Consider the following 221,194-nt stretch of genomic DNA (forward strand, 5'->3'; position numbering starts at 1 on the left):
TGGGCTGTCTCTGTGTGTACCCTCACAGTTTTCCTGTTCCGTACTGGGTTTAGTCAAGGGCAAATCAGAGGGTAAGTAAGGATAAAGAACCACACTGTTACACAACTGCCAGCTACCATGGGTAGCAGAAGGATGTTGCTTAAGTCAAGTGCAAGCAAAAAAAAGAATGCTTGGTATGGCTATGGTACTCTACAATTTGGTTTGACTTCTCTTCCATTTGGACAACAGAGGTAGAAAGTTATTAAATGATTACAAAAGTGTATCTTGTGCTAGCAATACAAATATGTATGTGTGTGTATGTAAAATTAAAAATGCCAAGCTGAATCATGTCTGCATGTTGCCTGCTAAACTAAATCCAGATTAAGGTTTGTCTAGGAGTCATCCAAGATGATTTAACCTGCTGTGATTAACATTTCCTGGTGTGGGCAGGAGTTAGATAACAGAATTTGGTGTGGAACAGCAGCAGGAGGTTATTGTTACTGTCATTGAATAATGTGTTTTAAGAGTCTGTGCTCTTGCAGTATTTTCTGCTGTTCTGGAGATGTACAGAATGTATCTTGGCAGTACGGTGATATTATAATTTGATTCCCTTCTAGCAAAATTCAGCTGTTAACCTGGGCTTATGTAAAAAAGTTTTCTGTCATCAAGATCTATGAGGGGATAGGTGCAAATGGCTAATTGCTCTCAGCTTGCCTTTTTTAGTAGCAACAGTCATGAGCAATAACAAAGCTACACCTTTGCAGTAGATATTCCTACTCTCGAAGACTCCCAAGTTCAATGCTCAGATCTTTTTCTGTATCTCAGGACAGGAAGATGACCTTTCTTGCTTTTTACAGTGTTGACTGGTGGAAGTGGGCATCACATGCCATTATCTTTGTGGAATTTTGGATGTACTTTTTATTTATCAGGATACTGTTGAATCATTCATTTTTGCAAATATATTTAATTTTCAGGTTATTGTCAAATATTTTGCCACTATTTCTGATTTATACTCTATGCTCACCAAAATGTGATTTCTGTCAAACCATGCAAATGTTTATCATACAAGGAACAGTGCCTAGCCAGGAGTAACTGGATACGCAAATAGAGCGGGCAGAACAAGTGTGAACTGAGTTTGAGTGGTGTGGAAAGAAAAATATAGACATGTCATGATTGATCATATACTCTGGTAGAAAAAAGGAATGTAATATTAGGGTGTATAAACAGAGAAATAGATTCGAATGAATGTAGAGTTATCCAGCTCTTCCTAAGACTGTTGGGGAGTGAGCTGGAGTGCAGTATCTAGTTTAGGGTGCTGCACCTCAGGGAAGATGCAAACCAAAGTGAGTGTAGAGAACAACGGTAAGAATGATCAGAAGACTTGATACTGTGACTAGTAGGAGGCAGAACAACTATGGTGTTTAGTCAGAGAAAAGAGGAGACGTGCTCTTTTAATTTGTAAATGGATGCTTTAAAGAAGGGAATTTTGTTCCCACTGCTCATGATAAATTGATCAAAAAGTCATGGGCTTCAACTGCAGCAAGATTTAGTGAGATTAGGAAAAGCTTTCTAGTGAAAAACATAGTGAAGATCTGGAATAGATATTGAGGATGTGTAGATGCCTCTATTGTTAGAAATCTTTAAGAACAGGTTACAGAAGAACATGTCAGAAATGGCCTTGGTAGAGTTGATGGAGCAGACAATCTCTTGAAGTCCCTTTTGGCTTTATGGGTCTGCGATGCACAATCTCTACCTCATGCTGTGTTACTTGCATCAAGGCGAGTAAACAGCCTTGTACTTGATGCTGAACCCTGGTGGCTCTGAAACAAAGCCAAATCTCTTGGGAAGCTGTATTATGCACAATATTTTGATTATGACTAATGCATGTGGTGTTTGGGGTTTTTTTTCTTCCAAAAGGTCAGTATTTTAGTCTTTGAAAATTTTTCTGCTTATGACATTACACCAGTTCTATTTCCTTTATGCTATCTATGAGAGGGGGATAGCAGCCAAAAAGAGTTAACTTTTTCTCTGGAGTTTAACTGACATTTTTGTTGCCCATGGCAGCACTAATGAGGATTGAGTTTGACAAATTAAAAACTGTTTCCAAGCCAGTTTTTGTTAATTTGAGTATTTAAAAGTATTGTCCAGCATGTGCTTATCTCTGCAGCTCTTGCCCAGATATTTCCCTGTACAGCTTATACAATAGTACAGTTTTTTTTCCCTTTCCTTCAAATAAGCACAAAAAATTCTACATGGCTAAAACACATTATAGGAAATGAAGCCAATCTGGCACAAACAGTTTTGCCTTTATGCCCAGCGATTTTAGAAGTTCTTTGTAAGAAGGAACGGGGAAGAGGAGGGGAAATACAAATGTCAAAGCGAGAACTGTATTTCTTCTACTCTGAGGAGTCTAAGGGCAGTTGAACAAACTCTTTTAAGGTTCACGCTAATAACACTCTAATTCAAGGCTGGCACAGCATTAGGTAGGATATTTTCTGTTTTGCTAATGAGTGATAACAGCCTATGAAAACCAGTCCTGTGCCTGTGGTAAGAATCAAAAGCTGTGCACCCTTGCTAAGTAGCTGTCTTTGTTACCCATAAATCAGACCATTCTATCTTAAGAGCAAGTTGGCTTGTTTTTAAACAATAGTTTGAAACATGAATAAAATGAATAAAATGTGTATGTATAAAATGATTTCCTGTTACAGCTCTTCTTGCTGTGATGTTTACTGGGCCACTCTGCCTTTTTATTGTGAAGGAAAAATCACTAATGTGATCAGCAGACCTTAACTTGGGGATTAAGAATCACAATAGTTGAGCAGATGATTGAGAGGCTGTACGCTCCCTATGGAGGCTGAGGAATTTGTGTCCTATGTAGCATGAGGTGTGGCTGGACCCAGAAGAACCTCAGTCTCCTCTCAGGCGCCTGGAAGTTAGAGCACAGCCTGGAGATGCCAATGCATTACAGATTTGTCCCAGCACCTCTCTGGCAGGGTAGTATGGGAGCACCGAACAAGGAACAGACTACTTAACTCCTGTCAGTTCACAGGCAGTGGTTCAGAGATGAGAAAATTAAACTGTTTCCAATTGATGGAATGGAAATAATGGTGGGAATAAGCCTAGCGTGCTACAGGTTTAGTCTCTCAGCAAAGAAAGCTCAATGCCTTATGAACTGCAAACTCAGATTACAAAAAAAAAAAAAATCACATCTAACTGATAAAAAGATGTTTAGGTTAGAATTTAAAAACCAAAGCAAATTAATCCCCTCCATGCTTCAGTGTTGTTTCTTTCTTTAGTTTATATCCTTTGCAAATCCTTAAAGAGACTTTTGGATTGTTGAGGAACCAGCAAAATACTAGTTTCCTTTTCCAGCTTGCCAACAAAACCATGTAGTTTTCATGTGGTAATTCAAAGACAGTTCCTCTGATAGATGGAAAATATTGACAGATAATGTTATGAGTAACCTATTTCAGATTTAATCAAAAGTAAGAAAATAACTACTGCTAACTAAGAAAAGGAAGAGGCAGGAGGAGAGGTTATGTGTAGTGGCAGCTTGTTGGTGTTCAAATCAGATTTCTCCACCCAAAGGCTCTCTCAAAATAGTTGTAGTGGAAACAGCAAAACCTCTCCAAAACCCGTCTAACTCCCAGATGTATATTCCAGCGGTCAGCTTAGAAAATAGCAGGGAAGGACAATCAATTTCTTTTATCCCAAAGCCAATCTTAATAGGTTCTAAATGTCATCTCATTCCGAACTAAGCAAGAGATGGGAACAAATAAATATTTTTTGGATTTTTGTTTTGTGTTATTTGGAAGATTGTTCCTATCCTCTTATTGGCAGTGAATCAGAGACATGCTTGCAGAATTATTATTAATCTCTTCTTAGTACAGCTGGTACTATTGTTATTTAGGTAATTTGATTGATGCTTCCCATTCTTGTGCTGGCATTGGTAACTGGAATCTACAGCTGCTTTATCAGTGGAAAACTGTGGAAGTGTTTGAAGTTATGTTTTGTGTAAAGTCCATTTTCTTCCTCCTGTTTTTCACACTTTCCCTGAATCATTAGGTTTTTGCCCACCAATCCACAGAAGATTTCATGAAATTTTGGAACTGACTCTATACAGGGCCCGCAAGTTTTTCACATATGGGGTAAATAAATGTCATAAAGCAGAGGGGTCTGCCTGAAATCTCAAGTCTTGTTGTTTGTATTATGCCCCAAAGGCTCCAGACTGTTTGGCAAGAAATTAAAAAAAACCAAACATGCTGCTGCAGAAGACATTAATGAAAAAAAAAAAAAAGTAAAAGGCCAGGATAAGTCATGAAAGGTGGTTTTGTGTTCTTAATATGCTGGTTTTTACATTACAGCTTTATATGCCATACACAATAACTAAACACTGACATCGAGTGCCACTGATGTGAACAGATGAAAGCAATTTAACTGCAAGTATTGACCAAGATGAATGGTGTGCAACAGTGTTTCAGAATTTGTTAAAAGAACCTAATCTAAGCAGAGACTAAGATGGAGAAAAACCTTGGACAAAGGTCATGATGCCCCTAAAACTTTGAAAACCCCATATAATTACGTAGAGAGCAGAGGGACATAAAGCCTCAAGTAAAGAGAATCTATTTCTTGTCAGAGTAGAAAAGGTGAGTTTGGAAAATCCATTCCAGTCTCCCAGCAGTGGTGAACTGGAAATCTGTATGAAAGGGAAGGCACAACTTCTTCATACTATCTGTCCTCCTACCTTCGAAGAAAGAAAAAGCCTGCTATCCAATGCATGGAGTCTAATCCGCAGTTGGATACTTATGCATGAAAACGTTGTACTCCAACCTTCGTAAAGGTTTAGTGAGTGAGGCGCAATGGTGTCTGTCCTTGCAAACCCTTCAGAATAGGACAAAACAGGGGAAAGGCTGTGAATTATTACAATGTGCAAGGACACTTAACTTGTAGGGTTTTTTCCCATCTGCAGCTAAACAGAGATTAATGTGACCAAACTGTTTATTTTGGAAAGAAGAGTACAGGAGGGGAGTTCAGCACAGCAGACAGATGAGTGATATTGCTATTTTCACTAAAAGAACAATGAATGTCTAATACAACTGAAGGCAACAAGCTTAATTTGACAAAATGTTTTTAATATACTGCCCACAAGAATTAATGAAAAAGCAAAAATTATTTTAACCCACGTCTCCTTAATGTTTGCAATTGCAATACCTGAGCTATCCTTGAGATGGTGCAAACGACACGCTGCTGCCTGACCGCTCCTATCACTGAGGGACCAGAAGACAGAAAAAGGAAAGTGCTAATTATATCCCTATGCTTTTCAGTGTTCAGAGTTTGTTTTCTTTTCAATTGTTTGGAACAAGCCTCTGAAAACTGGCAACCGCTTACAGCAAAACTGCTGTTGCTCTAACAATTAGCTATTCTTAATTGTCCCCATTCTGGTTTTCCACTTTTTTTTTTTTTTTAATTCCAAATCCACTACATAAACTATGGCACTATGTTGTTGAGCTGTAATTTATGACTTTTTATAAACAAATTGTAAAGTATAGGAGTGAAGAAATCTTGGGTTAAAGAAGCTGGAGAAAAAAGCATGTGTCAGAGGTTGAGTAACCTATTTTGAGGAGTAATAGGAAGAAAGGAAATTACTTGGTGAGTTTACTGAAGCAGCAAAATGCTTTTTAAAGAATTTGTGCTTAGTGCTTTAAAACTAAATCTTATTTCTTTATTAAAATAATGTAAATGCTCTGCAATAGAAATAATTGTTTACCAGCCCTTTTATTGTGATAATGTCCTAGTCTGTCCTGACTTTCTGCAATCTACAGACCCACCTGCGAACTTGCAATTTACTGACTCCCTCAAAACTTCTTTTTTGTTTGTTGTCTCCATCCTCATCATCATCCTGTTATTTATAGCTGCAATAACGGCCAGCAAAACTGTCCCTTACCAGAAAAGCTTCCCTCCTTCTCACTCTGCCTTCATTGGATCCTGCTCTTTTGAACTGATCAGAACAGACAAATGTAGCCACCCACCTCTAGGAGGAAAACTGAGCTGCAGCCCTGGTGAACCATAAAGTTTATTTGACTAAAGTGACGCAAAAATTCTTAAAGAGCTCTTTGGCAGCAGATTATCTGGAAATCAGACCATGTGAGGGGGACTGGCGTACAAAAACCTCACCAAGATGCTGAGTTGCCCACAGGCTGAGTTCCCGAGACTCTGAAGTAAATGTGGCTGAAGGTTACTCCAGCTTGGATAACTCCAAGGAAAGCGCTTCAAACCCATCCGAAAGACAGGTACTTTTTAAATTTTGTTTTTAACACACTGCTACCTAAAGTACTTTATGAACTCGAGAAAGACTCCTAGACAGCTGTCTTCAGAGCCTACCTCCTGAAGCAAGCAGATACTGAAGATTCATTAACTTTTTCTCCTTACTGCCTTTTTCAGCTTTGGTTATAAAATTTGAAATACTAATGATAGTCTAGAATATGTATGCTATATTTTGTTTCATTTTAAATTAACTTTTAAGGTCTTAGAGTAATTTCTAAGACATTAGGAAAATGTACACCTAACAAAGCTTTGGGGGGAAAAAACATACATTAATTTTTTGTGAAAGTTTGCTTTGATTTTTCAAACTTTCAATGCTTTTTCTTGCTTTTCTGCTGTTACATGCTCTACTCTGTCTTGTTCAGGTGCTTGTCCAGCAATTTTGAATGCTGGGAGTCAAATGCCTGCAGCAGAATATGTTATGGCAATCTGAAATCAGAGTTTTGGCAGTCCACATAATCGCATTACAAATGTAAAGTTTCCTTAAAATTTACAAAAAAGCATTAAAATATAAGGAAAAGTAAAGGAAAGAAGCAGAATCTAAAAAAAAAAATATGCAAACTGTTATTTTAAAAGTGTAAAGTAAGCTTTATTAACCATATTAAGTTATATTTTACAAGGTAAACTGTTCCAGCACAGTAAATTATCTAACTCAATGGGACAGTTTTATTATAAATAATAAATCTGAAGAGTATGTTGTATATAAATTTATAGTCAATCATGTTTACTGCTGAAACCCACTGACTTGCTGGGTAAGCTTGCTAAGTAATCTGGAAGTTTAATTGAGGAATGCGATGTAACTGCATACATAAATAGTCTTGGAAAACGTGTTGGATGTGTTAAGAAAGCCTGGAGAGAAAAGGATTGTGCATTTAATGGATCTGGATTCTTGGAAACTTTGTAGAGGTTTTGTTTTTTTTTTTACGTAGATTGTTAGCTGTCAGGCATTTTCCCAGGGCAGGTCTCATACTTAGGCTTCATCTTCTGGTGCTTTTGATGAGTGAAATAACTATAATTTTCTTGGAGAGTACTTTGTAAACTTGGCACATAGCAAATGACTGTTGTGGATCCGTTTTCCAATCGGACAGGGTGTGATGAATTTCAGATGGTTATACAAATTAAGAAAAGCTGCCTCCAAACTGGAATTTAATAAAACTCCTAAATTATTCCCATGCATGGAAATGTGCAGTGTATTCAAGCTCCTTCCTGCTTTCCTTCTTAGAAACACAAACTGCTGAGTTTCCATTAGGAACAGTATTAAGAGCCTAAAGAATTGTTCATCCTGTATTCTGGTGTCATTTCTGATGCTAATATTTTACCTCTTTTCCAAAACTCTATTTCTGTAGTTCCGTTGAGCTGGTAGTCTCTAGAACTTACACAACACAGGGATACCCATCTATGGGAAAAGCATTTCATAAAGAACTGAAGTAGAACTTGGAGCCTAAATAAAGGGGCTGTAATTTGGAGAGAGCCATTAACAAGTCTCCTTCAAAGAAACATCATCTGGAAGCAATAGCGACTGTTTCTTTACTTTCTATAGATAAAAACGTTACAAACCTAAGTATATGCTTGCTGGCATATGTGTGCAGCCAGTCTTTGACTTGAGTCTGCAAACAGGTCTTGCAACACCACGCCCATTAATTTGCCTGTGCAAAGTTATATTAAGGAACAGTGGTCTATTTCTTTGGTGATATTTGCTGTGTTATGACTCTTCCTTCAAACTTATATAAATAATTTGAGGAAGAATACAAAAGGAATATCATTCACTCTAAGCTTATCTGTTTCCTTGCACTACATATGGACGCTCTCAAGGCATGAAATGCATTGTCTTCCCCTCCCTTTCTTTCCTGCTGACTTTTTAATTTCAGACTGAAACATGGACAAGATTCTGACATAAATCCCAGAGTACAGGTTCATATTCCCCCGATCCTATTGCTTTCAGAAGCACTATTTTCACACCTCACCTATATTTAGCCTTATCTGGGAATACACAAGTTAAATGGAGAGAGCTCACTACTGAGGCAATTCTTACTTTGGTAAGCAGCCTTTTATTCTCCCAGAAGGGCCATTGTCTCAGTGGGACTACTTGTTGAGTACAGTTTTACTCTGTTTTAAAAAGAATGTGAGCAAGCCCTTGGAGAACTGCAAATAGTCATATCCAGTATCTATTTTGTAATCTATGTACTGCAAGTTTCTTATAAAATTCTCACACATTACAGTGATGTGCAGAAGTACTCAATCCAGTTACATTAAAAATCACTGGGATCAGATCTGCTCTGTATGAAAATAATTCACTGCACCCATTAATTTAAGTCAGTTTTGAGTCTCTTAAACTAGACTAGAGAAGCATAGCTAAAAAACAATCCAGACGAAATCAATTTTCAGTTGTTGAGGGGTGGTCTAGATATGAGCTCAGATCTGCTTTGCACCTAATGCCTCTGGTTCTGTGGTGACCCGCAGCCCTACCAAAGCTGCGACTCTGTATGATCTTACTGTGTATTTCTGAATATCAGTTTTTAAAATCTGAAATACAATCTGTCACACATGCTATCAGCTCATCTAATGGAAACAAGTTAATAGAAAAGGATATTCTAGGTACTAATTTTTTAATTAAATCAGTATATGTGAACACGGTCAAGAACAAAAGCATTAATTTTTGTGTTTATGAACTCTAAATGTGACTCATGTGTGACAAATAGCAAGTAAAATTCATCATAATCTAGTTTCAAGATTTAATTGGCTGAAATTTTTGTCTTACAACAACTCCTCACAGTATGGCAGCATCTGAGGTATCCCATAATATCTTTGATTAAAGGGTTACTCCTGGCCTGTACAAAATTAGAGGAAAAATATGAAGCCTCTATCCTCCTTCACACCACACACGCAGCAAAACAGGAACGCACTAGCCCACAAAAGCCTGTCAAAAGGAATAATCTTTGAGGTTTTCACTGTCATCCAGGTCACGTACCTCCCCTCCTGTGCAAAAAGAGAGACTAAGACTGTGTGAGGAGATATGGGTGAAGACCAGAAATGTTCACTGCTGTAGTTATCAGAGTCCGGTACCTGGAAACACTCAGGTATGTGGCTGTCAGAGGGTCACAGTTGATATTGTGGCTCAGAGGTGAGAACAGTTGTGGATAAACATCACAGCCCTTTCCAGTGTGGGATACATGATTTCTATCTTGTCATACCAACGTCTTGCTTGATTTTCTAGATAAAAGATAATTTTCTCGGACTCTTTCCATAGACATACAACTACCTTTGTGAACTGCATCTTTATTGCAACGTGTAATATGCAGTCAAGCAGCTACAAAATTTTTACAATCTTAAATACTTTGTGATAAAAGTGAGATTTGGGTCAAGAGAACACAAGTCATCTTAATGTTTGATTCTGTTTGCCAGCACTGTAAGCTAACTTTTTGTCTTAGAGTTCAAAGTACTTTAATTCTTTACAAGTGCTAGCATGTAAATGGACAGAAACAAGGCACATGGAGGAGCAGTGTGAGCAACAGTGAATGTGAATTTTGCTACAACAATGCAGTGGTAACCCCGTAAGCGGCTGGTACTTCAGCAAGCAGGGGTTTACAAAATTAGCACATGAAAAAAGAACATAATTTGTACAAAGTGAAATACATGCAAATATACAAATTTTGCAACTGTGTGAGTTAAACTGTATTTGATCATTTGGAGATGAATGATGACTTCTGTAGTCATACACAGTGAAGCAGAACAAGCTTTGTGCTGGGGAATTCAGGAAGTCAGTCAGTGCTGCCCCACCTCAGATAAAGTGTTTTCCAGGTGACTTGAGGCATTAAGATTTGCCTCTCCTGAAGCATTTGGTATTTGCTGCACCTCAACCTGTTTTATTCTCCTAGACACATTGGAAGTCAGTTTTCTCCTTTAAAAAATACAGAGAACAGTAAATTAAGTGCTGGAAAGGTTTGTTTTACTACATGGCAGAGCATTAACGGAAAGGGATTCCCACACTGCCACGAGAGGTCAGTGCATGCCTCAAGAAATAAACAAAGCGATGATCCATGAGCTGTGCAGCTCCCTGCTCAGGAAGGAAGGGGTTCCCAGGACAGGGAAGCTCCCTGAGGATTGCTTTGATAGAGGCAAAGAAGTTGCGTTTACGCATCAAGGGAACGTACAGGGCTTTTACATCTGCTGGGCTGGCTGAAGTTTAGCTCTGTGGGGGAGTAACAAAACCCTATAATTTAATTAGTATTTGGCTTATGTGAACTGCGCTGGTGGCTTCAGCCAAGCTTGCAGAAACACGTCCTCAATGGTCTATCCTAGTGTTTTCAAGAAATAAGCAAAGCAAGGAACAGTTGTGGAGGACACAGTGCTTGTTACAGGCTGCTTCTCTGGAGCAGAGCCGAGGGTCACTCCTCTTGAGTCACTCTTCGCGTAAGGAGGAGCGCAATTTACAGGGCTGGCAGCACGGCGCCTGCCACGTGCTCCTGGACAGCACAGCATTACGGAGATGAGAACTGCCCTTTAGAATAATCTCAGTTTAGAGCTACCAGAGAGAGAAAAGGCGCAGACGCTTAGGGCCTCACAAAGGAGCAAAGTCATGTCTACAAAACACAGATCAAAATGAAAGTAAAGGCACAGCTATCTTTCTTCTTCTTTTTCTTCTGTAGCTAATAACGTTGGTGATAACAAGCCAATGTATTTATGTAAGCGCAACCTTTGCAACAGCTGGGTAATTTTCCTCTTGTGGTCCCAGCATACTTCTCAATGCCTAGAGCTCTAGTTCTGCGGCTGTTTACTCTGTTTGTAGCAGTTACAGTTCCTTCAGGTTTTTTTTCTTTTCTTGAATTGTAACAAGAGGGGGGGGAAAGTACATTCTCCCACAGTTTTTTTTACAGTGTAATAAAATGTTCTGATTCTGTAACTGTTCTGTTTTCACATGCCAACTATGCCACTGTGAACAGCACTGCACAGCTGTAGAGTCTCACTCCAGAGATTTCCCAGGGTAGCCGACGAGCTGTAATTCTCTTTCAGAAAGGAATAGTTCAAATCCCAGCCAAAGCCCCTGAAAGTTCACACATAATTTTGCATATTTGAAGACCAAACTACTGGAAATGCTACAAAAATATAAAATAATTTGGTATTTCTTTACTGTGGTCTGCAGAAGACCAGAAGGAGCTTAGATCTGGATAAGACAACTATCTTGACTGTCACAGATCTGGGAAATCAAAAATACATTCAGCGACCTCTCCTCAGTAAAGAAAGCGCCGAGAAGTATCTATGTGCAGAAATAAAGTGGTTTAGAAATACAGTAAGAGTTTAAGTCTCAGATATGGAAAATTCAGTCTCATGAGATAATGCAGGTAAATCAACATCCTTTACTGCTTTCCCATTTATGAGTAAGAGGTGTAAAGTCCAGGAGGGCTCAGGTTACTTTTCCATATTCCTACCTTATATTTAACATTCTCTACACAAGGGGAGGACTGGCTCTGGCCTTTCCTAGGATTTTTATGTTGTCACCAGTGGTGGTAGGACTGTTTTCACCTAAACAAGCTCTTTTGGGACATTTGGAAGGTTTCGGACTCCAAAGACATTCAGGTTTTATAGTACTGCAGGTAAAACAGAAACTTGTGTTCTTTGGCGCAGTATTTCTTTCTGGAACTCAGAAGATGTTTCGGTCTTTGTGGATGATTAACTAATGGTAGCAAAGTATTGCTCATGTAAGAATTCAGCATTAATGATGCACTGCTTGCTATATGATGAAAAAAAACATTATCTGGGTAAAGACAGAACATAAGCCTGAAGAACCAGAGATTTCTGAAAGTTAAAAACAACATCTCCAAGAGACTTTTATCTCGAGAACACCCTCCTGTTTGCTCTGCAGCTTGATAACTTTCCTTCTCTTTCTGCTTGCACTGATAAATGTTTAGGAAGAGGTTTAACAAACTGTCTCAGCACAAGGCTGAAAGCTGGGAGAAACTTGAGTTTTAATCGCTCTGGCAACAAGCAGATTCTAGCAATGAGCAAATAATATCCCCTCTCTGCTTTAGTTTTGCCAACAGTTAAAAGTGAAAAAATGCTTATTCTTCTGCTAGGATGTGACAATGATATTTACTGTGGCAAAATGCTTTGAAAAGGAACAAAAGAGTTGTAATTATAATAATTTAATCTGAGGTGGCATCGTGTAGATTGTCTAATGCCTTGCTAGCTATAAAGCAAGGTTACTACCCCAACAAGTTTACAGCACAGAGAATCAGCCTCTGTTTCAAGATTTTGTTGACTAAAGCAGCTGGGTATTTACATTATCTGATCAAACGAGCAGAAAACAAAACATGACCCACTGAATCACAATTCTTTTTCTGTTCTGAAGGAAACATTAATTGGTTTATACTTTTATCTATTTTTGTAAAAAATTTGGGGATAGTTTATTTCCTCTGGCTTACATTTCTAGCATGTATGAAGGGGGCAGGCAAAGCCAGGGATTCCCACAAGGCTTGTTTTTTTTTTTTGCTGGCTGTGCACAGCAGCACAGGAGCAGTGCCCAGTACACTTCCTGGGGCTGGAACCACAGTGTTGGCAGATCCACACAGAATGATGCCTTTGTTTCCCCAAGGACTTAAAACTGGGGACAAATTTTGTCCTTTAGATCCACATGTTGAGTTCTGACTCAAAACAATCAAATTGAAGTTTCCTGATCTTTTTTTCCTTGTTATTAGTGTTGACTAAGCCTCAAAAGTTAGGTAATGCAAAAACACTGAGATTTAAATACTTTTCTCAACTTTTGTTTAAGCCTTCTAGGTCTGCTGCTAAGCATAGAGAACACTTGGATTTCTGAAGAAAGGTGATTGTGAAATGTAATTTGTATATCCATTGTTATCTCATATTTGTTTAATTAACTATTTTCCCTTCACACTGGGTGAATCCAGAATTGCCAGTAGAAGTCACAGGATGAACTTACGAAAATGAAAATACAAGCCACACTAAACTCTGCCCTCACTGTTGCAAACTGGGAGTCCCACAACCTCCCTGGGTGTGAAACCAGTGTTCAGAGGGAGAACGTGGTACCAGAAGACAGCAGGACTGTGACTGCCTGTGTCCAACAATGCACAAAGGCCAGCAAATCTGTCTGAGAGGTTATAAGCCAGGTACACTGACTTCTGCTGTAGAAGAGGATGACTGCTTCCTTCCTTTCTCTGTACAAAATCCTGAACGGTTTATCTGCTAAATGATTCACGTTGCATGCTGTGATGGTTAATTACTTCCAAAAGTACTTTAATCACAGAATCTATCAGTTTTAACTTGGAAGTTACCAGTATCAGAAAGCCCTGTAATGGATTTTTAACTATTTTTCTATTACTTAGATGGTGTTTGTGCCTTCAGTCTGATGGATTTAAATATGGAGGAGGAATTCTAAAAGTGCTGGGAATAAAAGCTTGGGAAGACAAACCACAAGGGGACTCTGTGCTGCTGTCCATCTGCAAGTGATCAGAACAAATCTCAGAAAAAAAATGGAAAAAAAGGCAAGAAGCAATGAGACGGAGCCGCTGACTTCCAAGAAAGATGTCTCAGACTGTAATGAAGGGGAAGACTGTAAAGAGAACGGACTTCTGGTCAGGAATCCTAAATCTGCCTCACACATAGTGGAGGATGGCAATAAAGTCCATCCCAGCCAGGGAGAGAAAGGGGAGGCAGCTCAGATCTCCAACGGTTTTTCAGGGGTTCAGAGCTCTGGTCCCCGCAATGGGATGGGAGAGGTGGAAGATGCCCAGTGCACTGCCCTAGCAGCCACAACCACCACTTCTACCACCTGCGGAGCAGAAGGCCAGCAGCAGCTGATGGAGCTAGGAGATAGAGAGACCTGGAGTAAAAAAATTGACTTTCTACTCTCTGTCATTGGATATGCAGTGGATCTGGGAAACGTGTGGAGATTTCCTTATATATGCTATCAAAACGGAGGAGGTCAGTGACTAGTTCCTTAATGCTGAACTTCCTTGCTTATAAATGGATGATTTAGTGGCTTATTTTAAGATTACATATAAAAAATGACCAAGGGGAAATTACTTTTCAAGCAGACTGGAAAACCTAAATACTGGAATAGGATAACTAGACACATTAAGATGGAAGAAAAACTATTTAGTGAGATCTAAAAAACCAGTACAACTAGAAGGTGAGAGCCAGTGAAGTACAGAATCACCTTCCAAGTGAAAAGGCTCAATCCCTGTCCCAAGGAGTATTTCAAAATCAGATAAACCAACATGTCAAAACCAGCTCCTCAGGAATGCTAGGTCTTAGACTCCCTGCCATAACAGCCAAAATATAAATCTCTCCAAGGACATCTTGGAAATAACTTTTCTCTCTGATGTAACAAAGGCATTTTAATGAAGAAATTAATTATTTTATCTACAGCCCATCTCACAGTTGTAGCCAGTACAGTCTTGGTGAACCCTGTGTATACTTATTACAGAAATGTGAAAAGCTTGGCCTCAGTGTTGCTTCATATTCACACTGCTATATTTTCTTATGAGAAATTCCATGGTAATTGTGTGCCACACTGGCTAGGGAGGGGATATGCATTTCCCCTGTGGGATAAAAGCAACTGTTGTTTACGGAGTGCAGGTACTGTTGGAAGAGCAGTCCTATGAAGAGCTGTAATCATCTGTTTGCTTTATTGCAGGAGCATTCCTCATTCCTTACACAATTATGGCCATCTTTGGAGGGATTCCTCTCTTCTATATGGAACTAGCACTAGGACAGTACCACAGGAATGGATGCATTTCAATCTGGAGAAAAATATGTCCTATATTCAAAGGTAAAGAAGAGAAATTGAAAATTACTAAGAACTTTCTGAATAACTGAAAGATTTTCCTATAAAGGTGAAATTTCTGAAAAAAAAAAAAAAGAAAATCTCATCAAACAAAGTAAGGCTTGTTCTACACAAGATATTGGCTTTAACAAAGAAAGCTTTCATAAAAATTTGTGTTATTTATGTGTTGCAGATGTGTATGTGTACCCTTGTATACATGTATGATGTGCAACTCTCAAAATGACTAGATAGAGGCCAGTCCACTTTCCCTGACACAAGCCTGAAAATATTAAAAAAAACCCCAAAAATGTAATTAATAAAGTAAGTGCGACATTACTGAATCCAAGGCAAAATTAAAACCAGGAAAGAGTGAAAATCTACTATTTCTATTACAAAGATATTACAAATAAATAATTTCCTATCTTCAGCCTGCTCTGTCAATTGCTATCCCACCACAGAGTGCCCTAGAGCAACAGGACCTGTTCTATAACTTCATTTACTCTTGTTCCCAGTGTTACAGCTCTGGTCTTGTCTTTTTTTTTATTTACCGAGAGCGTAAGATGCCTCTTTCTAAACTAGGAATTTAGGATAAGATGAAAAAAACTACATAAGCATGTTCTGTCTTGATTAAGGATGCTTTATTGGAATTGGAGCCTGAGTGTTTCCGAAGCCACAAGAAATTCCAGAGTTGTAAACACTTGAGAGGGTACGTGTACCTCCTGCAGAGCTGCCTTAGCCAGTTACTAATTGTAGTTGCTGTGATAACCAATTCCTTCCTTTTTTTTTTTTTGGCCTAAAACTTACACTCACTTCATGTAATTATTTCCTGCCTTACTAGGAATTGGCTTTGCCATCTGTGTAATAGATCTTTATGTAGCCTCCTACTACAACACCATTATGGCTTGGGCCTTTTACTACCTCGTATCCTCCTTCACGGCGGAGCTGCCGTGGACTAGCTGCACAAATGCTTGGAACACAGGCAACTGCACTAACTACTTCAGCAAGGACAATGTCAGCTGGTCCCTGCACTCCATCTCTCCCGCAGAAGAATTTTATACGTAAGTGCATGTAAGTGAGGACAGTAATATTAGACAGAATGGTGGAACACGTAGCAAGCTTTTCTTTGGAGGGGGAGCAGGGCTGTTTATTAATGGAACCCTTTTCTGAACTATTCAAATAACTGAATACTCGCAGGGGTATGTAAGTTTATGGCGTATGGGAGGGTTCTCTATATTTTAGATCAGATGTTCCCTGCCTTTTGTCAGCTGTCATCACTTATCATTTATCATCACTGGTGTACCATTAATATCAAACTTCTAATAAAACAAAAATTCCAAAGTGACATGACTCCAAAGGCTAATTATCAAGGCCTCAGGACTACTTGTAATGCTCAGACCACAGTATGGGACTGTTCAAAGCATACTTAACATAAGCATTTGTTTAAAAAAAAAAATCTACACTGTGTGTTGTTTTTTTTTTCCTTCTTTCAGCCGCCAAGTTCTACAGGTGCACAGGTCCAATGGGCTCGATGACCTGGGGGGCATTAGCTGGCAACTGACCCTCTGTTTGTTGTTAATCTTCACCATTGTATACTTCAGCATCTGGAAAGGGGTCAAAACATCTGGCAAGGTGAATGCAAAAGCAAAGACAAATCAACTTGGTACAGTATAGACTAGCAGCAGTTCTAAATGAGCCAATTAACTTCACAGAGAATTATCTCAGATTGTCTTTGTGACAGGGATTATAGGCTCATGTATTTGGGAAGCACTTACTGCAAACTTTCACCCAAGTAATATATAACAACAGTGAGTTACGCCACTGTTCTCTGGACAGGAACAACCCTGCCAAGAGAAAGTGCGGGTATAGATGTGCAAACTGCCTGTTTATAGACCTTCTGAGAAGCTCACAGAGAGATGTTATAAATGCTAAGAGCTATAATAACTCATTCTTATTATCACCTGTTAACTTTCTACCCATGGCAAATGCTATCTTACTGTTTTCCCTCACAGGTGGTATGGGTGACTGCCACATTCCCTTACATCATACTTTTCATCCTGCTGGTGAGAGGTGCAACTTTGCCTGGGGCTTGGAGAGGTGTCCTCTACTACTTGAAACCTGACTGGCAGAAACTCCTGGCCACTGAGGTAAGAAACATTACAAAATGGTAGCCGTTCACTTCTAGCCTATCAGCATGTCTATACTTCAATGTCCAGTTTCAGCATAAAGCATGATTAAACAGATGCCTTAGCACACGGACTTACAAGCCCGAATGCATGCTCTTGTTTAAACAGTCATGCTATTCTTTCCATAATTATAAAGATTTTTTAAGAGATTAAGGACCACCATCAATTTAGCTTGAACTAGTAGTAGAATTCCCATATAGTGGTTGAATAGAAATTAGTTATATGATTAGAAAGCAAACGAGTGACCATTTTTTTTTGCCAGGAAAATAGTGAACAGTCTGACACTGAGTGAGAAGCTATGATTGCTGCTACACTGCAACAAAATCCTTTACCTATGCCAGTCACACTGAGCTAAATAAATTTTCTAAGCCCTAAGAACTGGTTTAGGTGCAGGTTTTTTGGCTGTGAGAGGATCATTACACACTTGAGCAGGCTTTTCCACAACCCAGCGGTGTCCACAGTTGCCCGTATTTAAATAGTGCAGGTTACTAGAGTTGAAACTTCAGTTCTCCATCCTGTGACGAGCTTTGGCAGATAACCCCAAGGAGAGTCTCTGTAGCCACCAACTAAACCATGACTCACTAATGCATGCAAGTGCATATGGAGAAGGAATAAATCAGTTAGGCCTGCATGCAGCACCAAGATTTAAAAAGAAAGGAGGAATGAGGACAAGGCTGAGCTAACCAACAAACCCCAACCATCCCAGGATCTGATTCAGCTTTGAACTCTGTGGATGACAAGTAGTCCATCGGGCTCAAGGTTGCACTTACTTCACTGCCTACGAAAGTGTCTAGTGAGGAGGGTGATGGAAAAACCCCAAATAAATACTACAAATACAAAGATTAAAAATTCTAATGTTTGCAAGTCTGCTGCAGCCCAGGCTGATAGGGAGAGTTTTGAATGAAGAGGAAATGAAAAGACACCAGTCTCTGATAAAGCAGCATCTCCAATAAGGGACCACATCTTCTGAAAACGCAATAAAGGGCACTGATATTGTATTGGATGTATCTGAAGTGAGGACAGCAGATTGCAATCTGTCTGCTGGATGATGACAGACCTCTGTCTGTGGGTGATACAGGATGGCCTCACATGATGGAAGAGAATATTAGAAATGAGTTGCACTGAACTCCATGTTTCAATCAAAACAGGATAAATGAATGAGGACTTTCACCTTCAGAAAGAGAACTGATATTGTACTTTAGGAACACGACTCATTAAGGCTGTGGCCACTTTTCAAGTACAACAGGCTTTTCATAACAAGATCATCACACTTGCATCTGTCATGACTACAACAAAGCCAAATTGAGTCCTAAGGACTAGAACTCCGTCCACACTCTCATGTATTTCCATTAACTCTAGGAAAAACCTGAGCAGCAATTATCTACTGCTTAGCCCAGAGGACACACAAACACAGGACTATTCCACAGCACACATGGTTTGGAGGAAGATGGGCCAAGCCCACTGCAAAATCATGGACAGAATGCTCTCTATAGATACCAAACCTTGTGTTGAAGTGATTACAGGGAAATCACAGTGAATTGATCTAAGATGCTGTCAGAAGTGAAACTGCCAGTGGGTACTTAAAATAGTGTAAAGAGATCCAATAAGCACAGCATAGGCACTACAATTATAGTGGATATTTACAGCTCTCACAGCTCTATAATAAATATTTGTATTTCAGCATGCTCTCTTAATAAAATGTTTGTTAGACCAGGACTAGAATATAGGCAGAATAGTGAAACATGGTTTTGTAGGGCTATGTGATATTCTGAATATGCCAAACTCATTCTATCTGTTTCATGGCATTTTTTCTTGATCTATCATTTTCAGGTTTGGGTGGATGCAGCAGCTCAGATTTTTTTCTCCCTTGGTCCAGGTTTTGGGGTCCTATTGGCTTATGCCAGCTACAACAAATTCCACAACAACTGCTACCAGTGAGTTCTACCTTATTCTATATGTAAAATTTAGTTCAAAAAAGTAACTGTGGGTATTTACAAAAAAGAAACATGGTGCTAGTGAAAGGCACTGAATTGTCAGACCTGTGTACATACAAATCAGGCAGAAGCATAATAGAACAAAACTCCATATTGAAAGAACCTGCAATTTAAAAACTACTTCTCTGTTGTGCCTGTCCTAAAGAGAGATAATCTCTACCAGTTAGAGCAAGGAGTTTAAGATGTAGAAACCTGCCACAACAGAATGGACTAAACCCCTGTGAAATAATCACATTATAATAATTTAATATCAGCAGTCAGTTAGGAAATTATTTTAGTTTTGAGCTGAAAGATAATTTATAGTTGTTTGTTATCTTAAAAAATTCTAACTTATAAAATAAAATTCTCAATTCTTTAATATTCCTATAGCGATTCCTATTTTTTAAAACACCAGTATACATACAGTGTTCAATCCAGTGTCAGACTAATTTTACAGCATCCATTTGACGTTGACGAAGAAAAAGTAGTTGGTTTTGGTTTTGTTTTGTTGGTTTTTTTTCCTTTCAAATCAGCTGCTTGTTCTTTTCACTGTATGACCCCAGTTTTTGTAGGAGTCTATCCAGATCAGTAACTTACTCCATCTGGTGGTAAAGTGTCCTTTCTAGCAGATGCTGATTCCCTGATACGAGTTAGGTCTTCTGTTGCAGAGATGCTCTGGTTACCAGTACCGTGAACTGTGTGACTAGTTTTGTGTCTGGATTTGTCATCTTCACTGTGCTGGGTTACATGGCTGAGATGAGGAAGGAAGATGTATCAGAGGTTGCCAAAGACGCTGGTAGGCTCATTTTTTGTACACATCTCAAACTGCTTCTAAGATAGAATATATTTGTATATTATCTTCTGGATTGAGAACAGCCCAAATTATGCAAAATATTTAGTATATAATTCAGAATACTGAATTGCTTTATGATACATTACAGCCAAAAATTCAGTCCATTAAGACAGCATACGGAAGCCATGTTGCATGCAGCTTCACAGACGTGGTGGTAACTGCATACTGCAAAATAGCCCAGGGGGGAAAGTTTTCCCCTTGAAGACAACATGGTACAGTGAAAGAGCCTGTCCTCCTTGCTGCAGTACTGTGCTAACATTTATCCTTAATTCTCCATTCCAATATCAGGACCCAGCCTTCTCTTCATTACGTATGCTGAGGCCATTGCAAACATGCCTGCTTCCACTTTCTTTGCCATCATCTTCTTCCTGATGTTACTCACGCTGGGATTAGACAGCACGGTGAGTAGCCAGTATGCAAGACAGAGCGCCTCTCAGACACTTGGTGTATGGCCCTACCCTCGCAAACATCAGAAGAAACAGAATTACAAATGTTGCACTGTCACTAAAGGGTTTAAAGCAGGACTGGCATCTCTGTGTGCCTCCTGTAAGACTCTGGTTTAGGCTTGACCTAAAGAGACCTAAATAAAGTTAAATTATTTGTCAGTGTCATACTGTGACAATTAGTAGCAGACTTGGAAACACAACCAAAGCACTCGATTGATAAACACCTGGTTGAATGCAGCCTTCCAGGTTCCTTCTCCCTTGTACTTGTAAACTTTAAAAGCAATTATTCAATTCTGGACTTCTTTTCACACTAATTTGATTTTACAAGTGCGAACTGGAGGTGGCCTTCTCAACAGCACTGCGAAAAGGAGAAGTTCTAAAAACTTGCCATGTAAGCCTGTTTTTACAAGCTGAGAATCAGCTCCTTCCAGGAAGGCTCAACTCAGCTGGTTTCACAATCTTGGTTCTACTGAGCCACTTATTAGCAACCTATTACTTGTAATAGAGTACTTCCTCTGGATAACAGCCACTTCCTAGAGATATATGATGACTAAATTCCCAGCTAAAAGTTTAACAGTTCTAAAGAAACAGTGTCTAAACAACAGTCACATCAACTCTACAAGCAGAGTAAAGCACCAGTGTTCAATGCTTTGAAGCTTCTTTAAGCACTGAAATATACTTTGAAGCAGGTAAACTGCCCTCTGTTTTCCAGTGATTTTTCCATGCTTTTCAGTTTGCAGGACTGGAGGGAGTGATTACTGGAGTACTGGACGAATTCCCACACGTCTGGAGCAAACGCAGGGAGCTGTTTGTCCTTGGTCTGACCATCATTTGCTTTTTGGGGTCATTAGCAACCCTGACATTTGTAAGTGTTTTACCCATTCCTTGGCTCTCCTTACTGGCAGTTTCCTGCAAATGACATCGTGGAGAGGGTAGTAATTTTGGAAGAGAGTTTCAAGAAATCAGATTAAATTGTTTTCATTATGCATAAGAAATCTATATTTGAAATGAACGTGAACAGTATCTCTCACTAGGAAATGTGTTGCAAAATGATCCTGTTGCAATTTATCACAACTCTACTGTGTTACACATTACAAATGATGCAGCCGCTCCTCCAAATGCTGAATCAGTAAGCAGACAACCTTCCACATTTTGTATGTGGTTTACTTTCTCAAAAGCTCCATGTTTAAAAATAATACAAATTGTTTATTTTAATTTTCACGATGTCTGAAATATATTTTGACTTTAACAAAGAATGATAAAAAAATTATCCGCTAGAAAATGACGTAATTGATTGTTGCTGTTCTCAAAAAAATTCTAGCAATGAATTTCCTGGATCTTCCTCATCAAATCAGGCCAGAAATCATGACCAGTCACACCAAACAGTCTTTGTGGGGCTTATGAGATTTCATTTTTCACAACAAGCAACAATTTGAATAATGAGTGTAATGATCATAAGGGACAAGGAAAAATACTTGGCTTTCCTGTCATGTTTCATTCCACTTGCTCATTTATGTGAAAACTTCCTTCTCAATTAAAGCATTTGCTGTAAAAGGAGACTCGGTTCCTCTCCAAGACATAATGCTCTCCTCCTTCAAGATTTCCCAAACGGAAAGAAAGCAAAGTAACACCTTTATTATTTCCTATGCAGTAACTATGACTCATGTTGGAGAAGGAAGGTGCCATCACAGAAGGCACGCAAAAAGCCATCCCATCAACCACCACCAAATCTAATTTGTTCATTAATATCCAGCTAGAACTGCCAGCAGATTCAGTTCTAGCTTTTTTGCATGGCAGGCCCACTGCTGAAACACGTTCACAGAGAGTGAGCAGATCAGCAGCACGCTCAGGGACTTCACTGGCAGGAACAGTGACCGAATGACCCATCTGTGAATGTTCTGGTCCAGATGAAGGCAATAATAAACAGTGTTACAGGATTTCCACCACTGGATCTTTGGTTCACTGATAAGATGATCTTTTTAGGGAGGCGCGTATGTGGTAAAGCTGTTTGAAGAATACGCCACCGGTCCAGCTGTCCTAACAGTCGTGTTTCTGGAAGCAGTTGCTGTGGCCTGGTTCTACGGTACGTCTACTGCCATGTTGACAACCAATGCTAACCCAAACTCCGGAGCTTCTGTAGCGTAGCATTTCCTCTGAAGATCACTGATGTCTCCAGAAAAAAGTTGACAAAATCTTTTACAAACTCACTGATTACCAAATCCATGACAATTATTGTTCTCCAACAGAAGTACATCTAAAAGTAACAAGAGCTATAATTCAGAATAATTAAAGATTCAATATAATTAAAGAGTTATTGAAGCAAAACAGTCTTTCATGATAGATTCTGAATTTATTTGCTCTGCATACAAAATGCCGGGCATCTAGTTACGAAAAACTTTTATCTGTTGTCACCACTCTTCTCCCACTTGTTTCCACAGGCATCACCCAGTTTTGCAATGATGTGAAAGAAATGCTAGGCTTTACCCCAGGCTGGTACTGGCGAGTTTGCTGGGTAGCAATTAGTCCCATCTTCCTTCTGGTGAGTTTTCTTTATAGCTTTTTCTTTCCAGCACAAGAAAATTACCACTGAACAATGCAGCTACTTAGACTTCTCAAAGGTTAATTACAGAATTACTGAAATTATTATTGAAAAATCCAATACAATGCTGCAAGGTCTTGTTACTAAATCGCTATTTCAAGGATTTTTGTAGATGAGCTAGCTAAATAAGACTGGGTTCTGAATAATCCACTCCTTCCCTCTGCTGAACAAAGTGACTTTGTTTTGTATCTTTATATTTACCTCAGCAAAATGAAGCAATGAAAGATGATAATGACACATAGTGTCTGGGGAGGAAAACAAAGATAAGTAAATATACTGTCTCAGCAACCGCTGACAGACCGCTTTAGAATATTCCACTTAAAATTTACAGCAGTTAATTGCAACTTTTATAAATCTACAATTCAGAATTGGAAATACTGTCCCAATGTTTGACTTGGCAGTATTATTGATAACGTTTTAACATAGAGTGTTCATTTCCTGATCCAAAATTAGTTCACGCTATCTTTTATTGTTACTAGCCTTAGTGGGAGCAGAGGAGGTAAAGATGAATGCACAGAATGTAGATTTAAGACCTACAGAGTGAACTCAAAACACTTGTCATGATCAATGTGTAATTAACAGATTTTCATTTTATTACCCCTAGGAAAAGAAGGGAAGAAAAGGCTATAAATAGAAGTGTGACACCACAAATAATTTTTATACTACTGTCCTCTTTGTGATCCTAAAACAGTAAAATAAACAGAGAGCAATACAGCTCTGCTGCTGTGGTTACTAGGCGGAGTTATTTGTATTCCCTGTGGAAACTAAACTAAACTAAGGAAAGCCCAGAAGGTAGTATGTTATTTCTGTAGGGAAATTTTGCTGGTAATCCTCATCTTCTGATGATGTTCTGGAAAAAAACAGAGACACTTCCAAGGATAGTCACAAATATTATTCCTGTAATATTCAATTAAAAGTATTTGTTGTTTCACAAGAAAGTTTTCAGTCATGAAGGATATGCACGGGAAAGTGATCTAACAGCATTAATTGAGCTGATGCTAGACTACTACATCCAAAACAGTATTACCATTTGTAAAAGCTACTGAAGAACTGAAATGCTATGGAAAAATATCAGAGAAAACATAAAACATGTATAAAATAAGTAACAGTGAAAAAAAAAATCTGTATAGCTTATCACAGAGAAAACTGAAAGCTGATGTGATTTCCACAGGTAAGTACTTTAAGAGTATTTGAAAGAGGATTAAAAGTGTCTACAACCCAATAAAAACCACCACCACAGTGGCTGTGCGTTAAATTCAGACAAAGCAGAATTAAGACTGATCATGATTAAATATGGGACAAGTCACTAAGTGAAACTATACACTTCCCATTTCTGGTGGCTTAAAATTAAGATGATGCCTTTCTGGAAGGGATGCTTTAGCTGGAATCAAGTGATAGGGCTCAATACAAGGGTAACTGGGTAAAACTCTGCACACTGGATTCAGTCAGTCTGATTTGGTCCATCTAACATCTTGTTATCCTTTAAATGTACAAGTGTGGTCCTGAACTTTCTTTCTAATGCTTCTTAGGCAAGAAACACCACCACGTGTATTTATGGAATAGGCAACCCGTATGAGAATTTTTAACTAGTTCCTTTCAGTTACTGGTTGGACTACACCCTAAGGCACCTGAGCTCTTTTTAAACTTCCTGAAGGGAAGTCTGGATATCCTGAAGCAGTTTTGGAGGTTGCCATTTAGGATTTTTTGTGTCAACATATGTTTAATCCTTCTTGAGTCCTACTCTTTTTTTTTTGTTTGTGTTTTTTTTTGTTTTGTTTTGGTTTGGGTTTTTTTGTTGTTTTTTTTTTTTAGTTCAATGCTACACTGGGACACTGAGTTCCCTAAAAGAAGCGTGTGCCATCAAAACATATGTGATCATATTTTCCTCTTTTTCAGTTTGTCACTTGCAGCTTTCTGTCCAACCCTCCTGAACTACGGCTTTTTGATTATCATTATCCCTACTGGACCACGGTAGTGGGTTACTGCATAGGAACCTCTTCTGTCATCTGTATTCCAATCTACATGGTTTATCGGTTGATCGTCACTCCCGGAACACTCAAAGAGGTATCCATGATGCTCTGTTGCTTTTATTTGACTGTTAGGAAGGAGGCAATTCCTATAAATACTAATTGTAGATTTTTCTAGAGTCTGATGACCTGGGACTTGAGGATTACTGCTGTTGTGTTCCTAGCTAGCTAATTGTCTTCTGCCTGCTCAGAGTGATTCACTAACCCACCCAGGTCTTACTGAGGCTGCTGACATATTCATATAAAATGTTAAATCAAGTGAATTTTTTTAACCTCTGGTGAACTGAAGGTTTTTTCTAGAAACCATAGAAGACACAGTATCAGGGGAATGAGAAAGTGAAAGATTGGTTCCCTTGGGTAAATCTGCAACAAGTTTTTTTTTCTCTCCCACACTTAATAAGATTTCTCTGCCATAAATTTGTGGCAGCTTGTGATGACATTTTTGGGATTTCTTTTAAGTTCACATAAATACCAGTTCAGAAAGAATATGTTCAGTTGGCTCAGGGAATCCAAGTAAACTGCAAAGTCCTAAAGCATTAATACGACATCTGTCAAGCTTTGATTAAAATTATATGTTACAGATAATTAATAACTAATGCTGTGCACTTCTATAGCACCTTACATCTTCATAGTGCTGAGATAACAGAAGCTTGAAACATCCTTGTTTTGTAGTTCAAGAGGTGTACCTCAAACAAAAGTAATTTTTTTTATTAGAAATCTCTTCTCAAATGGCTGTCATGTTATGTATTACCTCTAAAATTAATAGATTTCTAATACTGATTTCTTTCCAACAGCGTATTCTGAAAAGCATTACTCCAGAAACAGCTACAGAAATTCCTTTCGGAGACATCCGCATGAATGCAGTATAAGCTAACCTGTTTTCTGGGGGGAGAGAGGGGAGCATAAAATGTAACTTTCCTCATACTCTCCCCCCTGAAGAATCACATTTCCAGCTGAGACAACAAATGGAGGAGTTTACTGTGGAGGCTACATCACTGACAAAGGGCATTTGGAAACACGATGCCTCCAGCACATTTATCCAAGCAATTCAATGAAATCTACTGTGCACTTCTAACCAGACTGAACTGACCGAGAACTAATTCATTCTGGAAAGACGAGGATGCCCGTGTGCATGAGAATACCATGCGTGGGCAGTGGGGCTGTTTGACCATGTGCATGATTGCATAAGCCACTATAGGATGAGTATCAGCGGGTAGGATTAGGTGTAGAATCCCACGTCTGTGGCAGTACTCCTGTATCTTCCTCAACGTGATCGTTTGTACTGGGCAATGTCGTATTCGCTTCTAAGGTTCTAACTGCTTAAACTATATTGAAAAATACTAAAATATTTCTGATGGCCGTACATTACTCAAGTTACACAGGGTTTTATAAACTAGGAAAAAAATTAGTAAATTCTTCAATCCCTAGGTTTGTAGTAGAGTAGACAGAGGAAGGGGAAACAATCCTGAGCAGCACTATATTATCCTCCTATTGATTTCCTGCATTTTGTAGATGGTAAAAGTTTCTATGAATTGTTGCTTGCACAACAAATACTGCACAAGCATTTTTTGTAGTGTTGTAGTCTTAATTTTCCTTTAGGCCCAGTCAAGCCACAAAAACTCATCATGGCTTAACAAGTTCCTAAATTCCGAGCACTTACCATAGTGTGTCCATAACTAAGCTAGATATTCACAAAATCATTGTCCTGACAGACTTAACACACCCAAAGTACAGACCAATTTTTTTTTTTTTTGTTGTTCCAATGCTAAGAAGTGGAATCTTAAAAGATCTGCTTCTCTGATTTGCCTCTTTTTTTAAAAAACAATTCATTTCACACGTGAAATTTGCTGGAGCCTGTGGCTTTTTCTATCCTTTCTTAGTACAGAACTAAAGTTTAGAATAATCCTTTTGGCTGGCTGACAAAAGCATGTTTAAGAAACTACACAAACGTACTGTGAAGATGGTACATTAGTTCATATTCTAATGTGAATGTATTTGGTTTTCACTCTGAAGAAGAAAGGGAGGGGATTTTTATTTTTTTAACAAGAAGTTGAGTAGAGTTCAGCAGGATTGATTCTCATCAGAACATATTTATATTAAATTTCAAGGCACCAATATGCAAATTTACATCCATGCACATACTACCCTCTTTATATTATATGCATACACACACTCTCCTAAGATAACTGCCCGTCACACTGACTGTAAGGCCAAGTCAGCTGGAGGACAATAGTTCTGCTGCAGCCATGTGGAAGTTTAGATAAACCTAAGTAGGCATAATTTATATAAAAACTTGCATTGTCTTTTTACTCTATCACTTAGATTATAACGAAAGTAAAATAAAATAGCGGATAGAAGTCTCTTTTGTATCTCATGGTCTGCTTAGGTAACACACTACTAAAATTAACAAGGTTATGTATTCATAGCAGCAGGCATTAAGAAACCTATTGAAAAGTTTACATCAGTACGAAGAACTTACCAGATTAGAGGAAAGCAGTGATGGTGTGTTTGCCTTTTGAAAACATTTTCATTACTTCTGCCAAGGTTTTCCTCCCCTAGGTGTGTACACAGCTCTTACACTTCAGCTGTTGACTTGAGTTCACTTAACGACTTCCAATGAGGAAATAACTTAAAGGGACAAGGACTGCTCTTTCGGCACTACAAATGAAAGACTCCTCAACTATGTTTAAAAAAAGGGAATATGCTCTTTCATTGCCACCAGAAAAAAACATCATAAATCTGTCTTACTGGACAGCTATTCATAATAAATAGTTTTGTGGCTTAGCCCTTAAGTATATTTGAAAACTACTTCCAAAACTGGCTTCATTGTTTCATTATGTGGAAAAGAGGAACAGTCTGGGAATTCTTTTAACATTGGAAAGCCATTTAGTTATTAAGTTACCAACCAGAAAATTACTGATTTTTTAAAAAAGAAATTTTTCTGTTATTAATTCATTAATTTAAAAAATACATATTAAATGTCAATGTAAGAGGAATGCAGTACACTGATGTATCCAGTATCAAGTCTGGGAAATAAAGCAGAAAACTCTACCCAGCTTCTCCATTCTTCAGACTGGTGTTCAATGAATGCTCCCAAATTGTTAAGTATTTAAACAGATAGACCTTACAAATGCAATTCCTTGCCAAACTTGATACTGGTTCACGCTAGGCTCATTAAAAAAACAAAACAAAATTAAAAAAAAAAACCCTGACGCCCCAGCCCCCCAAAACTTACAGTTCTGATTTTTGGTCTTTTACGTATACCCACTTGCAAAAGCTTCTTTAAACAGACATTCTGCTGCCTTTATTAGGAAGGGCGAAGGTGAGGACATATGGTTGAGTTAAATACAAGCATTATCGGCATCAAAGCCAAAGTTTCTCTTTCAGCCCTTGCAAACAAACTGAAACTGGAAACATTATTTCTAATGGAATAATTTGCAGAGTAATAATTGTAGGAATGACTTCTACTTAGTGTGCAATACTACTGGTGTTAATCTTTTGTAACAGCATTTGTAATAACCAAAGATGCATCTTTAATTTGGATTTTTTAAGACACTAGTATACGACAGACATTGTCTCTCTGGATGGCTGTAGCAAAGAGCGCTGAGCAGCTTCCCAAGAAATGCCACTGTTTGCTAGTGGATTAAAAGTCAGCCAAGAAGCCCTGATATTAATACAAGCCCTGCAACAGTCATAATGCAAAACAGGGAAAGGTCTCTCAGACTTCTCAGTTAAGAATGAGAATAATGCACTCTGAGCACAGATGTACTGAGAGAGGGTGAAAGTTTTTTAAATTATTTGAAGACATAAAAAGCAATGGAGACATGCAAATCACAGGAAAAATATTTTTAGAAACAGACAGTCCAGAAGATAATTTGTGATGTTAGATCTCTGCTCTCTTTTCACTAGGATAATCCAGTCTGAGGCAAGGAAGCCCTTCAGAAGTGGATTTAAAAGGCTCCTCTTCTCCTGAACAATACAAAGACAAAATACATCCATATTTTCATCCTATAAAAGCTGAACTAGCAAGGCAGTTTAGTTCCTTTATTTTTTTTTTTTGTTATATGGCATATTGGTTTGAAGTTTTCTAAATCTTTGTGTAAGTCCATTTTTTAGTATCTCTATTTAGCTTAGTGGTTGAAATATTGATAAATTTATTTCATTTATTTTCATCATTGATTCTTTTTCCTTCCTTCTACATATCCATCTGTATTTATCAGGCAGCTCAATAAGGAGCCATACATTAAACATTGTTTTGTACAAAAACTAGTTATACTGATACCTAATGGGCTGCACTGCAATTAAAAGTGTTCTGAGGCAAACAAACAAATTCCTTCTCTTACCTATCTACCTGAGTGTATCCTACCCTCTATTCTGAACCGTGAAAAGGAAGCTATGAAACATATAAATTAGGACCATGTTTGCCTTTTAAGCAAAGAGAATTAAACTGGAGTTTTAGCTGTACAGAACTAAGTATTCCCTTCAACTCGTACATGACGCTCCTGTATTAATTTATGCGGCTGTTTAGTTACAAGTGTTGCAAGCTGACTGTAAGTCATCAGTATGTGCCTTGTACCGTAAACTGTTATTGTAATAAATTTAATATTCATAATCCATTCGTAGATGTCTCTTGTGTCTCTCTCTTATGGGAAATCAAAGATAAAACTCAATTCCAAGAAAAAGCAGACTATCTAGTCCAGTTTACTACACCAACAAGGCCTCTTTAACAAAAAGCAGAGGATTTCCTTCAGTGTTTGAACCTAGGCCCACTGCTAAATACTTTTTCATTCTATTCCAACAGAAGAACCAATGCATATTACATTTGTTTAGACGGAACAGCAAAACCAAACTGATCCACACTTGGAGTAAGTGCTTAGCCACTCAATCAGCTCACATATGAAACTCGTTCCATTTCAATTCTTTGTAAACTAGCAGGCTTAGCATTTAATTTTACTCCCATTCTGTCTCATTACTAACTCTGCTGAACAAAATATTAGAGAAACACCAATCTCAAAATACTTTTTTTTATATTAATTCACCTTACTGGAGTATAGAAGTGATAAATTTACTACAAAACAAAGTTAAAGAAAGCATTGTGAAAAGTGTTGGAAAGGTATTCTAAAAACGGTGACCACTGTCAGATACCCTAACTACCAAGTTAGAGTTGGGAGATAACTTTAGTCTTGATTATGAACCTTTGAACAGACAGACTGACAAATCTCAAATACTATCTCCAGCAGAACATGCAGATGTGACTGTAATAACATGAAAAAAACCTCATATACTGTATTTCACACACAAAAAAAGATGCAGTAAAATAAAATAAGCATTAAAGAAGAGCCACACATTAGATCCAATATGTATCTTACACTTTACTTGTTTCTGTACATCAGGTCCCCAAAACCAAAGCCCACACATAAATACAAAATTCATACATCAATACGCATGTAGCTTACAAAACGCCATACTACATACAGAAATCTCCCAGATTATTATTCAGGCTGTTTTTCTTGCTTTTTTTCCCGACTTTTACAGATCTGTTTCTCATTTCTGACAGCATCACTGGGCAACAATGACTCCTGCTAAGGCCTGAGAACACCTTTGTTTCAGCAGAGCTCACTGTTTCAGCTGGTGAAAGGAGTACGGGCTGCCAGAGGGAAGCAGTCTCACTCCTAGGTCTGTCCCAGAATCTCCAAGTACCTACAGTGAAGGCAGGGTGGACAGAGTCATCCAAATTTAGTATTTTAACTGTATAAACAGACTAAGAATGTGTATCAAGTGATCCATTAATCCATTTCCAAAGTTATTCTTCTATTACAGCACACACAACTTCTTAAATGAAAGTCAGGAACAAATAGCTAGAATACACTTTTATTTCTGTACAAGAGTCCATGCAGCAGTGGCTTTTCCTCTTGGTTGACAGGCCAACTGTTTCTGTCCCCCACAGGGACATTAATCTTCTTCCTTCTCAATGTACGATTTAGTACCAACACGTGCCATTTGCCTTGCCAAATAGCGGTCCCTTGCTGACATGACTGTCTCTTCATTGCTCCGTTTGGCAAATTTGCTCATGCTCTCAGTTGGTTTCTGTGCTTGTTCTTTCTCCTCTTTCTCCCCTTCTTCTCCAGCTTTATGTTTCTGCTCAGACAAAATTCCAGAGCTGGATCTTCCTTTCTCATCCAACCCTTGCTCTTTTCCCTTTCTCTCTTTTTCCAGATCACCCTCTCCATCTTTTTCAAAAGATGCAGGAGTACTTTCCCTCCTCTCCCTGTATTTCTTTTCATCACTACTGTATTTCTCTCTCCTCTCCTTCACATGATCTTCCTTTTCTCTGCATTTCTCTCCTCTCTCCTTCTCTCTGTCATTATACCTATCTTTACCATTTCTTATTCTTTCTTTCTCGTGTTCCTTTTCTGAGTCCTTCTCGTCTCTCTCCTTTACCTTCCTCCATTCTCTGCCATGTCCCTCCCTCTCTTTTCTTTCCTTCCCCCTTTGTTTATCATCTTGCTCTTCCCTCCTTCTGTAATTATCTTTACTAGTGTGATCCCCATATCTATGTCGCTCTTCCTTTTCCCTCTGGCGATCCTTTTCGTGGGTCCTACTTCTCTCATGATCTTTTTCCCTGTACTGTTCATCATTTCCCCTTCTGCCTTGTCTGCTCTCTCCCCTCTTTGCAAGATGATCTGTTTGGGCTTTTGTGCGCAGCTCTTCCTCCACACTGGATGAGCTTGGAGACCTGGAACGCCTCTGGCTCTTGTGACGTTTAGGCTCCTCTTCACTGCTTGCAGAGCTCTCTCTCCTTTTCTTCTTTTTCAAATTTACTTTACTATTTTTCTGTCTCTTATCATCATCACTACTATCAGTTCCTAAGTCGGTATCAGCATCTGGATTATTCTCTTTCTTAACAGAGGGCTTCAGTCTTTGTCTTTCATATGGGCATTTGTTCCTTTGGTTGGATTCATCATAACAACTGTCAGATTTTTCTTCCTTTATCCTATATTTTTTTATGTCAAAAAAGAAAAAACAACATTACACAGCCTGAAATCTCAGACTTTTCTACAAACTGACTTCTGGCCAGGACTTAAGCAAAAGATGCTGCTGAAAAGTCTAAGAAAGCAAATCTATCTGTGGCTCAGGTGCCAGGAATCCAGCGCAAAGGATTTCTATTAAGTATCTGTATCTGCTCCATTGGTGAATGCGAGCTGATGAACTTATCTAAAAGAATGACTACGGTTAGAGTATCTGTAGCCTCCATCTAAAGAAAAAGACATAGATTTGTATTCTTGCGTAAGCTTTTTGGGAAGCTACACATTTTTTCCTATGTGTTTATTCCTCTATTCACGTCAAATAATTATTCAGAGAAGAAGCAGGTTGTATGTTTTGTTGACAGAGGTAGGAAAGTAGCTTCCATTAGTAGTAGTAGATTTTTTTACTCCAGTATTTCTGAAAATCTCACTCTTGTGGCTAGATAGAAATTAGTATCTTTTAACAGCTCATGGATTCTTAAATACAAAAAGCTGACCTACAGAGGACCAATTTGGGCAGTAGAAGGAAAGGTTATGCGTTGTCATTCTGTTCCGACTGATAAGGAAAGCCACACAAGCCACAAGTATCTTTTTAAACATACAGTTACAGTAACAGTCTGTGGTGAATTCTTAGGAATCAGCACACCATATAGTTAGATTGAGTGTTTGATGCATGCTTGAAAGCATGGTTAGTCTATGAACAACAACTAAAAATTATGCTGAAATACTTGATAATTTATTTAGTAAACCAGTTATTTAAGGTGGATCACTTTAAGGACAAGTGGTGAGAATTCTGAGATCTAAAAATTGAGCTGTTTTCTCTCTGTATCCTATTGTACCACCATAAGGAAGAATAAAACGAAAATATACACCTGAGCTTATTTGAAAGCCTTGCTGGGAGCACCATCGACAGCACTACTTGTTTTCCCCTGAATTAATTTTATACACAATTCACGAAAGGAACATTTCCCTAATAAGCCATCATTTCAAATGACCTCTACACAGTACGAAACTACATCTTCCTGAAGACCCTCTGAAAGAAGAATTATTAAAGCAAATGGACAACCAAGGGGCTGACTACTCTGCTACTGTTTTATGAAGAGATGCAACCAAGTAATTTAGATTTCACCGATAAAAAGAAACCATAAAATGCAAAATCCATTTAACCACCTCAGTAGCAAGCTTTGTGCGCCACTGAAACCAAGCCGGTATTCCTCTTCGGTGAAAGCCTGAGACAGCATGTTTTTTCCAAACACATAGGTATACTTGTACTCAACTGAGTCTCAAATGACAAAACTGTGGCCTCAAATTCCCCATTTTCTGCTTAAATTCTGGAAGTTGTTCAGCTTTTCGTCCAGTCGGTAATTCTTACTTCTTATTTCTTTCACACTATTTTTCCCTATTTATTTCCAACAGTGGTATATCCTTACCACTAAAGACATAACTGATAATTCCCTGATTTCAGAGAGCTGAGTAACTTCACCGTCATCACATTCTTCATTTAAGGTAAGTTTACTTTCTAATAACCCAATCTCAGATCTAGAAGATCCCTTGGTGAAAGCTGCATTTTCTTTGTGATGACAAGCATTTAACTAGTGACATCCACGTTCAAGGCCTATGTCAAGTGATGTTTAACCTGAACTAATAATTTCAAATGATCAGTTGTTGCATATAAGAAATATATCCCATTCACCATATTTATTCACAGGGCAGAATTTCACCATCTCAACTACGCAAGTAATTCAGCCTCATCTCATTACTTTGCTTTGGAATGTGCGTATATTAAGATTTTAAAATATTCCCACTGGATTTCCTATATGTTTGATTAATTTCCTTTTACCAGAACATCAACAGTCAATTAATTTACTTTTTTACGGAGGTGTAAATGTGGAATAAGTATAAAGTTAGAGAGTCACATGCATTTCAGGAAATTTGTATCACAACATCAATTCCTATGACTTACCTCTTTGTGCATTATTTTACCTCTTGTCTCCTTCATGATTCAAAACATGTAATTTAAGGCAGATTGCCAAATATTATGTAAATCAAAGTAAATACAAGTTACAATAATACCAAGTAGTATTATAAGTATGACTGTCCTCTTGATACTTTATAAACAGCATCCCTCTCCTGCTTGTTTCTTATAGTCTATACCACTGATGATCATTAGACATTTTCCAAATAATTACGTTAATCAGCTGTACAAAGTATCCAGCTTACCCTACTGGTGTTTTGGTACTCTCTGTCTAATTCTTACAGTGTTTCAGTGAGTCGGGAATCACAAACAGCCAGAAGCTGGTTTGTATCTGAAAGCCTTTTGGAATCGCATCCTACCTGGCTTCACGGAAGCTGCATTTAGGCATCTCTTCTTCCCCTACCGTTTGGTTTAAAAGGTGTCTGTAAAATCCACTGAGATCCTTCTGCTTGGTTACATCCATGTATGCTACGAGAAAAAAAGTAAGGTTGGATTTACTGTGCCACAAACACTCATCGGAAACAACTCACAATCGGTAGACACCACCAAGACTGCAATCTCTGACCTGGAGGTTTTCAAGATCAGAGTGGAAAAAGCTCAGAACAACCTGATCTGACCTCATAGCAGAACACGCTTTAAGCAAAAGGCTGGAATAAATTATCTCCAGAGGTCCACTCCAGCAGGATTTATCTTATGATCCTGTATCCTGTTTTTTACACCTATTCCTGGGACACGGTCCAGAATGCCTGAAGTAAAGAGTACAAGCATCATTGTACCCCAAGCTTACAAGTCCTTCTTCAACAACTGACCCCTCCTCCAAAATTAAAAGTAGCAACCCAAATAGTACTGACTCACAAACAAAGGAGCCTCCTTTAGTAATACGCACAACGGAAAACAACAGACAAAGTGGGATCTGATTCAGTATCTGCTATCTGGTCCTTTTTGATTTTAATTATCTCAAGCCTCACAGGCTGGATGACAACGCTGTAAATCATGCACAAGGCCATACTTGTTAAGGGGAATTACTTCAGTGTGAACCTTACCCTCAAGAGCTGCCTCTCTTCTTTCTCTTTCCTCCTCCTCAGCCCTTTCTTGCAGCTTCTTCTTATAGGCTGAAGTCACAAAAGCCTCTTTGTGAGCAAACTCTTCTCCTTCCATTTCACGCTCTTTCTGAATTTTTCTTTCCATTCTTTTTTCTTGCTCTTTCTTTCTAATCTCAGCTGCCTTGAGAATATTTTGGATGTATCTGGGCTAAAATAGGAGGGAAAAAAGGTACCATGCTGAGATGTAATTGAGGTGGCTAAGAAAACAGAAATTTGGATTGATGGAGATCTTGAAGTTGGTAATGGAAGAAAATTGACAGAAGCTAGTCTAACATATTCTCAGTGTTTGATAGCTATCTGAAAGAAACTGTCATTCCCTTTCAGATCACTAACATGGCATGCTTCCCAGTAACAAAAGAGGTTTCTGTATTTAATGAAAGCATTCAGCCCATCTTTGACTAGGATGATTTTTGCTCAGTGACATTACATGTTTTTTCATTTCTCACCCCCCTGTCTCCTGTCTTGTAACAGTCTTGCCTTTCTGTTGCTGTAAAGGAGTGGGAAGCTTCCTTTTACAGGCACATAACCTGACAAGAGCTTTCAAATGAAACAGAGTAAGTAGCAATGAAAATATCACATGTCAGGATAATTCAGCAATGTTTTGAAACAGGCATCGGGCTGTGGAAATTGGCTCGCATTTCACCAATGGAAGTTAATTACTTTACTCTTCTGACAGTCCTCCAGTAAGCACGCTAGTGAGTGAGGAGGGATGATTTATGTTCCTTGGCTTAATAACGAAAGAACCTTTATTATCAGAAGTAGTATTGTTGCAGGGCCCACTGCCTCTAATCCTAGTATCCGATTGTAACATTCTCTTCAGAAATACACAGAAAGATATGCTGTATGCACATCATAAATTGGGTGGGAAAGTTGTACTTAGCTGCCTTCCAGAATTCCACTGGATCAGGACTCTGAAGTACTGGATGAACTAACAGTTCTGCCAAAATTCTTGCAAATTACTACTTTATGTAGCAGGATTTGAGCACAATACTTGCATGCCCCATGAGAAAATGCATTTGACAAAGTTTAAAAGTTAAGCAGAGTTATTCCAAGCATAAAGAGATAAGACAGACAGCATACATCTTCAGGTATCAACCTTTTTGTCATCTTTTCCAGATAACAGACTGGCATTACTTTCTTTCTTCTTCTGCTGCATTTCATCATAAATACTGTCATATTCGTACACCGTAGCATCTTCTTCCAAAGCCTTCTGAATCTCCAATTTAGTCTAAAAGAAAAAAGGGGAGAAAAAGATACCAAAACATGAAGCATGATTTTTCTTACTATTTTCAAATATTTTATTCCTATATTGCAATTTAAACAGATCTACAGTATAAACCTATCTGTCAGAACACTGAGTGTAAATCAGAAACAGTCTGATTTACAAACTTCTTGAAATATTTACCAGGATTGGAAAGATGAACAACCAAATCATGACCAGTAATTGCAATTAGAGGAAATATATGAAGCAAAGCAAAACAGCCAAAACAATACCGGAAACTTCTTAATGAGCAAACTGTGACATCAAATAACATAATTAGCTTTTTTTAAAGTAAACAGTAAAAACATTTCAATAAATGTTACTGTTTTCATCTATAGTTTATCCCTCTTCCTGAAAGTTCCAAGTAATGTGTACCAATATAATTCAGGATATGATTCCATATTTCACAGTTCTATCTTCTGTTTGTTCAGTTAAGCTGGAAGTAAGAACTGTGAAACATTCAGGTTTTAAAAGCCCTACCAGAAAAAAAACTAACTACTAGGAGAGCTCTTAGATCAGATCTCCTGACAACAGAAGAGGAATGCCGAACGGTAATCATTACCTCCAACAAAAAACAGCAATGTGTTAAATGTATGACAGATAAATTTCTTCTAGCTATGTATTTTATTGGTCTGGAACTTTTATAAATGTAAAAGTAGTGTTTCCTCTGTACAATTTATTCCTCAATTACAGTAAAAAGGCTCACTGTTGGTCTACATTTAAATATTTAAGACACCAATACTTTGTAACATTACATTCCAAAAACGAAACAAACTGAGAAACTCTAGAAACATCAATGCATTCCATGCCACAAAAAAAAACTTCAACATCTTGTGTATTTAAATACTTGCATTGAGTAAACAGACTCTTTATCGTGTTTTGAATTATGACCAGCTCTGTGTTAAACCTCACTCACGCAGCTTTCATTGGGCAGTTTTTCAGCTACTCTGATCATAGCCAGAAGAATTTCAGAGTAAAATCTTGCCCAGAAAAGTGAAACAAAATCTTCGCTAGAGGAAAAGCTCTGAGAATTTCAAGTCAAGTTTACTGCAAAGAACAATGCACAAAATCACAAAATTATGTGGAATTTTTAAAAGGGTAACTCTAACTCTGAAGCTGCACGATTATGTTTCTACAATTATTTAATAAAAGAGCATGGATGTAGTAATTTCCTAACTTGCCATAGGCATGAAGAGTCCTCACTGCATCTTACCTGCTTCATTGCTTGTTTTTTCAATGCTTCTTTCTGAAGGCTTTCACCAACAGATGGCTATAAGAAGGAAGCATCACAGAAATAAAATTAATTACATTGACAGCTCATATTATTTTTCTACCATTCTAATGAACAGTTATATAATAGTCCCATTACATAAGTCAATCTCTCACTTCAAGAGTATTTTTCTATAAGCAAGAAAAACTAAAAGTTCACTCACAAGCATACGACGAATCGGCCTTTTCCATGAGCAAAACACTGCAGTACCTCAACATACATATATATAATTTTTCAATTAAAATTGCGATAAGTTTAAGAACACTATTTCAATGGCGTGTGTACCTCAACAGCTGCATAAAATTTCATGCCATTTCACAAAACAAGCAATATCTGTCCAAGAAATGGTCAGAGACAGAGAAAGTCTGCAAAAACTGTTTAGTTGCAATGCCTTCCTCCAACCACTGCCAAAAAACTGGTAGAAAAAGACATACCCCTCCACTACGGCAAGGGTCAGTCTGCTGGTGCAAGAAGCTAGCACATCAGCAAGCAAAACATCTAGCACAGGACAGCTAAAGCCAGTACTGAAACAAATTCCTAAGAGAAGGACACTTGTAAAACATCTACTCACTCCCAAACACTAGATTGGGAGTGAGTAGAATGTTCTTTCAGGTTTTTCTATTAAAAAGAAAAAAAAGGAAAACACAGAAAACAAACCGCTCAAATCAACATAAATTGGAATTATACTCTCCTACGAATTTATGTATCAAAAGCATTTTAATGTTCTTGGGAATTATATGTTTGCGAATAAAGAAGAATAAATATTCTCAACGATTTTTTAAATTATGTTTCTAATAGTCTGTGAAACAGGTAGGTGCTATTCAGAATGTACATACACTTCTCCCAGCATGTAAAAGTCATCAGAGATGTAGCAGTCACAAGTAGACATTCTTATGAGAATCACATGAAAAAAAACTGTATGCATAATAAAAACCCAAATACCTGAAAGCACCTGGCACTTACTTGAAGTTTGATCTGTATCACTAGTTCCGCGTTTTTAGAAATAAGAATACTGCTGATTTGAACAGCACGTACTTCAAACATTAATGTTTAATTTCTCAAGATGAATATGCTAGAAAATAGTAACACTAATCTTCCCTAAGAAAAGATATAACCACTACTGAACATGTTCTCTAACCATACTGTCTTCAAAAAAAAACCAAAAACTTTGCATTTTATTTACTTTTGTCTTTTAATTAGTGTTGAACTAAACTACTTATCTCTCTTTTCTCAACCAATAGATAATACTGCTTATTGAACAGATTCACTATACACGACTGGACTCATATCCTCGCTTATGTAATTAAATACCTCTTAATCTTAAAAAGCAGAAATAGGAAGGAAAAATTCTTCTGCAGTTTGGCAGCTTCCCAAGTTTTGCAACTTTAACTAACAGGTGCTCTACATCACATTTTAAAAAGACAAAGAGATTGTTTAATCAGCTCTTAATAAAATTAAAAAACGGAGAACAGCTAGCAGAGAGCTTGGCAGAGGGACTAGGATCTTCTGAAATCAAACAGAACTAGCATCATGTAAATTCAAACAGATCCCCTGAACGAGGTGGCTTTTGACTTCATTTTAAAATAAAATAATAATGTGTGGTGATCCCTCTTTCTTACGCTATTAAAATTTTAACAGATGCATCAACAAGGAAAAAAAAACAAGTGCTTTTCCGCAATTTTCTACAAGACAAACTGTAAACACTCCAAATATTTTTTCACTAGTTAATTTCAGAAACAGGGAACAAGTTGTGCCATGAGGAGCAGAATCAATGGAGTTTCATTATACGTGACTTTGTGCCCTCTGCCTCTATTTCCCCTATCATCTCCTCAGACACCCTGCCTGCTTGATTTGGCAGGTGGGCAACACTGTGTGTGACCAAAGCCAGCCCCACGCTGAGCAGTCAGTCAATGGTTCCTCCTCAACACAGAGAAAGGTTACTATTTTCTCCCTTTACCCAGCTGCCACTGTTCATAAAGACCACAGGAACACCAACCACATCTTTGGGACCTCTGCCACCCAGCAAGGAGAGTTAAAATCTTTAGTGAGATCACAAGTCGCATGGGCCTAACAGGTACACACAGCGATCATCTCCAAGGCATCTTTTTCCGCAATGCAAACCACAAATACCCAAAAGGCTTGCAAGTTTCTGTGCAGCGCTTTTTAAAAAAAAAAAAAAATTAAAAAAGTAGAAAGGTAGTATCTCAGAGGAGCATCAAGCAATTTTAAACTCAGCAAGAGAAGGTGCCAAGACCACACTGTCAATATTTGGAGAAGTACATATAGTATCACATAACAGCATCCACGGAATTCTAGACACTCAGAACTTTGCTCGCTTCCCAAAAACATGCTAGGACTTACCTTTATAAGTAATACAATCAGAAAAAATTGAGACACAGAGTATTCAGAATACTTCTTTCTAGCCCACTCCAAGTGAGAGACTCATAGACAAGTAAAAACAGGAACTTGAAAGAGCATATATTCCAACTTTTTCTGGTGCTTTAATTGCTACATGCAGACTTAGATAAAATCCACCTCTGCTTTCAAAATGTTAAACCTTGTGGTTAAACTACAGTAATAAAGGGAAAACAAGATGTGTACTTTCACGGGAGAAAACCCCTGCAGTGATTCAGTTATGCGCATCGCTAGAAAGCGGCCTCTCTCCCTCACCCAGCTGCCGATAACCAGGTAAGGAAGCAGACCATGCTTCAGGCTTTAGGAAGCCAAGCGTGGCAGACATTAGCAACACGCTCACAAAGAGTCCACTGTGGTACCAGGGACTACACCCAGTACCCAGCAGCTTGCTGATTATTTGGATTAGAATTGGATATAGTCTCTTATTTATTTATGTAGCTGCCTGGCTGGGGGAAGTAGATAGTGGATTATTTAGTTTAAAACAACCTACAAGAATCCTGGCTTCATACATCTAGTATTTACTTCTGGCTTTCAAGATTGAAGAGCTTATGTTGAGAAATATTTAAAATACTGTACTTAATTTTTACGTCCTTTGCTTTCTTCTAAAAATGCTATATATGAGTAAGTAAAAACTTTTTAACAGAAGCAAGTATTTTAAATTGACAGTGGAACACACATTAGCATTACAGAGAAAACCCAGACTTCCTTCTGGTTCGTGGGAAAGATAATCCTCTGCTAAGGATTATCTCTGATCACTGAAGGATTCCTTTATCAGACACTCTTACACTGGTTTTACAGAAAGGTACCTGAACAGTAAGGTATCTCCCTTGCATTACGCCAGAAAGCAAGGGCTCAGGAAAATACAAAACAGATTCTGCAGTTATATTTACAGAATAAGCTTTATTCCACCTATTTGAAATACTGCTTAGAATGTTTTCCTTGCCTGCCTACATGAAATAAACACATTGACCTACAAAGATTACATAAACACAAATGCAATATACAATCCTCCTTATTGTACATGTAATTGTAAAGAAGTCCACCTGCGATTTGTTTGTCTAGAGTGGCAGTAGGTTTACAGAAAACAAACACCTTCCCTAATGGTTTATGGTTGACAATTTCCTGTTGTGCTATGAGCTCTGATAGATGAGAACTTCCCGTTCTTTTGTATTGTTTTTACTTATCAACTGCCCATTTATTAAAGGCCCTATAAGCTCCACAATCTGTCTCATACTTTCTCTTTCCCTGCAATTGAACCATTCTTCTGAAGCACAAAGCTTATAGTTTAATATGATCTGCAAGGAGAAAATGTTTCCTGTGAAACTACATAAAACCCATGCAAATCAAGAAACTCTTAGAAATGAGACTGCAGAGTCCACCAGCCCTAGGAGGCCACGGAAGACAGGTTGCACACAATGGAAAAGGTTAAAACAAACTAAAAAAAAAAAAAAAAAAAAAAAAAAAAAAAAAAAAAAAAAAGTAATAAAATAAATGATCCTAATCTACTAACATTTCTCACTGTCCTTTCCCATTTCTTAATTCCTTCAGGTATCTATAAACTTCTTTCAGGTTCTTAAGTGCTGAGCTACCTCCTTATTTTTATCCTGCAGGTAAGCACCCCTTGTAAGTTACTTCTTCAAATGTCTTCTTTACATCGCTCCTGCATAAGTGAAGAAGAACATTCAAACTACTGACCAATGTTTTTGTTTTTTTCTCAGCTATGCCCAAATCACGACAGAGCATCTAAACAATTTACAGCTTTATACTAAAAGCTCAATTCAAAGTTAAAACCAAATACCTAAAAAGGCAATTCCACAAATGAGAGAACTAAAATTTCATTTTCTTACAAGTTTTACTTCTCTGGCTTCCCTTCAGAACGTCCCAGTCTTCCCACATCTTAAGTCCCCACTGCAGTTCCTCAGTTTCCTTCTGCAGGTCCTGCTTCCTCCCGTCTCACGTAGCCTAGGCAGCCAGCCCTCAGCTTCTAGGCCAGCCACACAGAGCAGAGGAGGGCTGAGATCATCTTGTCTTTCTCCTCATCGGGGCATTACCAGGGTCTTTGTTCTGCAGCTGGAGACCTCTAATCTTGTCAAATTCACTTGAAATTGGCCAGTACATTCAGAAACCTACTACGGGCATATGTTAGACAATGAAGTACCAAGCTCTTTTTAGAAAACCAGACCAAAAGGAGGATAGCAAATTTACCTGAACGTGCCTAGTTTGAAGAACATGCAGGCTCTGTTTATCCTCCCAAGTTGCTACTCATTCGTCTCATTTGTTCTTGGGGACAAAAAGCCAGTTGCTGACATTGGGTTTTTAAAAGAAATTCCTCCTAAACTGCTGCTGTAAATGACATAATTTCCAGAGCAGAGGGTGCAGCACCATTCAAGCAGTCTCAGAAAATGAATCTTAGTCTGTGACTGTTATCATTTTCAGTGCTGAAGCTGGTTTCTAGGAAGTTGCAACCTTAAATCTGAAGCTGAGAATGTCTTGTAAAAAATATCACAATTATTTTAATAGATGCTCTCAAAGTATATGTTTGATACCTGACTTGTTTTTCCCCACTGACTGCCACAAAAAGTACGAGACCAACAAATTCTGACATAACAGCTATTATTAATGGAGTATCTCACATTAGCTGCATAGCCCGCCTCCTAAGAAAAAGCCTTTACGGCTGCTACCAAAACCCCAGGCATGGTACTTACTGACAGACAACATAAACCACCACTCCATTCCTTTTTTTAAAGCCAAAAGACGCTTCTGCTCTAATATGTTATGAAAGGCCCATGAGGGAGCTTTGGCCTTTAACACTGACCTTCTGAATTCTCTACGTGTTGCTTTGCAATAGACACATATAATAAATCACCTTTGTTTAAAGTGAAATACATTTTAAAGGGAAATTAAATGCTTCAGTGACATCAGGCAGATTATATGTAGTAACCTCCCTACAACCATCTAGTTTTAATGCGCACAAAAATATTTGACCAAACAGCAACAGCAGGATAATTCGGAGCTCTATTTGATTGGCAAGTGAAAGAAGCACAGATAATCAGTCAGTTCACAAAAACCAAAGCCTACATTTATACCGAGCTAGCCAGTCCAAGAACACTTTATTGCTAAAGACTAAGAAACGGACTTTCAAAGCAAAATTCATCTCACTGATTTTAGATGTCTCCTTTAGAATGAGATAACTTGTGCCCCAAGTTTGTACCTACATCTCTACTGTCTGTACAGGCAGCTCAGGGAACTCAAGTGCAGATACCTGCATGTGTTTCTACGGAACTTGCCCCAAGTTTGTGGCCCCGTGTGGCTACGTCTCTGAAAGGCTGAGATCTGACTCTGCTCACTTCATTCTTCTCACATCAGGTAAGGAATCTCAGACTGCAAGATCTTTGGATTCACGACACTTTGGTATCAAAACATCTGAAAATGAGCTACTTACACTCTCATGTATATGTATTTAGCAGTGAATTGTTAAGGCTTGCCCTCATAGAGACCTTTATTACAACCTGCACATGGATGATCGCTAAATGTACATGAGACTCAAGTCCTCAAGGGAAAAAAAAATAAAATAAAATTTAAAAAAAAAAAAAAAAATCAAGTCAGGCAACAGATTCATCTCAATTCATACACTATATGAGCCATGGGTACTAGTGGAAGATTAAGAGAAAGAACATGAAAAACAAGTCACGTACAGAATTAGCTTTCCTCGCCATTCCCTCTTAGCTTCCAGAAACCAGGAGGTTAGGGACTTCCTGAACTGGAGGATGCACCTGGACCATTGTTTGACAACAAGAGCATCCCTGAATTTGACTAATCATTTCTGAATCCATTTATATTTTTGGCCATGCCACAATGTCCTGTGGCAATGAGTTCCACAACTTAATTATACATTGTATGAAAAAAAAACGCCCAACTTCCTTTTGTTTAGATTAAATCAGTTACTTGGTAATTCCACAATATACTCTATTGCTCATATTATGAGAAATGGCAAAATCCTTTCACTTTGTCTGAATCATTCTTGATTTTACATACACCCTCTCAAGTTATTCCTCTCCATTTCCTTCTCCTCAGTAATCTCTTTTCTAAGAGCCCTTTAGTATACTTAGTCTTAATTTGCATGAAAACTGTTGCATAAACTCTGGTCATCATCAACACTCCTTACTTCGCCAATCTTTCTTCTAGTCATACTGTATCCTTTGCAAAGCTGCAAAGTGAATGGAAGGATCTTTAAGCAAAATAAAAAATCTAAGTCTACAACAGGATAGTGTTCTGCTTGTTTTCAGTTTCTTCCTTTGTGCCTGCTTAAACACGCCATTTATCTTTTAGATGGTCACTAAAAAAACCACCAAATCAAGCTGATACATTCACAGAGCTATCCACACTGACTCCACAATCTCTCTGGAATCGAGCATCTACTGTGATCTATGTACAGTTATTTTTTCAGCTACGCTTTACATCCTGTAGCAACAAATCAGTTTTGAAAGGCTGGTAATGCACAGGAATGTATGTTGCATAATTCTCACACAATCAAGAAACAGAAGTTTTATCTGCTGTACCACAGAGATACCTTCAACTAAATTGACAAGCCATCTCTGAAAACATAATGCATGAAAAAAGGAATAATACTTTTGGAGAAAATGGATATATCACAAATAACAGTAAGCCAGAATGGAAACTTATTTCTATTTCTAACCTGTCATAGTTTGTTGCCATAACATCTGCTCTCTACAACAGGCTTTCCTAGGGGTAACAACCTTCCCCTCAGTTTTTAAAGACAGCAACAACTTCTCATTATGAAGGCAAATAATTCAGAACAGAAGTAACTGTGATTGCACAGTTTACTTTTTCCCAGTCAACACTGTATTTCAAGAAAACTTCCATCCCAGATGTTTTGTTTCTTACGAATTAACCCAAAGATCATCTTCATCAACAACTAACATCCATTAATGTATTGGGCCACAACAAAACCTTTCAAATTCCTTCAGCAAGGGTACAGGCAAAATCTTAATGAAATATGCATACTAACATTTTTTTAAAAACGGAGCAAAAGTTTGGTATCTAATATATAATCACAGAACAAGTCAGGTGTGCAGATTTCCCAGCACAAACTTTATTAGAGTTCAGTTAAAAATACGTAAGCTCCAGACATTTGAGATGTAGTTCTGACTGATAAGGCAGCAGACAGGAAATGAAACCCCTCCCAAATGCTGCTCCTTATCTTGAAAAGCTCTGAAATTATTATTGAACTAATAAAGTAATTCTGCTTTTTTAAAAAATGATCTTCTTTGATAAAGGCAGTTATGAGATTATTACTTTTTGCTGGGCATGTACCTTACTGATGAGCATGACAACTTTTAAGAGCTTTTATAGCAGACTCTGGTAGTGAATCTGTCAGCTTTTCTGAAAGGGAGGATCCTTGATCTGTTAAGCTAAAAATTAGTAGACAGCACCATACAGTATTATTATTAGAATTATAATTATTTTGCTTTAATTACTAGATATTAAGAGAAAATGGAGAAGTGAAAAAACACAAGATAGCCCCATACTCCTACCCTGTAACGTTTAATGACAATAGATTAATTCAAGCTCATTCTTGGGATCTGGAAAATGTCAGGTCAGTCCTCCAATGTAAAGAAAGACACCAAATCCCAAACTGACAGGGACAGCGCTGCTGCCATTGAGGACAGAGGATCCACTGTCATCTCCATTAGCTGTACTTAAAGGAAAGCCCCTCTTTAGAATCACAGTGCCAGCTATGAGCTCAAGTGGAGGAATGCACCTCCTGAGAGCGCTGAGGACAGCAGGTAAACGAGGAAAGAGATGAGATTTAAGACATGTTCCTGTCCTCTCTGTTTCCTGTAAGTCCTATAAGCTGCACTGAGGCGGTTTCATGTTGAGGGCTGAGTGGATGAAAGGCCCTCGGCCCTTTCATGCCCTGTGCAAAGGCAGCTCAGACACCTCTGACAGCAGCATTCTGGATTCTGTAACGGCACCAGGCACGCAGAGACTAGGAAAGCTAGGTTCAGGCTTCCTATGACATAAAAATAACAACTACTAGTTCATTAAAAAAAAAAAATGTTTGATAACAGGAGTCAGAGGCTGACAAAGATTATTTAACGCTTTATTAGCACTGTTTTTTTTCAACCACACAAAAGAAAGAGCATTGAGTGAAGCTCTAGAGCAATAAGAACATTTTTTGTAGCACAGGTTCTGTTTCCAAATTTCAACTGAATCTAAATTTGAACTTCTTAAGTGTTAACATTCTAGACTATGGGTATATGTAAAGTTTGTTTTCTGGGTTTTGTGGAAAAAAAAGTTAAATATGTACATAATGACACTACGATTAAATTATCATAAGTAACTCCAGATTGCTAAAACCCAGTAAAATGTAAAATTATGTCCAGAAAGCTCCACCCATGTGAACAGTTCATTGCCACAATTCTGAGTTTCTACTTTTAACCTGTAAACTATGAAGCTACCGGCTGTAAATCTAAGTTGGGTTTCTGTAAGGTATCCAAATCAGCCTGGACAGCACATCAGTTCCTGGATGCCCCCCATACCCAGAGCAGTACATCCAGAAGTGTAATTTTTACAGTGTGTAGCACCCTCTACTGGGGCAGGTAAAAGCTATTATTCTGAACGCAGCACTTAAAAAATAATTAAAAGAGTATAGAAAAGAACACTATCAACATTGTACAATATAGTCATATATCGGAGTATCAATAAAGTCTTTGATCACAGAAAAGCAATCTAATATTACAAGTATTGCAAGCACTTCCAGAATTTGGGTGGAGGATAAGGATAAAATACACTTAACTACAAGGTGGATACTGTTAACTCCTGCAAACAGGTCCCCCCGTGTGATGAACTTTTGGAAGAGCTGACAGGAAGTAACTAACAATCAACTCAGCACTTCCATGTAACTTAAGAAAACACACATCATACTTCACGCATAAATGCAAAATTATGACACGTATCTTAGTGACACTGCCACAAACTGACACAGGCATTAAGGGTTGTAAACAAATAATTTGCAGAACATGAGGCAAATTTCAGAAGAAAATTGTTGAACTGACCTCTTCATCAGAGTCATCTGCAAACACCGAGAGTTTTTTTGAAACGAGATTTTTCTGCGGCAATTTTTTGGGCATAATGAGCCCATATCTAGAGAAAAAAAAAGTAAAAGTTACCTTTAACATTACTTACAACAAAACACACAGCAAGTTCCAAAATGAAAATCTACTGTTCACCATTGTAAAAACAAAAAATCAGCATCAACATAATGTATGAAGCATAGATCTGAGCAGCATTGGCAGCCACGCACTCAGCCTTGCCACACGCTTGTCAGCTTCTCCCATAGCTGTCCCTGTCTTTCCCTATGCAAAGTTTCGAGATGCAATGATCTTCCTAAATAGGCCACAAATCTCTCTTGTCTAGAGTTCTCTAAGTGATTTTTTTTTTCTCCCTCAGAGAAGTAACAAACTACTACCACTGAACCTACAGATTCAGTTTTAATCCACACTAGACACTATTCCATAACTGCACTTGCTGGGGCAGTAAGAAGTTCACCTATTTTGCACGGCAACATAAACCACCAACCCACAGATACAGCTACGGCAAAAGACAAGATTTACAGTCAGCTTATGTCACGCAGAGACTGATTAACTCCGTGCACAGAACTCTCCTGCCGACACAGCCAATCCCTGTGCTCAGAAACACTTCCCGTGTATTTGGGAATGATCTTGAAATCTGGAAGTTCTCCCCCACCTGCCTTTCCCTGAGTCCATTCCTGAGTAAATACTTCGTCACAGCTTGTAGCGCTGAGCTGGAGAGCTCCACGATATCGTAGGTACTACGTCATCATTGTGACGAAAGAGCTGCTTCTGATTTGCACCCGCGGGCCCCCCCAGCTCCCTCTGACCCCGCCGGACCTCGGCCACGCCAGGCCGGTGCTTGGGGGGTGTGGGAGGCGGCAGCCGCACAGCGGGTTGTGCGGAACCCTGAGGGGATTCTGCTTCGTCAGAACAGACATCACCCCCGGCCACACCGCAGCAGCCTCCGATGACTTCCCACTGTTTGGGTTTTTTTTTAAACACAGTTTTAAATTCAGGCCAACACAGCAAGGTTACACGGCAGACACAAGCCGACCGGGACGAGCGAGCCCCTTTCCTGTGGCCCAGGCCGGGGGTTCCGTCAGAGCTCGCCCTGGCCCGAGGCAGGGCCCCCCTGCGCTCGCCCTCAGTGGTGGCCCCAAGCCCCCTCCCACCAGCCGCTGCCCCGCGGAGGAAGGCCCGCTCGGACCCTCTGCCCCGAGGAGCTCGGTGGCGGAGCCCCGCAGCCCCAGCTCCACCGTCACTCACTGCTTGCTCAACGCCGCCATCTTGTCCCGGCCGCTGCCGCCGCCACGCAGAGCCGCCTTCCGCTCCGCGGCCGCAGATTCCTCACGGCCGAGACCCCACCTTCCCCGCCCGCCCCGGGGACTTCCGCCGTACCCCGCTTCCAGAGCGGAAACAGAGATCGAGCGGAGAGGGGCGGAAGCGGGGGATGATTTTTTTTTAAGGGCTCACTGGCGAGTGGCGAAAATGCCACGGTACGGGAAGGGCTGAGCGGGCGGCCCGAGCTGAGGGCGCCGGCAGCTCCGCACGGCAGGGGCTGCTGCTGCTCGCGGCCGAGCGCGAGGGCCCCCCGAGGCGGGAAAGGGCCCCCCGAGGCGGGAAAGGGCCCCCTGAGGCGGGAAGGCCCCTGAGGCGCCCTCCCCGCGGCAGCCGGTGGCCGCCGCTCCCTCGCAGGGGTGAGAAGCGGCCCTGGCCTCCCCCCCCCCCCAGTTATCACCTGCCTGGAGACGTCGCTTTTTGTCGACTAAAGAAAGAAAGAGGAGTTTAATTTCCCAAAATTGTATTTTTAAAAGTGATTCTGCCAAAAGAAGCGTTATTGGAAAGATAAAATCTTGCTGCCAACAGTGCAGTTGGCTGTAATCTCAAGCTTTATCCCAATAAGCAAGCTATTTTTTTTCTATATTAAAAGTGTAGGGCTTTTCTGCAACACGTTGAGAACTTGACAAAATGCCGATTAATAAACTTTACTTAAAATTATTTCTAAAAAGTAATTTAAAGAGACTGAATCTTAAACATTTTTGCTGTATCATTTATGAGCAATTGTAGCTTGGTAGTCATAAACTCATCCCTGTCTCGCTTTTTCCCATCAGAATTAATAAAAAAAAAAAAACAAAACCAAAAAACCTGTAATCAAGCTTTTAAAATTTAGTAGGTAAACTAGCAAAATTGCTTCCTTTAATGTTTGTATTGCTATTTTCTTAATAATTCCTAACAGACTTCCTACCATCTTAACAAAAAATACTTAGTGGCTATACATAAAAAAGCAAAAACGACCCCACCAGTTAATTAATAAAAGATGTCAAATACCAGAATCACTAAGGTTAGATGAGGAATTAAGAGACTGAATTGGAGGCGCACTAGAACTGGATGCCAAAACGGGCTGCAGATGGGGGTTGTGACCGCGCAGGCTGCGCGTGATCTCCGCCAGCGCCAGGCAGGTGTGTACCCAGTGGAACAGGCACTGTGCTGGAGCCGAGCCCTGCTGCCATACCGCCGCTCCAGGTACACCTGAAACACAGAAAAGAGGTAACTCCAAAAGCCAAGTCAAAACCATGACCAGTGTTGCCACAAGACTGAACAGAGAAGATCATCCCTTCAGTGGAGCTTTTCCCCGACTCCAGTAATTCCACCCTGGAAAATGGTGATGCTTTGAGAAGCACACAGCATTTTTGGGACAGTGAATGGTCAAGCACAGAAGTGCTGCCTTTTTATTAGAATTTCTTTTGTATTGTGGTAGATCCCCTGTTGTACAAAGCGCTTTGCTACATTTTAATGCTAAACATTTGATAATTAAAAATGTAAAGAGAAAAGTGTTTTTTTTTTTCCAAGCTCAGATTTGATTTAAGAGCAATATCCTTCAAAGCTCTTTCACCAAATACTACTAAAGGTGACAACAGAATCATACCATTAAAATTTGCTCTGTCAATAAAGCATAGGTTGTTTTATGCCCTGTTCTATATTACAACACACGTATATGGAACATACAGGCATTATCCAACATAAACCATGTGTAAACAATGATGGTCCTTTTAAAGGAATTCCTATAATTCTGACTTATACCTGTATTCACAGCACTGATCTGTCACTACTCTCTCTGAGTAAGTTCCATCCTGGAAAACCAACCTTTTGTAGCATACCAGCAGTTTGACAAAGCTTTATTCTTTGTAGTTACATGCCTAAGTGGAGGAAGACTGGATGCTCTAGGCCTGCTTCATTCTTTCCAATGAATTAGTTTAATATATATGAGGAGAACACATGAAAAAGAACTATGACCGCATGAAGTGTTCACTGTTCATCAGTAAGCAGGGTACAGTTGATAAACATCCCCAGCTAAATTAACAAGTCTTGTCCGCATTTGATTTTTAATAGGCCGCTCACTCTGGCATTAGATCATCAAGGGAGAGATCTCAACGAGAACAACAGTCATTTCTCTTGCAGAGATATTACAAATAATAATAGCCTCTTGACAGCTCTGGCACTAAAAAAGCTCACATTCATTAAAAGAGAGAAGGACAGACTGAAACCCAGCTCCTGTCTATGGTCAGTGAGCATATTAAGTACCTGGCAGATGGTGTTTACAAAGAGGAGCGCTCACACTGTCCTCCCGCAGTCGCGTTGCTGTTTGGAGCTGGGTCAGTCCCTCGGGCAGGGCAGCGTGGTCTGAGGTAGATTTACTTGCCAAAAGAACCATCATTCTTAGTATGTTTATCTGGGAGTTTACAATGAGATCACTTGTTCTGGTAGGTTTCAAAGCTGATCTGCTCCCCTTTCCTTAAGGCAGTGCATTTTGATTCTAAATTTAACAGGTTGACTTTTATTGACCAAAAAAGACTGCAGATATTTAGGACCCTTTATCTGCTCTTTAATCGATTGTGAAATCAAAGTTAATTTCTGAAGTAAGGACCTTAAAAGCACTCAGCTGAAGGTTGGCATTGACACTGTTTCGTTCCTGAGCCGTGTCTGGTAATTTCACAATTAGTTTAAGGTATTTACCAGTGATGCAGTCCAGCAGCAGCTCTGCTTGCACTTGCTCAGATGCAGCAGTTGGATCAAAGCAATAAATCTCCTGAATCAAATTGTCATCAAGTTTCTGCAATGCAGAGAACAAAAAGAGTCAGGTGGTGGTGAAAGAACTTAAGAGAGGGTTCCAGAATTAAAGATGACTAAGTCAAGCATACAGGAAATCTGTAGGTAATGAATTATTTCACTGCCAATTCATCCCTGGCAAATTCCACTATATCTTCCTGGGGGAGGAAGAATATGAAACAAAGCCTCAACATTTTGAAGTCTCACCAGTATACACTGACTCCAGTTCTCAGTCTTCTCTGAGCCCTTCCAGTTTGGATGGAGAAGCAACAGCACAGCCTTAACTATGTTATGTACCAGAGCTGGCGGTTTTACATAGCTCTTTATTTCAGCAAAGCTCTCAGCATTGAGTTTCTGGATGCACTCACGCAGGTCCTGCAGCATGAACCGGTGGAAGAGAATCCCTGCATGCCTCAAATCTGCCCTGTGTTCTGCCTCTGGAATCAAAAGCAAACCTTTCAAGAAGTTTCTCAGAAACATCCGGTACTTGAGACTTGTGTTACTGACTGAAAGGCTCTGCCCTCTTTATGATTAACTCTTTGCCTCTTTGACTAAGTGATGGATTTGTATACAGCTCAATTCTCCTATCAAACTTTTAAAAATGAATATGTGCTTGAGAAGGAGATAAAACTTGCCTCAGGGGCAAGCAGAGGTCCTCAGACCACGAAATGTTCAGGCATGCAAATAATTCACTGTGACATTCACATTCTTTTGATCTTAGTTGGGGCATGTGAGGTCCCTGATAGAACAAAGCACCTCGCTTCACATCTTTGATTTCAGTGGGACTTGGGCACAAAATTCCTGTGGACTAGTCAAAATCTAAACATTCTGTTTAACTGTACTCTGCTAAGCAGTTAGGCTTGCTCAGGAGTAGTTTACATGTACCAAAGGTTTATATTTGTCTTTCTATACTTACAGGAATGATACTTTAGATATGGTTTTACTGAAATTTCTCATTTTACCCCTTAAAAAAAATTATCTTGGCTCTGTATGCACAATACCCAGTACACAGGTTGGTTCCGTTTCCTCTGAAGATCTCTTCAGTATCTCAGAGCAGGCAGCTTGGGCTATCTTTAGCATTTTCTGCAGGTCTTTGTGTTCGTGAGGTGGTAATTTCTGGTGATGTCCAATGCTGATATCAAATATCTCAAGTGCTTGTCCTGATAGGTCACGGAGAGGTACTGCAATGTGGAATTCTCCACAGACAGAAGTGCAAATGACCGCTGAACTGTCTATGCACTTAAACAGGTAATCTCTGAAATGAGAGTAGAGAGAGGAAAATAGACTTTAACGTTCTAGTTTCCTTCGGTAATTTATTTAGCATATTTTAGTAAGATGCCATTCATCTCTTGTTGTTAAAACAAAGCTATTACATTACTAAATCACTGTTTATTTCCTTGAACTGAAATATGCACAGCTTTAAGCTTCAAGCCGTATACAAAAAGGAGAAAATAGCATAGCCTAGCCAATGCAATTGCTGAAAATCATAAGAATTTAACAAAATTTGCTTTAAAAACAGTTTCCTGTTTATAACCATGTTCACATTTGTTCTGTAGAGTTTTATAAAAAGTAAGAACATCTGCTGGAACACCAAATGGCCGTTCAACCAACTTTGACAACAAGAATGATAAGCTTAAAAGACAAGTCTGTGAGGATCTTGGCAGAGGAATGAAACAGATAGTTGAAGGAAATGAGACTAATATGGCCAGGAAAAAGGACAGATTATTCTAAAAAGCAAACGGGTTCAGTGTAGGCTGCAAACCTTTCACAGCTGATGTAGAGCTTGCTCGGCAGCTCAGCTAGTAAGCATTAAGTTGGAAGTTGAGTTTTTGCAGGCCTAAACTCAGAGAGAAAATACTCCTCAGCCCTTCATAATTCAGTATCACATGCATGTGCACCAGAAGCCTTGATAGTGAGAGAGCTACAGACACTCTTGCAGGCGCTGGAGCCTACCTTAAGAGGTTTTCTTTTCTGAGGAGAAGAACAGGAGAGCTATGAATTTCTTTTTGTCCTGTGTTATCGGTAGTAATCATCTTGCGCAGAGCGTAGTCACATGTCTGCCAGAGAGAAAAGGGAGGTTTAGCCACATCTGAGAAAGGAACAGCCATTTGGAAGCTTGGAGAGGGAGGAAACTGTTTATTAAACTCCTATGTACAGTCAAGTGCAAAGGGATGGTTTAAAGACATCTCCCAACAATGCTTGGTTTTATTCCCAGAGTGTATTGCTCAAGATGCATGAAGAATGTGCCCTGGACCTCCTCAGCCAGACTATTTAATCCATCCCCAGGCTCCACAGGAGGAACACCCACAGGCCAAGAAGAGATTTCCTTTCTTTTTCCCATCCCCTAGCAGTCCTCTTTCTCATGTCATGTTTGTGTCAGTGTGCTTTGACATGGAAAAAGCACAGAGGGGAGCAAATGACCTGGCTATCAGGCAGCTAACAAGGGAACAGAGCAGAGCCTGGAATGACAACAGAAAGCTGCCAACATAAACCATGCTTATCAGAGGAAGCAGCTGAATTATGGCTACAGCAGATGTCATACCGACTTTGCGATGACACAGGATCAGTCCTAAATATTGTATACACTTTTTGTCTTCTTAACTCACTTGTAGGTGAAGTCACAAGCTTCCCAGAGCCTGAGTGCCTGCTGAACAACTGGAACATTATCTGCAGGGAGGGGGGCTGCCTTTGCAAGGTAACTAATTGGGAGCAGCCACTTGCTAAGTTGTATTTACATCCTGGCTGCTGACATTAGTTCAGAATATAGAGCTAATACTTAGCTAGGACATTGGTTTTTTTTCTATAAAATACCATAATTTTTACACACACAGAATCTCCACAGAAGAGAGGCTCCCTTTGTGGAGGTCCCAAACAGCAAAGCTTTAGCAGGGATTTGCAGTGTTGGCTAACCTAGGGATGGATGGATAGATAGGTGTGGGGTTTTGCTCTGTTGGTTGCTATGCAGCTGTGAGCACTGAAGTAGGAGAATATTCCCTTTTCTTATGGAGAAAGGGCTACAGTAGCAGTGCTATTGACTTGTTTTACATGGGAGGATGAAAAGAATGAAGAGTGGCCTCCTTTACAGAGGGAACTTTCGCTCTCTACCTTTGTAGTCCTTTTGTTGCACAGGCAGTCACAAGAATCTCAGGCAGGCTTCAGTTTTTATTATAAAACTACTGGGAAATCACAGGCAGCTAGAAATGGCAGGTTCTCACTGAAGTAGCCTTGTCAGCCCCTGACTATTACAGACCTTTTCACTGAGTAATCTCCGTACCTCGTCTTTGCCGGGCTCCACCAGGTACGTAACAACAGTGTGGATGCTGGGTGCCTCGGGATACAGCCAGTCCAGAGCAGTAACACTCATTTGTAGAACATTCTCCAGTGTGCAGATATGGTGGTAGGCTTTGCTGAACGCATGAGAAACTCCCTGTGAAAGCAGAATCCTCCAAATGAGCCAGACAGTTCCCATATGATTTGGGGAAAAAACTGGGGAAACGTTCATGTGGTAAAATGAAGCAAAATTGTTGTAACAAGTTACTTTAATCAGAACTTGTAAAGCTGAAAAGTGACTGAGAAATGTCTTTTATCAAATAAGGCTCTAAGGCTCCAGAACACGCGGGTCACAGCCACATCCTAAACTTAGACAAAGTTGGGTTTTAGTGGAGAGAGCCAAATTGACTGATAATATTGGCGTGCTGCGCTCCCTGCTGCCCAGATGATGCATCCGCAACGAGGCCGATTCTAAAGAGCATCCCAAAGAAATCCGGACTGCTCTTGCTTATAATTAGTCCACCATGTAAAAAGTAAGGTTTCATGCCACTTTATGGAAATAAACACCAGAGGTTCAGAGCCTCAGGGAAAAAAAAAGCTACTATATTTGGGCTTTGCACAGAAGTGCAATTAATTTACTAGTCAGGACAAGCTTAAATAAATTATTGATTAAGTGATACCTCCTAATCAATTACATAGAAGTTGCTGATCAGCAAGATATTGACAAGATTTTCTGCTTTTTTTACACCATATACAGTAAAAAGACGGCCCACAGTTATTTTCTTAGTTGTACATTTTATGTTTACTCAGAATGAACATGTAAAATTCATGTGGTCCCTAAACAGTTTTTTGAAGAGTGGTCTAACAAACGGCTTTCTGATGGTGCCCACCTGATAGAAACTGATCTCACGGGTCAGAAAGATGGTTTTCTCACATTGGTCCCGAAGAGTGTCAATTCCTAGAATGCCAAAGACTCTCCAGCGAGCATCATGCAACGGCAGTACCAGGAGTGAACCTTTTCTCTCCTCCACTGGACGGTCATTGTTCCAGAAATGGATATTTCCGTGGAGCTGAACTCTTGGAACATGGATTGGCTTTCCCTCTTCAACAGCTGCGAAGCTAAAAAATAAACTTATGAGGAGGTTTGTTAAGAGTAGCAGAAAACCTTTAGCAAAGCAATAAATACTGCAGCTTTGATCTCTCCCTGTTAGCTCCTTACTCTGACCACACCCAGAAATACCACATTTACCACTTGCATCCCAAAGACAGTGGTAATAAATAAGGCACTTTTCACCCTTAGGATATTTTTAAAACATCAATTAATGAATGTAATGAAAGGGAATACAGAAGTGAGCACCAGTTATATTTAATAGGTTAGAAGGAGCAATACCTAACAGACAAATACATCTCGCTTTTGGAAAGGAGAAGAGGCATGAAAGCTGTTTATAGTGTAAACACTAGGGAAGGAAAGGCATTGTTCTCAAAAAATATCCTGTGGATGTAAACTGGTGTTACAGAATTAATTTTTAAAGAAGAAAATGTAGGCCCAATATAATAGACTTTTGCTAAAGGATGAGATTTATTAGACTGTGAGCTAATCTCCCCAGGGAAAGGACTGAAATCCCAAACAGAGCAGTTGTAAGTATAAGGGCATGTATATGATAATGAATCATTCTCGTTCCACAGCAGCTCCTGAGGGGATGTCCTTTCCGGATTACTATATCAGCCTCTGTTTCCAGTGCACTCCAAACACTGCATGGTACTCCTACATTCCAAATATTTTTGAGAAAAAGGAAGAGTTATTTGCAGCTTTTCTTACCTTACTCCTTTCATGTCTCTGTAAAGTATCTGGTTTAGAACATATGGAGCATCAGCTGTGGTACATGCCACATAGTGTAGGAGAATCTGTCCCCGCTCTGGTGAGAGATGGTTCTCTTCCAAAAGGGCAATATATGCACTGATCTTCTTGTTATCCCCATGGGCTTCTGCATCCTAGCAACCAAATGTTTCCCATTACATTATGTACACTAGCCATTGGCTATTACACTTATTTCACATCCTTAGCACTTGTCTCATTTTTGCTGAGATGCTCTTCTGGGTCACTGATTTTGTACGTCATGCACCAACTGCACGACGTGTGTCTATGATGTGATCACATCTGACTGCTACGCCCTGTTACAAGCAAAAACACTTGGTATGTTTGATTGGCAAGGCAAATGGATTTCTTTTTTTCCTGCTGCTGATGGGTAGCAGTTCATATAAAAATAATCCCTAATTATAACCTGTGCCTAAGCAAAACTCCCATGGATTTCTTCTCCAATAGGAGGTTCCTTCGGAACAATCAGACAAACAAGTGCCAGAGTTGCTATTACAAATCTAGACAATATTGTAAGAACATTTCAGCTACCATGAGAGAAGTTTGGCTTTGATGGGGGCTTTAATGGTGAGGACAAACATCTAAAGTTGCAGCCACAAGTCAAAAATGTAACTATCATCTCCACTACAAATTAACCATCTTCGTCCCAAACTGAGTCTGCTGTGTTTCATTTCAGAAGTTCCAAAATTAGAACTCTGGATTTCCCAATTTGATCTAAGCAGCCCTTCAAAAAGTGAGACCTAAGTATCCATGTAATGCATTCTGTATTGGCAGAGCATGGACAAGAATACTTGTATTGCAGAGCTGACCTGTGACTCTTTCTGTGCGTAACCACTGGCTCTCCTGAACATCAGCTAAGTGCAGAAAAGCCCAAGGAAACCAGTCTCGGGCCAGCTTCCCATGCTACCTGTGAGTTCCACTCAAATGCATCAGGGTTTGAAGTTGGTGTCACAATCCCAACACAAATGATTCTTGTGCTCCCTGGGATGCATACCTGGGAGAGGGCCTTAAACACTGCTTTGTAAACTGGTTCCATGCTTGCTCCGCTGGTCTCTGCTGCTTGCTGGATATTGTGCAGCCATTTCCTCCTGGTTAAGCTTTGCAGGCACTCCATGCGACTTCGTTCCACACGTGTGGTCAGAAATTCCACCAAGTAATCAATAGCTTCATCCTCATCACCAGTGAGCTCGGAAGCAAATAACTCAAGGAAAGTCTGGAATGCCTGGGGGGATAGCTTCCCCACTCTGCTGAGCTTTGGGTAACGGGAGCAAAGGTGTTTCTTTGCTAGTAGGAGAAACAGAAAATAAGACAGGGACAGTCTATTTGAATAAAATGTTCAGCTTTTCTTGTGCAAAATATGAATCAAGCCCTAAGCTGGCTTTGGGTGGGGTGCTCCAGTCCATCATTCTGTGTTTCTTCCAGCCATCTCCTAAATGCAAGTTGTCATCCTGGCAGGTAATCTCCAGCTTCAAGACTGGATGCACCTTTTCCACTAGATGCCTACGTTCTCACCTGCTGAGAAAGAAACGTGCAAGGCATTTCTCCTGTGCCCCTTTTGTACCTCTGCAACACACTTCAAGAGTAAAGGTCAATGGAAAACAGGAAAGCTCCTTGGAGTTATCAAAAATTAGAGGTATCCTCACATCAGAACCAAGTTTTATGGGCACTTGAGGGGCTGGTGGGACTGGGCTGCGGGAAGCCATTCTGCATACAGTAACAGTAGTTGAGACCTTACAGAAAAACTATTCACCAATGCCATTAAAAATGTGAAGGCCAAAGTCTGCAGATGATTTCACAGATCACTTATATTCCTGGATTTTCCATTATACAACATTTGTGCAGACATTATATTTTTCTTTGAAGCCTTCCAAAGTAACTATCATTCTTAATTACCCTTCTTTAGGTGCCTTTGATGAATTATTGAAATAACATTTGTTTGTATCTGATAAACAAAGAGCAAAGAAAACGAAAGCTCTATTGAAGTCATACAGAGGTTGGACAATGGTGCTCTGGAATCACCTGTACTGCACCAAGAAGTGTAGATGTGGAACCAAAGGAGCAAGAGAGCTTTTATAAGAAAAACAGGGTTTAGAAGAATAAATTAGTATGAAAAACATCTAAACCAATGAGGTGCTGCGTGTTAGCTCCCAGCGGAGTGAAGGAGTAAAGACGACTGTGCAGAGGCTGCTCCTTCCCATCTTCCGCAAGGCTGGGGAGCAGAGCCATGCCTCTGTCCCCGTTTTCATGTCCCAGAGATTGCAGCTGAGCCAGCCCAAATACCGGCAAATAAGCTGCAGTGGAAAGGTCTGGCAGAGTTTCCTTTTGCCTGGAGGAAGGAGGAATGAGGAATGCCACAAGGGTTAGATGATGATTCCCAAGAATCGCTTTCCTGTATCTACTCACAAAACTTCCAGTTTGCCCAGAAGACAACCAGGACTCATCTCAGACTTGTAATTCTTACAGATTGAGCATGCAAACGTAAATTTACCCCATGGGTTTCTCTTCAGACGTTACTTAAATCAGCAGCCAGCCCACCGGAGCCGTTCGGGCCCTGTGCCCGTTCCGCCACGCCGCAGCTCCGGGCTCACGGGGGTGCTCTTGCACAGCCGCTGGAACTCGCAGGCAGGTTCCTGGCTTCGGAAACCCGGGATTCTCCGGCTGCTCGGCCCCAGCTCCGCTTGCCTGATCGTGCTCCTGGCACTGCCATGACGAACACTTTCATCTTTTTTTTTTCCTGCATCCTGATTTCAAGCCCTGTTGGACCCGAAGAAGTAAAGCAAAGGAAAGGGAGCTACACGTCAAGCCTCTTCTTGCTAGCAAACAAAGCAAGCGGTGATATATAGGTAGAAATGTGACTTTGCTGGTAAGCAGGGAGTATTTTGTGATCAATACACAACGGGCTCTAAGGAACAGTGTAATAGAAATGGCTGTGATTAATGATGCACAGGAACTGCCCTGATTGCCTCCCAGCGCACCCAAGGCACGCATGTTTATAGGGGCTGAGAGCCTCCTCCTTCCCCCACCGAAGTCAGGGGCATTTTATCACTGATTTTAGCTGCAGAAGTAGCAAGTACTAACTGGCCCCAACCATGGTGGAGCTGACTGTTAATGCTCTCTTATCTTGCTCATCATCTAAAGAACATTCAGCATTTTTTAAATTTAATTTCTAATTTTCTGACAGAGGATGGAGAATTTTTTGATGCTATAAAAATGTTTGGATTTTCACCTCCACTTTTCCCTCTCTTTGAAGAAAGAGATAAAGAAAGAAATAAACATTAAATTGAACATGGCATTCATTACTGAGCCACAGCATAATGAATTATTTTCCCTGTTGTATCTGTAACATTATGCTTTTCTCTTATAAAGAAAATAAAATAATTCTGTTTTTAACCAGAAGGAGTGCAATGTCTATGAACCCTTCCCCCAAACCTGCTTGTTCCACAATGTCTTTGAGAGATTAGGCTGAAGATGCTAGAAATAGTTTTATGTTGCTTGTAGGTGGTATTGATTTTGCTATGCTATCTTACTATTTATTTGTCCTTTAGTTTATGAGCCCTTCGTGGAAGGGAGTATGTCCTCCCATATTTCTGTAGTATGTTCTGGCAAGCTTTGAATGCAAGAGAGCTGTAAATTGCCAGTTTCTTCTGTGCTGTGGAGCCTGGAGATACCGGTGTGCTCCCCACCACACGAGCTGCCTCAAGTGAGCTAAAGGATAAAGAGATTTTGGTGGTTGCCAAAATGAGCTGGTTTTAGTAATGTGCAGCAGAACAAGCAATGTGAAGATGAGCATGGAGATGAATAAACCAGTCCACTCCACCCAAGCACACATGTAAACATGTTCTTAATTGCTAATACAGAATTTCAGGGCACCTGATGCCCACGCGTTAATATGTATGAGGCTGCCAGACAGGTCCAGGTGAACCTGCAGCACTTCTCTCTGACCCAAGTCTTTTCTGTCAAGCACCAAATTTGCTAAGTTCACTCAGAGAAATGAACCAACAAAGAAGTGAGAACAAAGTTGCTATCTAATTCATGAGAGGATTACTAAAGGCTATTTGAGACCCATAAGGAAAGCTGTTCTTCTCTCTTATGAGATACATTTCTGCAGATAGCACAGTAAAATGTACCTTTAAAAATAGCTGGGTAACACAGATGGGCTAGACTAAAAGTACAAACATGTCCTCAGGCTTTATGTGTGTTTTTCACTGCCATATCACAACTATACATTGCATGTTACAGCTGAAATAGTTTTTCAACACATCACAATGTCATGAAAGCATTCGGCTGCCTCTCTGACTGGGAATCTGTCACAGGAGGAGGGGATGAAGCTATGCAGTAACAAGTAGGTCTGGAGAACTGTTCCTTTTCATTTTAGACATCATACTGTGCGTGCTTAAGGCTGCTTGGAAAACCAAAAAATGACTGGTGCTTGCCAACAACTTGATTAGCGCTGTCGTTGAATGGTTTAAGGCCTACTGTGTTGGCATTGTTCTCTCAGAGCAGAGCTGTTTCCTTACCCTTCCTCAAGGCCTCTTTTTCCGTCCCTTCCTTGAATGTGCTTAGAACGGCATCCACCTCTTCCAGGTTCAGAAACCCAGATGCATTGCTGTCCCACTTTTCAAAAAGTGCCTCCAGAAGCAGTTTCCGTTGGGCCAAGCAGGAAATGCGGTGAACCTACAACAGAGGAACAGCAAGTCTGATAATTCCTGAACACTGGTGCTCAGTGTCTACACAAATACGGAAAATGCAGTATATCCCGTGGCTCAGGACAAATCTGTAAATACACAGCTCAGACCTGGAGATAAATCATGAAACCTGGGAGATATCTGGAAACATTAAACACAAGTGACAGTTCAGTTTTACCAGGCAGAATCAGCACTGCAGAGGGTTATTTCCCAGTGAACAAATTAAGTCTGTGCTGGATCTAAGATGAGAGTAACTCAGGTAAGTGCAAGTTTCCCAGAATACAAATGTCTTCCCAGCAGAAACTAACCACAGCCTTGTTAGTAACACCCAAAGACGTGACGGTTTGTATTTCTGCACATTGTTATTTTGCTGGTGCTGCCCTGAAGTGCGTGGGCTCCAAGCAAATAATGTAAAATTTGTCCTTTAAACCCAGTCTTTCACAGCATACAGTGATAAATGGCTGGAGTGGACTTCTTTCAAAGGCCAAAATACTGGCAGTGTGTGTTGTGTTCAGCATGAGGACAGCAGAGCCGTCAGATCCAATATCTCATCCAAATTAGGTCAGCAGCACAGAGGGAAACTAGACAGAGGTCTGAGGAAAATGCAGCTAAAGAGGCTACTATGGACAGACCCACCACAAAACATATCTGTATTCTGAAGTGGTACGGGGCACCCTGATGCTATCCATGAGGATATTGCTGAAGGGGAATATATTTTTTCAACACATGGTAAGAGCACCTTGTAACTTAAAGGCAAAGAAGCATGTGCCCATTCACATACAGCCCTGCACAGAGCAAAACCAAACGACCCTTGTTTTAAAATCCTCCCCAAAACATCCACAACCTCACATGTACATGCCAGTGCAGTAGGTCAGAGATCAGGCTCTTGGCTATTATCAATGTGAATAAGCAGAATGGAATGTTTTGAGCTCTTTCACAATTAAATATCAACCTGCTGTATCACCGAGTCCAGCTGTGGAACTGACAGACAACCTCTTACAGGATGAGCCTGTCATCACTTCTAGAGCTAAGGGCTAGGGAGGGAGGATCCATATGAAAACAAAGAGGTAAAAGATTTATTGAAGAAACAGGGAATGCAAGGCTGCAAGTGAATAGCTCTGCCAGCTTGAGATTAAAAGTTGACTGTCAGTATCTGTAGGCATTTTCTTGTTTTTTTGTTTGGACATGGGATCAGCAAAACTTATCAATATTTACTTTTTCTAGTTGTTCCATTTTTTCCTCTTCTGTCTGTTTGTATTCTTCTTTGATAAATGCAATAAGCCTCTTCACAGTAGGCAGAGAAATGTCTTCACCAACAAATGTCTCCATGAGCTGTACAAACTGTGGCAGATTGAGGCAGCTTTCATCAAAGGCACTCCTAGTACGAGAAGCCCAACGGTTCTGAATCTCTGCCATGATGGGATGTAAGTCTGAAAGGCAGAAAACACAGTGTGTCACAGGAAACCAAATGCTGCCCTAAAATCAGCCACGTGGCAGATATCAAAGCAGTCCTGAATACTGCACTTGCTATCCAGTGAAGTTACGGCTGAATATGGACTGACTCCATGCTGACTAAAGGCCTTCTCTGCTTATACTTTTCTAATAGTCACTCTTCAGATTTATGCTGCAGTCTGGCATGGATGCTATCATACAACCTGATCAAACAACTGAATACAGGTGAGCTGAAATTACTGTTAGACAGCAAGTGATTGTCCGAGACAAAGAGTACGCTGCTCTTCTCTTGCAGTCACCTTCAGGAATTAGTGTTGATATTCTTGCCCAGACTTTCAGCTCACAGTACTGGCATGTCTGCAGACACTACCAGCTGCTATGTGCCCGAGTGAACACACAACTTAGTGACCAAATACCTGGAAATCTAGTGTTCTCACACTTCCAGTCCTCTGGAATTCTCGCTCCATTTCTGCAACTTAGGTCAGAAGTTGGAAGGTCACCTGATGAAAGATAAAATATACTTTGTAATGATATAAGCTTTCAAAAAAAGACACAAGATACAGCTTTTATAGAAGCCTTTAAATACATATATCCAAACTAGAGTTTCTAAAGCAGATGAAAATAGCTGACATGAGCAGTCACCTGACCATGGCACTTCAAACTCCTGGCTAGCTTCAGCTGGAGAATCCTGTCTGTCTGAGGGTGCTGTACCTGCAATTTTAAAAATAAATCTTCTGTGAGCCAGAGCTTACTAGTCTGAGCATCCTCCTGATTAATATGTAAAATCTACCTCTGTGTTTCTGGAGTCACCCTTGTTATCAGTAGCTATTTATTTTTACTGTCTGCAGATACTGCTTCCTGAAATTCACCTGGTGAATGTTACATTTCTTAAGCCCAGCTACAAATATCCATTTTAGCAAGAACAATAAGATAACTTTTTTTCCAAGATAGGTTCAAAATTATATTCAGACTTCTTGTTTCCATCCACCTTTCTCTCAAAGAGCATCATACCATCACATCATTGTTTCTGCAAGAATAGGGTGGGAATCCGCTCTGAAGATGGAAGTACTGCGTGCCCCAAGCAATGTGAGATCTGTGCATCCAGGGACTGGCTGAATGGCAGTGCGGAGTACTGGAAGTTAATCACAGACAGCTGTAGGTACCACTGGGCTGTACCATCAGCTTTACAGCTCTTTATGTAATAAGCCTGTCACTAGACTGCTCTGGCAATGTAGATGCAGTTCTTGCAGTGATTTAAACTGTGAGACACAAGAGTATATTCACAGAGCACTAGCAAGAAAGTTGGTCCTTCTAGCATGTTTAAGAAAGTTCCTCTTATGAAACATACAGTGCCTGACCACAGCCTTCCTACAATGTGGGCCTTTGTATGCAGTAAGTATGATATTCCTTTGGAAACACAGTGAGAGATTAAAAGAAAAGGTTCCTGATATATGACCCCATAATTTATCTCCCTACGGGCGATCATAGCCTAAAAATTATTAAAAGTCATTTCTATATTTAATGTGCTCAAGGTCCTGTCTTGCTATTACTATTACAGAGTGAAACAGAACATGAAGTTTCTCATTATTACAAAAATGCTGCTGCTTCAGAAAGTCCCTCAGTGCCGTGAATAAAGATCACCGGCAAAGTGACTCACCTGCCATCCTGTGAGAGGAACACGCTCTGAAACCTCGGCAGAAAACATCATGCTTTCGCATGGCTTATCATTTTGTGTATTCAGAATTCACTCATATGCTTTCAATAATTTTGAAATTGATTAAAAACACACCTATAGCTAAACCAGTGCAAATGTATATGTTGAGAAAGATTAATGTCTGCCAGAATAAAGGAGAATGCTTTACCTTTACCCTGCTCTTGCAGAAGGTCCTCATCCTGCAGTCTTGACTCTAAGCTTGTCTCTTGGTCAAGCTGGCTGCCATGCTGCCTAGAATAACTCTCTTTTTGTGCAGGAGTTTCTTTCACAACCTCTGCAACTGGAGCATCCTGTTTGGAATCAATGATGTCCATGTCAGCCACAGCTCTGTCTTCTAAAGTCATGGTTGTAGCTTCAGGTGTTGGTCCTGAAATTGTGTTGGTTGCCTCTGCAATCCGATTGTCCTTCTCCTGACTAATTTGCCCTTCTGAGCCAGGTTCTCTGTCCAATATATGATAATCTTCTCTATTTTTTTCTGTATCAGGCTTTCTATCCAGACTAAATTCCTCTTCCTCCACCTGTTCTTCAGATCCTGGTTCTCCACCTCTACTGAGACTGTACCCAGTAGAGGCTGATCCTGGGGAAGCTTCCTCCTGTCTGTCTGCCCTTGCAGACTCAGTTTGCACCTCAGTTTCGATGTCTTCATGGAAACTGGATTTCTCACTATGTATTGTATCTCCATCCAAATCACTGGCTTCAAAATCAGTGCTTTGCACTGCTGACACAGCATCCTCATCTTCCTTGCTCACTTCAGCATCACTTGATTCTGCTGCTTGGTTTTCTTCCTTAGAAATTCCTCCAGTCTCAGCTTCACTTATGCCCATTTGTTCAGAAAAACCTTCGCTGACACTAGGTCTTATTCGAGATGTGCCTTGTCTATTATCATCTTCAGGATCATATGCTAAAATCTCTCCCTCAGAAATTCCTGTTTGACGCAAGACTAACTTTTCACTGAGCTCCTCACAAACTTCCTGGTCATCAAAGCCTCCCCATAAATCCACAAGTTCAATCTCTTGCAGCTCAATTATCGGCCCTAAAATAGAAGATATATTGAAAAGTTGATAGTTTGCATTGGTTTTATGTTCTCCAGTATTGCATAAGAAAATTTAAAGAGTAAGAAAAAAAGTTATTCCCTAAGCAAATACAAACTATCAGAACTACCTTCTGCAACCATGCATCTCAGAAACACAAAAATTCAGAATAATGTCTTTGCCTGGAGAGAACAGCACTTGTTATTGGGTATTACACCATATTTCTTTCAAAATAAATGTTTCATAATTCTCCATACTAAGAAGGAAAGCTATTTGCCTTGCATTTGATCTTAGCAATTAATTAATGTCCAATGTCTTAAAAACCATTTTACTTTCATGTAGATAATTCTCTGAGTTTTTTCTTTATCCTTCCATGTTTCTGGAGAAATTTTAGTGTAAACATGAAATTAACTTCTAATATTGCCCAGTAAGAAAGAACAATTGTTTCAGGAAAAGTAGTCTTTCTTTAATCCTACTTCCAAAAAGTACTTCAGAATCTTGTAGGAAGGAAAAGTTTTGGATGCAGAAGTATTGCTGAACATTGCATCACAGTTTGCAAAACATGTTTGCAAATTATGGTGTATAGGTCACAGCATTCATTTGGGTCCTTTTTTAGGCTCTGTCCGTTTCTGGTAACTCTACTAAAATACATATTAACTACACAGCCTCATGTGAGCTGCTGATGATTTCATCACAACTGAAACATCCCGTGTACTTACACCGTCTTGGGTTACAGAATCCACTCTTAGCAATCACCGGGCTTCTGTCATAGAAGTCTGCCAGTAGGGCCACGATTTTTTGTCTATCTAAGAGACCAACCTAGACAAAAAGATTACAATTATTGGGTTTTTCCAATTGGGACATACATCAACATTTGCAGCACTACAAAGGCACCATTAGCTACGAATTACCTGTGACTGAAAATGATCCATTACCAGAACAGCAGTACAAGTATCAAAGAAGTGAATTTTTTTCATAGGGGCAAAAATTTCTTCTCTGGGCTTAGCTGGAACTCTTCATACATATCACTTTGCAGGCACACCCTCTTGCATATTCTTGAGAAATTACAGTTGGATGATTGTAACCGCTTCTGCCAAAGTAGTTCTTCATGTAAAGATCAAAGCTTCAGCATTTCACGCTTTGAGGACAGCTATTGATTGCCTGACAGTCCTGCAGAAGGATTTTCACATATTGTGGGCTGTGCTGTATTATGTTAGCAAAGGCACCTTGTGGTTTGATTTTGTGCCCCATCATTTCCTTTGAAGTATTATGTATTGGCAACTGCCTGGGAAAATAATTAGTCCAAAATTCTGACCTATTACGACAACCTCCATAATTTCCTTTAAAAATTCATACGCATTTGACCACAGGTATCCGTATTCCAGTGCAGAGGAACATGCACAGTTTATTAAGTCCTTGTTGCTCGGGGTGAGTGTATACAGACAATAAAACCAGGAAAAGACAATTAAATGGGTAATTTCCAATCAGGAAATTGTGAGTATAAAAAGCAAAGCAAATTTAAGTGATTACAAGTTTTCCATTTGATTATGAATTCCTGTTGTCATTATTTAAGTCCTGCCACCTTTGTAATCTCCCTCCCATTAGTGAAATACAGTAGTTAATTAGAGAACAGATTTACTTAAGTTCATTATTTGTAGCAGTAGCTCTCCAACTGAATTATTGATTCCCCTTTCACATTTTGCTCTTAGAGTAAAGACTGCAAAATGTAAAATTCACTGAGTTTTTAATTCCTTATGAACTTTTCCTGCCCTTAGGCTGAAGAAATAAAGGAAGAAGTTTGCTGCTCTTTTCTGGAAATGAGCTCAAGATGACTGCATTGTTTATAAACTAAAACCTTAATTAATGACATTGATATGAGGAACAGAGGATTTGAAAACAACTGAGAGTACTCCTCACTTACTGGTGAAGTGCCTCCCAAGGAGGCTAATACTGAAAACTAAGAGAATACGTCCCATTTCCTGCTACTGCAGCACCTTTCCTGTACAGGGAATTGAAAGCTTTTTGCAAATTCTGAGGGAAGGATCAGAACTGCAATGTAACCTATTGTTCCGTCTGGTTTTAGTCTTTCAGACTTCTGTAACTTAATTCCTGCTGGTAAAAACATGCTGGAAATTACAGCTGAATTACAGCCATGTGTGGGTTTGGAACAACAAATATCACATAGTTCTGTCCCTAAACTTACAAAATATAGGCCTTCATTCCCAGTATCTTCATCTTCTTGACATTAATGTACAAATATCTTGCACACTCACATGCAAACATTTATTTATGCCGTTCGTTTTTCAGTTGAAAATATCAGATCGGATTCTGCATCCATTTAGTAGAGATACAAACACAGGACATGTTTCTGAAGCTGTTACCACACCACTGCGTAATATTTGGATTCTCCATTCAGTATTTCCATTACACACACTTAATTTTCCCTTTAAATTTCCTCAGCTGTTCCTTGTCACAATCATCTACTGGTTGCCGTGAAGTTGGCAGCACTAATGCAAAGCTTTGTTTTATTAAAAAGGTAAATTAATGACTGAAATATTGTTTAAAATTAAATAAAAATATTGGTTTGGGATTTAGATACTTTTTTTCCATGTTAAAATAATATGCTTGGAGGGTTTAGATAACACATTCTAGAAGAGTTTTTTTGTTATTTAGATTAAATAATTTTATTTTTATATATTGTTAAAAATAGTAAATCCTTTTAAGAAATTACTGAACATAAATTAAGGGTATATTTTTCCACCTTGTTTTAACATTTACAATTTATACAGATTTGCTCTTCTGACAGAGGTCTCTGTTATTTCACTTTTCCTTACCTTGGGAGGAACGTGTGACAGTAGAGCTGTCTATAGAACTATGAGAGGAGCATTACAACAGTAAAACCAGTTCCAAGGCCCTATACCCAGTTACGCTATCTTCCTGGGTTCCTAAATTTACTAGAAAAGGTTGCATTTCTTTGTGCTTTGTGTGTGACTGGGGAGGCTGATGAAAGATTCTTGCCCATCAGCCCTTCATACCGAGTCTTGCTGGCAGGACAGGTACAGCATCCGCTATAAATAACAGCCGGCCATCTGTGTTTGTACAACCGCCCAAAACTTGTCTCCACTTTTAACTGGTGCCAACTTTAGTGGCTGGAGAGTTGAAACATGTTGACCCAATTTTCTTGTCACCTAGATATTGGCAGGTGATGATTCTCAGTTGTTTTCAGCAATGTTCTGGGATCTATGAGTAATTCCTTTAGCAACACAGACTGAACCAGACTTGCCATTTAATCAGTGATAGGTCAGCGTTTAACCGCTTGATTGTTTTTCTGGAAATGTGATGTGCGTATCTTGAACACCACAGTGTGCTTCTTAGCGAGCAAGATGGGAAGAACAGACAGAAAAGGTCATGAGAAAGCAGACTTTGTTGTTGCTGTGCTGCAAGAAAGGTAATCAGAAGTGTCTCACACTTAGTTACTTTGAAAATGAATCTCTGACTAAATTCAGTTACATGTAAAGATCTCAGGCTTAAAATATCCCTGAAAATTGGTGCAGATTCTGTTATAATGTATAAAAGAAACTATACTTGATACACATGAGCACAGAGAGACAATAAGCTTAAAATCCACACAGCTATTGCCTTTTGGGGCATTCAAGCAGTGATTCAGCTGTGTTCTGGTATTGTCTTGGGAAGTTTCTGCTTCACTGTATAGTCCAGGCTGCTCTTACTGAGCTGCCATCCTTCTGGATGCATGCATTTGGAATTACAATAATGATCATGAGGGTACCTTCTAATTTGACTGTAATTCAAACACTGCTTTCTCAGCTCCCTGGCCCTAATTGCAGCTCACTGAGGCAGCCAGCCACACTCACCATGCAGACTGGAATAACTGCCTGCTACCAAACAAATGTAAATTAAGAACTGAAACAACTGCTTTGCTGCGCTTTGCAGAATGAGTACTACAGGTGATGGGTCACATTCAAGTGGTAGAAGTCCTTGGGTTAGTTTGCATCTTTTCTCTTCCCTGTGGGTACATTACAGCAGGACTTATTAGACTTATTAGGTCAGGTTTAAAAGAACTGCATGGTCCACGCTACAGTTTCGTGAACTCAGTTTGCAGAGCAAGGCTACCTCGGAAACAGCAACCACGTTTGTGCTCTGATCATTTTTTTTTTCTGGGCAGCGATGGCGTCTGTGCTGACAGCTGCGCACTCTTGTTATGTTGTGCTAGCATTTTTGGCTCTTTGCCTCTGAGATTCCACTGGGATTAGTAGCATGGAGATGGTGATTACTGCCACAGAAATAATAGGAAGAAAGTCACATTAAAACATAAAAGGGAAAGAAGGGATCCTTTCAAAATGTATGGCAAAGATAGGACTCAGCTTTAATACTACTCTGCCCAGAAGGATCCATCATAGCTCTTCTTGACAGAGCAATAGGAAAATGAAATTTCTTCTAACTGAGAAGTCGACACATTTCTTTCCTCATCCCTGAAACAGCAGCTTGCCTGCTATTCTCCAACACACACCATTGGTGTTGAAAAGTGCTGTGTAATTCCATTCTCTTAGAGGTAATGACATTATTAGCATGACATTGTAGAGCACAGTTCATTCTGGGTAGGCATGCTGCAAACATCACTAGAGGAGTGCTGGATGGAATATATAATTTATGTAGGGGAGAAAACTGTACGCTTATGGCAAGCATTTGCTGTGTAGTAGTCAGCAACTGGCTAACTGAGGCTACTCAGACTAAGTACCACACTTTTTGGATGAAGCCCAAGTTTTTAGCAATGGCTTATGCCATTGATTCTTCAACTTTTACTATTTACTGATTTTCTAACAATTGTACCTTTTTTTTTTTTTCCAATAGGGATGAAGGTGTATTCAGAGGCCGATAGAGTTTAGAGCTGCTGAAAACCAAATTATGGCTTTTGAGTTCCAGTTCCAGCTCTGTAACTGACTCGTATTTTAATTTCCTGCCCATAAACTGCGGGTGAGGTTCACAGTACTATTCTCAGAGAGGCTGTAAAGATAGATTATTTTGCATTTTAAATTTAAACTATTATGAGATTTATTGATAGAAGCCCTAAAGCTGTGTAAATTAATGCACCATAATTAGCACAATGTATGTTATTATTGTAGTAATGTGCACATTTGTTAAGGTCAATCTGTATCAGGTTGTCTTTTCTGAAGCGCAGCTGAATAGACAAATTGGCACCCAAACATTCTGAATGTGCTGTGGGAACAGATACTGACCAGAAGTAGTAAAGTTCATGGTTAATTTCTTCTCTGGAATCACCAAACTTCAGCCTCGAGTCATCACATCAGGTCAGTCAGTTTCTAATTAGCCCTCAGCTTATAGGCTATTGGCTATTTCTGTGTCTAAGAACTATGAATTTGAAGACAATGCAGCAGCTATTGCCCCCTAAAATAATGCTGAGTAAGCAGAAAGAGAGTATCCGGAGTCATGAAGAATAAAAAGAAGGCAGTGACCCTGACCCAGAAAAATACCAAACGGGAAGCATCACCATATTGAAATCAAGTTGAGAGCTGCTTTGCCTACCTTTCCATAATCACAATCTAGGAAGAGATCAGTAAACATTTGCCTCCACGTATCACGTCTTGCTGCTTCTTGGAAGTCATCAGCACACTGACAGAGATGCTTCAGGATTTCTTGGAACATTTCTTTTGAAAAGTGTTCAGTGTAGGAATGGATGTACTGTGGAGACAAAGCAGCAGTGTAAATGGCTAGCTTGCTTTGAGTGTTTTCACCTTTATCTGAATGCTTAAAAATCTATTGCATGCAAAGAAATGTGTGTGAATTTGTAGTTTAATCTGCTAACGTAATGCAAACTTGGTGCACGGATGCTGCACTGTCTACTTTGTTCTTTGGAAGCAGCAATATTCTCCAAGCAAGCTCAGGACACTGCTGTGCCAGGCACTGCACAGATGCGTATTGAGCAGCTCCTTTCCTGGCCCAGAGGTCACTTATCCTGTTCAGTGGTTCAGAGATGCTGGACCAGAGTCCCTCCTATGAAATGTCATTGCTTAAGCTCAGTTATCTCAGGGAGGATATAAGTACTCCATGGTTTTCTGCAGCATTTAGTATTCCGGACTTTATTCCCAAGGAGGCATTTGGAGCCATCAGTTTTTGGAGAACTGACAGTCACTCAACTCACTAATACCACAAAATGACCACTGCCCACAGTTTCCGTGTTTAGAGAACCAGTCTGGATACAATAAAAAAAAAAAAAAGGAAAGAACCTTTTGAAAATGTGCCTGCTGTCACCCAAGTCCTCTGACACTGGGACTACTACTGGGTCGAGATTTATTTTAAGTTCTAGCCTTGGAGACACTTTAACACTTTGGATTTATAGGCATGTGGTTTTTATGAGCAAAAGCAATATGGTTCTAAAAATGTGGTGTGCATGACATAAATAATAATGGTCATTGGAACAAACCACAATCCCAAAGCCTGTGCTGAATTATTACAGCAGGTTTCTGGAGGCAGCCACCATAACAGGGAGCCCATGCAGTTAAAAGGAGGAATTTGCAAAACACAGAATGTTTCTCATTATCCCATTTTTAGAGTATGGGTACCTGACATTAATGCTGGAACATCTGGGACTTGTTGAAATGCAGCACAGGCATTAATGAACTGAAATATTAATAGATGTTATTATTATTCATGCCTATATTGCATAATTTCCAAGTACATGGGACAAGTGGAGAAGAGAGGAAGAGCAGAAAAGCAGCAGCCAATGACCCGGGGGGTGGCTGGTGGCAAAGAAGAACTCCTAACGCAATGTATGTTTTTCCTGCATTTCAGCATAAAAAGAGAGGATGTAGGTGGGTTGGAGAGAGGGTGGCAGATCTGGGGCTGCAAGTATCTACTAGCTTTCCAGAGCTATTACGGCCTGGCGCCCGGTGACAGATGAACCTTAGAGACGACAGCAGTTGGGAGGAGGCAGGCTGGACAAGCAGCTTGTTATTTTGCGTGTCATCTTGATGACACATCCACAGGCTGGTGTATTAATACTGCTGTCTAACAGCTCCGCAGAAAATTTTTCAGAAGCGTATGTTCGGCTATGTGGGCAGGAGGAACTACTGTAGAGGCATAAGCTTTTCTTAGCTGATGTGTGTAAAGCACTCTACTGTGTCAAGTACTGCACACATAATAAGCACACACTTATTTATTATTAACCAAGAGATTTTGACACCCATCCGAAGGAAGCTGGCACACTTCCTTCTTGCTATCCCGTGTAAGACTTCGCTGTAGTCTGTGAACACGTTATCATCAATACCAACGGATCTTTGCGTTTTGTTCCTGCTGATCTCAATAGAAATCGAGGAAGCCACATGCAATCATGACAAATAATCTCACCTTTAAAGCCTGATTCTGACCCTACAAAGGCAATGTGAGCATTTCCCTTGGTGTCAATAGCTTTGTGTCAGGCTGCTGGGGGTTCTGCATGTTAGAGTGCAGAAAAAGAACTGTGAAAAAGCTTGTGAAATAAACTATTAAGGACTGGTCTCTGGGATTTAAATACTTTTAATATAAACAACCCCATGAGCTTGTCATGAAGGATGTAAAAATTCAACAGCCACTGTTTTGCATGTCTGAAAAACCCCCTGAAACTCAGCAACAACAATGTGTGAGGTCTCTTGAGTTTCTAACAGCCTTTAGGTAACCCAGAGCTGCACTGAATTCAAGGGAGGGGGAGGAAAAAGCACCATTTAATTTTAAGGTCCATTAAAAAGCAATGTTTTCCACATGTGAAAGAGCCTGGACCAGTGTGGAGAAAGATCATCTCCCTGGTTTTGGTGGATGATGCAAACTGATGAACAAAGGTAAATTGTAGCTGAGGATTAGAAACAACCCTTCCTGAGACCGAGGCCTGTGATTATGGAGCAGTTCCCAAGGGAAGTGATGAAAGCCCCATCATTTGATTCAATTAAAACCAGAGTGGAAAAAGCATCAGAGAATCTATTCTGAGAACAACACTGCACTGGCTGGTAAATCAGACAGCTTGATAGCCCGTATCTTGTGTACTCCTGATCTCTGTTGTCATATTTTTAACTACACTAAAACAAAGAGCACATAAAATATATTTTAAAACATTTTTCTAATGCTAATGAAGCATAAATTCATTCAGTGCTTACACATATACCGTAGGGGTTATGGATTGTTGCTTCATTTCAGTGACAAAAGCAATTCTCTGGGCTGCCATTATCCACAATAGTTTTCTTAATTAAACGCAGTTATTCTGAGGTTAAATTTAAAAATACCTCATTTCATGCTTAAAAAAGCCTACAAGTTATCATAAAAATGCATCTCTGTGCAAAATACCAGACATGTGAGTCTCCTGAGAGTGAAGAAGGCACAAAAATCACACATGGTTGCTTGAAATTAGGCTCTGCACAGCTGCTTTATGCTCTGTTTTTAATTATCGTAACAGCACCCACTAGCACTGCTGCAATTGAGGATCTGTCATTATTTCTATTCTAAACATCCCTTTTCACAGGTTTAATTACCCAGCCATAAAATTTAGCTTTGTCTTAGGTAGAAATGGCTGGCAAAGTCTTGGCCTAGAGAGTTTTTCAGTAAATTTAGTTTGAACTGATTTGGTTGTTTTCAAATTGATGAAGAGCAGAGTAATGGGGTGAAACTTCCAACTATATTTTGTGATTTTGGTGAGCTAAAACCACACTTCTGATGTTTCTCAATGACAGCTTTCGATTTTAAAACTGTGTATTTTTCAGCCTAGTTATGCTTCACAAGCATTTATGATATTTGTTGCAGTTTGGTTATGGTTCAGGCCAGTAATAGTTCAGGGCAAAAATGATAGAGCTTCTTATCCCAGTTAATCACTTGTTAGGTTTTTCTACAGTTCATGGAATTTCATCAGAAATAACAATACTTTGGGGACAGTATTATTACCTCATGCTAATGGTTATACTGGGACACCGACCCTCCCTTGAACAGCCAATGCAAAATCAGAATTCGTAAGTGATTCCAGATTTCTCTCCTTGCAATGTCTTGGTGACAGAGGGCTTTGGCATTCTGGAAAGGGACTGAGAGGGATGTCCTAAACCCCACTGCTTCTAGAGCAGCTTCTCAGAGAGCAGCGTAGGCTGCAGCTCTGAGGAAAGCAAAATACTTGTCCCTTGCTGGCCAGAATGGAAGTGTTGTAACAGCAGAGGAGGGGTATGGAGATGGAACGTGAAATGTCCTGATACAACCAGTTACCTGGGATGCTGGAGAAGTGAAGCCCTTCACTTACTCATCTTAGCTGTCCCCAGGGAAATGCTACCACTTTGCGATAAACATCATCTTCTGAATCAGATGCTCTTATTTCATTTCTCACCTCTATGAATTCATCAATGGTTACTTTTTTTTCCAGTGTGTCTACGATTTCCAGCTTCTTGTCAGAGACTGCTAGTAAAAAAATGAAGGGATATTGGTTTAGAAAGCAAACAGTTGTAGTTTCCCATATTGCACACATTTTTTTTCCACACTGTATGTTACATTAACGTTTTTCTCATGTTGGATTACATTTATTGGAGGCTATCCTGTTTCTTCTGCTGAGAATTCGCACTTACCTATTCAGAACTGTATGGTCGTATTTGTTCTTGACATATGTTGCTGCAAATTGCAATGATTTTAATGGAACTTACAACTAATTATCTGAGAAAATTATTATTTTTTAATTAATAAACAGATAAAACAACCTTAAAATTCTGAGGACATGAATTCTGCTTTGCAAGACTGGAATCTGAAAGTCAGTAATTTTCCCAAGAAGCTCTGTGGGAATATTTTTATTGATTGTAATGTTCAAAACTATATTTTGGTCAGCTTCGGGGCTGCTACAATGGAACTGAGAAGGTATGTCAAACATCTACACAGATTTCTGAATGAGGTCTTTGATCACAGGCACACTATTTCTGTTGGGATTATCTTTCTGTTCTTTCGTCTAGAATACATCAGGAATTAAGAGAAAATTCCATTATTGCATTTACAATATGCAATGCACCATACAATGCATTTATCTCGTGTTGGTTAAGACATTCCAAAACTGTACATTATCTTTATTAAACGATAAAACAAAGCTTAATGTTCATTAATCTGTATTGGATGCTATTAAACAAAATACATTAAGAAATGGAGATGTGCTATATGACGTAAAGCACCTCCAGCATGTGGAGAGCAAACATCTGGACAGAAACTTCCTTCTCAATCTCACGTCCCAGTATCTATTCGCACTGGAGAAGCACAGCCAGCACAGTAGGAGCACCAGGGCTGTGTTTGCCATTCGTACAACGTCCTACCAATATAGGACGATTACTCAGAGGAACAGTTCTGTAATACAGAAAGGGCTGAGCAAGGGCAAGCTCTCGACAGAGGTGATGCCAGCAGCAAGCAGAAATGCACTCCGGAGGTTCCCTGCTTATCATCCCATCTTCCCGCAAAGGCAGATTTGTTATTATTGATGATCATTGCAGGCTATCGATGTAAAGGGCTGGCAGCAGGCTGTATGTTGCCACTTCCATGTTCCTGGCTCTATCTATTAAATTATCATTATTCAGGGAGGTCAAGTGTAAGCTATGTAAAGTGGACAGGAATTATGGAAATCTTTCTGTGCTGAGTGCTCTGATACAGAGGTCCTTGTGCTGTGTATGCCTGGGCCTGGCGAAGGGAACGGCTAGGCAAGATGTGGGATTTAGTGAAGCGTTAAGTAAGCTTCAGCATTTTCCCTGACACCATAAAAGGTAAAAACACTGTCAGACTTTAATTTTCTAGACCCTACCTTTCTTCCATACCTCCCAGTATGCCAAGCTGGCGTGGGATTTCCAAGACCTCCCATTAGACAAGGAGAACCATGGGACAGAGTAAATGAAGGTTCTTACAGGGATTCTTAAAAACTGTGACATGTCACATGTCTCTAGAAGATTTTTTAAACTTATTCCATACTTTTCAAGATCATATTAACGAACCACGTGGCGGTTCAGTCTCTTTCCAGTCTGTCTGAACTGGGGTTCATACCCTAGCTGGTGAACTGCCCTTAGAGATCCTCTCTCTATTTTCAAACCCATTTGCTGTTTGCTCACCATTTGCATCAGAATTCAGGTCACAGAACTAAAACTAAAGGAGACACATAAAAAACTTACCTTTTCTCACATCTATGGGAGCAGAAGCAATGACATCTGAAAAAGCCCTCAAGGCACTCTGGACCTACAAATCAAAGTAATAGCCAAAGGCCTGTTTCATGCAGACAACAGTAGGCAATTATTAAAATAAATCACCTAGGATAATCAGTCGCATGGGCCAGCAATGCTTCTTACCACACATAGGTGGGCCCTGTTAAATGTAGACCTTGTCTATGTTGTGCTCCGCGTAACCACAGGACTATTTCCTAGGGGCCTTGTGTAACTTGAAAGAAAGATGCTTGTACCAAGAGATGTATTACAATTACTGCAAATCTCATCTTTTATGAGCTGCAGTCACAGGGACAGACAGAAGATTGAATGGAGGGCACAGGAGAGCAAAAGTGGCTGCCCCAGACCTTTTTAAGGGGATTCTGAGGGATAACCAGCTGCAGAGCAGGACATGCAGTGATGAGGTATGTATCCAACAACCTCAGGAGCCTCTGAGTACCTCTCAGGGCATTTAGCTTCTCAGGATCTCTGTGGAGATTGCATTGCAATCCTTCCATGTGCTGGAGGGAGATGAGGGCTTGGTGAGGCTGAGTGGTAGACAGCGACCTGCACCCCAGCCCCAAGGGATGCCCGAGCCATTACCCATCCTTGTGCTGCATGCTGCCATGCCAGGGCAGACTGCGCTCTCACAATCTTCCTTTTCCTCCCGTGTGGAACAATTACAGCTGTGTGTTAACAAAGATCATCCCTAGTTACCAGTGCAAGCGGTATTCTGCCACGGACATCCGCTGCCCACTCTTTGAACTGAGTTGCCAGCGCCTCCTTTCTCATCTCTTTCTCCTGAGACTTCATATTGTCCACCTGCTCCCTTTCCTTCCAATTGTTCTTTGCCTCAGCCTTCATCCTGGCCAGCCTGGAGGACATGGGAATATGGTTTAGAAAGATACCATCATAAACATATTTAAGATAGATTAAGCCTACCCTGAAGAACAAAAGGAAAGGAAATAACTTCTTACTGAAATTCTTATACTTCTACTACAAGCAGATTTTTCTCCAAAGAAATACTTGATGTTTGGGACACAAAATTACTAGTGTGACTATTGGACTAGATAGAAGTAATCTGTGTTTTCAGAGGGCAGCTGCAAGGAGGTAAGAGTATTTATATTCTGACATTTATCATCTCTTGAAATCTACAGTAAGTATGAATCTGAAGAAATAACCTCTGACTGTCAGATACGTGCATGCGGAGAGAACCTCTTGTAGAGTATTTGGTAGACATAAGGGGAAATTATCTGTACAGCTCTCCTAGTTTCTGTAGTTTCAGCAGTGATAAATTTTACCTTCACATTTATAATGGCATTAATCATTTCTTGTGTAGATGTCCTTCAATTTCCTTTCAATTTCAGCAGGAATAGAGGTACCTAACTTTGCTACACTTGATTTACTAACAAAATTACATCAGTATACATTTGTCTCAAAGCCTAAGTACCATTTCACACAAGCACTTCACTGGCAAAGAACAAAGTTTAATGAAATTTCTTAAGCAGTCTCACACAATAAAGTCCTTACTGCCTTAGGACCAGGGATAATACAACAACCTCACCATCATTTTGAACACATAAAGTTTGCAAGCTTGGACTAAATGTTCCTCCCATGTTCTTCCCAATCCTCCATTTCACACAACAAAAGAACTGAATAAAATTGATCATGTAAAACTGATATGCTTTGGTTTTGATTTTGTTCATTTATGAAATGGGAAAAAAGCCTTTAGGAAGTTCAAAATGCTTAAAGCCAAAGGATCATTTCATATGGGGAGAACAGTTCCTGCTCACGGAGGCTGCTGGAATCTCTCGGCGTTGCGACAGCTGCCCTGCTTACCCTGCAGCCATTCGAGGGAGGGGAACTGCTCCTCTCTTGTACCTGGGAACACACTAGCCAGAAACTATATTTTAACTAACAATTTCTGCTCCCTTCTTCCCCCTGTGTTCCATATATTGTGAAGATGAGCTGATCCTGTCCTTGCTTTCTTGTGTTGCTATGGGGTCATCCTAGAAATTATAAAACAATGATATTTTCTTTAATGAATGGAAAAGTTGTTTAACATGTTACAGCAATACACTGTGATCACGGTGAGTTTGGTCAGTAGGAACTTGTTCTTCATGGCCACTGATCACAGAGGTTTCTTAGTGAATGACTGGGTTCCTTAATCAGTCGTGGGCACTGCAGCAGTGCCTGCTGAGGCAGTCCAGCCTCTGGCACTCTGACAGCAGGGGAAAAGTAAAATAATTTCGTACCTTCTGTCTCCTTCAAAGACACAGCAAAGAGGAGGTATGCGGCAGGTACCAAGCTAAATGGACTAACAGATTTTTCTCCAATGCATGCTGCAGACAGAAAGAGAAAACCAGACCATTTATAGCTGCAGCTCCTCCTGAGGAGCGGGTGGCAGCAGAGCTAGGGCCATGCTGGGAGTTCCCAAGGTGCTCTGGCGATTAACTTGGGCAGTGCCCAGCACAAGTTACATCCATGCTGCACCTGCACTGTGCTGCAGTTTTGCATTTATTTCCAGGGCCCTAAAACACCAGGCAGCTGCATCCTCTGCCTGGTGACCCAAGTGTGGGACAAAATGTCTCCTCTCTAGACAATAACAGCAAAACAGGTATAAGAGTGCTGGACACCCGACTCAAAGTGAGCTCATTTCGGTATTCGACATTTCCAGAAAGGATGAGATGGCACTGAGGGTGACTTCTCCCTGGAGAACGAAACATGTTTCTTCAGGAAGACAGCCGCCTGACTCCCACACAGGGATGGGTGACTCAGACTGAAGGGCTACCATCCCTGGACAAATAAAGTCTCCGTTTCAGGTATCAATCCATTTGGATAAGGCATTTCTCCCATCTGTTCTCCTGCATGCCTTGACTCCCAGTCAGGTGGCAGTTCAGGAGGAAGCCTGAAAGAGCTCACTGAGGGCTGCTATGCTTTAGATAAGAACCTGTGGTGAGACCCTGCCCTTCCTGAAGGTAAAGTCAAGGTTCTCAGGAGCTTTACTGGGGCCAGAATTTCACTCCTCATCTTTCTGGTGCTTATGTGAGGGCTTTTGCGCACAGACTGGCATTTCTCTTGTAATATTTATTTTTCCTGTTTAGAAAGCCAGGGACTCTCATTAGGAGTCTCAGTGCTACATGGTGTCGGTAAAATCCTCTGTGCTGCTGTGGTTTAAGAATTCTATGCAAATCCCACAATACAGCCATCACAAATATGTAAATCCTCAGCTGCTGTGAATGCAAATCCCATGATAGTACTACCAGCGGATATGCAAAACCTGCTACAGCTATGGCTACATAAGCCCCCGTGGCAGCACTGTCTACAGAGAGATTGATCTCTGCAAATCTTGATAGTCACTTCCTTTGCATCAGCTCTGATAGCTACAAATTGAGAACCTGTCTCCAAATGTAAACATGGACTTAACAGCCAAGGCCAAGATAACATGTCACTGGTAGCCAACACTTTGCATTCTACAGGAAAATCTGACCTCTTCAGAAATAAGCTCTGATTCACAATGAAAGCTAACAGTATTTTAGCAGAAAAAAAAACCCAAACCAAAGACAAGCAAAAAACCAACCCGAAACCCCAGGAAATTTTATGTATTTTAATTTGATTTCTTTTGGGAAATAAAAACTACATATGGTTCTGAACTTCCTGCATCCAAATGTTCTTCTGTGATGCAATATGAATGGCGAAACAGTCCCCAAAACAAAGGTGTGGCAACATTGGCATCCTAAACATTCCCCCAGAACAGTCTGTGCTTGAGTGAAAGCTCACTGAAAAAGAAGATGTTTCCCCAGATCGTTAGTTTCAGTGGATCAGCATTTAAAAAATAAAAATAAAATTGAAAATCTTTTACCAGCTCTGGTTGTACTACTGTATGTCTGCTTATGAAGAAAAACCAAAAAGCTGAGCTCTAACACACTGGCCACGATCAGTCAGTTATAATTATTTTTATCTGTGGGAAAAAAGGAGGTAAGTGACTGTACGAAATTCATGTACCACTCTGCTTTAGTTGTATTCACACAAGACGTTCCTATGAACTGTAACATTACGTGGACTAGAAATGTAGAGAGACAGAAACTCAGAGCAATAGAGAGAGATTTAACATATTATTTTATTAATTATAATATTGGGAACTTCAATTATCTTCATTTAGAGTTTATGCATAAGGCATGTCAACATTTTACTTCCCTAATTCCTGACACTGAAACCCAGAATCCAATTTTCAAGCTGGATGTACTATTTATGCAAATAGAAGAGACAGCCATTCAAATAGAAGTTATTATTCTATGAAGACAGATATAGAATAAAGAGATCTAGTAGTGAATGAGTAATTTTGACATCATTCACAATCACCTCTGGGTCATTTATAAGCACGAATGTTCACTTCTGTATTTTTCTGAATAGAGCAATGAAAATGAAAGCATTATTGCTCACCTAATGCACTCACCTTCTAACCTTAGCATATTGTAAGATGCTATGGAACCCCCTTCTGATATTCATTAAATATTATACTAAAGCAAGCAGCCTAGAACACACCTCAGAAATAAGCAACATAATAAAATACAAACCAGTTTTGACTTTAGAGAGAAAAAAAAGAATCTGAAAGGAAAGCCTAAGCAAAAATCCCAGGAGAAGGAGTTTCTACAATCTGCCATGACAATATTGTTGTTGGTTTGGTCAAAAGAAATCATCCTGAAGGAGGAAAAAAAAGGTTATCTTTTTATTAAGTTTGGAAGACTATAGAAGAAAAGATCTGAAGAATCCATAGACCTTTGATACTAACACCTGTCCTAAAGAACTGCTCTCACTAGCCTCAACCAGTTTGAAAGCAACTTGCACTCCACATATGTAATTATGATAGAGTCTAAAGAGGAATTATATACTTGTGAAGGGCAGAATATTGCCTTAAACAGGAATAACTAGTGTTCCATTTTGTGTGACATGTTCTGGCATTTGTCCCGCTTGTCAAGTTTTTATGAGAGACAGCTACCATCTCTGGCACTGCACTCCACAAGGTTAATTTGGTTCAACACTTTGCCAGGCAGGCTGCAGTCACACCATTCCTTTTGTAAAACACAGACCAAGACACCAGCTCGAGTCTTGTGACCAGCCACAACTCTCTCACCTCTCTGATGTTGTACCTGGTATCCCAGTTTTCAGCTCCTCTGTGACCATCTTCATTCCTCTCAGGTACGGACCTGGTGTTGGAGAAATACCATACTGAGGGTTATGTCTCATCAGATATTCTCCAAGAAAATTAATGGGGTTAAATTTGGTTGCTTCTTTGTCTGATGTAAGCACATCCTTTCTTTCCACTTCCATTAACAGTTTTTCCACTCCTGGGATTAATGTAGGTAAGAGTTTGTCAAGCAAATAGATGCGAGTATCTAGTGACTCTTTATCTTCACTGAACCACTCTTTGGACAGCCAGTCACAGGGTTCTCTCTTCTTTAACTTTTCTTCTTCTGCCTTTTGTGTGTGAATCATCTTCACCTTTGTCTCTTGCAGTCTCAGACACCTCTGCTGTACTTTGTCATAAAAACAGGCTTTCCACGGAGCGTGATTACTAAGACATGGCAGCTCATCACTCCCTTGATTTCTCTTCATTCCTGTGGCAGTCGTACTCTTACCTCCAAGTTTGGGACGTTTTAGACCTGCAGTTTTTGCTGCTTCTTCTGGCTGAGCAGCCATACTTCAATCACTGTGACACAGAACAAAAGCAGCATATTATTTAATGCCCAAAGATGCAGCAGTGTCCTAGCAGATGACACGGGAAGAAAGTCTATTATTAGGAATTAACTAATATTCTTTTTCGATGTCCTTTTCTATTCTGTTACTGCTGCTTTGTACTCTTAAATAAATACAGCTCCTTTACTTCAAAGATCAGTAAATGATTTATAAAGATTAATTATGTATCACAACAGCCCTTGAAGACAGAGCAACTAAATAAGCGTGTTCCTTTCTTACGGGAAGAAACTGAGACACAGAAAAGAAGTGATTAATTCCAGGTCACTCAAAGACTCAGAAACCAAGCAGTGAACAGTGCTGGGCAGTCTTGTCCCCCAGTTCTAACCAGTGGATTCCTCTTATCATTATTTCTGTCTAGGTCCCATTCCATGCCTCCAGGAAATTCAGTGGATATGAGACGAAGCAAATAATGGCAAATACCAGATGCCTAGGAGCAAGATTTCTGTACATGCTGCCTTCTGCTTCATCTTTTCTGTAGCTGTGGAAAACAGTGAGGAAGCTTGTCCCATAGACTACTTAATTTCAACTTTGGCAACTATTTTTAACTCCGGACGTTTTGTTACAGTAACGAGGACACAGGTGTACGGGTCAGCAGAGCTCCTACAGAAAGGGAAACTCTATACCATGAACTCTGTAATTAAGCTGTTCACAAGCACTTAATCGTGTAGATTATTCTGTAAAAGACAGACCTACAGAGACTTGCAGATATCTCCCTTTACAATTTCCTAAACTCTACAGTTTCCTTCTCAAAATGTAAATTCTGAAGAAACTGAGTTGCTCACAAGGCACAAGTTGAAAACTATTGCTGTGTCTCCACAAATAACTGCATCTGTAATGGGACTCACACATACAGAACGGAGAAGAATGTTGCCTACTTGATTCGAAGCATGAAAAATCACCACCATACTGCAAAAACCCAACTCAGTGTTAAACAACAGCAAGGGAATTGTGATATTAACAATGAGAACCTAATGCCTTTCCAAATTAAAGATGAAACTCCACTCTGAACTGGCTGCCAGACTATCCTTCTCAAGCTCTTATTTAAAAGTGCTTTTCACTAAGGCCTTTCAGTATCCATAGCAATGCTGTTGCTTTTGATACGTTTTGCTCTTCATGTTTAGCATTTGTAACTGTTCTGAAGAGTTCAGCCTTCCAGGAAGTGCACAAAAGTGATCTACAGCCCTTCTGGTACACAAATGTAATTACTAATGTGCTGACCTTCTGGTTCACAACCATTGTTTGAGTCCAAATACTCTTGCATAGGTGGGATGCTTCACAGCGCTAAATTTCTATGTCTGTTTTCTTGATGGGCTTGTTGGCACCTTCTGGTAATTAGACGGCAAAGATGATTAGCTGCTGTGGAATGAGATGGATTTATGGATCAAGCTGCCTGCCTGACCCACACAGAGGATTTTAAGATAGTAGCTGGTTTTGCCACTGAAGGACATGAGCTGTAACAGAGTCCAGATTTATAATAATAGAAAGGGAAACTTGTCAACCTGTCAAATTGTTCCTTGCTTAGGTGAGTTTCTTTCAATAAGCTGTAAAACCAGACTCTTTCTGGTTCAAAGCAGGGTGTTAACCAAATGTTTTGGTCACAATCCAAATCAGCTGGTTTTGTTGTGCCAAAATAAACTGTTCTTGCCATTTCAAATTCTTATGTTATTTTTTAACATCCTTTATGGAACTGCAGTTTCTGTACAATGTTAAGGGACAACTGCACTCTGCTTTATGAGGTGGCTGACTCTGAATGATGATGAATATATTTTCTACACTGCGCTCAACCATTTGTTAGGATGATTTTGAGGATTAGTGAATGTTCATAAAGTATCTCTATGTCTCTGAACAAACCAAAACAAAACAAAAAACAACTCAGTGCGGCTGTTCTGTCTCGATTCCATGGCACTCGCATAACTTGCAGGATGGAAGCAGGGCATGGAGAACTATGCCCACTGCTTTAATGCAGGACAGATAAAGACTGAGAGAGTATGAAAGAACATACAAACAGCATATAAGTGTACAAACAACTAAGGAGTGCTAAAATCAGGCCCTGAAACTTGGAATTTGTCAAGGATTACAGGGACACACCTCCAGTTTGTGTAAGACACCACAGCTCATAAACTTCAGTGCTGATTAACGTTAGTTGAGAATTTGGCCCATCATACATAGAGCTCCCGAGGCCTATGGCATTCCCAAGTGGAGGCCTGATTGTCCAAATAATAGTAAGCATGCTGCACAGAGGCAAGCTTTAGGAACACCCAGCACATTTGAAATGTGATATAAAGTTTCCTGTAAGCCTTTGTTCAAGCTGAAGGCAAGATAAGCTTTTCATTATTTAGTAGGATGCCACTTTCCTGGCTCCTTTTCTGTGAGAGAAATATTTTTGCTGGAATCCTTGCAGGTACAAAAAGATGATCTCTCAGTTTTCGGTACAAAACCCAAATTTGCTCATAAATAAGATTTTTATAGTTTCATCATTATTCTGATAGGGGATTTTGATGGGTGGGATGGGGCCAGGAAAGGCTAAAGTTTGTCTAGGAGACATTTGAGTTACAAAAATCCTTTCAAAAACAGTCTCCAATCTCTTTGACGCTCTATCGCTCAGAAGTAGTTTTGCCTTTCCCTAGCGTGCTTCATAGAGCATGTTTATCTCACCAATCACAAAGAGCCCGATACCCTTTTCATACATGACCCTCTTTTCAAGAACAACTAAAATTTTAAAAGACTTTCTGTTTTGCTTTCTGAAGCTTTGAAGAACTGTTTTTCTTACCTTTGGAGCAGGTATCAAAATAGATCTTATTCCTCCTGCTTTGAAAGTGGCTTTGCAAATGAACAGGAATTTAATATATGCCCATCTGTTCTCAACCATTAAAATCTTAAAGTGAATTAGGAATTTCTCAGACCTGCTGTGGAGCTGGGCTGTGAATTTTACTCCTCTCTCTGTTTGCAGTTGCTAAGCAATAATCCCAAAGGTTGCTATGTCTCTTCCACGACTCAGAATTGCTGTAGGTTGTCTTTTGGCTTTGGCAGCCCAACAGACTCTTCTGTACTGAACTTAGATGACTGCATCACAGGACTGCAAATAAAATAAAATAAAAAGAGTATGAATAGCAACAGACAACATGAAAGGCACAAATAGTCAGAGAGAGAATCCACAGGTGCCTGGTGACAGGAGGTTTACCTTCACATTCAAAACTTGAAATAGAAGATTTAATATAAATAACAGGGTTTTTTTTAAATCTGATACAGTTACCGTCAGGGTCACATTTGTTCTCTACTTTAAGAACTCTGAAGTTTTAATCGTGGACTCAAAAATACCATTCTCTAAAATCTTCATCAGGTCACTTGTTATTTATTATAGCACCCACCACACCAAAGTAAATAATTAATTTGTAAAACTCTGAGACTGGAAATAGCTCTAAGTGACATGCACCCAGAATCCCAACATAAACCCAGTACAACGTTTATACTGCCCTTAAAAAAAGGTTCAGTTTTGTTCCTAAGACCTGCCATATAATTTAGAAAGTGTGCATGCTATGCACAGATTTTTTACAATGAGGAAATTTGCTCAGAAATTACAATAACAATTGCACTTTAGTGGACAGTCAAAAGCTTCAATTTTCTTTGATTTTCTTTTATTTCTGCCACTTTCTTTTCTGGAAAGGAGGACGCTGTAGAAATTTCTGGTGTTTGTACCCAGCAACATTTATTTTCCTCTATGTAGTCCTGTACGTATTTAAAAAAAGAAATAATTATTGTAACAACTTCTATAGATACCTTTGGCCATTTGTGCTAAGCATCTCTCTGAAATAACGTTTCTTCTGGCTACTCAGAAATACCACTGGAATGCCCAGCTTGCGCCATAGACACTACAATAGTGACTTGATTTTACAATTCAGTATTTGCTTACAGAGAGGAAACACAGCACAAAAAACCCCACAAAAACATGTAAGTCAACTTTCATGTGAAAAATACGCCATAATAGATTATCTTTTCTTTGCCATTTATTTGAAAAAACATCTATCAGAAGGAAATATGCTCATTGCAGTGTACTTCCAAGATGTGTTGAAATATAGCATCGATTATGTCAATAAAATGAAGTAGAAAATTAGCGCACAGGAATAATTTAAAACGAGGCTTTAAACTGGATTGTGCTCTTTTTCCCTCAAAGCAGTTTGCACATGATGAGCTCCTGTTATCTCTTCTCCCAGGTGGGTTTGATTGTTCCCCTTTGCAATACAGAATTCTGTTGCTATTACGATTAACTTAGCAAACTTTTCCCTTTTTTTTTTTTTTTGGTATGAAACATAAATTTAAAAAATACTCTCCCTTTTCTTAAAGTGTTTTTTTTTTACCCCCAAATAAGAGCATACAAATAGAACACGGAAGGAGGGATAAAGACAGCTGTATTTTTATTTTTCTGGAAGTGAAATCCCTTGGGTTAAGCAAACCTTTAATCGCACCCTGTTTAACTTGGCTGTTATCCCTTAGTGTTTTTGCTAAGCATATATATATATAAAAAAGTGTATCCTTTTATTATGCCATCAAATACTTGCACTGTTGACAAAATAATGGGCTGACTATGTCATCACAGATGTTTCGCTGCAATTGCCTCTCCATCTTTTTTTATTTTTCTGGGTAAGACACATTTTGGGAGCACTCTGTTGCCTTTTGCAGCTGATGCCAAGATTACGCAATAAAAGCCTCGACATGTAGTAATAATAACTTGTGTTAGCCAGAGAAATGTTTGCAGTGTATTAAGAAAAGAAAATCATCAGTTTTGGAAATGTGTACAAAACCAGCTCGTGTACAGCTTCACATCCTTTAAACGACACATTGGGCTAAAGCTGCAGGTGCTGACCACAGTGCTTTCAGCACAGGGAAGAATAAGGCCACAGGCTTCCAGTCTCTTTTTTTTTGTACCAGCCATGATGCTGTGACCACAGGCTGCCCTCTAATTGCTCTTTTCAATCAGAATACATCTGTCTTATAGCATCCTCCTCCACATTTAAATTCTGCTGCTAAAAAACATTGCAGATGCAAATTGTACCTTTCTAATGACTTGGAAAACCATTGCAATCTGGGATCATTGTAGTTAACAACTGATATGTTGGACCTTTAGCTAACTGTAAATAGCAACTCCATTATTTACTTGTGGTAAATGTTTTTTAAAAGTATTTGCTGTTCAATACCTGGAAGAGCTACCGGATATATGAAAATTACACAAAAGCGTATTTTGGAAGCTGGCTTGAATAATCATTTCTTGATAGTAATCCATGCATGACTTGCCCAAACTTCAGAATGAAACACCAGTCCCAGGTGAGGAAACTGCTAGAATACTCCGGGAAATTGTAGTCCTCCATCTATCGTCTGCATCAACGCAGAGGTATCTGAACAGAAGCTACATGCCTTGAAGCAGTCCTGCATTTGCAGGAATTCATTTGAGTGAAATAAAACAATAACCTAGATATTATGCTTTAGAGAAAGGTGAAGAGCATTAAGATTCCTATCATATGCCAGAGAAGGAAAAACTTTCCCATCTTCAAATGTGACTCCTGCCTTCACTGAAAATCATGGCAAAAACTTCACAGCAGCATGGCCTTATATCTGGCTACCACCTCAACACGGTGGCTAGTAACCACAAAGCACCTCTTTCTGCTAAACTTCACGATACTTTGTACAACCAATATGTAGCAAACGCCAAGCACCTGAATCCACGCTACTTAGGTTCCCAAAATCTTCTCCAAGGGATTACTGACGTGATGCAGGATCATTTTTACCTGAAAGGAAGAAATGCTTTGCCAGGAGACAAAGCACTCTTTCAGCTTCACAGAAAATAAGACAGAAAAATGTAGTTAGGAAAACAAACACCATATCTGAATAAAATACAACAAAAAAGCATCTATAATGAATATAGCAGCAAACCTAAAGAGTCTTTAAAGTTACTGAAAACAAAAAGGTTCCCATGTGCTCCATTATGCTGTTGATCCATGACAGTTTTAGTTAACGTTTTACTTCTGTTCTTTCCTGAACTGGGTATGAACTAAATAAAACATTGAATAATATGAAAAATATATGTTATACAGTTCAGTTATACAGCTGGAATAAATAGCAAACAAGTAGCACACCTAACAGCCTTACTGTCTGACTATGTCATCTGACAGTGTGAAAAAATCTGGTACGTGCAACTCACAAGCACAGAGCAGTCCTTTTGCTCCCAAAACTTGCAGCACGCTTTACCTATAATGATAAAAGGATGTCAGTATTTGCCACAGTCTTTGCCAATTTGTATCCACTGTACAGCTACACCAAAACCACATCTGTATTGCAGATTTGCCCACAAAAAAAAAGTTAAGGCATTTAATAAATAAATGGGAGGGAGGGACCAGACAAGAGGCTGCTCAGAAAAAGACATTGTTTTATTGGGAACTTGTGGAATATTCAAAACTTGGGGGATACTAATTTAAAAGGGGTCTGGAAGGCATTTTCTTGACCTCTATGCCTATGCCATAAATCAGAGCATGCTGCTAGCACACTTTCCATAAATATTGTGTTTCAAAATAACAACATGATGGCTGTAAAAGGCAGGACAATAACTCTTTGTTTACCTATGGATTTTGGTTATTCTCCCCGTGTGCTTGAATCCCACTGGGGGCTCTTTTGGCCTCTGTCATGTGCAAGATCCCAGCTTGCTGTGCAGTGCACTCTGTAAGCTCAGCTTTAATCCAGTTTAGGGAGCCTGTCCTTCATCCTCTCTTGTCTCTTAGGAGGCAAAATGCCTCCTTAGCGAGCCTGACTTCTTCGTTGCAGTGAAGCCCAGTTACCAGAGCCTCCTTGCTATTATTTTGACTGCAGGGCACTGAGGAATAGCCTAAAGAGCTACCATGTGGCTTCTGTGGCGCTTAGATTTACAGGGGAAAAAAAATCCCATACAGCCCTGTCAGTCTGCGGAGCAGATGAAAGCAGTATGAACCACGCGCTTAAAAGTAATCTATGGGTTAATACGCAGTCTTGACAAAGAAGTTTGCTCTGTTTCATATTTAGAATGGCTTCTGTTTATCCTATGTAGTGTCATTAGATGCCCAAGACAATTCTTGATCCCAATTGCCTCCTTGCCAAGAGTCCCACAAGCTGGATAACTCCAGCCTGAAACTGGGAAGCAAATGAAGCTTAACAGTGTTTGGCCCTTTGTCTCAGAACCCAAACTGTCAAGCAGCATTGCATTCTGGGCATGTTTGCATGCCTAAAATGTCATGTAGACTTACTAGACTGCTTTTTGGTGTTTGGGCTTGCACATTGATGTATAAATAGGTGTTATATGCTGTTTTCATTACAGAAAGAGTAAGCAGAAGCTAGTGTGTGAGCATTAAGGCCAAGAGTCACGGAGTACGGTGCCATACACAGTCACAGCTCCCAGCAGGATGGGAATCCCGAATACCACCGCTTTCACATACCAGAGCGCCCTGCCAGGAGCCACGTTCTGGGCGCCCGCAGCCGAGGCGGCACACATTACTAAATCCCATCCCTCGGGCTGAGGGGCCGGAGTGGGAACGACCAGATCCACCCCGCCTCCCAAGCCAGGCCCGCAGGCGGTGCCGGCCGGGGCAGAGCCGCAGCGCGGGAGCCCGCCGGCGCGGCAGGGGTTAACCCGCCGCCTGCGCCCGGGAGGCGGTCCCGCGCTGACAGGTGGCGCATGCGCCCTGGCGCCTTATTGTGCCCGGCCGGCCCAGCCCCAGCGCGCCTCAGTCGGCGAGAGGCCGTTGGCGCGCGTGGAGCTGCTGCCCCCTGCGGCCGGCGCCGCGCCACCTCCGCTGCCTTCCCCGCCCTCCCGCCACCGGCACTCGCCATGGAGTGAGGTTCCCGCCGGCCCGGCCGGACGGGGTGGGGGGGGGTCCCCGCCGCGCCTCGATGGCTCTGGTCACGGTGCAGCGCTCGCCTACTCCCAGCGCCACCTCCAGCCCTTGCGCTTCGGTGAGTCCGCCCGCCGGCCGCCCGCCCGGCGCTGAGGGGAGCGCGGCGGTTGGCGGCCGTTAAGGGTCCGGCGCGCGGCGGTGCGCATGCGTGCGCCAGACCGCTCGCGCGCTCCCCCCCCCCCCCCCCCCCTTTCCCGCCTCCTTCCCGCCGGTGGCAGGGCCCTGACAGCTCCGTGTGGGCAGCGGCGGGCGGGTCCCTGGAAACGGGGTCAGACCCCCCCCCCCCGTCCCTCTACGGGGCCCCCGCGTCGGGCTTGCGTCGCTGTGGCCTGGTGACAAGCGAAGGGAGAGGCCGGGGTGTCCCCCGCCTCCCCGCCCCCGGTGGTGCCCCTCAGCAGGCCCGGTGGGGCTCCGCGCTCCCGGCCCTCAGGCTGCGGGAGGGCCCTCGGGTACCGCAGCCCGGAGTGGTTCCCGCAGGGTCCTGGGCAAGAGCCCGGCCCGAGCCTCAGCCCCCGGGTGAAGGTGCTGCTGGCCCTATCTGCAGCGCGGATCTGTCTAAATAAAGCAGCCGGCTTGAATTTTGTTTGCATTGTATGTGGTGGGGGAGAGGCGGGAAGCGTGCGTGGAAGCCAACTGACATTGTTTGGGCTATGGCTGTTTTAAGATAATTTAGTCTGACAGTACCCTCTGGGTATCTCCTGTACCTGGCCTTTCCTTTGCGAATAGCTAAGATACATTTTTTTTCTCCCTTTTTTTTTGAACGTTGCATGTAATCTTCAAGAGGCTGTGTCAAGCCCAAGACAGGCACAGAAAGGCCAGATCTCAGATCTCCGGGTGAGATGTGCAGGATGAGCAGATGTTCTCCTCGCCGCCCTGAATCAGGAAGTGAGGCAGCCGGCTATAAAGATTTCTGGCTTTCCGTGCTCTTTAAACTTGGGATGGGCTGTTGTTTTAGTATTTCTGTATTGTAAAATCTCGCGCATTAACCCCTTAAACTGCTACCTACCGATTATGTGGCTTGTTTCCAATGTTATCACTAAGGATGAGAATTAACATAGTCAGCTTGTTTCCACTATCTGTGTGCTTAGTTCTCAGTTAGCGTTTTTTTTTCCTTAAAAAACCTCATGCGTTATCACACTGGTGTCATGTCTGGTTTGCAAATGTTTAGGGGGAGGCAGGGAGAGTTGAAATCCCAGTTGCTTCCACCATGGCGGGGGGGGGGGCAGAATGAAAAAGCCAACTACTCTGAAAATGTTTCTTGTTATGTTAGGTAACATCTTCTGAAACTAGATCAGCCACTTGACAGGTCCTGCCTGCCCCGACAGCATATCTATTTAGCAACATCAATTAATTTCACTTATATTTCCCTAGTATAAATATTAATGTACTGCATTACTTCAGACATTGTTTCTCCGTTTCAACTTCTTTACCCTTTCCACTATTCCTTTTCCCATACGTTTTTTGCTTTTAGGACATTTTGTGAGAATAGGTAGGTCTTTCTTGACTTCTTCCTTCTTTCTCCCACTTGGATGCATAAGGCCTTCCCTCATTAAATATTTGTTATATATGAACAATTAGTTGTACTCTGTAAGGCTTTCCCATCTGGAACAGGCAGTCTGTTTCCCAACCAATTAAATTAAATTGAAACTGTACTGATTTTTGAGCACCACTGAGTTTTTAAATACATAAACAACTCCCCCCAGAGCCTGATAAATCCAGATAATGCAGCTTTTGGTGTATTTATCTACATTCTCTTTTTTCAGCCTCATAATACTGAGGTGTATTCTGTACCAGTGGTCTTTGTAAATCCTTGCTCTCCTATGCAAAAATAAGTATGTGACTATGCCATGGCCTGGTTTTGGTTCTCATAATTACTTCTACTTTCTCAGACCTTTTTTGCAGTCTGAAGTGGAAATGATATTCATCATATTCTGCCCTTCACTGCTCTTATTTGAGTACTTATGCATTTCCTGTTGTAACTTCCTAACCACACTTTAGGGGCTTGACTGCCCTTTTAGCCTCTTGGTAGACAGTTCGGATTGGTTGTTTCTCCATCCTACTGTCAGGATTTTGTTGAGCTTGTGTGTGTTCTTCCTCTGTCACAAAGTTGTTGTTTCTTAATAAAAAACTTTCAGTATCATTTCAGATTATGATCCTTCCTAGACAGCCTGAAACCTGGCTGTTTCTGAACAAAGATGATCTGGTAACTACTGGCAGTTTGCTGTTCCAGCTTGTGGGCAAGAAAGAAGCATATCAGTACGCAAGCATATGGCTGTGCCTGATTCTGTTTCCAGGTCACTAAGAGTTTTGAGGACAGAAATGGATTCTCTCTTAAAATGCCTCATGTCTTTTTGCTTTAGAGATAAACTTCTCAGGCAAGGAGAAAGGGTGAAATTGATGTCCTCAAACTGAATTTCTGCATTAAGTATGCCCTATAAACAGTTATAATTGGCTCTTACGGGTTCAGGGGAATAGCTGATCTGAATCACGCTGAAATTGGATGGCTTTTATTTATAGGTTTTTATCTTGTTCTCATTGCCATAAGAGCATCTCATGAGCATTCATTTCAGGGTAGCTCATGCAAAGTGTCGATTATACCCTCTGGTGGCTTGATGACTTGTAAAATTCCCTTAATTGTCTGTCCAGACTTCTGCTATCTGTTTGTTTTGGCCTTTGGTTATGCAGCCACTTTTGAGAAATAAGACTGCAATCTTCACGTCTGTACAGCAGAGCAGTTGTCTTCTGACATGCCATGTTAGCAGAAAATGGTAGAAGCAGGACTGTACTCCAGTAAAAGATCTAGCCTGTTGCTTTTTTTTCTTGGCACCCCACATCCTTTGACCCTACTTCCCAACATCTATGCGGTATTTCCTGTCTTGCAGGACCGTGTCTTGTCAAGTGGTGGGGCTTTCCCATCCTTCCCTTCTAGCATCTTCATCTCAGTGGAAAAAAAAATGAGAGCTTATTTTCTCTGGGTTCTTTCTTGACAACTGTAAGATAGTGAAGAGAAAGAAACCTGAATGAATTCAACTTGCTATATCCTTTGATTTGGGGGTTTAAATAGTAATTTAAAATTGCTTACTGTTGTTAACCAAAATAAAACATATTAAAAGAGAGTAAGTTATTTTGCTCGGGCTGTTAGTGTGCGTGCGTTGTTGTTAAAGGCAGTTGTTAGGCCTGTCTTTGTTTACACATCAGTTTTAAGTTACTTTTGCTGCTTGTATCTCTGAGCAATGGACTGTCTCTCCGTCTCCTGTCAGTGTTAAACCGCAGGTGCCCTACGCTGTCTGACAAGCATGGAATAGCTCTATTGCTTGCTCCATCACAACCTATGAGCACACAGCCATGTGGTCAAGTCTAGGGAAAAGCTGCAAGTAAGAATTCTAGCTAAAGCAGAGAAGAGCTAGTAAAAGGTGCCTGCCTCAAAATCCTTTGGGAGCCTTGTTATCTGAGGCACTGGAAGTTGTTGGGTAACTTCAGTCACCAGGCTAGCATCAAATCCCTGTCTATGTGACCATGGGAGCAGTAGAAAACTGCTCTTTGTAGCTTTCCAAAAGACTTTTGTTAATTATCTATATTGGGAAATAATCTATTGAAACTTGCCCTCTAAAATTATTTTTATGTGTAGTTCTGCAGAAAAGGAAAAAAAAAAAAAGGGTAATTTATTTTAAGTGCTGTTTTTCCTTTGTCTATTGCATCGCTTTCCTGAGAAGTGAAGAAGCTGGGCAGGCAATCTGGCCTTGGCTGCTCTCGCAGTTCACTTGTCTTCCCTCCCCTGAGGGAGACAATATGCTTTTATTGGAAGGGAGCGACTGACCCAGAAAGAGAGGATATGCTGCATATATTGTTCTAAAATGCACAGTTTAAAAAAAAAAGTTTAAAGCAAATGAAAACCTAAGTCATTTGACTTCCCCTCCTTAATCCCAGGAGAACAGATTGAGCAGGAAGCAGTCCCGCGAATGTATTTGGGAGTCTCTGTCATGTTTTGCTTGAGAGCTCCTTGCTGGTAGAACATACAGGAAATATTTTCCCACTTATTTATGGGGAAGCTAAATATAACATTTCTCTACCCCTGGTCCTGCAGTTGCTATTAAACAATGTAGTAATTAAGAGTTTACTTAATTATTGATAAATCCAATCTATCTTATGTAGAACTTTTTTTTAATTTTATTTTAATTTTATTTTTTTAATTAGTTAAGATTTTGACAGCTGCTGATTGTATAGAGTTGGGGAGCGCTGATTTTTGGAGGGGAGTACAATGTAGCTAGGAGAACAGAATCTTCTTATGAAATATTTAGTAGACTTAGAAATGCCTAATATTTAAAGACGCTATCATCTTTATTTGTTATTACTTGTTAGTTTTCTTCAGCTGATATTTTCCTGGTATAGCTGTAGCTCACTCTGAAAACTGAAGTTTTCAGAGGCATTGGACTGGAAGAATGTGCTGATTCCTGCTTTAGGCAAACTTCTTAGGGTGCCTTACAGATACCTCCATTTCCTTTGTTGCCAGCTGTCACCATTCAGGAGATAAAACAAAAGTGTTCTAGTGAGGTGATTTGTAACTTCCTCCCTATCTTTCAGACCTCTCTTGGAAGCTCTGCAAGGAAAACAGGAGGTCTCTACCTCTTGTATTTCACCAGTACAGCATCACACCCAGCAAAGGTTTCTGTCCAGCTGTACAAGGCCAGGCTCTTGCATTGCGGAGAACTTCTGTGTGTGTAAATGCATTCGTATGTGGTGAGACTCTCCTCTTCCTGAGGCAGCTTGATGGTTACAGTGAAGCTACTTAGTGACGAAAGACTTTCTCTTGAAGATTTGTTGTCCATTGTATAGGAACATACCAGATCTCTAGGCTTTTCTAGAGATCTGCATGAGATCCAAGGTCCTTTTTTAGGTTGAGAAGAGCGTTTGGAGCTGAGGAGGTGGATGATGACAGTTGAATGGGAATCTCACTGAAGATCATATAGACTCTTCCTCGTACTCTGAAAGTTTTAAGAATGTTTCTATCTTTTTTTTTTTTTTTTTAAGGGATCTAACTGTCCTTTTGTAGGATATGTCAATGACAGCTTGATTTTTTATTTTTTTTTTTTTCAAACAGCCAACGCTTTTTTCACTTTTCCCCTATACATTTCCAGTTTTTCTGAGCACTCTTGCCTTATAGCCACACTGATGATGATTAGGTTTGATTTGTGTATTGGAGTGGGTTAGTTTTTGCTGGCTTTTTTAAATTTAATTTGTGAGGAGTGTAAGTTTGGACCTGGCTGTGACTTTGACTATCAGGTCTAATATGCTGTACTGTTTGTTACTGTGCTTATTGAGCTAAAGGATGTACTGAATATAAAATACCTCTTTCATATTGTGCTTTACTCTAGATCACTCAGTCTAAGGTTTTTTTTTTTTCAAAGTTGGTGGCTACTTCTCCCATATCCTTCCTCTTCTTTTTGTTTTGTTTACTGGGGCATTGCATTACAGGTTGTCAGTTTTGGAGTATTTGTGCCTTGACTAGTGAAGTCCGGCCAGAAGAAGCTCTGTAGCTGGCCTAGAAGCTGAAGACTGCTTTTCTTGGGGAAAGTCAGGCTTCTTGTAGTACTTTGTCAGTGTTGACCTAAAATGGCCATTTTTAGGTTAAGAGGGAAATTTTGTCTTTGTACTTATTTTACCTTTTTTTTTTTTTTTTAATTCAACTGAATATTATGCCATTTATGGCATTTTAGATAAATCAGCTATACAGCTCAGTTGCATCTTTCAAAATGCAAACATACGTTGAAAGAAACTGAGTGAAAAATACACTGAAGTTGTCAGGTCTTGAGTTCCAGTGGTACGTAAATTCTTGTGTTTTGAAAAGGAGCTTGTAATTTGAAAATGCAAATAGCTTGTGATGCTGTAATGAGTCGTTGTCTGACCAATATTGATCTTGCTCTTTAAGCAATGAAAGAAGGTTGAAAAGGGCAGGGTACTGTAATAGCTACAGTTATTGTGAGATTCAGTGACACATTTACTTAAGTGGAGAACGTTGTTTTGCATGGAGGCTGCCGTTCAGAAAGCAGGCTGCTGGAAGTATTTTAGTGTAATGTAGGGGTAATGCCTGAGGATTTCCAGTTACTGGAAAAAATCCTGAAAGAGCTATAGCTGCAACTATTCTGTCTTGGGAAATGGAGAGAAAAAAAAATAGCCTTTGGGCAGCTTAGCTCAGTGTAGCTGCTCCCTGATCACAGCCTGCAGCTCGAGGTTTCGTTCTTCAGTCACAACAAACCACATCCTCCCAGTGCCACGGTGCAACGCCACTCTGCTGAAGCGAGAAGGCTGTTTTGCGGACTGGCTCTCAGGAACATCTGTACACTGGAAGCTCTTGCTGTCCTTGCAAGAATGTACTGGATGGAAAAACTTGAAAAATGCAATGCTTTTGTACTTTTAGAGTTCGACTGACTTGAAGCTTCTCCTGTCTTCATAGCTGACTCTTGCTGATGCCATCAGCAAGAAGTATGTACTAAGCAGCTGGTCTTCCGTGACTGATACTTCCTTTTACACTGGCCCTGCAACTTGAGAGCACTAGGCTTGTCAACTGCCTGCTCCATGTCTTTGACTTGTTTAGTTCAGCCTGTGAATTTAAGAAGAATCTCCTCTCTGTTGCATTTATTGCCTCGGCATCCCTTTAATTTGTTTATTAGGTAGTGACAGTGAAGCCCATATCTTTTGTATAAAGGTTGGGGGAATCTTGGAAGCAAGAGAAGAAACAGGTGATGCCTATTGGAAATAGTGATTTAAACAAGGCAGACAGGGTTTCTTACCTTTTGTCTGGAAGCTGTTTCTCCAGGGTGCTCTGTTTAAAGGGATAAAAAATTATGAAGGCTAAAAATCATTTCTGCATTTCTGAGTGGGGCTGTATAAATTGATTAAATCACTGTCAACTATCTGCAAAATGCCTTACTGCAATAGTATAATACGGCTCTGTGTGTGTATGTTACGTGTTCTAGCATTTGGGCAGGTTTCTCTGCATACAGTTTTGAATGTGTCAATAGCTTTTTGCCCAAATAGAATTGCTCTGAATATGCATCTTATCAGTGTTGGCTCACTGCAGGCTGATCTCCTCGCGGAAGGCATAAAACGTTGCTGGAAGATGACTCACACAGTTAAACAGCTTGTTGCTTCCATGGTGAGACGCACCCTTGCTGTGTATGCCAGCAATCATGAAACTGCTGGCAAATACCCTGTGACGTGAACTTCTTATGGCCTTGGTAAATGAAACGCCTGTGGCACTCACTGAAACGCATTTTTCTTGTGGCTGCTCGCCACTTTTGGGTACGCTAGTCCTACTTCTCCCAAGGAACTCCTCAACTGAGGCTTCACAGAAATAATGAAGTTACTGCATCAATGTGGGCTGTTTCAGGGTGAGATTAGTGGGGAACTTAAGGCCACACTGTAAACTTCTTGTATGGAAGTAATCGAAGGCATTAGAATATTTAATCTGTCCTATTTTGAAAGAACTGTTTTGTCACAGCTCATGCTGTCCCTGTGCTAAGCTCGTACCAGAGCTCAGAAGGTGGCTTGGATGCTTGTGCTTTCCACTGTTTTGCAAGTAGAGCAGTGCAGGGGATCTCCAGGAAGTGAATTCCAGAGGTGTCATCTCAGGAGTTGCGTGAGTCTGGGACTTGTGATGCCAGGCTCCTTGTTGCATAGGTTACTCCCTGCCCACACCCCAGTGAGGTGAGCCACAAACAAGTCTGAGGCGAGATAAAGCAGGCTCTGGAAGGCAGAAGACCCCTACCTGACTCTTGCATACTGTGGGACCGCTGAGTCACGTATTTTCTCTGTTTCTCAGGCTTTAACACACCGGCTGTAGCAGCTGGTACATGGTGCTCTCTCCTTAGGAGACAATCTGCAGGCTGCTTCTACTAGTTTGCCTGTAACTGGCTTTGCTGTCGTGTGAGTGGGGATGTTCCAAAGGGAATTTGGAGCAGGCTCCAGATCCAAGAGTTTGTTCTCTGTCTTAGAACAGATGAGAAGTGACAGGATAGTTGGGGAAGAATGGCACTGTAAGGGTTTTGTTGAGGGGTTCTGCATTCCTTTGTCAGGTCTCAAGGCCTCCTTAGCAAAAAGGCAAAAGCTGCTGAGCGAGGCACGTTTGTCTTCAGCTTTTAACAGGGTTAAATATTCAAGAAATGGATTTTGGTGTGGAAAACTGGTCTTGTCGCAGGGGGCTGTGGTTGTCCTATTACTTTGCTGACTGTTACCAAGTCCCTTCTGTTTTGATGTGCAGCATTATCACATTTAAAATTGCAGCAAGAACTTTTAAGGCTTGTTCAACTGGCTTGGTTTACCTTTAACAGCGAACATCTGAGAAATGTGTGTATTAGGATTCTTAAGAAAAACAAAACAAAACACTTTAAGCTTTTCATGTCTATACCTTTTAGTGTGATAATGAGAGGGAAGGATAGGGCTTATGCCTTGCATGTGTAAAACGCCTTGCTTTCCAAAGGAGAGCTTTGTTGGTAGTTAGAGGTAGTCTGAGTCTTCCGCATGATGCAGGACCAACCCTTTGGCTTAATCCATCTGAAGCTGGAGTTTCCCACGAATCTCTGAAGCTGCTGAATATGCAGAGGCCTGGAAAAGTGGCACTTGGGCACTTAAAAACAAAAGCCCCTAACCTTCACTTGCACGTGGAAAACCTGTGGGCTGCTGTCCCTCAGTCTGAAAAAAAAAACCAAAAAAAAATTGCAAGGTCTTGCTCAGCCAGGAAAGGGCCAGTCCTTAGCAAACCGTAATTAAAAACCCAGAACTTCTGTGTGTGAATGTCAGTGCGTAGGAGCAGAGGGTCAGCAGCTGTCTGTGAGATGGCCCACTTGTTGGCCAGTAGTGGGTATGCTTTTGAATCTGCTCTTTCTTTGCAGTAGTCCCAACTTCTGGAGCATCTTCTGTAGGAAACAGGGCGTCATGCTGAAAATTTAGCTCATAAGTAGCTGTGGGGCAAGCAGGAAAGTGACTCAGCTCTCTGACCTGCAGTCAGGAGCTAAACCTAGTTGCAGGCGGAAATGCTAGGTGACGAGATAAAGGTGTTTCTGGAATAAGAGTTGATTCCTTTTTTTGTTGTTCTTTGTTTTTGTTGTTGCCATTTTGTTTCATTTTCCACAGTCCTCCTCAGTAGTTGAAAATAGTTTAAGGACAAACAGCTCTGGGCATGTTCTTCAGATGATGCTGTAACCCCCGTATTTAAACACGGCACTTCAAAACATGGTATGAAACAGTTAACTAGCTGCCATATTATATTTTCTTCCTGGGTGAATTGTAAACCCTGAACAGCCTTCTTTGCCTTTTAAAATTGCAGAATGGTTACCAAAAACTTAATTCACTTTCTGAAGGAATGTTGTTCTTATGTAACATCTAGTGAGTTTCATTGCTGGGAGTTTCCTCCGCTTTTGTTTTCCGCTGAGTTCTGCTTATGTGGGGTAGCAAGCTTGGAACTCCAAAAAGTGAAGTGAAACAGGACAGCTTAGACTTTTTTGTTCTGTTTCTTCCTTCTCAGTAGTATTTTAGTTGGGCAGCAGTTAATAGAACGTGTAAGCATGCATTTCCATACTTAAATGAATCTCCACACAGCAGCTACCCCTGTAGTGTGGGTCAAGTCTAATATTGCATAAACTTATCAGTGCAGTTGCACATGGAAATCAAATATTAATGTGTTACCTCTTGCTTTTTGTGTCAGCCTGCCACCGCGTCCCTCAGCACTTTGTGTGCTGGCTGGGGGGCACTGCCTCAGCGATGTGCTGAGAGTGAATTGTCCTTCTGTGCCCCTTCTGCTCTGCTCCTCAGTCTTCAATAAAAGCGATTATCAGGGCAAACCAATATCAACATGGCAGATTTTCAGATGCGTTCACCAAAGTTGGGCGTAGTTATATAAACTTTAAGGCAAGGGAGGCATTACCAGTTAGCGTTTATAGTATGACTGGAACAGAGTTTGCGTAGTCCCAGTGGGTGAAATGAGTATTTTTCACATGTACTTTACAGATCCCTGATCTCAACTTGTGCTTCATGCTGCAGAGATAACAACTGCGCCACAGGCTTCTGCAGCCCACACTTCTGGTCTTTGAAGTGGAATTTTTCTCTTTTACACATATACCAGAAACTGGTCTCGTCTGGAGGAAGCTCTGTTTGACTTAGATCTATTCACGTTGGCTGTAGATAGCTGAGACGGTTATTTTGGGGCAGTTTCTATCTGGCGCTCTTGTGAGTGAGGAAGTTCAAACTTGGCTTTCCCTTGAGGAGAAGGGAAAAGTTTTTCATCTTTTCAGTATTTGGGGAGAAGATGGCGTGAGCCAAAAGACATTTTTAACCTTGCGTAATTGCTCACATCTTGATTCTAAACTTGATGTGTCTCATTTAAAAAAAAAAAAAATTAAAAACCCAAAACAAAAACAACAAACCCAAAACCAAACACACACACACACCCTCTCCTCCTACAAACACCTCCCCAAAAAAACAAATGAACCCCAAAACAAAACCCAAAGCAGAACTACTAAGCTTGTTTAAAGTGCAAAGATAGCTTGAGGTGAGAAGCAGTCTGTATTTGTCAGGATTTCACTTGCTTGCTATGGAACAGGACATCCTGGTCATACCACTCTTTTTAAACTTCACTTTGATGGTGAACACTTCTTTGCACGGGCTGAGGGAAATACTGAAGAACCGTGAAGCAGCTGAGAGATATCAAGAGGGGAACTGAGGATGGGAGGCGATTTACCAGCTGACTTCTGATAGCGGTCAGTTTTGCTAACGTGTAGCGTCATTCTTCTTGGCTGGGTTTCAGTGTCTCTGCGTGGTGTGGAAGCACGCTGTGTAAAATGTGAGAACTTCCTGCTGCGTTCGGGAACCAGGCGCAGCCGTTAGCTGCGGTGCTGAAGATGCTACAGAAACGTTTGCTGTCATGGGCCTTCGGTATTGTCTGTCTCAAACTGAGTAGCTTACTCCTGACAGGGCAGTGGAAGGGGCCTAAGCCGGTTCAGAAGGCAGAGCTTTGTTTTCGGTATTGACCCGCTGCGATAAGAGAATTAGGAGGGGAAGCTGTGTTCAAGAGTCTCTAATCCGTGATGGTGGCTCTGACTGAAATGGAATAATCTTATTTTAAAGGGTGCTCAAAACCACTAAAGCTTTATAAATATTAATTTTTTTCTTTTGTTTCCTAATAAAAGGCTTTTATTCATGAAATCACTATTTATTTATTAACCTGACAAACTAATAGCGAGCTCTCTTCTTTCAGTGTATGCATGTGCCATATCACAATTCTGCTTGTCACCATACATAAGAACTTCATTCATCTGCTTTAAAATGTCATTGATAACAACCTGGCAGTGGCCCAGCTTGGAGCAAGTTAACTACAAAAGGCTGCATTGTAAACCTTTCTGAGACTACATGCTACATTAAGTCTAAAAATTTAAAAATAAAAAAAAAAACAAAAACGTACATGCTGGTCCAGGCTCCGTACAACTGCCGAGTAGCTTCAAACCTCTGAAAAAAATGGAGCTCTGTATAGAGTTCTGCCTGAAAATGGGAGAGTTTGGAGTTAAGGGTGCGTTCTGCTCACTTTGAAATCTTTAAGATACACTGGATTTGTAAGCCTCATCTTAAAATGAGAGGGAATGTCTTACTGAACCACAAGCAGCTAAATAAGAACTTGTATGTGTAAGGATCTTGTTATTCCTTTTAGTCTCTTCTTTCTTTGCCCAGGATGAAACCTGTAGTCTGAAAATGTCATAAGCCTCTGGGAGTTAACTGCTAATACTGTGAGGTAGCTTGTCTTGGTTACAATAACCGTCCCTGACGCCAGCTGCCCTCTGTACACCGAACGCGTTTATCCGCCTGGAGGTTCACACAGTGCCAGCCGGGGCTCTGTCACACGCTGAAGGTCAAGTGCCCGGTCTTTCTGCCCGTTCCTCTGGAGGTACCTGAGCTGCTGCTTGCTCTGGCAGTCCTGTGTACGGGGCTTCACGTTCATGGCGCTTCAGGGCTTCTTGCCTTTGACTCTCCTGTTCTTAAAACTACGTGAAACTTGTAGCCTGGGTGAGGGTGAATTGCCCTTGAAACAGATTCAGAGCTTGTGAACTTCTTTGAGAGAAGCTCCGAGGGGTCTTCAAAATGGACCCTGCCCTGTGTTACACATGAGGGCTGTGTGTTTTCATACAGCCCCCAACTAAACCAGCTAGTCTTGGTGAACAATTTAACAGTGGAGCAGAACGTGAAGCTTTAAGGCATCTTCATCCAAGGTCGTGTGGGAGCAATGTAAGCATGCGTTGTTCTCATCCAGTGCTCTAAAGATGTAAAAGGTTCAAGCAGTGTGGTGAAGGGCTTGCTCAGAACTGATGGGTGCATAGTCTGATTTCTTAAATGGAATGGACACTGCAGGAGTCTTCAAAAAAAAAAACAAACCCAAAAACCTACGATTTCATGCTGCTTCACTTCTGTGGTTTTTTTTTTTGTTTTGTTTTGTCTCTTTTTTTAAGTATAGTGTGTGGACAGCGCCATGAGTTAGGGAACACTCCAACTTCATCTGCAGAGACTTTTCGTATGTAGCCTTCTACTGAAGTCAATGGGCGTGGAGGTAAGCAGTGCTGAGTGCTTTCTGACAACACCACTGCCACCCACTCTGTAGCCTGGTGCACACAACACTCCTTGTATTTGACCATTGTTTTTCTCTGGAAAAGTCGCATGCGGCTGCACAATGAAGACACTGCTTATTTGTGTAGTGCAAAAAATCTGTTCCTACTTGGTGCGAAGTGCAAGCAGGGAGCATCCAAGTGCGGGACGCCTCACAGCTACTGCATGAACACTTCCCACTGAACTTCAGTGACATCCTTGTATTACGTCAAAAGAAAATGTGACTTCACAGCTGGTCTGTGAGTGAACGGGATTTAAACGTAGGGTTGAATGTCACTGCCTGAAGAGTTTGTGCTACTGATGCTCAGCACCTTTTGCCCTGCTACTGTTTGTTTGTTTATTTTCACAACTGATGAGTTTAGTCTCTTAATGGTTAATCATTTATCAGGAGCCAGTCAGAATCAGTAAGAGTTTCCTGTTTCCTTGTCTTTCTGTTGATTTCCTTTCCTGTTGAAACACAACTTTCTCTGTTGAAACAACTTAGTTGCTGCACTCCTCAGCTTCCATCTAGTGGCTTAAAGCGGAGGGAAAGGCAAGTCTCTGAAATGGCCTGGTATTATCAGAGAGATTGACAGCTGGATCTGGTGACTAAATTGTTATGATAAAACACAAATTCATTAGTTGATGCTCTTGATATCCGCTGACTTTTCTGTACTCCTAATAGAAGGCTTTAAAATATCCAGCTGCAGACTGATCCTCTCCAAGCATGTGACACTGACATCAGTCCTCGAAGTGAGGCATTGAACTGCCTCCAAAAATGAGCTCATTGAGTGATATTCAATGCACCAATTTAGCAAAATATTAGCTAATTTGATTATGTGGTCACCTGTACGTACTGTTTGAAAGATTAGAATTAATTTCAGTTTTAGCTGCTGTCATTCCAGATACCAGTGGTATAATCCTAAGGTCCTTTGAATAGGATGCGGTGCTCCCACTGTATGTTGGGAGCTGAGCTTGGCAGAGCCTCTCTCTGCCACTAATTTGCTCCAAGACTTGCCAGTTTTCTTGCTGTGCTTCTCCTCGCACCCCTCCTATTAAGTTATAGGCAGTAAGAGTGTTGGACTTCTATTAAGCAAGCCCTCTAATAAAACTTGCTTCATTTTCTTATGACTCTCTTGACGTGTTTAAGTGGCTGCATAAAAACACAGCGACGTCCTTTCCCAGCAGTCTGGGTAGTGGTTCATCTTCAGCCTGACCTGCCATCCAAAGCAGAGTGACCGGTTATGACCAAAATAAAATTAAACCCTGGCAGAACCATCCTGGAGGCTAGCTGCTGTGTGCATCGAGCTTTCTCCCCTCCTGGAGCTTGAGGTCAACAGCAACCACATGCTTCCTCTTAACACACACAAAGAGCGTGCATTCAGGCAGCACATCGGAGTGATGGTGACCCTGAATAAACGTACTTCCCCATTATTTTGCAGACTTGAAGAAATTCTGTGTCTACCTGTAATTACAATAGGACTGTGTTATCGATGCTAGTGTCCCAGCATCTCAACACATGCCTGATTATTTACGTATCTGGAACATGGGCAACAGCAAAACAGCGTGTTAGAAGAAGGGTTCGTGTGAATTTGTGCAGAAACGTGGTTGTCTCCCTCCCCCTGCCCAGTATTTTCTGCCTGTTGTTGCACATTACAGGATTGTTTGTTTTGGATGCTGTTTCCTGCTGAATACAACTCCTTATTGAGCTGGCCATAATGTTGCTTTTTTCTTTCAAGAAGTACTGCTGCAACTTAGGACAGAGGAAGATGCTGTACCTTACAGGGCTGTAGCAGTGCTGCCTGAGTTGTGATCTGTGATGCAGCTCAAGAACACTACTGTGGAACACAGAATGCGAAAACTGCTGCTGATGTATACAGAAAGTTGAGATGATGAGAAGCTCTTAAAAACCCTCTATATAGAGCAAGAAAAGAAGCTGGGTTGGAAAAGCAAGCAGCAGAAAATTAGATGGGAGGAACTCTGTTCCGGCAAGAGCAAATGATCCCTTACAGTAGCCAAGGAGGCTGGTGATGTGAACTCGGCAAAGTTCAGTGGAGAGTGTGCTCTGATGTCCCGGGTGATGCCTCTTCCTACTTCTTGTTTACAAGAAGCTGGCATGTTTTCAGAATAAGCTTCTGAAACGTCCTTGGTGGGGAGGAGGACTGGGATGACAGAGTATTTATTTGCATCTAGAAAGTTAGCTACAGCAGTAACTATTGAATTTGGCTTAATGGCTGCTGCCTGCTTTTTATTAACTTCAGGAACCTCGCTGGTGAGAAGTGAGGACTCGGGGCAGGACTGTGCCTCAGCACGTGCGTTCTGCAGCAGCAGTTCAGCAGCGTACTTCAGATGCTGCCGCTGTAAAATGATGAAATAAACTTCCGCTTTCCCCAGTAAAATGCCTGTGGTATGTCCGTCACTTAGTTGTTTTAGTTCAGCTTTATTTAATGATAGCAGGAGTTGTGCAGGATACGTGTAAGGGCACGGGGATGGAGAACTGCGCCCCGTCTATCCCCCGCGGTTGGAGGGGAGGCGGAGGTGGGGAGAGACGGAAAGGAACAAGCCAGCCTCGCCCCTGTTCTGATGCTGAAGAGCTCTTTCCAGAGATTTGAGAAGGGGGTGGGGAGAGAACCAGATGCTCTTAGGAAGTTCATACCATTGTTAATAATGTAATTCACAGATGGTGGTGAAGGCCTTGAAGAGGCTTTCATGCAGTACTTAGGCTCTGTAACAGACAGATCATCACGTCGGGGCTCACAAATAGAGATGACTTAATCCCGAGGATGAGTCTACAGTGATCCGTGTGATGGCGGCCCTGCAGATCACTGTAACCTTTTTAAACAGTTTAAGAGCCCCCAGGATCCCCCAATGTGGAGCACTGCTCTAGAATTGGACAAATTACTAATGAAATTGTCAGGATAAGTTGTTAGTATGACTTTGAGACTTTTCCAATGAAAGTGGCTGTTATGAAATAAAAACCAGGTTCCTTTGTCCTGGTACAGAAATCAATAGCGTGACAATCCGTTTGTACAGTGCCGTCTTATTACGAGGCAGTTCTACTTTTATTTCCATTTGTCTTGCTGGAGCTGGGAGCAGACATTGTATGTGTTTTCTTCCCAATAGCTGTCAGTACTCCTTGACAGCTAAGGAGAGGGATTTTGGGTTGCGTGTCCTCTTGCTTTTTGACAAAGAAGTCATTCTTACCTGTAAGCCTTATAGCAAATGAACAGTCTGCTGGTTTTCAAACACGCAGCATCAGAAAAATTTTAGCTCAAGTCTGTGTGATTAAATTCAAATATTTGTATGTTTGTGAGAGGCTTATTGATAAGGTCGTCACTGCTGGTCGGCGTTCTTACTGGCTGTGAGCTATGTTACTAAAAGTAGGTATTAGAGACTTCTGAGCAATATGAGCTTGTACGTGTAGCGCTAGAAATCAGACGTTCCGGGTAACATGGGAACTGATCTTTGCTTTGTTGTTTGCTGCTGTCTTTCCGAGTGTAGCTCCTGGCTCCCTAAGAGAAGTTTCCATAATGGCTTTTATTATTATTATCCTTAACTTCAAGTTTAAATTGTGTTTAGTAAATTGGCTTCTTGTGATCTTTGTCATGTGATGGTTCATGAGCCCTGAAGAATGTGCCTCTGTGACTTCAGCCGTGTGTTTGCCCGTACCGATGCAGGCTGCATCATGTGTTCTGCTTGGTCTTGCATTTTAAGCTAAGTAGTGAATAGGGTGGGGGGTGCAAAAAAGGGGGACTCTTTCAGAGCTCAGCTACCAGAAATTCTCAGACTACTTAATTTGTGACCTTGTTCGCTAGTCAAATACAATCCAGGATTTTCTACCTCTTCCATATTTTCACAGAAATGTTTTCTGTATTAGAAGCTGGGGTTTATTTCTTACTATCCTCTTTAAAGAGGAGAGAAACCTCAAGAAAGTTGGGAACTGTCTACTCCGTTCCACATTTTTGCATATATCAACTGTGACATTTGTAAAGCAACATCTTTATTGCTGCCGTAAAATGAACAACGTTGAAATGACTGTGTACGTGCCAAGAGCTTACTGTTTCTCCACAGTGGCTGAAGTTTTTGAGCCCTCAGTGTTGTGGTGAACCTGTACAGCTCCTAGTCCCACTGCCGTTTGCTGTTTGCGTCCGCGCCAGCTCTGCACGGTGGAAGCTGGGCCCTGCGAGGGCTGAAGACTGACAAGGTCAGACCGTGCACTAGATTTGCTTCAAACAGTGCTTTCAGGCATTTGGGCATCCTTCTGTTCAGCTTTAATTTCCTTCCTTGACACCACGTAATACAGTTTTTCACATATATATGTGCTGCTACTGCTGTCCAGTCCTCTTTCTGCCCCCACCCTTGATACAGCAACTGCTGCTGGGTATAAATCAGTGCTCTTAACTCTTTGAGATCAAGGCTTTACAGGAGAGAGGACTGTCAGCTGAAGTTGTTCAGCGCCCTGAAGTCTCTGCCTGTGGATGCCCTGGCAGTACAGCTGTCCATCTTTGGCAGCTTTTAATTTCTTAGCAGATGGGCTGTGCTCCAGAGTTCACATACTGTTAGCCCACGCAGACATAAAAAGTAGAAAAAAGTCTAATGCATTTCTTCAGATTTGAATCCAACATCAAAGTAACATTGGTTTAATTCAATGGTTTTTTGTATTGCCTTTTTTCCTCCAAGTTGGATCGTATTTTCAGCTCTGACTCTAGTATTTGTTGCTTCATAATTTGGGGTTTTTTGCTTGCTCTTCACATTGTTTAAAAAAAAAATAAAAACAAGCCAAAACCAAAACAACCCACACACAAAACTCTGTTCTGCTTAGCTCACAGTGTTTCCACTTGGCTCAGAAGATGTGGATTTGTGAGCGGAGGGAATCCTCATTTGGCTGGTCACCCGAACTTTCTTCAAGAGCATTAGAAGGATCTACAGCTTAAGTTCATCAGAGGGCTGACCTGCTCTGGTTTTAATGAGATTTATTATACATGTACCTTTTGGATTGTATGGCTTTGATCTTTAAAACAATCTATATAAACCTGTTAGTAAAAGCAAAACTGTTGATACAAAACGGACTCTTTATACTGAATCTGCCCTGAGATTATTGATTTTTGAAATTAAAATAATAACACTTTTGCTGTTGGTGTGCAACTCATCTGTGGTGTTTGGCTAAGTGCTTGTGTTCACGTTTCCCTTTTTAGCTTCTCCAGTCCTCCCTGTCAGAAAACCACGTTGATCAAAGCCTGATATAGCAGCTCAGGCTTGGGGAGGGTGGAGGAAACAAATCTGGATGTTACAGTTTATGGGTGACTGGATTTCATGGATACAGCTGCAATCCTGATACACATAGGAGAAATTGAAGGAGTGGGTCTTGGCCATGCCCAAGTGTGTATTTTCCCTAAAATTGCCTTTGGCTTTCATTAAAAACTTGACAGCATTTAATATTTTGAGCTTTGTTAGCTTAAAAACCTGGGACTTTTTGACTTGTTCCAAAACAATTTTCTGTGAACTTTTGGCTTGTCAAATAACTGTGGGACTCCAAGGCCTCGAAGGGGATTCAGAGGGGTGCAGATGTGCACTAGTTATCGCTGAGTGACGGCAGTGCTGGAGAGCATGGGCAACATGAGCAGGGAAACTGGTGTCTGGGGTGGGAGTATCTGGGTCAGTCTCCTCTAGAGCTGCAGGACACGTGAGATCTGCAGTAGCCTGCCTTAACTCCTTTCGGTTTGGTGACTTCTGTGCCTGTGTTAAACCTCTGAAGATGCAGGTTGACAGGCCTGTAGCGGACGTGGCCAGTGACCACAGTGGTTTGACTTGTTCCATCAAGATTTGGCAAGCCTACTGACTAGGTGATCGCTGGAGCTGTGAAGGAAAATGTGGCTTGTCGGTAACAGAATTCATTAGCTTTCCTCTGCTTGCGCTGGGTGTTTGGACGTGCAGCCCTCAGGTCTGCTGAGGCAAACGCATCGCTGGGTGTAACGCCTTTCCTTTTTTTTTTTCTTTTTTTTTAATAAGTGTACCTATTAATGGAAGCAGAGAGCATAATGTAATCTTAAAATAGCTACTCCATGAATGCAGAAACGTTCCCCTTCTGACTAATCGGCCATTCAGAACGAGCGTTTAACTATGCACCAGAGACTGAGCGGCGGCTTTCCGTATCTGCGTGAACGGAGTTAGAAACACCCTGAGCTCAGAGCTGCACGGGCATTTTGCTCCTTGTTTTGTCTTCTTACACTGAGATAAGCCGATATGGGGTAACTCCTTCTAGCCTGGGAAGCAGAATGCGCGTTCTGCTTGCTCTCTCTTTGGTTAGGCGAGCAAGCGGATGGGGTTGTTCATTCTCGCTACCCCTGAGACTGAGGATCTCGGAAGGACCAGGCTGATCAACAGTCCTCAAAACCAGATTTCTGCTTCTCTTCGTTGTAAATAACTGGGAACACAAAGAGCTTATGGTCTGTGTCCTGGCTCTAGCGCTTGGCCTGAAGAGCTCGGCCAGCCCCAGGGAGCCCATGTGCAGCGTTTTTTCTCTGCGAGACTGCTCCACAGCCATGCATGCTGCTCCAGAGCCCCTGGCCCAGCTTCACAGTGAGAATACGACATTCAGATATGGAGAGGGGCTGTGGGGCAGGATCCCTGCGGTCTGTCCAGTCACTGCCCTAAAGCCTGTCCCAGCCTAAGGATTTCTCTCGGAGCTGCTCGCAGCCTGCCCAGGGGGATGGTGCCGGGTTACACAGGGCTCCCTCCCAAGGGACGGGTGCCATTGGAAGTGGGTACGGCCTCAGCTGTCGGAGAGGGCCGCGCTTTCATACAGCCACTTCTCAGTTTCTCTGTGCTGCAGGAGGGAATGGGCAAGGCTCTTCTCGGGATTCCTCTGCACCTTCACTGGGTGTGTTTTGGTTTTTCTGTGGGGCAAATGTGCAGCTTCCCTGGATTAGGCTGCTGATGCCTGGTGCGTGACGAGACCTCCCCGTGGCCTGCGTGTGCCAGGCTGTCCGTCGCACTGGCCTCTCCTGGCAGGCTGAACGCTGAGGACTGGCTGCCTGCTTCCAGGGCTGCCTTCGCTCTCCTGCCCACGGGCGTTCAGCGCTGAGGGAGCTGCCTGAGCCAGGCGAAGTCTTCTGCTTTCCAAATACCGCATGGCCTCTACAACTGTAATTGTATCGCCATCTCCTTTAGAGCTGGCCTCAGAGACAAGTTCTCCTCTCCCAAAAAGGGGGAGCTGGATTACGCTTAAACCAGCGTAACCCCTTTCACATAAAGGCTTACGCTGGTTTAAGGCTGCTTTATCTTAGCACAGCGTAAACCTGTTTCTAGTTATCTTAAGGCAGAAAGCGACTGAGGGATTTGGATCGGACTGGGTGATTGATTCCTGCTGACTTAAACAATCCATAGGGAGTGCCTTTTGCCCTGGCCTAGCTGATCTTGATTTCCTTTTCTTGCGTAAGCAGTAAGAACTTGGGCTGTGCTGTCTCTTGCAGCAGGACAAAGTTCTGGGAAGTGCCACGCTCTGAGCATCGGCTTCTGCCGCTCTGCTCTTCAGGTGGTTATTTATGCGAAGCACCAGCCAAAGGGAAGGGAGAGCTTTAACTGGATTAACCTTAAGAAGAGAGTGTGGGGATTTGGGGATTAAGGAACCAAAGGCAGCCAGGAGTCACTGACTTAAAACCAGCTGTAAGAGCCAGTCTCTATGGAGGAAATACAGCCCTTCCTCACCTGCGTGGTGTTGAGACTGGCAGTGTTTTTACCTTTGGGGTGTTAGAGAAGAAGGTCTTGGGGATGCAGGGTATGTGTAGGGTGTTTTCTCTTAAGACTTGTGTGTCCATGGCAAACTGTTCATAATCGGCACCTCTTTAAGAAAAACCTATTGGAGCACTGAGTGTTCAGATGAGATCTTAAACCTGGCGCTCAGAAGGTTGGTGGCTTGCTCCAGCATAATAAGAACGTCTGGTTTCGATACACCTGTAGCTCTTCTAACTTCACGCGTTCCCCTTTTACACCTTCTACCCTTGCCCTGAAGTGTTTCTCTTGTCCCATATATTTTTTTCCACTGATACGGTTGTGCATCCCCTGCGGGGAAAATCCTCGTAGATTACAGGATTGATAGAAAGATTGGAGGCGCGGGAGAGATCAACAAAAACCTGTTACTAAGGAGACACGAGTTGTAGCGTTGTGTCTGTAATGGCCAGTCGGCCGAAGGGGAAACAGATGGTACCAGGGAGGCTGGGATTATACAGACGAGTTCTGCAGGGCCTCAAATCTGGTACGTCTATTGATGTACCAGGGGTCGGGCGCATCCAGTCTCGTGCCAAGACTAACGCGGTTCCTTTGCCTTTGGCACGGTGTTTCTGTCCTTCTGTCGTTAAAGGCTGTTTTGGACAGTGGGCTTCTGCATGAGCCGTTCCTGCTCCTGGGAACAGCCAGGTTTGGCACGGAGAGAGCGAGGACAAGCGGCCGTATGGAAACATGTCCCTTTGTGACAGGTGAGACTGTACCCACTGCCAGCGGCACTGGCACCCCAAGATGGGAAAATAACCAAATGTAACACTGCTTTCTGGCTTGGTACAGTTTTTCTCCTGTTACTGATGTACGTGTGTAGGAGCGTGACTTGTATTCTGTCCCGGGAGAACGAGTGGTGGCCACAGTCACTCCCAGCTTTTGACACAGCCTGGCCTTTATTGCAATATAATCTTTCGCAGAGGCATACATTTCGGGAGTGATGCTCCCAGCTGCGTGCTGCTCGCCGGGCGCCTGCTTCTCCTGCTGCTGCCTGCTCTCTCTGGAGAGCGATGTGAAACGACACTGCCGTTCTGGACTGAGCCGTGGGTAAATAAGCAAAGGCAGAATTCATCCTGGCTGAGGAGTGCTGGAGTCACTTTTGCGAGACGCTAATTAAGATCTGTTTTTCTTGTATTTAACTTTCAGGCTCCAGAGAGTGTTGCAGTAAACAGGACACTGATTTGTTAATAGATGGAGAGTGCTAGATGACTACAGTACTAGAATTAATAGCTTGACAGCATTTCCTTTTTTCCTTTTCTCTCCTCCCACAGCAATTTGGACTGGTACCCAAATAAACAATAACAAAGAGATTTTTGGAGGAGCTGGCTGGGAGAAATAACAAAAGTCAAGGGGCGCTCATTATGCAACTTTGTTCTGCTCATGTTTGACTCATGCAGAAAACTGTTCTACTCCTCAGCTTCATTTTCCTTTTTTTTTCTTCAGCCTCTGTTGGAGGAGGTGTTATTACATTTGCTGCCTTGGTTTTGATCCGTCAGAAACTGCCTAGACCTTTGTATCTCCAGTTGGCTGTAGGCATGCGGTGCTGGAAGGGTGTAGGCAGAACTGTGCTGTGCAGAAGCAGCGTACGAGAGCCTGTAACGCAGCTGGTATCGGGCAATAAAATGGCTCAGCACGTTAACTTAACTTCCAACAGCATGAGACTAATACCTGGGTGTATTTTTAAAGAAGTGAACGATTCTGGGCCGTTCATAACGGCTCTGCTCCAGCTCTAATAGCAGCGGTCCCCTGCCAGAAGTGGGGCAGCTGGGAGGCCGCTCTGCGCCCGGGGGACGGGGACGTGAACAAGGAGCACGCTCCGGACCTTGTGGTTCTCTCTGCAGTGTCTTGCCAGGGAATATCTTCAGGCGTTCATCTCCTGCTCTCCAGAGACTCTGCTTTGTGTTCTCCATGTGCAGAAAACTGTCCCAGCAATTCCTTTTGAAGTTTTGCCTGAGACACTTGGGGACTTTTTCCCTCCCCAAACAGAGGCTAGAGGTGAAGAGAATTTCCTGCCAGTTCCTCTTCTGATACAGAGTCTAAACTCCTGCTGTTAAACCTCTCCCAGCCACTTCTGTTCTAGATCTGTCACTGCAGCGGAGCAGAGGCTCCCCGGCTGCGCTCTCGCTTGGATCCAGGGTTACGCAACAGCAGCCTGCGAGCGCCAGCGAGATGCCGCTGCATCCAGACGCGCTGCACAACGTAGTTGCTTGGATACTTCTTTTTTTTTGTTTTTCTCACAAATGCTAGGTAACAATTTGCAAGTTATAGCTGTACCATTCAGCACAGATGCAGGTTAAGCAATGTTAAGAATCTGAAATATTCATTAGTTCCTCTCCATATTGCTTTTTTAGAGGCTGAGCATCGTGGGATTTGAGAAGACTGGATGTTATTTTGCTCCCTTTTCAGAGCCTTTATTTCACCTTCTTAAGTGTTAAATAACTTCCCACTTTGAGAATTTTTTTCATCCAGAAAATTATCCTTTACTTATTGATGCAGTAGCCCACGGGCTGTAGGAGGCCTGGCTGTTGGTGCTGGTAGGTCAGGAAGATTTCTGCGCTGCTCCTAATTCAGCCCGTGTCGTACATTCGTTACGTCAAGAGGAGATTTGACGAGAGCTTGCAGGGATTGGATCTCGGAGGAGCTGAGTGGGTGAGAGTCTCTTGTAATGTTCTAGCAGGGAGAAAGATGCGTACGTGTTACAGCCAGCCGCTGGGCTCTGAGTGCACTGCCGAGCCGGTGCGGGGTGAAGATACAACTTAAACGTGTGTCACGTATGGCTGCGTGTGTTTTCCTCGGTGTAGTTTAAGGCAAGCTGTGGAAATGAAAAGCCTACTCCTGATTATGCTGCTGCTGACCAGGAATGAGACTTTTATCAAGAGAGTTGTGCTGGCACACCTTCATTCTGTGGACACAGTTATGACAGACAGGAATGGTATCCAGATAGGTCTGTTCTTGTCCTGTTGTGGGAATAATGTATTATTCAGTAGTGGGGGCTGTTCAGTAGGGCTTGTTGTGACAGGACGAGGGGTAATGGTTTTAAGATGGAGCGAGGTAGATTTAGATTGGATATTAGGAAGAAATGTTTTACACTGAGGGTGGTGGAGCACTGGCCCAGGTTGCCCAGAGAGGCGGTGGATGCTCCATCCCTGGAAATGTTCAAGGCCGGGTTGGCCGGGGCTCTGAGCAACCTGATCTGGCTGGAGATGTCCCTGCTCCTTGCAGGGGGGTTGCACTAGATGACCTTTGAAGGTCCCTTCCAACCCAAACCAGTCTGTGATTCTGTTTCATAGATGATACAGGTGAATCTGCATTGCTTTAATGACCCTACGACATGTTCTGGGAAAAGTCAAAGCTCTGGAGCTGTAACTTGAACAGCCTGCACGGAGCCCTAGAATAACCCCCGGTTTTTAACGAAGATGGCTGTAGCAGGGATACAAATGAGGCTGCTGTGAGCGCGCACCAAGGTAAACTGGGTGCTAGCAGGAAGATGGCTGATGGCAAGACAGAGACCCCTCCCTTTGCAGTGCACCTCCCTTCCCTCCAGCCTCCTGCTCCTAAAATAGCCCTTCAGCATGAGGAGTGAAAACCAAATATTTCCCTCTTTTAAAAGCACATTTAATGTTGTTCATTTCAATGGGAAACTGACTTACACCAGAAGCTGGTGGTGTGCATCTGCCACGTCTGCTCTATGTCCCTATTCCTTGTAAAGTGGACCAGTGTGGCTCGTGACTGAGAAAAGATGATCAGCTGCAGGTCCAGGTCTCCAACTTCTCTGCGGATGGCTCCTGAGCCACTTTGCTTTTCAGGCTCCTTCAGCCTCGTTGAGATCTAGCTGTCTTCTTGTTAATGCAGCAGTTCAGGAGACTCTCTCCCAGCTGGAAACAGGCCCAGCTTCTCAGGTGAAGATGTCAGCCCTTGGGGTGAGGAGGGGCACATGGCCGTGCTGCTTCTGAACGCTCCTGAGTGCACTGGAAGGTTGAGCAAGGTCTGTGGTTCAGGTGGTGACCGGAGAGGTTCTGAGGTGTGAGTGTCCATCCTTCATAATTGCACAGGGACAACTTCACGCGTGTAAATACGCCTCCCACGTGAATGGGTAATGAAAGGCTGCTCGTCGCGGTAACCTGTGCAGCTGGGGTTTCGCTTTAATCACAGAGTGCTCGTTGTGGAGAAGCCCTGCCCTGACACCACTGTACATGTGCGTATCTGTGACTTGGTCTAAGTCAGACCATACCCTTGACAGCAGCAGCAGTTCCCAGTGTGAAAGCTGGAGTTACAGTCCCTGTCTTTATACAGCAGGTGAGTTTTCTCACATTTGCCCCATCACCGTACGTGTTTGTTGTTGCTGATGGGAAGCAAATGCTCCAAGGTTTTAATGTTTCCAATGGACAACTTTGAGCATTGCCTAAGAGGAGGTTAACAGGTGTGTTCAAGGTTCTGGGAGGTATTAAATCGAGCAAAGCATCATAAGGATGTGGAGTATCTGCCTTTCCTGTCATACTTGCACAGCGTGGGGAGGCCTTCTAAAAGCTGGAGGAAAGGTCTATTGAGGGAGACAATAGATTTTGTTTCTCAGTGTCTGTAAGTGTCTGGAGATGGTGACAACTGATAGGCTGCTGCAGGGTTTTAGAGAGGAGTTATGCAAAATACTCTGCGGTGTAGGGATATTTAATGTGAGTATGTATCTACAATGTTTGTATTCTTTTTTTTTCCCTTGGGTGCAGCTCTGTGATTAAGGCTAAAGCTGTTGTACTCCCCATCAGGCAAGCTGATTTCACTGCAGAAATTCAATTGACAGTAATCTCCTTTTTAATCTGTTCTTGTGGTGTAGTGTAGCAGGCTGTGTCACACTGTATTTCTCATCCTGACTCTTGTTGTACCAGTTGGAGGCTTTTAATTTTTGTCTTCAAGTGTTTGAGCTTTATTTCTGCAGTTTTTAGTGAGGTCTAATCTAAAGAGAGTTTGCATAAATCTCTTGGCTCCAGCAGGAAGATGAAAGCTTCGATAAGGAACTTGTTTTTTTCTCTCTCCAGAGCAGGAGCGCAGTGTCTTTGACCTAAATATACCAATTACTGACACAGCAAAGTGATACAGAAAACAATCCGGAAGGAATGCCAACCTCTGAATGAACGCTTGGCTGCAGAAAGCTACTGCTTATGTGGAACCTCAAACAGAAGAAATGTGAGGAGGAAAACAGCGTTCATTCAGAACATTTCATGCAAATAGTGATGAGTGAGAGAGAAATGGCTGGAGAAAGCTGCACGTCTACCCCTCAGCCCTAGAACTCTGGAGAGGTAAAAGATGCAAAACCCGGTGCAGTTCTCCCCCTTCCCGTTTGTGCCCTGGTTTGCTCAGCGTAGCTTTTTGCAGAACTTTTATCTCCAACTTAAAGGCTTCCTGGTAGCAGCTTCTATTTTTAAAAAGTGTTTGATGACAAATGTAAGTATTTCAAAAAGTAGCAACGAGCTGCCTCTCTAGAGCATACTAGGTGACTTCATTAATTAGTTACATAATTTTTAACGATGGTTGAGGTTAACCATCTCCAGAGAACGAGGGATTCTGAAGTAAACTGGTTTTCAGTTCAGCTTTGAGACCTACCCTCTATATGTGAGTACTTGCAGAGTGCTGCCAAGGAGATGGTTCCCATAATATACTGAATAAATCAGTTCATACAAACTGCTGCAGATTTCTGGTTGTCTTTGTTCCCCAGGTTGCAGCTGTGGAACTTGCAAACTCTCGCTGTCCATTTTTTGGTGGTCAAATTGCCATTTTTACTGCCAAGGTGCCACTAAACACAGCCAGGCCTGGAAATGGTACCTGTTACAGTTCAGCATCCCCCTCCGGCCTCGGAAGCTCTAGCTGGTGAACTTATGTGTAGTCTTGGGCTTCTTGCGAGAAAAAGGGAACCTTTTATCAGCCGAGGTTTTCGAGTCAGCCCCTGTTTCTTGTTACCAGCCAGAGTGTTGTTGCTGGCACCTCAGCCGTACTGCAAATGCAGTGTGTGTGGGCTTTTTGCTAACACAGTTTATTTAAGAGATTGATACAACTCGGGCTGCTGTACGAAAGTCTCTCTGCTACAGAAATGTGTACTAGATATTTGGCAATCTGACTCAAACGTTTGCCCTACTTGGTTCCAGCGGACGATTTGAGGTTATCGATACGGCCAGCCTTGTGCAGGGCCTGCTGTTGAATAGGCACCTGACAAATATTTCGTCTTGGAAGGTGCTGAACCTCAGTTCGATGGGATGTCCGTGCACGGATCCTGGTCCCTTGGACCTCAAGGGCCTCTATTCAGTTGCTTCTCTGGGCATCTAATGCCAGTCCCATGCAGATGTCTGATTCCCCAGGGCGCCTCTAACGTCGCCATGTGCTTGTGTCAAGAGTTGAGTGGAGCCCTAAGGAATCTGCACGTGCAGTGGACGCTCTCATCTCCGGTGAGTTGTATGGCATGAGAGGAGAGGCTGTGGCTGCAGTAATGGCACCCTCTGCCATACTCAACCGGGCTGGGTTATCCACGCGTTGGGTAATTGTTGGGGGAGGGTGGTTTTTGTACCGACTTGCTTAATTCTTGCTGCTGCACAAGGAGAGCTCCTGTGTGGAGGAGCTTGCAATGCACTGTACAGCTGTAGCCCAAACAAAGATACGCTGGGGATGCTATGAAGAGGAGTATTTGCATGGTTTAACAGCTGGACCGGTGCCTGGACGCACAGCCTCCGATTTGACTAAAGCAGCTGCCTTCTTCCCAGCAAAGGTCGTGTTCGGCTCAGAGGCACTTAGTGTGTGTTTGAACAACTGGATGGGATCTGGCCAGGGAAAGGGGAGGCAGGGAACTAGAAGACTGCTCATTTAATTACAAGCCTTTTCTTTGTAGTGCCTCCTTTGAGAGCGGGTCCAGAGTTGTTCACGTGATGGTGGCTTGACAATGTTCATGAAAAGCCTCTCTGATGGCATGGCTACATCTGAGTCTTCTGCGGGTTCAGGGGCGTCTATATTAACTAAATTTCTGTTGCGTAAATAAGAATCTGCAGTTGCCCTTCACTAGGAGAGCTTCTGCATTCCTACTCTTGCACAAGGCCTCTCTGCCCCCGTTAATAAGGATTTTTTTAAAAAAAAAAAAAACAAACACCATTGACTTCAAGAAATAAGAGTGGTTGCACATCCGCCTCTTGGCTCTGCCTTCCCGTGAGGAATTCGGGATCACCCACTGCTGGTGTTTGTTGCTGTGCAGAGGATTCCCGTAAAAGGGGAAAGCGTACCAAACAAAGAAAATAATGCAATTGCCCATCCAAAATGCAGCACCTAGCCAAGATTTAGGAAATGGAGAAGGGGAGAGAAATTTTGTCACATCTGAAGTGTGCACGTCACAGCTATGAGCAGGATGTTGACTTTTGAGGTGAAAACCGCCTAAATTGTCAGTGCTCTCTCGATGTTGATGGCTGTGACCACTCGCACTCCTGGTAAAAACACTTCCCGGGCATTGTCTATGCAGTCAGGTATGTTGGCATAAAATCATCCGTTGCAAGCTGTTGTTGAATTGGAATCTCTTTTAAGGTCTGAGAGAGATATTTTTAGGGTGTAGTCTGTGTGAAATGTTCCTTGGTTAATGGAAAGGCAGTGCATGTTAGACGCATGACTTAGGCTAATAATCACATCTCTTTCAGTGAGAGAATTGCTGTGATGTTCCTGATGTTAAATACAGGCAGACAGCTCCAGTCCCTGTACGTAAGAATGCAGATTGAATCTTGTTTATCATTGCATCAGTCTGCAGAAAGGAGATTTATACGAGCAGAATTGTTTGCGTGACATGGAGTGACTCCCATTGTATAGAGCAGAATAGCACTCAAAAACATCTCTCCTCTCCCTTGCCCTTTTGATGACAGATAGTTGGCAGTGGATCAAAGCACAAACAGGATTAATGTTTTGCATATTCTGTCCTACATGGCCTGAAAGGAGCAGAGATGGAATTTTTCATCTTTCCCTTTAAACTGCATTTAATATTGTGGCCTAGTTTAGAGCTGCGCGACTCATTCCTTCCCTTTCCCCCGAGGCCTCTGTTTCTGGTCAAGGAAAGCAGGGCACGGCTCCCTCCGGAGCTCGTCGCTGCTGCTCGGCTTCCTCCTGCTCATAGGCTGGCGGGAGAGCCTGGTTTGAGGCTGGAGCGATCCAGGATCAGGGATCTCCAAGTAGCTTTTGCGGAAGCTGCTGTCTCTTGCACCTATTGCAGCGGTTACAGCATGGGTGCTGCAGGGGATGAGGAACGTGGGGCCGGGGTGAGATCCAGGGTTCTCGCCACCGCCTGTGCGAAGGCAGCTTGGAAAGCTGCAGTGGGTCAGTGTCACAGGTCACACCTCCAAAGGGCTGGTGTCAGCGTCCAAGGATGCTGCCCAAGCATGTTCCTTCTCAAAGCATCAGCTGCCTTCTCAAAGGTGTCCTCAGAACGGAACGGTTAGGGATTTTGATCCGCTTTTTGGCTGATGAATTGTTGCACTCACGGCAGTACTTCCTCCTCTTCATAAATACACTCCAAATGGCAAGAAAATGTGAAGGAGCTTGTTTTAGTGGTCATGTCAGTGTTGGAGTGGTGTTCCTTCACTGAAGCTTGACCATGCAGTGGGCACGTCTTCTCTGTCCTGCCCTCCCCTCTAGTGGGGTGACTTGTCATTGCAGCTCAGTTTTGGCTGACAGTTGCTAAGGTTTTGTGATGTTTTGCAGTTGCAGGATTACGTAGCAAACTGTAGGACGGGTATGGTATATGCTGGATCCTAGCACGGATTTGCGGAAGAGGAGAAACAGTAGTGGTGGGATGGGTGAAATATGGGAGCATTGGCTGTATCTTCTTTCATACTGAATGTCCTCAGTCCATGAGAAGGTATGGCTGCGTTTGCAAAGGAGATACCTGAATCATCTTCACCCCGTCAGCTGCCTGAATCTGACCGCTCCGTAAATACCAGGACAAAACACGAGACACGGGGAAGGAGTAGGCTGCAGCCTGGTCGGAGTTGCTCATGAGGGGAGGAGGAGGTCAGTGAAGGTCAGTTTTGTTCCAGGTAGCGTCCCAGGTGCTGGCGGTGGATCTCTTGCTCAAATTGCACTTGTCCACAGTTCTGTTTTTGTAGGCAGTCAGCTGTATTCTGAATAGATGCGCTTCTCTCACAAATCTGCGACATTTCTGTCTAATATTAAAGAGATCTTGTAAGAGCTTCAGCAGAGACAGATGGTAATTGATTGGGCCATGTCCAGCCTCCTCCACACCGAGCTCTTGAGGGCTGAATTTTGAGTGGAGCTAAGAATTTCAGGACCTTCTCCTGTCATTTGTGGGGCTTTTGGCTATGACATACCACGCTTGCCAGTTGCTGTGACGAGGATTTTCTTGGCTGTGGAAATGGCCATTCATTGTAATACTAAAAACGTTTGCATAGCTTGGGTTTCCTGAGCAGCACAGTAGAGATGTCAAGTGCTCTTTCAGTTGTTTTACCTTTCTGTGGGTTTGAGGAACTTGTTCTCTAGCCAAATACACACTTCTGAGCTGTTTTGCCTTATTCAAAAACCCCATAATGTCTTCAGCTATCCTGCCTGTAAATAAACCTCTTCCCCTCCCCTCTGACCTCTTCCTCTTTCCCCCCCAAGTAAATTTTTTTGTCAGCCCACAGGGAACTCATCAGAGCTTATGCTCTGACAGGATCTGAGAAGTTCCTGCGATAACAAACACACCCACAACAACTAACAGTGTTTTCAAAAGGACTTGAGATAATAAATTTGTTCGAAGGAATCTAACTGCATAGCTGACGCTGCCTTCCAGTGTCTTGTCCTCCTGATCTTCTTTAGGACATTTAGCCCACCAAGTCGTTAGGGTGATGCAGCATCCTGAATGAAAGGCGTTGTGGTTCTAGTACCTTCCTTACGCTCCAGTTCGTCATCCCCACCTAGTACCACCATCCTAACGCTGTCAGGCTGCTACATCAGGTCGTGCAACCCAAAGTAGTGGGGTGGGGTTGGGGACTGGGCAAAGCCAGAGCCAGTGGTGGGAACAGTAGTGCTAGTGTTTCTCTCAGTTTAATAGGCCTGATGATACTCGACTGACACCCTTCAAAGATCTGAATCCTCATCCTGCAGATCTTGTGTGTGTGTGTTTTGGTTTTTTTGACTTCTGCTACAAGAACTTCTACTGTGTGGGTCTGTTAAGGAGAACCCATTGAGATGCGCTGTGAGTTGTCCACTGCTCTTAGCAACAAGTGGTGTGAAGGACACGCCACCTCCGTTTCTGCAGGCGGATCTCTAGAAGCTAGCGCAGAGCCTGCTCGGGATAACCCGGAGGGACCTGTGCTCTCAAACGCAGGGGCAGTAGACAGTTGTCCACACGGGCACAGCCCGAGGTAAGTTTAACCCTTCGTGCTGTAGCTGTTTGCCATCACTGGTGTGTGGCACTGAGGAGGTGGCCTGCGTGGCTTCCGCGGTGACGTCGGCTGCCCGGCTAAGAGGAGCGCTGTGTGGTCTCAGGGGTCAGAGCTGTCCTTTGCACCACAGGATTTTTTCTGCTCCAACCCACTGGGAATTGCCTGCACTTTCCAGCACTGCAGTGAGAAATCAATATACACTCTGCTGGGAAGTGCCAGTAATTAGGATCACAAATTTAGAGGGAGAGGAGCAAGGCAAGGAGGTATGAGAGATATTTAGGACTGAAGTAGACTTTCTTTGCTTGCTCTAGAAATGCAGAGGTACTTACTGAACAGCTGACTGGTGTCGGAGCTGTGGACAGGTCCTGAGCCAGTGTGGTTATTGCAAAAGCTTGAATAATGGAAGCTGACTCTGTGCTACTGGATTCTTCTTTAGCAAGGCCACTCTTGGCTCTGTGTCCCAGAGAGCATCCCGGAGTGTCCGGCCAGCCAGGGAACGCAGCTGACACTTCATCTCAGGAGCAAGGGCTTGGCTCCCCGGTCTGAAAAAGCTCTATGGCTGCTCTTCACCTGTGTATTTGCACCTTCTGAGTGATGCTACAGCTTGTTTTCTGGTGACTGGGGAGTTCATTGGTATTTTCATTTTGAGAGGACGGGAATGCCAGCTTCCTTACCGAGTAGCTGAGCTGATTCTAAGGTATGATGAGCAGGAGGTATTCCTGCCAGCTCTTGCCTGTTGTAGATGGTCTGCAGGTTTTAGCTTGAATTTGCGGCTGCAGGTGGCTCCACTTCATGGTGGTGTTCTAGTTCTGTTCTTAGAAATAAAAGGTCAGTGGCAAGCATACATTTTCTAGTTATCCCTGTATCTCTCAGCTTTAGATCATTTAAATAAGAGAGAGAGATAAACAGAATATCCAGCAGGAGTATCTGTGTTTAACTCTGTGATAAAAAGTGAACTGAATATAACCTTGCATGCAATAAGCCCAAAGAATGTAGTTCAAAGGATTCTCAGGAAAAAACATCTGTTTGTATGGTTATCTCAGGGAAACTTAGCTTTTCCACTCCTCCCCTTTTCCGATCTTGAAGCTTGTATGTGTTATTCTGCAAGTTTTTTAAATGTGTCTGTTCCAGAATCTCCCCTGCCTGTTGCTTCCCTTCCTCTCCCGCCCTGGGCAGCAGGTCGGTACATGTCCTCTTTGGTGGGGCCCGGGGGACACACAGTTCCTCGTGTCCTTTTTTCCACTGACTCCCTTCGGAATTGACATTTACTGCGTTCCCCAGCCTTCCCCTAGCCCATGAAATCTCTCACACACCTTTCCTTAGCATCTGTTTTCGTGGTATGTAAAACAGAAAGCAGTGTATTTGTGATAGAGCATCTTCCAAACCGCTCTCCTGAAGCGAGCTGAAGAGGAAGATGAAGATAGTTTCTGTTCCCAGAAGAGCTGTACAGTCTCCCCTGGGGTTGTTCATGGGAGAAGGATGTCAGAGCCCATTGCAGAAGTGTTTGGGCAGGGGACAGTGCTGGAGAGGAGCACGGTGCCTGCCGGGGCACAAATCGCCTCTGGCTTCATCATAGTAAAATATTAGCACCTCTGTTGTCATAGGGGCAGAGGTCTCTTGGAACCACCTACTTGCTGGTTTGTGTCTTCAAAAATGACCAAAATACATGGTGCCATACTGAGGTCTGGCTCTAAGTGGGTCAGTTCTGTGCAGCTCCTGTAGGACCACACATGGCCAGCAAGTGGAGTGTGCTGGGCTCACTGGGGAGATCTCCAGGAGGGAGACCCAAAGCAGGCTAGACACAAACCTGTGCTCCTGCTTCCTTTGCCACCTTGTGCTGAGCTCTGGTTTTCTCGGGATGCCCCTGTGCTGCCTGAACGCTTGGTGTGTTCTAAAGGGTGTTGCTCCTGCAGACCTACACGGATGTAGTAAGTGTTCGCGGATAAAACAGATCCCACCCCCCATCTCCAGCAGTGCCTGGCAGTGCAGATGTCAGTGTACTGCGAAGCAGAATTAATTGCTGAGATCTGTCTGCAGAGGTATCGCTTTGGGCTTTCCTAGGTAGGCCAAGTAAAATTCCACAGCACATTAGGGATTGTGCGTATTAATTTTGCATCAGAAGCAGCATAGTATGTCAAATCGCCACTTTCTGGTCCATCTGCGCTCTCCCAGTCCTGTTTGTCAGGTTCATTACTTGCTGGTTCTGTGGATTCTTACACTTGATGGCTGACACTGGGCTATGGATTAACATGATGTACATAAAGGTAATAAAAACCCCGGTGGTTTTTGCCCAGAAGTAAACTGTGTGCTTGGCTCTTGGCCTTCCTTGTTTAGCAGGGGTCCCTGGAAGTCGGTGCAAAAGCATGCTGAATCCTGCAGGGGCAAAAATTCCTGGGATGTGGAATTTTTTCAAGGGTTTTGAGAGAACGTGAAGAGACAGCTGAGCAGAGAGTGAGTTCCTCTGCAGTGACAGCTACATGCAGGAGCAGTGAGAGTTTCCTTCGCCTTCCACAATCAAACCAGCGCAATGCAAGACTTTGGATTCTGCGTATATTAAAGTGTATTAACTTTCTTCTCCTTTCCTATGTGTGCAGGAGGCAGACAGTGGGGAAGAAGAATGCCGGTCCCAGCCCAGAAGGTAAGATTGTCGCTTGAGGCTTGCAAGCCTCAAGGAGGCCTCGAGGACACCTGTCTTTGTGAAATGTTCCACGGGGGGTTTTGGTGTTGTTCTGGCATGTTCTGCAAGCACGCTTCCCTTTCTGCCTGTTGATGCTGCACAACTGTCTTATGTGTGCCTCACTGAAAAATATATTTAACTATGGCCTAAATGATGCTCCCTAAATGATCTAAAGGGGCTGCTGCAGCAGGAAACAGGAAAAGTAAGATTACACACTGAAAAACATAGATGAGGAGCAGTTCACAGAGATGTCAGTGCATGTGTTCTCCAAACTGCTCTTTGTGTCCAGGAAATGGTGCAGACATGTTCTGAGTAAGAGGGTGAGAACTCCACTTCTCTGTGCGTGTGGAGACTTTGCTTGTATTTTAGGAACAAATCCTGGTTGTGTTGTTCACTAGTTTCCTCCAGTGTTGTATGTTGTTTCTCAGGATTTGGTCCATCATCAGAATATTGGAAGAGGAATAACCATACTAATAAACTCTTGTTCTCTGGTTAAAAAGTTCCTGTTGCCATCAAGAGCTGAATTGGATTATTCTAGTTAGCAGCGATATCACAGGAGCGACTTCAGCAGTGATAGTCATCCTCTAACTGTGCTTCTTCACCTCCTGGTTATGCCCTCGTGCACATCTTTGGGACCTGGGAAAAGTTCTGTATCCAGAAGTTGATGCACAGGGTGACTACACCATAAGGGCACCTGCTTCTTAGAAGACCACATTCAGTGGGTACGTAGATATTTGCTGCTGATGCAGGTAGCCAAACATCTACTGCAAAGTTAAGAAAACGCTGAGAATTTACAGGAATTTTTAATTTTTTTTTTTTTTTCCATGGAGATGTTCTCTTTTATAGCTACTGGGTTCCTTTGCTTCAGGAGGAAGCTTTTTTGATTAGTGGTTATCCCTAAAAACCAAACAAACATTGAAACTTGGCTGATTGAACAGTGACAAGCATCACTGGAGGTTTTATAAGGCAGTTGTAGTCTTAAGGGTAGGTTTCTTAAAGTCTCACAAGCTTTGTCTCCTATCCTTTAAGCCATCAAAGGAATTATTTCAGCTAAACTTAATAAAAACTGTTTATACTGGGTAACTTCTCCAGCAGCAGGAGCACTTCCTCGCCTTAAAATGTTGCAGTCAAATTTTATGAGAGGTGTAAGATTCCCTCCAGAGGGAGTAAAGGGGAAGTGAAGGTGAAGTAGTTCTCGCTTTATGAGCTCTTTGGCTGCTACTTTTATCTGCTTAACGTTGTTTGTGTGAGTGGGTAACAACAGAAGCCATAGTTTCTAATATTTGAAAGCCTTGAATAAGATTTGGGCTTTGGGTTTGGGGCCAACTCGGATGAACCTGCAAAACAAAAAGCTCTCTTGGTTGCACATTTCCATGATTTCAGTGTAGTCCTGCGATTGTGTGGCTCAGGGAAGGTGACTGGTCCGTTTCCTTCAGTCTTCTACCCTTAAATGATGATTTAAGAATTGCTGTTTCTTCATTTTACAGCTTTCGTGACTGAGAGGAAAGCTGGAAAGCACAATTCCCAAAGGCTCAAACTGAACTCAGTGATTTTTAATTTCACTCTTAGCCTTCCAGCAGTCACAAGATCAACTCCTGACTTGATCTCCGTATACATAATGTATTAGAGGGGATGGGAGGTGTTTCGTTGTTGGAGGCACTTAGCAACTCTTTCAGGTTAGGTTTGAAATGAGTGTTTTTTAATATATTTTAAATAACTTCCTGGGGTAGGAAATGACAACCTGCTGTTGATGTGGTGATCTGAACTCCGTGACTCCTGTTGCTGGGGTCAGAAAATGAACTGAAACCAAGATCCTTCTCAGGGAAAACAAGGGGGTGGGTGTTAAATGTGTTTGATTACAGTAGGATAAAAATAATAGTCACATGTGGATAAGTCGTCAACCTGGAGCCCCGCTGTGGAGGAGCAGCAGATGTCTATAAACAGCTTTTGAGTGTATCTGATCCTCTGTTTTCAAGGGAACGTGGCAAGTGGTAGCTATTAAAATGCAGATGGTGAAAAGGCGATGGACCCAGTTTGGCCTTAAAGGTGAAGGTGCGTTATCAGCTGCGGTGTCGCCGAAGGAGGGCTCTGCAGCCGCCTGACGCTCCCAGCTGCCTGCCTGGGCAAGGCCGGCTGGTGAAGTTCTCCCGAGGCACCATTCAGGTGAGCTGGCTGGAGCTACAGGTAGTGTTTGGGGTGGGATTTGTGCTATTTGTAAAATTCTTCTGACGATGAGTCCTTTTGTCTCCTGGACTCATGTAAAACTTGCTTAAACACTACCTCAGAGTAACATGGTTGGCATCAAGCACGCCCAAACTCATTCCCTTAACTGGACATTAAATGCAAGAGTACTGCTGTGGCTAAAGCGCATTTGGGTTCATAAAATAACTTTTTAATATTTATTAAATAGGTTGTTAGTGCATGGAGATGTTATAATGCCGTTATAAAGGCAGTTAGCTTAAGATCTAAGCATAAGCACGTAGAGATATTTGGTGTCTGAAGATTTTTCCAGGGATCAGTCTTGAAGATCACTCTGTATAGCCTTCATTTCCATCCTCCTGAGCTTCCATGTCTCTGCAGAGCCTGGGGCTTGCTGTCTCAGATGAGACAAATGTTCCACTTAAATCCAGCTTAACAGCATCGCTAGCCCTCTGGCTAGCAATTTTTAGGTGTCTTCTTGTGTGAGGTTTCTGCTGTTGATCTTTTCTCACTGATGAGATATGGATTATATACAGAGGTGAATGGGAACACGCAGAAAAGACTGGCGGTATGAGAGCAGGAGTGACTGGTGCTTGTGGAGCAGAGGCTGTGAAGAGCAACCAGTCTAAATGTCTTCCAGAGAGGCACAGAAATGAGTTTCAAACAGGAAGTGAAACTTGTGAGTACCTAAAACAAAAAAAAAAATCTGAGTGCTGACCTGTTTGTGCTCTTTAAGACCTAACACCACAGGGGACTGGGGCTGTGTGGAGCCCGGTCTCGCAGACAAGGGAGAGGAAGTGTGTGAAAACGTCGTTTAAACTTAAACCTGCTCTGCAGAGCAGTCACACGAACACGGCAAGCCCGCACTCGCCACCAGACTGCTTCTGCCAGCACCATCTCGGAACGAGGCGTTTTCTGCTTTGTGAATTAGCAGAATCCACTTAAAGCTTTTCTACAAAAGATGGAAAGAGCCATTACATGCGCAGAGAGAGTTCATGTGTGCTCTGAAATTATCCTTGGAAGATGCTTGAAACTGTGTTTTCTGGCAAAGTCTTTTGTACTGACGCAAAGAGGAATGGTTTGTTTCCCTACTTGAGGGAAGCACTTGAGTATTGTGAACACAGACCTGATTTTATAAAGACTTCTATCTGTTACAAAAAAACCCACAGAAAAATAATACAGCACATACTTGAAGCTCACCAAATAGGTAAAAACCACCTTGGTTTCCCCACTCTTCAAATTACTCAGAATTTTTTCTCACGTACCCAGGGGAAGCCCAGGAGGATCTTTATACCCTGCCGTAGCTCTGACCGTTCTTGCAGCTTACGGGTGAGATCCCCAAACCCCTGCCCTGGGTCCAAGTTCTTGCTCTGGAGTCTCTGATCAAGCCGCTCCTTGTCACCCTTGGCTAATGAGGCTAAGACAGAGTACTGCATAAGCAGTGTCCTGAACAACCTATTTATTACATTTATTACCTTCATAGCTACCTTCTAGACGTTTTTATTAGGCTCTCTGGAGGCCGCACAGCTAGCTGGCCTGCACGTTCCCCTTCTGTCCCCAGACGTGCTGCTGCCACGCTGAACATCCCCTCAACGGAGCATCTGTGTTAACAATCTCTGCATCACCCCAGTGCTGTTAAAACTGAACTAAAACGCGTGTGTATTGAACTTGGAGTTGTGTTTACACGAACCGACGTATTGACATGCAGTTTTTGTGTGCTCTGTGCCAAGGTTGCAAGGATTCAGCATCTTTGTTTTGCTGACAAACGACATCTCCAGGGCCCCAGGCAGCAGCGGTGCTGAAATCTGCGCTGGATTTGCTGTGGGGATCTGCCGGCTGCTTTTTGGCTTTATGTTTCCACACTGGCTGTGAATTTACCACTTCTCCGTGCCTTGAAACAGCTCTGGTTGCTGAAATGCAGCATTTGAGGCTGCACAGTGACTGCTGCACATAAAATGGAGCGAGCAGTTTTGCTGGCGAGGCTGCTGGGGACTTCGGAGCAATTCTATGAACTTTTATAGCCTGGCGCTTGGTCAGGCTGAAGTCCACTTCCTTCAGTAAAGCTGAGGAGCCTCTCATGCCCTTGGAGCGCCACAGAAGGTGATAATGTCCTGCTCGAAATCTGGGATTTGTTACCTGGAAATGTTCTCAAAAAGTGCTTGTCCTCCCCTCTTCAGATGGGGCCAGGAGGACGGTGTTAAAGACAAAAAACCTTTTGCAGCCTAAGTATCTTACCTTTTGGTTTTGTTTTCTTTTGAGTGAAAATAATTCCTTCCAGGAGTGAACTGGGAAGGAAAGCAAATCAGATTATGGCCACGATAACAGTTGGATGTGCCAAGATGCCTCAAGGTTTCAAGCTGTGAGCAAATACCTTGGTTTTAGGAGCGGAAGACTGATGCACTAGCTTATCGTTAATAACCATATAAAAGTTGATTTCAAATAGTAAGTAGAATTGGTGCATGTGTTTCCTGGTATAGGGCAACAGCTCAATAAATTGTAAGCCAACTTGTTTGAATTTTTTTTTTTTTTTAAACTGACACCCATTGCGGGCTTGTCACTACCTGAGGCTCACAGCAGACGTGTGCTAGTCACTGGGAGAGAGCGGGGAGTGGTTCTGTGATACGGATTTGCCTGCACTTCAGAAGGCTCATTTACAGTGCGCATCAAGATGTGTGAATTTTCAGCATCCTGTGTCTGTTCTGACGTTTGGAGATGTGTATCATCGCCATTTGGCGCTCCTGCGGCAAGCTCCTGACGCTGCTGGCTATCCTTAAAGCATCTCTTGTGTTACAAGAGAGACTTCCAAAAACCACGTGCTGTGAGTTCTAGAAACTAAACCTTCCTTTCGCTTCCTTTGCTTGCTGTTACAGCTGCCAAACATTTAGTTTGTGGGTGCTTGAACAGTAGCTGGATCTTCTGATGCATATGCAAGGCAGTTTGTTGGCTCCAGATGTTGAGAACCAGAGCACTGTGCGTGTGGCGCACAGGAAAGCTTGTGTGTTACCATGCTAGAGATTACTGAGCTCTTGCAGTACGAACCTTATCTTGAGAGCGTGTTTCTTGAATCCATCTTTCTGTCTTTCCTTCCAGTGGCAGCTTAGCCTCTCCGTGGCATTCCCTGCAGCTGCTTGTGGAGAATGCAGTACCGAGATAAAAAGCTGTTCTGTTAATCTGCCAGCTCTGCTGACCACCAGAGAAAGTTCTGTGGGCCACACAGCACGATTCGTGAAAGCGGGTCTGTGGTCTTCATTTTTGAATACCAGGTGTTTTATCACCCTGCTGTGAGCAAAGGTATAGCAGTTGTAGTAAAATTTGGGCTTATTAGATCACTAACGTATCTGCAGGGCTAGTGCGCTGCAAGATCTGTGTCTGTGGTTACATGCTCAGTCCAGTCTGATAACGTACCTGTGGATCACAGTAATGTGTGAGGTGACTTTGGCTGTGATCTTCGGGCTGAAGGATCAAGCAGACTAATGTTGCATTACCGAATTTCCAGGTAAACGTATGATGCTATAGCAGGGAGCTCGCTCAGGATGTGAATGCTTATGAAGAATTAATGTGTCATTCTAAGCATGTGAACAGAGGAGATTGAGGAACAAGGCAAAGACAAACTGGTAAGTAAAAGGAATGAAGGTGGGTCAGATCCTTCAGCTGCCGAAAGACTCTGCTTGATGCGGAGCAAGCCCAGAACAGCTGCCCCCGTGCACTTGTGCTCCTGCAGAGGACAGCAAAGGAGGGGCTGACCAGGAGGTGCCATAAGGATTCCATACGTGCTTGTGTCTCCTGCTGAGCATGAACCAGGTGCTCTAAGCTAGAGGAATCTATGTTAAGGAAAGATTCCTGTTGTAAATAGAAAGGGAAACTCCAAAATAGCCATTCTGGTCCCTTTACTGGTAGGACACCTTGGCAGGGCTTCAAAGTTAAACATGAATCCTCAGAGTTTTCAGCTCTGCGTGGATTTCAGGCTCTTACGTGTATTTTGAGAATCTTGTCCAGGGTTTCTCAACTTATTGCCATTCAGCTCTTTGGTATCTTTGCATCAAAAACATTCCTTTATAAAATTAGGGGTGTGTTTCTGACAGTTCAGAGGGTTTAGATATTTGTTTTCCACAGGTCACTGAAATAACACATTACGTATTTTGTGATCTCAGACATGTCATTCAGACATGTTTCTTCCTTGCTGGACTTGGAGCAGTGCTGTAACAGTTTGCAAGGGTCTGAATAACTTTTTAGTAGCAATGTAGATGTTTGGATGGAGGGTGGTTTGCTGTTCAAATAGGATGCATTGTAATTTTGGCATCCAAAGAACTAGTTTCTTCAAAGCTCCTCTTGAACTGCTTGACCGCATGTGGAGGGCAGCTCTCCAGAAAGCAGGAGGAGAAGGTGGCTGTGGGAGAAGATGTTTCAGCACAAGTTGTGTCTTGGCGACTTATCATTGCCCAACATGAGTGTTGCCTATGGAGAGACCAGAGGGACAGATGCTGCTTGGTGGCACCGCTCCTGCTTGGGTCCCTTCAGCGTTCTTTGCTTCTGCTTCTGTAAATGGGTGTAATTGAGCGTTGACCTCTTTGTGTCCGACCCTCCAAGACTGAATGATAAGTAAACGATACAATGATTGGGTGTGGGGTTTGTGAGGGAAGGGTTTAATGAAGTGATAATATTGCAAAATAGGTGTTGAATTCTCAACTAAGAAGCCTAATCATTGATCATGATGGGCAACTGACCAAACGGGCTTTAAAAGCAGGGGTTTGTTCTTTCTGTGATGCTTATCACCCTACCCCTGTCTGTCAGATTTCTTTGCTCAAGAACTGGAAACAGAAATACTCTTTGACAGCTTAAATAACCAATTTTAGAACCTGCCTTCCTGTTCTGACTGGTTCTTCAGGATTCAAGTATAGTTTTGCGTGCTTTCCCTGCCTCCAACCCCCCTCCCTTTTTTTTTCAACTAGATATGGGTTCCTTTGTAATTACTTTGTTAGATTTCCCTTACTGTGTGCGTAAGCACTGCCGTGGTGGGTGGTATTCCTCTTACTCTCTGGGAAAGCTCTGTTCCTTTACTGTACTCCATCTCATTCTGCCCTGCATGCATTGGCTTGTTTCTGATCACTGCTACTGAAGTGGCTTCGTGTTTTCCTGATAAATGCGACTACGTAACGCAGCTGGGTTTGTCTCCCATGCTAAAAACGGGACAGAGACTTTCAACAGATGAACTTCTCCCTCAGATTTGGGGAGGCAGCAGGAGAGGAGCGAGGTGCCGCTCTCAGCGGATCGGTCTCTATCTGTTTACAGGTTTGATGCACTAATTTAAGGCTGTCCCCAGATAAGTCATCTGTTTGGACTCTTAATCCAGTCAGACTCATCTGTAGACTCTGTTCATTGCTGAAAGCCCCATGTCCTCACAGCAGTAGCGTGAATTAACTGAGCTCCCACCAGAAAAGCAGGGGCATCAGATCCTTTGGCCCTCAAACAGCTGGAATGTGGCACCATATTCTTCAAAGCTACCTCTGAGGACCCTTTTTCCCCATCAGATATGATGATGACACAGCTGTCTTTGTGGGGAAGGATTGAGTGTAGCTGCCAGTGAGAAAAACAAAGCGCTCGGCCCCACCTCTGCACACGGAAATGAACTTGCTACCCCTGCTCTCGCCGGCAGTGCTTTTCAAGACTCCAGCACTCGGCTGCCGGCAGCGACATGTTGTTTTCAAAACTCGGTAACTTTTCATGAACAACACCGGAAACAGCTGCCCAGCAGTAAAGACCAAACTTTCCATAGGCGCAGTAAAGGTGGCTGAGCAGGCGCTGCTGTAGCTCATCGCTCGGTGGGGAGAGGATGTGATGGGGGCGAGGGGGCGGTTTGTTTGCCTAACGCAGCAGCTTCACCATTTTTTTTTTAATAATCCTCTGAAAACATGGGTCCGGGTTCTGCATTGCCTTATCTGTTACACTGATGCTAACAGATTTAGGCCAGAACTCCTACACCTGACATCACCCCACTGTTCCCTTTACCCTGAACACTAGTGACGTTCCCGCTGTAGTAGTTTCCACAGGCTTACCCTGCTGAGTTGGAGGAAGAGAAGAACATTCCCTGCTTTTGCAGAGAGTACCCGGACTTCAATCCAAACGGACTTAAAATAATACCCAACCCACTGGAATAAGTCTCTAGAAAGACTATGGCCATATATCATCTTGATTAGGGCTCTTCAGAATGAGAGAAGTGAGAGGACCAGAGAAAGTCTTGCTGGCAGACACATTCTGAAATGAATAGAGGTCATCAGGCCCCAGTGTAGGCCAAGGGTTGAACGTGCCTGATAAGACAATCCATGCTCGGGATTTAATCATCTCAGCATGTGAGCAGACCCTCAGCAAACCCCTGTGGGATAGGGGGTGGTGGAAGACGGTGACACTCACACCTTTGTATGGTCTGATAAGAAGCAGCAATTCAGCCTTCAGCTGTTGATTTTGGGTGGAAACGTTAGCCTGATGAATGCCCTCTTTGCACGTGGCCTGTGTGCAAGCATGCTTTCTGCAAGGGTCAAATCTGTGGATGCTAATGCAAAACCTGAGCCCTTTGTGCATTTTTACTGACGACCTATGTGCAGAGGCCTCAGGTGTCCGAGGAGAATCCCATTTGCAAGCTGCTAGCCCCGTGCAGGACACGGAATTACTCTGCCACATCATTGCAAGATCAAAATGTGTTAAAATGCACGAGGAATGTAAGGCAGCTGATGGTACTGGTGCGAGCTACTGGGACTGTATAGCTTTGAGGTACAGACACTGGGGGAGATGGTGACTGTATGAACAAACCATGTATTTTCAGCCTTGTCTGCCAGACAGAACGCTACAAGTCAACACAAGAGCTTTGTGTGCGCGTGTTCTCCTTCAGCCTCCTTAAACTTCTCTCCAGGGGCAGCTCTGGTGGGCATTCCCTCTCTTCCCTCCCTGAAGTGCCTGGCCAGACATCCCTAGCACTCCTCCTCCTTGCTTTTTTCCACGATGCTTCCAAACTGGTTCTAGCTGGAGTAGCTGGCGTAGTTAGCTCTGCAAAGGTTTCGGGATGGGTTTTTTTTACAGTCTGTCCTGCGTGATGTATGGAACTGGGTCTGTGTGGTGTTCAAAGGTTAAATGAAGCCCTGCTGCCCAACAGGGCCGGCGCTGGACCGAGCGCGGATGCGGTTTTGTTTACCGCTTGCCTCTGCAGCGGGCGGCGTGGCCCTGTGACCTCCCGGGGAGCACGAAATGCCGATGAGAACTCGGACGGGCAGTGCCCTTTCCCCCGCAGCACAGCGTGATTTCGTGCACCGGGCTGGGAAACACTCGAGACCCCAGACAGACTTATTTACATCTTGTCATGCAGTGATTAATGGCCGTGCTCACATGCCCTGTTGCAGCACGATAGTGATTTAGACTGTTACCTGTCATCACTGCAATTTTGTGCACTTTAAATTCTTTATGTATTTGTCCCAGCGGAGTGCACCTGCTTCCAGCAAGGAGCAGTTTCTTGGCTGCCTTGTGACCTGCTGCCTCCAGCTCCGTCTCGCTGTCCACCCTCTCGAAGCCCCTTTTTTCTGCCTGCTCCTTGCTCCTGCGTGCCGAGAGATTGGGTTATTGGGTCGATACTTTTGCTCGTGCCTAAATGTAGGGTGAAACTTTGACAGAGAAATAGGGTTGTCCCTTAAGTCTGATTTTAAAAAGCAGGATATGAAAATAACACATGGCGTACAGTGGGAACTGAAGTGCCAGTCTCACTAACAAGTAGCCTGGAGGCAGTGTCAGTCTCAGGCTGATATTTCAATCCGTGTGGCAACAAAAACATTCGCATACCTTTTATTAGCGCAGCTTTCAATACATGAACTTATTTAAGGATTTCCTACTCCTGTTTTCTAAAGGTTCAAAAACACTGGGATATTTCTGTCGTCGCTTCGTCTCCTACCATATGGAGATGCAGTGCCTGATTGTATTAATCCAGGACTAATTAATTTAGAAATCTATTATCCATATGCTATGAGTAGCTGCTTTAAGAGTATTGCTTGCAGTTAATCACTGCACTTCTTTTTAGCGGTTTTTAAGGGCTTGCCTTTGTCATGTTAGCTGCATGTAAGAAATCTGACATCTGTCTGGGTGGTATCTCAGTGCATTTAGTCTCCTACAATGGAATAAAGCCCTTAAGTTATTAATTAGAACAGAACAGAAGTTCTGGGTTTGTTTTTCAGTCTGTGAATGTGTGGTATGTGTTACTACTGAGTAAGAGGTTCTTGCCAGTCTCTTGACCTCTGGAAGGATTGAGTTACCCTCCATTTCTCTAATGTCCTGATTTTTCCATTGCTTCTTGCAACTGACTTCATTTCTGCCTAACAAAATGATTTTTTTTTTGGCACTGCAGCAAGCTGGCACTGCATTTTCTTTACAGCTGTGAGGAACCATTACCAGAGATGTGCTCTTGGCCATGTAAGATGACATTGCTTAAATTAATGCAACCAAACCATATTCTAGCAAAACCTGCAGAATCACAAATTCTGCTGCTTTGTCCTTTTTTCTGTGGAAAGCGGGGATGGTTGAGACCTTTCAGAGAAGTGCTTCTCTTGCTCCTGTGAAGTCTCAGACCCAAAGCAGTTGCCATCACTCTCATTTTTTTTTTTAAACCCTTCTCTTCTCTGAAAGTTTTAGCTAATAGTTGGAAACAAGTCCTAGATGAAGCTTTCTTTTGGCTTCTAGCTCTGCTGTCTGATCCTAGGGGTGGTTCTGCAGTATTTTTTTGCTATTGAGTAGGTGTCATCAGTAAGTACGTGTGTTTAATTTCATCTTGTGCCTTGTTACTGGGTCTGAGCATGTACCATCCACACCAGACGACTTAGGAACAGTATCTTATTTGTGTCCCTCCGTGCTGGGATGTCCAGCATTCCTAAGGGAAACAGAAAACTGAGCAAGCTTCCAAGGTTTCTGGGTTGGTTTTCTGCGCTCCGTAGTTGAACAGCGTGCTCCCTGTCAGGGCTGGAGGGGACGGGTTCTGCTTTGGGGTGTCCTGCGTGCAGGGCTGGACGGGGCGAGCTGCCCCCCGGTTCTCCCGAGTGGAAAGCTCCATTGAAGTTTCCCTTGTGCTGTAACATCGGAATTCCCAGCAGCCCGAGAACAAGATTTTTGTTGTAAAGAACTTCCTTTCTTCCTTTTCTCCCGAGGGGGCGATGGAGCTGGAGATGAAATGGCTCGGAGAGGCAGCTGCTGCCCTTCTCCTTTGGCAGAAAACGAGTTGTCAAGTCTCTGCGTATGAAAGTTATTGCCAAAAACCGGTCACCCCCGCCCCACGTCTCCTGCAGGAGAGAAATTAAGGTCGTTTCCCGAGCCCCCGCGCTGGCGCTGCCTGCTTTTTCTAAAAAAAATCTTTTGATGCGCGGCTTCAAAACGTAGCGACGGAGTGTGCAGCCTCCCCGGCTTCTCTGGCTTGGATCTCCGGGGGGGGAAAGGGGAAAAGAAAGGGGGAAAAGGACCAAAAAAAAGCCGCGCAGGGCGGCATCCCCCCCGTCCCCCTCTCCGGGGGAAGCAGCGGGCGAATCCCGGCCGGTAGCGCCACGTGCGGGCTGGGGGCGGGGCCAGGGGCGGGGCCCGAGTCCGGGGGCGGGGCCGCTCCTGCGCACTCGGCGGGGGGGGGGGAGCGGCGGGGCAGAGCGGCGGCGGCTCCGCTCGCCGTGCCGCGGGGCAGGGCGGCCGCCTCGGCGGGAGCCGCGATGATCCCCTACTTCTCCGACAACGCCGTCATCTCGCAGGGCACCATCGCCCAGCTGTGAGTACCGGCAGCGACCCGCGCCGCCTTCCCCGCACCCCGCGTCCCGTCCCGCCGCTCCCAACGGCCGCCCGCGCTGCGCGTTCCCCCGCTCTCGGTGACCGGTTCCGCCGGCAAATTTCCTTCGGGCAAACTTTGGTCGGGTACCGCAGCCGGGAGGCGACCCGCGGGAGCGGGGCTGCGCGGGGCGGGGGGGGGGCGGCACCGGCACCGCAGGGCTGATTTGCCTTTTTTTGTTGTTTGTTTCTTCTTTTTTTTTTTTTTTTTTTTTTCTTTGCTACAAAACCTCCGGATCCCGTCCGAGCGCTCCGCTCAGCGGCTGCTCGCGGGAGCTGGGGGCTGCGGGGTCGGCGCTGCGGGACGCTGCGGGACGCTGCCCCCCCACGCGGACTCGCCGCCGGGCTGCGTGCGGGCAGTGCGGGACCGGCCTCCCGCGACCGGCTGCCCTGGCCCCTCTGCTCTGAAAGCAGCGATTAACCCCTTGAATTGATCTCGTTTGGGCTTATCGCAAGGTGGCTGCGGATTTGGGATTAGTTTTGGGGGTTTTGGGGTTTTTTTTCCGGGACTGAGACCCGAGCTGGCTCAGATTTTAAGCGCTGTCCGTCTCGGGCAGCTCTAAAGTGCGGAGCAAGTGTCTCTGTGCCACCTGGAAAATCATTTTCTCCAGCTGCACGTCCCCCTTTGAAATGCAGATACAAATAATCATTTAATTTGTAGACAATTAACAGCGAGCGCCCGACTTGTGGAGTTTGGCTGGAGGATTAAGGAGAGGAGTGGCTGCTGGGGGTGCTAGATAAGGCTGCGAGAGAGACGCTGTGGTCTAGCAGTGCTTGATATTACTTTAAAGAAGCCAACGGCTGTTCCATCTCCTGGAAACATCATGAAAGGCTTAAAGCTGGTGGGAGAAAACGCTGGGTCCCACCTGGAACTGTCGTCTTGGTCGCAAGGAGCTCCTGCTAGAAGTTCAGCTGCCTTGCACCTACGAGGTGTTCAGCAGATATCTCTGCTTGTGCTTGATATGGAAATAAGTCCCCAGGCTCTGGCCTCTCTTTTGAGCGTTAGCAATCACTGCTGCAGTTGGTAATCAGTTCAGTTAAGTCTCTCGGAGCCTTTCATACTCGACCCAAAATGCTTGTAATTAGTAATTTCCCCCCCGCCCCCGCTCACTGTGTTGCCTGTAAACATGACTGCTTTCCCTGCCGTGGCTGGTAGCATAGGTTTAGCAGCGACACACCTGAACTGGTGTGCGGAAGCGAGAACGCGAATCGGGTACCCCCAGGGCTTTGGGAAGCAGCAGTAATCCTGGAATTGTGGGGGAAAAAAAAAAAAAAAACCCGAACCCCAGCCTGCTGTAGGCTGAAACATTTCCTTACGGTTCAAGACGATTTACCAAGCTATATCAGGTAGCTAGGTAACAATTAAAGTGCTTTTACGATGTTTGTTTTATACACTGCTCAAACACTTCACCCACAGCCTGAGACTGTACGGAAAGGGATCAAAAGAAAGAGGAAGCACGGCTCGTCTCTGCGCCCTCCGTCGCCGGTCGCCCTGCGCTCCTGTGTCTGGTAGTAGTTTAAATTGCCACTTGGCTGGAAGGCCCGCCCTTTCCTTTTCTGGAGAGAGAGATAACCGAGTTATCAGAGGAGCTTACGCTGTCTTTCGCATCCTGGAAGGAAAGATTAATAAGCGTGAGAATGACGGAGCTTTTGGCCCACGCATAAATGTTCGCACAGGGCTGAGCGCTGGATGAGTGTTTGGTGGCGTTCTCAATCAGGACGGTGCTGTGGCTTTCGGGCTGGCATAATGAAGACCCGTTTTAAAGTTTATACTCTTAATTACAAGTTCACAAAGGCTGATTAATATTGGATGTCCTTATTTCATTGTGGGCAAGATCTAAAAATCCAGATTTTGTTGTTTTACTGTGTTCTCTCTGGAGTGGGAAGCGCAATGGTGACCCAAATATTATCAGAAACGTCTGTTTCAGGGTATTTTTTAGGAGATGTATTTGGCTGATCAGCTCTGACTTTCAGAGATCAGCAGAAAATGCTCTTGCGTTGACGCTTTTCGGCAGTGATGTAGTCAGCTGCTCCGGGTCTAATTCATTTCAGGTTCACAAGGATTCAAATAATGTCCGAGAGACTTGTGTTGATCGAAATGCTCAGAATTTATAGTTGTAACTCGTTCCAGAAGGTCTTGCTACTCTCATTGAACCTAGTGGGAATCCTGCTGATTTAGTAGTTTATTTGTGTGCAGGATTCAAAATTTACTTTGGTCTACTAAAACTCTGAGGCAGCTGATGGAAGGATAGAAAGAAAAAAACCCAAAACTTCTGACAGTCTGCAAATAGCGAAGAATTTTTCCCAGAAGAAACCTGGAGAAATAGCCATCGCTCCGTTCTTCCTGCCTGCGAGTCGCTTCCTCTGCCTCTGGCCAAGTTTTAGGTACCTCATTCATCGTTGGTGCCCCTCAAGTGTTTTTTCCGTGTCCCGGTGATAATGCCAGATTCCTCTGTCACTTGGTTTTCCTCTTTACCTCGGTAGCAAAGAACGATTATCCAGCAATCAGGGCGCTCGCTTGGGATTTGGGAAGACCCGGCTCTCGCTCCCTGCTGCGCCCCATCCTTCCTGTGCGAGCGGGGCCTGGAGATGCAGATGGATGCTTATCCTTTCTTTTCGACCGGAGAATTGACCGTCTAGCTTTGGTACCCGCGCTCCCCTGGTGTTTTTGTGCAATTTTGGAGTGTTTAAATACTCTTGTCTCTGCCTCAGCTTCCTTTCTGCAAAGCAGCAGCAAGGTTCTCCCCGGGCTCGCGCTGAGCACGTGTTGAAGCGCTCCGATGCTGTTTACTATTTCATCCTCCAACACTTTGGGAGCCAGATGGATCTAAAAACGTGAATATGCTTGCTGCTTTCCATGGTTCTCGTACTTGCTTTGTACCAGGCTGTTTTCTATTATAAGATGTTAACTGATAGTTTTTATAAGTATTTTAAACTTTGGAGAAGAAAAAAAAAAAAAAAGGAGCTAGAATAGAGAGTTTCTTCACAGTGTTGTGAGTGTATCTTGGAGCTCTTAAAAAACCCAAAACAAACAAAAAAAAAACCCCAAAATTTTAAAACCCAGAAGTTACACAATTATTTTCAGCAAAAGGTTAAAGGTAGCCACGAAACGTTTTTACAGTCTTGGCTTAGCAGGTTCTTGCTCTCTCACATAATCCGTTTTCTTGTAAGTGACAGCTCTTCTTCTGCGGAGTGTGAAGAAACAAGGCTTTCCAATGTAAGAGGAAGTTACGGGCTGTGCAGGTAATTACAAGCTGTACGCCAAATTACAACACCGGGTCATTTGGGCTCATTGTATTGCCGCCTCCGTGCCGCAACCTGTCTCTGCGCCCGGCCTGCCTTGGCCCTTGTCCTCCCCCGCCCCTTTCCTTTACCGTTGTCATGCGGCCGCGGCCTCAATGCTGGGAAATTTCATGACCATCTAATTTCAAATTACGCCAAGTCAGAAACTGAGGCGTGTGGCTGCTGCCGCCGTTGTTTGGAGAGCTGCTGATTTATTTATTTATCATCTAGGAAACCTCACAAGCTTTTATCTGCTCACAATGTTATTGCTGCCAAAAACCTTGACCGTTCACCAGTTAGCCCTCGCTCCTCCAAGCAACATCTTATTGGAAATCTTTAATTGCCTCTGTGCCATCGTAAGTGCTGTGGCTTTGTGAGTGTTCTACTGTTGTGCTGAGAGTCGATGATATTTAAGAGTTGATGAGGAGATGCTTGGAAACAGCTGCTCGAAAGCCTGGAAGATCAGCAGAGTGATTCCAGTGACCTCTGTCTGCTCCAGTTGAAGTTGCCTTCTGAGCTGGGGCTTGCTCTGGTTGGAAGTGCTTGGGATATGGAAACAAGATGATCAGCTCTCCATCTCTTGGAGAGGACCCGTACGCGCTGTAGCGGTGCTGTTTTCCACCTAAGTGTGCATTACGTGCTCGGGGTTTGTGTCACTGCAGAAGACGGCCTCCTGCTCCATCAAGGACACGATGAGAACGTGCAGGCAGGGGAGCCTGACCCCGTACCCTTCCTGCCCACCCCTCCGCGCGGCTGAGCTCCCCCGGCACGCTGGATGGGCTTCCTGTTGACGGAGCGGAGTCATCGGGGATTTCTCATCCTTTTTTATTTCTTTGCTGATTGCGATAACGCAAACGCAATGTGTGAAAGACCTCTTACTGCCCACTCGTGATGAAAAACTCTATGCAAATGCGCTGTGGTAGCAGGGTAAAAGTAGTATGCGGTGCGCTCCAGAGTTGATCATTAACTAAGCCAGCGCTGTATTGTTCATAACTACTTTTCCTGTTTGGCTTTTCCTTTTATTCCCCTGGAAGCTGTGGCTATTTGTCTCACCGATCCTTCCTGGTAGGGGGTTGGAAGAGAGAACAGAGGTGGTTATCGGAGGTAAAATCAAAACTGGAGCAGCAAACGAGTGTTTCAAGGACAAACCCCCCACACCACCGCCCGTTTTTAAGCAGTGTGTTTTAGGAAGCCCACGCTGCTGGGTTGCCAAGTTCAGGTTTGAAAAAGCTGTGAGCGGTTAGAGGTTGCCTCTGAGATTCTGTATTTTCTTGAAACTTCTGCAGATGTTTCTGTCTCTGGAAATGCTTGGAATTTTTCTAAAGACTACAAAGCAGAAGGACCCAAGTGAAGATTATCAGCAGAAAGGGACCTTTTGGGGCCGGTGAATAGGCTGGCTGGGATTTTTTTGCAGGACCATACTTCCTTGTACCTTTATCAGGGAGCCCCTGGCTAAAATATTACTTCATTGTTTTTTAAACAACTTCAGGCTAACTTTCTGGAAATGTTGCTTCTCACTAGTGTTTGTGGGGTCAGAGAAAGTTTAAAATGCTGCATCCCGCTCTGCGATGGGCTCTGAAGAGTTGCTGTCTCTTCTGCATCAGTCTGACAAACATCATTTAAATTATCAGCCCGTGTGGGCTTAAAACCAGTTCAGCAAATATTTTTTCCCCAGTGTAGTGAATGTGATGTGTACAGAGCAAATCTGCAACTTGAGTTTCCAGCCGTGGTGTTTTGTAGCAGCTGGCTGAAGACTTATTTCCACAAACACATGGACTAGAACTCGCTCCTGAGTCGTTAATTCTGAGTGCTTGTGGTTTTGCTGAAGTGTGTGGAAGACGCCGCTTTGCTGTGCGTACGCGCCTGGGCCGGAGCTTTAGTTCAGCAGCTTGGGAGGTAACGGGAGAGCGGCCATAACGGTTCTGTAGGCACCTGTAGCCGTGGTGTGTAGGATTAACCCAGTGTTTTGTGGCAGAGAAGCCTTCTGGTTCAGGGATATCGAGCGGCCCGCAACTGGGAGGCTGGGGAAAAGAAGAACCTGTGGAGGTGAATGATGAAATCGGGCCGTACCCCAGCGCTCGCGAAGGCTGGGGACGGTACAGGAATGCAGCTCCTGAGATGTCCGTGTAGGGTCGGCACTTCTTGGCATTGGCAGCCTCTCAAATTTGGGCATTTCTAGGTATATTCAGACCATGGGCTCCTCGTTGAGTGCATTTTCCTGTTTATCCTGCACTTATCTGGCCCTCATCAACATCGTGTTCGGCCGGTTGGGGTCTGTGGGTTGATTTGCCGTAAGCCATTTAAGAAGTACGCTTTTTCTGAAAACACCTTTGTTCCAAGTAGGCTAAATCCACAGACTGCTGAACCATAAATGATTTAGTCCTTTCTTTTAAACAAATGATCTTTGTCACTTAGTAGTGAAGGTCTTAGTTGGTTCACACACTTCTCACAATGGCTTAACGAGGCCCATGTTGTCCCACCAGTCTAGGCTTTCTCCTGCCTGTGATCTCCTCCGTAATTCCGCGGTTCCATGGGAATTTTGCAGTACAGCTTTTGCGGAGGCACAGAGACAAATCGGAGTAAGTTCATCCCTTGGTCCAGCGCTGTCTCAAAGTGCCCAGGATGGGTAAGGACCCCTGCAGAGGACGGCTGAGATGAATTGAGCATAGAATTGTCTACCCCCGTGAGCAGCCGTCACCTGCTCCGCATTTGCCTCACCCCTGGTTTAGAAATCCCGTGTAACCACGTATAACGAACTGTGCTGTATTTCCTCTCTTCCTGTGCTTTGTTCATCAGCGTGAAGAGAACAAATTTGCTGGTCTGAGCCTCTTGTCACCCTGCAGCCTCTGTTCTTGGTGTCCTGATGGGATGCTTTGTCTTGGCTTGACCACCTCTAGCTCGTGGGCAGCCATGTTCTGGGTGTGTGGCTGGTGAGACTCCAAATGGCAAGTGGGACTGGAGAAGAATCTTTTTCATTAGCAAACGATAGATTATGAGCTGGAAAAGCTAAATTTAAGGGAGAACTTCGTTTGCACAAAGGTACAGATGGGAAAAGCTATCATTGGTCTTACCTTTGTCTTCTAAAACTTCATCTGTTGGTCTTCTGCTTGCTTTTTGGAACTTGATGCTGGATTAAAATGAGCCCAGAATTGTGGCGTTTTATAAGGCTTGTTGTGTGGTGGTGTGTGAAGAGTTTGTCTTGTTTGTTTTTTGTTGTTATTGTTAGGGTTGTTGGTTCTTGGTTTTTTTTTTTTTCTTTGTTTGCTTTGAAAAGGAGATGGAGAAATCAAAAAACAAATGCAAAGTGGAGCAGCTGCATTCCTCTGTGTGTTGCAAGGACTGAAAGCCAGTTAGTCTAAATAAAAACAAATAATTTGTCAGCACCATTTCTACCCCTCCTGTTGTTTTGCCACGATGAGAAAGTTGTAAGAAAGCAAACAGAGGAATATTCATGTGCCTCGTTAACAAGCCGCGGTGACGAGCGCAGAACAAACATCCGTCCGGAGTTACGCGAAGGTCCGTCCGGAGTTACGCGAAGGTCCGTCCGGCGTGCGCGCGGGCCGGTGCCTGTTGCTGCGCTGTCCCGCTGTCGGATGGATGTCGGGGTGGTTAGGTGAGGCGAAAACTCGCGTTTCGGAGAGCAGCGTCCGCTCAGCGCGACGTGAGGGAGATGGGGCAGGACGTCGCTCGGTTTCCCGGCACGGTGACCACAGCAAAACCTTGACACCTCCATAGTGTTGCTTTTTTGTCCTTAGTTCCTTCGAGTACGTACTGAAATGTTTTATGAGAGGCTCTTTAGCTTGAAATTAAACAAATAATTATCTATTCTAGAGCCTTTTAAAAAGACATTTAAGAGCCTTTTCCCTAAAGTGCTCTCTGCTCTTGTTAGAGGCTCCCCTGGGGTCTGTGATGCTCGTGGTGTTTAGTATTCCGTTGGTCTTTCTTCTTCAATGTGTGGTTTTTAAAGGGGTTTGCATGCTTTAGGAAATACCAAGACCTGAGTTAACCACTGAAAATCTGCTGCCAAACTACTTAAAGTGCTAATTCTGATGAAATACAGCACCTGATTTTTGCAGGGATAAACACATCTGGAATCTCTACTTTTCAGAGTTCAAGCTCTTGTAAAATAAAACTTTATTTAATGTGTTTCCAGTCTGAGTCTTAGTCAGCAAAACTTTGCAGGGTTTTTATGTTGAATTAGAAACGCCTTAAAATGCATTTTGGAGTTAAGCACTGACATCTCCTGTAGCTGAAAGTCACTTTACGGTGCTGGAAGAGTAGGTTAATTTGCAGCTGTACTGAGGAATTACAAGTGCAAAACTGCAGCCTGATGCTTCAAGATGTTCGTTGCTGTGTTTCCTTTTATTTGCTTTTTTTTTTTTTGTGAGCAGATATAATGAAGAGGGGATGCTTCAGATGGTACTGCTTTTATTTAAAGTATCTGTATAAAAACACTGCAATGCTTAGGAACAGTTTGAAGAAGTTCACTTGTCTGCTACTTGGAAATCTCCAGGTTCCTTTCGCCTCTCGGGCTCCCTTCGTTTCAGCCTTCACTGAAGTTGGGAGATGCTGCGGCGGTGTTAGGCATCCCACAGTCTGTCAGCTTCTGTTTAAAGTGGTGTATGGTGAGTGATTAATGGAAATTATTTCGGGAATAAAGGACTCCCGGTAAGCTGATCCTATTCAGAGAGCCAAAAGAAAAAGCAGAGTCACAAGGGATGTTGTCTCCGGGAAGAACGTGCTGCATCCGCGGGGGGGAAGAGTTGGATTGGAAAGTGATGCTGAGTCTGCATTTTGAAATGCATCATAATTATATCTCGTGATCTGGTTTGGAGAGCTTTTCCTGATGGCTCCGGAGGCTGATTGTCACTTACGCCAGCAGAACGGTGGAGTGCTCTTCGTGGCTTCCGCCGGGGTAGGGGTGCGGTACGGGGCAGAGCTCTGGGCGCCGGTGGAGGAGGCAGCGTGTCGGCTGTCCGTACAGGCTGGGTTACCCGCTTCCCTGCTGCGCTGGGTCAGTTCGCCCACAGTGATGCTGTACTTCTTTGGTTTACAGCTTTAAATTGAACCTGAAGTTTGTATTAACTTTGCTTACACTAAGGACTGTCCTTCTAAGTGTTGCCTTGGATTGAAAAGACACAGAACCTATAAAACTATTCCAATTATAAAATGTTTCCGATCCTTCATTTTGATGTTTTCTCACTATTAACTGATTACAATTTGAAATTATTATTTACAGCCACGTTAAAGTTTGTATTCCCTTAATTGTGGCTTTGCTGTTGTGTAAAATGAAGTCACTGGCGTACTTGCGAGGGCGAGCAGATCGATAGCCCGGGTCTGGCCGAATCAGCACAACAGGTAAAGCTCCCTGCGACTTCCAATTCCAAATCAAAACCTATTGAAAGAAATCTGGCACGTGGCTGCTCTCTCCGAAACAGTTCACAAAGCACCTCGCGTTGCTGGTTGCGGCTGACTGTCCTTTTTCCTCATCTGAAGGGACAGTCAGTCCTAAACTGGTTTTACTGTTCCTGCTGGAAGCTGTCACTTGGGGATCAAATAGCCCTCGTGCATGGGGCGGCTGCAATAAGAACGAGGGAAAATGGAAAGTGCTGAGTGCTGCAGAAGTTAAAATACTGAACAAATAACTTCCTTCTTTTTTTTTTTTTTTTACGAGTCAAATCCAACAGCCTCTTGATGATTTTTGATGCTTTTGGTAAACAAGCATCTGCTTCTTTTTAGCGCAGAGGAAAAGGCTTATTATTCAGCGTTGGTTTCTTTGTGCGGAGACAGAGTGGTCCTTGTTTTGGTGCTCTATTTACAGGGGTCCATTAATGTATTTACTGAGGGCAGGCAAGGAGGCTGCGAGCAGAGCCAGGCCACTTTCCCCAGCGTAGTTCCTCCATCCCGTGCCCCGCTCTGGGTGTCGGGGCGGTTGCAGAGCCAAGTCCTGGCACGGCGCCGCTTCCCGAGGCGACGGGACCTCTGCTGTCCGGGTTAGGGTTGGGGCAGGACCTCTGCTCTCCGGTGCTCCACCGTCACCAGCAAAAGAAGCGACGGAGCAACATCCTCCTTGACCTGCCCGCGCCCAGGCCGTGGCTGCCCCTGCTCTGCTCTTTTCCGACTCTGCCAGACTGGGCTCAAGCGTGTGGGGCTGCGTTGGGAGCACGGGGTGCCCCGCTTTGCCCGGGTGCCAGGGCGCTTGCCAGCTCCTGGTCAGGCTGTCCCCGTCCTGGGGAGACGGCCAGCGCTGGCGGGGATTCAGGCAAGTCAGTGGTCTCCTTCCATCTTTAAAATGCTGGGCATATTTTGTCTAAATATAGGTGCCCCCGGGCTTGGCCGGGGCGGGAGGGACAGTATGTTGACCTTAGCGTGTCTCCTGTGACTTGCGTTACAGTCGTATTTAAAGCCCCATGTGGGGTTCGTCTCGCGGGGCGCTGCCAGTCAGGCCAAACTTGGTCAGGTCTGCGACAGCGGTGAATCATGCACGTGCTGGGAGATGGGAGTCAAACCAGTTATAAACCATCCTCTCTTAAACATACACAGGTAGCGGGGAGACCTTTCAGGCTTGCTGGCGGCTAACGAACTGCTCGAGGACGTGTCCGCCGTTGCTTAAGGTTTATAAAGAAATGCGCTGTGTGTGAAGGCAACGCCTTCAAACTCTGGTGGCAGAGGAGATCGTTGTGTGGTTTCAAGATGATCAGCATGCGCTGTGTTAATTCCGAGGGGAGACACGATAAGTACACGTCAATCAGGGCTGTTCTTCCTGAAGATAACTAACCGAAAACCTGGGGTTTTTGATCTGATTCTTGATGTGATAGATTCTCCGTGTGAACTTTTCTCACGTTGATTAAAGTTGGGTTTTTTAAGAACATATTTCTGAAAGCATTTTGTTCACGCCACAGCGGCTGGCTGATTTTGGACAGACTGAGCTGGTAGGAGCGCGGCACGCGGGGGTGAAAGGCTGCGGGGCGCTCCCCTGGGTGTCCGTGTCCTGCTCTGTGAACCCGCTGGTACGCGCTGAGGTCTGTGGGTGTTTGAACAGCGTATAGCGCAAGAGGAATGCCGTGGAGCTCTTTAATCTGGGAATGTCTTGACTTGGAGACCTGGAAGCCTTTGGGGACTATCATGTAAAACAAATTCCTTTCACGATCTCGCTTCCGGTCTGGATCTCTTGCTTTAAAAAAAAGTGCATAGAATCAAGTTTCTTCTGCAAACACAAAGTGCCCGGATTCCTTAATGAGCATCCTAATTGTGTCAGCCGCCCCCTTTTAGTACGTGAACCGCCGTGCTGGGGTTGTAGACAGAATGATTTTTTGCATCTCTTCGATCACGAATTCCGGAGCACGTCAGAGCTTGGTTTGCACAACTTGTTTTGCTGTTGCTTTTTGGAATATTTTTCTTTCTCTCTGCTGGGTCCTCTGAAGGCCGACTGTGGGCCATCCAGCACGTGGCTCGCTGGGGCTCCCTCGCTGTTGTATGGCAAGGTGGACAGGCAGTAAAGTGTGGGGTGGTTTTGGTTTTTTGTTTTGTTTTGTTTTGTTTTTTCCTGTGTGCTGTGTGGGAAATGAGTACGTTTCAGTGTGTGATAGCTTGCATCCCTCCTTGCACAACTCTCTTGTCCACGGTGAATCATACAGTCTGCACCCAAGTTCCTGTTCCTGGAAATAAATCATTACCTGGCGATCCGGGCTACAGCGGGGCGTCCCAGCCGACGCCGCGTTTCGGCAGCCGCAGCGGCGCTGTGATTCAGCGCGCCTCGCTCGCCCCGGCCTCGGCGCGAGGACGTTTGCTCGCTCTCTCAGCCGCTGCTCCGGGGCTGCCGAGCGCTGGCGGGAGGCGATGGGGACGGGGCTGGGCGGCGAGGTGACACGGGGAGGGTCGCGCGCGCGTTGCTGTGTGAGCACGCCTTCGGCAGCAGCCCCGTGAAACGTGACGGAGCCATCAGCAGCGGGCACGGGCGCAGAGATGGGTGGGAAGGCAGCGCTTGGCTCGCGGCGCTCGCTCCGCCGGACGCGCTGGTGAGGAGGCGGCCGACGCCTGTGCGGTGCCTGCGGTGCCGTTGATTTAGGAGTTTGTACGGTGCTGAGCTGGTTCATTCGTAGGCCAGGGTACAAGGGGAATGGGAAACCCGCGCAGGCTTTGACTTTTGTCAGATATAATAAAATGTCTTCTGGACTTCAGCTTAAAACCCAGTCTGCTTTCCTCTGCCTGTAACAAATAAATCCCAGGCCTGCCTAGGAGGGAATACACTTGACAGGAGTCCAGAGGTCGGCTCGCTGCCGCAGAGCGGTGCTCAGGGCACCAGGAGGCAGAGGAATGCTGCAGGTGGTGGTGGTTCTCTTCGGCACAGTGCAGACCCGTGGCAGCTGCGTGGGCTGCAAACTTTGGCTGCAAACAGCAGCTGTCACTGCTCCCCTTGCTGGCAGCATCTCTGGCAGGGATGAGTTTCTCAGCCCAGAGCTGTCGTCTTCTGTGCCATCTCCAAAGGATGCCGCTGCTCTCGCCAGCGTACCCAGGCTGCCCGAGCTGCTTTGGCTCTGAAGTTTGCAAAATGGTTTCAGTTCAAATGATCCTGTTTGCCACCAGGATCCACCGTCAGGACTCAAACGATCAGGAGCACTGATGATCTGTGTGCCTGGTGGGTTTTTTCCAGTAGTAGACCGTGGACTCCCTAGGGTGTTGAGTGGGCGTCAGCGCTCCCCGCACTCTTGCTGGGTGGCCTGAGGCTGGTTAGATGCTATCTCTGAAACTGTCTGTGAGCGGGGTTGTTTTGTGCATCTGAAGGGATTGCTCTTTGCTTGCAGACACAAGTGTGCTCATCACTGCTCCCTTTCTCACGTTCTGCCCTCTTCGTATTTACCATAAATTCTCTCCTCGCTTGAAGCAGGTAAAGGGAATGCCTTTAGAGTTCAGATTCACACCCATCGTCCTCACCTTTGGGTATCTTCTAGCAAACTCTAAGTTGTTCTTGTCTTAGCTCACCTCCAGCAGATGCCCATATCGGGGACCGAAGCAAGGGACGAGGCGACTTGGCTGAGGTGAGAGGGGATCGGTAGATAAAGTACGGACGAGTTGCCGTTGGCGTGGCAAATCTTGTTGTGGTCCTGCCTCTCTGTGTCGCTGCAGCTGGATTATCTCCCCTGGGAGCCCCACCTTGGAGCAGAGGAAGTGCCCGTAGACAGTTCCTTTTAAAAAAAAAAAAAAGTCACAAATGCAGATGTTGCTAAAAATGCGGTTTGCGTCAAACATCTGCGATGGTCTGGGTTCCCACGCTGTGTTTGTTTTTCTCCTTGTGCGGTTTCTTAAGTTGCAGAAGTGCTGAGAGGCAGGAGACAGCCTTTGTGGGAGAACCACTTCCCCTTTCTCTCGCTGCCCTCGATGCTGTCACCTCTGTTGACAGTGTTGGAGCCCTTTTCGGTAAGTCACTGCCCTTGTTTTGCTCCGCACTGGGTCTGTTTCTATTTTGGATATCGGAGAGGCCTGAACTTGTCTGCGTGTGCTGCCAGCTGACCCCGTTAATACAAATGTCACCGCAGAGCGATCCTGAGTTATCCTTGCCTTTTCCATTTCCCCCTTGCTGTGGTGGTTTTTTACTTCCTGGGTTTGGGTTTGGTTTTTTTTTATTAGTGACTGGTACTACTTTGTTTTACGCAGCCCTGAGATCTGGCCTCGGTGTGAGGAGAACCAGGTGCCTTCATCCCCTGCCTGGGAGCAGAGGCTTGAACTGGCAGCCAGATGTTGCTGCTCTGAATATAATTCATTAATGCTGGTGGCGGTTATTAAACCAGGTGCTTTAAAAAGTAAGCAAGGGAAATAGGGATGTTTATGGAGAAACAAACCGCAGTGAGGGTGGAAGAGTTAAGGTGCTTCTCTCAGGAGGGATGCTGGAGGTGTGTGGTGCTCTGGTCCGTGGTTTGGTGGATGCCTGTGGTGGAGCAGGTGTGACAGCCAGTTTGGGATGGGGAGCAGGAAGAGGCAGGGAAATGGCTTGAGAAGCCAAGAACTAGCAGGCAGCTCGGCCTGCCCTCCTGTCACGTTTTCCACAGCAGACACAGCTCACTGCAGTTGGAATCGCCGCTCTCGCGGGGTGGGTCCTGGCGCGCTGCGAGAGCTCGCTCTCGTGTCCCCGGCTGCCCTCCCGCCACGGCCTCGGGAACGAGCTCGGGATTGACGCCTGCTATGCCGCTGCTGCCAGCGTCGGAGTTTTGGTCTCTTTCTTGGTTTTGTCTTTTGCAGCGCGTGGATTAAAGGAGGATGATAGCCGAGCTGGCAGCTGGCTGGTGCAGTGCTGAGATGTGCGCTCCCCCCGCGGGACACCTCTGGCTGCTCGTGTTGGGGCAAAATGCTGGGGGGCTCCTGAGGGAGGAACCTGCCTTGAAACTGAAGGAAAGGAGCCGGGCACACAAGATTTTTTTTCCACTTCCTGCTAGACACCCTTCTGCAGTGTGTCTGTTCTCCGTCCTGCGCCCGGGGATGTGAGCAGCATCGCACACCCATTCGGTAGAGCGGGCTCCCAGCTGAAATCCCCATTTCCAAGGGCTTGAGCTGCTGAATGCTCCCAGTTGGTTAAACCCCAGGGCTAACTTGTGTCATTCCTTACTGCCAGACTTGCCTGCTTGCTTTCAGTCGGTGTTTCTCATTTCTTTTCTTTGCCTTTGGTCTCACGAGCCTCCGGAGAGGAAGGGTACGTCCTGCAGATGGATTGGAAACGCAAAACCCTTCCTGGCTGTGCACGGTCCTGCCTGGCAGCTTGTGTGTTTGCAGAGCTTGTGCTGGGTGGTGGTTGTGTCCCAAGAGATGCCCTTTCGGAAAACTTCCTTTTGCTCAGGAGTTGGAAGCCTCCGTGGTTACTACACAATGCTGCGGTCATGGGGAGCTGCAGCTGGAGCTGGGCTTGGCGCTGAAATCCCAGCGCAGCCTCCCAGTGCTGAGCTGGAGATGGATAACTCTGCTAGGATGCTGCTTCAGAGCGCTTTTCTGCCGGGTTCTGCCTAATAAATACCAGAGGCTGACGGAGAAACGATGCGCGCGTGTTGCTCCCGTGTGTGGCGCGGGCACGGCTGGTGAGGTGCTGACAGCGCGAGGAGGTTAGCTCCTCGCCGCGCGGAACTGTTCCTGTGTGTTGTGCCGGGGACGTGGTGGGACGACTTCTGCTGAACCTTTCGGGGGACGCTGCCAGCTCCCTCGGTCGTGCTGCTTGGCAAGTGCCCGACGAAGCGCTGGGCAGGGCGGGACAGAGCCTGCTGCACGGGAGCTGCTCCGATGAGTAAGTAGACCCGACTGGAAAGTCATCCTCAGGCTGGCAATAACTTAATTAAGTGTTTATTAGGATAAAACATTGCCAGAAGCTGTTCAGGTGCCTCTTTGCTTTCCTTGCTGTACTTCTAAGAAGGCGTTCTCGCCTTTCTTTATGAAATAGTTCCTAAAGAAGACTGCGGGGTTCCCCTCTGAGTGTTTTACATTGAGGAATGAGAATTTTTCATTGAAACCTGGTGGGTGGTGCAGATTCACCTCCTCCTAGCTGGGGGTGCGGCCCCCCCAAACCAGCAGCCCCGAGGTGGAAGGCGTCGTACGGGGGTCGTGGCAAAGCCTCAGGTGATGGATGTTATCACATCGCTTTGGCAGAGCCCACAAACCAGTAACGCTTTCTCTTGTGTCTTCCAAACAGTTTATTTGGTGTTTGTGCTTGCAGTTTATGAATGGAGCTGTGCGAGGTAACAGCTGGGAAGGCGTTCACTACTTGTTTGCCACCTGTAAGTTTTATGTGGCTCCCTGATTTTGTAGCATAGTGACGTTTCGGTATGAGCCGTGCGGTGTTTTCCTCGTGCCTGAGGAGCTCAGCCGCCGGGCAGCGAGTGGGGGGCACAGGAATGGCTCCTGGTTTGTGCTGTTGCTGCTGTTCAGACACTGGATCTCCTGAGGGAAATGCCTGTGCTTTTTGTGCAAACGGCTTTAAATGTTTTGATGATGTGCCTTATACAACTTCTACAAAATCTTTTCTGTCTGGGAGAAAAATCAGTACAAGCAGTAAATTCTGTAGTAGTCGCTTAAGTCTTCTGCTGGCGTTGGTTCTCTTCCCGGTGAGCAGTGAATCACAGATGGCACGTCACTGGTGACCTGAAGGTTGCTACTTCACCTCAGAGGTGAACGGGCTAAACATGGAGCAGAAGCTTTTTTTTCCACAGCTGTAGTGCTGAGGGTTGCTCATAGCTAATAACTCTTCCATAGGTGTATGTTCCAAGTCAGTCTTTTCCAGAAGAAAGCCGCAGTGGAGTGCAGAGGACTGATGGCGAGCTTGGTGTGCTGATAAAACACAACTCAGCTTTGTCACCTCTGCCAAGTTAGGTCCCAATCTCCTGCTCTCCTGGACTCACCTCTCCTGACCACCTTCAGTGTCTTTCAATACCCGGTCCATTTCCAGGAGATGGTTTCAAGGAGTGTTGAAGCTCCAGTAGGCTCTGGCACACCAAATTTTAGGATGTATTTCAAAGCACGGGTTACGCTTGGAGCCATCGAGCTGTCAGCAGGGTAAAATCAGTAGTGGGTAACTCGTGGAGGACGAGGCCGTTCTGTCTGCTGATCTGCTGTCCTCGCAGAGATGCTGATCTTTGCCGCGTTCTTCTGCTGTTCCGACCCCTCGTATGGGAGGTTACATCCCCTCTCCCTACCCTTACCAAGTCAAACTTGTTGCTTGTGTTTAATGGCCCAAAACAAGGCTATCCATGGCCTTAGGAGAGGAGATGGTCTCCTGGAAGGATGTCCCGGATGGGATCTGCCCACGCTTCCTTCCCGGGCGGGTGGCTGACAGCAGAGCCCTGGTGATGAGGGAAAGTGATGGAAGTGAGAAGATTTTTAACCTCCCAGCCCTCTAGCTACCCGCTGCTTTGTCCACTAAAAATAGTTGCTAAATGAGCCTTTTGGGGAAACCTCAAGCACTGGCCAAAGGATTGCTAATATGAGTTGTTGGCTTTGATAAAATTAACTACGTGAAAACTGGCTGTGAAAGTTTATTAACTACGCTGTGAAGTTAACTACCTGAAAACTGCATTCTTTCTCATCCTGTGCAGCTTGAGATTCGCTTGTCTCTGTGGTGAGATTGTAAAGGGAGGAGGAAAGAAAATTTTTTTCTATGGGAAGGGTCTGAGGAAACATCTGCGCTCAGTGTGCCCGGTGAATTTAATTGATTGTTTGTTTTAAACTTCAGCATAGGTAAAGATCTCAGATCCATTTTAATTTGGGACGAGTGGTTTTTAAAATTCTAGTTTTATTGAAACATCCAGTGCATGTTTGACATCTGGTTCAATTTTAGAAAATAGTCCTGGGAGAGATTTTGTTGGAGGGGTGCTGAGGTTATGGCAGACCGTGCAGCCTAAACGTTGGGATGTGCCGTGGGCTTAAAGAAGGTCTTTCCGATCATGTGCATCTGCTCTGCTGGAGCTGAGAAAACCTGATTTTTTTATTTTTTTTTTTTTTTATATATCACCACCAGGAAAATGGAGAGGTGCCCAGAAATGCGCTTGAGGTTAGGGGGAAATCCAGCTTTAACACAAGCTTTTGTAATTCTTGTAGCAATGAAAGCGTAGTCAGCAAAGCCTATTGTTCAAGTGGTCAACCTCAAATTATGAAAGGAGAAGATCAGAGGCGCATGCCATGCTGTGTCCTGGTTCTCGGTCAGGTTTGATTTCTCTGTGATGCTCTTGTCTTCGGTCATGCTTAGGTGTACGCCTGCCTCGGGGTGGCCGCTGAAAGGTGTCCTTGGAGCAGGGCTGCGGGCAGCAGGCAGCCTTTGCTCTTCTGCAGAGCCGTCGTAGCCGTGAGGGGTGCTGACTTGGCACGTTCTAGTGTTCACCTGTGTTTTGTAATGGAATTTCTTAAAATATATGGAGGGATTTTTGACTGGTATTATTATTTCCCGGTCCTCGTCTCCTAAAGGAAGAGAATAAATAATGAGGTTTGGTATTTGTTTAAGCAGAGAAAGGAACTGAGAAGTTCCTAGTCTCTTTCAATGGAAGAGAACAAGCCAATCTTTCTCAAGGCACAGAGCTGCGGGGTTGCACGATGCCAGGGACTCTCCCATCCTGTCTTATCGTATTCATCAACCATCCTGTTGACTGTAGAGTTGTTTCTGGCTTTCTTCAAAGCTTGTGGGACTATCTTATCAATTCTGAGAAAAGCAGGAACCCTTAGCTATGCAACAGGATGGCTTAATTGCAAAATCTGTAGTGTGTCTTGCTTTTTTCATGAGCCGCAGCATCTCTAAGAGAACTGCTGGGAGATGTGCTTAAAATATCAGCAGTTTCACAGAACTTGAGAATTCTTTACCCATTTCGACAAACCTCTCTCATGTGACTTCAGAAAGGGGGAAATTAAGGCAGTAAGTGTTGTCTGAATTCAACAGCATTGCAGTTTTGCTTTTTGTCACTCTGAGTTAATTATCATGCAACTCATAGACGGTGGTTTCATGGTTCCTTAATCTGTTATGTGCACTGATTTTCTTTTGGCTGACTGCTGAAGGGAGACATTTGTTTCTGCAGGACATCAGCTGTGCCTGAACCACAAAGCACGGGGTTAACGGGATCTGTAATTATAGAGATGAGTGGGCTCGCTGTTTTAATCGCCGTTTAGAAATGTGGATCTCTCATCTTGACTTTCAAATCGAAAATACAGCCATAGGTTAATCCCCCCGCCTGCTCGGGTTCCACCTCTGCAGGCGCAGTGGCACCGGCCGCGTGTTTTGCTTTGCAGCGTTTCTCTGTTCGTGTTGTTCTCAGTTGTGCTTTGAATGTTTGCAGTACTTACAGGGGGAACGTTCTTTACCAACAAAATAATTTGGTCTAAATTGTTCCCTTGCAGAAGAACAGAACATGCATTCAGTGCCTTGAACCTCTCCTGTTCCATTGCTTTTCTTCTTTTAAAGGCAACATTGAGTTTTCCATACTGACTGTTTGTCTCTCCCCTTGCAGCATCAGCGAAAGCTTCCTCACTGTGAAAGGTGCAGCTCTCTTCCTGCCGCGAGGAAATGGGTCCTCCACTCCCCGGGTCAGTCACAGGCGCAACAAGCACGCAGGTAACGTGTTGTGTCCCGCGGCGGAGGCTTCTCTGCTTACTCTTGTTTCTGAGCCCACCTTTCTTGGGTTCGCTCTCAGCAGGTGCCACCTGTTTCTGTTCACGCCGGGTGTCTGTAAAGCTGGACCTGCCAGTCTCAAGACCGCAATATTTAATGGTGATTTAAAAAAAAGAAGTTTCGGTACTCTCTTGTTTATCTTGCGAAATCAAACAAGTGAGTGACATCAGGGCAGCGGTCATGACATCACAGAAACTTGAAAACAACTGCTCCCTAAAATGCCACCCTATAATTTTTCTATGAGAGAGGGCCTGGAGAATTGCCACCGAAACCTTCCTGCATTGCGCTGGGAAACCTGAGGTTATGATACGGGATGAGTAATTGTCCTTCCTGTACTGAAAGTAACTGGTTATGATGGAAGAAAGGGAGGAGACTTACCTCTACATGGTGGTGAAGAAGCCTCTGAGCAAAGTCTGTGAGACTTCTCAGATGTGTAAGCAGAGTGAATAATACTGAGTCAGTCATAATTCCGCTCACTTTATCTGCTGAAAGTTTGGTTTATTTTTTTACTTTGACTGTTTGTTTGAAAAGTCAGTGTGAAAATGAAACTGGAGCATTTCAGGGTAGGTTGCTTTTCACTGTGTATATGGTGCTTACTCACTGGTGGTGTTTTACAGGGATCAGATGGTGTGTGGGGTTTCCCTTCCATTAAACAATCAGCGGGAAAAAAACAGCATTGAGACCTTCAGGCTTTTGCGTATAGGACAGAGACAGAAACAGAGAGGCTGGAGTCAACTTTCTTTGCCAAAAAGTGACCACCAAAAGATGATTTGTTTTTTTTCCAGATATAGATGTCTTTGTACTTCGATACCATCAGACTGTTGTCCAGATCTACATCTGGTGGAGTTACCTACCTGATGGCTGATCCACCTCGAACTCTGTTTACAAACATCTTACAGGAAGAGTTTCAGTCAAAAGGCAATTAATTATGTCCTTGAACTCAGACATAGTACAAGCAGAACCCAAATTGCTTTGAATGAGATGCCTTAATTACCAGTTATCAAAGGAAAATTAATTGTTCTGAAACTTAATTGAAAGCTAGCCTTTCTGGTTGAGACTGAAGTGAAATGGTCTTCAACGTGAAAGTAGAGTCCTCAGTCTTTTGAAGTTGATCTTGACCTGTCTTGGTTTTTATTCTCTTCAAAACCCTCTGTATAACTGAAGCCCGGGTCAGTTGCTGTCTCGGCTTTACCTTGCCGATGGATTTCCTTGTGAACCCATGCAGGGTGACAAACAGCTTTGAGCCTCTGGCTGCTTCGTCTGCTTGCCTACAGCTGACTTACATGAAATCTGGAGACCTTGGTGGAAAATAGCTGCTTGTCTAATCAGCCTAGAGCTTTAGAAGCCAGGTTGCCAAGAAAGCAAATCTGGTGTGTTGTAATTGCTTACAGCAAGATGTTTTGTATTCAGGAGGCTGGCTTGCCTAAGGGGTGGGATTTTTGTTCTTAGAAGACTCCTTTGATTCCTGTCTCTTCAGCTTGTGGGATGAGATTTAAGGAGGCATCAGTACTTGTCCTTTCCTCAGTTTCCCTGCTTATCAAATGATGTGAATGGTATTGTATTTTTTTTATGGTGCTTGGAGATTTCACTGAAAAGAGATCTTTGCATGAGTGTGCACCATCTTTCTGTTCTGTGAACCTATTCTAACGTACCGTATATGCCAGCAGGCCAAGACGCCACTGTGTCACTTCCCTGAGCAGAACATCTGTGCCACCAAATTAAAACAGTGATGTACAGCGTGGCTCCCAGAGGTGAACCGGCCGCTGGCAGCGAGCTGGCAGAGCCTGTGGCAAAGGAAACCTCTCTCCTTTCTTGGACTCCCATAGTCTGTGCTCAGCTTTCATTCCTGTGTGTGTCGTGACTTATCTCTGGCACACAAAATTAGAAGGGGAGTGGAGCGGACATAACTTTCCAGTATGAAATTGCAGGCTATGGATGCAGTCATGTTTCAAGCGGCTACGAGAGCATTTCCTAGGAAGGCTGACTAACTTTCCTGACCTCCCCTTCTAATCCATCAGAGGCACTAGAATCCAGCGTAAAGAGTAAATGCGTAACAGGAAATAATGAGTGTTCATACCCATTTCTTTAGTCGTGTCATCTTCAGCCGTGGAAATCATTAGCTGGCAGATTGGGTAGATAAGGTACCGGCTCTCCTCTTGCTGCGTGGTCCTGTGCCCCGTGCCAGTGGCAGGCGGGCTGTGTTCTGTACCGTGGTGGGCTCGGTTTTGCACTGGGACAATGCTGGAGGAGGCCGGCAGGATGCAGTGTCCCTGGGGCTTTTGCCGTCTCTGGGATACTGTAAATCACTTTTAAGATCCCACCCTAGCTGATGCTTTGCACCTAGCCTGCCAGCTCCAAGGAAACAAAAGCATCTGCTGGTTGCTGGACAATGGGATAGGAAGCAGCCTTGCCGTGAATGCCAGCAAAGCGGCAGCTCTTCATAGGACAGGATGTGACATCTTTGTGCTGATCCTGGCATGTTAAAACCTTTCCTTTGCTGCTTCTTAATCCAGGAAGCTTACAAAATGCCTTGTGTGTTTGGGGCTGGAAATGCTGCGAGTCGACTGAAGCCGGCTGAGGAGGCGATACTTCGCTCCCCGGCTCTGGAGCTCCCAAGGCTGGCAGGGCAGGCTGGGGGGCAGGGGGGAGTGCAGTAAACCTCCTGAGCGTGAGGGACAGTGGAGCTCCTCAACTGGGCCTTGCAGAAAGGATTGTCTTAGAAACTTCCTCTCTTTTTATGTGTTGTGATAATCCAGTGGTCCTGGTGGTGTTTTTTAAACTCTGGAAGCTTTGGCTCTTAAACAGATTCCTGATGTTGAGTTACTGGCAGCAGTAGGTGGGAAATTTGGGGAGGGAGAAGCTGAGGCATCTTTCATTTCAAGCTGCCTAAGACATGCGAATGCCTCATGAGTCAAATACTTGCTGGGCTCTTCCAGGCTGCAGGCAGATGCCACCACCTGAAGCGGAGGGACCTTTGCCTGTTGAGGTGACAGTTCTCAGCCATTTCCACCACGCCAGCAGCCGAAGCTTCCTGGAGCAGAGCAGCGTTGCCAGGATTGTGCAGTGGTGTTGGCGTGGGGAAATCCTGGCTCCCACTGCGCCCCTGGGAGGACGAGCATCCGATGGATGAGCTGGCCTTTCCTATGTTACCTATCTCCCTAAATAATTGCCGTTTAGAGAGGCACGTGCCAGCCGCTCCGGCATGGGAACAATGTCCTTGGGCAGGAAGCAGCTTCAGGTGCTTGTCACCACTGGTACTTTGTGTGTGACTTCCCTGGCGCTGCGGAGTGCCTCAGATTTTCCCACCTCCGGTTAAAAATGCCGTCCCAGGGCATTGACTCATTCTCCATGTGCTGCGGCTTGTTTCAAGGAGGAAGGAAGAAGAGAGCAGGGAATGCCGTGTCCTGCCTAGCCCACTCCGTACAAGCTCTCCGTCAGGAGAGGGGCTGCAGCAGCCCTTCGGCACTGCTGTTCTGCCAGCTGTAAAAATCATTTGGAAACCAGGTACCGTGCTCTCGCTGGGCAGCGTTCCCTTTCTTCCCCTTCCTTCCCTTTCGTAGCACTTCTGGATGCTGCCCAGTGTCCGAGATTTCCTCATTTCCGAAAGTCTGAAATAGTAGGGATTCTAGCACCAACAATAAATTGGAAAGGCAGATCAGGAAGGTTAGTCAGCCTTCCTAGGAAATGCTCTCTTGGCCACTCATGCTGAATACCTGCTCCAGCATTCGTGCTCTTCCCTGCGGAGTTGCCTAAACCCAGCTTCCCGTCTGTGGGGAGCGGGAGAGGGTGGAAGAGTAAAGGCTCCTCTTCTTGCCGGTTGTGCCACCCACCTGGCAGTCCTGCGCTTCCCTTTCTTGAGAATGCAGGTTAATTTTCCAGATAATGACTGAAAAAATAGCCTGTTGCTGGAGGTGTTATTGCTTACTGAGACCCAGAAGGTGATAACGTGCGCGTTAGCAGAGGAACTCCTGGGAGGCGTGCTGAGAAGTCAGTGCCGCAGTACCAACAGAATGGCATCTTGCTTGGCGCTCAGATGCTTGCTGCTTGAGGAACCTGGGACTCTCAGCACTTTTTAAGAAGATTTTAAAGTTACTGCGTGACTGTGAATTTTTTTTTTCTCTTTCAGTCTTCCTCGGCTTCACCAGTAAAAGTGTAGCAAGCATTTTCTAGGAAAAAAAACATGGTTGCTTGGTTATTCAGGTGGCAGTTCTCAGCCGCTTTCGAGTAGGGTTGGTACATAAGTGTGTGTGAGCATGTGCTGCTCGAGGATGGGACCGAGTCTCACTCCCAAGGGGATACTTTTGTCTAGGTGGTAGTTCTGCACTAAGTTGGTGCAAAAGAAATCACAGATTCCTGATTTGAACCGCATGGTAGAATGAGATGTTGAACTGTGGGGTGGGGTCCATTTCTACCTCGTTTGCCTTGTCTTTTAAAGGAACAAAGAGTGCTGAAACGCTTTTTACCTCTGTTAAATAGATAACAGAATTTAGCAAGAGAGAGCACGCTAACCAGAGCAGGTGAGCACAGGGAGCAAAGAGCAGCTGACTAAGAGATGGAGTTTTGTCATCCCTGAGTGGGTGGAAGTGACAACGCTCACGGTGACGTGTCGGGTTTCTTGGTGTTTGATCCGGCTGGACAGCCGGGACCTCGCATGTGATTTAAAGCTATTTTTGTGCGCTCACCTTTCCCTCTTTCCTGCAGGAGACCTCCAGCAACACCTGCAGGCCATGTTCATACTGCTCCGCCCAGAAGACAACATCAGACTGGTAAGCTGGCGTTTTGCTTATCTGCTGTTCATGAAAGTAAAGGTTAAGTTCCGCTTGACAAACACACCTATGTAACTCGTGAAAGCAGCGGTCAGTGCATGTTTGAGTGGTTTCATCAGCGAGTTTGGGGAGTCTTCTTTGCAACCACAAAGGTGAAAAGGCAACTAATTATGAAAAGCCTGCTTATTTGGTTGTTCAGTGAGACAAATTGTATGGCTAGAAGACTGCCTGTGTCTGAACCAAGTTCTGAGTACTTACACGCTCAAAAAGTACTGTAACAGTTGCCAGAGAAGCTGAGTAAGTTAGCTTGGTGTCCTCTTGAAATCAAGAGTAGGTGACTCATGTCTGACAGTGTGAACACTTGCCCTTCCACGTTAGTTCAGTTGTGTTGCTCACTCTGCTCTCCTAACTTATTGCATCCCAAAAAGCCATGACTTATCAGGAAGGAGCATGTGGGATCCCCATGTAGATATGCAGCTGTATTGAACCTTGTCTTTCTGCTTTTCTGGGTTGCTTCCTATAATGATGTAATGACAGTGAGACATTGCTGTTTATAGCATTGATGTGCTGTCCTAAAGACCTCCGGAAGCCAAAGAAGAGCAGTGAGGAATTTGTCTAGGACATGTTGAAGTGCTCTACAAGGTCATGCATGACTGCAGTGTATCTGCATCTCTCATCACTCAGTAGGCTGAAGTTTCTTTCCTGTGTTGTCTTGGTGCTTCTTAGCAACGTATGCCCAAAGTAGGACTGCCAACATCAGAAGTGTTGATCTGGCACCTCTGGTTTGCTGAATCCTCCTGAGCTGTGCTGGAGCTGGACTGACCTTATGAGTATAGCTAGGAAACAGCCAAGGAGACCATGGAATGCTTTAACTTCAGAAATGACTGCTGAAAAGAACTTGCCATCAGCAATCTTTGTAAGCAAACTTAAAGGACCTACTCCCAAACCTCATCAGGCGCACCTTGCTGTCACTAAAATGTCAGTGAAAATTATGAGCATGAGGGTTCTCAGTGCTTTTCAAAATCTGAGCCAGGGTTAGAACATTGGAAGCTATTGAACAAGTCATTGTTCAGCAATATCACTGGCTACATTGTGTGATTTGGGACAAATTAGCCTTAACAGCTGAATAAGGACTTTGTGGGCTGAGACATAAACCCTTTTGTTCAGAGCTGCCTTTGGAATGCTGAAATCTTGCGTGAGGTTAAGTTCGATAGTCTACTTGAATTTAATTGATTCTTGACGAACGAAGAGTGTGCAGAGCTGCAATAGACTCTCATAAAATAGCAGATACAAATGAGATTTGAAATATAAACAGTATTGAGAGAAATGCATTCTCTTCTTGCGTTGGCTGCTGTCATTCGGAGGGCAGACTTCACAGCTCAGAGGGCAGCAGAGGAATCTAATCCTCTATAAATCTACACTGCAATTTGGAACAACTCTTCTTTCTGGTGGAGCTGTTGGCAGAGTTTTTCAGCCTTCCATGAGAGCAGGATTAGAGCAATGGTGTAAGATGAGTAGGAAGGAGAAGAATTGAGTTAAGAGTACAAACTGATTGGATGTATTCCTGTAGCTTAGCAGGGTGGGGACTTGTTCTTGTGCAGGTGTTCAATAATAAGAGAAGGCTTCAGAAAGCTGGGCACTTTTTAATCTTCAAATCAAATATCCCAGTGAGAAATGTGGTGGTGTATGAAACACCTACTGTCATGTAGCATGAAAAAGATGTAAGGTCAGTATGAACTTACCTCTCGGGATATGCTGTTCATAAGGGCTGGTAGAACACCACGTCACACTTCTGACAGAACGAGAACACAGCGGAAGATAAACTTGGCTTGTGTTTGGGTGAGCCTAAAACTAAGAAAAGTGTTGCCGGCCCTGAAAGGACTACAGAGGACTTCTTGTTCATGAACAGACTGTAAATAACCTCCCCAAATTGAGCAGAATGCTAGCTTTATGTAGATGAGCTGTTGAGAAGGAACCTTCCATCTCCTCAGTCCCTGAATCAAGGCCATCTTTCCTAGATTGACTGGGATTTCAAATATCTTCATTTAAAAGAGGTCATACTACTGACTTGGTGTGCCCCTGCTGTTGGGTGAGCATATGAACTGCAGCTTCATGAAAAGGTTAGAGACCAATTTGTGGTTTGATGGGCCTGTTGGAGCTCTGATAGTTACTTTTGAGGTTGGCTGGTTTGCCATTATTACTCTAGTAAATTTAGCAAAATGCATTATCTGCTCCAATCTGCTCTGGTTCTTTGCTTTGTGAGAAGGGTGCGAGTGTTGGATCTAGAGAGCCGCAGTAAGCCATGCCCTGTTTCTCTTAACTGGCCCTCTGAAAATCCCACCCCACTGCCTTGAAAAGCTCCGTGACCTTTGATCGTTGTTTGTCTAGCCCTGGTCTAAAGGGTCTTGCATTAAGACCACACTTCCCGTTATTGCTAGCCAAACTGATTTGGCAAAGTAAGTTAGATTATATTAATTCTCTTGCTACTGGACTGTCCTGAAGAGAAGCAGAACAAAGCTCGTGTTGGAGGCCCAAGACACAAGGCAGCTGTTGTCCATCCGCTCCCGTTTTAGGCAAGTCTTTGTTTCTGTTTGAGACTTGATTCCTAATGTAGATAATGACGTTAACCACCAAGGCCTTGGTGATTGCTTGCCCTTCTAGGTTGAAGAGCATCCTTTCTGTTTTGTTATAAGTGGTTCGTTGTAGACACAGCTGTCTTTGGCAGAATTCACACCTTGAAGGCCTGACCACCTTGATCCCTCCGTGTTTCCAAAGGAATCCCAGTGACTCAAGGAGCAAGAAGGAAAATAAGGCTGGTTTTAGCATGACTTATCCTAAAGAGATGGGGTGGGGCACAGTCTCTCGTACAGAGCATGTCTGTCTGCTAGCATCAGCGTTTGGGTAGTTTCTGTTCGTCTTTGGTCCCATTGGACAAGTCTAGAAGACGTGGTCAACACCGTGTCCTGCCTGCACTTGCTGTTCCACCCCCATCACTAGAGCTCTGCTCCCTGCAACGCTACTTGGAAGCTTTCCCTGCCGCTCTCAGCACAATCTCCTGCGATAGAGCATTCCGGTGGAATAACCAGCTCTGTTTTGACTGCGGTGTGCTCTTTTAACCTTTCTTGTAGACTCTGCCACATCTTGAGGTGAAGACTTACTGGCTAATGGACAGGCAAGGTGTGAGGAGGTCAAGGGGGCTTCCTCTAAGCAAGGAGATGCCGTTCTGGCCTCAAGACCAAGTTAGAAAGATCTAAAGGAGCGTATGGGGGAAAAACAGCCTGCTTCTGAGAGATGCCACACAATAGTTATTTTGTGAACTTTTTTTTAAGGATAAAATTACTGTTTAAGCTGGGCTCTCTGGGCCACCAAGAGGTGTCTACGCAAGCAGCGGCTCGGGAGGGCTGCTCGTGTTTGAGGAATTCAGGTTCATTTTGTGAAGGATGTCAAACACCACTTCACGCTTCAACCGCTGGGTTGCGAGGAATTCAGCAGCTGGGTCCCGTCGCAGCAGGCCAGTGTCCACCTGCAGCACAGGGTACGGCTGGGCTGTGACGGCTCCTTCTCGCCTGCGTTTGCTCTCTGCAGGCCCTGCTCAAAGTTCAAGAAGCAGTTTAGCAATAAGGTAAACACTGAAGCCAGACAGTGTCTTAGGGTTGGATTAGGCCGTCCAAAGTTAAGATTTAGTCTACATAATTAAGACACTTCCTTTGCAGGGATGTCCTAATTTCTCTAGTTGGAATCCTGTGACTAAAATAATTGCAAATGGCTTGGAACAGAGTCCAAAAAGCATTGCAAGTAAAAGCTGCCTACTGCAGATGTTTATAGGCAAAACCTGGAGCGCTGCGCTCTCTTCTCCGGGCTCCTCGCTGACCAGTAGTCTGTCCGTAAGACAACTGGATGGAGTCCCTTCAGTTCTCGTGCCTTCTGGAGGAGCATTACACCTCAGCGTAGCCTTTCAGGAGCCTCCGTGTTGGTCTGACGCTCACAACTCAGCTGCACGGCCGCTTTCTGAATGCTGTCAGTGGTATTTGATTCGGCAGAGCGTGGGGTGAAATTCAAGCATCCTCCGGTCCCGCTAGACCTCTCTTTTGGCACTGGGGTGCCCCTGGTTGTGGTAGGAGCAATGAAGCGCAACGACTTTCACCTCTCCTGAGCAATCCGAATCTAGCCGTGGGCACACCTTGGTAACAGGGAGATCTTTCTCTGCCAGCTGTAAGGCAGTAGGGTTGCTTCTGCAATGGGGAAGTTGCTAAAAAAAATACAAAGAACCAGCAGGAAGCCACGTATCAGTTAGATCCTAGTTGTCCAAATGTTTAGGAAGTTGGTGGAATCTCACTGGAGCTGTTGTAGCACACAGTCATTTAAAGGAAAGTTCTGGCTCTTTAGACAGAGCCCTCTGAGAGGTGAAGAGCTTGTCCAGCACCCGTCTGTCTCGCTGAACGCGTAGCGCCCAGTGAAGCTCATTAGGCTGGGACCAGTCGGAGGACTGCAGCAGCCAGCCCCGTAGGCCGCTGTTTAAATGCAGCCGCGGTGGGCGAGAGCGGACCTGCAGCAAGCTGTGCAGAAGGCACCAGGAACATGGCAGCTGTTGAGGAAAGCGGTGTGTGCGAGAGAGTAAGTCGCTTCTCCCTCTTCTGCTGGTTACCCAGCCGAGAGGTACGGGCCGTCCGTACCAGCACAAACTGCATCGCTGCTGCTGCGCCTGTCACTCAGCATGGAAAGGTGGCTTGTAAAGGTAACGGTGTGTGTTCTGCTGGCTGCACTGCTGATCTCTCCTCTTCCTCTCCTTAGGCTGTAAGACTGGAAAGTACCTACCAGAACCGCACTAGATACATGGTGGTAGTGTCCACCAACGGCAGACAAGACACCGAAGAGAGCATTGTCCTAGGAATGGATTTCTCTTCCAATGACAGGTACTCACGGTGTCCGGGGGGGAAGTCTTTGTGTTCACCCACGTGTCGAGTCGAGTGTAGGAACCACTGTCTGGTGTCGGTGCTTTCTGGGGATAGACGGCTTCAGATTTTGCAACCTAACACCTTTCTTGAGATTCAGAATTCCCCATTTATTTCTTGAAAGGAGATGGCAGGTGGGAAGACAACAGCGCAGGGCAGCATTTCCTCCATTCCTCTGAGCCTTAGGCTTGTGGGAGGACATGAACTGCCCTCAAGTGTCTCTGAACAGTGAGATCCCTAAGCCCCGCATCTGCACACCAGAGACAGAGACAACTCGCATGCAAAGAAAGAAAAAGCTGCAATTAGAGAAGCTGGACATCAGGGTTCAGGAGAGCAGCTGATAAGAAAGTGACTGTCAGGCAGCCCCTTGCCAAGGTCGTGGCACAAAGGGCCTGATGGGAACGTCAGGGTTGCTGATGGCAGATCTTACGTGACATGTGCTTTCCTCAGACATCAGTCTGTCATCAGGGTTTAGTGCTTTGGCTTAATTCATTCATTAAATTGCTGTTGACCTCTCCAAAAGACTGCAGAATGTGGCTGGGAAGCAGCTTTTGCTGCTGGAGTGACTGTAAGCCAGGAGGCAGCACCCTCAGCAGCTTCTCAGGCACTTTGGAGAGGGCATCAAGGCACATGGCTCTTTAAAAGAGTTGTGAGTAAGTGTTGGCCTACACAGGGGAAGAAAAACCTGGATGTTCAAACCATTTTGGAAAGTTTCATGCACGTGCTTAGTTCTAGTAGAACTGCTACAAGAGTGAGTCTTGCTACTGACCCTAGTCGGTAGAAATTGCTTTTAGGTAGTCAGCAGGGTCACTAGAAAATGTTTTTGAACTGTTTGGCTAAAACATGGCCTTCCAAACACCCCGCTGATCACAACAACCACCATGCTTCATTTCAAGCGGCTTCATTTGGGTGCTTAGCTCAAGTGATGCCTGCTAAAAAGCTGGCCCCTGGCTCCCTTCCTGCGCACCGCTGCAGCTCAGGGATGCTCTTGCGGTGCTGCAGGAATAACTTCTCGTTGCACAGGTCGCTGTGAGCGTGGAGTTTGCTGTTGGTTGTCGTGTACCGGCACAGCCACCTTTGATAGCTGAGAGCCCGCTGGTATTCGGTCTCTAATAGCACAGCAAGGGTCATTTTAGCTTTCTGCTAGAGTTACTCAGGTTCTGGATGGTCAGTCCCATACCCCCTCCCCTTGCCCACTCGGTATTTATATCTCAATGTAGACTTGTTGCTATGGTCTCTGATAAGCGCTTGCTGAACAGTATCGCTAAAAATACCCCGGCCACCTTGGGAAGCCTTTTAAAAACGTCTCTTTCCATGAGCTCATCTCATGTTGTCAACAGAAATAGCTGCGTGCCGCGGTGTCTCCTTGTGCCGGGCACCCATCGCTCTCAGGCGTGTGCGTTTACGGGGCTCGTGTCTGCTGACCCTCCGAAGCCTCCAGTCTCGCCCTCTTCCCCCGCTTCTCACGAGCTGCAGAGGCTGGTGGAGTTAGTGCAAAGCGTAAGAGCAGGAGGCGGCTGAATCCAGTTCTTCTTCGAGATGCTGCTTTGATCGTGGACCGATTTTACAGCTTGATGAGATTCAGCTTTTTTGTTTGACAGCCTGGTTGTGTTGGGGTTCCCCCGCCACTGCCTTTTTTCCATCGCTTGACTTCTGCTTTTAACTTGGCTTTTTGCTCAGCCTCACTGAAAGCAGGCGACTGTGAGGGCAAAGAGGTCAAAGCAGCTGAGAGAGGAGTGGGATTGCCAAGGAGGTGTGTGTCTCAGCTGGCCGTTGTGCTCGTCCTCGAGGTGTGGGAGGGCGAAGAAGGGGCAGGAGTCAACAGCGGGGGACAGGCTGCGATTGCTAACCCGCCGTGCTGCCCGTCACCCTGCTCTTACACTGTGCCGGTCCCAGTTCCCAGCAGCTGCGGCTGAGGGACAAACAAGAAAACAAAGCTGCAGATTGCAAATTCAGAGCTAGAACCAAACCACTTGAGGCTGAGAGGGACTGATCTGTAAAGAAAGCTTTGAGCTGACTGAAGGCTGTGGGCCCCCTCTGACCTTCTGCACAAAGCCTGCTGCTCCTGAATCCTGTTTGCTCTTCTGGGTGTACGTTAACCCTTCAGGCTTGCTTGAAAGAGCACTGCTGTACCCTCTATCTGCTTAACCATCCTTGCCAGACACCTGTAGAACAACACTGGCACTGTTTGTCCCTGAAGCAACAGTGGGATTTTTCATTTTTACTTCTAGTGAGTATAAAAATACGCAACCGTTGCGGTGAAATTACAATAATAGTGTGGTGCTGTAGTAGATGGCCTGACCTTCTCTTTCTTCCTACAGTAGCACTTGTACAATGGGCCTCGTGCTGCCGCTGTGGAGTGACACCTTGATCCACCTGGACGGGGATGGGTGAGTGTCTTTTGTACCTTCCAGGTCAATAGCAGAGGGTCTTGTTGTGTGGAAGAGGATTCAAACCATTGCAGAGCCCTAACAGGTCCAGCAGAGCTGTGGCTGACCTGTGTGGGGTTAGTAGGCTCAAAGGCCCTCACTCACAGTGGTTGTGGCCGGGAACACCAATAATTGACTTATCTGTGAATAAACACGCGCTGAGGCAGCGGCTCGTGTGTGTGTTAAGCTGGAGTAAAGGAGCTTTTACTGGTGAGTGGGTGCGTAGTGAAAGCTCCTTAAAGGGATCCTATTATGTGTTGCTCCGTCACGCTTGCGGCAGGCGGCGTTCGGCTGAACGTAAAAGAAGAATGATGTTTCTCTGCCAGAAAGACACCTGACTTGCAGGCTCCTGGTAGTGCCAGTTACAAAGGCTGTCCAGTGCGGTGCGTGGAATGACTTTTCTTTCCTTGGTAGCTGCCTCAGGATCACTTTAGCTGGACTCTGTTGCTCCCAGCTGTGGCACTGAATTTGTGTTGCCAAGGTAAACAGCACAGCCCAGCACTGTCCCACTGTCTTAGTTTCGTTCCCGAACAGCAGCTGCTTAAAAAAGTTCTCTTAGAGCTTTTAGCGTGCTATTTTGGTCTGTTGACTAGCTGAGCTCAGCAGTGTGTGCGTAGGGCTAGTCCTTTGTTGTTTTCACGTGCTACGAGCTATCAGTTATTAACTGAAAAGTGGCTTTTGGGACATATTTTTACTGTGCCTTTTTTCCTCTCCCCAGAGGGTTCAGCGTGTCGACAGATAACAGGGTCCATATATTCAAGCCGGTGTCGGTGCAGGCGATGTGGTAAGTACTGGCTGTAATCTGTCCCAGTGACCCTTTTTCGAAGGTGCTTTGGCTGCCTGAGCTTTTAAAAAGCGGGTGCTGCTTTGCATTATTGGTGTCTTGAGACCTAGTCGAGCAGCCAGAAGTCTTCTTCAGAGACAGGGGAGGAAGGTTGATACCAAAGAGAAAAACCACGCCAGTGCTGGTCCCCAGCAGTGGGTTTGAGACTGCTGCAGCCATGCCTTCTTCTCAGCTGTGGGCAGGAAGGAATAGGGTGATTTTCCTATTCCTTTGAACATATGTTTGGATTTTTTTTTTTTTTAATTTGTCATAAAGAAGGAAACACATGCTGCCAATCCGAGGAGTCTCTGACTCCAGCGACACATGTTCGTTGTGACAGCGAAAAGGAAAGAGAAGCTGTCTGCGTTTTTCTTTCCTTTTAGGGTGGTTCATGTAAGAATGTAGTGGCCATTAAAGTATTTCTGGCTCAAGCTTCTTTGCATTGCTGAAATACATCCCCTGTCAGGGTGTCATGCTACTGTGTCACCCCCGTGATTTTGACCTGGATCTTTCTGATCTCAATCAAATATTTAAAACAAGCTAAAAATAGGTGAGGGGGATTTGTTTCCCAGCAGCAGCTGAAGAAACTTCTGACATCCCTCATGCAGCGAGGGAGGGCAGACACCTAAGCACCTCAGGAAAGTCAAATCCTAAGCCCTTGGTTGTGCAGCTCTCTGTGTCTGATTCCTGGGTGTCCCTGCCCTGTGCACGGGGAGCTCCTGCCTGGAGCTGCCTTGTCCCTGTCTGGTGCAAGAACTCTGTGCATCTTATTTATGGCTTAGGGAGTTGTAGCAGTTTTTAGAGCCAGAGACACAGCTGCCTCTGCCCTCTGAATTGTGGGCACCTTCACTGCTGTTCAGACTTCTCTTGGCATACTTAGGATGCACGGACTTTTGCAGCGTGTGGTCGTCCACGCCCTTGCAGGCCAGCCTCCTGCTCGCTGCCGGCAGCCGTCACATATAGCGCTGGGGTCTGTACCAGCTGATGGGACGTGAGCACCGTCCTGGATTTGGCTGCTGCTTTGTGCCTAATACCAGCCTGAGGAAGAAATTATAATCCTGCAAGTATTTTTTCCCCTTCTAGGTCTGCTCTGCAGAGTTTACATAAGGCTTGTGAGGTAGCACGAAGCAACAATTACTACCCAGGGAGCCTCTTCCTCACGTGGGTCAGTTACTATGAGAGCCATATCAACTCCGACCAGTCGTCAGTCAACGAGTGGAATGCCATGCAAGATGTCCAGTCCCACCGGCCTGACTCGCCTGCTCTCTTCACAGATGTGTAAGTTGGTCTGGCTCTACAGAGCCAAAGTGTTTGGCTATCAAGCACTGCAGTCTCCAGAAGAGGAGGCAGTTCCTAGAAGATACTACTCATAGTTGGGTACTAATGGGGAGAGGTTTCCTGTTCCTGATATTAAATGGACCCCTGGTTAGACAGACACCAGCACTGGAAGTTCAGCCGTGCTGGGGCTGCCTTGCATCTCCTCCAGCCTCTGTTTTCAGTGTGGTTGTTTACCTTGGGCCTTAGGCTTGCAGATCTTTGACCCTGCGAGGTAAATCCTGTGTTACTAGTGAGAGAGGTGTGATGTTTTCTAGTACCTAAGCCTTCCCCTTTGCTGGTTTTGTCCTCTGATTTCCAAGCCTGGTGTCTCCTGGAAGGAACAGGTTTCTCTGAACTTTGTTCTTAGGCTGACGCTTCTCTGAGCACGTGCTTAACATGGTGGCTTTTTCCTTGCTCGGTTGTTCTTGCACTAAAGTGAAGTGTTTATTTGTGGATTTCTGAGACTGTGAGCTCACAGACATCCCCTTAGAGTCCATCTGATACAGCTAAGAATGGTGACAAAGAGCAGTGCTGTTTTCCTTTGTTCTGAGGAGCTCCGCAAGTGTGGAGCGGGACAGTGTATGGGTCCCAGGCTGTCTCCAGGTAAATGCTGGGATGTCTGGTGATACGTGGTCCAAAACAGTGGCTGAGGTAGGTAGGAAGACAATTTGGAAAGGCAAAATTTATAGGCTGTATCAGCATTCAAGGTTTACAACCCTTGTAATGAGTAATTTCTGATGGTACTGATACCATATAACCTCCAAGGCAGTCTGTGTCCAGATGTGATGCCAAGCATGAGGGCTTAGTTGCCCAGTTTGTAGCAGAAGAAATGGCTTCGGTAGCCCCAGCTGCTTTCCCAGCACCATTGGTTGATTTGTGCTCTCAGATATTTCCTTTTGTTGGAGTTCAGTGAGTGAATAATAATGCTGAGCAGTTGTTCAGCTGTGAAGAGGTCTTCACAGTTGACAGTTCTGTAATGTACAGGGAGGGTGGCTGAAAAGTTTTGGCAGGCTGTCAGATTAATATTCTCTCGTAGCTTTTCATATATAAATCTGATGTAACCCTCTCGTTCCCCAGTGGCAGCAATTGAATGATTTCCTGGGGACACCTAGACGGCGTTCTCTTAATTGAGTCTTGAAATAATGTGTGAGGTTAAAAGGACCGGGAACTTTCATTGTTTTTATTTGTGAGTCGCCAGTTGGACACTTGTAAAGCAGAGAAGTGTCTGTGTAGTCGCCATCCCAGCAGCTTTCCAGAGAAATGGAAAAGTGGTGTGAGATGTTACTGATAGGCCCCCTCTAAAGAGGATGGGTGAGACGGCTCTGCGCTGCTGCTCTGCTGTAACTTCCCCTGGTGTTAGGCAGGCTATTTTTGCAGCTGGTGATAAGGCCCCTGGCAGCAGAGGCTGGAGGAATGTACAGAGGCTTAGCTGCCCTCTTCTCTCCATGTAAGGGGCTTTGGAGCTGTTACCTTTCCAAGAAAGGTAGGAGGAGGCTTAGATATTGCTCCAGAGAGTATAATGCAGCTTTCCCGATTTAAATTTTACTAAATACCAGAGGTTCTCTGGATGACTACAGTGGATTAGGAGCATTCAGTTAGTCTCTTTCGTATACAACTGGGAATCTAAACTGGGCTTTACTGTCACCTGAATTCCCTCCAGCTGAGGGCTTGCTTGGGGCAAGTAGTGTGAGTATCTGAGGCTCTGCAGAGTATCCAATCTGTACAAGTGCCATGAGTCCAGTTTGTTTTCCCTCCCAATGACCGATGACTCTGTTGCTTTCTTCTGATAGCCCAACTGAGCGGGAACGCACAGAACGGCTAATTAAGACCAAGTTAAGAGAAATAATGATGCAGAAAGATCTGGAGAACATCACGTCAAAGGAGGTGAGTGGTGATGGAGCAGCACTGGAAGCACTCTTGTGCAAACTAGAGTGCTCTGTACTTGATGCTGTGAAGAAAAGCCAGAACAAAAACTTCACATGGCTTCCCTGTGTTCCTTCTCCCCACCCAGATACGCACCGAGCTGGAGATGCAGATGGTGTGTAACCTGCGGGAGTTCAAAGAGTTCATTGACAATGAAATGATAGTGATCCTTGGGCAGATGGACAGCCCCACGCAGATATTTGATCATGTCTTTTTGGTAAGTCTAACAGTGAACTCAAGAGTAAGCACATCTAACGCTTCTCACTACGTCTTGGTTGGCACAGGGGCCTCTGGAGGAACTTGAAGGAACTCTGGGGGAGAGCTGGCTGATCCTGGGGTCACGTACTCTTAGGCAAAACTCTATTGAACAAGAGCAGCTTGGCTTCTTGGCTGTACTAAACTTTACTATACACCACCAGCCCAGCTGTACCCCCCGTCACCAGGGGATGGAAGGGAAAAAGTTTTAATTCTACTTTTCGGGGCTGTTCCTGTTGTTGGTAAGACAAGTTTTATAGCTTTAGCTGTCCAGGGTGCCCACACCCCAGGTTCTCGGAGCGTACGTGTGCTTGGGAAGGGCATAGCTACAGCAGAGAGGAAGGGGATGCGTAAGAGTCAGGTGGAATTACATTCTTGTAGTGTGGAGAGCTTTGCGTTCATGTGATCCAAGAGGAACAGAGGAGCTTAACGAAGAATCCTGGAGATAAGTCACTTAAGGAAACGTAAACATTTTGCCCTTTAATGTTTTGCTTGCTTAGTTGCCTTTCATTGCTGCTGGGGCCTGTCTAATTACTGCACCTCTTTCTGGTGAGTCAGCACTCCGCTGGATTTCCCAGCCCCGAAGCAACGGACGCAGGTTTGGTTTGACTGTCTGGCCTGTGAGGTTGGCTCAGAGCCGTTCCCCTTGGACCAGCTGGTCTGTCCAAACGGAGAGGGCCTCTCCCAGTCTCCTGAAGCTTAGTGCCATGGCTCAGAAGGGATGGTGTAAGTTCATGTGAGTGCTTCAAGAAATTGTGGTGGGATAGAGCCAGAAAATTTAAGTACCTATGATGTAATGTTTTCTGGGGGGTTGTTTTTGGTTTTTTGTTTTTTTTTTCCCTTTGTTTTTGTTTGTTTGTTTGGGGTTTTTTTTGTGGTTTTGTTTTGTTTTGTATTTTTGGGGGGGTTTTTTGTTTGTTTGTTTGTTTGTTTTTTTCAGACTGTGTTCTCTGTAGGGAGACACGTTCCAGGCTTACAGTATTTGCAGGCAGCTCTCTGTGGTGAGGAGCAGTGCTGCTGGGGCTGGACACCAGCTCAGTTCAGGAGCGTTGTATACTGCAAGGCAAAGTTGTACAGCGAGGTCTCTGGAAGGCGTGGAGCTGTTTCCTTCCAGGTGGAGGAGGCAAGAGCCCTGTGGGATCCCGCTTAGGGAGTGCTAAAATAACTAAGCGGGAAATAAGAGACCTGGTGATGGTGGTGGTTGTGGATCAAAGGACAGGAGAAAAGGCTTTCACCACTGCAGTGCTGTTCTCCATTCCTGTGGAAACTGGTGGTTCCCAGGCTTGAAGTAGATTATTCTTCTTTGACCAGAAAGAGGCAACATGTTACTAAGTCTGTGGGCCTGGGGTAAATACAACAGGGATCAGAATACATTTGTTGGCAGATACTGAATAGCAAGAGCCCCCATAGCCCCCCTTCAGATCCTGCACAGCTCTGAACTTTGCTGCGATTGACCTGATCTGTGTCTGAAGCCCACGTTCTGTTGAAGCCTGGGCTACCATGACACGTAACCCATGCGCCTTTATTCTGATTGAAATTCAGAGTCCTGTCTGCACCGAACCCTTGAGCGATGTCCTTGTTATGATGATTTCTCTTAGGAAGTAGTTCAGTTTGGGAAGGACCAGCTGCTTTTTGTTTGTTGTATTCCTGAAGTGTCAAGACAAGAGAGCAAACTTGTCCCCAGTAGCTACCAGAACAGCAATGCAGCCCTTTCCTGTGTGTGTGTACATCTAGACGCAGGCTGTGAGTGCTCAGGACTTTTCTGCAAGCGCTGTCATAGACACAAGCGTGTGCCCGTGAGTCAGAGCTCTTGGAGCTCCCCCACCTCGGACACGGGGTGCGTGTGCGCGCTTTCTGGGGCAAGCAGCAACACATCCTCTGGGTGGACGCTGCTGCTTCTGCAAGACTGGGAGATTCTCGCTCTTGGGCTGATGGGGTGGGTTTGCTGCGAGGGCCGGCTGGCCCTGGCTGTGCCTCTCCTGACCGTGGGGCGATGTGTGAGCAGCCGTCAGCAGTGCTGCCTGGATCCCTCATGTTCACTCCATCTGAACCATCTTTCTATTTAGGAGCTATTTTAGGACAGGGAAGCAGATAGGTTCTGCACCTTCATTTTTCGAAGGAAGCCTTTGAGTGGTGTTGTCCTCGGTCGGGGTTTACGTGTTTGAGCAGGAAGAGAGCAGCTTGGAGGCCCTGCGTGTGCTGCAGAGAAGAGGGTTAGCTGGCCAGGGTTAAATGTGTGTGTTTTTCTGCTCACACAGGCTTTGAACGTGGGGAAAAGAGGTGTAACCCAAGTGAGCTGAAGGTGTTGCTGCCTTTGATGTGTGAGATGTGTGTTTCGTGTATAAAGAGCACCTGGATGGTTTTTAAATGCAGGCAGTCTCTCTTTTGTGGGGTAGAGCTGGCAGCAGCCTCCGGGGAAAGGGTGGAGTGGTCTCATCTTTGCTGAGGTTGATTTGTCAGCGGTTTGCAGGAAGTGCCAGCATATGGTGCTGGGCTCCTGCTTTGCAGAGCTGCTTGTTGTTTCAGAATAGATCTGATTAACGGCGTGAGATAAGGTGCTGAACATCCCTGTTACCACTGTTCTGTGCACCCTTTTGCTCAAAAGACCTCCCGCTCTCCAACCCTTGGCTGGCCATCTTCCTCCTCCAGTTCCCTGGTGACAATCCTTCATCCATCAGTTGTCTGGCCATGCCTGCCTTCTGGCTGATGTGTCCCTTTGCATGTTTTCCCTCCAGGGCTCGGAATGGAACGCCTCCAACTTGGAAGACTTGCAGAACAGAGGGTAAGTAGCTTCAGGCCGTCAACTTAAAAGCAAGAGCCTGGCCTCAACGCTTGTCTGTGCAACAAACTCTGTTCCATACCTGTTGTGTAACCTGAGTCTTACTAAAGGGTTTGCAGATCTGAACAAGCTCTTCCTCCAAACCCCGTGTCCCACAAACAGGCACCCTAAAGTAAAGGAATCTTGCTTCTTGACCTTGACTGACATCCCCTTGGCGAACAAAGGAAGCCAACAATCTCGTAGCTATAAGTAGCAAAAAGCTACAATTACTGAACTGGATGCTGCGTAGTTGGCTCTGTGCCCTCGGCTCCAGCCCGTTGTTCTGGACTGAGGTCCCACGATAACAGAGGTGGTTTGGAGTCGGGACCTCCAGACTGCGGCAGGAAGGAAAATATGTCAGAGAGCATTTGTTGCTTTGAGTGGGGCCCAGAAGGAAGTAAAGTCCTGTAGCTCTCAGGCTTAGCACTGATGGGTTCCTCTGTCTGCTACCCTTTCTGCCTTTCAGGCTGAAGCTGAGAATGTCCTTTCTCTAGGCCAGGTGGATCCAAGCACCAATATTTTGCAGTTAAATCGTTATTTATGGGTTTGGCTTATTTGTGCCAATCCAGTGGGGAAAACGAATCACTCTGATAAACTGAATTGCTAGCATACTTCTGTACCTCGGAGCATCAGCCTGGCAAAATTAACTCTCTGTGTTCAGCTCAGGGTCTGCTGCAGTTCCCTTGGGTCAGATGGGTCCTACCTGCCTGCCAGCGATCTCCTAGCTGCGAGGGAAAAGGGATGTCCCTCCCTTGCCGTGCCCTTGTTCTGTCTCAGCATGAGTGCAGCTCATAAGCATCTTACGAGTAACCCTCATGGCTAAAAATACTGGGTGTAGTGTACATAAATACCATATGCTTCTCTAGCAGAAAATGTAGGGATAAGAAATAAATCCTCCCCAGTGGCTCATTGTCCGGTACATCTCTGTAGCTATTTTATGCATTTGTTTAACTGTGGAGTTGCTCACAAGCTTATGCCTTCAATCTTCCTGCGATGTTGGTACAGCAGGAGGACAGATTGACAAAAGGGGCTTTGAGAAAGTGTCCAAACGCCGATTGAACAGCCTGTGCGGGAGCTCCTGGGACACAGGTGCTGCTAACACGTAGGATAGAGAGACGGTGGGCGAGCCGTGTAACCTGACACGCTGCTGAGGAGGTTTCTGTCTAGTGCGGATGGAAGCCCTTCTATCAGAGGCTAGGCTCTCAATTGCTCCCCAAAACCTTTAGTCTGTGTTGCCCGCTGCTTCCTTGCGCTGAGTCCTGATTTCCAAGGGTCTGTGTTCAAGGCTGCAGCTCCAAATGCTTTGAGTTTTGCCGCTCGCAAGGCAAGGTGAGGCTGTGGCATAGCAGCTGTGCTATCTCTCTGAACTTGCTGTGTTCTGCACACTCTGCATTTTTATCTGCTGGCTGTTTCCACACAGGGTGCGATATATTTTGAATGTGACTCGAGAAATAGATAACTTCTTCCCTGGGCTCTTCGAGTACCATAATATTCGGGTATATGATGAAGAAGCAACAGATCTTCTGGCTTACTGGAATGACACCTACAAATTCATCTCCAAGGCGAAGTAAGTCTCTTCAGAACAGAGCAAACGATGAGATGTATACTAAGTATTTTCTATTTTCCTACTGATTTTCTTAACTACTGTTCCTCCTTGCCTACCTGGGATCAAAGCATTTTCATTTTGTAGTTTCTAATTGTTAAGAGTTGTCTTCCACAAATTTTCGTTCTTGCAGGTGCTTGTACAGGTAGCAGGTAGGAGTAGTGAGGGGTTTCTGCCCACTTGCAGTCCAGGCAAACAGCGGAGGAGATCGTTCCTGTACTAGAGAGCTAACAGTTTGCCTGCTGCTTAGGAAATGCCATGGATCTGCAGAGATGCTGGTGGGAGGAAAGGGCAGTAACAAATCAAACAGCTTAATAAAAGTAAGAAGCAAAACCTTATAAACTGAGCACAAGCATAAGCTGTTCCCTGCATTGTGAAGTTGTGTGACGAAGCCCAGTCTGAAAATGATTTCTTGTCGTGCAGTGCTCCAGAGCAAACTCTTCCCTTTGACAGGCGCGAATGTCTGTGCAGGTCTCCGAGCTGTCGGTTACGGTGAGCAGTCTGATAGCGGATGCTGAAAGTAGGGCCTTTCTACTGCAGAGAACTGCATCCCAGTTACGTGAGCTGTCTCCGGTTATTTCAGCAGCCTCCTTAAGGGAAAACTGGTCAGATAGCAAATGAACATATGTTGCCTTCAGAGTATTACTTCCATTATAGAAGTCTGTCATCTCTTAACCAGAGCTGGTGCTCTGGCAATTTCTCACAGCCTTTCCAAGCAGGCTTGTTTGACTGTGGCTCTCTTGAGCCAGTTATTAGAGACTTATTTTATTTAAGATGGTTTCTTTAAAGGACATCATTGTATTCCCTTAAGTATTGATTTTGAAGTGCTGTCATCCTCAGAAGTATTCTCCTGCCCAGAATATTTTCCATTGGAGTTTAAACGATTGGGCCTCAGTACTGTGTCTGGGGTGATGCAAGTTAATAATCTTCCAAATTGGGGCAATTACTGTACCCCCTTCTTTGCCCTGTCCGCTTGTTGTGTTTGGGGTTTGGTTTAGGTTGTTTTTTTAGTCCCCAAAAGCATTGCAATGTTTTGACTAATTTGAGTTGCGAAGTTGGGCAAGTCCTGGAGCGCTCTAAAAGCAGCTGTAGCCCAATATACCCCAGCAGCGCTGGCGTCTCTCGCTGGGTGTCCAGGGCGCGTGGATGCAGGTACAGGCTCAGACAGCTGCGAGCCGCTGAGGTCTGAGCTTGTCGAGGCGCATGACTCTGTGCTGCATGGCCTCTTGGTTTGTCCTGTGGGATCTTCACGTGGCTGGCAAGCCAGAAAAACTAGCACCTAAAGGAGAAAGTGAAAGGTGCCAAACCCAGGTTCCCTCAGCCTGCTCCCTGCCAGTGCTGCCCAGCGCACAGAGTTCTCAGAGAAGGGCTGTAGCTTTCCTCCTCGTGTTTCATGGCAGACAAAATTTTTTTAATTCCTTGGAGCAGGGTGCTGGCTGCCCTTTCAGGCTCTGCACCAGCCTCACCAAGCAGGGTAGCTGCTCGTTGCGCTCAAAGGCACTGTTTGCTTTGCCTTCAATAAGTAAGAAGAAATTAATTAAAGCCGAAGAATCTTCCATCTGATTGCAGTGGGGCGCTGGGCTGCAGCTGTCATTTGGGGTCTCTGCCTTCAGCCGTGAGGAGGTCGTCTTTTCCATTTGGACAGGCACCGAGGTGAAGGACTCTCGCAAACAGAGCGGGGAGGGTGAGCGTTCTGCATACAGACAGTCACAGTCCTGAGAAATTATGGTATCAAGAAAAATCTGCCAGGGGCTTTTGACTGGATTTGCACTTAGCGATGTTTTGAGAGGTGAGGATGGGAGCTGGGTGAGGTTTCGGAGACCTGACTAAAGCAACGTTGGTCTTGTTCAGCCAGTTGTCAAACCAAATAGTACGCTGTCAAAAGTTTGCGGTAGAAGAATATCTCGGTGCTAGAGGCTGCCCTGAACTGCGCAGTGTCTTCCAGGGATGTGTTTCTAAGCTGTGACGCCACGTTTGTGGGATAGGTGGCCTTTTTATTTGGAATACTGCTTGATAGCAGTGGGCCATCTGAGCTGAGCTCAGGGATGCTGCATTAGTCTTCAGCGGTCTTCATAAATCTCTGTGAACAACTGATGTTTTTCTGCTTTGTGATAAAAGCTTCAGAAAAGCTGTCATAACAAAATCTGTTAAGAATATTAAGACCTTGTTCTCCACTTTCTTTGTGTATCTTGCTCCAGTTTGTAAACTGGATTATCAGATCACATCCCAGACTTCAACTGTGGCCGCAGTGTTGAAAACGTGTTTGATAATGCTCTGGTAAAGAAGTTGCTATTTTCTTAAGCTTCTCAGAGGCCATGTTTTTTATTTAATGATCCTCTTTTGTCTTTCTCCCACTTCAGGAAAAATGGTTCTAAGTGCCTGGTGCACTGCAAGATGGGAGTGAGCCGCTCGGCGTCCACGGTGATCGCCTACGCCATGAAGGAGTACGGTTGGAACCTGGACAGGGCTTACGACTACGTAAAGGAACGGCGCACCGTCACCAAGCCCAACCCCAGCTTTATGCGGCAGCTGGAGGAATACCAAGGGATCCTGCTGGCCAGGTGAGTGGCAGGAATGATCCTGATTGCCCACGTTAAGGCATAACACTTAAATGATTAACCCCATTATTCTAATTAGGACTTCCATCACTGCGTTATGTAAACTTGTGATCGTTTTGGGAAAGATAGCGCTCTGTTTTCATGGGTTGTCTCAGCTGAGGCTGGGAAAATGGGTGTAATAAAGAGCTTTTAGGTGGCTGTTTGGCTTCTAGGATGGCTGTTTTTTGGAGAGTAGCATCCCGTGAACTGCCGTCCATATGCAGCATTCAGAGCTGTGCAGACTCCAGCAGAGATAAATTATGTCCCCGTTGCTCGTAACATCGCTTGGCAGGGAACTCGCTTTGTCTCCGTCCCAGCCTCGCAGCTCCCTGTTGAACATGCCCCTCCTCAGCAGCTGGTCTGGTTTTATTTAGATCCCTTTGGTAAGTGTCGGTGTGAGGGGAGGGGACAGGATGTTCTGTGCATTGCAACCACGCTGTTTATTCCTGCGTGGGGTCCTGAGGCTGGTCTGGACCTGGGCCTGGGTACGGGCAAGTGTGTTGTAATCCCAAGCCTATCACCTGATTAGCAAAAAGACATAAATATTGCATGTTTCTGAGAAATCCACTTGTAAGCTGTGTTAAGCAACGTCTTCACGTGATCAGCTGGAAGGAGGTAGTGATACTGTATTTCTCCAGATTACGGTATTTTGTTTAGGATCCTGCTGTGCTTTGCCAGGGAGCAGATCTGAAGCAAGCAGGATTACCCAAGCTGAGCCTCCTGCCACAGGAGGTGGCTCTTAGCAGTTGTTTCTTAGCTTCTTGGTGCTGTTCTTCACAGCAGCTCAGGCACTCGTGCTCTCCTTAGGGCATGCTTCTCACCTTTGTCCTCTGCTTCGTTTTGGATCTGTCCTATCCACGTGCAGAGACCTCCCTTCCCTTTTTCTGTGCTGGGGACTTATCGTTCCTCCTTTGCTCTCCACCTGCTTCCTGCAGTCTGGCTCTCTCTGCTGCTGGGCCAGGTCTGGATTCCTAATTTTTACACCAAACCCCTGGTGTAAGCTCATCTGTCACTCAAGTGTGCTTCCTCTTTCCCTCTGTCCAGATTAGCAACCTGAGGGCTCCTCTCAACCTATTCCCTGACCAGGTGCACTTACAGGATCTTTGTCCTCCACCTCCTCCCGTGCCTACGTTCCTCTCCCCCTGCTCCCCGAGCCCTGGCTGCCGTAAGGACCTCCTTTCTCCCTGAAAAAGCAGCCAAGTAGTATTGAGTGTCAGGATAGATCACAGTGGAATAGATATTTTAAGAAATTGTGCTCTTCTGGACTGAAACCCTTCGAGACAAACACCACACCTGCCTTTGGTGCCTCGTGTGACACCAAAGGTGCTGCTGGGACCAGTTAGTAAAGGTCAGTGCTTAACTCTGAGCTAGAGGTGACTTGACCAGTGTGGTGTGCTGTGTAGGATTGAGCAGACTGGGAAGTCAGATCTCACTGGGCTAGACTGGATGGAGGGAAAGAAGCTTTAGAGACATAGAAAAACACACCAACATCCTTCGCCACAGGTTGGTGAACACATGTGAGGAGCCCTGGGCTGGTGGCAGATGGTATATTGCATCTTCAGGCCCTCAGCCCTGCAGCTGGTTTAGGTAATCTCAGTCTGGTAGCTGGTGGCACCTCTTACAAAGCCACTCTGTACAAACATTTTGATTAAGGATTTATTTTTTTTCTTTCCTGTCTTCCAGTAATTTATTTCTCAGGAGGTAAATCGTCCTTGCTATCATTTATATGGTGTGTGGCTCCCCTCCCACCTAAGCGCACCACTGCTCCTGGCCTGCTCTGCAAGTCCCCATGCAATGGCACGAACAGGATTTCTTGTGAGGTTTTAAAAAATGCAAGAGCAGTGCTTTACATCTGTGTGGGGAGGTCTAAAAAGCCTGCAGTAAATGAAGCTTCCCTGAAGCACGGAATGGCCTCTGTGCTGCAGGAATAGTCCCTCTTTATGTGGTTTCTTAGCTCCAAACTGCTTTTTCTCCTCTATCTTCTCTGTATTATTTAGCTTTGCCCTCTGGCTCCTAGCTGCCTTGTTTATTGCTGTGGTATTTCAGGACAGGTAAAAAAAAAAACAAAAACAAAAACCCAGCAGATTCATGTGACTGCTCCAGTTTCAGAGGGAAGGTATGTGAGGGCAGCCATGTGCTCGCACTATCTAGTTACGGTTTTGTGTTGGGGTTATAGCAACTGGGATATATTTTCCAGCTGTAAAATGAAAACCCCCTGCCTGCTTTTAGTCACAACAACAAGCGTGTTTTGCTCTTTGGGACTGTCACACTTCCTGGGGTCGGTTAAACTGTCCCCTCCTTCTGGTGATAGACACAGAAAGGCTGAGCCAGCTCGGTTTCTTTTATGAGTTATGGATAAATTATGGGAAAAGAGAGTTTGGGATCCTCTGTGGCTTGTGCACAGAATCAACAGCGATGGTTTTATACTGGAGCCTGGAGAGCTGGCTGCAGCGTGGTGGGAGGTGTGGGGGCCTCGTGGACACAAGCTGGCCAGCCCTGCTGCTGCCCCCAGACCTGGTGCCGTGCCTGGCGCGCCAAAGGCCTGGGCTGCCGTGGGGTATTCTCCCCGGCGCCAGGAATGCTGGAGGGACGTGGGAAATCCTTGGTGTCCCATACACAGCCTCAGCGACAGCCTGCCTCACAGACAAGCCTGGTTCTGCTACCAGTGTTAGACTTTGCTCCAAAACCCAGTAGAGACAGAGCACGTGCACCCCAAGCAATGCCTTTGGCCTCTAACCTTGGCCCTCCTCTCCTCTGAAAGGGCCTGATCCTGCCCTGTGTCGTACACGAAGGTTGTAGCTGATGCTGGGGTTGGAAAGCTGAATCCACGATGGGTTATTTTCCGTAGCCGTTGGGCACCCACAACTAAACTGGTACGTTATAATTAGTCCAATAGCATCTGTTAATTCCCTTACTGCAGCCAGGGGATGTGTCTGGGAGTGCCTGCTCGCGCTAGCCAGGGCCTGGAGAGGTTTCGCAAGGTGTCCTGCAGACCCAAGGACCTTTCTGTGGTATCTGCTCTCCTCCTAGGGGCAAACGGTGGAAGCACAGCCCCGTGGCCCTGGGCACTCAGCAAAGCCCTTGCAGACGTGGCTAGCTGGTGTGGTGTCACTGTGGGAAGTTGCCTCCTTTGCTCTCTGTAAGCCTGCGGGCATGGGCTGGGCTTTTTTGACAGGTGGAGGATGAAGGAAGGTGATGCAATGCCGCTGGCAGTTGCTTGGCCTTGTGACTGCTCAGACCTTCCTAAAGGGGCTTTCCAAGAGCTGAAGAACTCTTGAGCTTCCTTCCTGTGAAAGGCGGGTGGTGTTTTGTGCTGCTTGTTGACTGTTGAGGATGTCTTCTGTGTTTTACCCCCACCCACTCACCCCACCCTACCGTCCTGGTTACCCGAGCCCAGGTATTGATCACTGAAGCTATTCAAAAGAAGGAGCTGTAGGGGAAATTGGGCTTCGTCCAGTGTCCACCATCCACTCACATCCAGGAGAAGGGACCGTGTCTCTTCTGGTCATTGCTCACTGCTAGCAAATGGACAAGGGCTTGCTGGCTGAGATTCTGGCTACCAAATTCTGTAGTCAGTTAAACACTGCGTTTGTTGAGTAGGCGGATAAAATGCTGCTGGGAAACACGTGTGTGAAGCAGAATGGTGCCGTGGGACTCAGCTGTTGGGAAGTGGCTTGTTATTGGATCCTCTTCAGGTTTGGCCCTGAACTGTTCAGGTGAAGCTGCACTTGTGGTCAGTGACTCCAGTATTTGCCACCGTTTTTCATGTAGGTTGCATCCTCTAACAACAAGGTGGGGCTGGCTCTGGTCTGTGGAAACACTACTCAATGTTTTCATTGGCTTTTCTTCCCCGCAGCAAGCAGCGGCATAATAAACTGTGGCGCTCACACTCCGACAGCGACCTCTCGGACCACCATGAGCCCATCTGCAAGTCTGGGCTGGAGCTGAACAAGAAGGAGATCACCACCTCGGCTGACCAGATCTCAGAGGCCAAGACCAACGACAACCAGCAGCCCATGTCTCCCCTCTACTCGGCTGAGCTAGACAGGGAGCAGCAGCTCTCGGAGGATGCGAACATGATCGAGGAGACGTGCGTGAAGGAGAGAAGGATCCGCCTAGAGTTTACGTGTCGGGACTTCCACGCTGAGCAGATGGAGGACAAGCTGAACCTGAACAATATCAACGGCTGTACGGCAGGATGTTGTGTAGACTCTGTCCCCCCTGATAACTGCCATGCTTCTGAGGCCTTAATGCAGCTCCAGCACCCCTTGGAAATAGCCGAGTTTCCCGATTTGACGGTGGACGATCTAGAAAAAGATGCCCTTAAGCCTGACGTGAACGTGCACTTGGTTCCCATGGAAGAATTCACTTCGTCCTTAAAAGACTTTCCCCAGTCCCCAAACCAAAATTCCCTGACTCTCCAACAGAATCCCCAGCCCGAAGTGACAGACCTCAGTTCAGACAGAATCGATTTCTTCAGCGCTTTGGAGAAATTTGTGGAGCTTTCCCAGGAGAGCCGGTCACGCACCTGCTCCCATTCCAGGACAGAGGAGCAGGGGAGTGGAAGGAACGGGGTCTCAAGGGTGCCGGTGCTGGAAGTGCCGCCTGCCGTGGATGAGGGTGCAGATCCTCAAAGGAACAGCTCTGGAAACTCTCCCCAGGCATCGGATGACTCTTCTACAGATGAAGAACAACAAAAGGTTAACAGAACTTGCTCATTTTTGGGTTTTGTTGTGGTGGTTTTTTGGGTTTGTGGTTTTTTTTTTTTTTTTTTAGGACCTGCTGCACGAACCTATCTGTGAGTAATTCTCTTGCTGTGGGGTTGCTGTGGACAGGGAATTTTCTCCTCCTGGCTTTCACCGAATAGAGTGGCCGTTTGGGGAAGGGTTGGTAGATGTTTCCCCTTTCCTTCACTGTTAGATACTTGCCCTCTTCTGCACTTTTTCCTTAAACATCTGTTCACTGGCAGTGGCAGGGCGACTGACTGAGTCGACCTTGACCTGACCTGCTGTGCCGTTCTCATGAGAAACTTATTTTTGAGTTGCACATCAGGAGAGCAGATAGGTGGGACTTGACCCAGTAAATCAGCTGAACCCTGAGCTGCCAAGGCCAGCCAGCATCCCCAGCCTGCATGGAAATTTGTCTGACTTGAGAAATCCACCAGAGAACGGGACAAAACTGGCACCTTTCCCTGGCTGGGAAGCACCAGCGTTGGGATAGTAAATCAAGGCAGATGTAGAGCTTCCACTGACGGAGGGAGAAAATGAGCCTCTCCAGGCCTGGGGTGATGGGACTGGGCACGTTGTGGCTCATTTCTCTCCTGGGTAGAGAGATGTTCCTGACAAAATTTAGTAACCTCTGAATTGAGGTACCTTTCTCTTGTAATTGCTTTTCACCCTGCAGGGCTCTCGCGGGGATTGATGATGTCTGGGGCCATCATTTTCTGGGACCCTCTCTTATTTAAATTCCACGCTGCATTTCTTGAATCTTTTCCATCTCCATGTGAGGCGACGAGGCTCTTCCAGATATAATAGGCCAACGCTCTCTCCAGTGATTTGGCATAAAGAGTGTCTGTGCAGATCGGGGAGCCCCTCTGGCCGTTTTCCCCCGGGAAACCGGAGCATTTCAGTGCTCGGTCATTCTTTATGCTGTTCAGTCTTGTACCTGAGCAGAATCTTTCATGTTTTCAGTTCAAAACTGCACTTTTAGCAACATCAGGATTTTTTGTTAACTGGGCTTTTCTTCATTTAAAAATAAAAAAAAAAGGCTAAATTTCCCTTGGAATTGACGGCAATTAAATGAAGGTTCTGAAATCTGAGTCTAGGTGAAAATCTAGCCTGGAATATATTAAATGCAGTCCCAGAGACAATAATGCTTCTACACTAGTGATCACGGTACTTGTCATCTGTCCCCACGCACCGGCACGTGCATTTTTTTTTTTCCTTTGGGGCTGTGCACCCCCGTTTCTTTTAAGCTGCTGCCCTTTGCTCTGTGGCAGCACAGCTGATCCACTCCGTAATTCTCCTGTTTCTGTGTTGCAGGAGGTGCCCGAGCTGCCTGGGGCTGGCCATCTGACGAGATCCCACTCGGAAAATGCCATTTCTGTGAAGGAAATTGTCACCGAGATTGAGTCAATCAACCAGGGAGCAGGACCTGCCCAGCAGAAGGAGGGGTCAGCCAACCTCACCCAGACACCAAAGAGGAACACGGTGCACGACCTGCCGGTGGAGGCAATCTGGGCGTCGGAAAGGGTGGAACAGAGCGAAGGAGCCTGTGCTGGACACCAGGAAAAGGAGAAGGACTCTCTGCAAGCTGAGCAAGAAGCTGCCCCTTCCCTGCAGCCATCTTCTGGTAAATCAGACCTGGAGGAGAGCAGCCCCGGCGGGGAGCAGCCAGAGCCTCGCGGCTCTGCCAACCCTGAGCCAAAGTGGTGCCCTGGCTCTGTCCGGCGAGCCACCCTGGAGTTCGAGGAGCGCTTGAGACAGGAGCAAGAGCACCAGCACACGTCCCCGGCCTGCATCTTACCCACCCGCAAGAACTCCAGGAACGACTCTCCCGCTGCTGAGCTCCTGCCGCGGGGGAAGAGCGAGGAGCCACCCCTGGAGCTGGCTGTAGAGGGTGAGAAGGCACCGGATCCAGGCGCTGAGGAGCCGCTGCCGCCTCCCGGGGCAGAGCTGCCTGCAGGCAGGCCCCTGCCTGCACCCCTCACCTCCCCTGCGCGCGAGTCCCTGCCTGCAGAGCCCAGCCTGGCACAGGAGGGAACGGCGCAAGAGCACAGGACGGTGGTCTCATTTGATGCGACGGAGGAGCCATCCCTGCCCTCCCTCCTCCCAAAGAGAATCGAAATCATCGAATACACTCCCACGGTTGAGTCTGCGGAGCAGCCTGACGCAAGCTGTGAGCAGGGCGGGCTGGCCGCGGCCATCCCGTCTTTAGATGAAAACTTGAACCCTTCCTTCTGCGCGGAGAAGGCCCCAGCCTGTCTCAGACCCCTGGCGCTGGTAAATCTCTCGCTGCCGGAGCATGCGGTACACAAGCAGGCCACCTTTGCCGCGGGCAGCCCCGGCGAGGAAGGCGGTGGGTCACCTGTTCACCTTGGTGCTGCTTCCCCCTCTGCCCAGGTGACCCCTACGCCTTCGGCCGGCCTAGATCGCTCTTCTTACCCCTACGTAATTCACCTGGAAGGCGTCACCGAGCAGAGCACGAGTACAGACGACGAGCCGGTCGCGCCGTGCGGCGTTGAGGGAGACCCAACTCCCCCGTTCAGGGACAGCCCCAAGCCTCTCTGCGGGGGAGGTGCCGGCACCTCGAGGCAGCTGAGCGGCGAGGACTTCACCGGCCAAGGCGCTGAGAACGTGGACCTCCTGGACATCTCTTTCCTGTGCTACAGCCTCCCCCACAGCTCCAGCAGCCACAGCGTGGAGGAGCGCAGCAGCAGCCCTGGGCTGGTCAAGCAGCGAGCGAAGGAAATAGAGGCTCGAATCCGGCACGCGGGGCTCACCACGCCCTCCCACATGAAACGCTCGGCATCCTTGGCCAAGCTGGACTGCCTGGACCTCTGCAAGGACGACTTATCCGAGAGGGAGTCGGCCTCTTCCGACGCCAACCCAGTGCTTCTCACCTGCGTTGCCCTCGGTCGAGGTTTTCGCGGGGGGAGGTTGGAGAGGGGCTCGGAAAGCGTGTGCGGAAAGCATCACCTTTCCTCCCCGGAGCCCGCTAGGCATTTTGTGGAACAGCTCAGAACAGCCGAGTGCATTGCCCAGAGCAAGCCGGTGGAGAGGCCGCTAGCTCAGTACGCCAAAGAGTGCGGCTCCAGCCAGCAGAGCTTGTTTTCCGGCGCGGATCCGACGTGGACTAGCTCCGAGGAGGGTCCTGCGCTGCTCCAGGTGCAGGTCCTGGACTCCTTGCCTCCGGCTCGAGGTCTGGCTGTCGCACCGCGGCAGCAGCACGGGAGAACTCACCCTCTGAGGAGGCTCAAAAAGACCAATGATAAAAAGCGGACACCCAATCCCCTCTACAATACAATGTGATGCTGAGCCCTCGGCTGTGATTTCTTACTGAGAACCCGCGGTGTCGCGTTCACGCAAGGGGCAGGTGTAATATAAGGAACATGCACTTTATTGGTTAATTTTATATATATTGTCATTTTACTGTTCCTGGCGCATGTAGGTGTGGGTTGGTTCTTCTGTGTGTGACTCTGACTGCAGGACTGTTTGGTTTTTTTAAAGTTTTTTAACTCAGATAACCTCAGATGTTCTTTTTTTTTGTTTTGGTTTTTTTTTTGTTAGTTTGTTTTAAAAGAACACCTTTGTCATATGAAAGTTCACGTTGGCTTGCTTTGGCAAGGTGGAGTTTTGCTTAGAAACAGGTCCTAGTTCCTCACTTGAATTTTCCCCGTGCCTCGAAACCGTGCTGGGCGGTTGTTGGGGTGAAGCCCTCGTAAATGTGAAGGCTGTGCCAAGGTCCCTTTGTTCGGCCTTTCTTTTATTTCTGCAGACTGGAACTCCACGGTGCTGGGGGATGACTCTCAAAGCTGCTTCAGGACAAACCCCCGGCCCGCGCTGGGTCGGGCTGGCGCTTCCCCCAAAGGAGCGCGCAGGGGTGAATCTTCCCGAGAGCCCCGGCCGTCCTGGCTCCAAGATCAGCGCTCGCCTCCGTTTTGTGGTGAGGTGGAGCAGAGCTCCTCCACAGCTGCCCAGCTCGCCTCTCCTCGCTCCCCAGACCGGCGGGTGAGAGGAGAAGCCCCCCAAAGCCAAGCGTGTTCTTTTAAAACAAACACCTTCGTCAGGGTTCAACCCTCCTGTTACTTGAATACTGCTGTGGGCCTTCCCAGTTCATGGCCATATCATCTGTCCTCTGCCCTCCTGCTGCCTCCCCTCTGCCCCAAAGCTGGGTTTTGGTTGGTTTTTGTTGTTTGTTCTTTTTATGTCTCGTGCTGCCTGAGTGTTCCTCTCCCCTCTGCTGTGCTCACGGGCACTTCTGGTGGCTCCCAGACCTGGAGCTGTGATCATTGTTACACGAGGTGTTGCCCCTACTGAATGCAGAGCTCTCCTCTCTGCTGTCACTCCTGACGCTCGACCCGGAGGGAAGATCTTTTCTGGAAGTTTTTTCTTTTTTTCCTTTTTTTTTTTTTTTTTTTTGCCTCAATTGTATATATGGTATTTATATAGATTTTTTTTTTTTTGTCGTTTCTATGTTTTGTTTGTTTTGTGTTGGGTTTTTTTTCATGGTTTTTTTTTTTTTTTTTTAAAAAAGGGCAAGACTGCATTCTGTAAACTGGAAAACAAAACCACCTTACTGAAACTCAGTGCTGTTCTTTGCAATCTGTGCAGAAATGGGAGTGGATTTGCCGTTGTCAGCCGTCTTCCCTTTCCAAAAGCGAGCCTCGATGCCGGCCTTTTCCAAATGCATCCCTTCTCCTCCTGCTCCCGTTACCCCGCTGCAGGAGGGGAGCTGCGTGTCCGCCCGTCTCCCTCCCTGGTGAAGCTGTGTTTCGGAAGTGCCAGTCGGACGTGGAAAGCCGTCGGCCGCTCCGAGCCATTCTGCAGTTTCTTGCTTTCCCCAGAGAAGCTGCGTTTGAAGGTGTCGTAGTCTGCTCCAAATTTCAGCAAATTAATTTTACGGTTCCCGAGCAGTTTGGCTAAATCGGAGCTCCTGGTTTCCAGCCGTGCATATCGGCAGATTGTACGTGTGCTGGAGGAGCAGAGGGAAAGGCGCTCGGCGCTGGCAGGAGGGCTCTGGGTCCTGTCTGCGGCCCCGTGGCAGAGGAGCGTGTCTGAGCTGGTGCTTGGCTCTGGCCCAGACCTGCCCTCCGGGGAGGAGCGAAGCGGGGAGAAGATGCAGAATGGCTCCAGCTGCTGAAAGCCCAGCATGGAGAGGACGCGGTGTGGGAGGAGCGGCGGACCAGGCCATGCCTAGAAAGCAGCGCTGATGCTGCAGAGCCTTGCAGGCTCCGATGGGACGAGCGCATCTTGAGCCGGAGAGGAGCGCCCAGCACCAGAGCGCTGCGGAGTGTTGGGAAGCAGCGTGCCCTGGGGAAGGGGTGTCCGTAGCCCCCCAGCTTGCCCACAGCCAGCAGCAGAGGATAGCCTGGCAGTTTGCAAGGTAATCCCACCTCGCTGCCCTCCCGTAGCCCCCAGGGACCCTCCTGCACCACTTTGCGGAGCCTGCGTGGCCGCAGCCCGGCCGTGGGGCCCTGTTGATGGCGGGAGCTGGCGCTGTGCTCCGGGGTTGTCACCCGTGCTAGCTGCAGGCTGGAGCCCGGCCCGAAGCAGCCCAGCAGAGCCCTGTCTTGGGTCAAATAGCACCTCATCCCAGGCCGTGCCAGTCATTAGAAGTCACCCAAGTCCCTGGCCCGGGAGGCCAGATGCTTCTTTGGGACTCTGAGAGACATTTGGCCTCTCCTAGCCAGCTCCAGCTGGCTTCGGAGCTGGGCAGGCAGCGTGGAAAGGCCAAGTGGCTCATGTCATCTTGTGAAGGACGATTGCAGTCCTTGCCTCCCCCGCAGGCCTCACCGGGCTCTGCTGCCCGCCATGCCCGAGCCCAAGGACGCGTCCGCCTGCCCCTCCGCGGGTGGAAGGGATGGGGTGCCACCGCACCTGCCCTGCGCTGGAGAGAGCATGCTTGGCTGGCAGCATGTCCCGGGGACAAGGATCTGCTTGGGAGGGGAAAGCCCTCTGTGTAATTTGTTCCCTTGAGAGGGGAGGAGGAGGAAGAGAATTGGGTTTCTTTGCCCAGCTTGATCTCAGAAGCACCCCATAGGAAGGTTTTTCCATGCAGGCCAGAAATGCTGCTTCCCTCAATGCTCTGCTGCTCTCCGGGTGCTTTGGCCGGGGAGAGCGGCGAAGGGGCAAAGGCCCTCCTGGCGATGTGCTTTGCTGTCCCCTTGTCCTTGGCACCAGCCCAGCACAACTGGTTTTTCTCTGGGAAGCCTGTGAACAGGTGGAGGGAGTCGGGGAAGGTGGTTCTCTTGCAGAGTTATAAAAGCCTTGGAGCTCTGGAGGCTCTGACCTGGATGACAAAAAGGGGAAAGGGCTGGAGGGGGCGCGTCTCTGGGAGCCCGGTGGCCTCCTTGGCCAGTGTCTGGGCAACGAAGCCACCACGCCCCTGGCATCAGAGGTTTCTGCCTGGAGACAGTTGTCCCTTCTCCGTGCCGGTGGCTCACGGGTGGGTGGTGGCTCGCTCCCGGTCCCTGTGGCCGCCCCACGAGAGGTGGGTGACCTGCCGAGCACCGTGGGGAGCGGCGCCTCCGAGCGCTCGGCAGCTGACGAGCCTCTCTGATAGAGGGGGCTGGGGAGAAACGTGTTGTTTTAAGGGCATTTTTGTACAAAGCAACTGTTCTTCTGGTCTCTTGCGAAGCCCTCTCCGGAGGATGCTTTGTTGTTTACATTGACTCCTGTACAATATCTCAGCCGACGCTCCCCCCTCGCCCGCCCCCTCTGCGCCCGTACTGTAACCTGTGAACCTTGCACAAACGGATAGTGCGTGCGTGAAACTGGTTTTTACACTGCGTTCTGTTGCACTTGACGGTGTGTGTGTGCGTGTGTCCGGTCTGCTTGAGAAGTTGTGACGTGTACAAATCTCTCCCTTTCGGCCCTTTCCTGGGGGCACGGTCCCAGCGGGTGGCAGGGGGTCCGGGGGTGACGCCGCTTCTGGCTCGCGTGGGTGTCGGGACAGGGATCGGCCCCGTGTCCCTCTGCCGGCAAAGGCCTGGTGGAAGGTGTCCCAGCCCAGCTCCGGCTGCTCCCGAGGATCTCCTGGGAGGAGTGCGCCGCTGGGAATCGGCACGGGCGCCAGCGCACTGCACCTGCCTGGGGGTCTCCGAGCGCGCCCCCACAGCTCTCCAAGCCCTACCTGCCGCTGGTCCCCTGCTCCTCTCCTGCCTTAATCTGGTCTTGGCTCCACGCAAAGCCCCACACTTCTCCCAAAGGGGTGGACGCCGCAAGCCCTTGCTGGCGTGGGGCAGAGGCGGGCGCTGGCCTGGCGCAGGAGGGGTCCGGGCTGCGCTCGGGGGGCTCTCGGTCACCCTCCGGTAGTGCTGCCAGAGGTGCTAACAGCCCGCCCGCGCTGCAGACATCGCTGTTGGCACAGAAGCGGGGGCCAGTGCCTTTTTCTTTTCCTCTATGGAGATGTGACGTCCGTGCGCTGGTTTGTAGGGATGGCTGCGGGGCCGGGCAGTCCGGCCGCACTGCGTGCTGGAGCGCGAGCCCTCCTGGACGGCTGGCGATGGAGTTGCAAACCGGGGACAGGAGCGCTTCTGTTTGCCCCCCCTGGATCTTCCTGGGTGGCTGAGATCGTCCGCTTTCCCCCTAAAGACTTTGACTGATGTGCTCAGCTGTTTTTAAATGTGAACTTGTGCACTGATGTGCAGATTCAATGTTCTTGTTACCGAATGAATAAAGTTTTATTTTGAAGATGATGTGGGTGTCCTGCCTCCTGTTTGGGAGCTGAGGGCAGTGAGTGACCCACGCTGCTGCTGTGGGGGATCTGGGGAGCCAGAGCGGGGCTGTTCGCTCGTGTCCCCTGCCCAAAGCGTAGATGGGCTGATGCCATCCCAAGGGATCCGAGCGGCGGCCAAGGAGCCACGCTCCCAAGAAAGACGCCTTTCGGATCCTGCTGCAGTTGCAGTGGAGATGCTGGGGGCTGTGTATATAAAATTGCTGGGGTGCTGCGGGTGCCCTCGCTGCACTACTCCCTGTTGGGGAGGGTCCTGGGGTTTAAGCTCCGAGGGGGACGCAAGGTTTTAGCAGGGACCCTGCACCAGACCCGCAGCGGCTGGCCAGGGAGCTGAGCCCAATCCCAGCTCCGAGTAACGCAGCGCAAGGGGAGCTCAGTGGTGGGAAACAGCCCCTCTCAGGTGGGGTGGTTTTGCTCGGTTGTGGCAAGAAACTGTCGCAGCGGTCTGTGGGCTCCCTCCGGCCCGCCCGGCCGCGGGGAGCAGGGGGGCTGTGAGCAGGGGGGTACAGACAGCCAAATGCCCCGGAGCTCAGCCTCACCATCCCTGCATGGACCTTCCTGCTGGGCCGGGGCTGAGCGCCTGTGGGGCCAGGGGTGCTGGGCCGTCCCTGCGGGGCACAGCGGGGCCAGCAGTGTCCCTGGGGTGCCCCGTCCCTCTCCGGCACCGGCCGGGCAATGGCTTCCCGGGGCCTTTTCTCTGCTTGCCGGGGACGTGGCTTGGGGTCAGGGACGCAGGATGCGGGGCTCGTTCTGTCCCCAAGGGCAGAGCAAGCCGGGGCCACGGTGGGACGGGGCAGGCAGGGGGTGCCCCTGCAGCCCCCTCCCTCTCTCCCTGCCACCCCTTTGGCTGGGTGACCGAGGATGTCACCTTTTCCCTGCCTTTTTGCCAGCGGCCCCCTCCTGCCCAGTTCAGCCAATGCTCGTCCCGCTCCGCTCGGTGCCCTTGTAGGGTCCAGGGCCTCGCTGCCTTTCCAGGAACCGCAGGTCCGGGCCCAGCGATCCCTTAATCCCCTTGGGCCGGGGCATCCCTGCGGGGCTGGGCTCCGCTGGATCCCAAATCCGGCTTCTGATCGCGCCTGTAAGCACCCCGCTGGGGTGGGGTGGGCTCACCCCCGTGGGCTTGCAGCCCCCTTGCCGCGGGATGGGGGAGCTGGTGACCCCACGGGGTGCTGTGGGTGTGGGGACCCCCGCGACCGTGGTCTCCGTGGGGCCAGGCTGTCCCTAGGGTGCCGGGGGGGACCCATCACAGGGTCGCAGCCCTGGGCGGAGGTAACCCCGGGGGTGCCGGCAGCCGGGGGATGCAGAAGGTTGGGTTCCCCCCAACACTTTGGGGAGACGCTGCCTGGCAGGAGGGGGCAGAGGGGCTTCTCCTGCCCCCCTCCACCTCCCCCCGCAGACCGAAGGGCTGCGGACACCTCTGGGCCCCCTGTTTTCGGGAAGGGAGGGCTGGCGGGGGGGCGGGCAGGGTGCGGAGGCAGGCGGGGCCGGGCCGGGCCCCCCCCCCTTTCTCCCGGTGCCCGCCGCGGGGGGGGCTGTGCCGGCCCCGGCGCCCGGCTGGGCTCAGCTGTTCGCTGCGGCAGCGGCAACAGCGCGGGGCCGGGCGGAGCGGAGCGGGGCCGGGCCGGGCCGTGCCGGGCCGTGCCGTTGGCGATCGTAGAGGAACCGGACCCGACAGCACCGAACCGAGCCGGGCGGAGCCGAGCGGAGGGGGCAGCGCCGGGCGCGCAGGGGCGGCGGAGCGCAGGTGGGAGCCGGGGCCGGGGGGCTGGGGGGGTGGGAGGGAAGGGAAGGGGCGGCGGGGCGCTGGGCCCCCCGGGCCCCCCGGCCCCTCGCCCGCCCGCCGCCCGCGGGAGATGGCTATATTTGGGAAGTGACCTCTGGTCGTTCCCCGGCAGCCGCTGCGGATTCAATTGTGGCAACGTAATGGCACGGCCGGGGTGCGGGGAGCGGGGAGCGGGGCTGTCCTGCCTCGGCAGTGCCTTGCACCCCGCCTGGGTCACACCCGCACCCCGCCCGCACCCCCGTGCACCCCGCCAACACCCTGCCTGCGCCCCATCCAACTGCTGTGCCCGCACCCCGCCTGCAGACCGCTAGCACCCCGCTTTCCCCACGCCTGCACCCCGCCTGCTCCCTGCTAGCGCCCCATCCGGTCCTGCCTGCACCCCATCCGACCCCGCCTGCACCCCGTTCAACCCTAACCGCACCCTGCCCGCACCCCACCTGAACTCTGCCTGCACCCCCTTCGGCCCCGCCTGCACCCTGCCCAACTCTGCTTGCACCCCACCTGTACGCTACCCAGCCCAGCCTGCACCCTCCGTACTGCCTGCACCCCGTGCGACCCTTCCTGCACCCCAAACCTCGCCGGCACCCTTTCTGCACCCCGCGCCCCACCTGCACCCTGCCCAGCCAGCCAGGCCGTCTCCCCCTCCCAGGGCACCCCAAGCTCTGCTCCCACTGGTGACGGGTGGGATACCCATGGGCATCCCCATGGAGCCCACTCACTCCTCCCCAGGGCTGGGGCCTGTGCCTGGGGCCTGGGGGTGACGCTGGCACCCGGCCCCCTTTGGTCCAGGGCTCCAGGACCCCTCAGCGCCTGGCTCTGACCCACACCCGCTCTGCCAGGCCAGGGCGATGCTGAAGGGCTGTGGGGACCCCTGGGGACACCCTGGGACCAGGCAGATGTGGCTTGGCTGGCCGCTGCACGTGCCCTGGCCAAAAGCCACCGGCCAGGACGCCAAGGAGCAGCCCTGCTCCTACCTCTGCCCTCACCAGGCCCCTCTGCCCACTCCGGGCCATGCTTTGGTGGCTGGGGATGGCCCCTGGCAATGGCGGGGGCCCCAAAAGAGCATGGGGGAGTCCCTGGGGTGGCCAGTGGCTCATGGGTGCTGCAGGGGCCCAGCTCTGGGGGTTTTGGGGTCCCGAGAGGTCCCAGGAGCAGCGTAGGTTTGGGATGGAGATGAGCGATGGCGAGCCAAGGGCTGGAGACACCAGCAGGGCCATGCTGAGCATGGGGGGGCTCCTCTGCACCCCGGCATGCCCATGGGGCTGCGTGGCTGAGCAGCGTCAGCACCAGGCGGGTGGGCTGGGGGTGCAGAGTGGGTGGCACACGCGGAGTCCTGGAGCAGAGGGGCCATGGGTGAGGCGTGGGGTGGCTGGCACCAGAGGCAGAGCCTCCCTCCCGGGTGCTGGGTCAAGCCAGGCGACCTCAGGCCACCGAGGATGCGACAGAAGGGGACAAGCTGTGACCCAGTGCAGGGCACCTCCACATCCTCCGCAAACTCCCCTCAGCCCCGCTTCTCTACCGCAGCGGCTCGTGTGCCAACCCTACTGCTGGCCGTGGGGCGCGGCACAGCCGCAGGGCATGGCACAGCCGCGCACGATGGCACAGCCGCGTCCCTGCCCAGCCATCGAGTGACTCTGGCCGTGGGATGCTGGTCCCCAGCACGTGCAGCACCCACAGGACAAGGGCTGCCCCCAGTTCCTGCCGTGCAGGTCACCGTCCTGCACCCTCATCCCGCCATCTCGTGTCCCCAGGATTCCCCCTGTGCCCAGGACAGCGGTGGTCTCTTGGAGCGTGAGGCGTGAGGGAGCCGAAACCCCTCCGTGCTGTGCCGAGGGGAGGTTGTGGCCTGACCCTGTGCCCCCCAGCCATGAGCCGCCGCGTCGTGCGCCAGAGCAAGTTCCGGCACGTCTTCGGGCAGCCGGTGAAGGCCGACCAGATGTATGAGGACATCCGTGTCTCCAAGGTGACGTGGGACAGCTCCTTCTGTGCCGTCAACCCTAAGTTTGTGGCCATCATCGTGGAGTCCGGTGGCGGAGGGGCCTTCATGGTCCTGCCCCTCGCCAAGGTGAGCGGGGAAGCTGCCGGGGTCTGACCACCCCCAGGATGTACTGGAGGGGACATGCTGGTGGATTCTGCTTTTGAGGGGCTGCTCTGGCCCCAGAGCCCCCCAGCTTTGCCCTGACATTCCCATGCTCACACAGGGGCTCGGGGTGGAGGCAGCCTGGGGTGGTCATCAGCACCCGCGAAGGGTGACGTCCCGGGGGCGCCTGAGGGGATGCACGAAACCCCTGGCTGCTTTCTCCCCAGCCCAAATTCTCCAGGAGCACGCAATGCCTGGAGAGCAGCCCAGTGGGGTGGGGTGCTGCCCTGCCCACCCCAGGAGAGGGGTTGGGGACCCCCTCCCTGCCCCTCACCGTCAGAGGGGACACAAAACAACCCCACCCCGGGGCACTTCAATCCCGTCTGCGTCCCTGCGGAGCCTCGTGCTGAGTGAGCCCCATTCCCACTGTGTGCCTCAGTTTCCCCCTCTGAGGCCAGTGCAAAGCTCTGGTCACCGCCGGGGTCCCCTGCGTGTCCCCACTTTTGCCACAGCCTTGCATCGTGGCCGGGCTGGGGCTTGGGGGCACACCTGGCTGGGTTTTGTCCCCTCCCGGCCACTGGGGACTGATCCCGGCACCTTGGTGTTACAGACGGGACGGGTGGACAAGAACCATCCGCTGGTGACGGGGCACACGGCGCCCGTCCTGGACATCGACTGGTGTCCCCACAACGACAACGTCATCGCCAGCGCCTCCGAGGACACCACCGTCATGGTGAGGGGCCGGACCCTGGGCGGGAGGGAGGCTGTGGGGGCTGGGGGAGCGGCGCGGAGCATCCCCCCCCGCCCCGCTTCGCTGCCTGCGAAGTGTCACTGGCCTATTTTTAGCCCCGGTGCCATGCGTTCGCGCTGGCGGCGGCTGCTCTCTCCATGATGCAGCAGTTTGTGCTAAATATACCCGCCCCGGCGACTCAGCACCCAGGAATAGCTGGGGGGGCTGAGGGGCTGCACCCCAGCCGTGCCCCCCTCCCTGTGCCCACCAGCACCCCAAGTGCCAGGGATGCACCCCGGGATGCAGGCGCTGCCGCCGTCCCTGTGCCGCCCTCCCCGCCATCCCAAGCTGGGATTAAGGATGAGGTTAATTGGCTCCGAGGCGCTCAGCTGCTTAGCGCTCAGCCGCAGGGTGATCCCCTCCGCCCCACGCCCCGTTCTGTGTGTGTGTCCCCCAGGTGTGGCAGATCCCCGACTACGTCCCCGTGCGCAACATCACCGAGCCGGTGGTGACACTGGAGGGACACTCCAAGCGGGTGGGCATCATCTTGTGGCACCCCACCGCCCGCAACGTCCTGCTCAGCGCAGGTAAGGGGGGCCCGGGACGCCCCTCCTCAGGGTGGGGCAGGATCGGTGGGGTGACGGCATCCGCCCCGTGGGTTCTCCGCAGGCTGTGACAACCTGGTGATCCTCTGGAACGTGGGCACGGGGGAGATGCTGCTGGCGCTGGAGGACATGCACACCGACCTCATCTACAACGTGGGCTGGAACCGCAACGGCAGCCTCCTCGTCACCACCTGCAAGGACAAGAAGGTCCGGGTCATCGACCCTCGCAAGCAGGAGATCGTGGCGGTGAGTGCCCCTGCCGTGTCCCCCCAACCGTCCCGCCGTGGGATCCCCCACCCGTGCCTGCCTGACCCTACTAACCACCCGCACCCGTGCGTCTCTGTCTTTGGTTTTTAACCCGCTAACGGCCGGCGCAGGAGAAAGACAAACCGCACGACGGCGCCCGCCCCATCCGCGCCATCTTCATGGCCGATGGCAAGATCTTCACCACCGGCTTCAGCAAGATGAGTGAGCGGCAGCTGGGCCTCTGGGACCTGGTACGAGATGGCGGCTCCCGCCTGGCCAGCGCCCACCCAGAGACGTGCCGGGTGCCGGGGGTGCTCTCCGGCAGCACGCGCGCCACAGGAGCATCGTGCACTTCCCAGGAGCAGGACTCAGCGGCTGTTTTGGGGGACAGATCCGGACCCCCGCCTCCATTATCCCCCCTGCCCCTGCCCCGTGCTGACTCTCTCCCCCTCTCTCCAGGAGAGGTTTGCCCCCCACGAAGGGCTGCGGCCCGTGCGGGCCATCTTCACGCGGGAAGGACACATCTTTACCACGGGCTTTACCAGAATGAGCCAGCGGGAGCTGGGCTTGTGGGACCCGGTAACGAGGCCGCATGGAGTGCTGCCCTGGGAACTTGGCCCCCCCCGACCCCCTGCCCCCTCCCCACCCCGGGCTGGGGTGCCTGCTGCATCCCCCCGTCAAAAGATGCCAAGTTCCCAAGTGTGCCGTGCTGTGCTGGGCATGGGGAGGGGGCTGGGGCGGGGCATGGAGTGATGGGGGAGCAAGCCAGGCTGGGGTGCAGGTAAGCAGGAATGGGGCTGGGGGGGGCATGCCAAGCTGCCTGCCCAGGGGATTGTGTCCCCCAAGGATGGGGACGAGCCCCGTCCCCGCAGTGTGCCGTGGCTAACGCGTGTGACTAACCGGGATGGGAGTTTCGGGGTCACCGCTCACCCCTTCTGGCCCTGCAGAAAAACTTCGAGGAGCCCATCGCCCTACAGGAGATGGACACCAGCAACGGGGTCCTGCTGCCCTTCTACGACCCCGACTCCAGCATCGTCTACCTCTGCGGGAAGGTAACCCCCCCCGCACCCAGACGCGTCCCATCCCGTGCCGCCCCATCCCTGAGGGCTGACACCCGTCCCGCGCACCCGCAGGGTGACAGCAGCATCCGGTACTTCGAGATCACGGCCGAGGCGCCCTACGTGCACTACCTGAACACCTACAGCAGCAAGGAGCCGCAGCGCGGCATGGGCTTCATGCCCAAGCGTGGGCTGGACGTCAGCAAGTGCGAGATCGCCAGGTGAGAGCCCTGGGGGGGACGTGGGGGGAGGCAGAGGGGTCGGGGGGGGGCGGCTGGACCCTGACCTCCTCTGCCCCACGCAGGTTCTTCAAACTGCACGAGCGCAAGTGCGAGCCCATCGTCATGACGGTGCCGCGCAAGGTGAGCGCTGAGGGGAGACGGGGGAGGATCTGGGGGGGGGGGGCACACCCCATCTCATCGCCCCCCTCCCTCGCCCCGCAGTCAGACCTCTTCCAGGACGACCTGTACCCCGACACGCCGGGCCCCGAGCCGGCCCTGGAGGCGGATGAGTGGCTGTCGGGGAAGGACGCGGAGCCCATCCTCATCTCGCTGCGGGACGGCTACGTCCCGGTCAAGAACCGGGAGCTGAAGGTGGTAAAGAAAAACATCCTGGACAACAAACCCCCTCCAGGCCACCGCCGCAGCCACTCCACCGACCCCGAAATCTCCGTGAGTGTCCCGGGGATGGGGACGTCGTGGCGGGGCTGTCCCACTACCTGGAGTGGGGCTGGGGGGGGGGGCGTAGTGGGCTCCCCAATGACCCCGTGTGTGTCCCCTCCCGCAGCGGCCAGCCTTGGAGGAGGTGCTGGAGGAGATCCGTGCCCTGAAGGAGATGGTCCAAGCGCAGGAGAAGCGCATCTCCGACCTGGAGAACAAACTCTGCCAGTTCACCAACGGCACGGACTAGCGCGGGGGCCACGGCCACGGGCAGGGCGAGGACTGCCCCGGCCCCCCCGGGGATTAAAGCCGAGTCCCCCCCCGCAGAGGGCAGGAGCCCAGAGCCGTGTTCTTTCCCCAGGAGCCGAGGCTGCAGGGAGTGGGCGGGGGGGGGTCAAACCCTGACCCCCGCCATTGGCATCGGTCGCATCCTGCTCCGGGGGTGGCCTGGCACATCGACACCCCGCTGCCAAAACCACGGGGTGGGGGGGTGGGGGAGATCGCGCTTTGGTGCCCACAGGCTGCTCAGCATCCCTCCTCAGGGACCTGCAAGCCGGGCACCAGCATCCTCCCAGGACGGGGGGAGGGCGGGGGGCTGTCAGGTGCCTCCGGCCAGGATGCGCTTGGGTGCGGTGCTCCATGCCCCCCCGCACTGCGCCTCTGCCCTATTGCCCCCCTCAGCGGGGGCTCCCAACCGGCTCTTTGCTCCTGCTGCCCCCAACCCCCCAAATAAAGGGCTCGGCCGCCCGTGGCCGCCTGGCGAGTGCCAGGGACGTGGGACCACCGCGCTGGGGGGGTCCTGCCTGCACCCCACCACCCGCAGGGCCCCGGCGCAGGCGGAGGGGGGGCTGAGACGAACGTTAAAGAGCATTTATTGGTGTTGGCCATGGTGGGAGCTGCTCGGGCTCCCCCGGCCCTGGCCCAGACGTCGCTTGTGGGGTGCGCGGAGTGGAGGGGGGGGCACCAGCTACGAAAAGTCCCAGGGGAGCGAGCCCGGCCCCCCCCCCCCACAGCCCCCGACCCCCCGTGTGCAAAGGAGGAGCCGGCCGGGGCGGGGGGCCGGGGGTTAGCACCATTTGACGTAAGGTTTCTCTGGGGGGTCAGTGCCCGGGATGAGGGGGCGCAGCGCTGCCGGGGGGGCCGGGGGGCATCCGAGCGGGACGGGGGGGTGCGAGCAGGGGGTAAGGGGTGGGGTGACGCTGGGCGACCTTTCGTGGGGACCCCCTCGGCTGCCCCCTGGGGTTGGGGGGCCGCTGTGCAGCCCCGCGCTGGCTGTGGGGTGCAGTGGGGCTGAGCCCCCCGACCCCCCCCCCATGTTGGCAGGCAGAGCAGCTCCCGGGTAAGTGCACTTGGTAGCGCCTGGGCGGGGGAGCCGGGGGCCTGGCTGGAGCCCCCTCAGCTCCAGGGGCACCCCGGGACCCCACGTGGCTGGTAGCCCCCCCCCAGTCTGGGGCAGGATGTGCCCCCCACCGCCTTCCCGGGGCGAGGGGCTGAGCAGCACCCCATGGGGCAGTTGGGGAGGGGCTAGGGCTGTCCCAGGGGTGGGGTACAGTCTGTGGGGTTGCCCACCCTGGTCCCTGCCACCCTCGCTGCAGGGCTGTCCCCCACCCACACCCCGTCCTGCTGTGGGGTGTCCCCCCTCCCTGTGCACCCGAGTACCGCCCCGGCTATGGGGACAATCCAAGGCCAAATCCAGCACCCCCCCCCTCCCCATTTCCCCTCCACAGTGCTTGGGCTGGCTCCCCCCACCCTGTTCCCACTCCGTGGCCCCCATACACGGCACCGGCCGTGTCCCCATCCCCATTGGGGTGGGGCGGTGTTGGGGGCTCAGTAGGGGCGCGGGGTCACTTCTCCGTCAGCGAGAGCTGCAGGATCCGCTGCAGCTCCTCTTCCTCCTGGCGCGTCCGGCGCTCGGCTTCCTCCTGCTCCCGCGCCGACAGCGCCATGGCCAACCGCAGCTGCTCCGCGTAGCTGGGGAACAGGGCGCTGGGCCCCCCGCCACCCCCTCCCGGGGCTGGGGTGACAGGGGGCCGGGGAGCTGCCGTGTGCTGGGGAGTCCTGGAGGGCAGCAGGGTGTCAGTGGGGAGGGGCTCCACGGGGCTGGCACCCGCTCCCGCTCCCCAAAAAAAAAGGGGCTGGCCGGACCTTACCAACCTGTCTCCTCGGCGGCCCTCGTGCGACATGGGGTGGGTGCCCGGCTTGCTGTTGGTCAGTGCTTCCCAAATGGTGACCTGGTGGCAGAGGGGTGCTCAGAGGGTGGGCACCCCAAAACCCAGCCTTGGGACACGAGCTTTGCCCCCTCCACTGCGGGATGCAGGAATGGGGCATGGTGGGGTGAGAAGCCAGCACCAGGACAGGTGGGCAGCGGGGTCCCCCAGTTTGGCGGGGCCGGAGGAGGCGGCGGGGGGGGGGTGGCAGTGCCCACCTGGTCGTACTCGCTGCCAGCCTCCAGCAGGCTCTGCTGGATGGCAAACTGCAGCAGGTCGTCCTCGTCCTCCCGCAGGGCGTCCTGGTGGGTGCCCACCACGCTGTACCCCCGCGGCACCTCGAATAACGCCGGGTCCATCTCGCACGCCCGGCACGAGGCTGCGGGGAGACAGGCGTCGGCACGGCTGGGCTCTCCACTGTGTGTCCTCCCCAAAACCCGGCCAGCTGTGTGTCCCCCCCCCCCCCATCCCACGTACTCAGGGAGCTGGAGCTGCTGACACTGGAGGAGTCGCTGCTGGGCGAGGGCGCCTCGCTGCTGGGGCTGTGCCGCAGAGAACTGACGGGCTCGTCACACCCATTGAGGTTCCCGAAGGTGATGCGGGCGTTGAGGATGTGGAAGATGGGGATTTCTGCGGGAAAGGGGGGAAGAAAGTAGGGAGGGAAGCCGGCTGTGCCACCCGTGCCAGCGGCAAAGACCAACCCCCCACCCACCCCGTACCAATCTTGACGGGGAAGCCGGGCGGGAGGCGCAGGGTGATGAAGTCCCGCAGTTTGGCGAAGAGCGCGTTGCTTATTGCCATGAGGTCGATGATGGGGGCAACCTGCTCGCAGAGGGACAGCGGGTGGTCCTCGCACAGCCACAGCTTCGCCTTGAACCTGCCGGGGACAGGCGCCGGGCTGGGGACCCCTGCCTGCCCCCCTCCACCCTGGGGGCTCTGCAGTGGTCGGGGGGGACGACGAGTGGGGAGAGGGGGTGTTCCCCATTCTGCTCCTTCCCCCTCCTCACTTCTGTGTCTTGGTGGTGAGCTCCATGGGCCGCCCCATGTCCCTGTTGCCCAGCTCGAAGTTGGGGTTGAAGTACTCCTCAGGGGTGATGGCGGTGGGGTTGGCGTGGCTCAGCGTCTGCGTGATCAGCGTCTGCAGGACACCTCAGCGGGGTAACCAGAGGGGTCTGGCCGTGGGACCACCCACCCAGGACCCCAGGGTCCGGCCGTGGGACTACCCACCCAGGACCCCAGGACACTCACCCCGTTGTTGGGCCCCACATGCTGCTCGGCGATGCCCAGGAAGGATTGCAGGGGGGTCTTGCTGCCTGCGGGAGAGGAGGGGGTGAGGGCCGGTGCGGGCGCAGCGCCCCGACAGCCCAGCCCGCGCCAGCCCCACCTTTGCTCTTGCCCTTGTGCTGGTCCGAGAGGTGCTCGGTCCGCGTCCGCGTGATCAGCTCCACGTTGGACGCGCCGTAGACCTAGCCGAGGAGGGGGAACACCAGAGGTGGATACCCCTCCCAAACCAGCCGTACCCACCCAGGCAGCTCAACACCCCTCTGCCCCTCACCTTGGCCTCATACCCATTCACCATTTCCGTCTTCTCGCTCCTCCAGCCCAGGATCCCGGACTTGTTCCTGGGGTGACACAGGGCACCGTGACGGACTCATTCGAACAGCCCAGGGTGTGGGCACCCTGCTCATGCCCAGGGCGGGGGTCTCGGCGCTGCCCCCAGCCCACCTCTCGAAGGCGATGTTCTTGGTGTCGAGCTGGGTGGTGACAACGGGGGCCGTCAGCCGCCCCATCACCTGCTCCTCGGTGGGCTGCACAGCAGCCAGCAGCACCTCCTGGTCGTGGCCGGCCAGGGCCAGCGTCTCTGAGTAGACTACCCGCCGGTCATGGTCGATCTCCATCACCACCGCGCTGGTGTCTAGGGGAGTAGCAGGGTGAGGGTCCGCAGGGAGAACCGCGGTCCCCACCACCTCACCCGATCCCCCTGGGGCTCTGCCCCGGTGCCAGCTCACCTTGTCCCCGAAAGACAAAGCTGCGGTTGCCCCGCTGCCAGGTCATATGGTCAAAGCCCAGCAGTGTGGTGTCCACCCGCAGGTTCTGGCCGCTCTTCCACACCTTGTAGGTGTCGCTGGGACAGATCTTGGACACCAGCGGCACTGGGGAGAGACGGCCATAGCCCAGCCAGGGACGGGGCCACCCTACACCCCTGGGGGTGGGCTGCCAGCACTGAGCCGGGCAGGCAACCCAACGCCTTGGTGGGATGGGGGTCTGCAAGCTTGGGTCGTAGTGGGGGCAAGGGGGCAGGTGTCCCCCCGTCCTGGGGATGGATGCTGGGAGTGGGGGGAGGCTTTGCCGGGAAGCTCCCGTTCCCCTCCCCGGCTCGGCTCTGCCCCAAGCTTACCCCAGCTGGTGAACTCCCACTTCATCTCCACGTAGAAGTCCTGGGCCTGCAGAAAGCAGAGCAGGGTCAGGAGGAGCCCGTGGCCAGCGTCCCCCGTGGCCAGCGTCCCGCGCCCCGGCCCCCACCGGATGAGGTACCTTGCGCAGCTTCTCCAGCAGGATGGGGATCCCGGCCAGGCGCTTGATGGCTCTCTGGTAATCGCGGTAGCGCAGGACCAGCTGCACCAGCTCCAGGTCACGGGTGCTCACGGCCTCCTGAAGGACTGCGGGGCAGAGAGGAGCAGTGCCCGGGGGGGTGACATGGCATGGCACGGCACAACACGGCATGGCAGAGGAGCCACATGCATGTAGCATGGCGTGAGCTGTCCCTTGGGGAGCTGCAGCACCCGTTGCCCATTCCCGTGCCCGTGCCTGTGCCCGTGCCAGGGTGGCTGGGCAGGGGACCCAGGCAGCCAGCCCCCCCTCACCCGTCCAGCCGCTGCGGTTCTCCTTGCCCACGTCGGCGCCATGCTTCAGCAGCACCCTGGCGCACTCGAGGTGGCCCAGTGTGGTGGCCAGGTGCAGCGGGGTGCGTCCTCGGGGGTCCAGCTGCTCGATGTCGGCCTGCCGGGAGGTTGCGGGGCTCAGGGGGCAGCGGGGTGGCCGGGTCTCCCCCTGCAATGCCCTCCCGCAGATGCCAGGCTCTCGGCCGGAGCAGAGGGAAAGCAGCAGACATTTGCCGGTATCTCGGAGAGCATCCCCATCCCTGAGCTCCCCCCTAGAGTTACACACGCACCGCACCCCAAAAAGCTGTCCTGGCTCCCCACAGCCGCTGCTGGCCCTGTGGGCAGGGTGTGGTGGTGGGTGCCAGCACCCGGCACGGCTCAGCACAGAGCAGGGGCATGGCGTGGCGGCGGGGGGCACGGTGCACAGAGCTCCGCACGGCTCGATGCAGCTGCAAGGTGGAGAAAAGCCCCCATTGCTGGGATTTGGGGGAGAGGAAGGGGGCTGCTGCTCAGTTGCCAGGCAGCAGCTGCCCGTAGCCTCCCTCCGTCGAGGCTGGGAGCACGGCGGGCGACGTGGGCTGCGGCGGGCGCACGTGTTCCCTTGCCTGAGCCGGATGGGTGGGCGGCTGCGTGAGCGGAGCGGCTGCTCAGAGGATCCCCGGGGCCCTCGGGGAGCCGAGCGCTGGGGCTGCGATTGTTTGTGCCAAGCCGGGAGCCTGGCGCCCCACCAGCCCCGAGGAATCCCCCGCCCGCGGGCGGCAGCGGCACTGGGCACCCCGAGCACCCATGGGCCCCGCGCAGGGTGCAGCGTCACGTCTGGGCCCAGGGCTGGGGGCACAGCTGATGGAGCGAAATGGGGGGAGGGAACCCAGCCTCTGCCCCCCTCCCAGCACCCCAGAAGCCTGGAGAGAGGCAGTGGGATGCTGCTGGAGCAGGAGGCGGCAGGGTCAGACGCCAAATCTGGGGCACAGGTTTTGGGGAGGTCACCCTTGGGAGGAAAAACATGGGGTGCAGCACCCAAAGGTGCCGGCTGGGACCAGGCACCCTGCAGGCGTTTGGGGCTGGGCAGGGATGGGGTGCGTGGTACCCCATGCCCTGGCTCTCGCCCGCAGCAGGTCCCTGCCTGACTGTGGGGCACATCCTGCTGTCCCTCTGCCCCGGGGATGTCCCCAGCCCTGCCCGAGCTGTGGGTGTCCCCATGCCCCCATCCCTAGGGGCTCACCAGGCAGGGGGACCCCCCTCCCTGGCTGCCCACACTGCCAGAGCAAAACAGCCCCCCCAGTTCCCTGGGAGCTAGCGTGCTGCTCCAACACTCTCCAGGCAACCGCTGCTTCTTAATTGCACTAATGAAATGACTCTAATTAAAGCAATCACCCCCCAGCTGGGGGACGGGTGCTGCAGGCTGAGCGGGGGTCCCCAGCCGCAGCCCTACCCCAGTGCCGGGTGGGACGAGGGTCCCCGTTCCGGGGATGCAGTGGCAGAGCCAACCCCGGGGGACACAGCGTGACCCAGTTTTTGCCGGCAAAAGCTCGGTCCTGGGCCCTGAGTCTGGGACAGCTCTGTTTTGGGGGGCTGTGGCACAGACCTCGGAGTGCTGTCTGTCCTGGGGCTGTGCCACCCACCCGGGATGGGGACAGGGACAGGGATGGCTTTGGGGTGGCAGGGGCGCAGTGCAGGACCGCAGCTCGGCTGCTCCTCCTGTGCCAGCCAGGCACGCAGCACAGCGCAGCTCCTCTGCCGGGGTTGTCTCCAGGGTGGGGGACCCCAAGGCCGGCTCCCGGGTGGCAGCAGGGGACCCGGGCCAGCACGGGGAGATGGTGCCGGATGCCACTGTCCCTGTGCAGCCCCAGGTCCCAGGCAAGCGTGATGGGGAAGGCTGTGGTGCAGGGTGTCCTGGCACAACAGGCCCCATGTCACCGCCTGCCACATCCTTACGCTGTCCCCACTGTGGTGACCTGCTGGCCCTCGCTCCCCAGGTGGAGATGAGCATGGGAGGGAGCTCGTGGTGACAAATTCAGGGGTGACCCACACCCCTGAATGGGGACACAGAGAGGAGCAACACTGCCGGCTGCCCCAGAGCTTCCCAACCCCAAACACCTCCATGTGTGGGGGGCGTCCCGTGGTGCCACTGCCCCACATGGGTCCCTGGGGTGGCGGGAAGGCAGACCCCCGGGCCTGGGGACACCCAGCACCACACACTGTGCCTGTCCCGACGTGCTTACGGGGGGATGCTCCGGCGGGGAGATGGGCTGAGCCATCTCATGGCCCGGGTGCCCTGGACAGAGGCAAGGGGCTCAGTCTGGATTGCCCCCCACCTCTTTCCCCCAGACCCCCACCCACCCTGGGGTGTGGCCTGCAGCACCCCTGGGTCCCTCTGCATGCCCCTGGGGTGCACACAGGGCTCTGCTCTCGCCCTGATAACGGCAGCAGGGGCTACGGCAGAGCCCCTCCGCTCTCGGGGTGGGGGGGGGCGGGCTAGGAAGCCTCTGTGCAGGCGAGCGGGGCCGGAGCCGCCCTGGCAGCCCCTGCGTGTGTGTCCCCCCGTCCCCCCTCCCGCCCGCCTGCACCCAGCTTTGATCTCCACCGCACCGGGCTCCTGGGAAAAAAAATGACCCCAAATTACCACGGAAATAAAACCACCGGCGACGGAGCAGGGGGCCGAGGCGACGCTGGCGCAGCCCCCCGGCTGGCCCCCACAATGGAGGCGGGTGTGGCGGGAGCCATCGCCTGCATCCCGGCGGGAGCATCGCGGCATGGCACGGCACGGCCCCCCCCCCATTTCGTGCATCGCCGGGGTCCATCCGGCACGGGCCTCAGCACCCCGGGGTGCCGGGAGCCTGGCCGGGGGAGCGGGGATGCTCGGCACAGCCTCGCCGCCGGCCTCCCTCCAGCGCTTGCGGTTTCCTGCATCTTCGGGGTTGGGTTTTAATTACCTGAATCGCGTCGCCACGGGGGAGAGGGAGGCTGGGAACCCGCCTGGGGACGTGCCCGCCGCCTTGTTCTGTCACCCCGCTGGCTGCGGGGGGTCCCAGGCTGGAGGTTGGGGGACACAATGGGTCCCCGTCACCCTGTGGAGAACCCCCCAGCTTGGACTGCCAGGGCTGGTGGAGGGGGCTGCACCCCAGCAACATCAGGGCCTTGTGCCCCCCCCCCCCCCCACACACACCGCGAGAGGCTCAGCCTGAGGATGAGGAGCTGGAGGCTGCACCCCCAGCGGGGCAGCACCCCGAGAAGCAGGGTGCGGGTCGGGGGGGACCCGCAGAGGCCTAGCAGGGAGCCGGGGGACACGTGGGGAGGGATGCTCGAGGCTGCGCGCACGGAGGGATGCAGGGGACCCGCGAGTGGTACCCACCGCTCGGTGCCAGCCCCGGGGTGGGGGGGCAGCTGTCACAGTCCCGGAGCGCAGAGACACACATGCCACCCCCATCCCCATCATCATCCTCATCTCCATCCTCATCCCGGCCCCGGCTGCATCCCGGTAGCATTGCATCAGCCCGGGCCGTACCGGGGATGCTCCCCGCACCCCACCATCAAGCCCGCGCCCCCCCCCTCCCCTCCCCGCACCTGCTTGGCGCTGAGCTCCCGGTCCAGGTCGCGGGCTCGGTTGTGCCAGACGAGGTAGTGCAGCGGGTACCTGCTCTCCGGCCCCTTCCTGCCTGAGCAAGACGCGAGCATCCTCCGTGCATGCTGGAGCGGAGCGGCGGGCGCGGCGGGCGCGGCGCGGGGCGGAGCGGGGCGGGGGGGACGGGGGGTGAGGGAGAGGGGGAGGCGGGCACGGCACCTCCCGCCCGGTGCTTCCCCCGCCACCCCCCTCCCCGCACCGCCCGGCCTCATGGGACTTGTAGTCCCCCTGCCCGCCATCGCCGCCTTCTTCCTCCTCCTCCTCCTCCTCTGAGCCACCCCCCCCCCGCCCCGCCTCAGCCCATCACCATGGCCCCCTACCCCGCGGGGGTGGCTGCAAAGGGTCGCTGGCACTCAGACCTCCCCGCACCCCCCTCCCAAATCTCCCCCCCAGGCTGTTCTGCCCCCTGACCCCCGCTCCCCCCGTGGGCCAGTGGGCCCGGGCACATGGCGGCGCAGGGGCGAAGGCAGCAGGCGGGGGCTGTACGGGGGGCACCCCAGGCCCCTCCAAGCCCCGTTTCCTTTTTCTGCCTGCGTTTCTCCGGGGCGGGCGTCGCGTTTTCCGGCTGCCGCCCGAGAACAATGCGAGGCTGGGCTTTCGTCGGTCGCCTCGGCCTCCCACCGGCGCCACGCTCCCGGCCCCCCGCCCCACTGCCCCCCGCCCTGCCACGGGGCCACCGCCGAGGGATGAACCCCCCACACACACTTGTTATTATTTTCTGTTCAGCCATGCCGAAGCTGGCAGTGGTCGCATCCCCCCATCCTGGTCCCCGCACAGCATCCCCCGTCTCCCCGCCAGCCCCGCTGCCCCATGACGTCATGAGCCATCTCCTCAGCAACCAGCAGTGAGGTCACCTGTGCGCCGCACAGCCTGGCCTGTGGCGGTGGGGGACAGCATCCGGCCCCGCTCCCATGGCTCCTACCTGGGATGGCCGCAAGGCAGGGGTCTGACCTGCGGGACCTCCATGGTGATAGCGCAGTGTCCCTCCCTGCTCCAAGTGCTAACAGGATCCCAGAGCGGGGAACAGACCCCGAATGGGCCCCACTCCACCAAAATCTGCTACCGAACACTCCAGGGAGGCTGCAGCCCACCTAGTGAGGTGCCCTGGGACCCCTAGCCTGACCCACTTTGCACCCCATGGTGCACTAAAGATGGGGGGCGGTCCACAGGAGCGGGGTGTGCAGTGCCAGAGCTGGGAACAGGACCAGGGGGGTGCCCAGGGCTGGGGCTGGATCCAGGATGAGGGCCCAGAGCCAGTGCCGGGACGCCAAGAGCAGGAGAAGGACAACGGGGAGGTGCCCAGGCCTGGGACTGGGATGTGCAGGACCAGTGCTGGGACCAGGATCAGGACCAGAGAGGTGGCCAGGACCCAGAGAGGGGGATGAACTGGACCAGGACCAGGAGATGCCCAGGAGCAGGGGATTATTCAGGAGAGGATCAGGACCTGGGGATGCCCAGGACCAGGAGATGCCCAGGACCAGGAGCAGGACCAGGATGATGTCCAGGACCAGGAGATGCCCAGGACGGGGCTGGGGTGCATCGGAGCGGGCGGGAGGATGCTGAGGGCAGGAACCAGAGCCCAGTCCGGAGCCAGGACCCGGGCTGGGGTACCGAGCGAGCTGCGCTGGGAGCCGCTGCGGGTGCAGGTGCCGTTGCGGGGAGCGGGGGGTTCGGGGCGGTGCCGGTGGCGGGGCGGGGGCGGTGCGGCCCCTCCTCCGCCGGGGCCGGGCCTGCGCCGCTTCCTGCGGAGCCGCCGGGCGCTGCGAGCAGCCGGTAGCCCCGGGCGCTCCGCGGCCCCGGGCCCCCGCCGCCGCCGCCCCCTCCCCGTCGCCCGGCCCACCCCCCCCCCTCCCCACCTCCGCCTTTCCCCCCCCCGGCGGGCCCGGGGGTGCCGCCGCCCCCCCGCCCCACGCTGGCGCAGAGGCCCGGGCCCGGGCCCGCCTCGCCGCTGAGGATGTCCCGGAAGGCGCCGCGGGCCGAGGTGTGCGCCGACTGCAGCGCCCCAGGTAAGGGCCGGCACCCCGGCACCGGGCACGGACCCCCCGCTACGCCCCGTCCCCCCGCGGACCCCCCCCCGCGGCGGGGCCCTTCGCTCCTGCTGCTGCCCCCCCATCCCCCTCCCGGTACGGACCCTGCACCCCGAGGTGCACCCACCCCTAGCACCCCTCCGTGCTCCCTGAGACCCCTCTTGCACCTCATCCTACGCCCCACAGCGCGCCCCCTTTGCACGCCCCTGGGTGCCCCCAGCACCCCCCTCCTCGCGCGCCGGTGAGTCCCCTCTGCACCCCCGCACCCCCCAGGGACTCCCACTCTGCCCCCAGGAACCCTCTGATGCGCCCCCAGTGAGGCCCTTGGGCCCCCTTGGCGCACCCCGTTTCCCCTACCAGTACACCCCAAACGTGACCCCGATAACCCCCCCCCGTGCCACCCCACTGCACCCCCACCGCACCCCACGCCCCCCTGCGTGGGGGGGGGTGGAGGGGGGGGCTGCAGGGACGTGCCGCTCAATGCCAGCAGCACGGAGGACCCTGCAGATGGCGGGATTGGGGCGGGGGCGACACCTTCCTGCCCCCCCCCCCCCCCCCCCGGCACCCCGCGCCCCCCCGGCACCCCGCACCCACGCCGGGTGGATCCGGCCTCGGTGGTGCGGGCGGGCTGAGCCGGGCTGGCGGCCGCAAGCCGGAGCCTGAGCCCGGGCAAGACGATTCGCGTTCCTGGCGGTGCCGGTGCCCGCAGCCCCCCACGCCGGGCACGAGCCCGTGGGTGTCGCGGTGGGGCTGAACCCCCCCCCAAAGCTTGCCTAGAGCGGGGCAGGGCCCCCGAACCCTTGCCCCACGGCCAGGGCGAGCGGCCCCACGGCGATGAATGAACGGGGGCCGAGCGTCGAGGCTCGCTCCGCGCCCGGCCCCGGAAAGCTGCCCGCGGGCCAAGGCTGCGCCGAAACGATGCCGGCCGCGTGCCAAGGCCTGGATCCTGCCAGGACAGCCGACGGCACGCGTGGGCGCGGGGCTGCCCTGCCTCCGTGGCGCGTTCCCCGTGCCGGCGGTGGGTGCAGGGGTGGTGCCGAGATTCCCTGTCGGGGAGGGGGGAAATGGAAACCAGTTTCTTCCAATCTCTTATCGCCCGGCAGCCATGTGAGGAAATGAGTTATAAAGTCCAGAGGCCGCTTCCTACCGCGCCGGGAGCACCCGCGGCCGCTGCCGGGGCTGCGTTGGCCATCCCGGCGTGGTGTGCCCACCCGTGGGGTGCCCTGGCCCCTCTGCCCGGGCTCCCTGGGCCGAATCCCGCTCGGCTGCGCCTGTGCGGGGCTGGCAGCTGGCCCCAGCCCTCCCCTTGCTGGTGTGGGGCTGAGCGCTGGGGGTCCCGGTCCCATGGAGGTGCTGGGAGCTCCCTTGGGCTCTAGGGTTTGGGGTGTCCCCGTGCCAGCGCTCCCCAAGTCACCGCGATGCCCAGCTGCATCTCGCCACATCCCGACCGCCCTGGGCGGCGCGAGGGGGTGCTGCCGTGGGGGTACCCCGAATCCACGCGGTTATGGGGCCGCAGGCAGCACCGCCAGCCAGCTCCCCCCCCAGCGCAGAGCGTCCTGTTCCCAGCAGCGCCCCGTGGGCAGCGGGCGCGAAGGCACAGATGCCGCTGCACCGGCTGCCAAGGCGCTGCCATCTGCGTGCGGGGGGCTGCCAGGCTGCGGGGGGGCGCTGCTCCGTGGCATTGTTAGCATCCTCAACCCTCTAAACCTCCAGAAGCCCGCAGCCTCAGCAGCCACCTTGTCCTACACGCACTCTCAGCCTCCCACCCCCTTTCGGCCTCGACCCTGCCTCAATCTGAACTGTTCCGTAGACACCCACTGATTTTTGGCGTCCGATCTCGCAAAGGCTCGGCTCTTCCTTACGCTGCCAACTCCCTGAGACTGCCGCCCTTTGGGCCTGCCATCTCCTTTCTGGTTTCCCACACCCTCTCAGCCTCCCACCCCTCGTCAGCCTCCCGCCCCTGCTGAGCCTCTACTCTCTTTCAGCCTCCCACACCCACTCAGTCTCTGCTCCCTCTCGGCCTCGTCGCATTTAATTCCTGCTCGGGACCAAACCGCCGAGTCTCTCACTCACTCCCCCCACCCTCCAGTGGGACAGGGAGGAGAACTGGTAAAGGAAAGAAGGCAAAAATTTGGGTTGGATTAAAGAAAAAAAAACGTTTAAGAGAACAGCAGAAGGAAAGAAAACAGCGATGGCAAAGAAACGAACCAGCCAGCCCAGTAACGGGCGATAGCGAAGCCGGGTATTTACGTACAGCAGCTCGTGGTGGATCCTGACGCCCAGCTCCCTCCCGAGTACTCTGTGAGGGTTTTGGGGCGGGGGGCTGGCACCCCCTGGGCAGGACGGAAGCGGGGAGAGGCCTGGCCGCCCTCCTGCCTTTCTCTGTGGGTGGTGGAGCCATCGTCACCCCCTTGGGCTTGACCCCTGCGCTGTTGGCGCTCCCCCGTCCCGCGGGGCAGTGGAGTGTTTGTGTAGGCCCTACAGAAACCAAGGCCGGGCAGAGGCCGGCAGGGCTCTCCCACAGTGCCTGCCGAGAGGCCGCCTGGGACGCTTCGGCGTTGTCACCCGTGCCTGGCCACGTGTCATGGGAAGGGGCTGTGACCCAGCGGAGGGGTCCCCGGATCTTCCCCTTGGTGCTCCTGGGGGCAGCTGCAGCCCCACAGCCACCCCCGTGGGGCTGAGCCCCACCCCAAGCCAGTCCCAGGAGCCGTTTTTGGGGTGCAGGCTCAGGGAGCTGCCGCCCACCCGGGAGCGGGGCCCCCACGGGTGCCGGGGCCGGTGCCAGCGCGGGGCTGACGCGGCCGCTCAAACGTCCCTTTGTTCCCAGCGGGGACACAGCGGGCTCCAGTCCGGCTGGGATGGGGCCCTCAGCGGGGCTCGGGGGGATACGGCAGTGTGGGGGGGCTGCAGCACCTGCCCCCGAATCTGGGGTGCCAAGGCTGCGGAGCCGGTGAGCACCGCACATGGGAGCCTGTGTGCTGGGGGTGCCCCCTCTGGGACCCCCCCAAATACCTGGCTGGGTGCTCAGGGGGGTGCGTGGCCTCGCCGGGCGCTGCAGCGGGTCAGGGTGCCCCTGCTCGGGGTGCGCTGCCACGGGGCTGGCATCATCCCCGCCACCGCCCGCCCTTCTGATGAGGGAGGCCAAATCCTGTCCCCTCCCTCCACTTTTGGCTGGTGCCTGGTTGCTACGGGAAACCCGTTTGATGGGTCGCCTGGGAAACGGTTGCTATGGCGATGCATCCCTCCCCCAGCAGCGAGATGGATGGGGAGGGGACCTGGGTGGCAGGGACCCCCAGTGACGACCCCGTGCTGCCCCGCAGACCCTGGCTGGGCCTCCATCAACCGCGGGGTGCTGATCTGCGACGAGTGCTGCAGCGTGCACCGCAGCCTGGGCCGCCACATCTCCATCGTCAAGCACTTGCGCCACAGCCCCTGGCCCGCCACCCTGCTCCAGGTGGGTGCCAGCCCCGCGGGGACGTGGTGGGGGGGGGTGAGGGGTGCACACAGGGACCCCCCCAGCACCCACTGGGCCCTGCCTGTCCCCCGCAGATGGTTCACACCTTGGCGAGCAACGGGGCCAACTCCATCTGGGAGCACTCGCTGCTAGATCCGGCCCAGGTGCAGAGCGGGCGCCGGAAGGCAAACCCCCAGGACAAAGTGCAGTAAGTGCCCCCCAAATGCTGCAAGGAGGAGGGGGGGGGGTTCTGCGCCGGCCGGGCACCCCCCCGGCTCACCCCACAACCTGCCACCCGCTTCGTTCAGCCCCACCAAGTCGGAGTTCATCCGCGCCAAGTACCAGATGCTGGCCTTCGTCCACAAGCTGCCCTGCCGGGACGACGACGGCGTCACCGCTAAGGACCTCAGCAAGGTGGGGTGCGGGGTGCAGGGACCACCCCCCCCGGTGGGTGGGACAAATCCCCCCCTCACCTGGGTCTCTCTTCCCCAGCAATTGCACTCGAGCGTGCGGACAGGCAACCTGGAGACCTGCCTGCGCCTGCTCTCGCTGGGCGCCCAGGCCAACTTCTTCCACCCGGTGAGCGCTGGTGGGGCTGGGGGGGGGGTCCCTGGGGACAGTGTTGGGCTTGGGGAGGGGTCCCAGAGCCTGGTCCCGCAGGCTGAGGCTTCCCGTGCCCGCAGGAGAAGGGCACCACGCCGCTGCACGTGGCCGCCAAGGCCGGGCAGATCCTGCAGGCAGAGCTGCTGGTGGTCTACGGCGCGGACCCCGGGGCGCCCGACGTCAACGGCCGGACCCCCATCGACTATGCCAGGTGAGGATGGGGACAAGGGGGGGGGTCACCCCTGCCTGCATCCCCCTTGTAGGGTGGGCATCACCCCTGCCCGTCCTCCCACAGGCAGGCGGCCCAGCACGAGCTGGCGGAGCGGCTGGTGGAGTGCCAGTACGAGCTGACCGACCGGCTGGCCTTCTACCTCTGCGGCAGGAAGCCGGGTGAGCGTGGGGGTCCTGGGGCGGGGGGCTCAGCGTTGTAGGGGGACAGGGTCCTGCTCACCGCCCCTCTCTTGGCACAGACCACAAGAACGGGCACTACATCATCCCGCAGATGGCTGACAGGTGAGCGCCCGGCGCCCGCGGCCCCGCCGCCCTGTCCTGCGTCCCCCTCCCTGTCCCTGCTGGGCCGAAGAAGGGGAGACGCTGGTCACCCCCCTGTGATCGGCGCTGGAGCATCCCTGGGGGGGGGTTGGCGGGAGGGGGCCCGCGTGCCCGCGCGTTTAACGTCCGCCTTTATCCTGTTCTTCCCTCCGCTGCCTTCTCCGGAGCGCAGGGTGCGCCCAAAGTGCATGGCACAGAGGTATTGTCTGCTCAGCTCTCGGCTCCGGGGGCCCCCCCGTGCCGCTGGCATGGGCCCCCCCTGCAGCCCCGGCCCAGCATCCTGGGGGCACCGAGGGAGGGGGGTCCCACTCGCCCCCCCGCCACCTCATCCCTTCGTGCCTGCCTGCCAGCCCTGCTCGGCGAAGCCCCCCGTGCCTGGGTGGGGGGGGGTCCCTGTCGCAGTGGGGCGCAGCTGGGGACAGTTTTGTTGGGAATGGGCCAGGAATAACCCCTGCTTTGTGTCCGCCCCCCCTTCCCCACTCCCCCCAGCCTGGACCTCTCCGAGCTGGCCAAGGCAGCCAAGAAGAAGCTGCAGGCGGTGAGTGGGGGCCGGGGCAGGGCTGGGGGGGTCCCATCCGCTCCCCCCATCCTGCCTGACGCCGTCTCCCGTCCCGCTGCAGCTCAGCAACCGTCTCTTCGAGGAGCTGGCCATGGACGTCTACGACGAGGTGGATCGTCGGGAGAACGACGCGGGTGAGTGGGGGGCACGGGGTGCAGCCCTCCCCCAGGGCCGGGGCTGGGACAGGCGTCACGGCTCGGGGAGGAGCAGCTGGCGGGGCCGCGGCCGAGCCCAGTGCTCCCCCCGATCCGGATCCGTCCGCCGGGACCGCAGGCCCCTCCTTCCTCATTCCTCCGGCCGAGGAGGTTTGCTTGGAGCGAGGGGCCGCTGCCGGGTGCCGGGGCTGGGGTGCTGCCAGAGGTGGGTGCCGGGACCCCCCGGGGACGGGGGCTCAGACCGAAGGGGTGCCCTTGGGCCGGGGGGTGGTGGGGTGGGGGCCACCCCACTTCCGTGGCAGGACAAGCACAGATGGGCACGCCAAACCCAGTCCCCACTGGCTGGTGGGGCGCAGGGCTGGCACCCCAAAGGGCGAGGAGCTGGGGGTCCCTACTGGGGGGTGCAGGGGGGGATCCCACCCCGCGGGGCGGCTGGGGGAGGCGATTCCCGTCAGCCCGGCTGGGCTCCGCTCCCAGCCCCGGCGAGCTGGCCCCGCGCCCGCGCCTGCGTCCTGCCGGCTCCGCTGCCGGCCCGAGGCCCTGCAGCCCGCTGGCTCTGGGGGGGTCCGGCCCACGCAGCCCCCCGCGGGGGTCTGATGCCGGGTGCCTGCCCACAGTCTGGCTGACGACGCAGAACCACAGCACGCTGGTGACGGAGCGCAGCGCCGTCCCCTTCCTCCCTGTCAACCCCGAGTACTCGGCCACACGCAATCAGGTGAGCTCCCCCCAGGCCCTACGACCCCCCCTTGCACCCAGACCCCTGCTCACCCCCTTTCTTCCACCCCCCCCAGGGCCGGCAGAAGCTGGCCAGGTTCAACGCCAGGGAGTTTGCCACCTTGCTCATCGACATCCTCGGGGAAGCCAAGCGCCGGCAGCAAGGGAAGAGCCTGCTGAGCCCCACAGGTGAGGGATGGGGGGCAGCGAGGCGGGGGCGAGCGTCCCCCTCCACCCCGCCCCATGCTCAGCACCCCCCTGGCCTCCCCTAGACGCCCTCGATTACTCGCTGCGGAGCCAGAGTGACCTGGACGACCAGCACGACTACGACAGCGTCGCTTCCGACGAGGACACGGACCAGGAGCTGCTGCGCAACGCCTCCCGCAACAACCGCGCCCGGGTGAGCCCCGCACCCCCGCCCCAGGCCCCTCCCCGGCTCCGAGGTGCCAGTGCTGAGCCCCTCTCTTCGCAGAGCATGGACTCCTCCGACCTCTCGGATGGCCCCATCACGCTGCAGGAGTACCTGGAGGTGAAGAAGGCTCTGGCCGCCTCCGAGGCCAAGGTGCAGCAGCTGATGAAGGTGAACAACAGCCTGAGCGACGAGCTGCGCCGGCTGCAGCGCGAGGTGGGTGCGGGGCCGGCGGGACCCCCTCCCCACCCTCGGGTTATCCCCCTCCCCATTGATGCCTCCTTCCCTGCCGCTGCAGATCCACAAGCTGCAGGCAGAGAACACGCAGATCCGGCAGCAGACGGGTCCCCCGCACCCGGCCCCGGCCCCCAGCGAGCGGCCAGAGCACGGGCACCCCCCGAGCGCGGCCCCCCCGCACCGCCGGGACCGCCAAGCCTTCTCCATGTATGAGCCGGGCTCGGCGCTGAAACCCTTCGGGCAGCCGGTGGAGGAGCTGGTGACGCGACTGCAGCCCTTCGGCACCGGCGTGAGTGTGCTGGGGCGCGCGGGCGGTTTTTGGGGTGCGGCAGCCCCCCACCCACGGCCCCGCAGGGTGCTGGGTCCTGTCCGCACGGGGCCATAACCTTTCGTGTGTCGCCAGGAGGTGGAGGACGAGGCTCTGTACTCCATGCACATCCCGGCCAGCGTGTACCGGGTAAGGGGGCCACGGCGGGGGCGGCTCCTGCATGGGATGTAGCGGCCATCGCCCTCCTGGGACATGGCCTCTGTCCCGTCCTGGGACGTCCCGTCCCCGTGCCGCCTGCACCCCCCCGGTCAGGCTGGGGACCTCCCTGGGGTACGGTGGCCTTGGGACGTTCCTGCATGCAGGATGGCGGTGTCCCTGTGCTCGTCCTCCCCTGCACGTCACCGGGGTCGGCTCCGGACCCTTTTACGCCCCGGTCAGCACCGGCTTCCCCTCTTTTCCCCATCCAGATCCGGAAAGGTCCGTCTGCCTCCTCCGTGCCCTTTCCCCCGTCCTCCCCGCTGCTCTCCTGCCCGCCCGACGGTGCCCGGCACATGGTGACGTACCGGGGTGGGGGGGCAGCTCCTGGGGTGGAGAGACCCCCAGCCTTGCGTGGGGCTGGGCAGGGCTTGACGCTGCTCCTCTCCCCCCCCAGAGCAAACTGGACCGGCACGGCAGCGGCACCGACAGCGACTACGACAACACGCAGGCGGGTGAGGTCCTGATCAGGTGAGTGCCGGGGCTGGGGACCGCGCCGGGGACGTGGGGACACAGGGCTGGCACTGACCCCCGGTGGGGGGGTGGGTCTGGTCCCTGCAGCATGGAGGGGAAGCGTTTCGTGGACCTGAGCAAGGACGAGGACTTCCCCCATGAGCTGGACCCGCTGGACGGGGAGCTGGACCCCGGGCTGCCCAGCACGGAGGACGTCATCCTCAAAACGGAGCAAGTCACCAAGAACATCCAGGAGCTGCTGCGGGCGGCACAGGAGTCCAAGCACGACAGGTAGGGCAGGGGCACGGCCTCGGGGTCCCTCTGGACCTCCAGACCGGGGGGCTGTGTTTGCAGGGGGCCGTTCCTGCCCCACCCCGTGGTTGGGAGCTGTTGCGTCCCCCCCGCAGCACTCGCCCTTTTCCTCCCTTCCAGCTTCGTGCCCTGCTCAGAGAAGATCCATTCGGCTGTGACAGAGATGGCATCGCTCTTCCCCAAGGTACGAGGGGTCCCTAGGGTTGGGGGGGGTCCCCAACCAGGCACTGTCAGCCACCACTGGCGCAGGTCCTGACGCCGCCCCTCTGCCCCGCTGCAGAAGCCGGCGCTGGAGACGGTGCGGAGCTCCCTGCGGCTGCTTAACGCCAGCGCCTACCGGCTGCAGAGCGAGTGCCGCAAGACCGTGCCGCCCGAGCCGGGCGCCGCTGTGGACTACCAGCTCCTGACCCAGCAGGTCATCCAGTGTGCCTACGACATCGCCAAGGCCGCCAAGCAGCTGGTCACCATCACCACCCGTGAGAAGAAGCAGTGAGCGCTGGCCCGCGTCCCACCCCCCCAAACCCAGCACCGCCCCGGCCCCCGGCACCGCTGCTCTGCGCTCTCCTTCTCCCTCCCCTCCGGGGGGTGAGCGCGGCTGCAAGTGGCCTTAGCCCTGGGGGGGGGCCGGGGCGTGGGGCGAGCCCCCCCACCTCGCCCCGCCGAGGAGCTGGTGCTCAGCCTGCGGGGTAGGTGCCTGCGTCCCCCTGTACAGACCCCTGCCCGCCCCCGCGCAGCCCGCCCCGCGGCACGCGCCTAACTTATCCTGTACATAGCCTGTGTAGCTGTCCGCGGCGGCGATGTACGCCCACCTCCCCCTTCCCCAAAGCCCTCGCTGGGCGGCCGGTACCCCTGGGGCCGCCCGCAGCGTTACACTGGACCGGGGCGCCCGTGGGCTCCCCCATCCCCGGGCGTCCTACCCCCCCCCGAAACCCCCTGGGGCCGCGCTCCCTCCTGTAAGATGTGACCTTGTACATTTGTATTAATAAAGGTGTGAGCATTGCACGGGCTCCCGGCCCCCGGCTCCTGCGGCGGTGAGGGGTCCTGTCCCCCCCCCCGGGGTGTGGTTGCAGGGGATTTGGCCCCCCCCCGGCACTGAGCAGGGCTCGGCAACCCGTCCCTCCCATTTCACCCAGTCCCCTTGGCCCCGGCTGGCAGCCGGTCACGCCATCCCCGGCGCAGCCCCGTCGTCCGCACCGCTTGCCCAGCCCCGGGGCAGGGCTTTCACAGCGCGGCCCCGCCATCGCTCTACAACCCTGCCCAGCGCCGGGGCTGCCGGCCGGGGCTCCCGCTGCCCCCATGGTGTCCCCTGAGGGTTGGGTGGCCGCAGCTGTGGTGCTTACCGGCCTGGGCCTCCTGGCATGGTGCCTTTGGCTGGGGAAGCTGGAGGAGCCTGGAGACAGGGGAGAAGAGGAGGAGGAAGAGGAGGGGATCCCCCTCATCACTGAGGATGGCTCAGGGCGCTGCCGGCTGCTGTGCAAGCCCTCGGCACTGGCACAGCACCTGGTGCGGAGCTTGGGGCGATCGCCGGCGCTGCAGGGTGGCCGTTGGCTGTGGCCGCGCTGGCCCCAGCTCCAGATGCTGCGGCAGCTCCTGCAGCCGCCTGAGCCGCAGCCGGCGGTGGCCCGGGAGCTCCTGCAGCTGCCCGACAGCGGGCTAGTGGCCCTGGACTGGCTGGAGGGGCGGCGGGGGGCCAGAAGCGGCAGCGGTGGGGGGAGCCCCAGCTCGGTGCTGCTGCTCATCCCAAACGCTGCCGGGAAGGTGACGGAGGAGCTGCTGCAGCTGGGGCTGCGGGCGCAGGAGCGGGGCTTCATCCCCGTCATCTTCAACCGCCGGGGTCACAACGGCTGCCCCCTCACCACCCCCCGGCTCCAGCCCTTTGGGGACCCCGGGGACCTGCGGGAGACAGTGACCTACCTACGCTGCCGGCACCCCGCTGCCACGCTGCTGGCCGTCAGCGAGGGCTCGGGCTCGGGGCTGCTGCTCGCCTACCTGGGGGAGAGCGGCTCCTCCAGCCGCCTGGCCGCCGCCGCCTGCATCTCCCCCATCTTCCGCGCCCGGGACTGGTTTGAGGCCGCGATGCCCTGGCTCTACGAGTGGCCGCTGCTCCTGCACCTCAAGAGGGGACTCAGCAGGTCAGTGGGGTCCCTTGGGTTGTGGGGCGCTGGGGTGGGGGGTGCCCGGGAGCCCCTCGGTCGGCCCCGGGAGGGTGCAGGTGGCGGGTGCTGCTGACACCCGGAGCCCCAGTGCAGGGGCAGAGGTGCTGAGAGCAGCAAAACGCGCTGGTTAATGAACACCAGGCTGGAGGCGGCTGCCGTGGGGCCACCACACGCTCCCTGGGCCCACAGCAGCATCGCAGGGTCGTCGCCGTTCCCCCCCCCACCCCCGCCCCGGCAGGGAGATGGGTCCCCTGTGGCAGCACTGGGTGGGTGGGCAAGGCCCCCGCACTGCACTGGTACCCCAGGGCTGAGCCAGGGCTGGCCACCTCCTTCGGCTGTTGCTTGCCCCCAGCGCCTGCATGCTGGGGTTGGGTGGGAGGGCCATGCCCACCGACCCACAGTGGGGCAGGGGGCTGTGGCAGCACCCACCCCTCCTTCCCATGGGCCCTGTGTCCCCATTGCCCAACTCGGCTGCACTGGGAAGGGCCAAGTGCTGGCATGGGACAGGAGACAAACAGCCCCGTGCCAAGGCCTTGAGCAAGCGGCACCTCCCCGGGCGGTGCTGAGACCTCGGGGTGGGGGGGGGACACAAAGGGGCCCCACTGGTGGGCAAGTGAGGGCCAAAAACCTGCAGCCAAAGCCCGAAACATTGGGGCAGGTGGGTGGCAGGCCAAGCCTCAGTGATGCCGCGGTGGGCTGGGGGTTCTGTTGGCCAAGTTGCGGGGGGGGGTGTGGGCAGCAGGGTGTCCCCCCCACCCCATTTCCCGATACCCATTGCAAGGGCTGCTATCACAGCAACGGAGCGCTGGCTGCCTCCCGTTGCCATGGCACCCAGGCTGGCGCAGGCTGCGCTGCGGGGACCCCACCACCCCCCGCCAGTATCCCCAGCAAGGGGCTGGGCTGGGACCCCCACACCAGCTGGGGGTGGACGGGGGAGCTCAAAGTCACCCTGCAGTCCCTGCGTGCGGGGCCATGGCCGGAGCACAGCCCCCAGCCCCTCAGGTCAGACACGAGAGGCGGCAGCGTCCCCGTCACCCCCGGCCCACGGCAGCCCCCCCATCCCCGCAGGTACGCGGGGTCCCTGGCCGAGGCGGTGGACGTGGACAGGCTGCTGGGCAGCCGCTCGCTGCGGGAGCTGGAGGAAGCCCTCTTCTGCCGGACCAAGAGCCGCCCCACCAGCTGGGAGGCCTACTGGGAATGCAACGAGCCCTTGCGCGACGCCGACGAGGCGGCCGTGCCGGTGCTGTGCCTCTGCAGCGCCGACGACCCCGTCCGTGGCCCCCCGGCCCGCAGCCTGCCCATGGAGCTTTTTCGCAGCAGCCCCTACTTCTTCTTGCTGCTGACCCCGCGCGGGGGGCACTGCGGCTTCCCCCGGCGAGGCCGCGGGCGCTGCTGGGGCCACGAGGCCGTGCTGGAATATTTCAGGGCCACGGGCGAGTTCCTGCGGGCTGAGGAGCGGAGGAAGGGGCTGCCGCGGCCCCGCGGGTGGGGGGGTCCCGCCCTCGAGCCCCCCGGCTTCACCTGGCACAGGTCCTACACCCAGTAGCCCCCAGGCCGGGTTCTGTACGCCCCGGGGCGGGGGGGCTCCAAAAGGCAGGCAGACACTCCGTGTACTAAAATTACTTTATTACAGTTGATTTTTTTTTTTTTAACATTTCCTTTGCTATGATACAAAGGATACTTACAAACAAAATATTACATATGACCTTATTTTTTTTTTTTCTCTTCTCTTATTTTCTGACAACTTGGTAACAGCTTTAAATGCACAATCTATACAATTAATACAGGTTATATATGAGCTATAATGTATGCTGAACCAGAAGAATACCAGAATACTGACAATATACTGTACATTAAGCCTTACCAGTTAGTGCTCGTGGCATTTTCTACAAGAAGGAAAACGCACACCTGTAGATTCACTCATACCAGCTGGTGCTACCAGACATGGAAGCAGGAAGGAGTTTAATTCCCCTCGTTAAGTCCTTCGCAGCCCATCACCGTGGCGCTAGGCCTGGAAACCTCAGACCAGTGTTCATAGTAAAACAGCAGATATGTGTGTGGTTTTTTTTTTTTTTTTTTTTTTTTCTAACTAACGTTCCGCGGCACAAAACCGCGCGGCCGGGCACCTTCCCCCGGGCTCGGCCGTGGTGCCCCAGAGCAGGCGGCCACGGCGCTGGGCAAGCTCTTGTTGGTGAGCTGGACCTCCGCACGGAGGGGGAGAGGAGGAGGAGGAGGAGGAGAGGAAAAGCGGCAACAGCGTTGCTCTCAGCAGCAGGCAGCTCTGGGGTTCGTGCATGCGAAGAGGCAGGCGCTGAGGGGGGAAGAGCATCCCGCTCCTCCGGCTCGGCCAAAGCGGGGGGCTCGGCCAAAGCGGGGGGCTCGGCCGGCGGCCGCACGCGGAGCTCGCGCCTGGCAAACCCTCGGCGGGGCTGGGAGCCACCTCGCTGCTCGCCAGGAAAGGTTGGCTCTTGTTTGGCAGCCAAAGCGGAGTTGTGTGGCTACAGGTGTGCACTTCCCCTCCTCCCGCCATGGCCTACGTCCCACTGATAAGGTTACATTTTTTTGTTTTATTTTATTTTTTTTCTTAAAGCAACCAGCAAGTGAAGCGTTTTTTTTTAGTCAACCGGCAAAAGACCTGGCATTTGCACAGAAGCTGCAAATGGAAAATAGCCATCCCCTCCTCCCACCCGCTGCATCCCAGCCCAGAAAATCCCAAACTGTTGGCGGAAGGGGAAAAAAAAAAACAAAAAAAACAAAAAAAAAAAACCAAACCAAAAAAAAAAAAACCACAACAGGAATGGAGGAGAGGAAGGGGAGGGAGGGAACAGGTTGGAAAATACCAGGTTTGAGTTAACATTTCCTCGACTTCACACAATGCTTGTGCAAAAAGAAACAAAACAAAACCCCCAAACAAACAAAAAAACCAAACCCAGAAACATGCTGGAAATAATGAAAACAAATGGAAAGGAATATATAAAATTAAAAATATAAATAGGATGTCTGGCTGACTGGTAGAAGAATAGGTCAT

At 47.9% G+C, this 221,194-nt stretch overlaps 8 protein-coding genes across 20 annotated transcripts; 5 read left to right on the plus strand and 3 right to left on the minus strand.

Annotated features, from left to right (window-relative positions):
• Positions 1-5,583: 5,583 nt before the first annotated feature.
• Positions 5,584-26,846, plus strand: SLC6A4 (solute carrier family 6 member 4). Of its 2 annotated transcripts, XM_086763053.1 has the most exons (16): positions 5,584-5,628; positions 5,892-6,269; positions 13,203-13,421; positions 13,638-14,235; positions 14,951-15,085; positions 15,918-16,137; positions 16,570-16,708; positions 17,089-17,223; positions 19,093-19,196; positions 19,904-20,031; positions 20,377-20,489; positions 21,268-21,399; positions 22,518-22,617; positions 22,973-23,073; positions 25,030-25,197; positions 25,955-26,846. In XM_086763053.1, exons 4-16 carry the CDS (start codon positions 13,785-13,787, stop codon positions 26,027-26,029), a joined length of 2,001 nt encoding a protein of 666 aa, XP_086619179.1. In that variant the 5' UTR covers positions 5,584-5,628; positions 5,892-6,269; positions 13,203-13,421; positions 13,638-13,784; the 3' UTR covers positions 26,030-26,846. The 2 variants fall into 2 exon arrangements, with proteins under 2 accessions (XP_086619179.1, XP_086619178.1); XM_086763052.1 differs by lacking the exon at positions 13,203-13,421.
• A 3,666-nt stretch (positions 26,847-30,512) lies between these two features.
• On the minus strand, positions 30,513-48,668 carry NSRP1 (nuclear speckle splicing regulatory protein 1). 2 transcript variants are annotated; one of them, XM_086762918.1, is made up of 7 exons: positions 48,573-48,668; positions 47,289-47,376; positions 37,738-37,794; positions 36,360-36,491; positions 35,204-35,411; positions 34,520-34,628; positions 30,513-32,154 (listed from the first exon to the last, which is right to left on the minus strand). In XM_086762918.1, the coding sequence occupies exons 1-7, from the start codon at positions 48,590-48,592 to the stop codon at positions 31,113-31,115; spliced, it is 1,656 nt and encodes a 551-aa protein (XP_086619044.1). In that variant the 5' UTR covers positions 48,593-48,668; the 3' UTR covers positions 30,513-31,112. The 2 variants fall into 2 exon arrangements, with proteins under 2 accessions (XP_086619044.1, XP_086619045.1); XM_086762919.1 differs by lacking the exon at positions 48,573-48,668 and adding an exon at positions 47,980-47,999.
• A 428-nt stretch (positions 48,669-49,096) lies between these two features.
• EFCAB5 (EF-hand calcium binding domain 5) lies at positions 49,097-89,935 on the minus strand. Of its 2 annotated transcripts, XM_086762916.1 has the most exons (23): positions 89,848-89,935; positions 88,587-88,633; positions 85,297-85,469; positions 81,771-82,346; positions 77,354-77,510; positions 76,610-76,673; positions 74,809-74,876; positions 71,004-71,159; positions 66,161-66,260; positions 64,559-65,443; positions 63,339-63,407; positions 63,113-63,196; positions 62,460-62,674; positions 61,077-61,233; positions 57,554-57,843; positions 56,503-56,675; positions 55,574-55,802; positions 54,688-54,840; positions 53,367-53,470; positions 52,415-52,668; positions 51,621-51,850; positions 51,321-51,417; positions 49,097-49,835 (listed from the first exon to the last, which is right to left on the minus strand). In XM_086762916.1, the coding sequence occupies exons 4-23, from the start codon at positions 82,334-82,336 to the stop codon at positions 49,627-49,629; spliced, it is 4,260 nt and encodes a 1,419-aa protein (XP_086619042.1). In that variant the 5' UTR covers positions 82,337-82,346; positions 85,297-85,469; positions 88,587-88,633; positions 89,848-89,935; the 3' UTR covers positions 49,097-49,626. The 2 variants fall into 2 exon arrangements, with proteins under 2 accessions (XP_086619042.1, XP_086619043.1); XM_086762917.1 differs by lacking the exon at positions 89,848-89,935 and having other exon boundaries at positions 88,522-88,634.
• A 277-nt stretch (positions 89,936-90,212) lies between these two features.
• Positions 90,213-190,102, plus strand: SSH2 (slingshot protein phosphatase 2). Of its 2 annotated transcripts, XM_086763445.1 has the most exons (15): positions 90,213-90,364; positions 123,683-123,726; positions 154,041-154,144; positions 158,903-158,967; positions 163,759-163,880; positions 166,241-166,309; positions 167,067-167,132; positions 168,255-168,449; positions 170,279-170,372; positions 170,500-170,628; positions 173,402-173,448; positions 174,905-175,051; positions 177,448-177,648; positions 181,541-182,384; positions 183,726-190,102. In XM_086763445.1, exons 1-15 carry the CDS (start codon positions 90,302-90,304, stop codon positions 185,712-185,714), a joined length of 4,179 nt encoding a protein of 1,392 aa, XP_086619571.1. In that variant the 5' UTR covers positions 90,213-90,301; the 3' UTR covers positions 185,715-190,102. The 2 variants fall into 2 exon arrangements, with proteins under 2 accessions (XP_086619571.1, XP_086619572.1); XM_086763446.1 differs by lacking the exons at positions 90,213-90,364; positions 123,683-123,726 and adding an exon at positions 135,635-135,739.
• Positions 190,103-191,654: 1,552 nt separating this feature from the next.
• CORO6 (coronin 6) lies at positions 191,655-197,627 on the plus strand. Of its 2 annotated transcripts, XM_086763142.1 has the most exons (12): positions 191,655-191,884; positions 193,789-193,988; positions 194,614-194,736; positions 195,191-195,320; positions 195,403-195,584; positions 195,716-195,835; positions 196,044-196,163; positions 196,532-196,636; positions 196,718-196,863; positions 196,947-197,004; positions 197,086-197,313; positions 197,429-197,627. In XM_086763142.1, exons 2-12 carry the CDS (start codon positions 193,791-193,793, stop codon positions 197,549-197,551), a joined length of 1,533 nt encoding a protein of 510 aa, XP_086619268.1. In that variant the 5' UTR covers positions 191,655-191,884; positions 193,789-193,790; the 3' UTR covers positions 197,552-197,627. The 2 variants fall into 2 exon arrangements, with proteins under 2 accessions (XP_086619268.1, XP_086619267.1); XM_086763141.1 differs by lacking the exon at positions 195,716-195,835 and having other exon boundaries at positions 191,657-191,884.
• A 1,447-nt stretch (positions 197,628-199,074) lies between these two features.
• Positions 199,075-206,239, minus strand: ANKRD13B (ankyrin repeat domain 13B). Of its 5 annotated transcripts, none has more exons than XM_086763007.1 (15): positions 205,955-206,239; positions 202,373-202,508; positions 202,044-202,168; positions 201,907-201,952; positions 201,518-201,661; positions 201,234-201,423; positions 201,064-201,130; positions 200,893-200,974; positions 200,757-200,821; positions 200,516-200,646; positions 200,228-200,385; positions 199,986-200,138; positions 199,727-199,887; positions 199,452-199,532; positions 199,075-199,359 (listed from the first exon to the last, which is right to left on the minus strand). In XM_086763007.1, the coding sequence occupies exons 1-15, from the start codon at positions 206,222-206,224 to the stop codon at positions 199,129-199,131; spliced, it is 2,040 nt and encodes a 679-aa protein (XP_086619133.1). In that variant the 5' UTR covers positions 206,225-206,239; the 3' UTR covers positions 199,075-199,128. The 5 variants fall into 5 exon arrangements, with proteins under 5 accessions (XP_086619133.1, XP_086619135.1, XP_086619134.1 ...); XM_086763009.1 differs by having other exon boundaries at positions 199,447-199,532; XM_086763008.1 differs by having other exon boundaries at positions 199,456-199,532; positions 200,228-200,406.
• Positions 206,240-207,870: 1,631 nt separating this feature from the next.
• On the plus strand, positions 207,871-217,010 carry GIT1 (GIT ArfGAP 1). 4 transcript variants are annotated; one of them, XM_086763198.1, is made up of 22 exons: positions 207,871-208,018; positions 211,360-211,493; positions 211,589-211,701; positions 211,802-211,907; positions 211,986-212,072; positions 212,177-212,307; positions 212,392-212,486; positions 212,567-212,609; positions 212,821-212,847; positions 213,138-213,186; positions 213,269-213,341; positions 213,980-214,077; positions 214,154-214,265; positions 214,349-214,476; positions 214,549-214,701; positions 214,784-215,011; positions 215,126-215,179; positions 215,458-215,544; positions 215,643-215,716; positions 215,807-215,989; positions 216,131-216,194; positions 216,291-217,010. In XM_086763198.1, the coding sequence occupies exons 1-22, from the start codon at positions 207,967-207,969 to the stop codon at positions 216,501-216,503; spliced, it is 2,304 nt and encodes a 767-aa protein (XP_086619324.1). In that variant the 5' UTR covers positions 207,871-207,966; the 3' UTR covers positions 216,504-217,010. The 4 variants fall into 4 exon arrangements, with proteins under 4 accessions (XP_086619324.1, XP_086619326.1, XP_086619325.1 ...); XM_086763200.1 differs by lacking the exon at positions 215,126-215,179; XM_086763199.1 differs by lacking the exon at positions 212,821-212,847.
• Positions 217,011-217,255: 245 nt separating this feature from the next.
• On the plus strand, positions 217,256-220,029 carry ABHD15 (abhydrolase domain containing 15). The gene is made up of 2 exons (XM_086763202.1): positions 217,256-218,142; positions 219,235-220,029. The coding sequence occupies exons 1-2, from the start codon at positions 217,307-217,309 to the stop codon at positions 219,710-219,712; spliced, it is 1,314 nt and encodes a 437-aa protein (XP_086619328.1). The 5' UTR covers positions 217,256-217,306; the 3' UTR covers positions 219,713-220,029.
• The last annotated feature ends 1,165 nt before the right edge of the window (positions 220,030-221,194 follow it).

The sequence above is a fragment of the Chlamydotis macqueenii genome, chromosome 19, assembly GCF_036417535.1.
Source record: "Chlamydotis macqueenii isolate bChlMac1 chromosome 19, bChlMac1.mat, whole genome shotgun sequence".
NCBI lineage: Eukaryota > Metazoa > Chordata > Aves > Otidiformes > Otididae > Chlamydotis > Chlamydotis macqueenii.

Excerpts from the sequence above, each read along its gene's own strand:
- SLC6A4 (XM_086763053.1), top strand. The coding sequence starts at position 13,785 with ATGGAAAAAAAGGCAAGAAGCAATGAGACGGAGCCGCTGACTTCCAAG. Across the intron at positions 16,138-16,569 it reads CCCGCAGAAGAATTTTATAC|CCGCCAAGTTCTACAGGTGC; the intron begins GTAAGTGCATGT and ends TCCTTCTTTCAG. Across the intron at positions 16,709-17,088 it reads GGGTCAAAACATCTGGCAAG|GTGGTATGGGTGACTGCCAC; the intron begins GTGAATGCAAAA and ends TTTCCCTCACAG.
- NSRP1 (XM_086762918.1), bottom strand. The coding sequence starts at position 48,592 with ATGGCGGCGTTGAGCAAGCA. Across the intron at positions 37,795-47,288 it reads CAGATGACTCTGATGAAGAG|CCATCTGTTGGTGAAAGCCT; the intron begins GTCAGTTCAACA and ends TCCTTCTTATAG. Across the intron at positions 32,155-34,519 it reads TGCAGCTTCCGTGAAGCCAG|GATAAAGGAAGAAAAATCTG; the intron begins GTAGGATGCGAT and ends AAAAAAATATAG.
- EFCAB5 (XM_086762916.1), bottom strand. The coding sequence starts at position 82,336 with ATGGCTGCTCAGCCAGAAGAAGCAGCAAAAACTGCAGGTCTAAAACGT. Across the intron at positions 76,674-77,353 it reads GCAGAATACCGCTTGCACTG|GTCCAGAGTGCCTTGAGGGC; the intron begins GTAACTAGGGAT and ends TTTGATTTGTAG. Across the intron at positions 55,803-56,502 it reads AGAGACATGAAAGGAGTAAG|CTTCGCAGCTGTTGAAGAGG; the intron begins GTAAGAAAAGCT and ends TTTATTTTTTAG.
- SSH2 (XM_086763445.1), top strand. The coding sequence starts at position 90,302 with ATGGCTCTGGTCACGGTGCAGCGCTCGCCTACTCCCAGCGCCACCTCC. Across the intron at positions 170,629-173,401 it reads TATTTGATCATGTCTTTTTG|GGCTCGGAATGGAACGCCTC; the intron begins GTAAGTCTAACA and ends TTTTCCCTCCAG. Across the intron at positions 173,449-174,904 it reads GAAGACTTGCAGAACAGAGG|GGTGCGATATATTTTGAATG; the intron begins GTAAGTAGCTTC and ends GTTTCCACACAG.
- CORO6 (XM_086763142.1), top strand. The coding sequence starts at position 193,791 with ATGAGCCGCCGCGTCGTGCGCCAGAGCAAGTTCCGGCACGTCTTCGGG. Across the intron at positions 195,585-195,715 it reads GCAAGCAGGAGATCGTGGCG|GAGAAAGACAAACCGCACGA; the intron begins GTGAGTGCCCCT and ends CGGCCGGCGCAG. Across the intron at positions 196,637-196,717 it reads TCGTCTACCTCTGCGGGAAG|GGTGACAGCAGCATCCGGTA; the intron begins GTAACCCCCCCC and ends GCGCACCCGCAG.
- ANKRD13B (XM_086763005.1), bottom strand. The coding sequence starts at position 206,224 with ATGAGGCCGGGCGGTGCGGGGAGGGGGGTGGCGGGGGAAGCACCGGGC. Across the intron at positions 201,662-201,906 it reads GTGGGAGTTCACCAGCTGGG|TGCCGCTGGTGTCCAAGATC; the intron begins GTAAGCTTGGGG and ends GTCTCTCCCCAG. Across the intron at positions 200,647-200,756 it reads ATGTGGGGCCCAACAACGGG|ACGCTGATCACGCAGACGCT; the intron begins GTGAGTGTCCTG and ends GGTGTCCTGCAG.
- GIT1 (XM_086763198.1), top strand. The coding sequence starts at position 207,967 with ATGTCCCGGAAGGCGCCGCGGGCCGAGGTGTGCGCCGACTGCAGCGCC. Across the intron at positions 211,908-211,985 it reads CCGCTAAGGACCTCAGCAAG|CAATTGCACTCGAGCGTGCG; the intron begins GTGGGGTGCGGG and ends TCTCTTCCCCAG. Across the intron at positions 212,487-212,566 it reads CCTCTGCGGCAGGAAGCCGG|ACCACAAGAACGGGCACTAC; the intron begins GTGAGCGTGGGG and ends CTCTTGGCACAG.
- ABHD15 (XM_086763202.1), top strand. The coding sequence starts at position 217,307 with ATGGTGTCCCCTGAGGGTTGGGTGGCCGCAGCTGTGGTGCTTACCGGC. Across the intron at positions 218,143-219,234 it reads CTCAAGAGGGGACTCAGCAG|GTACGCGGGGTCCCTGGCCG; the intron begins GTCAGTGGGGTC and ends CCATCCCCGCAG.